At 37.8% G+C, this 272,808-nt stretch overlaps 9 protein-coding genes and 1 long non-coding RNA gene across 22 annotated transcripts; 8 read left to right on the top strand and 2 right to left on the bottom strand.

The window, feature by feature from the left end:
- The first annotated feature begins 49,322 nt into the window (after nucleotides 1-49,322).
- LOC124643532 (trypsin epsilon-like) lies at nucleotides 49,323-51,281 on the top strand. Its single transcript, XM_047182544.1, has 3 exons — nucleotides 49,323-49,435; nucleotides 49,982-50,167; nucleotides 50,747-51,281. Exons 1-3 carry the CDS (start codon nucleotides 49,323-49,325, stop codon nucleotides 51,279-51,281), a joined length of 834 nt encoding a protein of 277 aa, XP_047038500.1.
- A 553-nt stretch (nucleotides 51,282-51,834) lies between these two features.
- LOC124643522 (trypsin epsilon-like) lies at nucleotides 51,835-53,031 on the bottom strand. Its single transcript, XM_047182528.1, has 2 exons — nucleotides 52,724-53,031; nucleotides 51,835-52,378 (listed from the first exon to the last, which is right to left on the bottom strand). Exons 1-2 carry the CDS (start codon nucleotides 53,029-53,031, stop codon nucleotides 51,835-51,837), a joined length of 852 nt encoding a protein of 283 aa, XP_047038484.1.
- Nucleotides 53,032-64,117: 11,086 nt separating this feature from the next.
- LOC124643348 (talin-2) lies at nucleotides 64,118-183,191 on the top strand. Of its 13 annotated transcripts, none has more exons than XM_047182306.1 (62): nucleotides 64,118-64,423; nucleotides 88,687-88,821; nucleotides 105,550-105,663; nucleotides 107,121-107,275; nucleotides 107,627-107,782; nucleotides 108,278-108,381; nucleotides 108,839-108,980; nucleotides 109,526-109,717; nucleotides 110,701-110,779; nucleotides 111,055-111,223; nucleotides 111,746-111,918; nucleotides 113,618-113,779; nucleotides 114,253-114,344; nucleotides 114,753-114,841; nucleotides 115,918-116,037; nucleotides 117,621-117,759; nucleotides 118,260-118,462; nucleotides 118,826-118,927; nucleotides 126,316-126,486; nucleotides 127,029-127,230; nucleotides 127,725-127,876; nucleotides 128,677-128,796; nucleotides 129,611-129,721; nucleotides 130,139-130,228; nucleotides 130,847-130,975; nucleotides 132,055-132,173; nucleotides 132,697-132,841; nucleotides 133,281-133,480; nucleotides 134,225-134,354; nucleotides 135,166-135,290; nucleotides 136,214-136,382; nucleotides 138,091-138,183; nucleotides 139,027-139,101; nucleotides 139,318-139,480; nucleotides 140,039-140,166; nucleotides 140,710-140,841; nucleotides 141,882-142,067; nucleotides 142,651-142,805; nucleotides 143,834-143,977; nucleotides 144,625-144,758; nucleotides 145,622-145,734; nucleotides 147,088-147,246; nucleotides 147,748-147,908; nucleotides 151,001-151,103; nucleotides 151,510-151,640; nucleotides 152,266-152,398; nucleotides 160,049-160,172; nucleotides 160,603-160,767; nucleotides 161,294-161,484; nucleotides 162,774-164,516; nucleotides 167,094-167,210; nucleotides 167,629-167,814; nucleotides 168,169-168,376; nucleotides 169,205-169,335; nucleotides 171,081-171,200; nucleotides 171,592-171,801; nucleotides 172,129-172,307; nucleotides 172,799-172,954; nucleotides 173,611-174,009; nucleotides 175,536-175,568; nucleotides 177,155-177,316; nucleotides 178,719-178,855. In XM_047182306.1, the coding sequence occupies exons 4-61, from the start codon at nucleotides 107,140-107,142 to the stop codon at nucleotides 177,309-177,311; spliced, it is 10,050 nt and encodes a 3,349-aa protein (XP_047038262.1). In that variant the 5' UTR covers nucleotides 64,118-64,423; nucleotides 88,687-88,821; nucleotides 105,550-105,663; nucleotides 107,121-107,139; the 3' UTR covers nucleotides 177,312-177,316; nucleotides 178,719-178,855. The 13 variants fall into 13 exon arrangements, with proteins under 13 accessions (XP_047038262.1, XP_047038263.1, XP_047038264.1 ...); XM_047182303.1 differs by lacking the exon at nucleotides 177,155-177,316 and adding an exon at nucleotides 181,623-183,191 and having other exon boundaries at nucleotides 64,128-64,423; nucleotides 178,719-179,653; XM_047182311.1 differs by having other exon boundaries at nucleotides 64,130-64,423; nucleotides 177,155-177,292; nucleotides 178,719-180,310.
- Nucleotides 183,192-185,276: 2,085 nt separating this feature from the next.
- Nucleotides 185,277-188,533, top strand: LOC124643283 (fibrohexamerin-like). Its single transcript, XM_047182200.1, has 5 exons — nucleotides 185,277-185,427; nucleotides 185,773-185,992; nucleotides 186,836-186,972; nucleotides 187,402-187,512; nucleotides 187,859-188,533. The coding sequence occupies exons 1-5, from the start codon at nucleotides 185,379-185,381 to the stop codon at nucleotides 188,023-188,025; spliced, it is 684 nt and encodes a 227-aa protein (XP_047038156.1). The 5' UTR covers nucleotides 185,277-185,378; the 3' UTR covers nucleotides 188,026-188,533.
- Nucleotides 188,534-188,943: 410 nt separating this feature from the next.
- Nucleotides 188,944-189,681, top strand: LOC124643284. Its single transcript, XR_006985900.1, has 2 exons — nucleotides 188,944-189,251; nucleotides 189,337-189,681. It is a non-coding gene; the product is annotated as an uncharacterized LOC124643284 (long non-coding RNA).
- Nucleotides 189,682-196,412: 6,731 nt separating this feature from the next.
- On the bottom strand, nucleotides 196,413-221,269 carry LOC124643282. Its single transcript, XM_047182199.1, has 9 exons — nucleotides 221,120-221,269; nucleotides 213,476-213,569; nucleotides 209,161-209,336; nucleotides 207,722-208,543; nucleotides 206,568-206,748; nucleotides 205,422-205,570; nucleotides 204,559-204,742; nucleotides 202,547-202,571; nucleotides 196,413-197,036 (listed from the first exon to the last, which is right to left on the bottom strand). The coding sequence occupies exons 2-9, from the start codon at nucleotides 213,559-213,561 to the stop codon at nucleotides 196,965-196,967; spliced, it is 1,695 nt and encodes a 564-aa protein (XP_047038155.1). The 5' UTR covers nucleotides 213,562-213,569; nucleotides 221,120-221,269; the 3' UTR covers nucleotides 196,413-196,964.
- Nucleotides 221,270-221,793: 524 nt separating this feature from the next.
- Nucleotides 221,794-225,630, top strand: LOC124643504 (LYR motif-containing protein 4B). The gene is made up of 3 exons (XM_047182506.1): nucleotides 221,794-221,955; nucleotides 223,525-223,645; nucleotides 224,697-225,630. The coding sequence occupies exons 1-3, from the start codon at nucleotides 221,867-221,869 to the stop codon at nucleotides 224,745-224,747; spliced, it is 261 nt and encodes an 86-aa protein (XP_047038462.1). The 5' UTR covers nucleotides 221,794-221,866; the 3' UTR covers nucleotides 224,748-225,630.
- Nucleotides 225,631-229,197: 3,567 nt separating this feature from the next.
- On the top strand, nucleotides 229,198-241,569 carry LOC124643370. Its single transcript, XM_047182342.1, has 14 exons — nucleotides 229,198-229,297; nucleotides 231,573-231,693; nucleotides 232,184-232,279; nucleotides 232,841-232,975; nucleotides 233,960-234,113; nucleotides 234,803-234,876; nucleotides 235,236-235,380; nucleotides 236,023-236,151; nucleotides 237,004-237,075; nucleotides 237,905-237,994; nucleotides 238,444-238,664; nucleotides 239,321-239,404; nucleotides 239,943-240,090; nucleotides 241,189-241,569. Exons 1-14 carry the CDS (start codon nucleotides 229,219-229,221, stop codon nucleotides 241,444-241,446), a joined length of 1,806 nt encoding a protein of 601 aa, XP_047038298.1. The 5' UTR covers nucleotides 229,198-229,218; the 3' UTR covers nucleotides 241,447-241,569.
- A 5,382-nt stretch (nucleotides 241,570-246,951) lies between these two features.
- On the top strand, nucleotides 246,952-252,141 carry LOC124643200. Its single transcript, XM_047182081.1, has one exon. It carries the CDS (start codon nucleotides 246,952-246,954, stop codon nucleotides 252,139-252,141), a length of 5,190 nt encoding a protein of 1,729 aa, XP_047038037.1.
- An 11,793-nt stretch (nucleotides 252,142-263,934) lies between these two features.
- LOC124643231 (aldo-keto reductase AKR2E4-like) lies at nucleotides 263,935-268,549 on the top strand. The gene is made up of 6 exons (XM_047182122.1): nucleotides 263,935-264,022; nucleotides 264,584-264,766; nucleotides 265,365-265,481; nucleotides 265,989-266,156; nucleotides 267,383-267,583; nucleotides 268,002-268,549. The coding sequence occupies exons 1-6, from the start codon at nucleotides 263,981-263,983 to the stop codon at nucleotides 268,218-268,220; spliced, it is 930 nt and encodes a 309-aa protein (XP_047038078.1). The 5' UTR covers nucleotides 263,935-263,980; the 3' UTR covers nucleotides 268,221-268,549.
- The last annotated feature ends 4,259 nt before the right edge of the window (nucleotides 268,550-272,808 follow it).

The raw sequence follows: 272,808 nt of genomic DNA, 5'->3' as shown, positions 1-272,808 counted from the left end.
TGCCATAACCTTAAAACGGCTAGTTTGTTACAATTGAAGAAGATGAGAGAATACTTATAGATATATCTAGCTTCCGCCCGCGGCTTCACCCGCATAGAGTTCGGTTATATCGCGTTTCCAAGAGAACTCTTCAAAGACTAATATAGGATACAAACTATCCTATGTTCTTTCTCAAGGTCAACTCTGTCTCTGTACCAAATTTTATTAAAATCGGTTCAGTGGTTTAGACGTGAAAGCGTAACAGACAGACAGACAGAGTTACTAATATTAGTAGGGATTTTAAAGAATATAAAAGTAATCAAAAATGCCGGACCAAAGACAAACATTTTATCATTGACAACAAAGAGGGATAAAGTTTACTATTTATGACTATGTTCCGCTTGATAAATCTGTTAATCTAATATTATAAGAACTATGATTAGGAATCTAATGCTTTCTGATATTAGATGTGACGTCACAGTCTGTTATTTTTAAATAAACACTAGCTGTTCTCACGCGGTTGCACCCGCGTCCCGTGGAAACTATTGCCTACATTATTATGCTGGATAAAATATAGCCTATGTAACTAGGAAAGAGTGAAGGTAACGTAGGTAAGTAAAGTAGTTTCCCTTAAGTAAAAGATGTTTGAAGGCATAAACAAACAAAACAAGAAATGTTTCCAGTTAATTATAATTGTATAGACTGACTTGCTACTTCACGAGGTTTCACCTATACCAACCTCCTCCAAAACCTTTTTTTGTAAAACCAAAAATCATCCACTATATCTTAAGAAACCTAAACGCCTCGTTAGTTCAGAACTGGTCGTTTTGAGCACGCCAACTATGCGTATATGACCTAAAGAAAGGTGCTTAACCTAGGTACTTGCCTTGAAGGATCTGTTACCCTAAACCCTTTAGCATGCAGTTTTTGCTTGATAGAGTAACAAACATCCGGTGATACCTAGGTACTTACCTATTTACCTATATTTATCTAGGATAAGAACTAGATTATAATGTATTTATTTGCATTACCACACATTTACATCCCTTTTATATCAGAAATTCATAGAAAATGACAGTTTATCAGGTTTTCCATAGCGGATTAGGCTACTGTAAATGACTAGCACAAAATACCTAATAATAATGACGTCTAGGCCAGGATTAGCCAGCTGCGCAGGACAATAGTGCACAAGCATTTGCTTGGACACAGGTGCACTCACTATTCCTTCACTCTCATAGCGCGATGGGACGGCAATCAGACACCGGAGAGAGATCACAAGCACAGGACCGACCAGTAGTTGAAAGTTACCTACATAGAACGTGACTCTACTGCACAATATATCTGCATATGTATCATAGTCGACCCTTGCTTTAGTAGTCAGCTTATCTTCACTGACCACAGCGTCATGAGGACGATAAACTGCGTCATTTCGATTTCCTACCTATGTATCTGGTACCCATGTTCCTTCTCTCTTTGGAGTCACAGAGGCAGTCCATCCTAGTCACCTGAACCTGAGTAAATCCTTATTTTGTGGTCTTACTCAGCTGCCAAGTACCAATGCAACTTTTCTAGGTTTGTATGTACCTACTTTCTAAATATATCTTGGACACCAATGGCTGATAAAATGGTGAAGGAAAACATCTCGAGGAAACCTGGACTATATAGTCTGAAATCACCAACCCGCATTGAGCGCGCGTGGTGATTAACGCTCAATCCTTCTCCGTGTGAGAGGAGGCCGCAGCCTAGTACTGGGACGATACAGTGGCTGTAACAGTACTCAGCTACCTCCGACTAGACTGGAAGCCTACCTCAATATTTTGTGAAAATGAAAAGGCGATACAATTGTATTTCAAAATACTCAAGTCACAGCTTGAAACTACTAGATCATTCTTTCGTAATACAATTAATAATGAAAGAAATACCCGTAGATAAAGCAGAATACCAAAAATATTTAGTTAATACCTTTTTAATGCTGTTAATACTTTTTGTGTTGTAGCTATCTAATAATAACACTTAAGTATTATCTATCTATATAAATAAAAATGAATTGTTGTTCGTTAGTCTGATTAAAACTCGAGAACGGCTGGGCCGATTGAGCTGATTTTGATTTTGAAATGTTTGTCGTAGTCCAGGGTAGGTCTAAACGGCGAGCAAATAAGGAAAAAATTAAAAAAATGTATTGTGTCGTGTGTTTGTGACTTACTAAATATGCCTCCAATAATTAGGCGGTACGAAGTTCGCCGGGTCAGCTAGTTTGTTGATAAAAATACAGCTTGGCAAAAAAGAGTCTGACGCGGTGACAGTTGGAACTAAAAATCAAAATCAAATAAAAATTGTTAACATCGTTAATACTGGACATTGAAGTGTCCCAGGGACATCGCCTACTTAGGATTGAATATCTCCAAAAATAACAAATATCAAAATCTGTGAGTCGTAGTATTCCGGGTTGCCACAGGTGCGATAGTGCTGACCTCATTTATTCCACACTCTTTTTTGCCAAGCTGTACTTTGAATTCTATCTATATTATCCATTCATAATTTACATGTAAGGTTTTTTCAAAGACTTTAAACGTACCTATGTATGTTATTGATATCCTGCTAGACGATTATCGACCACGGTGGCTTTTCTCATATAAGAAGACTAGCTTCTGCCAGCGGTTTCAACCGCATCCCGTGGGAACCTCTGCACGAACCCGGATAATAAGTAGCCTATAGCCTTCCTCGATAAATGGGCTATCTAACACTGAAATAATTTTCAAATCGGACCAGTAGTTCCTGAGATTAGCGTGTTCAAGCAAACAAACAAACAAACTCTTCAGCTTTATAATATGAGTATAGATTATCCAGCTGGGTAAGAAATATTATAGTGCACAAGCATTTACGCAGATACAGATACAATCCCTATTGAATAGGGAGAATGAAGAAATAGGCCCTATTCTTCACTCTCATAGCCCGATGGGACGGCAATCCTATACCACCGTAGAGATATCACAAGCAGGACCGACATTGAACTCGCCTATGAACATAATGTACAAAGTATCTTAAATCTCTTTACGTCTTTAGGACCTTATTACTGTCCGTTTGTTACCAGGCTGGAGGTATCTCAAGAACCGTGACCGATAGACAGTTGAAATCATCACAGACGATGTTACAAATTCTGGCGATGTCATTATATGTACTTTTAGACTTGCTTTCAGAAGCCATCTAAGACATGGAGGTCCAGATTAAATGTGACTACAGGTCCCATCATCTACCAGCCATTTTTTTTTTATCGACAAAGTTGCATTGGTTTTTGCCTGACATTGAGTCGAACCCCACTCATACTTGAGAGGTTGGCGCTTTACAACATCCTCCGAGCCATTTTCTCAACTATGTTGGAGCCGGCTTCCAGTCTAACCGGATGTAGCTGAGTACCAGCGCTTTACAAGGAGCGACTGCCCTATCTGACCTCCTCAACCCAGTTACCCACTGTTGGCGCTTTACCCACTTATCCTTAAATGTTTTTTTGAGGACAAAAATGAATAAAAAGGGGTCCAAATTGACAAGGAAGAGAGTGCGAATATTTTTTGGTCGATTGCGGACACAAACAATCAAAATAAGTTCCACTTCAAATATAAGAATCAGATAACAAACAGAATCAGTTATCGATCAACATAAAAACGTGTTAATTTAATTGCATTGCATTGCAATTTAGGCACATTTTTATTAGTTATCTCATCATGATATCTTCTTATAGTGATGTTAATAATAAATGATTGCATTTGCTCGTAACTGAAACGGAAAAATTTCTTCAGTACGAAGATTTTTAAGTTTCTTCAAGCCATCCTTTAGAACGTCAAAAATTATAATTATGGTTGATTCTATCATCTGCCTGGCCTTTTCCCCAACTATGTTGCTTGCTTCCTCGGCTTCCTGTCTCGCAGATGCAGCTGAGTACCAGTTTTAGGGTTGGACCACATCTGGCTGCACGGAATCGGCGATTCCGTGCTGCCAGATGTGGTCCAACCCTTACATGAAGCGACTACCTATCTGCACTCTTCAACCCTACACGGGCAACTCGATACCCCTTGGTAAGGGTACAGTATGTAGTAATCTACGGTGGACGGTATGGGTAACGACTGTAAGGATGTGCCATAATGTCACCCTGCTGAACACCAGGGCCCCGATTCTCCTAATTTTACTTAAGCGTCATACGATTCACGTTCGACTCGATTCGACTGAGATCCAATCCCGACTCGATTACGATTGAAGTGTATGTGGCATTCCGCTATTTTTTCTTTGAAATAAACGTTTTTATCCTTTTCTGTCATTCAATAATGAATCATTTTGTTTGCAAATGATTTACAATTGCAAAATGATTGTACAGCAAACTACCGTATAGACCAAAATCACCAAAATAGCAGACCAATCGCACACCAATCAAATGTCAATCGAATACGATTGGTCTTTTATTGGTAGCAGAATGCCCGATATGGTTAAAACTACTATTGCGATCATATTGCGATTCGATTTCTATTCGATTTTGACATTATTAACTTAGGAGAATCGGGCCCCTGATGCAGTCTGAAAAATATGGATGGCAACTTAAGTAGTGTAGGTAGTTACCAGTTTTGTTTCAAGCTGGAAGTGATAGATCGCGATAACTCTACCTACTCAATCCATGTTGAAATTAGAAATATTTGTTTTGCTATTTTGTCAAACGCAGCATTTCCATATTATTATTAGTAAATTGTAGAACTGATAATTGTAGAGTTTCGAAGCTCTCCCGTGTGTATCACTGCATAATTTTAATGACGACAGCGCCATCTAACATCTTTCACGTCACTTTGAGATATGAAACACAACGTACAATCATCATCCCCGAGCCTTTTCTCAACTATGTTGGGGTCGGCTTCCAGTCACTTAAAGCTATATGCCATTTACAAATAATAGATGGCGTTGCGCGGCGAGCGGTCTACATCTACGCTAATGCTGCCCTCTGTTTTATATTCTGATAGGAAACTTTTAAGGGTTCCGTACCCAAGTTTATATCCAGTTTAAGTCGTGGTGGCTTAGTGACCAACCTCAAGTATGAGGGCACGGGTTCGATCCCAGGTCAGGCAAGTACCAATGCAACTTTTCTAAGTTTGTATGTACTTTCTAAGTATATCTTAGACACCATTGACTGTGTTTCGGATGGCACGTTAAACTGTAGGTCCCGGCTGTCAGTGAACATCCTTGGCAGTCGTTACGGGTAGTCAGAAGCCAGAAAGTCTGACACCAGTCTAACCAAGGGGTATCGGGTTGCCCGGGTTACTGAGTTGAGGAGGTCAGATAGGCAGTCGCTTCTTGTAAAGCACTGGTACTCAGCTGAATCCGGTTAGACTGGAAGCCGACCCCAACATGATTGGGAAAAGGCTCGGAGGATGATGACCCAAGTTTATATCCAAAGGGAAAACAGGACTTTATTACCTTTCTACGTAATAACTATTAAGTAATGGGTATGATTTAAGCTGTCACCAATTTAATTCATTTTGTGTTTCTTAAATAATAGGTTGGTTTGCCCTCAAAATAGTAGATTTGTCACCAAATGTAGTCACCAAACAATATAAAATCATTTCCACAATAAATTACCGAAAATCATGGAGATATGGGGTCAAGTACCAAATAAATGATTTTGTATGTATTATAATAGGTTTGTCCTAATAGTATTTAAGCAAACTAATTTAAAGAGATCACCAATAAATCATATATTATATCACTAGAAAATTTCATGAAGGTCTAAAAATGTAGGGTGGTCGTCATCATCATTTCAACCAAAAGAGTCTACTACTTAACTGGCCATGTGCCTCCCCCCAAGGGCTTTAGTTTCCACAGGTAGTATAAATATATTTAAATTAAATTTCTAGCTGAATAGTAAATAAAACAATTAATCAAAGTCAAAATAATCAATATTTATTGTTAAAAATCTCACTGCCCGCGCCCCGCATCGTATGATCGTACCTACAACCAACCTACAACCCATTCGTTGAGGCCCGAAAGCGCGCCAATTTGTCTCCCTTCCCTTCCTCTTCCCTTTGAACATATTTTTATTAAAATTATAAACTGATGTATTAAATTGGTAACGAATACATTATTTTAATAACTGAACGAAATAAAATGTAACTACTGTATTGGTGACAAAATAACAAATAAAAAGGAGTCGCAGTCAGGGATCGATTAATCGATTTATTTGGTGACAGATCTACCATTTTGAGCACCAAGCTATTATTTAAGTAATAAAACTATTATTATAAGAACGAAGTTTATATTCATGTAATGCACTACAATTTTATTGGTAATCCATCTCATATTTTACACATTATATTAACAATAATTTGCTAATTCATACCTGGGAACACTCTTTGTTTATCTGAGAACGAAAATATTTCGTGGCGATAGATCTATTTATTAGGTGATACAACTTGATGACAAATATAAATTTTGGTGACAAAAAATATAGTTCCCTTAAGTAATCTGTGCTATTACTAAGACTTAACTAACCGTCAAGATTCGATAAAGTTGGCCTTTTTAAATTCTATCGGAACAACACTACAAAGTACAAAATATTACTATTAAAAACGAAATTAATTGATTGTGTAATGCGCTGAATCACATTAATTAATCACATTATCAATTATAAAAAAACTTTTGTTAGATACAATCTTGTTGCATACATTTTTAAATTGTTATGTATTTTAGTTATCAAAGTAGATAATGATCTATCTTTCAAAGTGCATCTGTTATAAAAGGACATGTTTTAATGGATTTTCCAATATGAAGGCTTTTGTTGATTTCTTCCTGGTTAGTCAGTTTAAGGCGACCTCGTAATCTAGGTCCTATTCTAACTAACTGAAAGAAAATGAAAGTCCAGGATGCGTATTTGGAATATTTGTGTAGGTATGCGGAATTTTATAAGTTGTTACGATACACAGATAACTAGGTAGGTAGGTATACCTATTGATCGGAAATCCCCCGAAATTGTGTCTTGGCTAAATAGCAGACCACCACTGGTGGCAAGACACCGAGGCATCGCAGGAAGGCCTAGAGGCAGCGATAGGGATCGTGTTATCGTATGTCAAACTGCTGCATCTAACATCTCTCCGATCGTAGCGGTTCACCGTTCCATCGGATAAAGGGATGTTAGACGAGAGAGTGCTCTTGCGTTTGCGCGTATGTTTGAGCACTGTAATATATCCTGCGCATCTGACTGCTTCCGTATAATGGACCCCGATTTGGCGAAGACTAGTGGCGATAGGTTGAGGTAGAGAGGTTCGGGCTGATGCAACCTGAGCTTTGTCTGAGACCTGCACACTAGCGGCTCTGGGGGTGTGAGTACATGCCGTGGTGGTTTTCTCTTTGAGCTGGGGGGACAGAGGGAATCCGGCAGCACCCAGAGCGACAAAGCAGCCCTTTTTAGGGGAGCACTGCTTTCCTTGCTCAGCCTGGGAGGGGGCTAGAAAAGGTGCCCTAAAAAAATGCTCACCCCAAACACTCTTTGGATAGCAGTAACCACGGCTGCTTCCGCATCTTTTTATTCGTGGTCGACACAACAGTAATAAACGTAAAACACCTTTACTGACTTTTGGTGCATGGAATGTTCGCACCCTTCTCGACCGCGAGACAAACGCCTGCCCAGAACGGAAAACAGCCATAGTTGCTCGAGAACTCCGCCGCTACAACATTGATATAGCTGCTGTAAGCGAAACCCACCTTGCCGATGAGGGCGAGCTAGTCGAGCATGGCGGTGGCTACACTTTCTACTGGAAGGGCACTGCTGCAACAGAACCAAGAAGGTCGGGAGTTGGTTTTGTGATCAAGAATAATCTTGTGAAGACACTTCAAGAATGTCCAATCCACATCTCGGACCGTATAACCACATTGCGCCTTCACTTAGACGGTGACAATTTCCTTAATGTTATCAGTGTCTATGCACCGACGCTAGGTAGTTCTGACGACATCAAGGATAAATTTTATGAAGAACTTACACAATGTCTCCATAAAATACCGAACAGAGAAAAGATTCTCTTGTTAGGAGACTTCAATGCTAGAGTTGGTCAAGATTATGAAGCGTGGCCTAAAGTTTTGGGTAGACATGGGGTAGGCAACATCAACTCTAATGGCCAGTTGCTGCTTAGTTTATGTGCTCAATTCCAACTTGCAATCACAAACACCATGTTTCGCCTTGCTGCTAAGCACAAAACTACGCGGATGCACCCACGTTCTAAGCACTGGCACCTCATTGACTATGCCATCACGAGGCAGCGAGACATCGCTCAGGTCCTAGTCACTCGTGTTATGCGCGGTGCTCATTGCTGGACGGACCATAGACTAATTGTCACCAAACTGCGTCTTTGCCTTCGGCGACCATTCAGGGCTAGCAGGAAAAAGCCTCAGAACATAAACATTGAGAAACTCAAACATCCGGGACCCCGAAGCAAATACGCTGAAACGCTGGCATGTGATATACACTCTCATCAAAATACCGGTGATATTGATGCAGACTGGAACGCTTTATCGTCGTCCATTCTTGACGTAGCCATTAACACCATAGGGCTAAAAAATAAACGCAAGCAAGACTGGTTTGATGAGAACGACGAAGTTCTTTCTGAAGCTATTGCCAAACACCGAGACCTTCTCAGGCGCAGTAATAACAGCGCACTTATAAGAGAGAGTGACCGTGAGTTGCGTAAACTCACGAGACACACTAAAGATAAATGGTGGCAAGACAAGGCTCAATACATCCAGTCGCTTGCTGATAGTAATCAGCTCGGTGATTTCTATAGCGAAATTCGCAATCTCCTGGGTACCACCAACTTCATAAAGGTACCACTGAAGTCGCTGGATGGTAAAAGTCTGCTGAAAAGCAAAAATGAAGTGTTAGATCGTTGGGCAGAACACTTCAATAATCTACTTAATGTAGATCGAACAGCCGATCTACACTACATAGACAGTTTGCCTCAACTTCAAATAGCAGAAGAATTGGATGATGCCTTGTCTAAACATGAGGTGCTTTGTGCCATCAAACAACAGCAAAATCAGCGTGCGGTTGGCCTAGACCTTATACCAGGTGAGCTTCTGAAGTACGGCGGCGAGGAACTGCATTCGCGCGTCTGGGAAATGTTTGTGCTTATGTGGGAGAAAGAACAAGTTCCTGAAACTTTTAAGTTATCACGCGTCAGGGCTCTCTATAAGAACAAAGGCGACCGGTCGGAATGTGGTTCTTACCGCGGTATTTCACTGCTCTCTGTCTCTGGAAAAGTCTTCGCCAGAGTACTTCTAAACCGCCTCAGGAACCTCTCTGAAAAGATTCTGCCGGAAACCCAATTTGGTTTCAGACCAGACAGAGGAACTTGTGAGGCAATATTCGCAGTCCGTCAACTCCAGGAAAAAAGTAGAGAGCAGGGACAGCACTTGTATCTCTGCTTTATTGATCTGGAAAAAGCCTTTGACTGCGTCCCTCGCGAGGCCCTCTGGAAGGTACTGAGAAAGTTGGGGTGTACAGAGAAGTTCATAAGACTCCTGCGACTCCTGCACGATGACATGCAATGTTGTGTAGCGGTTGAAGATGACCAATCGAGCTTCTTCTCCGTCACCTGTGGAGTGAAGCAAGGTTGTGTCCTGGCTCCCACATTGTTTGCATTATATTTCGCAGTTGTAGTCCGGGAAGTATTGAATTCTTCTCCTGAAGGAGTTCGTATTCGTTATCGGACTGACGGCAAACTTTTCAACCTGAATAGACTCAAGGCGACCACAAAGGTGTCCTATGCACATATACAGGACATTATGTATGCAGATGACCTCTGTTTCGTGGCTGAATCCCCTGAAGTCCTGCAACAGCTAGTCACGAACCTTCACAAGCAGTGCTGTACATTTGGTCTAAAAATCAGCATCAAAAAGACAGAAGTAATGTCTTCAGACAATCACGGACGTCAAGAACTGACCATTATGCTTGGTGAAGATGTCCTGAAGCAGGTCGATAAATTTCGATATTTGGGGAGCACTATAACAGCAAAGTGCGACCTTGACGCCGAAATCAATAGCAGAATTGGTGCTGCAGCCGCTGCTTTCGGCAAATTCGACAAGAAGGTCTTCAGCTCCCATGACCTAAAGATATCCACAAAGGTTTCTGTGTATATGGCAGTTGTGTTGCCTTGTATACTCTACTCAGCGGAAACATGGACACTGTACCGACGCCACATCAAGCAACTAGACCGCTTCCACCTCAAATGTCTGCGCAAAATATTAAATATCCGTTGGTTTGATCGTGTGCGTAACACAGAAGTGTTGAGGAAAGCCAATGTAGGTGGCATTGAAGCATACCTCATGAGGAGACAGCTTCGTTGGTGCGGGCATGTACTGCGCATGCCGGATACTAGAGTGGCCAAGCGCATCCTCTACTCCGAGTTGCAGGAGGGCAAGCGGAAACGTGGCGGACAGCTGCTGCGATACAAGGATGTGCTGAAGCGTCACATGAAAAGCTGTTCCATTGACCCGTCTCAGTGGGAGAATCTGGCATCCAACCGCAGAGACTGGAGAAGCCGCGTTAAAGCCAAAGTCTTTGACTTTGAAGCACGCCGACTTTCTGAGTTGGATGCCAAACGAGATGAGTTGAAAGCTCGACCACCTGTAGCTATCAACTACAACTTTGTGGCTGGTACCCTGACATGTCCGCAGTGTGCGCGGACTTTCACGCACAAAATTGGATACTCCAGCCACATGAGAGCACACGCACGCCATTAGGGTCGAAGTGGTCGCCGTTGCCGAAATCGGCGTGGAAGATTATTATTATTATTTGTATGTCTCTAACCGACCACGGGACTACAGAGTCCCGGATTTTTGGAAGGCGAACGTGGGGCCGAAGCCAACACGCTGAAGCCCTTTTGAGACAACTTTAATGAAATGGTAACACAAAACCGACGATTATCCCTGTATACACTATAGAAATGTACCCAAGGACAATCCCCGGTTCTGTGCTAAACTATTGCTAACTATGGATGAAAACTACTTAGGCTATTGTGATGGGATGCTAATGGACTAGGAATGGGGAAACTACGGGAACTATGGCACCTGCCGATGACAATGCATTAAATACATGTTAAAATGGCAGGTGGAGACTCGCCAACTCACTTACTGGGCCCCCGGGAATCAGTCACTGAAAAGCAACAAGAGGGCAACAGGGACATGAGCGGCTGAGAAGGGTGAGGATACCTCGGCGGACTTTAAACGCAGATCACGCGCTCCCTGTGGGTCCAGCATCACCGGCCCACTCGCCACTTACCACGAGGCACCTACCCTCCGAGCAGGACTAACCTTGCTCTAGCGACTCCACTCTGACCGGCCGATGAAGGCAAGCCAAGAGGCGGGAGACCTATCCCCCGTCATGCTTCACTCCGGCAAGCCGGAGGTGGGGGACAGTATACTCTCCCTGGAGCACTCGGATATATAGCCCCGCGGGGTCGCTACTCCCCGTCATCCGCCTCAGATGCCCTGCGGGGCTTATTATTATTATTATTAGGTATACCTATAACATAATATATGGTAGGAGTCCAAAAAACGGATACTCTAGACTTCCAGAGGCCTCGTATGTGTCAAGTGCAAAATGTAACGAAACTCGCTATATATTGAAAAATGTTTTTAAGGTTCTGTGATCAAAAAACAAAAACGAAAAATACTGATCTCAAAGTTGAGGAAAGCAGCACATATTTACCTATATAAACATGAAGAAGTCACTCAACTGGTGTATTTTAGTCTTAACTTTACTGAAATTACTTGTTAGCCAGTCTATTTACTATTCTATATTTTATATTGATTATTTAAAAACTTCTCCACTTAGGAAGACTCTCTAAGTAAAATGCTTTAGGTTTGACAAAAGCATAACTTTACAAAATAACGTTTCACAATCTACATTCATTGGCCTCATTTCCTCATCCATAAACTAAATATATGACAGAAAAAACTTCATTTTAGTTAAAATACTATAATGTCAGGATCACAATAATTCTTTGAAAACACTTTATTTCTAATTTATCTAGTAATTTACGCAGCATTATGTTATGAGTTTGTAAATTCTTGTCTTCCTTCTCCTTTCCCTTTTAAATTTGGATGTGGGCAATGGCGGTGGTTATCCTATTGGTCGGAGTTGTGTGCGCGGGAACAGCCTACTCGGTCTATCAGGATGAGGAGGCTGAAAATGATACTCAGGACTTCTATGATGGTTATGATGAAGGTAGGTTTGGAAAGCAGCCTTTAATTGTCGTAGGTACCTACAGCTGGGTTTCCGTGGATAGGTACGGGTTGTTAAAGATCGAGCAAAGTGGTAAACCTTTGGGGAGGCCTTTGTCCAACGATGACTGACTGACACGACGACTGCAGGGGACATGCCTCTTCTTATCAGAGAAGGAATTACCGTCAATCACTATGTACGCTCAAGAGAGAGGCCATTTCAGTCCAGGTTTTGTCAAGATGTTTTTCTTCACCATCAATAATTAATTGATGTGTAAGATACACTAAAGTACATTATAATTCAGAAACGTTTCTTCGATAGACCCGACCTGAAATCCAAACATTTAACTATAAGATTATGGTTGTTAACTGGTTGCAGAAGGGGAAGAACTGGTGCTCAGCTGCATCTGGTTAGACTGGAAGCTGATCCCATCAAAGTAGGGACAAGGCTAGACAGATGATCCATATGGAATCAGGCCCTTTATAATCCTTTCCTAGTTTCTGCTTGAACTGCTTAACTCTTGTTTTGTTGTAGATAATGGTGACTCCAAGGATTTAACTATACTAAATCTCTTGACGCGAATGAAGCGGTTCGAAGACAACGTTCAGATAAGGACTCTTGATCCTAAGGAAATCCATGATGTGCAAGGTATTTATTTAAAATTTGCGACAAATATAGTCTCTGAAGTTATTCATTTGACCAGTCACACATCCCTCTTTTTGCGTCGGGCGGTAAATAAGAATCAAAATAAGACAGTGTGATAGAATGCCTACTTATTATGGAAGTGTATTACATCTTTCAAGTATCTTTCGTTTTCTTGACCGAGCTTATTTCAGGGAGTAGTCTGGTTTCTTATATCCCATTTATTTAGGGCACTTTTTATCCCGGATCCCGGTATAAAGTAGTAGGTACCAACGGGACGCGGATGAAACGACAGCCATTAAGATGATACACATGTATTCCTTTTTCAGGAGCATTAGGCAAGATATTCAACGGCCATCTACCAGAGTCACTAACAGCACGAGTAATCCGACAATACACAGACATTTACGACTACGTAGACAGTTCGAAGACCAGACACGATAACACGCGAAGAACTGAGATCCCAACAGCCGACTACGAGGACCAACCTAAAACTCTCATACAGACCTCCCCTGACCCTGTTCAGGAGTTCTCAGAAGAATATTTTCGTTACCAGCCAGCAGCTGATTTGGAAAGATTAAGACCTGCAGTGGACTTTCATGGTTGGCAGTCGGAGATGGGTGGTGTTCAGCAGTGGAGCCCTGAGATGGATGTTCGTGGTATACCGACGTTAGCGAAACTCAACTATGGCCCTACTTTTGAGGATTTGGAAGCGACGACTAGTGTATGTAAATATTTAACAGCTTTTAGTCCATAATCCACATGTTCTTTTGTTTCAAAATCTGTTACGTCTGAGTTCCTGCTGCTGTTACCAAAACAGCTAATAGGTAGGCTTGGCTGAGGTGGTTTTGATGTAACACGTACGTCTATAAAGAACCTTTTGGTGATGGACCAAAAGCTTTTGGTTGAGTTGACATCGAAATTGCTTCTCAAATTCGAAAGGATTGGAAAGTCTTTTGCGAGCCCTACTTCCCTGATGAACGATAACTATGATGTCATCATCGTCATCATTCATTAATAATCTTATAACTATTTTAGGCTACTCGCCTATGTCGATAATAAGTGACCGTCTTTTTATAGGAGAAAAATACAATACGCGCACAATATAGAGCCTTAGGTGATCTTCACACTGCCCCGCATCACGCTGCATCTTGCGTGTCGACGCACCTACGCGCGTTCCTGCGGGTGTGCAGATCTGCATCATCGTGCGGGTTTTTCGCGCACTCACGCGCGTAGGTGCGTTTAGTAGATTCACGCACGGCGGCTTCCATTTTCAAATATACACGTCACGCCCATTCAAAATCACACGCGGCAATGCGGGATTCAGTGTGCCATACCTTGCGTATCGCCCCGCACCTACGCGCGGGGGTGCGTGTTTCTCCGCATGTATGTGCGTGATCCGCATGAACGCGCGTGGATGCATTTTCAGTGTGTTGGACTATGCGTGTTTTCCATACAAACGGAGATATTTACAAGCAACGGAAAAAAACGCATCCACGCACTACGCTGCATCATGCGGGGCAGTGTGATAATCGCCTTAGTACAACGCCCACATCCTACGAATAGTCTGTCAAAAAATCCTAGTCAGAATGTCCTACATGTTCCTCTTGTAGCCCTTTATGTACCAGAACTGCGGTAACTCTTTCAAACAATCCCGCTGCTCGGCGGGCAATCTTATGTCAACTATTTTCTCAAATGAACCTCGACTTCTAGGACGTGCAAGTAGTTGAGGTTCGAGACATGACGCCTATTGAGGAGCTGCAGCCAGACTATCGCAGTAGCTCCACCCCCAGCCCTGAGGAGCAGACAGTCGGCTCTATCGAAGCACAAACCTGGATGCCTCTCGAAGATACAATGCCCAATTCGGTATATTTTTTTATTTATTTACTAGCGACCCGCTCCGTCTTCGCACGGCATATCAGTATTTCTCCACAATTTAATGGATGTTACTATACATATAATATAAACCTTATTCTTCACACACTTTAACTATTTAAAAAACCGCATGAAAATCGGTTGCGTAGTTTTGAAGATTTAAGCGACATACAAAGGGACGTAGGGTCAGAAAAAGCGACTTTGTTTTATACTATTAGGGATAGATCCACCTACCATCTCTGCATCGCTTACTCTAGATAAAGCAACCTCGTTTTTCATCAGATCGTACAAGAAACTTCAACATACAGTAACGACTACATGCACGCTGAAGTGAACAAGCTGATGCCTGACCAAGTGGGCACGGTGGAGGACTTTACGAGCTCCGAGGCTTCCACGATAGATGTACAGAAGTGGAGCGCTTACACGGAAACTCCTTATATTGAGGTACTTTTGTCACCTACTTTAACTAGATCTAAGATCAAAATGTAAAATTGGTGTAGCTTATAAAGTACAGGTTGTATATGTATCCATCTATTTACTAGCACAAAGGAAGCTAAGTCTTTATTTCTCTACTAGCTTCTGCCCGCGACTTCGTACGCGGATCCTGTCCCTTATGCCAGCGACTACGGGGTCAGCAAAATCAAAGATCTGAACCGTCTGATATTGAATTTTAAGGGCCCGTTGACTTGAAAACAACGGAATACGGATAAACATTAGAAACGTTCCATATATTTAATTAAATTGGACTAAACAAAACGCTGAGAACTGAACCGCAATAGGCGTGATCATAGGGATAAAAGTAGTGATTCTAATAAGTCTGCATTTAAGTTATGTGGCAAAAATGTTACACGTATTATTACGTAAAAAAACATTAAATAGATGACAAAGTCGTGGTGACTTAGTGGAAGTCGTGGTGGTTTAGTGGGTAGAGAACCAATCTCTCAAGTATGAGCGTGCGTCTTTGATTCCAGGTCTGGCAAGTGCCTGCCAATGCAACTTTTCTAAGTTCGTATGTACTTTCTACGTATATTTTGGATACCAATAACCGTTATTTGGAGGGGATGTTAAACTGTAGGTTCCGGCTGTCATTGAACATTCTTGGCAGTCGTTATGGGTAGTCAGAAGCCAGTAAGTCTTACCAAGGTATGTTGGGTTGAGCGGGTAACCAGGTTGTGGAGGTCAGATAGGCAGTCGCTCCTTGTAAAACACTGGTACTCAGTTGCATCGTGACTGGAAGTCGACCATAACATAATTGGGACAAAGGCTCTTGAGATAATAACGACAATAATAATGAGATATAGGCACCGCAGGACATCTGAGGCTGATGACGGGGAGTAGCAACCCCGCGGGGCTATACTATATGCTGAGTTCTCCAGGGAGAGTATCCCCCATCTCCGGCCGGTCGGAGTGAACCATGACGGGGGTAGGTCTCACGCCTCTGGCTTGGCTTGGCCGTCCAGAGTGGAGTCGCTAGAGCAGGATTAGTAGCCCTGCTCGGAGGGTAGGTGCCTCATGGTAAGCACAGGGAGCGCGTAATCTGTGTTTAAAGTCCGCCGAGGTATCCTCACGCTTCAGGTTCCCGGGGGCCCAGTAAGTGACGTGGCGAGTCTCCACCTGCCATTTTTACATGTACCATTGACATCCACTAACATCCCATCACAAATAGCCCAAGTAGTTTCCCTCAATAGTTAGCAATAGTTTAGCACAGAACCGGGGATTGTCTTTTTTTTAACGACGTCCACCGGTGAATGTCCTTGGGTTCATTTCTATAGTGTATAAAGGGATAATCGACGGTATTGTGTCACCATTTCATTAAAGTTGTCTCAAAAGGGCTTCAGCGTGTTGGCTTCGGCCCCACGTTTGCCTCCCAAAAATTCGGAACTCTGTAGTCCCGAGGTCTGGAAGAGACATACAAAATAATAATGAGATATAACGCAACAAAGTCGGAGAGTGAGGGCTCGTGACGCCACGTCTAAGTATGTAAAATTTGTACTAAGCAGTGACTTAACGAAGCGTTGTTGTATCTTCGTTATTATTTGTTTGTGAGAGAGAGAGAAAAGAAAAATACGTGTCCATTATTTTAGGATAGGATTCACCATACCTATTTCATAACATTCATTTCTATACATTTCAAGTGTAGTATTGCTCTTGAAGTTTCATATCAGGTGTTCCAGATCTTCGATGTTTATACATCAATAGAGAGTGCTTATCAGATTAAACCACTTTTGCTAAAACGTCATATCTTCATATGCTATAGTCTAGCTGGACTCCTGGAGTTCCACATCAGGTGTTTTACACCTTCAATTTGTATAAGTCAACAGAGAGTACTTATCAGATTGAACAACTTTTGCTAAAACGTCATACCTCTATATGCTATAGTCTAGCTGGGCACCTGGAGTTCCACATCAGGTGTTTTAGATCTTCAATTTGTATAAGTCAATAGAAAGTGCTTATCAAATTGAACAACTTTTGCTAAAACGCCATACCTGTATATGGTACAGAGAAGCTGGGCTCTTGGGGTTCCACATCAGGTGTTCCAGATCTTCAAATTTATTATCTCAACTAAAAATGCTCATCACATGAAACAATTTTTGCCATGGCACCATTTTTATATCTCTTATAGTTTTGTTGGTCTGTTGGAGTTCTGCATCAGGTCTTCAAGTTTCGAAGATATATTATAGCCTATATGTTGACCAGGCTTAATACTGATACAACAAAGAAAAAATCATTGAAATCCGTTCAGTAGTTCCGAAGATTAGCGTGTACAAACAAACAGACATACAGACATACAGACATACAGACATACAGACAAACAGACAGAATTTTTTTTTTGGATTTGTGCTCCATTACTGTTTCTAAACCCCACCCAATTATTATTTTTTAAATATATTCAATGTACAGACACAGTTTTTTTACAGATTTATTATATGTATAGATTTCAGCGTTTACTTACGAAAGGACTTTCGAAAATAAAATAAAATGTTACACAAGCTCTTTAACTTTCTAATATTAAATACTGGCTTCCGCGTCCCAAAGAACCTACTTTACCCTCAGGGATAAAAAGTCCGTATGTTATTCTAATGTATAAACCATATTGCTGCCAAGCTTCATCAAAATTCATGCGGTAGTTTTGAAATAAAATAGCAACAAACTTCCATACATAGGCTTTATAATATTAGTTTGGGTGATGATGATAACTAAAGATCTTTCTATCAGGAATTAAGCACATACAATTCAGAAGAAATTAGGAAAGACGTTCAGTACATAATGTATCCGTATGAGACCACTTCCGCAGTACCAACGTGGATGGAGTACCCCCAGCGCGTTCAGACGTGGAGTCCTAGTGACGATGCCAATATTTTGGTGAGAAAACTACTTCCAGTACCTGGGTAAATAATACCAACCTATAGTTAATAAAAATAGGCTTATTATTTTCCGAGTGACTAATAACTTAAAAGTCGACAAATGTTTGCAACAAATAAAATAACTTGCCAGCGATTAAACATTTTCGCGACTATTATATTATGTAAGGTTCAAAATTAAGGGTGTTATAAAAACTAAAAACTAGCAGCTGCGTTTGGGTAGCAAATAAACTATACCAGTCAATTGAAATTGTCTGATCCGCTTTGCTCCGCTCTGCTCATCAAATCTCTGTCTATTCAACTTATATATTTTTTTTATTTGTTGCAGCGGTCTACTAGTCATGTTCCAATCCAACGAGTAAGTTAAGAACTATTTCTTTAATTATATAACCATTCATGATACAGTTAATACATGCCCGAAGTTCGGAGAAGGACTCGGCTTCCCATCTTGTTGAATACCAGTGTTTTACATGGCACCACTGTCCTATCTTACCTCCTCAACACAGTTACCCAATCAACCCGATACCCCTTTTTTACTAGGCTATATTTTCTAACACACTTGACAAAGACCCAATTACCTACGATAACCAAACCATAACCAGCTGTATACTTGCAGCCCATTGGTAACATCGGGGATTTGACAACTGAAAATGGTTCGGCTATCGTTATAGTTAAATGGTGTAACCCACCACAAAACATGTGATCTTGTTCAAGGAAGAACCTACAACAACTTCAAGTTTAACAACAACAACAACAAATACTACAGCAACAACAACAATAAAACCGACTACGGAGTCACCGACAACTACGGAGTCACCGACGACTACGGAGTCACCGACGACTACGGAGTCAGCGACAACAGTCGCCATTGTCACCAAGAGGTCGCCCCGGATGGATATTAATGCAATCATAGCTATTATTGCAAACCTGACCTATGATTACGAGTGGAATTTGACTGAGGAGTTCAATAGGACTCTCATTGAGTAAGTAATTTCTTCCGTTTGTTTACGAAATCTCAGAAACTATAAACTCCTACAAACTTGAAGGGAGGTAGGTTCTTTATAGAGGGAAGACATGCATTAAGGAGGGATCTTACCAAAGTCTATGCCGTATGGGGGTTGAAGTTCATGGTGTACATAAGGAAATACATAGGGGAGTACATAAGGAAATAGATAGGGGAGTTCATAGAGTGTACATGAGGAAACACATAGGGGAGTATATAGAGTGTACATAGGGGAGTACATAGAGTGTACATAAGGAAATAACAGAGACAGTACATGAAATGTACATAAGCAAAAATACATAGGGAAGTGTAGATAAGGAAATACTTAGGACAGTTCATAAAGTGTACATAAAGCAATACATAGCGGAGTACATAGAATGTACATAAGGAAATAAATAGGTGAGTACATAGAGTGTACATAAGGAAATACATAGGAGAGTTCATAATGTGTACATAAAGAAATACATAGGGGAGTACATAGAGTGTACATAAGGAAATACATAAGGGAGTACATAGAATGTACATAAGGAAATACATAGGGTAGTACATAGAGTGTACATAAGGAAATACATAGGGGAGTACATAGAGTGTACATAGGGGAGTTCACAGAGTGTACATAAGGAAATACATAGAGTGTACATAAGGAAATACATAGGGGAGCACAAGGAGTGTACATAGGGGAGTTCATAGAGTACGTAAGGAAATACATAGAGGGAGTACATTAAGTGACAATAAGGAAATACATAGGGGAGTACATAGAGTGTACATAAGGAAATATATAGGGGAGTTCATAGAGCGTACATAAGACAATACATAGGGGAGTTCATAGAGTGTACATAAGGAAATACATAGAGGAACACATAGAGTGCACATAGGGGAGTTCATAGAGTGTACATAAGGAAATATATAGGGGAGTTCATAGAGCGTACATAAGGGAGTTCATAGAGTGTACTTAAGGAAATACATAGGGGAACACATAGAGTGCACATAGGGGAGTTCATAGAGTGTACATAAGGAAATACATAGAGGAACACATAGAGTGCACATAGGGGAGTTCATAGAGTGTACATATATATATGTCGGAGCTACATCAGGATGGCACTATCGTCCGACATCAGTTAGGGTAATCAAGCAAAGAGATAACTCAAAGAAACTCAAAACTCAAACAAACTCAAAACCCAAACGTTTATTCAAATTAGTCACAACAAAAGACAGCCCCCAAAACGCCCGCCCTTCGCCACTTCCTGTGTTTTGGCTGGGTAGAAGAAGTGGCGGAACAAACTCCCCAGCAACACAAGTCTGTCTGTTAGGTTAAAAGAACCATTACAATACAAAAATCATAAGACACTACAATTAGTTTAGGTACTACAACGCTAGGCAATAACACTAGGTACACTACACGTAATGAAAGGCAGTAACGCGACAACTCCACGAAGACTCGACGAAGCCTCGACCAAGACTGAACTAAGACTGAGCTCCGCGGACGCCACGCTGACCACCACGACTCCGCCAAGCGCGCCAAAATATTTTTTCACCGGAAATATTGATCCTGGCCGATTTCGGCCACAGCGACTTGGATCTGCGCTTAATTTTGAGAGCTTCGCTGGTGTGCTCTCCAGTGACTGACAAAGCCAATTTTTGCAGTGAATCATCATAGAGTGTACATAAGGAAATATATAGGGGAGTTCATAGAGCGTACATAAGGGAGTTCATAGAGTGTACTTAAGGAAATACATAGGGGAACACATAGAGTGCACATAGGGGAGTTCATAGAGTGTATATAAGGAAATACATAGGGGAGTTCATAGAGCGTACATAAGGAAATACATAAGGGAGTTCATAGAGTGTACTTAAGGAAATACATAGGGGAGTACATCATCTCCCGAGCCTTTTCCCAACTATATTGGGGTCGGCTTCCATTCTAACCGGATTTAGCTGAGTACCAGTGCTTTACAAGAAGCGACTGCCTATCTGACCTCCTCAACTCAGTTACCCGGGCAACCCAATACCCCTTGGTTAGACTGGTGTCAGACTTACTGGCTTCTGACTACCCGTGACGACTGCCAAGGATGTTCAATGACAGCCGGGACCTACAGTTTAACGTGCCATCCGAATTACAGTCATTGGTGTCTAAGATATACTTAGAAAGTACATACAAACTTAGAAAAGTTGCATTGGTACTTGCCTGACCTGGAATCGAACCCGTGCCCTCATACTCGAGAGGTTGGTTCTTCGCCCACTAGGCCACCACGACTTTTTTACATAGGGGAGTACATGAAGTGAATACTTATAAGGAAATACAGAGGGGAGTTCATAGAGCATACATAAGGAAATACATAGGCGAAAAATGCGATACGGCATGGTATTGTCGGTCTGAATCACACTTCTAAGGGTGCGTTCAGACAGACCGGAGACTCGGAGAGGAGAGCAAATTCTTGACACGTTGAAAATTGAGTACTTAGTATTTGTAGTAAGGTTTATTTTTGCATGCGCACTGCTTTTGTCATTAAGAATGCTCGAAGGCGCTCGGTGTAAAATAATAAGAGGAGCCGATCGGAGCCGGTCCGATTGTGTACTTTTTCTCGGTCTTGCTGACGTTTGGCTCCAATTGATTCTCACGCAGCCGATCGGAGCCGACTCCGGTCTGCATGAAAAGAAAAATGCGCGCCGATGCTCTAAGAGCCGGTCTATATGAACGGACCCTCAATAAGACATACTGTTCTCCGCAAATTTTATCCTGGTTTTCTAACAAGCTATGTATCTTCAGACACGGCGTGCCAACGTGTCCGACAGCGAGTACGCTTAGCACGACCCCCACCACGCCGGCGCCCTATGACTTCGCGAACACCTCCATTGTTGGGAAGGTGAGTCACCAACCAGGGGCACGATTCCACTATTTTACTTAAGCGACATACGATTCACATCCGACTGAGATCCAATCCCGACTCAATTACGATTGAAGCGTATGTAGCATTCCGCTATTTTTTTCTTTGAAATAAACGTTTTTATTCTTTTCTGTCATTCAATAATAAATCATTTTGTCTGCAAATGATTTACGATTGCAATATGATTGTAGAGCAAACTACCGTATAGACCAAAATCACCAAAATAGCAGACCAATCACAAACCAATCAAATGTCGTTGGAATACGATTGGTCGTATATTAAGTAGTAGCAGAATGCCCGGTATGGTTAAAACTGCTATTGGGATCATATTGCGATTCGATTTCTATTCAATTTTGACATTAATAACTTAGGAGAATCGGGCCTCTGGTTTTTCTAGGACACTCTCGGACCGATTGCAAAAATATTACCGGTTCATGTTAAGACTAAAGTAATGAACATATTATAAATTTAAAAAACCCCCGACCCAAAAAAAAGCACGCAATTATTATGACAAAAGGTTAAAAACGCTAAACCCTATAAAAATCAAAAAATAACTTTTAACACTACGTAAGTACCAACTAAAGCATGTCAGACTAAACTAAATTTTGTCGTGTCGGGGGACCGCTCTAATTTATTAGCCTAACGTTAGAAGTAATTATATACTACTACATTACATATACTTCTTATAACTTTTTATACAATTTTGTTTAGATACGTGTTTTTTTTTATACGAATGTTGTAATTAGGTAGGTATCATTTGATTTATGTAAGTATTTTTAAAGGTAAAAAGCGGTCCCCCGACACGTCAAAATTTAGTTTAGTCTGACATGCTTTAGTTGGTACTTACGTAGTGTTAAAAGTTATTTTTTGATTTTTATAGGGTTTAGCGTTTTTAACCTTTTGTCATAATAATTGCGTGCTTTTTTTTGGGTCGGGGGTTTTTTAAATTTATAATTTAATTTTATTTCATGCTTTTTGAAGGAGCTCCTTAATTTTTCCTTCTTTCATTTAATTTCTTTTATTTTAAGATGGGGTCGCTATATGCGATCTCGGCCAAAAGAAGCTGTTTAACAATCCTCATGACAAACCAGCTCTGGGAGAATTGCACAGACAACAAAGATTAACCTTTGGTCATTCTAGATTTTCAGCAAAAATATAAATCGGTTTATCCGTTTCATTCCGGCATTCCAGGGTTTCATCCGCCACATCCCATTTCCAGCATCAGGTTCTCGTCAATCAGAAACATGAAGAGAACTCGTCAAGACAAATTCAACGAGCCCAAACTCGATGGGTTTACTAAACGGCAGTTCAGGGTTACATCTCCTATCTTCGTGTCCTAAGCAGACCAGCTCAGTGGTTCCAGAAGACATTAGTATTTCAAATTTCAGATCCCACATATGCTTGCAAGTAAACTGAGCGTGTAACATTCCTATCACACCTAACAAACGAGCTGATGACCTTGAAGACCTGAACCGATTTCCACCAAACATAGCTAAGAACACTCCCGAATGACATTCCTTTCAAACAAAAAAAACCGCATTACAATCGGATCATCCGTTTGGGAGCTACGATGCCACATACACACACACACACACACACACACACACACACACACACAGACACGTCAAACTTATAACACCCCGTCGTTTTTGCGTCGGGGGTTAAAAAGAATTCTCTTGTCAAAGAACTTAAATGGCCCACTTATCTTCTCCAGTGCTTCGTGTGCGGGCTCAAGACGCCAGAGATCCCGCGCGACGCCGCCTGCGCAGACGCGTTCTCGGGCGACTTCCTGCCGCTCGCACCTATAGACGCGCGCTCGAGAGGCCAGATCGCCACCTTCAGGAAATACTGTCGACATCTCGATGTGTGAGTCCTGTGCCATCTCTGTAGCAATATGGAGCTATTTCCTACTTTTTTTAAGAGGTGGGAAATCATCAAATGCCCTGTTACTGTTACAGCCTTTTTATCGTCCCACTGCTGGGCACAGGCCTCCTCTCACATGGAGGAAAGGATTGAGCATTAATCTAAAATGCAAATGCCCTAGAATATAATTAAAAACATATGTTTTAAGTTCCGAGAAATGACCTCTCAAATTATGGGTTTAGAGAAAGATAGTGTCAGGTTTACTGGCTTGAACCTGCCCCTGTTCCTTGTCTGTCTACATCTGTCTAGCAGGACAGACCCATACCGTGCCATTACTTACCTGCATAGATGATGGAGATGTTAGGGGGAGGCCTATGTTCAGCAGTGGACGTCCTATGGCTGAGATGATGATGATGATGGCTGGGACTCATCTCATCTGTGAGCCCTGTGGCTTAATACTTCTTTTCTTACAGACACAACTACGTCGAGAACCCATCAGAGCCGCGCTCCATCTACGGGCGCTTCACGGGCGGTTGCGGCGTGCGCTGGACGGACCTGACGGGGGTCTACACGCAGCGCACCTGCCGCGCTCGCTTCCGACCCATGATGGGGAAGCACTTCGCTAGCAAGCGGATGGCGAAGTTGGAACTAGCACTAATAGTTAGTATCAGGAGTTCAGGACTGAGGACCTTGATACGCATGCAAAAAACTGTGTGCCAAGTATGAATGTAGATGGCTGGAGAGGAAGAAGAAAAGATGGATGGATGGATTGCCTGAAAGATGACATGAATAGGAAGGGAGTGAGTGTCAGTATGACTAGTGACAGGGAAAATGGAAGCGGAGGACATATTGCGTCGACCCCAAATAAAATTGGGAATAGGGCAGGAGGAAGAAGAAGACTGAGGAACTTAAGCCAGTGGCTGCGAGGTATTTCCCGTATAACACCCGCATCCAGTGGGAACTACTGCCCGTACCGGATGAAGTATATCCTAAGCTACGTGGAGCACCCATGTCCATCTACAGGCGCTTCACGGGCGGCTGCGGCGTGCGCTGGACGGACCTGACGGGGGTCTACACGCAGCGCACCTGCCGCGCTCGCTTCCGACCCATGGTGGGCAAGCACTTCGCTAGCAAGAGGATGGCCAAGTTGGAACTGGCACTAATAGTTGGTATCGGGGGGTGTGGTGACGCCAGCGACTAATTGGGAGTGACCCGTTGCTCTATTTATTGATTATTTTTGTGTTATAAGTTGACGACTCTATTTTAAATAGATGTGGACGCTATCTGTAGGTATAGGTACAAAAGATTATAAGCAAGTTCCATATACCCATGTATGTTTTTACGCATTTGCCTCAGAATCGTTTACAACGTTTGTCTGTGAGAGCTTTAACAGATTCGAGACCCCAATTTCCCAAGGAAACTATAATTTTATTTATTTATTTACCCATTTATGTACACAATTAACACATCACAGAAGTACAAGTAACACAAAATACAAAGGTTCTGTTTATTTCTAATGAAATCTCTTCCAGCAGACCCGTAGTAGGAGAGTTAAAACTCAGATCAAAGTTCAAAGATCAAAGAGTTAAAATATAGAGATGTAGACAGAGACTGTGTTCCGTTTGTAACTAACTTGGCTTTCCGTTTCATATATGCTAGTTTTTAAGGTATTTATCTATGAGTCATTGATGCCTGAAAATAAAGATGCTTTGATTTGATTGCATCCATTGCTTGTTACAGAATGTGGAGAACGGCTGCATCATCAGTCCAATGGCATCTCTACTGCCGATGTCACGAGGACTATCTCTCTACGCGCGGTTCCACGCATGCGTCTGCACGGGTAACTGGTGCAACCCCGCACCCTCGCACCTTCCTAACCTCCCCGCTGTCGCCCTGCTGGTCATAGCTACCTGGTCTGCTCCCTTCCCCCACGTCCTTTCCACCCACCCCGCGGTGGCCCTGCTGGTGATGGCAGTTACCTGGCCTGCTCCCTTCCCCCGCGTCCTTCTACACTCAGCGCTGTCGCCCTGCTAATGATGAAGACTGCCTGACCAGCGTAACCCGTCGAATGCTAACATTAAGGCCCGAGTAACACTGAAATGGTAGCGGCCGGCAGCGACGCGGTGAACACTTTTAGTGTAAAATAATTTTAAACTTTAACTACATACTTAAATTACCTGTATCGCTTGAGAAGCTTGTTAGGCCGCTGCCATTTTGGTGTGACTCGGCCCTAAGCAAAGGGGGATCAAACCTTTTTGTAACTGTTTTGTTTCTGTTCAATGTGTTGTTTTTGTTTTGTGCAGTTTATTATCATGATGCAACATTTTATACCTGTCTTTTATTTCATAGTATTGATTCAATCTTTATGTAGCAAGAAAGTCCAACGCCTTACAAAATACGTCGTGAAAGATACACAGGGACACAAATCCGTGTGCAGCAGATTGGCTGCCAATCCTCCTATTTTTCCTCGAAATATGTAGATATATATGAAGAGTTGCTACCTAATTGATACCAGCCACCATTAATTGCTACCCATTGCATCCCTCGTAGTTTTGAAAATAATCTGTTAAAGGTGTCAGCAATTCTGATTTCGGGATCGCTATATTTTTTCACGTGTGAAGAAACTGTACAAAAGTATGGATTTTTTTATTCAGCTAGAGTTGCTACCTTACAATATATTTTAGACCACATAGATTTCAGGAAAAGAATAAAAATATATAAACTATTGCTAGTTTATTTTCTACATGTTTTACAAATAATAAATACTTTGACTTTGACTAGGCTTTAAAACTATTAATATCATTTTATCCCTGAAATCTGAGTAAGAAATGGGCTTTGGTCGTATAGTCCGTTATAAGTCTGTGTTTATACGATTTTTACTTATGTGTCTTTATAAAATGCGTGTCAGGTTTTTGGCTTCAGACCCGTAACAAGTTCCAAAGATGTTCAAATGCTTATAAAAGTCATATAAAAATCCCAACCACGATCCTTCGAAATCGGCCTCAACTAACATGCCTACTTATCAAGAAAACTTGAGAAAAGGCACTTAAACTACGTCTAATGTAATAAGAATGGCCGCCGCGATGTTATTCTTAAACTTGGGCAGCCATAACCGTAAATTAGCTAACATAATAGACTGAAGGCGGAAGCTGGCTGAATGGGCTAATGTCTATGCCTTTGCGGAAAACGAAACGCGGCAAGATGGCGTCGGACAGTCTGGCGCCAAAATTTTCTTGAACGCGACTTGAATACGTCACAACTGCCATATTCCTGCTAAGCAATGATCAACTCTAAGCTAATAAATTAAAGTTGGATTTTCTTTGGCACATTTATGCAATTCCAGTATTGACTTTTCAATTTGTGTGGTATGCGTTTCATGCTACCATTTTGTGTTGTGAAGGATTTTCTACCTTATTTGCTAGAGAATAACGCTGAAATTGAATTGTACAGTAAAATCCTGTTACTGTAATATTTTTTTCGTTGGCGTAGCTTTGTCTGGGTGGCGCCAAAAGTACTTTGATATGACACATTGGATTTTGAACTATAAATTAACAGCAATAGGGTGGGTTTTCGGGTGTTTGTTTTGAAAAGGGCAGCTCCTGCTATGAAATTCGGGAAAGTAACATTTGGTAGTACCTACTTACAATATTATATTGTTTTTATCTTCTATCTATATCGCTGTGTGGGTGATTTTGCGTTTTATACGTAAGTAGATAGGCGCTGTAGGGACCAACATAACATAGGGACCTGGTAAGTATAAAGGCCTAATTTTGAACCTTATTTTTCACAAGATAGATTTGATGATGATTAAATTTAAAAAAAAACCCAAAACCAAACCAAACCATCAACACATCATCTGCATAGCTTTTCCGTACTATGGTAAAGAATCATGATAGTCTCACTCAATACACCTGAGTAAAAAGGTTTTATCTCGCAAAAGAATCACAATTATTAGGACTCCTCCACATAAAAACGGGTATGGGTGTTTTTCAGAAAACTTGACCCTAGCAAAATCGACCTGTCCCACACATTCAAACATTTTTATTTTGATTTTTTTATATGGAACGTGTGAAAGTGAGTTTTTGATTAATTTAGGTATATATTTTAATGTACAATTAAATCAATATGTAGCATAAAAAGTGGATAGTTATTTTTATATTTAAAATAAACCTGAAGAGGACGTATAAATATCGTGTGTCCCATGGCGCTCTTGGAGATTTCAAATGCATCTTACTTCTAAAATATTCGTTTTTAGGTATGTTTAAGTTTTTGAACTTAGTCTCTGTATTTCTAAAAACGTATTTTTAATTTTTATGCCATAAATTTATTGTTATTTTAAGAAATATCATTATTTTAATGTTGTCCTACGAAAATCATTGTTCCGGAAAATCCGGTTTCGTCACGGTGAATTTGATATCGCACTCAAGACAAAATCTACTAATTTGTGTTTTTTCTACCTTCTTGGCAACTTTATGATCGTATTAGGATTCCGCCATTGCCGTTTTAAAGTCAGGTAAGGCTAAAACTGTGACGACAATGTTGGTGTCATCGGTGCGCAAAATTTTTGTTCCGGATAGTGGCAGTATTTAAAAGGTTAATAAATTGTTTTCTAAACTCTATAATACTGTATAAAACATAAACAACTCATCATTATTAGATTAGTAAGGCTAAAAACGAGGTAGTTTAAATAAATATTAGTTATTTTCAATTTTAAAAGTCTCGTGAGATGAAAACGTCACCTCCTGTGCATCACGTTACATACTACCGGAACAAAATCGTAACGATCTTGAATTGTAAAGCTTAGTGTACAATTAAATAATTTATGGGAGCGTCCTGTCCGCGCGTGTGGTAGGTATCAAACGAAAAGGCTTACATTTAATCGGTTTTATTTATATATGTGTGTGTAAAGGTTTATATCTAAAAATTTTGTGAGTTAATACTTTATTCTTTGTAATTGTGTTTTGAAATCGGCAGTGTGGACATTGCTCAAATTATTCTTATCCATCACGAAATTTTCATAATAGTCACTGTCCCATATTCTGAATGTTATAAAAATGGTTTTAAAATATATATTTTTCATTTTATAGCGTTTATTTTGGCATCATAGTATTTTGTTAGTATCTAAAATTTCTCACTAGGCTTGATTTTGGAAATTGTAGCGGGTATCATTAGTAATGACAACTTTTCAAGTGAGATGTGTCCAAGAAGTGACGAAAGTGAAATTATTTAGCTGATTATTTAATAAACTTATAGAATTATGCTATCGTTTTGTTTGTTTTTAAAAGATTTTAAGTATATCTTTATGCTACCATAAGTTGATTTCGTTTTAATACTTGTTTGTTTTATTTCTAATTAATTATATTTTGTGACGTTCAGGAATACTATGCATCATACGCTGACAGAAAAACTTTAATATTTCTTAAAATCATATTATAATTTTAATTTAAAATGCAGATTTAGCTAGTTGACAATATATTCTTTAATATTAGAGTAAATATAATAGAATTCACGAAATAAAAAAAAAATATTTCCTGTGCGTCACAGGGTATTCTTTTCTGAAAAACACCCGTATGATTTAAGCTGTCACCAATTCAATTCATTTTGTGTTTCTTAAATAATAGGGTTTGCCCTCAAAATAGTAGATTTGTCACCAAAATGTAGTCACCAAACAATATAAAATCAATTCCACAATAAATTACCGAAAATCATGGAGATATGGGATCAAGTACAAATAAATGGTTTTGTATGTATTATAATAGGGTTGTCCTAATAGTATTTAAGCAAACTAATTTAAAGAGATCACCAATAAATCATATATTATATCACTAGAAAATTTCATGATGGTCTAAAAATGTAGGGTAGTCGTCATCATCCTTTCAACCAAAAGAGTCTACTAGGTACTTAACTGGCCATGTGCCTCCCCCAAGGGTCTTAATTTTCACAGGTAGTATTATACATTACAGGGAGAGAGGGCGCTGCAGTGCGCACGTAAACAGTAGCTCCGTGTATTTTAAATGTTAATAAATAGTTTAAGTGCATATATCCCTATAAAAACTAAATGAAAGTGAAAAATTCAATTACAGACAGTGTTAAAAACTATAGTTCAAAGAAATCCTACAAGAAAAGTAATGTAAACAAACAATTTGTGTTACGTTAACGAACATTTTCCAAACTTACCTACGATTTCAAAAATCGAAGTGCTGTGTAACATTACTCAAAGGTATTTGGAACAACAAGCAGGATATTGCCAAATGTCACACCAGAAAGGTATTTGACCGATTAAACTAACACGAACTAATAACTAGAAACACAAAATAAAAACCACAAATAAAAATTAGCGTATTTAAAGTACAATAGCGCCATCTAGCGTCAAGTAGCAAAAATAACATCCCAACCTTGCCAGAAGTCACATATACTGATTTCTCAACGCTATTACACACTAGAGGGCACTATTTTCAAAAACCCTTAAAAATGGAAGCTGAATGTGCAGGATGTAAACAAAATCTGCATAATACTGAAAACATAACATGCCATTTTTGTAAACATAGATATGATCTACAGTGCGGAAATATTTCAGCCACTATTTTTCATAATATGACCCCAGAACAGAAGAACTTATGGAAATGTCAAACATGCCGATGCAAAATACCAAAAACCGGCAACTTAAATACACCAATACGACAGCATGCAGATAGATTAACACAATCATTAAACCAAACTGTTGGAAAAACTCCTGACAACAATATAACCATGCGTAAAAAACCGCTAAACCATAATAATTCGACACTCTCCGAGGACTTGAGCTTTCTGGGCGACACACTATGCTCCGAAGATAAAGATAAGCATGCTACAGCAAATCTTTCACTCAATAATTTAAGTGAAATTATAATGCAACGCCTCCAAGAAAATAATAAATATATAATATCAGAAATTAAAAATACAATTGAGGATGAAATAAAAAAAGCTATTTCTAAACTGAAAGAAGAATTTGAAGGAAGAACAAATATATTGTTTAAACAAAACGAAGAAAAAACACGAGAAATAGATAATATTAACAAAAAGATTGAGAATTTAAACAAGCAAAAGGAAATCCTGATGGATGAAATTAAACAATTGAAACTTATGAAAACTATTCCAGAAGCTAAATATACAGAAAATAATTCTAAAAAAATTGTAATATATGGTTTTACTGAGTACTATAACGAGCCAGAATATGAACTACACAACAGGTTGATAAACATGTTTTATGAAATTCTGCATGTAGACCTGACAGGCTACATAGAGGAAACCTGTAGAATGGGAAGAAACAATAACAAAACCCGACCTATAGTAATTGAACTATTAAGCAAGAAAATGACCAAGTACATTTTAGAGAACGGCAATTATTTCCAAGGCACTGGGTTATATGTGTCCGAATTCCTGAGCAAAGACGAACGGAAATTTAGACATATATTACGCGAAGAAATGATGAAAGCACGGAAAAATGGCCAGTATGCCATAATACGAAACAATAAATTATACATCGACGGCAAACATGTACCAATAAACGAAGAGACATGTCTACACCAGAATACCACATTACCAATAGAAATACATGAACAACAATACGCATCTAATAAATACAAAAACAAAGACACTCAAATTAATACATTTCGGAACTTCCGTAGAACACTTTAAGATACTTTTCCAGAATATACAAAGCATAAATAACAAACTACATCTAATTGAAGCCTTCACCGATGATAACCCGAAATACAACGTGATATGTTTTACTGAGACGTGGTTATCACAAGAAAAAATAGAATGTCTTCACATCGACGGCTACAAAATTGCGGCATCCTACTGCCGAAGCACTCGAGGAGGCGGCGGCGTTTGCATTTTGTTACAGGAATATTTAGAATATAAAGAGATTTGTGATATTAGAGATATGTCTATTGAATATTGTGTAGAAATTTGTGCCATAGAATTACCAAAAGATAATATACTTATTATAACTATTTATTGGAACAGAAGAGAGGAAGAAGTATTTATGTGTCAATTAAAAAAACTTATGTATTTTATAAATAGTAAATACAGTAGACATAACGTAATATTAGGTGGAGACTTGAATATTAATATTTTAGACAACTGTTTAAAAACTAATTTATTTTTAGATTTCATGTTAGAATACAAATTCATGCAACACATAAAAGAGCCAACACGCATTTCACAAACTACCTCTACATGTCTAGACTTGATTTTTACTAATTTTAATACTAAAGACAACTACACTACCGTTGAAGAATTGGGTTTCTCTGATCACAATGCTACTATTTTTCACACGCAATTACAAAACACTAAAAACAATAAACAAGTAACTTGGTACACGAGAAAAAGAATATATAAAGAAGAAAACATCAAAAAATTCAAATCAGAAATTGGTAAACAAAAGTGGCAAGACATAATAACAACAAATAAAAACATTGATGAAAATTACACAAGCTTTAAAACAGTATTACAAAACATTTTGAATGCATGTATACCTAAAATAAAAATTAAATTAAAAACAAAATTTAAAAAATATTGGCTGACCAGCGGTATCAAACTAGCTTGTAAAAATAAAAGACTACTCAAAACCATTACGCTAAAAACCAACAACCCTATACTAACACGATACTATAAAAAATACGAAAAAATCTTAAAAAAGACTGTAACAACATCGAAAAAACTACAATATATAAACAAAATGAGTACATCTACTAATAAAGTAAAAACAATGTGGAGTATAATAAACGAAAGGACAAACAAAATAACAAAACAAGACAAAAATAATTTGAAACTACAAATAAATAATAATTTAATAACCGAACCTAAACAGGTAGCTAATATTTTTAATGACTTCTTCGCATCAATAGGCGAAAACACTTGCACTTCTGGCATCGAACCGAAGGGAGCCCCGGTTATTTGTCCCACAGAAAATACCATGTTCCTCAGCCCAGTCGATGGATACGAAATAAACCAAATAATAAAAAACCTACGTAATAAAAAGAGCTGCGGTGTGGACGACCTGCCTCCATTCCTCCTTAAGCTTTGCGCAGACGAACTAACACTACCTTTTTACTTACTAATAAACCAATCTTTTGAAGAAGGAAAATTCCCTAAAGAACTTAAAACAGCTTTGATTAAACCTATACATAAGAAAAACCTAAAAACTGACCCAAACAATTACCGCCCTATTGCCCTACTGCCAACAGCATCTAAAATATTTGAGAAGGCAATGTGTAAAAGAGTTTATTCCTTTTGCGAAAAATACAAAATATTAGACGATTGTCAAAATGGCTTTCGTAAAAACAGATCCACAACATTAGCAGTCTATAAATTTATTCAAGAAGCATTAAATATAATAAATAACAAAAAGTACGCTATAGGTATACTACTGGATATGACCAAGGCATACGACAAAGTGCAATTCGGAATACTTTTAAATAAGTTACACGGAATCGGAATTCGTGGAAATGCATATAAATGGTTCGAATCTTATCTTAAGGATAGAGAGCAGGTTGTCGAGATAGAATTTTTCAACAAAGAAACCAAAGAAATATTACAAATAAGATCCAATTTAAAAGCCATAAATGCTTCCATCCCCCAAGGGAGTGTCATAGGGTGTCTTTTATTCCTCATCTACATTAATGATCTTCCTAAAGCAATAAATGAACCGTGTGTATTGTTCGCAGATGACGTATCGTTACTGACCTCTTATCAAATCAATGAAAATATAATCTACAAACTAAATAGTCTCCTTTCAACTGTTATAAATTGGCTAAAAAACCACAACCTAGAAATAAATTTCACCAAAACCAAACTAATAACCTTCCACCCACACCAAAGAGACCCTATAAAAATTAACTACACGTACGATACAACGAAACTAGAGCAGATTAATAATTTCACTCTCCTAGGACTATCTATAGACGAACACGTAAACTGGAAATCTCATATTCAAAAGATTAGAGCTAAACTTTCAAAATTCGCATACGCCTTACGCGAAATAAAGAGAACCACCAACTTCCAAACGGCACTCGTCGCCTATTATGCATACGCCCAAGCGTGGCTCAGCTATGGCGTCATACTCTGGGGGAACAGCACTGATTCACATACCATATTTACCCTACAAAAGAAACTCATCCGTATATTAACAAATATAGATCAATTAGACAGCTGTAAACCTCATTTTCAGAAACACAAAATATTAACACTTCCTTGTCTATATATTTTAGAAATTTGCAAATTTGTCCGAAAATATCCAGAATTTTATAAAACTCGCGAAGAAATCCAAAGTAAACATAACTTAAGGCATAAAAATAGATTAAATTTACCTACATCCAGACTTAAAATACACTCTTCCGGTCCGTTAGTAAGCTCCATCAAAGTATATAACAATCTACCAAAGAACATAAAAGATGAACCTAAAACCACAATATTTATAAAGAAATTAAAGCAATTCCTCAATGACAAATGTTACTATACAATAAAAGAATACATGGAAGACAAATCCTTAAAAAAATAAAAACTATATAAAAAGTACACGCATATAAGACACAACATAAACACACACACACACATACACACAAACTCACACACCCACTCACACCGACACTCACATGTACACTAATTAATATTATGTTATTAAGTATAATTATAATTTAGTATTAAGCTACTGTTAAACTTCTCCAACTACTTTAAGCTGTGCCCTATTGGGTCCATATTGTATCTAAAACTATAATGTACCACCTATAATGTAACATATGGAATGCTAATAAAGGATTGAGTATTGAGTATTGAGTATATTTAAATTAAATTTATAGCTGAATAGTAAATAAAACACTTAATTAAAATCTAAAATAATCAATATTTATTGTAAAAAATAACAATCACTGAATAATCAGCGCTGGTTTGGATTTTGAAGGGCCCTTTTTCTTTTCTGGCCGATAAGTAAATTTTTTGCTTCTGGTACCCCCACCAGAAGCAAAAAATTTGATAATAAAATGCAAATGCAAAGATGCTAATAAAATGCACACAAACAATGAACGTAATCGTCGCGAATGAAGTAAACTTGCATCTCGCTGCCCGCGCCGCGCATCGTATGATCGTACCTACAACCAACCTACAACCCATTCGTTGAGGTTCTTCCCTTTTTTTTTTTTTTTTTAGCGACGTAAAATCATCAAATGACCCCTCCCGCTGTGGGTTAGCAGCGGTGAGGGAGTGTCAGACTCTTACTGACTAAAATCGTCGTGTTCCGTCATAGGCCTTTTATGTACCAGGGCCGCGGTATCTCTTTCGAACAACCCGCAGCCCCGGCAGGCCTTGGCCCTGCTGGGCCCCGCTGGGGTTGCTGACATCTCTTTGAGAGTCATCTCGCGACACCCGGCGCCCATGGTGTCTACCTGGTCCAGCGCGGCGGCCGGGATGAGAGGTGCGAACTCTCTGGCGTTCCGCCTCCTCCTTCTCGAGTGAGGTTCTTCCCTTTGAACATATTTTCATTAAAATTTTAAACTGATGTATTAAATTGGTAACGAATACATGATTTTAATAACTGAACGAAATAAAATGTAACTACTGTATTGGTGACAAAATAACAAATAAAAAGGAGTCGCAGTCAGGGATCGATTAATCGATTTATTTGGTGACAGATCTACCATTTTGAGCACCAAGCTATTATTTAAGTAATAAAACTATTATTATAAGAACGAAGTTTATATTCATGTAATGCACTACAATTTTATTGGTAATCCATATCATATTTTACACATTATATTAACAATAATTTGGTAATTCATACCTGGGAACACTCTTTGTTTATATCTGAGAACGAAAATATTTCGTGGCGATAGATCTATTTATTAGGTGATACAACTTGATGACAAATATAAATTTTGGTGACAAAAAATATAGTTCCCCATAAAAACTAGGTACAAACTTACTGAATTGATTCTGATGAAATTGATGGTAAGTTTAAGAATCAAATATCGGGTGTGTCGTTCATACTGGTTAATATATGTCCATTAACACAAAGAAAAAAGAAAAATACGTAAAAATAAAAAAATGAATTTTTCAGACAAAGTAAATAGAATAAAAATGTGAGAAAATTAGAACACCATATAAAAGTCAGTCATTACAAACAACTGTAATTCTCCCTTGAAAACTGACAGCTGTCAACTGATCAAAACATTCGATACTCCTAACTTTATCTCTACTTTACACATGATATTGTAAATTATAAAAACGAAAAATGACTCCTGTGGCTAAACCACTGAATGGATTAGGTTATTTTTTTTACAATTCGCCATAGAATATCATAAAGTATATGTGATAGAATTTAATGTGATTGTGAACGACACACCCGATATAATGTACTTAGGCCACTTTTTACATACCTATGTGCAGAAAATTGATTCCACAGGGCGCCTACGAAAGCTAGCAATTCTTAAAGTATGGCGTTTACTGTAAATAGGTAGAAGTAAAGGTAGTCAAACTCATAAGAGTCTGAGTCATCTGTCTAGACTGAATTCGACCCTCGCTCCTAAGTTCAAGGTTCTGCCTAGGACATAAGAAGATATAGGTATCCTAGGTACATACGTAGGTATCTATTAGGTATACTGAAGTGTTTTATTTATTGGTTCGCTTTTACGCGCTAATTTCAGGAACTAAGGTTCTGAATACTTCTGAATTAGGCACTTTGTACACGGAATAACTTTGGTTGAGGTAATTATCTTCCGGCGACCTTTATAAGGTCGTCTGTCCACCTTGTGGACGTCCTACGCAGCGCTTGCTAGTCCACCGCTTGCCGTGGTCTCCACTCCAACATTTTTCGACCCCATCGGTCATCTGCTCTGTTAAACTATCACACATGAAACATATCTAGGTAGGTAGGTACATAGTAAATTTTTATTGAGTGGGCAATCCGTTTTGATATCATGAAAAATAAGATTTTGTTAGTAGTTGCCAGTTGCTGCAATAAATAGTTGCTCTATGTGCAAAGTGCCCTAAACATTTTTCAGTTTTAGATAGCCATTTATTGAAAAAGGCTATAGCCTACTTTTATCCGTCTGCGCGTATTACTGAGACCCCAAGTGAATCTACTGACAAAGTAGTAGAATAATAAAACTATTTTCCTTCCAGCGAATTATCAAAACATCCCACAAAATCAATATCTTCAGCATAAACAGACGTAGAAAAACTATCGGTTCATTTTCCCTCGAAGAAAATTTTAACTTTCAAAATGGCGTTTCGCGCCCACCTGTTTGAAAACGCTGTGATTGGTCCGTTCCATCCTGCGTTCGGATACACCCACCGGTGAGGTGTGTCGAGGGAAAGCATTCCTGCAGCCAAAGTAAATTCTTTTTGTAGCAAAAAGTTTAAAGTGTTGCAATAAATTGATGTTGTAAAATGATTAATGGTGTTTCTATCTGCGATTTGGAGATTTGGCAAAACTTTTCTTTTAAGTGAAACTGGAATCTATTACTTTATAGCCATGTTTTCATAAAATGATATTTGTGGATGACAAAATGGAAGACCCGAGGCTATTCTTCAACTGTTAAACAGAATATTAATTGCAACGTAGCCAGCTACCTGTTACCTGCGGTTTCGCATACCAAACTCGCAAACTTGTAAATATCAGCCCTTCTAGCTTAATATTAGCTTTCTAGAAAAGTTTGTTTCGAAACACTTAAAACAATCTCGAGAAAACCATCTAATGGATACCTACTGTTTATTGCAATTTTTGCCTCGGCAAACGTAGTGTAGGACGTCCTCAGGCACGGTGGAGTGATGACTTGCGCAAGACGGCTGGCAGGAGCTGGATGCGAGAAGCTGAAAATCGATCTCAGTGGCGTGCACTTGGAGAGGCCTATGTCCAGCAGTGGACTGCGATAGGCTGATGATGATGATGATGATGATTGCAATTTTAGCCTTCAGGCGTAATTTAGATCACATTCCACATTTTACAACTTTCTAAAATACACAACTTCATCACACATAAACCTATTCAAAACAAAAATCCATTCGTAAGACTCGCGTATCACGCATGGCTTGCTACGAAGCACCAAATTCCCCCATCTGAGCAATAAATCTCTTCAATAGTTCACTTTTATTGTTGGTTATCTCGCGATTCGCCATCTTGGATAAGATCTGACGTTTGGATACGCGTCCAATTGTAATGACGTTGCCGATTGCGTTGTGAGGTTTTATTGCATTTTGTGTCTTGTAATGCTTGCATTTTGGATGTTATTGGGTTGATAAATAATCCGTTTTATTTCCTAATGTTCAATATTTTTTTTTTACTTTTTGCAGATTTGTATCTAAATAGCTTCAGCTCCTTAATTATGTGATTTTCTACATCCAATTTTGCATTGTTCTGTTAGTGTTACTTTGTACTACACGTGACACATTATTATCAGGTCTAGGATTATTATCAGGTCAGGTAAAGATTTTGTAGGATTAATTCTGAATTATATGTGCCTTTCGCAACCCGTAGGTATTAGGTAGGTACCTATTATAGTTTATTACCTAACTTCTTCTAATATCACAAATGCGAAAGAAAGTTTGTAAGGTTCTAGGTACTTATGTATTCATGTGCGCATGTTTGTTACTCTAATTACTCTCCTACTCTTAAACTACCAGATGCCGAAACTTCCTACTTACGTGCATGCTACGTTTATCCATGGACGGGAAGTGGTGGCAAGTAGAGCTTAAACCAGCTAGTTAAAAATAAACGCCAATAAATATTACTTACCAAAAAACCTGTCAGTACTATCCATTACGGCGTCCCTTGTATTAATCAAGTGAAGTGCTCAGTTATGACGGCCATAACTAAAGCCCAGTTTTATGCGTATCTGTCACAACTACCCTTCGGCATTGGTTGTGCAAACATCTTTGTTGAATTGAGGCTACTGTTGAGATTTTGTTAGAGTTTGAGTTAAGTAAGAGGGTTTTTGTGGTGGTGGTAAGTAATCGGATTATGTGAACGAGCTATGTCAATCGCCATGGTGAGAAATATCATCGTAGTAAGTAGCTAATACCGCGGTTCCATATTGCGTCGCGAGGTCACTACTTTCCGAAAAGGTATTGAAAGATTAGCCTATGTCCTTACAAATTTTTAATTATTTTTGCTGATCAATCATCATCAATTGGTTCTGTAGTTTTAGCATAAAAGCTCGATATTCAGAGTTATTTTCGCATTACAGTTACAGTTACAGCCTTTTTATCGTCCCACTGCTGGGCTGCGGCCTCCTCTCACACGGAGAAGGATTGAGCGTTAATCACCACGCTTGCTCAATGCGGGTTGGTGATTTCAGACTTTATAGTCCAGGTTTCCTCAAGATGTTTTCCTTCACCTTTTTGTAATTACATTTTTGCATTATTATGAATTAAATTAGTAATGATCACACTAATGTTACAAACCTAAACCCTAAACGTTTGAATGTAAGGACGGACGTATTGCTGAAGGAGTGTTTATGTGACTGTCTCAAGCAAAAACCATTGAATGTGTTTTACAATGTAAAGGTAGCCGGTGTCATTTATTTCAGGCAAAACCCATGGACAATTAACAAAATTTAATTTTGTTTATTACAAATTACCTATTAATAACATTATTATATTGATTTGAATTAAATTCTTTAACGTCTTAAACTTTCCTAACTTTGGACAACTGTACCTACCGCTGATTCAATGGTTCTATACCATATTTGAACAAGCATAACTAATAACGATGACATACAAGAACTTCCAACAATAAGGAGAAACCATTAATAGTTTTGCAAAGTTAATAAATTCCCCTTCTTTCATCACCCCATCTCCGGAGACACATAACATTTGTTATACAAACCATTAACAACTTTTTAATTGTTTATGCTTTCCATAGACAATGGGATTGTCTTTGGGGTAGAATGACTGGCGTTATGGGATCACTTGGGCTTATTAAATGGCGTTCTTTTATGTGTTTTTCTTAATTTTGTGTGATGATTAATTGTCTAGAGACCCCTAATCCCGGGTTCTGTAATTAGCTCTATAGTTAGTTAGTTAGTTCTATAGTTTTGTGTTTGTCTTTTGCTATTTTTAACCGACTTCTAACCGAAATAAGTTCTCAATTTGGATGTTTTTAGAGCGCGCTAAAAGGTGTTTTATTCATTATACTCGTCCCACTCTTGCAAAGACATTCTTGTCATGGTTTCAGGCAGTGGGAAAAGTTTGAGGTCCGCAATTTTCTGTTTCTTATGAATAAGAATTTAATTTCCAAATGTCAACGTATAGGTACGTATCTACGCCTGCTTAACATAGAATTGCAATACCACTTCTACCCATATTTCGCTCTGCAGCTTATAACATTTGTAGGCACATACTTAGATGTTGTCTGAATCTAATTATCGTTTCAAATCAAACTCTGAAATCTATAGGAAGTTGTTCATAAACCCAGTAACTATTAAATCAAAAAGCTTGTCAAAGGCTTTAGCTATTGGTAAAATCTTTTTGCATGTTTCATCCTCCATAAAAATACTATAGTCAGCTGTATAATCAATGATCCGTATCTTCCATTCTTTCCTATCAATCAATAATTCACAGAAGAAGATGACTTGCATCCCCTATACCTTTGTATATTTACTATATATTTATATATAGTATAGTAGAGAAAGATATTAATATTATAGAGCCGACAGTAAAACTTTATGAGCGTGTCTTACAGTTACAAATTGTTAGGAGTGGGGTAGCCATGGAGTTTGAATAACTGTTTATGTTTTTTTGGTAAGCTGATCGACGGAGCCGCTGTTTTTGTGGTTTGACTTTATAAAAGTTATATTTTTGTACAAGTATTTAATGAATAACTGCGGCTGTCATTTAAATCACACATCGTTGGCAGTCCTTACCGACGAAGCCTAGAAGTCTGATAACCAGTCTTACCAATGTGTAACCTGGACTGCACTGGTTGCCAACTAGCTACCAACTAACTGCCCAGGTTGTGGAGGTCAGATAGGCAGTCGGTAGCTTTGATTAAAACTTAACATGGACGAAAATAAACGGGAATTAAATAGTTGTATTGACGGATTTCAGATATGTGCGAGAGACAAATGATTTTCTAATGTCATATAATTATAGACATAGAAGCTGCTATAAGTTTAGGTCGTAACTTTCAAATTGAGAATTCTATTATATATCCTATTTTTTTTCAAACAAAACAGGCTCAGTTTCACCACAATCCCGGTCACCCTACCCGTCTTGCAGCCCTCGGCCGGATGTGTCGGAAGTAGCGATCTGTTGGCGTCGCTCAGCTTGCACATCTCACTGTCTTGTGTACCCCGGCGTGACGACGAGATGCTTTAATTTTTTCGGTAGGGACTAGATGGGTTTGTTAATCTTTTGTTTTTAGCAACATATTTTATACATTATTTAATTTAGTGTTATCATATAAATAGATGCCCACCGCTCTCGGGAACAGGGTAAACAGATTTTTTTGTTATTATTATATTTCTGTCATGGATTTCAAAACGCAACGTCTGCTGTGACTGGATTCGGGTTTGATCCTTGGCGATTCGGGCTACAATAAACTTCGAAACAAAGCTTACCAATTTTATGCAACCCAAGATGACCAATGTTCTGGTAGAATAAAAACTTTAAGAAGAGAGTAACGTATGTAACAGTTAATAAAACAAGCAACTAAAGGAATAAAAACTTGAAAAATCTCGCAAATTATCTAGTCAAGTCGTGCAGGCCTGGGTGTCATCACCGGACAGGCCCGCCGACATCAACGACGAGGCGGAGTGGTTCCGGGAGACCATGTCCGAGATTTGTGACGTGGCCATGCCCCGAGCCCCGCCAGGACACGCCCGACGCCAGGTGTACTGGTGGTCTTGCGAGATCGCCGCCCTTCGAGAGGCGTGCGTCGCTGCGAGGCACCTGTACACCAGACACCGCAGGCTGCGCATCCGCCCTCCGGATGCAGAAGCCAGGGAAGCAGAGCTGTACGAGGGATACAGAGCTGCGAAGACCGCCCTCCAATTGGCCATCATCCAGGCCATGGAGGTGGCCAATGCGGAGCTGCTGGGGTCTCTGAACAGGGACCCGTGGGGGCGCCCGTACAAAATGGTGTGGGGCAAGCTCCGCCCATGGGCCCCCCCGCTGACCCAGAGTCTTCGGCCTCAGCTGGTGGAGGAGGTGGTGAGCGCTCTGTTCCCTTCGCGCGGGGAACACTCTCCCCCGCCCATGTCTCTGCAACCCGCGGTGTCAACGACGGACCACACTTCCGACGACGACGATGTCCCCGAGGTGACTGGGGTGGACCTGAGAGTGGCGTTGGCTAGGCTGAAAGCCAAAAACACCGCCCCAGGGCCTGACGGCCTGCCTGGCAAGGCCTGGGTCCTGGCCCTTGAGGCTCTCGGGCCTCGACTTAGGGGGCTTCTCAGCGCATGCTTGGAGAGGGGCCAGTTCCCACTTCGTTGGAAGACAGGGAAACTGGTCCTCATACGGAAGCCGGGGCGCCCTGCGGACTCTCCGTCCGCATACCGGCCTATCGTGTTGCTCGACGAGGTGGGCAAGCTCTTTGAGCGAGTTGTCGCACACCGCCTCGTCGCGCACCTTGGGGGATAGGGCCGGACCTTGCGGACCACCAGTTCGGTTTCCGCAAGGGGCGCTCAACGGTGGACGCCATCATGCGCGTGAGAGCTCTCACGACGGGGGATGCTGTGTCCCGGGGGGGGGTCGTCTTGGCGGTGTCTCTTGACATCGCCAACGCCTTCAACACCCTGGAGTTGCATTAGGGAGGCACTCCGGTATCACCGGGTGCCGACCTACCTTATCTGTCGGATAGGTCCATCATTTAGCCTGGTCACAACGGGGAATGGAACCGGCGAGAAATGTCGTGCGGTGTTCCGCAGGGGTCGGTACTGGGGCCGCTCTTGTGGAACATCGGCTACGACTGGGTTCTGCGCGCCGACCTCCCTAGCGGCGTCAGCGTGGTCTGCTACGCTGACGACACGCTGGTTCTGGCACAAGGGAGGTCGCACCAGGAGGCGGCCGACATAATGACGCGCGGGGTTGCGACAGTCATCGAGAGGATCCAACTGCTGGGCCTGGAGGTGGCCTTGCACAAAACCGAGGCCATGTGCTTTCATGGGCTTCGGAACGCGCCACCTTCAGGCTCCCAAGTCACGGTGGGGGGGGTTACCATCGGCGTCGAGAGGGCGATGAAATACCTGGGACTCGTCCTCGACGGCCGGTGGAACTTCGTCGAGCATTTCCGACGTTTGGGCCCCAAACTGGAGAAGGCAGGTGCTGCATTCAAGCGGCTCCTGCCCAACCTGGGAGGCCCAAACGCCCCCTGCCGTAAACTCTACGCGGGGGTCATGCGGTCCATGGCCCTTTACGGGGCCCCGGTATGGGCACGTTCGGTACGGCCGCGGGCTGTACACTACCTGAACGTGCCCCAAAGGGTGATAGCCATTAGGCTAATCCGGGGGTACCGCACGATCTCCCGCGAAGCAGCTGGCCTACTTGCTGGACTACCACCGTGGGATCTGGAGGCGAGGGTCTTCTTGCGCCTGTACGACTGGCGCGAGGAGGCTCAGCGCCGGGGGGAACCCCGTTGCCGCGGCAAGTTGTCGCGCAGCGGGCGGAGCTCCGGCGCGATCTCATGGTGGCCTGGAGGGAGCGACTGTCGCAACCCAGTGCAGGGCACGCCACCATCGTGGCGGTAAGTCCCCTCTTTGAGGAGTGGCTCGGGAGGAGTCACGGCGCCCTCACGTACCGCATGACGCAGGTCCTCACCGGACACGGTTGTTTCGGGAGGTACCTGCACCGCATCGATCGTGAGGAGGCGCCCGGGTGTCACCATTGTGCGGACAGCCCCGAGGACACGGTGGACCACACAGTCCAGGTGTGCCCCGCATGGGAAGGGCACCGCCGGGTCCTCGTAGAGGCTTTGGGCGGCGGCGACCTCTCGCGTCCGGCCCTGGTTCAGGCCATGGTCCGGGGCGAGAGGGAATGGGATGCCGTCGCCTCCTTCTGCGAAGCGGTCATGCTCGAGAAGGAGGAGGCGGAACGCCAGAGAGTTCGCACCTCTCATCCCGGCCGCCGCGCTGGACCAGGTAGACACCATGGGCGCCGGGTGTCGCGAGATGACTCCCGGCCACCGTAGGCGTGGGTTTGTAGGCGGTGAGTTCGGGTGGCTCATCGTCCCTCTGTCTACTTAGACGACAGACCCGTGTCGACGGCGCGCGTTGTTCCACGCGCTCCTCAAAGAGATGTCAGCAACCCCAGCGGGGCCCAGCAGGGCCAAGGCCTGCCGGGGCTGCGGGTTGTTCGAAAGAGATACCGCGGCCCTGGTACATAAAAGGCCTATGACGGAACACGACGGTTTTTAGTCAGTAAGAGTCTGACACTCCCTCACCGCTGCTAACCCACAGCGGGAGGGGTCATTTGATGATTTTTGACGTCGGAAAAAAAAAAAAAGATCTCCATTGACCTTACTAAAGCTATTAATCATCTTCTTGGCAACAGGACGAAGGGAGAGAAGCACATCTCAGGCAATATATCAAGCCCGCCGTCTCGATTCAGGCTCGCCTCATTGACTTCACATTTCCATACTGTAGCATCCAGATCCAGTCCAGATTCAGATCTGGAATTAATTAATAAAAAATTAAAACAGCACGCTAATCGTCTTGTGGAAATGTTCAATGACCTTACTAAAGCTACTAAGCATCTTACATTCGACAACAAGGCGTAGGGAGACATGCTCATCTCAAACACGGAGAAAAGAAAGATCAGCGGAGATGCCATAAAGCAGATAGATCAGGTTTCGTCTTCTAGATCACCAAGCTTGACCAAAACGAAAAACTAAGTTTGTTTGAAGCTGTCAATTATTTTTGGTTTTACAAAAAATGGGAGAGTTCCAAAGAAGGCGTGGCCAGTAACGTTTCTCGTCCCCCGAACACTATTTTGGCGCACTACTTTCTTTAGGAGATTTTCCGTTACGTCATCTTCGATTGTCATTTTGCTCTCCGCGGTCTCTGCCAATATATCAAGCCCGCCCTCTCGATGCAGGCTCGCCTCATTGACTTCACATTTCCATACTGTAGCATCCATGACGAGTGGCGAAGATATATTATAATGTATACAACTTGCTTGTAAGAATTTTTGTACAAAAGGGATGGGTGGGAATTGTCTGGGATGAAGAAATTTATTTCTAAGCAACAATTTCCAACAAAATTGCTGCGGCCACGTTTGTCGCTTGCGGTGGAAAACCGATGGCTGTATTGTATTGATTAGAAAAATATCTCCGGACCTATTCATAAATCGAGGTAAAACGTAACGTTCAAAAAAATATCTGCCCCTAATTTTTGGTTTTAATGAACATCAATATGTAACCTGCCTACCAACTAACCTACTTAATGCCTAATACTTAAGTACCTATTGTTGAGAAAAACATATTGAATTCGCATATTATGTACCCATATTTTGAGGTGCTGGAAAATGACAATAGTGAAATTTACCTATGTGTAAGAAACCGGTGGATTGCCATTAGCTATCCCAAGCAGTTTACAACAGTACCTATATACTTAGGTACATATAACCTGGGCAGAATATCCATATTTGCACTCGGTTAAAAACACAGCAAACAGGGTAAAGAAAACCCCGACAGTTTGCACCCCGGTTGTAAACTGCAAGCGTGTACGCATCACTGCGCCGGAGTGAGGAGTTGTGATACTAGGGGAGGAGTAAGTGTGATGTATTGTATGCCAGGAATATGGTTAACGAGCTGCTAAGTTAAAAGTTAATTTGTAAAGAAATATAATAAGTACCTAGTAGTAACTTTTGTGTAAGTAATTCCACTTCTAGCTGTTTTCCACGTTTTCATTTGCGTTCCGAGGAAATCATATCCAGCACATGAGTAAAAAGTGACCTGCCTCGATAAAAATGCACTAAGTATGTAAGAAAGTACTACTTTTTGCAAGGGATTTTTTTTAGATGAGTTTGACCATTAACTAACTTTTTACACCAAAGCTAAACAATCTTCATATGACTTTTTATAAAAAAATACTCTTTACTGTTTTTATTTTAAAAATATAGCTAAAATTCAATGCTGAAAGCAATAATAACAATTAAGTAGTAAATCAATGGAATCGCAGTGTGAAACAGGATTTTCTTTTTTATAAGTATTTGTGTAAAAAATCTAGTATCAAGATTGTTTTGATTTTTATTGACTGCCTACTCAAACAGACAATAGATCAAAATATTTTTAAAGTACCAAGTAACAATTCAATTCAACAAATCTATTTTTACTAAGCCATCTATCACATTCCCTTCGACACACAGTTAACTTACGAGTAAAGCTCGCAGTAACTGCTAACTGATATTTATGTACAATTAAATGTGATTACTGAACGCGGGGGATATTAGTTTAGTGATTCGATTAAAACGGTATGTCGAAGTGAATGGATGGTAATTGATGGAATTTTTACTTATGTTAAAAAAATGATTTTGCCAGCGGTTGAGACCGCTTTCTGGGGGCATTACATCGCGCACATGGATAAGCACATGACCTACAGGCCCATACACCACAGAAGGAACCACTGGGCAATTTGAAATACCTAACAAAAAATCTTTCAGTTTCTGATAGCCCATGTATCGAGAAAGGTAGGTACCTATAGACATTACAAAGGTTTTTTTGTATAAAACTGAAAGACTTCGGACCTTTTTCAAAGGAGAATTTCAGTTGTTTGTAATGACTGACTCTTATGTGGTGTTCTAATTCTTTCACTTTTTTGTTCTATTTACTTTATTTGAGTTTTTTTTATTATTTTTTTTTGTGCTAAGCGACATTTATTAACCAGTACATTATAATGTGATTAGGTACGACACACCTGTTACCTATAACCTAGTGATAGACAGATCAGCATAACACACAGGCTTATCTAAGTATTGCACGGGAAGCAGCTAGGTACTTACTCTAAGATGCAGGAGAAACCGCGAGACACATTTAGTAAATCGTCTTCAACCATCATCGCTATCCGGTAACTAAGTACACAGTTGACAAACAAACAGACATTACAAACAAAGGGTTTAACTTGATAGTTGAACCACTTACTACTGTTTGCACAACTGACAAGTCTTTGTACAATAAGTTGTATCAATCATTTCGCAACAAGCGAGAAGCGAGTTTTTGAACTAACATATTTAAATGTATATTTAAATAAGGATAGCAAATACGTAATATTGTCAATGTATGGTTTACTAGCTGGTGCCCGCGACTTCGTCTGCGCAGGTTTAGTATTTCGAACAATATGTTTAAAAATTGTAGCCTATGTGTTATTCTGATGTATAAGCTATATTATTGTAAAGTTTCATTAAAAAAAGTTCCATTCAGTAGTTTTTGCGTGAAAGAGCAACAAACATCCATACATACAAACTTTCGCGTTTATAATATTAGTAGGATGTATTGAATTCACTGAAACGTGAAAAGCTTTTGATGAAAAACTTATGTCCGGCTTTCACGTCAAAACTACTGCATCGATTTAAATTGGTGCACAGATAATAAGAGTAGGATCTTAAACCCTAACTATAGGCTACGTTTTGTCTGGCTGCATGAAGTAAGTAAGTAGTTCTCTAGAGAATCGATTGGAACCGCTTGTATTTTATAAGGTAGGTACCTACTTAGATATTTCCCCCATTACATCGCATGTAAAACAGAAAAAATCTTCATACGCAATTTTTATAAAAAAACCCCAACCAAACTGCAATATTGCATCGTAATTTACTACTAAGGTCACTGACCACTGACCATCCTCATTACCCGTTAATGTCGGACAGTATCGAATTTAACTGCTAATTTCTGAACCACATGGTGAATAAACTATTGTTTAGAGAGGGGGTCATGCGATATCTGGCCATCTGAGAGTTAATGGTCATTAAGTTTGAGCTTTGTTTTGATAGTTTTTGTAAGATTAAGCTATGGCGGATACTTAGTTGTGTTTGCTGGGGAGTTTGTTACGCCACTTCTTCTCAGCAAAAACATGTGGGGAGTTTTGGAGTTTCTTGTGTTGATGGTTGAAAAGTGCTGATTTCACAGCCTTTGACATATAAACTAGTGGTCAAGTATCTCAAGTATGAGTGTGCTGCTGGCCCAAGTCAGATAAATACTTACTATTGTAACTTTTTCTAAGTTATAATTACCTATGTACTTTACGAGATTATCTTTTATGAAACTTGGCCGTAATGTTTTATTAGATATAGAAATATATTTTTTTCTGGGTGTAGTATAGCTTCTCAGATACGATGAAACCGCTGGTGACAACTGGAGGCAGTACTCAAAACAATATTGGAAATACCAGAATCTGGAACTCCGAAACTTATACCAATACGGCCGCTGGCATAAGTTTTGAGGGCCTAGTTAGACTATCCGTTGAAAGCTACCGAACGATATTAATATTGAACTGATGTTAACCATAATCCCGGGTCATGAAGGGACAAGTCTTTATGTAGCCACGGACCCTAACAACAATTTATTTTAAATCAAAATCAATGACGTCACGAAATAGATACAAATTCACCCCCAAATCGATTGCTTTCGGTTCGTAAACTAATGTTCTATGACCCCCTAACATACAGCAAACAATCAATTCCCTACTCTACTTCTTAACATATAAGGTTTATATTTCCTTGAGCAATACACTGACAAAAGTTTCATTTAACTTTGGACCTTATGTCAATGCAGTAAGGTGCAATAAAGTCTGCATGGTAATTTATGAAGATAGTTTTTACGTTGCGGTTTCCAAATGAGGCGATGACTATTAATTCATCATAAATTTTGAAAATATTATTCGATATGCATTTTTAGGCGCTCCCCGTAATGTTTTAATAGGGTAATGATCCTTAGTTCTCCTAGTTTTTTCGTAGTTTTGAACCCGCTGAGTTTCTTAAAGGCGCTTAAAAAAATCGATACGAAAATCCTCACTAGTCTTACCAGTCCTACTAAAGTCAGATACCAAAATCCTTACTAATATAATAAATGCGAGAGTTTAAAACTATTTATTCGATAATACACAGATAGTTTAGGGTCTTATGAAGTCACGGAAAGCCTATCAGAACATCCTTGGCAGTCGTTACGGGTAGTCAGAAGCCAATAAGTCTGACGCCAGTCTAACCAAGGGGTATCGGGTTGCCCGGGTAACTGGGTTGAGGAGGACAGATAGGCATCGCTTCTTGTAAAGCACTGGTACTCAGCTGAATTCGGTTAGACTGGAAGCCGACCCCAACATAGTTGGGAAAAAGGCTCGGAGGATGATGAAGTAAAAACTCTTTCCTATCAAATTAACAGCACCAATCGCAGAACGCGGCCAAAATCAGTAAACGTCACTCACAACAGCAAATGGGACATTTTTAATTTTTACACATTTTTACAATAATGTCATGTCCTTTATCTAGAAGTCGTCAAAATTTCCAAAATGAAGAAAACTACGATAATTTTTTTCATTGTGGCGTCACTTATATTTTTGGCCATCGTCATTATGGGGGTGCAAATGTCTTCATACGGGAACAACACCAAATATACAGACAGGTGATAATCCCATTGTTTTCTTAGTTTGTGGTTTCCAAACCGGAATAGAATTATAGCCTATATTACTCTAAGAATGTAGCTTTCCAACAGTGAAAAATTTTTTCTAATTGGTTTAGTAGTTTCAGAGTCTAACAGTTAGTTTAGATAACTATCGCCGTGGAGACGATTATAGGCTACTTTTTACCCTTACAATGCAGGCGAAACTGCAGGAAACAGCTAGTATATTTGCCTTTCTATAAAGGTCATATAGTACCTACACTACCTTCACATGAACGACCCGGCACAGTTCCAACACAACCAGGCGATTAACTCGTGATCTGAATTTGACTCCTAAATCGTATCTCAATATAAAAAGACAATTGCTGGGTAAATTGCCATCATCATTGTCTGTGCCATTAACGTCAACAACCTGCGCCATGCCGTGCGGTTTATATGTGCAAGCTTTAGTCAGGCCAAGGATTCCATATTACAGTAGTCTTTACTTAACATTACAACTTAAAAAAAACAAAAGTCTCTTCTTCAAATAAGTAATATTCTTCTCCACAGACCATGTCCTCACAACAACTACCGGCGACAATGGGTGGCTCTGACGGACAATAGAATAAACCAGACGCTCATAAACAGGTTTCCCTACGTGGCTGCCGTTATGAGGAATGCCACCAGCTTATGGAATTTCGCTTGTTTTGCCAGCGTGATTCTCATGAAATGGATTGTTACTTCTGCACATTGCAGGTAAGTTTGGTTCTTTTAATGCCAGCTAATTAAGACGAGGCTATTCTCAAAGATCAGGCTGTGGTGCAGACAAATCACCTGCCTAGCCAACTGTGTTGGGGTCGGCTTCCAGTCAAACAGGGTGCAGCTGAGTACCAGTGTTTTACAAACAGCGACTGCCAATCTGACCTACTCAACCGAGTTACCCGGGCAACCCAATACCTCTTCGTAAGACTGGTTGTCAGTTTCTGGCTTCTGACTACCCGTAACTACTGGCAAAGATAGCCTATCAAATGATCAATTTAATCCAGCTAGTGATGCAAACAAATGTGCATCCCTAATCTATTCCTTTGACACGATGGGAGAGAGATCAGAAGCAAGACTTAACGGTTCTCGCGAGATGCAAGAGGTGTTTAGAACCTTAGGCTTCAGAATGTATCGAAGCAAACGTTTGTTAAATACCAAATTGCATTTGTAACTCTAAAAGCAGAACTCTATTCCCAAATAACTGTTTTTTTTTGTACTCAAAGAAGCTGAATATGGAAATAGAACATTTATTTATTTCTGAACTATCTAATTAAATACCTCAACTTTCTCCAGGCAACCAGGTCACACTCACCGTGTGGTCCTCTTCCAAGATTACGCGCGCAACCAGTCTCACTCCTACCCCATCCTCTTCTGGAGGATCCACGAGAAGTACAACTCTACTGTCCCTAACGCCAAGTATGATATAGCAGTCGCCAGAATGAACGTCAACCATTACCACTCTGCAATCAAACCAGCTGACTTCGACGAGAAAGCAGCAACCGCAATAGTAGCAAGTGTCTGGAAAACCGTCTCGACGATGGATAAGAAGCTCTACTTAACCAACCACTTCGATAAGTACGAAATGAATATCAGCAACAAGGGAAAATGCTTCGAGACTTACGGAGTTGAAATGGACGATAGCTTGATCTGCATAGACACATCAGCTTACGAAGACTGCTTCGTCCACGAATATGGACCCATTTTCTCCGGAGACAAAGTAGTGGGCGTTATAGCTATTACGCCGGTTGAATGTGATATGAAATACTCGGTGTTTACAAATATTTCTTATTACACGAGTTGGATTTTGAGATCGACTTACGATGCATGATGTTGGGTTTTTATTTTGGTTGTTTTATTTTAGTTTTTAAGGTCTTATATTTGTCATTAGTAGTATCCCGACAAAAGCTTGATTGAAGAATTAATCTTGGCCTTCAAATTGTTGAACTGTCAGTTTTGCCAACCAATGGCTATTTGATTCTTACGACTGCAAGCCTGGGGCCTATGTCAGCTTATTTGTACATGTTTCAAATGATAGCAATTGTATCCAAATAGCAATATAACCTTACGTAGTATCTGTTCTGCTTCCGCTGAGGATTAGGCGCTAACTTTATAAAGTTTTTAATATTCCTATCTTTGCCTATGTAAGTTATCAGTGCCTATGTGCGATTTGTTATCTTGCCCTCCTCTAGGTATTGTCATTGCAGGACCTCAGACCCGTTGTGGGTGCCAAAAAGGTCTCCTACATAATATTTACGTTTATACATCCACGTACACAAGGATGAGAATTTTATAAAAAAGCAGATTCACAGATTTCGGGAATTATCGTGAAAATATCACGAATACAAAAAAATAAAACCACACAATAACAAATAAACGAAATATCATCCATAATAAGTGGTGTGTGTAGACTTTAATATCCAATTAGTATAGTAAGATACATTAGTAAAAATAGCCAACTTCATATCACAATCCCTTGGCTTGACCGCCAGGATCCCAACCACCTTGTCTCCCGAATACAGAGGTCCAAACTCATGGATGAAACAGTCATCATAATCTGACACGTCAATGCAAATCATGCTCTGATCCAATTCCACTCCGTACCCTTCGAAACACTTCGCAGCATCAGCTATCCTGACTTCGTATTTATCAAAGTCATTCGTCAAGTACAGCTTTTTATCCATAGTTGAGACGGTCTTCCAGATGCTGGCTTCTAGTTCAGTGGCCTCCTTATCGTCGAAGACTGAGGGTTTCATAGTGAAGGGATAGTAGTCCACATTGAGCTTGGCGACGGCGATGTCGTAGCGAGGGGTTGGGTTGCTGCTGTTGAACTTCTCGTGGAGTCTCCAGAATAGGATGGGGTAAGTGTGAGTGTAGTTGCGAGCGAAGTCGTGGAAGAGAAGGACACGGTGGGTTGCGCTTTGACGCCTGAGTAAAGAAAATAGTTTAAAGTGAAGATGGGAACTTACTCGGGTTCTATCTCTACATGAGATGCTATAGAATCTATCTAACATGAAAAGAGATGGATAGATATAGAAAATATGTAGATATAAGTTCCCCGATAAAATGTAGCCCTTCTTCGTTAATTAATATGGATGACTAGCTGGTCAGCCTCTTTTAATACCTGGAATTTAGATACAGATGTATTAAGAGCATTTTCTGTTAATGCTCTGTAGATTATAGATTTCGCTGATCTATTCTTTATTCTGGAAATTACTTCTAGCAGAAGATACGCTAAATTAGACTAAGCAAGTTTTAGGCAGTCTTTCATACCTGCAATGAGCCGAAGTGACAACCCACTTAATCAGCACAATACTAGCAAAGCACGCAAAAGACCAAAACTTGGATGTATTCCTCGTCACAGCAGCCACATAAGGAAACCTCTCAGATATCTGCATCGAAGAGTTCTCATTCAAGGAGATCACACCCATAGCCCTGGTATACTGGTACACCGTGCCTCCTTGAGTATACTCTCTCTTCCTCTCTTCCACTGTTATATCTGTCGCGAATTTCACCATAACGCACACAGCCATTATGGCTAAAAAGATGAGTAAGGTTAAAATCAGACATGCTGCTTTCATTTTGAATTTTCATGAAGCCTTCTAAAAGTTTTGTGTTGTTTTTTTACAATGTGACGTTCGCGGTTGAGCGTTTTGACAAAATGTCGCGTTTTGTTGCTTTTTAACAGTGTAGAGGAATTATTTTTGGTAGATTTTAAAGTGAAACCTTTTTTTATGTAATTCATAGAACATTTAAAACACAATGCCCCATTTACATTAATTACATGATGGCATAATGAATCTTTGCAGTAATGTAGCTCATTGATACAACTGAGTAGGTAGTAATAAGAAATAGGTTTAGGCTACTTTATATGTACGGCAGTTCAGTACTACCTGAACTTAAAATTCTGGTTCTTCCAACCTGATAGACAGACATGTGTTGCTGGGGAGTTTGTTGCGCCACTTTTTCTTCCCAGCAAAAACATATAGGAATTGTGGTGAAGGGTGGACGTTTTGGAGGCTGTCTTTTCTTTTTTGACGTTCGAAAAGTGCTGATCTATCAGCCTAATTTGAATAAACGTTTTTGAGTTTGAGTTTGAAAATAAGCAAATTCCAAATATTAATACTACTTCTTTAAGAATATCGTTTATAACAAAGTGGCATATTTAGCAAAACGTTTGACTTGGCTAATCGGATTTCAGCACAATGAAACAACATTGTGCGGATGTCCAGCAGAGTGCACAGTCGCTGATTATCGGCTACGGCGGCTGTTCTCATATAAGGAAATCAACCAGCTGCGACATATTACAGTGCACAAGCATTTGCGCAGACACAGGTGCACTCACTATTCTTTCACTCTCATAGCCCGATGGGACGGCAATCCGACACCACCGGGGAGAGATCAGGCGCAGGACCGATATTTACGTGCTCTCCAATGCACGGGTGTATCTATCTGCGAATAAAATCCGTAAAAGTAGTTTTATTTACAAGTATTAAGACGATCGCTTATAATAAAGTGACATATTTAGCGTCACGTTTGACTTGGCTAATCGGATTTCCGCACAATGTTGTTTGTCCAGCGGAGTGCACAGTCCTGTGGCATACTAATATTGACATGCTGCCCGTTACGTCCATATTGAATTATTGGTTACTGGATGGGGCAGTTTACTTTTATTCGGAACTAAAATCTGCATCGTGATAATACATCATTGGGGTCGGCTTCCAGTCTAGATCAGATTTCTTTAGAAATATGCATTAACTATTTAAATTATTTTATTTTTGTCACCTTATGTTGTGTGTACAAAGATTCGTAAATAAATAAATTGAGCTGAGTACCAGAGTGCCAAATGGAGCTACTGCGTCAACCCAGTCACTTGGGCATCTTAATACTAAATGTTATCCCAGGTTGGGATAACATTTCAACAAAATTCTTAAAGTTTGTAGGAAAGGAGATTGTCCCTGTGATAACCCACCTTGCAAACCTCTGCCTCCAACAAGCCGTCTTCCCGGCTCCCCTAAAGCAGTCTATTATTACCCCAGTACACAAGGGGGGGGACAGAGACGATGTCAATAATTATAGACCTATCTCGGTCTTACCAGCCATATCAAAAATTCTCGAAAAGATTATAAATACTAGACTCACTAAATTCCTAAATAAATTCAACTTACTTTCTCCTTCTCAGTTTGGATTCAGACAATCTGTAAGTACCGAAGATGCTGTAACAGCATTATCTTCTCATATAATTGAGCATCTGGAGAAGGGAAACAAGTGCCTATCTATTTTTATAGACCTCAAAAAAGCTTTCGACACCGTTTCTGTCCCCATCCTTGTGAACAAGTTATATAGTGCCGGAATTAGGGGTACTGCACTCAACTTGCTCAGGGACTACCTTTCCAATAGAAAACAAAAAGTAAAAATAGGGCTATACACGAGTGATGAAGCAGACATAACATACGGCGTACCTCAGGGTAGTGTTTTAGGCCCTACCCTATTTTTGCTGTACATTAATGACTTATGCAATATTAAATTAACTAATGCCAGGGTCTTTGCATACGCAGATGATACTGCGGTTATGTTTTCTGGTAGTTCTTGGCAAGAAGTTAAAATGAGTGCAGAGGTAGGGATTGCTTGTATAGACAAATGGCTGAAAACCAATTTACTAACATTAAATACCTCCAAGACCAATTACATATGTTTTAGTGTTAGCGCGCGGACACAGCCTAATGAGGATCTCAACTTGAAGGTTCATACATGTGGAGACATAAACAGATCAAGCTGTAACTGCCCATGTTTAACTAGGGTCACTAAAACCAAATACTTGGGCGTGATGGTTGACCAGCTTCTCTCATGGTACCCTCATCTTGAACAGGTGACTGCCAGAGTTCGAAAGCTTACCTGGATCTTCAGAACACTTAGGCATGTGGTTCCTACTAAATTGTTGAGGAGTGATCAGCAGCCTAGAAACCTTCTGAACGAGATCTACTTTGCCCTAGCACAGTCTATTCTATTGTATTGTATCCCCATTTGGGGTGGGGCAGCCAAAACTAGATTCATGGACTTGGAACGTGCACAACGAGCACTTATAAAGGTCATGTACTTTAAAAATAAAAGATACTCCACTGAATTCTTATACGTCATCAGTAATTTACTCTCAGTCAGGAAACTGTACATAACCCAAACAGTTCTAAAAAAAACATAAAACCCTCCCTTATCATGCGAATAAGAAACCTAAAAGGAGAAAAGATAAAATTGCAATAGTTCCCCAATGTAAAACCATATTTAGTAGTAGACAATATTACTATCTCTCAGCTCAGCTATATAACAGGATTAATAAAAAAATCTACATACACAATCACAACTATTATGTCTGTAAAAAAATGATAGTGAACTGGATTAAGTCTCTCTCTTACGAGGATACGGAAGCTCTTCTGGTTTTTCATGAGTAATGTAACCACACGCTATAGCTATGCAAATCACCATACCACATCACTCTCTACACCACTCCAAACCACACCACTCTTCACACCACATAACACCACACCACTCCTCACACTACATAACACCTCACCACATCACAACACTCCACTGGTCACACCACATAACACCACACCACTCCTCACACTACATAACACCACACCACATCACAACACTCCACTCGTCACACCACATAACACCACACCACTCCTCACACTACATAACACCACACCACATCACAACACTCCACTCGTCACACCTCATAACACCACACCACTCCTCACACTACATAACACCACACCACATCACAACACTCCACTCGTCACACCACATAACACCACACCACTCCTCACACTACATAACACCACACCACATCACAACACTCCACTCGTCACACCACATAACACCACACCACTCCTCACACTACATAACACCACACCACATCACAACACTCCACTCGTCACACCACATAACACCACACCACTCCTCACACTACATAACTCCACACCACATCACAACACTTCACTCGTCACACCACACATTATCTTATCTTATCATATTGAACCACACTACATTTCACACACATACCGTACATACAAACCAAAACAATACATCAAGTTTCTTCAAAACATGCATGTACTTATTCTTATTTTATTGTTTTTTTTTTTTTAAGTAACATGATGTAACCTTATCTATGATATGGAAGAGCGGAGTCTCCTAACACAGGCATTGTTTGTCTAAAAGGAGGCTCCAAACACAATTCTTGTACATTACACTTTGTTACTTCTAATAAATGTTTTTCATTTTTCATTTTTCATACTCATAAGTTAATATCCGTAACTGCAGCCAAATAATTATGTTAAAATAACAGATGAACTTTTTTGAAACTAACTTGTAATATTTTTTATTATTTTAACTCTTTGAGAAGCTCGTGGTTAATTAGCGATCATAAGGTTAAGCAACGCTTTGTGAAGGCGATCCGTGGTTGGATGATGATCGTTTCATGACGTTCCTCCGAATGTCGGTCGGAAGCCGTAGTATTATTAGGTACCCTTACCATATCTAGTGTGATTAGTTCAATGTACTCTATCCCCTACATTGTGAGAGCTTCGCGTGTTTGTACAGTTTTGCGGCTCTTTACTAAGTGATATGATTCATTATTAATATTGTCGGGACACCTTTGTCGGGACACCTTTTCACACACGGTCGGTTAGCCCCATGGTAAGTTATTAATTAACTTGTGTTATGGGTGCTAACACAACTGATAAACTACATATAGCTACATATATACATATTTATAAATACATATCATAACACCCAGACCACGGCCAACAAGCATGCTCATCACACAAATGTCGACCGAACCGGGAATCGAACCCGGGACCTCAGGTTCGGCGGTCCGGCATGATGACCATTGCGCCATCGAGGTCGTCATGCTTGATGCGATTCATTATTGTATTGCTGAAGGCCTTTTAGCTGAGTATGTGTAGCTGTCAGTGTGGTTTGATTGTAAAGTTATGGAATGTAGGGGAACTTAAATAATTTTAATAAAATCTAATTTAGTAGCACTAAATGCAAACCCTGTTCCTTCTAGGTAGCAAAGTCTTATGGAGCAGAAAATTGAGCTGAATTGATAATTTGATGTATATTACCTAGGTACAATATTTATTTAAAATTAAGTTAAGTTACTTAATTTTAAATACTACTTATTTTTAAAATTAAGTACCTAATAATATTTCTTTCAAATGAAACAGATTAACACAGCTTTCCTCTTAGATTACGAGATATCCTCTTGGAGTCCGGGAGAGTTTACCCGACTTCGACTAAAATGCTCATAAATCTCTTTATATTAATAAAAAACTATTTTCTAAAAATTGTACCCTAAGCTGCATTATTAAGGTTTATTTTTGCTTAAGAAAGTTTTGTAAATCATTAATACTTTTTGAGTAATTAGCGATTTCTACCGAAGTGAGATTTGGCTATTATCTCCCGCCTGGGTGGGAGACTTAACCACCCGACATGGGAGACTTTACCCTAGGTAAAATAAAAATAATAAATAAAAATAAATAAAGAATTTAATAGAAAAACCGGCCAAGTGCGAGTCGGACTCGCGCACGAAGGGTTCCGTACCATCCAAACTACATTAATAAACTAATATTTATCGAAATTGAGCAAAAATGAGCAAAAATATCACTTTTGTCTTTGGGGCATGGTTTGTATTTGGGATATGGGAGTCCCCCAAAATATTTACCTATTTAATTCTAGTTTTCAGTATTTGTTGTTAAAGCGGCAACAGAAATACATCATCTGTGAAAATTTCAATTCTCTAACTATCACGGTTCATGAGATACAGCCTGGTGAGAGACGGACGTACGGACGGACGGACAGAGGAGCGAAAACAATAGGGTCCCGTTTTACCCTTTGGGTACGGAACCCTAAAAAACATGGCATATATAATAATTATATAATTTCAGTTCGTCTACAGCAAAATAACTGGTACCTACATTTAACAATATCTTAATACAGACCCTGAAGACAAACAAAAGTATGATGATAGCTCTGATAGTCCATGAGCTATCATCATTCTTTGGTTTTTCTGTCTCACTGTCACTTGACTGTAAAACTTGTCTTTTCATTGTCTTTGTCCTTGATTTACCTCTTTGTTTCTATTTAGTTATTTTAATTATTATTTTTTTGGCACGATTACATCTTGATTCTCATCTTGGTGTCCCTTTTCTGGTGTTTTTGTAAAAAAAAAATGTTTTTCCGGGCTGTCTACCATGGCGGACTTTCTTTCTGGGAGAAGCTTTGGGAAATGGACGAATCGTTTGTGGCTTTAGTTGATTGTAGTACTAAACTACAATCTGATTGTGTGATTTTAGTTTTTTGTAGTGAATCAGAATCTACCGTTGTCCTATTTAGATCTTGAGATATATAAGCTAACTCTGCTGATTGTCTTGTTATTGAAATAATTGGCTCAGATTCGTCCATCAAAATTGATAGTGAACTCGCTCTAGACTCTGCAGTTTAATTTATTTTTCATTTAAAAATATTATTGCAACAGAAACAGAGGGAGAGATTACCCTGGGCAAAGTCTCCTCCCGTCGCCATGATAATGTCTCCCACCCCACGCCAAGCTATAGTAAGTTCAACTCAGTCGTGCGCGCGGCCCTATGTGTGGGTAACCCTTGTACATATACAGTGACTTTGTGTGCGTGACAAGAGGTACAGTCGGGTACAAATACAGTTATTTAGGGGTTGTATACGGCTGTTTAAAGTGCAGTTATTACGTAATTTAGTTTATTTATTTATAATGATTCTGTATCGCTACTTGAAAAATCAAATGATGAATTTTCGGATTCGCTACTTTCACCAATGTTAATTATAAATTCTGACTCCATGTCAAAATGTCTATAGTATTCTTCTTTTTTCTTTTGTACATGTCGACAAGTATTACCCAACATCCCTTCATCAATTTGACTTAAACGTTCATTTATGAGTTTCATTATTTCCGTCTTATTTTGGTCGACATTATGCGAAGCAATATAATTTTTTAAAATTCCCCACACATTTTGTTTCCATTATTATACTAAATTATAGGTCTTTTACATTCTTAGTCCACACATTTATTTATTGTCCGCGTACCCCGAGCTAGAAAATATGTAAGGAGTATTTAATTCATCTTAGATATTTCACTTCATTTATTTCTTAGATACTGTCAATGTCAATTTGAAAAGACGTATGAGAAAATAATGATAAACTGTAAAATGTAATAATAAAAAGCTTTGAATGTTGTTTCATTTTTTTGAAACGCTACCTGACTCCTTAAAACATTTTCTCCGTGAAGAACTAGACATTTTCGTAAACGACTGTACCCATAACAAAAAGCGATTAGAACACGTCATGCTCGGACGACGTCACTGTCACACGAATGAAAGTTGTATATTTACAAGCCGACGCACACATAGGGCCGCGCGCAAATCTGAGTTGAACTATCTATACCCGTTATTCAATTTACAAAAGAAACTAAAATATCCAAGTAAAATCTGTCTGTCGTAAAGGTTATAAGGATAATTACACTAAGGGTATGTATTCATCACATGCTGGAATCTATAAACAGTAAGCAACAATAGTCAAATATGGAAAATTGAAAAAAAGTACTTGCGGGGCTCAAAAACGTGTATTTACTTGTAACTCTAAAACGAAACTGCCGAACGCAACAACGCCGCGTAAGTAAGGTGGCAGGCGCCTATGGGTTGTATGTAAGGAGTGTGGCAACGTCGCAATATCTAGGTAAACAGAGATTCTATGACCAGTGGCTATTGTCCCACCTGCTAAACTATCCCGGACTCCCCCTACGTACTTTAAAAAAAAAACTGGGTATGTAGAATTATAACACTGAATGTAGAAGGATCAAATCGCAAACGAGCAAAAGCTATGATGTTTGCTGTTATAACGAATTATTTCGTTTTCACGCAAAAATGCCGAATTTATCGGGTTTATTTACCTATAATTTGAGTGACAAAAGAAACCATTCACCATCTTCCAAACTATTCCAAATTGTGAAACTCCCATGCATCTCTTTTCACGCGACATAACCACGGGGGTTCGATACACATCAGCAACATCTCGGCCTGTCAATAGATACAACTAAGTTATGCTCCCCACTGCAATTGTAACAAGTTATGCGATAACATCTGATTTATTTACCAGTGTTTTGATTGGATTTGGTATGTCTTCAAAAAATTGGAGAGGGGAAGTGATATTGTAAGTTTACTTTTGTAAAAGTTAGATTAAGAGAGCAGTTGAACCTTAGCCGTATTTAATGCCATTTGCTCAGCCTTTCCCAACCATGGGAATCGGTTTCCAGTCTAATTGGATGCAGCTGAGTGTCACATGGAGCGACTGCTCAGGTAATCTCTACCCGGGCAGCGGGCAACCCAATGCCTCTAGGTAAGACAGGTTGTCAGACTTACTGGCGACTGACTACCTGAAACTACTAACGAAGATTTTCGCAAGACAGCTGGGTCAAGTATGAAACACAGAGGAACTCGTTATGCCTGTTGGTCACCTATCTAAGGGCCACCAAACATTTTTTATCGATTAACCCATGTGGCAATTATAGAAACTAGCTTCTCTTTCGCCACGAGATCTACTTACTAATAATGAAATAATGCATTTTGCATTTAATTTTTTTCATTCAGTATCAAACCAATTAACTTTATAGTCTGCAAACTTGCTACAAGACACCCGAGGGGCGTATTATAAGAACTTTGCGCCTAAACCCCCAAACTCAATTAAAAGTTGTTATTTAATAAATAAATAAGTGCAATGTGCATACAGTTGACTGAGCGATTAGTTATCACATAAACAATAATTATTTAAATGAGTTCAGCCATTAACTGACGCCCAAACGTTTAACTTTAACTTAATTGTTAGATCTTTTCATTGGGATGACAATTGTACTGTCGGGTGGTGAAGTTTTAAGGAAAATGGGAATAAAAAACCGGCCTAGTGCGAGTCGGACTCGCGCACGAAGGATTCCATACCATCCAAACTAATATTCTATATAATATCGAGCAAAAATGAGCAAAAAAATCACGTTTGTTGTATGGGAGCCCTCCGAAATATTTATTAGCGGCAACAGAAATACATCATCTGTGAAAATTTCAACTCTCTAACTATCACGGTTCATGAGATACAACCTGGTGACGGACGGACGGACGGACAGAGGAGCGAATACAATAAGGTCCCGTTTTATCCTCCGGGTACGGAACCCTAAAAATATTTTACGGGCAATATTCCTGATGCCTATAATTATGAATTATATGTAAATAAGCTAGGAGCTTATTTTTTTTTTTTAAAAAAAGCTACCTTCTCTCTAATTTTCAGCTTAAACGGCTCAGCCATTCAATTTGCAATGGACAATAGTGTAACTAACACGACTTTCTTTTTAATATATATCATCATATTGCTTTGCACATTTATAAGAAGTTCATCTCACTCTACAGTCTACAGAATTATAAAGAGAACTTTATAACTAAAAAATACATTTTATTTCTTTGCAATAAACAACACAAAACTTTTGTCACCGACAGTACACAATCAACTTATAGCATAAACTACAACTCACCCTTAGCAATAAAAATATTCATATCTCTCCACCATCCTTTTCTAACTTACTAGCAAACCGTTAAGAGCAAAAGAGACGCACATATGACAATTTATCAAAAAATTCGCGAGGGAACTAAAGATATTTATCTATATTATATAGTGCTTCGTACATGGAGAACAAAATGACTAGCGGAGGTGCCATAACGGAAAATCTAAGAAAGTAGCGAGCCAACATGCGGATGTTCGGGGGACGAGGAACGTTATTGTCTCTGACTTTTTACGCCTTCTTAGGACTCGAACATTTTTTGTAATAGTAATAGGTACCAAAAATCGTTGAGAGATGGCGCAAAGAACCCGAACGCCTCCGTAGTTCACTCGTTTTGGTCATGCCCAGCGAACGTATCAGACCTGGAAAAAGGCGCCTGAACTACCTGCATTATGGCACTTTTTTTGATTAGCACCGTGAGGGAGTGTCATACTCTTACTAAAATCATACTGTCTAAAACCCACCAAGTTCCCTCTGAAGCCTTTTATGTACCAGCGCCGCGGTAACTCGCGCGAACAATCCCGCAGCTCCGGATTTTGGCACCTCCGCTCATCTTTCCTTACTCCATGTTTTTATATCTCTATCTTGTTGGGGGTAGTTTTAAATGTATGTTGTTTTTGTAGGATTTTTTCTAAGTTAAGTGGGTTGGAAGAGGGTAAAATGTTACTTGGTCGTTAAGTTTCTCGCGCTTATGGCGTGTGGGGTTGTAAACAACTATGCCTGATGTAGAAAATGTTACGAAACACACCCTCAGATGTTTCAATCAGTATGAATTAAGATTAGAAAAAGAAAAAATAGGAAAATAGACTCGAAAATTCTGAAGACTTTAACTTCCAGAACATAAAATAACTTATTCACATTATTACCTATTTATTAGCTGTATTTTTAATTTTTGTCTACTTTGGGTGCATTCATTTCTTTATAAACAACACGAATTTGCAAATGAGCTGATGGATGAAAGGGCTGATTGATGTACCTATTTTTTAAAACCCCTTATTTACTAAATCAAAGTAATAAAGATTTTTTTACTTTACGAAAATGCGGTTCAGCAACACTGCTGTAACTAATTTGTAGGTCCCGCGTGAACTACATGTTAACTTAGTTCCGCTATTCAACAGAAGATGGCGCTGTTACAAGTTATTACGGAATCCTATGAAAATGCCTGCAGCTAGCAAATCAATAAGCTACGATTGTTTTTCACACTGAAGCGGTACATGAAAACACGTATTGTAATGTAGGAGCTAGCGGAATACATTTAGCGCTTAGAAAATGGTAGCAATTTGATTTATACTTGGCACGAATACTGCCGGGAAAATGTTATTATGAAAAAATTGTCGTATCTGAGACAAAAATAAGTCATAGGTAGGTACTAATTATCCATTAAGAACTTTATAATTTTCGGATTTCATTTGTTGTTACCTAAGTATGTAATACATGATAAATAGGTAGGTAGGTACGTTGTTGCAAAACTAGGGTCGTGTACCCGTATTACTCTTGCCAGATATATAATTTTTATATTACAGGTCAGGTTTAGGACAACCCTTCGCTTATTTGTGTCTAATGAGTATAAGCGTATAAACTACAAGAACCACGTTATTATTTTGTAAACGATTTGCTTATATCCTTCAAACTATGTTAAGAATGCAAGTATTAGTACATCAGTGTGCTAGCGGAAGTAGCCGACGGAGGACAAGATAAATCGATTGATTAGCTTTCCCTAAAAGTCCACCAAGCCTACGCCGACCTTGATTCAATGAATTCCTAAGATGAAAACATCAAGATCTACCTCGTACATGACCACTTACCATACTTGGTCATGCATACAATCAACAAAGCAATTTCTTACTGAATGCAGCATTATTTAACAATAAACTATCAGCAAGAACTTCGTAAAAATCGAACAAAAATAACGATGAGTCAAACTTTGTTCTCGATTGCGCGAAATCGGACGTCCTATTACGTTTGCCAGTGAATCAGCTGCGTGAAAAAATCAATACTGCGCGCGTTACATGAATTTATTCCGCATTCGTAATAGACTGGGACATTAATACGACTTAAACGCGTGTGTTTTCAACAGTTTGATGCTTAATAATAGTTGTTTTATTGAAAATTAGTCATAATTTAAAGTTAACTACGCTAATTACACTGACGAAATTAAATTAACACCAGCGCAGTGAACGTAGCCACAGGTAATTGCTGCATTAGATCAAGAACGCACCGCGGCACCAGATGGCGCAGTAGTACTCGTGATGTTGTTACATACCGTATGGGCGTGTGAGTGCTTGTGTAAAAAATTAAGTGTTTTGTGTTGTTTTAAGCGCTAATGGAGAACGAAAACGGTAAGAATAGTTATATACCATCCCAAACTCTCATGTACAGTAATCGCAACATTGTCGACTTTACAGAAAACTCGTAGGAAACGAGAATTCTTACATCTGTCCGATCAGACGTATAACCCGGCCGAATTTAGGTCGCGTCATTATCGATGCACTTCCTAATGGTCCCGTCGTTTTCAATTCGGTAGGGTTATATTCCCGCCATCTTGTGACTTGAGCTTTCAGGATTTTGTATAAATATATCGATCGGAAGCTTAGTGTAACCTAATTCCTTCGTTATTCTTGTTCTGCGTGAAGCATAGCGTCTGTTTAATGCTGATAATTAATGAGGTTTACATGTTAACATGTCTAAATTGGCGCCGCTAGGGTTTGTTGACATAGAGTTACATGTAATTTTTTGCGATAAAAGTTAATTTTTTAGGCATTTTTTTGGGGAGAAGCCGTGTAAATTGCCTCTGAAGTTTGCTAGTCTTACAGCTAGTGTAAAACAGCGTTCTAATTATTAATAATGGTTGTAGTTTACGTGTATTCTGTCGGCCTTGCTTGAGGCGCCTACATGTCCAAGTGTGACATCAGATTTCTTAAATAGATTTTCTAAAGAATACTTTGTTTTTGGTAGTAGTTACGTTGTACGGATCACCTCGACTCGTTTACCTTTTAAACTAGCTATTTGAATATCTTCAATGCTGAATTGTTATGGTATAATTAAGTTCCTCAAATTATCACAAAAACTGAGAATTTGTACCTGGTAGTACTTTTCGGTTTGAGTGTGACCAAAACCAATTTGAACATGGAATAGACTAATATACTTCCTATAGTAACCTTCTTGGTAATTTAGGCTGAAGATGTAATAAAGACCTAAAAAATATATATTTGAAATGGTGCTTATATTCTTAAAATATTTCCGTAATGATCCAATAAATATGATGAATAATTTATGCTCTCATCTGCAGTGACGAATGAAACTGAGTATTTAAAAAATACATTATTTATTTCTTTCATAATATTATGCACTATGCTATGAATGATTCAGTTCATTAATAAGTTTATTTCAATGTCAATATTTTTAATACCTACTGCATATAGGTACCGTAAACTATTGTTTAATTTTAATTATTTAGCCGAAATGGTTGCGGTATTCAAAATGACTTCATAATTTTTCATGTAGCTCATAACTTGTTAAAATCAAAGGAGAAACCTATTTTGCGAATTATATATAAAAAAACATGATTAATGTAACCTAACAACTGTACTTAACAAGTGTAATTTCTCACATGCCCTATATTTTTTTATATCATGAATTTAATTTAATATTACTACCGATAAGCACATTAATGAACTGGCAATTAACCAACTATATTACCATATGCTGATACATAGACCATTTTCCCTATTGTTATTTTATTAACTAACAATTGATTGTGATTTCAATTTATAGTATAAATTACTATTATACCTACTGAACAATAACTTCATTGATTAACATTGTTAGTTTTATAAAATTACTGACACCTAAATGTAACTTGTTTGTCTGTAATTTTTTCCCTGTCTTGCCGAACTAAAATTGATGAAATGAACTAAGTCTGATGCGTCTAGTTTGACTAGACGCAGACCCCAACATAGTTGGGAAAAGGCTAGGCATATGATGAGATCAATATATCTATATGTTCATGCTCATTCTATTCCCACCTTTAAAAAATCTTCAAGACTGAACTACTTATGACAGAGCATCTGTTTACACAAAAAGAATTTGATTTAGAAAGAATGCTAAAATACTACAACAGGATGCTGTTGTTTTAGCTCCATTGTTAGTAAAGGATAATGCAGATTTCAATAATCTTTCTATCTGTGTTTACAATTGAATTGGTGAATTTTTAAAACTTATCTATGATTGCCATGTTGTGCAATTGAAGATCATTTGAAATCATCGGATAGACATATTATAGAAAGAAATCAGCAGTAAGAAAATCCACAGATAGAATATTTAAATTCATGGTTAGTCTAAATCTATATTTCTGTCGTTACTTGGTTTCTATACAATAGTTATTTATATTGAAATCTAAGTCAAAGACAACAGTAATATTAGTATGCTCCATTGTACTGGCTTATCAGTAGAATGCGTACACAATGCAGATTATAATAGGCATCGTTAAGGCTGGTCTACACTGTTTTGTTTTGTTAATTAATAATAATTAATACTGCGAAATGTTATTCGTAAATAGTTAAATGATTACATTGTAATATGTTAAAATAATATATTTTAGTGTAGCAAAATGTAAAGATTTTGCATATTTTTTGACAGGTGAAATTAATGAGATGCGTATATTATCGTAACGCTATTACATTACTTCGAAACCCTTAGCTGAACAATTTTATTTTGTAGAAATCTGTAGTAGGTAATTGATATTGATAGGTATATTATAGCTTTTGCAACCCACCTACAACGTGTTTTAATCACGCAATTTTTAAAACTGCCCTAACATACAAACACAGCATACCTACGTAAATGAACTCAAATAACTTTAGCAATTTCCGAGAAAAAGTCGAACACAGACTAACAGTCTTGTAAAATACAATAAATGGTCTGTAGATGTCATTCCGTCGATCTATAAACAGAATTCGTAGTTAGTATGGTCAGCGACAAAAGTAGCTGAACAAATCAAAATTTTCAAAAGTACCTACCTAGTAACTTAAAGGGTCGATATTTCTTAATGCTTAACATCTTAAACTTCAAATATAGGAGATAATTACTAAGGTAAGTTATCGAGGTCACGGTGTTTAGCAGTATTGAATATTGCAGCTGCTTTTTTTTCAATGGGAAGTCATCAAATGACCTCTCTCTGCTGTGGGTTCAGCGTGAGGGAGTGTCAGACTCTTGCTGACTAAAACCCACCATGTTCCTTCTTAAGCCCTTCATCTACCAGGGCCGCGGTAACTCTTTCGAACAATCCCGCAGCCCCGGCAGGAGCTACTTTTGAAGCTTTTTATATGTGACGTAATCAAATGACCTCTCCCGCTGTCGGTGCAGCGTGAGGTAGTATCAGACTCTTACTGACTAAAAAAAAACCACCATGTTCCTTCTCAAGCCCTTTATGTACCAGCGCCGCGGTAACTCGCGCGAACAATCCCGCAGTCCCGGCAGGAGCTACTTTTGAAGCTTTTTTCATATGACATCATCAAATGACTTCTCCCGCTGTGGGTGCAGCGTGAGGAAGTGTTAGACTCTTACTAAAACCCACCGTGTTCCTTCTTAGGGTCAATTCCCACTGAAAGAGCAGCGGCCGGCAGCGGCCGTAAGAGCACGGACAATGTAAGAGAGCGGCGCGGCGCGGCCCGGCGCGGCGCCGCGCGGCCCGCCGCACTCGCGCTCAATCACTTGCATTTGCGGCCAGTGGGGATTGACCCTTAAGCCCTTTATGTACCAGCGCCGCGGTAACTCTTTCGAACAATCCCGCAGCCCCGGCAGGAGCTACTTTTGAAGCTCTTTTATGTGCCATCATTAAATGACTTCTCCCGCTGTGGCTGCAGCGTAAGGGAGTATCAGACTCTTACTGACTAAACCCCACCATATTCCTTCTCAAGCCCGTTATGTACCAGCGCCGCGGTAACTCGCGCGAACAATCCCGTAGCCCCGGCAGGAGGTACTTTTTGTTTGCTGACTTTATCTGGAAGTCGTGGGCGCCTTATGTGATGACGAAGCGAATACCTATAATATCGCATGTCTGTCCTAAGCCTTATGTGTATGCAAATATTTTATTATGTCATGTACCTAATGAAGTTATTGATTATTAGTTTGGTAATGTGTTTAGTTAATTTTATTAGTTCAATAACTTGTTCTAATTACAGTTTTTATAATTAAATAATCTTCTATTCTTCATTCTACGCTTAAAGTTACGTTTATATATATGTACTACGCTTAAAATTACGTTTATATTACGTATATATACGTAATTTCTTCTACTCGTAACGACTGACAAAGATGTACAAATGACAGCCAGGACCCAACACCAATTTAACGTGAATTCCGAAACACTGAAAGTTGATATGACTTAGCTGGCCACTTAGTTCGAACCAATTAACTTTGCACTTCTGAAGTTAGCCAATTGACTTGCGCATTTTTCAAAAAACTAACAACAAAATGCTAAGTAGAAATGTGAAGTTTTTTGGCGCCAATAGTACAAGGGCTAACAGCGCTGTGTGCCTTATAAATCTTATAATCTCTTTTCCTTAGCCACTATCTCCTCATTTTAACATAAAATAATGTTGCCATACAAATATGTATCTACATATGTGGATAGCGTAGAAAAACGTAGTAAAATAAAGGTGAAGTCGTCGCCTCGACTTGTATGGCTTCCAAGATTGTTGTATTCAAAGACAGTATGGAGAACTATGGAGCTAATTTTTTAATACTGTATAAGGTTGCCTGTCTTCCTTAGGCTAATGCTAAAAGCCTAGGCATTAGAGAACTGCATTCTTTACTAATATTGTATGTAAATGCGAAAGTAACTCTGTCTTGTCGCGCTTTCACGACAAAACTACTGAATAAAAACAAATGAAAGGTACACAGATAGTCTAGATCGTCATTTTTTTTGGTGGGAAATTATCAAATGACCCCTCCGGCTGTGGGTGCAGCGAGAGGGAGTGTCAGACTCTTACTGACTAAAACCCACCTTGTTCCTTCTTAAGCCCTTTATGGTACCAGGGCCGCGTAAACTTGCGCGAACAATCCCGCAGCCCAGATAGTCCAGAGAGCCTGAAAAAAGACATAGGACATACTTTTTAGCCAGATGCGGGAAGTTCCAACATGACGCTGGTGGAATTAGTACAACATAGTATAGTTAACGCAAAATAAATATGTCGTCAATGTTTATTTGGCAAATAACGCGATCTGTCCAGATTTTTGTTTGCAGATAAAAATATTCTCGATAAGAGTTCATTGACTTGCTGATAATGTCATCTCAGTATTGTACTGCGCTTTTTTAAGCTGTGAATGGAATATATGACCCTTCGATACTAATATAATAAAGAGGAATCATTAATTTTTTTGTACCTAAAGGCTCCGAAACTACCAAACAATTTGAACATTCTTTCACTGTTGTAAAGCCACACTTTTCCCGAGTAACATAGGCTATATTTTATCACGTTACGGGCAGTAGTTCCTGCGGGATGCATGTGAAACCGCCAGACAAAGGACTAGTGTTATATTATAATAAAATAGGACTTTTTTTGTGTGTCCGAAACTACTAAAGCGATTTGAACAAATATTTTACATCCAAACTAATATTATAAATGCGAAAGTAACTCTGTCTGTCTGTCTTTCTGTCTGTCTGTCTGTCTGTCTGTCTTTTCTTCACGCCTAAACTACTGAACCGATTTGTGTGAAATTTGGTACAGACATAGTTTGAAACTTGAGAAAGGACATAGGATAGTTTTTATTACAAAAAAAAAATAAAAATAAAATTATTCCGGACATATAGCGCCATCTATTGGTCAAATAAAAAATCTGCTGGTAGTCACTATTCCACGCGAACGAAGTTGCGGGCAAAAGCTAGTAGGCTATATTTTATCCGGGTACGGGCAGTAGTTCCCATGGGACGCGAATGAAACCGCATCAAAACAGTTTTACTAACTTACCAAAGCTATAGTCCAATGGAACGGTGAGGAATAGCTAGTGAGTTACTAAACCTTCCACAAATAATATAGGAAACAGTCCAGAGTAGTAAACTGGTAACACAATTGTAAATTAAATAGGGCACGCTGAAATAACGCAGGAAGTGAGATTTCGACACTAACCTGCTACATTAGGGACGGTGTTGCTGCTGAAATACGTTATTTTGTACTAAATAGTTTATGGATTTTTTTGAGTATTTATGAATGGATTTTATTATGATTTGGTATAGTTCTCGCTAAACTTGTAAATGTGAAAGTAACTTTGTCTGTCTCTGCTTTCACGCTAAATCTACAGAAGGAATATACATAATATATATGTATTGTGAAGGTTTGCTGAAAGAAAAATACGTTTATTGATCAGTACTAAAAACTCTCTCTTCCCTATGGTTTTACTTACATCTCTGGGTAAAGAAGAGCTAGTCTGATACATAGGCAACATTTTATTCGGGTGCGGGCGAGTAGTTCCCTCAATTAATAGTAATATAGTTCCCCTTAATGGGATAAAACTAAGTAATTCTAAGTGAGCTAAGTAATTCTTCATACCTTATAAAACAAAAACAAAACTAAAATGCTGTCGTGCCAATAATTGGGTCAAGACTCAAGAATGAGGTGACAGTCTGACGCTGAAACGATCAATGATGTCACCCTATGGGTTACAGGGACGCCCAGAGGAGTAAGCGCTTCTGAAACCATTTATTTCAGTTTACTTATAGATTATTTCGTAATTATAGATATAATGTTTTGCTAGCTTCCGCCCGCGGCTTCGCCCTCGTCAAGTTCGGTTATATCGCGTTTCCAAGAGAATCCTTCAAAAGTCCGGGATAAAAACTACCCTATGTTCTTTCTCAAGGTCAACTCTAGCTCTGTACCAAATTTTATTAAAATCAGTTCAGTGGTTTAGACGTGAAAGCGTAACAGACAGACAGAGCTACTTTCGCATTTATAATATTAGTAGGGATTGGGATTGGCCTTATGGCGTGAACCATTAACCATAATACACTTTATTCTGATTAGCAATAGTTTTTGCTTAACCCAGATAGTTTTTATTACGCTACCAGATATGATGTGAAGGTCGTTCGTATCTAGTATTTTTACGTCTAGGTTAGGTTAACCTTGTATAGCTGTATAAGGTTAATATGTTAAGGTAATCTAGTTTTTGTGGTCTGAATTTATTATGGGACTAGCTACCGTTACCGGTTTTACCCGGTATCCGTGGAAACTTCTGCCCGTACCTGGATGTAGTCTACGTTACTCGCATATAATGTAGCTTTCTGATGGTGGAAGAATGTTTTAAATTGGTCCAATAAGTAGTTTTTGGGTTAATCCTTGACGCAAACAAAAATACCTCTGTATAATATGCATTATTACTTATAGACTATAGTTTATTATTAGTTAGTAATAAGTGGCTTCACTCGCGAGTCGCGTCCTGTAGGAATGACTACGTGCACCTGGATAAATAGTACCTAACCTATAGGCTGTGGTTTGCGTCGATAAAAGAGCTATAACACTGTTTTTTTTCTAATGGTACCAGTGGTTTTTTAGATAAGCGCGTCAGCAAACCAAGTCTTTAGCTTTGTAATATTTGTATGTGTGTAAGCCAAAATCTGGAATTACTTCACTCCCTATGACTCATTGGGAAGTTCTGTAGTTGTTTATGTTTCCTGATGATTTTTTTTTAATTGATAAGAATGTGGATCAGCAATGTCATTGTCAAGTGGTTACAACCGGTTTCTTTCTTTCACATTACGTTGATGAAATAAAAAATAATTGATAATGGCTTGAGGCATTTTGTATGATATAGAAGAGAATATATATTTTTCCTATAGACATAGCCTGCTGTGATTTCAAAACTGAAAAACAAAAGAACACACAAAACAACGAGTTGGCTTCATTACAAAAACAAAAATTCAGCATAACAACAGTTAGACCACCCAGTCCAATCAAAATACGCGCAAATCAGTCATTCCTATTCCCGAGCTGAGATGACACAAAAAACATAAGCATGATCTAATCATTTTATCAAATGTTGGCCCAAATGTTTTGGATGAGCGCCAATGTTCAGTCATTGCTATAAAGGAGATTCTCTGACTCAGAAAAGCACGTGAATTTGTTTATTTTTTAATGGGTGTGAGTAAAAAGTATCTTAGAGACCAACGGCCGAGTGTACGTGAAGGAAATCATCTATGGGAAACTTGGATGGAGTCCGAATCTCTGAAATCACCCGACTCTATCTCTAGTCTCTTGTTTGTACCGTAAAGATTCCGAAACTAGTGGACCAGTTTGAGAAATTCTTTCACTGTTCTACACTCTTCCCGAGTAACATAGGCTATATTATATCCCGGTACGGTCCGTTCTCTCGATACGCGACTAAAACCTCGGGGAAACAGCTAGTAAGTTAATAACGTTGTTATTGTAACTATTGTTGAGACTGATTGCGGTTTTCGCTGTGGATCCGTAGATCAAATGCTTACTGCCTGGTCGTCTATTAGTGGCAACCACATAAAACATAACTTATTTAATCCACAATAAGTAAACCTTTAATTAAAGAAATATATCATAAATTCCAAGTTTTAAGCCATGATTTCTTTGCCATTGACCACACTCTAGTTTTTCATGCATTTCGGCAGTCGTTACGGGTAGTCAGAAGCCAGAAAGTCTGACAACCAGTCTTACAAAGTATCGGGATGTCGGGTTGAGGAGGTCAGATATCCAGTCCCTCCAAGTGGCAAAAAAGAATGGTATTCAGCTGAATCCGTTAATAATGGAAGCCAACATAGTTAAGAGAAAGGACAGGCAGATGGTGACTTCTTCATACAAAAAAAGAACGTGATTTAAGACAGCTGTTCTCAATCAAAACATAAGTGTTATTATACGAAGTATTATCTAATATATTTATTACTAATGCCTCTGACTCATTGCCGCAAGGTCATACACTAACATATTTACACTAGTTTCCACCAGCGGTTTCGCCCGCGTTCCGTAAAAACTACTCCGCGCACATGGATAAAAAGTAGCCTGTAGGCTTCCTCGATAAATGGGCTATCTAACATTGGAAGAATTTTTTAAATAGGACCAGTAGTCGCTGAGATAAGAGCGTTCAAACAAACGCTATAATATTAGTATCGAAAAAATACATTTAAATATCGACCATATTACAATGCCATTAAGGACTTTAAATTGTAATCTGTCAAAGAATTTTATACTCTATGTTCTTACATTAAGAGTTCAAAATTCAAGATGTTTGTTTAAATTATATCGCTGTAATTAATTCTTGAGTCTAAATAAGGACAAAAGCGTGCTTATTTTGAATAATAAGAATTACTAACGTTGCTGTTTAAGGACAAAATATGTCTAACTACACGTTGGTTCTTGCTTGCTTTGCATCTTAGAAGAATTTCTGTATCACACCGAATATAAAAATAACCCATGGATAACTTTTTATAATACTAAGTTCATTTTGGATACTACTAATTTCAGTTTTCGTATAATAACTAGGAATCTCAAATCTTGCATATGACGATTTTACAAGAATGCGGGATTCTTCGTGCGAGTTAAGGTGGCTTTGGTACAAAAAGGGCTCCAAAAGGAATATGATGGGTTTTAATCAGCAAGAGTCTGACACTCCCTCACGCTGCACACACAGCGGGAGAGGGTCATTTGATGATTTTGACCAAAAAAGGCGCACACTAAGAAAACATTCTATCTTCAAGATAAAATGGAGTCACGTCATGTAAATTCAACGTTAAGATAGTAGAAATATGTTACAGCCTTTTTATCGTCCCATTGCTGGGCACAGGCCTCCTCTCACACGGAGAAGGATTGAGCGTTAACCACCACGCTTGCTCAATGCGGGTTGGTGATTTCAGACTGTATAGTCCAGGTTTCCTTAAGATGTTTTCCTTCACCTTTTTATCAGCCATTGGTGTCCAAGATATACTTACCTAAGAGATATTAGTAGAAATATACCGCTTGGTAAAGCCTTGGTACCTAAACTATAACAGCATTAGTCATAATTTAGTTTAAAAGCACGCAAAGGAAACCAGCATCCACCATAGATTTCCACTAAGTATGACTCATCGAATGAATCAATGACCAACTCTTGTAAACCCCCATATAGTACCGTTAGATCACCTTAATTTGATGGTTTGATATCTGACTCATTTCTACTATCATCCTTTTATGTATGACTTATACCATGGTTGTTTTCTCTGAACTACCTACTTGATATTATAAATGTGAAAGTAGCCCTATCTGTCACGCTTTCTGAATCTTCATCCTCCTGCCGTTATCCCAATTTTATTTGTGGTCGGCGCAGAGTGTTTTCGTCTTCCATACTCTTCTATCTGCCGTCATCTCACAAGTAACATTATTTTTACCCATATCGACTTTCACGCCAAAACTATTGAAATTATTTACATGAAACTTGGTACGGAGGTAGTCTATACCATGAGAAGAGAGACTCTTAAAACGGGACCCTATTTTTTTCGCTTCTCTGTCCGTCCGTCTATCACCAGGCTGCTGAACCGTGATAGAGAGTTGAAATTTTCACAGATGATGTATTTCTGTTGCCGCTAATAACAACAAATACTGAAAACTAGAATAGAATAAATATTTTGGGGGGCTCCCATACAACAAACGTGAGATTTTTGCTCATTTTCTAAATAATGGTACGAAACCCTTCTTGCGCGATGACCGGTTTTTTTTATTCCGGGAGCGGGCTGTAGTTCTCTCACGACTCGAGTGAAACCGCTGGTGTAAGTTAGTTCTAACATCTCCAGCCTTTTTCCGGGAACATATCTCACAGGATGCGATACAAAATTACATTAAATTACTTGAATACCCTTGAGTATTGAACTTCTTATCTCAAAAGTGAGCTATAACAAACACATTGTGAACAAAGTTAGTGCATACCCAGTTATCTGCATGACCTGACCTTACGCTACATAGTGAGTAATGTACCTATTTGTAGACTAGTGGCGCACCCTGGCGCCGCATGGTATGTAAATTATACACTTGCAACTTTCATAATAAATCTTCAATAGTAATATTATAAAGCTGAAGAGTTAGTTTGATTGCACTAATCTCCGGAATCCGGTCTGATGCGAAAAAATATTTCAGTGTTAGATTAGATAGCCCTTTAATTGGGGAAGGGTTGAGGCTACTTTTTATCTGGGTCCGCGGAGTAGTTCCCACTCGAAAGAAGCTAGCTCTTTATATTACTGTTACAGCTTTTTTTATCGTCCCACTGCTGGGCACTGGCCTCCTGTCACAGAGAAAAGGATTGAGCATTAACCACCACGCTTGCTCAATGCGGGTTGGTTGGTGACTTCTTTAGGTGTATTATGCTGGTAAAAACCTTTAAAAATTTGCAGATGTTATTGAGAACTGTAATTTTAGAAATTCTGACATTAGAAAAGAGCTAAGATCTATATTATGTACAGGAATGTTAAAGAATTTTAAAAAGCGACGACGTGATGTCATGGGGAACATCATATGATTCTCCTTACTCGAAGCCCTTGGCCTAGAATCGTTTGTAATGAAAGGACAATGCTATTCTTTGTATGGAAGTTGGGCTCAAGAGTTGCCCACAGTAACTGCATAGTGTATTATGTTCCATAGGCTTATAATAGGTCCCAGACCGAAATATTTCGAAATCTATCCCAGGAGTGCTGAGAAAAACTGGTTTGACTCTTATTCAATACTACGAAAAATATGCTTACGAACTCTTAACTATTCCACTTTTATTACCTTAATTGAAATGCATTTAATATTAATCGACAAATACGAGGTATTGAACGAGATTTTATTTTACCGACTTCAAAAAATGGAGGAGTTTCTCAGTTCGTTTGTATTCTTTTTACGTAAGTACGTGCATAACTCCGTCGTTTACCAACCGATTTAAACAATCATTTTATTGTTTAAAAGGATTTACTTTCCAAATAGTTCCAGGGTCCAGGGTCTGGTGATAGAAACCTTAAAACATTATGGAACTCTCGGAAATTGTAAGCACATATCGAATAAAAACTTGTCAATCGGGTATATGTCTCCGACACCACAAAACTGTGGAGGTTAAGACCTGACCTGGGCTGCGGGTTGTTCGAAAGAGATACCGCGGCCCTGGTACATAAAAGGCCTATGACGGAACACGACGATTTTAGTCAGTAAGAGTCTGACACTCCCTCACCGCTGCTAACCCACAGCGGGAGGGGTCATTTGATGATTTTACGTCGCTAAAAAAAAAAAAAAAAAAAGACCTGACCTGACGATGGAGACGACAGTGAGACGAGGGAACTCCTCAACGGTATCTATTTACTACCTCGTGTTTGAGCTTATTTTATTCGTCTTGATAAGATTTTTCCATTGCCATTAAGGATATTAATTGCATGACGCTACTCGAACTTAGGACTGATTGTGGTAGATAGAGACTGAAAAGCAAGAGAAACAACAATTACCTTTAAACGTCTATTTCTGTTTTTTTTTTTTTTTATCCTGTTAACAGTGAAACCACTATCTATCTGAATGTTATTTCAAGAAAAGAGGTTGTTAGGTTTGTGGCTGCTTAAAATGGCTTGCTAACAATGGCTGGCTAACATTAGAACTGGTTTTTCTCGGGACCTCTGGGACCGATTTCAAAAATATTTGGATTCCGTCTTAAGAGTGAAGTAAAAAACCTATTTTAATCATTCCCACTACTGGGCAAATGGCTTGGGCTTCATAAACTGACTGTTCAAGTTGGACATTAGAACCGGGTTTTCTCGGGACCTCTGGGACCGATTTAAAAAATATTTGGATTCCGTCTTAAGAGTGAAGTAAAGAACCTATTCTAACCATTCCCACTACTGGGCAAATGGCTTGGGCTTTATAAAGTAACTGTTCAAGTTTAACATTTGAACCGGTTTTTCTCGGGACCTCTGGGACCGATTTCCAAAATATTTGGATTTCGTGACAACAGTGAAGTAAAGAACCTATTCTAACCATTCCCATTACTGGGCAAATGGCTTGGGCTTTATAAAGTGACTGTTCAAGTTTAACATTTGAACCGGTTTTTCTCGGGACCTCTGGGACCGATTTCCAAAATATTTGGATTTCGTGTTAACAGTGCAGCAAAGAACCTATTTCGACCACTTTCACTACTGGGCAAATGGCTCAGGCTTTGTTAAGTGACTATCTATGGAGAACATTTGAACCGGTTTTTCTCGGGACCTCTGGGACCGATTTCAAAAATATTTGGATTTCGTGTTCAGAGTGCTCTATGGAACCTATTCTAACCATTCCCACTACTGGGCAAATGGCTTGGGCTTTATAAAGTGACTGTTCAAGTTTAACATTTGAACCGGTTTTTCTCGGGACCTCTGGGACCGATTTCCAAAATATTTGGATTTCGTGATAACAGTGAAGTAAAGAACCTATTCTAACCATTCCCACTACTGGGCAAATGGCTTGGGCTTTATAAAGTGACTGTTCAAGTTTAACATTTGAACCGGTTTTTCTCGGGACCTCTGGGACCGATTTCAAAAATATTTGGATTCCGTCTTAAGAGTGAAGTAAAGAACCTATTCTAACCATTCCCACTACTGGGCAAATGGCTTGGACTTTATAAAGTGACTGATCAAGTTTAACATTTGAACCGGTTTTTCTCGGGACCTCTGGGACCGATTTCCAAAATATTTGGATTTCGTGATAACAGTGAAGTAAAGAACCTATTCTAACCATTCCCACTACTGGGCAAATGGCTCAGGCTTTGTTAAGTGACTATCTATGGAGAACATTTGAACCGGTTTTTCTCGGGACCTCTGGGACCGATTTCAAAAATATTTGGATTTCGTGTTCAGAGTGCACTATGGAACCAGCTGAAACTACTCCCACTGCTGGGCAAACTTTGAGCCCACACCCTGGCATTGTCCTTTAATGGGAATATTTTTCATACGTCATCTTTATATTAAAACGAGGTGTGATTCAAGCTGCGTTGTGCCATATTTCCTGGAATTGGGATGAGGAAAGCTAATTATTTAGAACTGTGATATATTGTGACCTTTATTTTTACTTTTAATTGACTATCCTACTAATATTATAAACGCGAAATCTCTGTATTATAATTGCTAGAGTTCGTATGTAGAATATGTAGTGAGATGTAAGTAGAGTTCCTCTTTCTCGCAACAAGTACTGGATGAAACATGCCCTTAATATAGCTCATTTATCAGAATCTAGACACACGGCAGTGTGTCCGCCAAGTTCGAGCAAAAAAAGCGACACACCGGCCGTGGGTTATATTACACGAACCATTTCGGGCCAAATTCGACCCCTATAACTCAAAATCTATTTTATTTACACATATCAAATTTCTAGTATCTGTTGAGACCCCCTCACTTATCTAAAATACAAAATTTCATTAATATACCTATTGTAGGTCTTGAGATATTGACGTCAGAAAATCGCTATTTTTGCTATACACTCACTGACTGACTCACTCACTCATCAAAAACCTAGACCACTTCCAATGGTCGTATTGACTTGAAATTTGGCATGGAGGTAGGTCTTTATGTCAAGGTAAAGGGAAAAATCTGAAAATGGCCAAGTGTGAGTCGGTTTCAAAATAATGAAGGTGTTTTATACCCGGTGTCCATTTAGTTAATCTAGTTCATTTCTTTGTAAGAAACATAGTGCATATTAAAAAATCTGAAAGATAGTATAAATGAGACATTTCTTTAACTAACTTCATCATAAGAAAAAAAAAAAATAAACAACCTTACAAAAATAAATGAAATCCTACCCAAAACAAAAATGTGAAAGACTGCCAAGTTCGATAATATGGGAATGCTTCGCCTATAAAAGAAGTGAGATCTGAATAAGTACCAAGTTCCATACACATACCTCAGTTAAAAATAGTTACTTTTTAATGATGTTACTTTCACATTTTGGCTTTTGGCAGTCTTTCACATTTTTGTTTTGGGTGGGATAACTTTTACGCTTTATTTTATCACTTATCTATAAGCGGGAAGTGACTCCTTCGGGACGCTTGTGAAACAACTAGCAAAAGCTATTGTGGAGCCATGCCTTAGAATTTAACATTAGAGTCAGATAGGGCAGTCGTTCCTTGTGGCACACTGGTACTCAGCTACATCCGGTTAGACTGGAAGCCGACCCCAACATAGTTGAGGAAAAGGCTCGGAAGATGAGGATGATGATGAGTCTGGCTCTTTTGCCACAAACTATGTTTCCCTAATTTCAGCACGTAACATCTACTGTTATTTTCCTCATCGGGCGAATTTAACTCGTACTAATATAAATGACATTGACCCACAGTCGATTCATTTGAACAGTATGATTGTAACGCTTGTACACAACAACTTGTACACAACGCTTGTAACAAACATACAGACGGTATGACTGGACGTCTATAATGTAGGAAAATGTGTTATGGGCCCCGCAGGGCATCTGAGGCGGATGACGGGGAGTAGCGACCCCGCGGGGCTATATATCCGAGTGCTCCAGGGAGAGTATACTGTCCCCCATCTCCGGCCTGCCGGAGTGAAGCACAACGGGGGATAGGTCTCCTGCCTCTTGGCTTGCCTTCATTGGCCGACCAGAGTGGAGTCGCTAGAGCAGGGTTAGCAGCCCTGCTCGGAGGGCAACAGACGGGATGACTGGACGTCATAAATGTAGGAAAATGTACTATGGTATTGTTATACTGTTGTTCAGTGGTTTAGGTTTGTTATTCTCTTGATTAGGAGCAGTTAGCTGTGCATTATCCCTAAAAGTTGAAGTCAACAACAACTCTAATATATTTGTACTGAATTCCCAGTGTATGGGTATTGACTGCTTTGCCCAAATGCCTCTCAATTGCGAAGGTTTCAGGTCAAACAAGTAGATAAGTACTTTCTTTTGTAACTAAAGTTATGTGTATTTTCTAAGTGTACACAATAGATTGATTAAAAGCGAAAGAAATATCTTGAGAAAACCATGAGAATGCATCTAAAGCCTGGAATCTCTAACCTTATGCAAGTTAACGTGGTGATTAACTTTAATTCCTTCTCCTTGTGAGAAGACGTCTGTCCCATCTTTGGGAGAGTAAAAAGGCTGATAATGAGACCTTGGTCGGTCATCGAATAAGTCTTAATTCATCTACATTCTTTTGGATAATCCTTATTACAAAAAGTAGTTCTAAGATATTTGCCAAACGAACCGTAACATACAATCGTATCATACAGCAACCAGTTTTCCTCGAACTGATCATGACACGTCACTGCCATTCATAAAGCTGTGACGTCATGCAATGATTGAATCGTGTATTTGTAATTTGTTTACCTCTAAAGCCTGGTGTGAAGTTAGGCAGGTGCCTTTCTTCTTAATGGAGAGGATAGGCATTCCTTATAAAGATACTTTTAGAAGAGAAATGTGGGATTTTCAATTCTTGGAGCTCCCTCAGTCTGTAGTCTAAACAGTTGGCTAATGTTTGGCTAATAGCTTAATTTTGAAGGTGATCCAATCGAAGCCCAATCGAAGTCGGGATGATATCATAACACTAGTTAAATACCTGGTCGTTGTATTGTGCATCCTACTAATATTATAAACGCGAAAGTTTGTATGTATGGATGTTTGTTACTCTTTCACGCAAAAACTACTGAATGGATGTTAATGAAACTTTACAATAATATAGCTTATACATCAGAATAACACATAGGCTACAATTTGTAAACATATTGTTCGAAATACTAAACCTGCGCAGACGAAGTCGCGGGCACCAGCTAGTACTTTATACTTTTAATAAATTTTTACTTGTTTGTATACGTACCTAATAAAACTTTTTCTTTTTCTTTTGCATGCCGTAAGGTAGAATATGTTGGAACCATTTTGTACCCATATTCTCTGCAAAATAAACGATTTGTTTTGATTTACTGTCCTGCATTTCCATACTGATTAAGACCAATCAAATTATCGGTCGGAAACCTTTCATGCTTGTTGCCATTTTGAGAAAAAAATGTATACTCCCTTTAATCCCATCTACATAAACAACTGTATTATTTAAGTACACAAAATATTTGTCATTTGGAATCTCTTCAACTTTACAAGAAAATCGATAGAATTAATAAAACCCCCTATAAAGTTCTTATAAACAGGCGCCGCTCTCCGTAACGACATTGACATCGCTTGCGCAAGCGCTTACGACATCGCCTTTGGAGTCGCCATTTTTATTCGCTACTATACTAATATGGTTATCTTTGCTCGAAATTATAGCATTGGATCAAATCTCCACCGTTCTTGAGGTCATTTTTGGACTAATCTATACCAAGAAATAAAGAGGAAACATTTTTTGTCTCTTGTACCCTAAAGGCTCCCAAAACTACTGAACTGATTTGAAAAATCCTTCACTGTTGGAAACTACACTCTTCCCGAGTAACATAAGCTATATTTTATTCCGATACGGACAGTAGTTGCCACCGGGACGCGGTTGAAACCGCTGGAAATCGGCTAGTATGTCTCATTTTACCTAAAAACGGTGCATTCTCAATTCTTTCTTAACAGAACTATCCTTTAATGCAAGAAAGATTATGATTATGATCGCGAGTCTAATAGACTCAACTGAGAGGTAATTGTCCGTGAAAACGCGAGTACATACCTACAGACAGCTAGATACATGTGAACATATAAACAATGTAGTATTATGTATGGTTACTGTTGTAAGTGGCGATGGCGTAATAACTGCGTGTGAGCAAGTTGTGACCAAACTTGGAATATGTGGGGCTAACGCATGGTTCTTGTGAAATTGGAGTGTCAAATAAGACGGTGGTGGATGAATTGATGAAGGATAGACTAACAGGACAGAAGGAGAAACATTTATATTGTAACCAACACCTAAAACCTCATAAATCTGACAAATACTATGCTGGAATACGCATCAAAATCGGTTAAGCTAGACTTGAGATAATCTCACTCAAACATGTACTGGTCAAACCGAGAACTTCCTTTTTTTTAAATTATAGTTTTAAAATCCAAAATTCTGATTGAGTTGACCCGTCTTTTCTGACGATTTGTTTACTTATTGTGTGCGAGTAATGCACCCAACAGATCGTTACAATTTACCTCAGCCATAGTTACGTCATGGTTTACAACAAAATGTATTAAAGTTGGGGATTTCCTCTAAATTACGAAATATAGGTCTTTGGCAAACGTGACATCTGACCACGTCCACTAAGTTACATTTTAAATAACAGGCAACTTGTTAAATAATATAAATATGTTGAGGTGTGATGATGTCATTTCCAGTACGTTTTCAGTTCTGTACTTCTGAGAAAAGGGATGTTGAAGTTTTGAGGACCTATTGCATAAGAGTGCATGCGAGTTAGCATATAAACTTCTTTTTTATGTAGCTTTCGTCTAAGTGTGCACGTCAGGTCTACTTTCTGCCGAATGTTGGGGCTGTGGAATTGTTCGAAAGAGTAACCGCGTCCCTGGTACATATAAGGCCTACGATGGAACATGACGGTTTTTAGTTAGTAAAAGTCTGACACTCCCTTACCGCTTCTAACCCGCAGCGGGAAAGGCCATATGCAACAATGTTTCGGTTTCAATCATTAACAGTTGGTGTTTTTGCTTTTCTTCAAGATTTTTTAAGACTAACCCTGACCAAGCTACCAATCAATTTAAATACAATGACTTAGTTTCCAAATACCACCAAAAACTTCATTAAACGCAAGAAAATCCAATAAAGTGAAATTGCCCGAATCAATATTCACAAAATTGCGACAGGCTAACCGACTTTCGAGAGGGGACGATTAAAAACGAAGGTATTAAGTCTTGAGCCCACTGGGACAACTTTCTCCGAGATTGCAGGCCCTGCGACCTTTGCAGCGCGTAGGCTGTACGCCTACTGGCCGGATGTCTGACCTATTAGTGAGCCTAGTAGGTTATTTAGGCTGTATGAAGTATGGTGTTGTGGGATTATGATGACCACAAACGGCTAACATCTCTGATTGGAACTACATTGTACACGTAAGTTCTGTCTTTTAGGGACAGTGTTGCGTTTGTACCAATGATTATGACATGTCTTTAAGTATATAAAACAAACTATCACAAGCCGTGTACTTGCCACCCATCATCAAATCAGCGATTTGACAACTGAATACGGTTCGGTTATCGTTGTATGTAAGTAAATGGTGCAACCAAATGGTGTAAAAATAGAAGCATATTCCTCTTACAGTAATAGGTGTAAACCTATTTCCCGGTCAACGAGTAATTTCAATCAGGGCACTGAACAATTACTGTTGAAACCCCAGAACTATTATTTTCTTCTGAATCAAAATTTGGTCGTAGACGTGTTTACTACCACTAGACTAACGAAGTTGCGAATTCTAGTTAAATATTCTGAAATCGAGCACTTCAAACAAAATATCATATTTGAATACTAGAAGTCGATCCATAAAACAAATTGGACCGGCTCGCGGCTGGCTACAAACCCGATCTATTTTCAGAAGCACTGCAGCATGAGATATGACTTCGGAAGTGGGTTACTATGTCGCCATCAGGTTGATAAACCCTGAAGCAATGGCTTTATGCCATGTTTATTATGTTTCTTGTGAAATTGAAAGTCTTATCTTAATTAGGAGACGAGATGGAGGTATTTTTGGATAGCGCTGTCCTTTTTAGCAGCATATTATTTAGTATGCCGTAAACACTGGTCCCAAGCTGCATCTGGTTAGACTTTAAGCTGACCCTAATTTGGTTTGGAAAAGGCTCGGTAGATGATGATGATTTAGTGTGCTGTATATGGTTGTTGCTTCATAGGTACGATGTTGGCAGATAGGTATGTCATCGTTTTATAGCGAGCCCACACTATTTTGAGAAGTCACCAAATCTACCTATTCTATATATCTAGCTCGTATTGTAAAGTACGTATTGTACGAATGGTAAAGTCTATGGAAACTGTTCTAAGGAAATACACGACCGATTCAAAAAATTCTTTCAGTTTTAGAAAGCCCATTAATCTAGGAAGCCTTGGGATACGTTTTATGTGGGTAGGCTAAGATGATCTAACGGAACGCGAGTGCAATTAAGAGCTAGTTATCTGAAAAAACGGTAAAACCATTTCTCATTTATTATTTAATGAAATGAGACTTAGGCATCGTTCAGACCAAACGTATTGTCGGCCGCTGACTGTGAGCGCGCGTTACGCAGTTTATTGCTTTTCCATATATATTGAAATTGTCGTTCACACCGAACCGACTATACGCTATTACGTCGTCTGTTGTCGCTGACTCTCAGTGGCCGATTATTTTACTACGCGACTATGCACGGCGGACGCGGATTGGCTACGCGGACGCAGTTGCCGAATAGCGCCGCTCCGCCGCTCGAGAAACAAACTTCAATGAGGACAGACGTGACACGTGACACCTCGCGATGTTCGACACCGAAAAGTTTATTGCAGAAGTACATTCTAGAGAATGTATTTGGAATGCGAATTCAGAAGAATTTAGTGATAGAAACTTACGAAGATGCGCTTGGGAAGACATAGCATCTGTTATGTATGAAGATTGGGGGGTTCAAATACTGAGCTCTTTTATGTGTAGAATAGTCAGCCGCTCAGCGTACGCATCTAGTGTGAACCTACACGAGCCTATTCTTTTGTTCACACATGTAGCGCATCGTACGCTATAGCTTATTGTCGGTTTGGTGAGTACGCTTACTGCAGATTGAGTCGACGTTCACACTGGGGCAGACAGTGAGTATACTCACAGTAAGCGGCGGACAATACGTTTGGTGTGAACAATCCCTTAGATACCTACAACCCAAGACAGAAGTTAAACCGTCCATCGACAACTCCTAAAAATACGTAATCTACCCACATATACCTACTATTCATTATACCACGCTGTCATTTGCGCACCGCCCACAAACTGGAGTATTGCTCTGACTGAGCGGCCGTGGGCAGACTGGAATCTGACATGTTTTACTATGTTCATTCATAAAGATATAATTGTTGCTACTGATTATGTTTATGTAGATTTGTTGCTTAGTAGAATTGGAAGCTTTCACATTCAGTAAAATGTTTTATCTCGCGTACATGCACATTGTCTTTGTGTGACTAGGCGACTCGATCACTACGCGTTCCTGAGATTTACGCATGCACGCAAATATCGCTCATCTAGCTCTTACTCGATCTCGCTAATCAGACACTATACGGACGACGAGTAAAATTAATTTAAAAACCCAGCTTAAGAACCCAATTATCTTAACCATTTAAAAAATCGCTTGAAAAAGGAACTTTCGTGATGAAATGTAATAAAAACATAAAGTCTAAATTAACTTATATCAAAGTTAATTTGTGAAGTGTCTTACAGCTTAAAGCTACCATTGTAGTACACACATTGGGTCAGCCTAAAAGACTTCTGGACACTGAATTAATACCCCCCACTTTCATTTTCAAAACATAATTTTGTCCCCAATATAATTAACCTCATTCCAACACGACTATAAAATTAAAATTCCTCTATCTATCAAGCCCTCTATCTCCATGCGGCTAACATAACACAACAAACAGTAGCGCGATTGTTGGCACGTGTCGCTGCGCCCGCGCATACGGCGCACGCGTCGCTACTTAACACTACATGTTGATACGAACGTGTAGAACAACGTAGTGTATATGGATCAAATTGGGTTGGAGTTTCGTAATTTAAGGTTTTTGGATTTATGATTATAGGTTCGATTAAAATATGTCAATTTTAATTTTAAAATATTAAGTACACACAAGTAATAATTAAATGATAAAGTTTAATTATTTCTGTCTACTTTTATATAGTTTTCTATCCTTTTGATTAATGCCCGTTTTCACCAACAATCTCAACTTTTCCCTAACTAAGTGTCACTTAGAATAAGGACTCCCCCAATAATAAAGGTTATAAGGGACACCTAAACTTTAGTGAAAACGAAATTCGTATTAAGTATTCCCTAAATGCTCTTAGGGAATCCCTAAATTTAGGTATATTGTTTGTGAAAATGGCCATAATTGTCTTATTTAGATGAGAGACTAAAAGGGCTACTTCTTGCCAAGTTCCCGATGTAGTAACCTTGATGTTCCAAGGACATAGTCACTTTTAAAATCTAGTGAAGCCAATATTATATTTTCATGCCTCGTCCCCCATGTTTGTGATCTCTGCGACAGCACTAAACGCCAGTGACACGTGTCAAAGCGTTGAACACATGTGGTTTAGCGAGGCTCTGATTGGAAGTAATTGTATCTGTTTTTGTTTCGATTGGTTGTAGATGCCTAAGAGTTCGAGAGCATATCAATGCAATCAAACGAACATAGAATTAGAGCATATAAACATGTAGATTTTTTTATTAAAAAAGTTTTTGATTAAGCTTTCGACATAGATGTTTTATCTCGCGAAAGCTGGTGAATTATTTGTTTCAATGTGTGTAAATGTATATGCACATTATATTCGTAATCATATGCTCAGAACTGCCCCATGCCACGGAGTCTCGACCACCATATTCAGGCATCAAAATCTTTAAAATGTTGCATTGCCATTTATATAAAGAGCATTTGGCACCTGTCTTAATCCTCTAAAATACGGGCACTTAAAAAAAACTACAACCTTTCTTTAGTTTATAAGAACAAACCCAATATTTTTTTAGGTTGTTCCAATAACAGTAACTTTACCTAACACCATTTAATTGTCCACCAGCTAAACCCTCAACAAACACATAACCACGTCATATCTATAACTCTAATAACTGGTACTAATGTGCTTATGTCATGATTGACCCATTTACCGCCTACTGCCGTTGCCCTCAATACCGTTGTATCTCACCTGTTTGTGTCACTTACTTTGTTCCATATTAAAAGGGGTATATTTGTATGTGGTTTCTTGTTAGATCTGCTGTAAATGCTAGGAAAAATGGTGAGACTAGGTTAGACTTTGCTGCTATCACTCATGATGATTGTGCCATTAAAACATCTGAAGATCTGTGGTCTCATTTAGATCAGTCGACCAATATTTGATGGTTGTCAGTTTTGACGCATATTTTCCCCTTCTATTATTATATCTGTATAATGTCTAATTTTAAGTGTGTATATGCGTCTTTTATTGCGTAATTAAATTTATTTTCTTTCTTTCTTTCTTCAATCAAAATTTTCACTAGGTCTGATACCGGCCAAATGCCTGATCTTTATAATGTGTGTACCTTCTACCATTCATCTTTATAGTGATTTATGAGGCTAAACAATTTATAGGCCGACGAAAAGTTTGAGCGTGCTCTTAAGGCTTGTTGTCTAGATTGCCAAAACTATCCCGAAAAATTACATAAACCTCGCTTATCAAGTGGTTCAACCATCGAAAAACAAATTGTATCATATTTCAGTCTTATCTCCTCTTATATTTAATGCCAAATATCTCCATAATGTGTGCAGAAATTTTCGCAAGTCAAAGGACGAATTCCCGGGCTGCGGCCGGGCTCAGGTTATGTAAGAGGCTCCACGGAGTCGGCAGACGGCTGGTAGACGGCGCCGGACCGACTGGCGCCAAGACAAAGACAGACATACTTTATCCCCCCTTCTCTGTCCCCCCACAGACTTTTGGCGCCCAACGTGGGACGCCGTTACCGAACAACTTCGCTAGGGGAAAACTGTTTTTATACCATTTTGATTTGTTTAAATTTATTGCATTGTTATTTTTTTCGATTGGTGCAAAATTTTCGGAGATAAATTTGATGTAGTTTTCGTGTCGTGTTTTTAATTTATTGTATTGGGGTGGGGTGTTATCTTTGGAGGGAAAACTATTTAGATAGATGAGTTGAAATCTTGGATAATAAAATTGGGAGAGAGTATCTCGTATTGCTTCGATTGAAGATTATCCAGAGATATAATAAGTTACAGCAATTTGGACCATGATACAACCACCATAAGCCATTAAATCCTTCACATGAACATCTGACATAGCTTTCAATGGTGTAACATTATGGAAAACTTTACTGCGCTCATATAAGCCTAGAAATAAAATGTATTATACTTCGCTTGCCAACAAGCTCTTAGCAACAAAGGTTAGTAATGTCAATGACTGGAAGCAGCGTTGCCAAACTATTGTTTATTGGGACTTGTTGTTATTTATCTACCCTCATTTATGCGATCGTAATATTTATGATTTGAATAGCTTTATGATGATGGCCATTGTTGGGTTGCCACTTTATATCGCTTTTTATAGGATTGTTGTGTCTATGTACTTAATCTTTGATTTCTTTGCTTGTTACAATTATTTATTCTTCTCATTTGAAAGTTTTAACTTTGTAAGCTTTAAAAGTGTCATGAGGTTACCATTCTTCCATCTTGGAATCTAATAAGCTTCCTCACTATATTTTGGGTTTTTTCTCTGATTTATCATTAGCAGTTACTTCAAGTTAAGCGTCTAATACTGTCAGGCTGACAAAATGTTTTTCAATATCTTCGATCTTTATTAATAAATGAGTTGAGGTTGAGTTTTATAAATTATCATAATGATAACAGATGTAAGAATTTTCGTTTCTTCCACTGGTTTTCTCTTACTCGTATCATAAATAATGATCCAATATTTAATACTAATAATGTGTTTTTCTATCTTCCCCAGGTAAACAGACTGCAATGTAAAGAAGAGTTTAGAAAACACGCCAAAACGAGTGCCTTACTATCGACTAAGTGCCTATTTTATAAATAGTTACGTTTAGCTGCGAACGATACGAAGACGATATACTGCGAATCATTGGTGAGTATTATGATATTCTCTTATTTACTTATACTTTATTCTATAATATATATACAATATATACTATAATAATACTAGCATCGGTTTCACTTGTGTCAAGTGGGAACTTCTTCACTAACCCACATAAAAAGTAGTCCATGACATCCCTCAATAAATGGGCTATATCAAACACTCGAATAAAAACGTAATTTTTAAATTGGTCTGGTAATTCCTGAGATAGTGAGTTCAAACAAACAACATGATCGAAGCATAACTTCTTAGGTATTCTTAAGTGCTACATGTTCAATATTAGATAGGTAAATAGGTAGGATAGCCAATAAAGGTTATTTTACCTATTAGCACGTGGATTTCCCACGTGGCTTAACACAAGTGTTTTAAATGAAAAAACTAATGTTTACACAGCTCAAGAGCTAAAGCTTTGTAAAACACCTCATTTTCACCCGCGTCCCGAGGGCACTTCTTCCTGAATCAGGATAAAAAATGTCTTTCTCCAGGTTGTAGATTATCCGTGCATTTCTCTTTTAATCGATTCAGCAGTTTTGGTTTAACAGTACGGACAGACAGAGTTACATTCGCATTTATAATATTAATAAGTGAGGATGAATAAACAGTAAAGGGTGGGACAGAAACAACTGCCAAAAATACAAAAAGAACCACGATAATGTCCGTTAATGAAGTGAAAAGGAAATTGGCAATAAAGCAATTTAAAGATTAAGAGGTTAATGACGGTAATCAAGTAAGCATCGGAGACCATGGGCTCGAAAATATTAAGGATATTCTTAATGCTAAATTGAGATACATAATTTACAGGAAACATACTTTTTTACATTGCATTTGCACTTTTTAAACTTCTCTACATGTTTTCTGCTGTTTCACCTGCGTGCCGTGGAAACTACTGCTCGTACCGGGATAAAATATAGTTATATCACTCGAGGATAGTGTAGCTTTCCAATAGTGAAAGATATTTTGTAATCGGTCTAAATAAAATCCTCTTGATAATATTAGTAGAGTCAAGAGCCGAGCTGTAGTCAAAACTGTTGAAAATATTTTCCAAAAACAAAAAACGTTCAAACAGACATTCATGTAAAAGACAGACCCTCAATTTAAACCCAAATGTATTTTCTATGCAACCCAGCGGGTGCCACGTCAATTTAAGTGCTGGACATTCGCTGAAAATATCGACGGATTTACACAAACAAAATACTGGAGAAAAAACATTTTCGAAAAATGTGGGGGCTGCTACAGTGTTCGCCACTTTGTCTTAGTTTAGTATGCTTTAAGACAATCTGTGCGACTATTATAAAGTTGAAGAGTTTGTTTGTTTGAACGTTCTTATCTTAGGAACTACTGATTCAATAAAAAAAATATTTCTGTGATATTATAACCCATTTATCGAAACTGGCTTTGTACCAGGAGTGCGGAGTAGTTCTCACGGGACACGGTTGAAGCTGATGACGGATTATAGTGTAGTATAAGATCTGTTGTTATTGTAACTATCGATAATATAGCAGACAAACACATTACGAGAATTCATGAACACCTAATTTATAAAAATCAAGTCTTGCTCTTATTCTCCCATGTTTTAAGAGAACTCTCAACTATTAGTAATATTTCAACACCATTACAAACATGAACCTTACCAATAACCAAAGCCAATTCATCACCAATATCTCTCAACCCTTCAATATTAACCACAACTATACTTACCCCCTTCTCTCAAGTACCAATAAAATCATCAAGCTAAACACTTGTTACCTCACCCGGCATCGCCTGACACCTCATACGCAACTCAGAAATCATAATTGTTCCGTGTGATACAACTGATGGCAAAATATTTACTCAAATAATGGCTTGCGTGAAGGAAAATAAACCTATGGGCAATGATGAATAAGAAGATGGAAGGGTTATGTTTGATGGGACTGTGAAAAACGATGCAGATGACGATTCTCTTGTGAACGATCGTTTTACATATTAACCTCAGAATAACTTACATAAGCCGACCCCAACATAGTTTGGGAAAAGGCTCGGAGGATGATGATGAACTTACATACTGTTTTTTATCCGGGTGCAGGAAAAAAGTTTATTCGGGACGCGAGTAGAGCTAGGGCAGCCACCACAGCTGGTAATATAGAAATTCTCGCAAATAGATGATATGACATAAATATTTTTACAAGTAAACACAGTTGTGTACATAGATGACGTTATATGATGACAAAAATATAACAACAAAGAAAAACCGAAACAATAGAAAATAAATTAGATTATGTTCTAAAAATAGACAAAGGATATAATGTAGGTGGGTGGCAAAATAATATACAGACAAATAACGTCATGTAGGAAAATTCCCATATAACAGTTCTAAGAAAAAATAAGTAAAATTTGCCAGTAACCAAAGTAAGAAGTAAAACTACACTTTCTCGTTAATTATTTATTACGAATGTTTCTAGAAATAGATTGATTTATTTATAAAACCTAAATGATGAAAGAATGACGTCATTTTAATCTCAGATTGATTACACAGCTTAATTCGTTAAATATTATCTTTAGAAAATCTAGGAATTTTCTAGCGTTCGGTAAGCGCCCGAATGTCGTTGAAATCTTTTCCATACGGAACACTAGCCGTATTAGGATAATATTTATGCTGATTGGTGCCTGCAATTATATCATGTGTGTTTATTTGTACAAAGATTGAGTAGTTTAAAAAATGCAAATAGTCCTTATTTATTTTATCTTTTACATTAATCATGTTATAGTTCGGCCATTCAGAGAATGCGTTCCTGACACGTCGCGATTGAACTGACGACGTAACTTTGCAATGGCGTTGCAGTTACGATAAAAATATTTTTGCTGGTTGTTTACCGTTTTAACAATTGAGGAGCATTAAAACAACATTATTATATCAATAATCAATGAATGTTATTACGTCGTCAGTTCAATCGCGACGTGTCAGGAACGCATTCTCTGAATGGCCGAACTATAATAACTATACCTTTTGCTACTCAAGGAACACAATTACGATTGATCCAAACAGTATCAGTAATCACATCAATATTTCAATTTGCAACATCAACAGCGTCTTGAACAACGGTTGCCACGTCTCCAACCCTTCACGTCGCAGCCGATTACTTCTGAGCCACCGCACACTGCACTTCGCTACGTAAATATTCATAATTGTCCTCTATGACAACACCCTTTGGGGTTACATCAATACCCACTAACTGCTCTTCGTCAAACTCTCATTTAAATTCTTCTGTGTCGAGAAATAAGGGTGAAATTTGCATGAAAGCTGTTTTTTTAAGTTTTCCGTCAATCACCAGCCTTTTGTTGAACAAAGTGGCCACAGGTGCATTGTTAAATCAACCCTCTTTATAATACTTATTGTACGATTGAGTCGCTGTCCATGAATTGCGTCCATCATCGAGGGAGATATTAATGGCCAGTAAAAAGTTTTATTAGTAACTACAAGAGCACTAAATCTTATAGTGACATGATAAGGGGATTAATAACTTTGGCGTCCCCAAAAAGCATCCCATAGAAGTCTTCGCCCCGATACGAATCAATAAACAAAATCACGAGCTCCGGAAATCCGAGCGGAGTCCGAGATGCATTTCCATCTTTCATCGTCTTTTCACCCTCCGAATATCATCCCTAAAGTTCGTTCCCCCATCTCTGCGCTGTGCGCGGGTGCGTAAAGGACGGGAGATTCGCAGGGCGCGTGCGCGGGTCAACCCCTCATGAGCTTCGGAGAACGTTGATAGTGGCAAGCGCGAGATCCTGGCGCGATGCCGGGGTCGCGGAACATTCCTCCGTGGACCGTCCGCGGAGGCGGAGGTCCCGCTCTCTCACCCCCGGCCACGACATTGCAGAACTGCACAACACTTCTCAAGTGTTAGGTGCACCGCAGGGAGCCATACTCGGCCCCGACTTAGCACAATTCAACTCAGTCTCCCTTTACTCTCCGAACTCCATTGAAATCAATTCTCCAGTCTCTAGTCTTCTAAATCCAAGCTTAACAATACACAAGCAGAGGGGTGTGAGAGAGCGAGAAGGAAAAGTATTTCTCTAAAGTGGGAACGAGACGTCGAGATGGTACGCCGCTCCCGTCCGAGGTAAGCACCACTTGTACGCGGCCACGTGTTCAAACTTTTAGTTTCCAGTTTCAGGTGGTCGGAACTCGCCGCTGGCCGTTGTTTCGTCAAAACCTATTGTTTGCCTTTTGAATTCATTTCACAGATTTCCTGTAGGTAGCATGTTCGTAATATGTTTTATTGATTGTGTTGTGTGGTCCTTTGTTAATGCTTATCCAATTGGTTTCTATTTGATGTTCTACTTAATGCTGGGTTTGTTTTGTTATCCAGCCACTTTATTAGTAATTGTCTGTGTCTTCGGGGTTTTGTTCCCCAAAATATAAATTTGCCTCTTGTGTGAAGAGCTATCTCACAGAATTTAGCAGGGCAGGTTTCGAATACATATATGAATCTTTTATAATATGGGCTAAGTCATTTAATTAAACCATTTCTTAATCTAAAATAGCTACCCCGAATAAAATCTAGACTGACGTCTATTTCAAACCACTGTGACACTCAATTACAGGTTGTTAACGTTTGATCCTATAATTAAATCTTGATGATTCGTATTTATTCATAGAAACCACACATTACACCATATCGGTTCCCTTCGAACTCCATACAATTAACGCTTGCATCCTCTGTGATTATATCTCGTTAGCTCTCTTCAAGGTTCCCACCGATCAGTTTCATTTGTATGCCTCCCAATTAGATACCATCTCCTTCGTTTATTTGGACGTTTATTAAAATTTACGCTTCACAATCTGCATCTGTTTGCTCAACCCGCATTTATTCAGCATTCAGTTTCTTTAAAACTACAAGAATATTTTCTTGTTGCACCTTTTTATTTTTATCTAACTCCTACACGTTTTCCTGTCTTACGCAGCGTTCCGATATCGGAAAAAACTTGCCCTATTTCTTAGTCTTATTCGCTCAATGAATGAAAGCTTTTCCCATTCATAAAGTCTACAACTGTCAAAATAGCTACGTTCTTGACTTTGTAAACTATATCGTCGATATCTTATCTGTTTTTTCCTTATCTGCTGGTGTTCGATGCATTTTGTATTTGTCATCCAATTTTTCTATAGTTAGTAGTAACCGTGTAATCTTTGTTACGTTATAGATAACATTTTCACTAACAAGTCTATTTATTTCAATGTTATCTTCGTAATCTCTATCATCGAGTTAACAATCCTGATTATCAATTGCTTTAAAATGACTTAGTTCTTTATCAGCATAATTCTTTAATCAGACGGTTTTCATGTGAGCAGTAATGGTATCGTCATTCATTAGTTCTTTGCAAACATCGTTAGAGTCAATTTTGTCTCCACGGGCAGTCAGCTCCCGCAGAGTTGATTGGCTGCTCTACCATCGTACCTTCATTGATTAAGGGGCCGATAGATGAATGGGAATTAGACTGACTTGTTAAAGGATTATCAGGGATCATTTAAAGGGCGGTCTTTGTAGGTTAAGTTTTGTGTTCCTTGTGTCTTTATGTGTATGGCTAACTTGATTTTGTGATCTAATGTTGATTATGTGAATGAGAATTTTCATATTTTTAGGTTTATTAATTTCTATGGAGTTTCTTATAATGTGTCTTAACTAGCAAGAGAAAAGTCCTGTTTCAATTGCAAGTTTAGATAGTAGTTAGTCTTACGTCAGTCTAGTCTTATAAGAGTTTCCATATGCTCTTTCATAACATCTTTTCGTTCTCATATTCTTAATCATGTAAACATAGTTTTAACCCAATCTAGAGAAATTTCTTTTAACATAGAACATTTGAACCATCATTGCTTTACAATAAAGTCGTTAACATCAATTCATTGCCTAATTCTTAAGCTGGGAACGAAATTAATTCAGCAACCTCCCTTCTTTATATTCCATTGTCTTCAATCATCCCATCTAACAAACAATTTGACCAATCACCCCCTGAATGTATTAAAATCACTGAGACTCCCCTATATCCGTCCACTCTATACCCCTAATTCGTTAATAGAAAAACAGCTATCGGATTTCCCATGACGACTTCCCGTTGCGACAGGAAGTGCGTTGGCAGATATCTATGGACGTTTTTATCTTGTCTCGGGATATTTCTGTTTGATCTTCAGACTATTTGTGTGTTGTTTTAACGTAATTATTACTAATTATAGCGGCTGCTGATTCATTAGTTGTAGGTGTTGTCAACATAAGTGGAACTGGTTATGTAATTCTTTGTAATGGTGGTTTTGTCTTCTTTTCTAAGCTTTTTCCCCATGTCCAGGTTTATATTATTTGTAAGATGGGTATGGTTGCTTTAGTGCTTCTAACAGATATAGTGGTTTCTCTATTGGTATTGCTTCTACTACTTTTATGTCAGTGACGGTGTTATATGCAGCGTTCGCTGCGCTATCATAATGAGTTTGGGTAATATTTTAATCGTTGAATTACTATTAATCATTTCTTTATTACCTATGTATGTTATATACAGGTTTCATCTCAATGTATAGCAGAATGCTTAGAATCTTATTTACACGAAAATGTGGTATTTTCCAGAATGTTCGAATCACCTTCTTACCTAATCTTATAAACCACGCCCGTCTTATCCCCATAATGTATGTATATAGTAATCTTCTATTTCATTTCACCCCATACATTGTCTCCAAGAATGAGAGAGACAACAGCATCCCGGCGCCAGACACGTCGGCGCCTGAGTCTATCGATCCCACCCTAGTGGTGGGGGTTGGCGCATGCGTTCTACTTGTTTGTCAAGATTTCTTCAGATTATAGATTTTGTTTAAGTACATTATGTGCTATAGTTTTATGGATATTACCTTTTAGTTATATAGATGGTTAAATTTTTACATCGAGGTTTGATTGTAGTCTTGATTAGTTTGTTTGTTATATTCTGATTGGATTGTGGTCTGTTTCGAATAAAATTGGAAATTAGTTTGATATTTGAAGATGGATTGCTGATTGGTTAATAGGGTTTTGATTTCAATAATGAATCAATTAATTGTAAATCCAGAACCATAATTCTTTGGTTTTAGATTACATACTACGTAATTCTTTCAATCATCATCTGGTCGGCTTCCAATGTAACTGGAAGCAGTTGAGTATCAGTGTTTTTCGTAAACGTAATACGTAATTCTTTCAATTAATTATCAATAAGTATGAAAGCTGATACAACACCAAATTCTAAGGTACCCCTAAAATTTTCCAAAGGAAATATTTTTCCAACCCTCTGCTTTGGATTAACTGATACTCCATTGTCTTTCATACAAAAAGTGTCTGACGTCACGTCACCCGGTAACCTTACACCATAATAGTGTCGATATTTCCATTGTGCGACACTATGGTGTCTGACGTATGCTTGACACTCCCTTTGTGTCATACTACCTACATTAGTGCTCGTGTCTTTGTTACTTGTGTCTTGTTTGGTTGCAGTTGTGTCTGTAACTGTTTTGTTGGTTAAATTAATATGGTGTCTTTAGCTTGTTTTTCATTGATGACTAGCTTTCGCCCGCGGTTTCACCCGCGTCCCGTAGTCGGATGGTGACAAAAACTTTCCTTCTCCCGGGTCTAAATTACCTCCCCTCTAATTTTCAGCCAAATCGGTCAAGCCGTTTTCATGTTATGTCGTGACAACGGAAAGCGGGTTTCATTTTTATATATTTGTTTCTAAAGTTTAAGCACTGGTACTCAGATACATCCGGTTAGACTGGAAGCTGACCCCAACATAGTTCGGAAAAAGGCTCGGAGGATGGATGATGACTTATTTCTAAATTCTATCATCCTGTTAACCTTTTTGTGTTTTTCATTGTCCTTTGAAATTCTTTTTATGAGAAAATTGTCGTTATTATCATTGCAGTTTCTAACTTCGTAGACAGATATGGCAAAGCATCCGGTTTTATCAATTTAAAATAAATAGCGCTACTATGTGGAAGAGCCTTAACATATCATACTAATGTAATAATTGATGGTCACTTATAACTGCTCGTTTCTCAATCAAGACCACGAGGATCGATTAGACTGAATAAATTAACATCATAAATTAAACCTGAGGTCGATCGTGACAAGATTTACAATAATTGCTCCACTGGTCTTTAAGGTAATATCATCTGTAGTAACTTTATATTAAAAATCTTTATGTTGATCATACTATAACACACAAATTACTTCGTATTCATATCATTTATTTGCGTACCACAAGTTTGTCAAGGTGTTACAATAGGCTTATAGCCAAGTACAATTGTGCATCCTATTAGGGCACAGCAACTTCTAGCAACTCAACTTATAACATATCGGGTGTGTCGTTCATAATCACATTAAATGAAATGCGTTAATATACTGGTTAATATAAGTCGATTAACACAAAGATAAAAGAAAAATACGGAAAAAAAAATGTTTTTTTTTTTTCAAACAAAGTAAATGGAATAAAAATGTGCAAAAATTAGAACACCATATAAAAGTCATTCATTACAAACAACTGAAATTCTCCCTTGAAAACTGACAGCTGTCAACTGATCAAAACATACGATACTCCTAACTTTATCTCTGCTTTACACATGATGTTGTAAATTATAAAAACGAAAAATGACTCCTGTGGTTAAACCACTGAATGGATTAGGTTATTTTTTTTACAATTCGCCATAGAATATCATAAAGTATATGCGATATGATTTAATGTGATTGTGAACGACACACCCGATATATGTATAACAGGATCGTCTAAAGTAATACAACTACAAGATAAAATCCAAAAAATACCACAAAATCAAACAAACAACCTAATAAATAACAAAAATAACTTTGTTGCCACCCATTCAGTTATAATCACTCCAATCAACTTTTCAATTGATCCTTTAGGAGCGACAAGTTGGTTGCTAAGCAACAGGCACCTCGACGCTCCGTCGCCGCTGAAGTTTCAAGCTTGACTGACTTTGCAACGTATTGTAGGGTAGTAGTCAATTATTTTGGCGTCGCCTTTGGGTTAGAAATGTGGGACAGGTCTCGCTTATCGACCTTTGAGTTTTGCTGTCTTGTTTTTCCGTACCCGAAGCGAAAAATGGGACCCTGTTCTGTTGATGGAATACGCTGTCCGTCTGTTAACAGGCTGTATTTCATGAGTGGTGATAGTTACATAGTATCTAGTTGACATTTTCACAGGTAATCTATTATTGTCGCCGTTATAACAACATGCACTAAAAACTAGAGTTAAGTAAATGTTTTAGGAGCCAATGTAATAAACGCGATATTTATTCATGTTTGCATTGTCGTCATGCATTCGTCAAACATCGTTGCCACTACGTGCGTACAGTTTTGACAGCGTCATCAAATCACTGACGATCGCCTGTGCAATACGTAATTTTAATTGACGTCTTGTTATCCATATACATAATGTTCTATGATAATTAAAATCAAATACTGTACCTTTAAATTGTACTTCCTCAAATGACGTAATTTTTGTATCCATACCAATGTTTGTTTACACAAACCTACCTAGTCAGCTTACATCATTGTTGTCATCAACAAGTACAGTCAGCACCAAAAGTCGATGAACAGAATCAACATGACAAAACACCTGTTCACAATAAAATGCCATAAGTTATAGTCGCAACTAGGAAACAAAATAGACTGTACACCAGAAACTTACAAAAGTCGTTAAACACGAGTATTTCAAAAGTATCTGTGCTCTAGTATTCCTAAAGTCGCTGTACACCATAAATCCAAATGTCGCTGAACGTCATTGTATCAAAAGTCACTAAACAGCAGTAAATACAAAATTAGGTTAACAAAGTATATTTTTAATGTTGCCGTGTGTTAATGTACTTTTGACGCTTATGTTGTTCAGCTACTTTTGGGACAGTACTTGCATGACCTTAATAATGTATGTTAACACGTAAGTATCTATTTCAATACTTATTTACAAAGCAATTATATTTTATTGTCAGTAATCATTAAACTATACTTACAATAAATCTGTAGAGAGGTCAATTCTGTACATTGAATTTAAACTTTTTTGCAAAAAAAGCGGGCACCTATACGAAATCTTAGTTTTAAGGACTTTACGTGTATTTTAAAGGGTTTTAATGATTGTAGTATGTTTCTAGCATCAAAAGGGTTAGCCAAGCATGCGTGAGAGTGTATTCTAAATTAGAATTTTGTACAATTGCTAAGAAATTGGTTAAACCTTGTTTTGGACTAATTGCTGGCAGAAAGTTCGTCGGTGTTTTGAAAAGTTTTTGAAGTGATTTTCAGAAAACTGATAATGCAGTTTTAATTAATGATTAATGTACCTTTTTGTTAGATAAAACATTTTTGAAAAACTATGCGTATTTGATAAAATTTTCACCTGCTTTGAATGGGCTATACTGATGATTGATGGCAATGTTAAGTTTCGGTATTTTAGTGTGAAGCGTTCTACTGTTTAAATATTGTACCCACGTGTTTTAAAATATCGCTTTTTCATAATTAAACACTATTTAGAGGAGTATCAGTACATTGGGCTGCGACAAAACCAATTTAAAGTAAGCAGTGCCGATCACAATTCGTCTCCTTTTGGACTTTAACATTTTTAAAAATCTTGAAATTCACTCTCACGCATGCTTGGCTAACCCTTTGGATGCTAGAAACATACTACAATCATTAAAACCCTTTGAAATACACGTAAAGTCCTTAAAACTAAGATTTCGGATAGGTGCCCGCTTTTTTTGCAAAAGAGTGTATTTCCAAAATAATTATTAAAATTATTGAAATAGATACTAACGTGTTAACATACATTATTAAGGTCATGCAAGTACTGTCCCAAATGTAGCTGAACAACATAAACGTCAAAAGTACATTAACACACGGCAACATTAAAAATTTACTTTGTTAACCTAATTTTGTATTTACTGCTGTTTAGTGACTTTTGATACAATGATGTTCAGCGACATTTGGATTGATGGTGTACAGCGACTTTAGAAATACTAGAGCACAGATACTTTTGAAATACTCGTGTTTAACGACTTTTGTAAGTTTCTGGTGTACAGTCTATTTTGTTTCCTAGTTGCGACTATAACTTATGGCATTTTATTGTGAATAGGTGTTTTGTCATGTTGATTCTGTTCATCGACTTTTGGTGCTGACTGTACATTATCACGTCATACAGTTTTGATGTGTTCGTTATAATGACTTTGATCATCAAAACAATTACGTTTAATTGGACTGTCATTCGGCTTCCGATAACGGTGTACCAAATGCATTGATGCGGTAACAATGTGTTCGGACTTGCGCTATGAATATTTTGATAAGGATTCACGGTTCACCCTTAGTTGTTTTTATGTTTTTTTTTTAATGAAGTATAGATGGCTGTTATTTGCATCTATTTTTTAGCTAGGGATCTTAGCTTCTAGGGATGACATAGAATTTATAATTTTGATGATAGCTTATTATGCAATAAACAGATTTACAAGAAATTGACTTTAAAATTATACATTGCACTCTAATCCGGGAATGGATGAATTTGTTATTGATCTAGAAGTTAATCTACTTGAAGATAAGTCTTATTAGCGCACCCCTTTTCTCTCAGTAAATAATTTGTTGATGAATGTCTGGCTTTTGTCAATTAAGTCGCTAATTTGATCAGCACCGCTCCCTTATCTGTTGAATATCTATGTGCCTTATTTGCAAATAACAGTGACGTCACTTCTAAAATTTTCACGACTCAAATCCAGCAATAAAACAATAAAGTCGTCCACATAGACGAATGCAGACAAACTTATATTGAACTATTAAAATTCCAAGAGAGTGGAACGCAACGAGTACTGAGGGTCGTTTCGATGCCTTTTTATGCAAAACTGTATGCAATAACCCGCTCGTTATGACTATGGGCTTTTTAATGAGTCCATGTGAATTTGGTAATATTCCCAGCCCAGTTCCAAGGGCCTTAAGCCTTGTGATATAAGGTCTAATTTTGTCTGTCGCTCCAGATTGAGAGAAATGCCTTCGCGTCCGTTTTTATTACATCTCAGTTGAAGGGTCCTTATTCTATTAAGTATGAGTTTATAGATCTAGATATTAATTCGGTTTTAGTGCTTTTTACGGATCTTAAGTTTATTGGTAAGTTGTTTCGTATTAGTCACGTTCATGTCATTAATACGTCGTATATTTTTGATGGGGGCTCGGAATTGTGATTGGATCTTGTTGGACGCAAGATCTTTTGGTAATTTTTGGTTCAAATGTCTTGGTTATTCCTAAGTTTAGTTAGTTACTTGATGACATTTTAGCTATTGAATAGTTTTGATATTGTTGATTTATTAACACAAACAAACAGTGTATCCTTGTTTTTAATTACCATCTTTTCAAAACTATCAGCTGTGTTTTTATCTTCACGCCCGCATAGCGTTAGTTAAATACCGACTCTTCCATACATTATGAGTTACAGAAATAGACAAACTCATAAATATTGGTTAGAGGCTAATAAACGGAACGGGTTCAAAGTGAATCTTCTATTAGTGAACGAGTTGTGCTGTTGCCTTTCTTACTATATTCGTTGATATAGTATTTAGTCTATCTTCTGTAGCATCAATATTTGATCAAATAACTTTGAGTTTAATGCATTTATTAACTATTCAACACAATATATAAAATGGTGTCCACGAATATTCGTGAACAGGGTCTAAGGTCCGGTGATGGTCACTAAATACGTAAAAATATGCGTAATTTATAACAACCATGATAGTTAATGTAAGAATGGGTTAAAACATATGGCGAATATACAAGAAAACTACGATCTTGGTATGTGTCTAAATATAAAGGACATACAATGAAGGAACTTTGTAATTTGCCTCATTTATTTTACAAATCACCATGAAACACATCGTTAGTTTTTTCATTAAAGGACAATGCCAGGGTGTGGGCTCAAAGTTTGCCCAGCAGTGGGAGTAGTTTCAGCTGGTTCCATAGTGCACTCTGAACACGAAATCCAAATATTTTTGAAATCGGTCCCAGAGGTCCCGAGAAAAACCGGTTCAAATGGTCTCCATAGATAGTCACTTAACAAAGCCTGAGCCATTTGCCCAGTAGTGAAAGTGGTGGAAATTCGTTCTTTACTGCACTGTTAACACGAAATCCAAATATTTTTGAAATCGGTCCCAGAGGTCCCGAGAAAAACCGGTTCAAATGTTAAACTTGATCAGTCACTTTATAAAGTCCAAGCCATTTGCCCAGTAGTGGGAATGGTTAGAATAGGTTCTTTACTTCACTCTTAAGACGGAATCCAAATATTTTTGAAATCGGTCCCAGAGGTCCCGAGAAAAACCGGTTCAAATGTTAAACTTGAACAGTCACTTTATAAAGCCCAAGCCATTTGCCCAGTAGTGGGAATGGTTAGAATAGGTTCTTTACTTCACTGTTATCACGAAATCCAAATATTTTGGAAATCGGTCCCAGAAGTCCCGAGAAAAACTGGTTCAAATGTTAAACTTGAACAGTCACTTTATAAAGCCCAAGCCATTTGCCCAGTAGTGGGAATGGTTAGAATAGGTTCTTTACTTCACTCTTAAGACGGAATCCAAATATTTTTGAAATCGGTCCCAGAGGTCCCGAGAAAACCCGGTTCTAATGTCCAACTTGAACAGTCAGTTTATGAAGCCCAAGCCATTTGCCCAGTAGTGGGAATGATTAAAATAGGTTTTTTACTTCACTCTTAAGACGGAATCCAAATATTTTTGAAATCGGTCCCAGAGGTCCCGAGAAAAACCAGTTCTAATGTTAGCCAGCCATTGTTAGCAAGCCATTTTAAGCAGCCACAAACCTAACAACCTCTTTTCTTGATAGATAGAGATATATATATCAGATAGATAGTGGTTTCACTGTTAACAGGATAAAAAAAAAAAAAAAACAGAAATAGACGTTTAAAGGTAATTGTTGTTTCTCTTGCTTTTCAGTCTCTATCTACCACAATCAGTCCTAAGTTCGAGTAGCGTCATGCAATTAATATCCTTAATGGCAATGGAAAAATCTTATCAAGACGAATAAAATAAGCTCAAACACGAGGTAGTAAATAGATACCGTTGAGGAGTTCCCTCGTCTCACTGTCGTCTCCATCGTCAGGTCAGGTCTTAACCTCCACAGTTTTGTGGTGTCGGAGACATATACCCGATTGACAAGTTTTTATTCGATATGTGCTTACAATTTCCGAGAGTTCCATAATGTTTTAAGGTTTCTATCACCAGACCCTGGACCCTGGAACTATTTGGAAAGTAAATCCTTTTAAACAATAAAATGATTGTTTAAATCGGTTGGTAAACGACGGAGTTATGCACGTACTTACGTAAAAAGAATACAAACGAACTGAGAAACTCCTCCATTTTTTGAAGTCGGTAAAAAAAAATCTCGTTCAATACCTCGTATTTGTCGATTAATATTATAATGCATTTCAATTAAGGTAATAAAAGTGGAATAGTTAAGAGTTCGTAAGCATATTTTTCGTAGTATTGAATAAGAGTCAAACCAGTTTTTCTCAGCACTCCTGGGATAGATTTCGAAATATTTCGGTCTGGGACCTATTATAAGCCTATGGAACATAATACACTATGCAGTTACTGTGGGCAACTCTTGAGCCCAACTTCCATACAAAGAATAGCATTGTCCTTTAAATGGCTGAAGACCTGTCAGATGCAATAAATCATATCTTGAAAGAAAACTTTGTATTAAAGTCACCTTCATATCAACTGTCTCATAAGGAAGAGGAGATTTACTATTAATAGGTTTTTAATTGAATTATGTTAATCTCTGCGATATACACAAATGTATCTTCTGGTGTACTCGCGCTAGCAAACAGTAACAAATTGCGTGCGAACATTTCTAACATGTCCGCGAAATTGCAACCTGCCCGAACACAATGTATAATCTTGGTGGCATCTCACTATTTGGATTTTATAATGTATGTGCAAATACTCTTGTTTATTAATGTGGTTAATTCATCCCTTAATGAATGACCTCGGCTAGTTACAACTAAACTAGAAGCCAATATTGAGAATAGCTCTGCCATGTATGCTTTGAACTAAAACTTTAACATAAAACAATTTCACTTTCGTAGTAAACCAGATATAGTTTGTCGTCCCGACAGAGATTCGTCGTGTCGAACAGGCATTACGAAATCTGTGTTTATGGACGCTGGGATTGACGTGGCTTACTCTAAAGATATAAATAAGTCAGTAGGTGAACTAACATATACAACAGTGTCTTAATTGACAAAGTTTTGTAGGCTTGTAAGTTTTAATGATTATAATGTCGTCATCATACTAGATATGTCAGGTTCATCATCTACTTTAGCTACTTCTATCAAACTATAAGCTACTTTATGTAAATCGATGTTAGCCTTTGCAATAAAATTATCCGCTACATTTCTGGATACCTTCTGAGTTTAAATAACACGAGAAGATTCCAGAGTTTTAAGTTTTACTACAACTTAAGACCACCTTTTAAACAGTCCTCTTCATATCATAGTAAACTTATAAGTAAGTCTATAGAAAGCTATGTTAGTTTAAATTCAAACATGTCACAAGATAGGCTCACTAGTAAAATCAAAAACCACGAAATTCTCAAAATCCCGATCCTCCAAGATCACACAAAGCTGCAAACAGCAGTAAATTTAGTCAAATTGGGCGTGAACGGCACGCCCTTAGCGTTTCGCTTCAATCACTTTATAGGGGCGAGAGGAATATTGCTCATAGTTTGTTGCGTTTCTTGCGCTCAGTTGCACGATGTGCAGTCTTGAGGGAATTTATTTTTTTTTTTTTCGGTTTTAGAGCCTTGTGTTACGTCAGATAGGCAGTCACTCCTTGTGGCACACTGGTACTCAGCTGCATCTGGTTAAACTGGAAGCCGACCCCAACATAGTTGGGGAAAAGCTAGGCAGATGATGAGGGCTTTGTGTTAAAAGGATATTTATGGGCAGTCTTTTACTGTAGAATTTGTGACTTGTATGCATCTTTCTTTGTTCTTGTTTATACTTTAAACATCGACAACTGATATTAAAGAAGAACAAAGTTACAAGAAGAAAGTTTGTAAAATAATTAGGAAAACGGTAGACTTTTTTAAATAGGGTGCTTCTAAAATAACCCTAAAAAAACGATATACACAGATTCAGCCTGAAGTTTCTTTACGATCCGTACGAAGTAAATCTTCTGCTTTATCTATTCCGTCTCCTATCTATAAATACGCGTCTATGTTTACCGCCACAGGTGATGGTGTAGCGACTAAAATATCCCCATGGTGTGCCATGGCGGGACGCTACTGTCGCTGACATGATCGTTTTGGAGTTTTTTGGGTCCATGTTGTCGTAGTGGATGTTTTAATAAGTTATGGATATTCGTATAAGCGTTTGATTTGATGGGCTTTCAGAGAAAAACTAAGCGAGTTATATACGGCATTGTCGTGATTGGCGATTAGGACTTATAGCAATTTATATTAAAAAAAAAATGTAATCCAACTGCGTTAGTTGGAGTAGGTAATTGCTACGAAATTATGCTGAGTGACATGATCGTCGCTTTATTAAACTTTTGTGAGATAGTTTTAAGATTTCCCTGCTGTTTGATACGACCCCTTTTGTGGCTTCAAACATCTATCAGCCAGTTTCCATGTAATTTTGAATATTAGCACATTATTTTAAGCTGTCGTTTGTCTTTGTCTTCAGGTACCAAGTGACAATCCACCACCGCAAACACAGACGGAGTCGTGACGAAGTCTGCGCGCACGCATCGAGGAAGCTCTGCACGACAACTGGCGGAGGCTGACCTCTGCACGCACTGTAAGTTATTCTAGATGTTTTTAAATGGTCAAAATCAAAACTATGATAAGTTATTTGCGTTTTAAAGGGTTTACGGAGTCCTTAACATTCATTGGGCGTTCTCTTTCGTATTTATGATACTAGCTGCCAGCTGTTTCACTCGCGTTCCGAGGGACTTCCGTAACGCAAATAGATATAAAGTGGCATGTATGTTTTCTGACTTATAAGCTAAATTACTGTCAAGTGTCATCAAAATCTATCAAAAAATTTTTGCGTGAAAGAGATACATATGTAGCGGCATGACAACCATACACATTTTCATTCATACATACTAACATTCGCGTTTGTAATTGGATTTTACCGAAGTCCAAAAATACAGTCCTCTGAACCCTCGATTCTCATGGCATTTCAGGGTTTCCCCCACCCCCGACCACGTCAGCGCTCGTTCAGTCAGGAGCGATCGCGGCGCCGACCCAGCGCTTGCTCCCTAGATCTTCAGGAGTTACAGGAGAGACCTCACCATACTGCTACTATACACAGGTATATTGAGTACCCAGTGTATATAAGTGCCTAGCCTTCCTTGTTGTGGTCGGCTTCCAGTCTAACTGGATGGAGCTGAGTACCAGTGTGCTACATGGAGCGATTGCCTGTGTAACTTCCTCAACCCAGTTACCTGCGCAATTCAACACTCCTTAAGTCCGTAGTAAAGTCGGTTGACAGGCTTTCAGTGATGCCAGATTGGGGGGATTCCCCCCAAATTTGGGGGTATTTTCTGCCCACGGGGGATTTTTTGGGGGGAACAATCCTTTGGGGGGATCAGCGGGGGGATTAAAAATTGGCTTGGAGGGAGTTGGAGGATTTTTCGGAAAAGTTTTATGACTGAACGCGACCAAATTACTTACTACTTCATTTGATTCCACCATAGAACCACACACAAAAATGCAGTTGGTGATAAAACTTACGGACATATAAGCAAATTGACATTAGGAATTTTGTCGTTGCCTTTTTCTAACGCTGTTGTGGAAAGAACTTTCTCGCAAGTTGCGATTGATTGAGGATGTGTTAATTTTAAAGTAACTTCAAAGATGCTCAAGAGATTTAACTCGCAGAAAATGTATGGAACTGCAGCCGACGACGCAAGTGAGGATGCTGATCCAGTAATGGAAGCGATTGCAAAATTATTATAAATTGTTGTATTTAAATAAATATTTTTCTAATGACTAGGGGGGTTTTCTCTCAAAACACTAACATTTTGGGGGGATTTTGGGTGAGATTTGGGGAGAATGCTAGATCATCATCTGGCAACACTGCAGGCTTTCTGGCTTCGGTCTACCCGAAAGAGTTTACAAATTAAATAAATGCCAGCATGGATCCCAAAAACGTGCATTCCGTCATCTTCATCTAATCATTTCATCACCTTCGCCAATTTTAAACCCTAAAAACAAATTTTGACCAACAAAATTTCAATTTGTCCCCAGAGCCCACTCCCTAAGCAGGATGGCGGCCCTCTCGCTGAAGATCTCCATCGACGGCGGCAAGGTGGTGAAGACCATACAGTTCGACCCTTCCACCACGGTGTATGACGCCTGCCGCATCATCAGAGAGAAGATCCTTGAAGCTAGCAGTGGTGATCGTGAGTATATGCTACTGCAGAATAATAGGTTTATTACCCGACTGCCTAGAAGAGATATGGATCAAAGGACATTGGTTGCTTCTGAAAACAGTTTCAGCGGTTTCCCGTGGGAACTCCTTGCAGGTCATGTTTTTAATCGTGTTGCCAATTTTTTTCTGGTATGAAAGTTATATTACTGCCAAGTTTTATCAAAATCTATCCAGAACTATTTGCGTGAAAGAGTTTTTGTGTAAAAACTTGACCACTATCTCACCTGATGGCAAGCGACAATGTTTTTATGTTTGCCTAAAAGAAACCTACTCCCTCTAGATTTGAATACTCCTAATTTTACCAAATTCTTTTCTCCAACAGCAAAAGAATACGGCCTCTTCCTGGCATCAGAAGAGGACAACAAGAAGGGAATATGGCTGGAAGCCTCCAGAAGTCTGGACTACTACATGCTGAGGAACGGAGACCTGCTCGAGTATAACAAGAAGACCAGGAATTTGAGGGTCCGGATGTTGGATGGTGAGTTTTGTGTTAGGGAGATAATGTTTAGTTTTGAGTGCAGGATCTTTTCAAAGAGCTTTGAGGTTACTTAGTAAATCGAATAGGACATAGTATGGAATAGTTCAATGTTTTTGGATACTCTCTCTACATGATTATGAAACATGTCTATTAAGACATGCTGAATTTGCAATTTGGGTTTAATATCTCAAAGTTACGACACCAACGTGTTTTGTAATGAGGAAGTTAGGGAATAGAGAGTGCACCTGTATCCGCGTAAATTTTGCTGATCTCTTTAGAAGGTAGCCGCAGTACCCGATGAATCAATTTTAATATGATCAATTTTAATTTTATTAATTAGGAATACAGTTCAGTATAACAAAAAAAACTGTTTATAATGAGTTCCTTAGATTTTGAAAACATAATTTAACTCGGTGGATGTTGCATTCAAAGTAGCCGTTTTTCTCTGCCTTATAACAACATGGGTGGTGTTAATTCAATGCTGCATTGTTTCAGGTACGGTGAAAACCCTGTTGGTAGACGACAGCCAAGTAGTAGCTAACCTCATGGTGGTGATCTGCACCAAGATCGGCATCACCAACTATGATGAATATGGCTTGGTGAGTACATACTTTAACACTTTATTCTTTGTAGATAAACGTTTTCTATTTCTAAAATCACATTAGCTGCTCCCCGCGGTTTTATCCAGGTCCAGAGGGGAACTAGGTACTTCCCGCCCCTGGATAAAATATCCGCCTTTATGTTTCTCGGGAATAGTGTAGCTTCCCAAAAGAGAAATAATTTTTCAAATCGATTCAGTAGGTTTCGGTAAAACTACTGGGGCTGTAAGATTTGAGATTTTAAATTGCTAGCTTCTGCCAGCCGGTTTTATGCGCGTTCTGAGGGAACTACCACTAGGATAAAATGTAGCCTGTCACTTCCCTCGATAAATGGGCTATCTAACACTGAAAGATTGTTTCCTATCCCACCAGTTTTACCCAAGATTAACGCTCTCAAACAAACTCTTCAACTTTCTAACATCGGTATAACATCTGACTCCACAATTTCAACCCCCAGGTCCGCGAAGAGCAAAAAGAAGAAGTAGACCCTTGCGAGAAGCCCAACTTCGGCACTTTGACCCTCAAGCGGAAACACCAGGAGAAGGAGAGGGACGCCAAGATGGAACAGCTGAGGAAGAAGCTCAGGACTGATGATGAAGGTATGTGGGATTAGAACATATGGGCGATTAGTTGGTTTGTTCGTGGTAGGAAAAAGGGGGGTTAGGGCATAATAATTGTTAGGTGTAAGGGAGCCTGATTGATACATTTGTCTGACAGATTGATACTTTTAATTACATAAGTTATTATGATAGAAACATATCTATTTGCGTAATATATACAAACTAAAGATTCTAGACAAAAAAATAAGTTACTTGATAACCAACTTCTATAAACGAAGAGGTTTTATATCCTATTCCATTTTTTTAAATAACTGAACCTTTGATTTGGTGGTAGCAAAGTGCATCTGCTTTCCACGGAGTCTCGGGTTCGATTCCCGGGTCGGATAGAAATCGCTTTCACAAAAGCAATCTGAAATCTTGAAGTGATCGAAATACGGCCTACACGCAGTTATTTTTGAAATAGAGATACTGCAAAACTCCAATGCAAAGAGTTTTCTTGTTCTAAGCATTTTGCATCTTAGAGGTCTACTAGGGTAAAATGGTTTTCCAACAGTACCTCTATAACACACTTCTATCTTCCACAGTAAACTGGGTGGAACCATCAAAGACTCTTCGCGAACAAGGAGTAGACGCCTCAGAGACATTACTCCTCCGCCGAAAACTGTTCTTCTCTGACCGCAATGTGGACTCCCGGGATCCAGTGCAGCTGAACCTGCTGTATGTGCAGGCCAGGGACGCCATACTGGACACCACGCATCCTGTCACCATGGACAAAGGTATGTAACACTCTCCGGGAGCCAGGAGTGAACTCCCGGGATCCTGTGCAGCTGAACCTGCTGTATGTGCAGGCGAGGGACGCCATACTGGATACCACGCATCCTGTCACCGTGGACAAAGGTATGTAACACTCTCCGGGAGCCAGGAGTGGACTCCCGGGATCCAGTCCAGCTGAACCTGCTGTATGTGCAGGCGAGGGACGCCATACTGGATACCACGCATCCTGTCACCATGGACAAAGGTAGGGCTTTATTAATAAAGGTCTGATATCAAAATGGCTGTCTTTAGATGCTGATTATATTATCTTCAAAACCACGAAGGTAGCAATTGGTAACAACTATAGTTCGGCCATTCAGAGAATGCGTTCCTGACACGTCGCGATTGAACTGACGACGTAACTTTGCAATGGCGTTGCAGTTACGATAAAAATATTTTTGCTGGTTGTTTACCGTTTTAACGATTGAGGAGCATTAAAACAACATTATTATATCAATAATCAATGAATGTTATTACGTCGTCAGTTCAATCGCGACGTGTCAGGAACGCATTCTCTGAATGGCCGAACTATAATGGTAGCTGGTAGCAATTGGGTAGCAACTCTCCATATGTATACCGAGGGGAAGATTGATGGAGTGACAGTGATTCTGACGATCACGTCATGTCATCATCTGCTGTAACCGGATGCAGCTGAGTACCAGTGTGCCACATGGAGTGCATACATTCCATAACACAGTTACCCGGGCAATCCTACAGTTACAATAACGCTGGTTGTCACACTTTCTGGCTTCTGACTACCCGTAAGGACTGCCAAAGATGTTCAAATGACAACTGAGACACCAAGTTTGCCTACAAATGTTGTAGATTGTTTTTATTGAGCCTAGGCTATCCCAGTGCATAGCAAAAACCTCTAGTAGTAGCATAAATATAAATATATATCTTTATACAAACCTATTTATTAAAATATATTATCTTTTGTCAACAGCTTGCGAGTTTGCGGGAATTCAGTGTCAGATTCAGTTCGGAGATCACAGAGAGGATAAACATACACCCGGATTTTTAGAGTGAGTTACTATAATGTTGTTTATCATGTAAAATCAACATTATATTTCATTTTAATCGTCAACACGAAAATTCAAGTGTTTATAAACTTCTCGTCTCGCTCGCCTGAGGCCTCAGTCTATGGTCAAAGTGCAGAAATAACAGGAAAACAATGTATATTTTGATAATTAAAAATACCTTGTGGAAGTCTTATATTAGTTAGTGTATTTAGTAGCTATATGTGGTTTACGATGATTACCAGAAATGAAAGCTTCAACAACAAAACGTATTATTCCAGCCTCAAAGAATTCCTCCCCGCCTCCTACGTGAAAGTGAAAGGCATTGAGAAGAAGATATTCCGCGAGCACAAGAAGCATGTCGGCTTGAGCGAGCTCGACGCTAAAGTGCTCTACACCAAGAGCGCCAGGGACCTCAAGACTTATGGCGTCGCCTTCTTCCTGGTCAAGGTACGTCTGACAGACTCCTGCATACTCGGGAGGCACTCAAACCCAAGAAAAGAACGAATCTAGCGTTAAACAGCATGTAACAAAAGTATCAGAGCTAAAAACATCTGTGACCCTAAAAACTCATGTCATTTTCGATAAAATTTCCCTTCCATTACTTCAATTTCCAGTATTGTCATAACGAAGGTCGAATACGTAAACTGTCGTTTATATTATTTTCAGTGAGAATTGATTTTTATTGCATTAGACACGGCGAGATAAATGGGATCATTTAGAGATCAATTCTAAGTAAAACTAGCTTTCAACAGCGGCTTCACCCGCGTCCCGTGAAAATAATTTTGCGCAATTAGATAAATATAGTCTTATGCAGTAAATACGCTATCTAACACTCTGAGACTTCTTCAAATCGTACCAGTACTCTCTGAGATTAGTGCGTTCAAACATACTCTTCAACTTTATTACAATAGTATGATACATCAAAGCTATTCTAAATATTCTTCTAACCATTTTATTTTCCCTCTACAGGAGAAAATGAAAGGCAAGAACAAGCTAGTCCCCCGTCTACTGGGCGTCACGAAGGACTCGGTGCTCCGTCTCGACGAGAAGACCAAGGAGATACTGCAGACCTGGCCTCTGACTACCGTGAGGAGATGGTGTGCCAGTCCTAACACGTTTACACTGGACTTTGGCGATTATAGGTAAGTTTGTAAATCATCATCTCCCGAGTCTTTTCCCAACTGTGTTGGGGTCGGCTTCCAGTCTAACCGGATGCAGCTGAGTACCAGTGCTTTACAAGGAGCGACTGCCTATCTGACCTCCTCGACCCAGTTACCCGGACAACCCAACACTCCTTGGTAAGACTGGTTGTTAGACTAGATGGAGAAGACCAAGGAGATACTGCAGACCTGGCCTCTGACTACCGTGAGGAGATGGTGTGCCAGTCCTAATACTTTTACACAGGACTTTGGCGATTATAGGTATATAATAGGCATGATGACAAATTTTTAAATTCCTTTGTATAATGTAGGTATACGTCTATTTTATATGAAAAATTATTAATTTTAAGAAAATGCGAAGTTTTTTTATCAAATAATTGCATTTTTCTCTGTCCACTTTGAATCCGGCGCGAAAACGCTTGTCAGTGTCATGTCGTCACTTGTGACGTCACGACTGAAATTACAAGACGCAAGTAAACAACGCTCGTGAAATAATTAAGTTTTTTGTGTTATTAAATATGAATTCGAAAGGGCATAGGTGTTGTGGGGTCCCCCAGTGTAAGAACACATCCAAAACAACTCCGGATAAGTTATTTGTGTACGTTCCTCACAATAAAAAAATACGAAACAAGTGGCTTAAACTTGCAAGGCGAGATTCAAAAGCAATATTGCCCAGGGTACAACTTTATTTTTGTGAAGATCACCTTGATGTAAGTTATTACATAGTTCTCTAGATTCTAGCATAGTTTATAATGTAAATAACTATTTCGAGGTTAGGTTTCATCTCTCATTGTTTTTTAATTAAACTAGTATACTTACATGGAAGTTTTAACATTTCTAAATTCAGCTGAACAAAAATCTTTATTTGATGCCAAAAACTTTCCCAGCATTATGATATCAATTCTAGGCAAATTAGCGCTGTTTGCCTTGATAAATCCGGGCTCCATAACTCGTGTTATAAACAATTAATTAATTAAAAACAAAGATCGCAGTGGAAGTTCACAATAACGAAATGTGACGTTCGCGCGCTTTCGCGCGAGTTGTTTTGAGAGATGACGTCACGAGCTCTGATTGGTGTTCAAGATATCATGGCGGATTGCCTTATTTCGTAATTTTATTTTATAAAAATACATATTAATCACATTATTAATAAAGAAAACAATGCGCGTTTTATATTCCAAGCTTCAAGTTTAATTTAATAAATATATTATTTTAATGATTTTTGATTACTGTCATCATGCCTATTGCAGTAATATTAGAAACATAAAGAGCAACAACGAGTTGGTGTAGAAGGATTCGATTCCAGTATAAGTTGAAACAAAAGTTTGTGTGCATGAACGTGGGTATTTGATCTAGTCCGGTTGTTTCTATATACAATTCTATTCACAAAAGAAAAGTGAATTTTTTCAGTCGCCTAGCACTCAAAATATGACGTTTTGTGAATGTGTGGGATACACACATAATCATAAAACACTAGTTTCCTTTATGTAAAACATTCGTTAATAGAAATATTACCATAGAGGTTCATGGGGTCTGTAATGAATGAAATTAACGTGCTTGTCAAGGCATCTGAATGGAACCTTGACCCCATGCACAGTAGTCATACCACAATTACTGGACCTACTAGGCATTTCATTTTTTACAAATAACATGTTATTAAATATTTCTTTTCTTTCCCCAGCGATCAATACTACTCAGTCCAGACCACAGAAGCGGAACAGATCCTCCAAGTAATAGCTGGCTACATCGACATCATAGTTCGCAAGCAACGAGCCAAAGACCACCTCGGCATCGAGGGAGACGAGGGCTCCGCCATGTTGGAGGACTCTGTCTCACCTTCCAAGTGAGTATACAACCTGGCTAGCCGCTTCCGTAACTACATTATCATCTCCTGAGCCATTTTCCTACTATGTTGGGGTCGGCTTCCAGTCTAAAAGGATGCAGCTGAGTACCAGTGTTTTACAAGGAGCTGAGGAGTATCTGATTTCCTCAACCCAGTTACTCCGGAAACCTGATACTCTGTAAGACTGGTTGTCAGAGTTACTGGCCTCTGATTACCCGTCACAATTGCCAAGGATGTTAAATGACCGGGACCCACAGTTTAACGTGACTTCTGAAACACGGAAGCATTTTTTAATTAAGATACTTTATTGCCTTCATGACAAGATGGTCGTCCATCCACTTACTGACTGCGCCAAGCGTTGCTTAACCTTATGAGCGATTGACCCGTGCGGCTATTACTTAGACGAACTCCTCTTTCACATTTATAATATTACTGAATTATTACTAAATATGTTTTTTCATTCCTACATACAGGGCGAATATTATCCAACACGACACATTCAAGTCTGCCAAAGTGAATACGGAATCCTTGGCTAAACCCGCCGTGCACAGACCTGGGGCTGAAGGTGATTATTTTAGACCATTTTCAAAATTAGATTTAACACTGTATTTTTTGTTTATAAGTAAGGTTTTTATTTCTCTGCGTGAGAGGAGGCTTGTACCCAGAGTGGGACGATAAAAAGGCTGATGATTAGAAATCATCAATATATAAAGTTGAAAAGATTAAATTAGGTTTAACGCTCCGTTTCGTCTTTATTTTTAAAAATATGTAGGAATGGAGTTGATAGTTTAATTTTTCTGTAGCAAAAAAATATCTAAAAAATATTATGTTAATTTCATTTTGCCAACTTTAACTTTGTTTATATTTAACTTTAACTTTGTTTGTTTAACTTTGTTTATATTTTTTATCAATACATATGATTTGCCATATTTTTTTTTTTTTCACCAACGCTTGTTATAATTTGCACATATAGGAGCCAAGCCTTTCGCCGTGAACCACATGACCGGAGCTCAACAGACTACCGTATCCGGCCAGATCATAACTGGACATACCCCGCCCGCTGTCAGTATTCTTTGTTTTTATTTTTTGTTTTGTGCTTGTTTTTTTTTGTTTGAAATTTTTTGCCACCCTGTATAATGTGGAAGTGGTGTATTGATAAAATATGTATGTTAAATTGACCTGATGAATAAATATTGCGGTTTGACATATTTTTTATACAAAAGCTGTCAAAACGTCAAACATTATTTAAATAAAAGTTATCGGGCGCTTGAAAAATAGACTCTTAATATAGCTAAGATACACGATATAATGACAAAGCTATTTGGCCTTTAGAGTTGCTATTCAGATTTTATTTTGAAAAACCTATTCAAGTCTTATGTTAAAAAAGTTTGAAAAAAATGTATATTGCTGTAATCTTATATGATTTTTTTTAATTGGTTTAATTTAAAATAGGATAGATACACCACTTTTGCAGTTATTAATATTGATACTAACCTTAATATTTGTTAATTAATTGAACTAATTAATAATTTAAAACATTTTGTTCCACGGTGCTCTAATGGCTACATGTAGTCATCGAGATGGGCTGTGTAGGTATATACTTACTAACATTCTTATATTTATACTAGCTTAAACAAGAAAGCATGATTTTATAGTACTTTAATTAATTTAGATCACATTCAGTGAGAATCAGAGTTATTTTATATAGCAGTTTCCAAACATAGTTTAGCTTATGCCAGTGTTTTTAACCGGATCCCGTTAGAATTATTTCGTGGATACGAGTAAAAAGTAGCCAATATGATCAGTAGCTAATCTGATTTGAAAGCTACAGTACTGACAAGTATCATCAAATCCCATTCGGTACTTTTTGCAAGACAGAATCAAAAAAATCCATACATTCATTCTCACAAACTTTCGCATTTACGAACCTTCAAGTACAACTTTCTTAAAATCCTTTCTGTATTATTTATTCAACCTATTTATTGAGGCCATTCGCTAAGTTGTATCCAGCTGCTCAAAATAGTTCCCACAAGAAGCGAGTGAGACCACTGGCAAAAGCTGGTAGTAGAATTTACCCATAATACTCGTACATCAAACAAAGTTTGCCCACTAAATAATATATCCAATTTGTGTCTTAGGCATCACAAATGCAGCAGACTAAAGTGAGCTCCATCCTGACGGAGCCGCAGCGAGCCTTGCTGTCCACCATCAGCTCAGGAGTTGAGATCATCAAGCAGACTGAAGAGGGACTCTCCAGGGTAAGTGTTCTGCATCATCTCCCGAGCCTTTCCAACTATGTTGGGCTAGTGTCAAAACAAAATCAACCAACTCACAGAAGTAGATGACTTGCATCCCCTACAGTTTTGAATATAACCACTTATATACGTACTAGCTTTTGCCCGCGACTTCTTTCGCGTGGAATAGTAACTTCCGGTAGATTTTTGGTTTGACCAATAGGTGGCGCTATATGTCCGGAATAAATTTTATTTTTATATTTTTTTGTAATAAAAACTATCCTATGTCCTTTCTCAAGTTTCAAACTATATCTGTACCAAATTTCACACAAATCGATTCAGTAGTTTAGGCGTGAAGAAAAGACAGACAGACAGACAGACAGACAGAAAGACAGACAGACAGAGTTACTTTCTCATTTATAATATTAGTTAGGATGTATATTTACGTATATAGTAGAGATATCTCTCGAGCCTTTTCGTAACTGTGTTGGGGTCGGCTTACAGTCTAATCGGATGCAGCTGAGTACCAGTGTGCTACAAGGAGCGATTCCTATCTGACCTTTTCAAACCAGTTACCCGGGCAACCCAATACCTCTTGGTAAGACTGGTTGTCAGACTTACTGGCTTCTGGCTACATGTTACGACTGCCAAGGATGTTCAATGATAGCTGAGACCTACAGTTTAACGTGCCATCCGAAACACAGTCATTGGTGTCCAAAATAAACTTGAAAGTTTAATTGCCGTTTTTTATGGACCTTCATGTTTCTATTTATTAACTTTTATAAAAATATTAACGAGATTCTTACCTTTTAGATTGGAAGCCGATCCCAACATAGTTGGGAAAAAGGCTCGGAGGATGATATGATTCTTACCTTTCCCCCCCTACAAATAGTCAATTGTTTTGCTATGTGGAAATAACTTTATTTACAAAGTCTAGTATTTATAAAATCAAAACTTAAGAACACACTTTAATTCAAAATTCCGGCCTTTTAAAATTTTTAACTTTAACATTTCAAGTTCTAGTAGTATTTAACAATTACATGTAAATGATGTGATCGCCTGTAATTGGGAAAATGACATAACTTTTGTAATTGGGTTGACTCCTGTTGGCAATCCTAATAAATAAATAAACATAATGGACTGTCAATTCACTAAGAAACTGAAATTGGAAAACGAAATATAGAAGCAAAATCTTTTTATAAATGTCCCAAATCAGTGAGTCGGACGTGAATGCTATTTTCGTCACACTTCACGGATTGCACTATAGAGGGAACTTCCACTTTAGGCGCGAGCTGAAACTATACATATTTTTGCCTTTTTATAATATGATGTATACTTAAAAATATACTTATTGTTTTGAAGTAGGATTTGAATTTTTTATAAAACTCTAAATGTACTCCAAAACATGTCAATGAAACCCATGCAAAAATTCTGCAACTCATTTACGCGTGAACACGTTATGTGAAAAGGTCTGAAAAATATTTTAACATTATCTTTGTCTTTTACCACTGAATTACGGATCTAAATTTTAGCAAAGTAATTCCTCCAAATGTTTACCTTAAGTTTCCTACTACTCATAATTAATAATTACATTTCTTTCTCCCCAGGCGACTCTCCCAGCCCTAGGCCAGGACGCGGCGTCCGTCAAGTGGAAGCAAGTGACGATGGACACGAACAAACAGGTCGTGACGTCACAGATCGCCGCCATGAACGCTGCCACTGCGCAGGTCGTCACGCTCACTTCCGGTGAGTTTGAGTAATAGTTATGGATGAAACTGTTGATAAATATAGAAAAAATAAATATGTTGAGATACATCATCGGTTTAATTATACATTGTCTACGATGGTAAATAGATGTCAATGTCAAGTTTTCATGCCAAACTTAATGGCGTGCAGAAAACATTTTTTGGTATCAACAGGCAACGAAACGCACGAGGAGTATGTGTACTTGTATTTAGAAGTTAGTTGTAAGCCGCCAATAAGTTTGAGGAGAACTATATCTAAAGTTATGCGCCATACAACCATAGAAAGTATATGTTGTTATTACAAAAAAAAAAAAAGTTTCAAAAGTATTTACACAATAATTCGAATACAACATTTACTTGTACAAAACGCCTGTTTGCCTTTTTGAAATGAATAACACTAGGAGGAATATGCTACCTATACCTAAAAAGAGTTACATACCTACATACAGCCCAAGCTTATAAAAACGTGTTAAAAATACTAACAATACCCTTAATCACCAGGTACAGAAGAAGTAGACCACACAGCCGTCGGAGCGGCAATCACCACTATCACCACGAACCTGCCGGAAATGACTAAAGGCGTACAAATGATCGCCGCTCTAATGGACGACGGTGATCATGGTGATAAGCTGTTAGATGCTACCAGGAAACTGTGTACGGCCTTCAGTGATCTGTTGAAGGCTGCTGAACCGGAGACTAAAGAGGTATGTGTCAGAAATAATAAATTTGTAGAAAATGAAACGAATGTATAAATACTCAAGCAATCCTTGTAACTTCGTCAGTCTGTGGGACAGAGTAATAAATAGACTAGCAAATAGCTATTTATTATCCAGTTGCGGGAAGTAGCTGCTGGGATCAGCTTCATTCAACTGAACAAGTTCATTGTGTAAAATAAAGAGTTAAATCTTGAATTCTTGACTTCTCAATTTTGATAGAAAACAAAAAAAATGCATTTAATTCTACTTATATCGGTGCAAAACTGACCAATGAGACCTTGTTTAACCGATTGCAATATAAACACTAATCAAAATCAACCAACATATAATGTTAATTCCATCTACTTCCAGCCACGTCAGAATCTCCTCAACGCTGCCTCCAGAGTCGGCGAGGCTTCCACCACCGTCCTCTACACCATCGGCGAGGAAACGGAAGAGGACAAGGAAACCCAGGTAATTGACAACGACCCCAAAAGAAACCCCAAAAAATCATACCTCTACAGAAAACTCAATTACTGCTACGACAACTTCTATAAAGTCTTCTTTGGCAAAGACAAAGATGATACCTACGACAGCGACTTCGAAAGTCTCGATATTGGAGCCGGTGACCGCAAAGTGGAAGTCGATGACGGTATTTATGAAGATGTCGATACTACCAGGAATTGGGGACTCGATGTTATACAGGAAGAGTCGGATAGCGATTATTATAGGAGCGTCGATTACTGTAATATGATTTTCAAAAATAAAACCCAAAAATCGAATAGTGATAACGATTTTGAATCGATAGTTCAGAATTGTGAAGGTTATTTAGATAGTAGCAGTCCTAAATTGTATCCCAAAACGATTTACGATAAGATATATAATTTCAAAAAGGATTTTTCCAATCATGATTATGCTAACGTTATTTATGATGTCCCAAAAAGTAATATCGAAAAATCTAACTTAAATATCGACAAATCCAACGTTAATATCGACAAATCGAACATTACTATCGATAAATCGAATTACGAAAACGTTAACATAGATTTTAACCGTCGCAACAAGAACGATATACTCCGCGAACAATTCTTCTTATCCGACAATATCGATAAAAACGACATAAACGATAAATTCAATCGATATAACGGCAAAAAAATCGAATGTCACAGCATAGTTAACGACATCACTAAATCGGGTCCCGATGTTAAAGTATCAGGTTCTTTAAATATGAAATTGCTGAACCCAGATCGATACAATCGCGTATTAACTACAACAGAAACTTTCATGGAGACTGCCGAAGCCAGCTTCACGAAAAACGAAATCTCCAAACTTAGACGAGACGGTTTTGAAAATTTCGTCAAAAAAAGCGAACGGTACTACACGACTGAAACCGGTGACAAACAGACGAATATTTTGAATAATTCTACTGAAACTAAGCCTAAAACTGAAATTAGGATATTTTATAATCCCACTTTTAAGTGTACGGGTGAAAATATTCGAGGTTTTTGCAAATTTTGTAAACGAAAGTGTCCAAGGACGGAAGAAAAGTGTTGTTCTAAATGTGAATGCTTAGAAATTGAGTTGGCTTCGATATGGAAAGATAATTGGTTGAATATATTATGTCTGATTTCTATACTGTTTATGTTTTTAGCACTTTTAATACAGTGTTTGATGCCTAAGGACGTTTGTGGGGGGGATAATAGTACTGAGAGTGGGGAGAAGTGCTTTGAAATGATGTAGCGGGTTTGTTATTTTTCCAAGGGTATTGAAATAGTTATTTCTTTTTAATGTTTTATGCTAAAATGCAGCTTAAGCTATGAATCAGTTTCATTTCAATCAGAAATTACAGGACATTACGTAGTTTTGTATCTTAGTAAAAAAAATAGTTTTTCAGACAAAGGGCTAGCTGTTTGATTAAATAGCAATTTCAACAAGTACACAGTTTTACTCCTAATAAGTCGTTTTGTATACGCTTTTTTCATATCTTTGGAAAACAATAAAAAGGCGATGTGAACTAGGCTTTCGGCGACATATTGCTGTGGTTTGGGACCTATAATGATAATACGTATGTACCTTTATGTGGTATCCAGTTCCTTTAACATATCCCAACTATTTATATGAAAAGTCCTTATCAAAATTATCCTTATTTTGAATCTCATCTTCCAATAATCTAACGTGGTTAAAATTACCAAAATGGTAGAATTTAATCTCAGCGCTCACATAAACGAGCATAAGATTCCAAAAAATATTTAAAAAAATCGTGATGTTAGCCGTTTCGGCTAATTTATTTCTAACGGCCTATGTCAAATGGTGCCAATGATGCATTTTAAATTATACTCCGCCAAAATTGCGGTCGTATAAAACTGTATTGAAAATATAATAAGTATTATTTTTCAAAATTATATCGTAATATCTAACTTACTAAAAGTATTCCTATTTCTCTCTATAAAGGTTTGTCAAATAACCTAAGTTTATTTTATTCTCACAATTAATAGACCCAGACTAAGAAAGCGGAGAAGTTTTGAAACAACCAATAGAATTTCGTTTACTTTTAATATTAACATTATAGATATATACAAAAGCTATTTACACAAATACATACTTATATAAAAAAATAAATATACATATTTACATAAGGCAAAATTAAGACTATGTATCTGTATCTCAGACTATGTATCGCTGTCAGCGGGGATCGTGCCCAAAAGGCTGGCTGCATTACCACGTTGAATGGCAATGCATTTTCTTTGACCGAAGTATAGGCCACCATTTTGTTCACGAGTAGAATTTCATTAATTCAAACATCTCGTCTCCTCCCTCTCAGTAGTATCCCTGAGAGGAGAAATTGTCATCATCTCCCGAGCCTTTTCCCAACTATGTTGGGGTCGACTTCCAGTCTATCCGGATGCAGCTGAGTACCAGTGTTTTACAAGGAGCAACTACCTATTTGACCTCCTCAACCCAGTTACCCGGGCAACCCAATACCCCTTGGTAAGACATGGTATACATGAGAAAATGAGAGCAAGAACAAGCTAGTCCCCCGTCTACTGGGAGTCACAAAGGACTCGGTGCTCCGTCTCCGTCCGTTCCCGTCGTCTGAAAAAAGCTATTGGTTGTCTAAAAAAAACTTCTGTGCTAAAGTCTGGGTCATAAAGTCTTTTTCCTATATGTTTCCTATAAAACTTTTCGGATATACGTAATCGAAATTAGAAAGACAATATGAAAGGGAAAAGACTGCACGATGATATTTTTGTTTTTAATTATGATTTTATTTACATAGGTTAGGTTAGTTTTTGAGAGTATGTGGACTACACAAGCAGGTTAAATGGCAAGTAGTCTTTCATTTATAAGCCTAGCTCTGGTCGGTGAACTCCTTCCACTTCTGTCATTCAACTGAACTAAAAATACTATAATTTAGTCATTTTAAAAGACTGGAAAGAGTTTTTATCTATATCGATATATGAGCATAAAATCCCTCTACCCGGGAGGGCACGAAAACCCGACGTCTCCGAATGCTATACAGTAGCAGTCGTTGTTACAATTCCACGTAAGAGGCCGTCAGGCGGATTTGAGAAAACTCTGACACTAGGGCTTGTTAGGTGATTAAACCTGCAGCTCACTCGATAAAAAAAATAAGCATCTATACATTATTTAAATAGCACACTTGCTGCTTTTAAAATCTTATTAGCAAGTATTGCTTTGCAAGAGCTGAGTGAAAAAAGAGGAAGGCAAATAATATAAAGTAACTACTATTCTTGTGTAAAACACATACTCTCCCAGTCCCAAAAATTAAAGTTAACACACTAACCAGGAGTTAGTTTGTTCTAACCATTACTCGGTTAACTACACAAACGTATGCACTAACTACATTGTTAGTAATACTGGTTTTATATTGCCCAGACTATTTTGGAACTGGTCTTATTCTAGGTAGAGGGGTTTCGGTTAAAATGGGAGTACTCGCTTATGATTAAGCTAGTCAAAAGTCATCATCACAGTAGATTATAAAATAATAGAAAAGTCATTAAGAGGACGAATTGGAATTTTTGGCGCCAAGGATCTCAATTTTTCTCAGTAAATACAAAACGGATCAAAATACAACTTGGTTACCTGAAAGTTCATGATATAAACCTTATTTTGTTAGACGTAGAAACATGATTAGGTCACTTTTATAACAGAGAAAAATATATCAAACATACCTCTTTTTAAAAAGAGATTCACGTATTATGGGCAAACGGGACCGATTTAAGCCTCTTAACTTTTTTAGTAGTTGAGTATATACATACTCTTTAAAATTTTAGAAGGAATTTTTATCAAATTATCATTTCTAAATAATAAAATTACAAAACCATTTTGTCGCTTACGACTTTTAGTTATAAGCTAGCGCGCGTATTGTTATCCTCGCCCCGCTCAGACGCTCCGACCCCTTTTGGCGCCTTAGATGCGCGTGCCGGTTATGGAATTATTGTTGACCAATTCGTCGCCTTAAATTATATTCTCGTATTAGGGCCATGTTTCCTGAAAGTTAAGTCAAAAGTTGTCTCTAGTCAAAATTGCAGCTGTTTTCTTAATTTAATATTAAAAATTTTGGACTGATACCTAATCATGGCGTAAAGTTATTATTTAATAAAAAAAGATATGTATGTTATTAAAAGCATACTTGATCAATTCCTATCCTTAGATAAAAGATAAATAAAAATGTATAATCTTTCTTTCATCAAAATCTTGCCATCACAAAGTCATAAGCGAGTTGACGGGTCTATTTACAGCTTTTTATATAGTGGTCTACTTTGGACAATTCTAATAATACAAATCTCCACTTTTTACTATATTTTTGGTCGGACTAGAAAAAGTGCAGTCGAACAAAGCCCTTTTGTAGAAGTTGATTAAAAATTAGTTATTTCAGCTTTTCGGTTTTCGAAAAAACGGGTCGGGCAAAATATCATTGGATGTTTTGAGTAGGAAATTGAGTAAGTTGCTTGCGTTCCTATAAAAAAGACGTATCGAAATCCTCCTTTTTTAGAAGTTGGTTAAAATGTAGTTGTAAAACAGGTAGGTACAACTTTGCCTAACTCTTTAGGCAATATGTATTATATATTGTCTATCACAGGCCATTATGTAAAAAGCTTTATAAATTGTTAAGTTACTACTTTTGTTTTTAATTTTATATTTTTGTTAACAATAATCTTAATGCTTACTAATCTAGTCTTTATGTTTTTTTTATTATTTTTCTTTTTTATCTGAGCATTAAGGTAATTGCCAGTTAAGGGTCGTCTTAACCTTTTTTAATCGTTAATGTGTGACGGCCCTAATATTTTATATTTTTGGCAGCTTCATATTTTTTTCATGTGTTTATGTAACATATATTTTTATTTTTGTTACATATTGTTGAATAATCGTACTAATATAATGTGATTTTTATCATCACAATAATGATACTTACTTTAAATAAAGTGCGATTAATCATTAATATGTAAAAGAACAAAATCTGTTAGTTACGTGTCTTTTTGCATATAGTAATGGCCTTTTGGGATTTATCTTATAAAAATCGTAATTGCATAGTAATCTATGTTTCGTTCCCACAAGGGATGATAACACTATTTTTGCGTTGTCGCATTGTAAACATATACTACATTTTTATTGCTTTGCCTTACCCAAATACATTGAAAATGTAAAAATACATCTAGATTATATCATACTCTTCCAAAAAGCCATTACATATTATGCAATAGTCGAAAAAAAATTGCCATCTATAAGTACAAACACACAGATTGCCATTTTATTTTAATACACATGTTTATTTCTTAATTTTTATTTTTGCTATTTATTCTTATAACGCTTGGCTAGTATCGAGTTCATTTAATTAATTTAAAAAATTATACTTCTTCAATTGGGCAGCTAAAATACTTAAAATTGACAGACTGAAATTTACTTAAAATGCAAAGACTGATTTCAAACAATTATATTTTTTTGGAAAGATAGCCTTTACTATTTCGGCATCTTAAAGTTATGCTCGATACTTGCCAGCGAATCATCATAGTTATTTTTATAATAATTTTAATACAATTGAGTGCAGAAATATTGAACCAGTATTTTAAAAAAAATCTTCAATTAGATCTTACTTCATGAATCTCATACACTAAAGATTTTTTTAGAAAGTGTAACATATTGGTTCAATTTTTCTGCACTACAATGTAAGGTTGTGGTTATAAACTGACACTGCCGTTGGTTATTTTTGGTCAATACATTTGCTTTAGAAAACATATTGTTTTATTTATAACTAACTGTCTCGAAAAGTGAATGTATTTACGCAAAAATGACAACTAATCAACCCCCTGTATAGTTGGAAAATCATGCTGTATATACCAAAAATGTTATAATTATCTGTACATGAGAGAAGAACTTTTATAAGAATAACAAAACTCTAATCAAGATAATATTAACTTATATATGAAAAAAAAAAAAAAAAAAAAAACAGAAATATAGAAGACAATGTCAATCTAAAAAACACTACAAATATATACATAAATATATTACTAAGTTAGTCCAAAAACCTGCGCAAACGCAGTTCCATTTTATCTCCGTATCTGATAGCTAACTACCTAAGGAAGTGATTCTGCATTAAGACAACAGATGGCGTTGTTATAAAAATACTACAGCTGTGACCTACATAGAGTGAACGGGTGGCTGGTTTCTGTAAACTGCGTCTGGCGGGTCGTGGACTCGATTCCCGGTTGGGGACTGGTTTTGGCCTAGATTTTTTGTGTCTAGACTGGATTTTTCATTCATGAATTTTGTTTATTTTTGTATGAGATTTATATGTTTGAAGGCCAGCAAAAATGAAAGTCTGAAAATAGTTATTGAAAGTACGTTTTACAATATCATTTTTAGTCTCATATTTAAGTAGATGAATGTACTCAATTTTATAAATATGAACTGTTTGTATAATTAGAAAAAATAAATAGATGTACGAAATCGGGACATTATCGAGAGGCATAAATAAAGTCGTGAAAGTTTAAAAACCTCTAAAATAAATAGTAATAGATAATTATACTTGAAACAGGACTCAACAAAATTTATTACGAAACAAGACATAAGTGTAGATACATTTTACCTGAATCGGGACTAAACACAATTTATCATAAAACATGACGTAGCTATCCAAAGCAAGTAAAACCACGAGCAAAATCTTGTATAGTTATAAATGAACCACATAAATATAGCTTATTACTTCATATTTCTATACGTACCGGATGTCCTTGTCCCATCAATCATAGTTTTTACGATTTTAACAGATGTTTATATATGTTACGGACGTTACTTTTATCGTGCGTACGCGCTGGCGTTTATTATTATTTACAAACGACAATTCCGGGAAGTATTTCTTTAGAGAAATAATTCCCAAAATTAACTCGAAGTTTATGTCATAGAGAATTTGCGTTTTGATGACTTAAAATAAGTATGTTTTGAAATAGAGTATATAGATGAGTATATAGATTTCCAAGAGTAATGGAAACTGGTATTTCTTAGATTTCTATGTGATTTTTGTAAATAGAATTATCATAAAAAAATGATAACCAAAAAGGGTCTAATAGCAGTTTATTTACAAAATCAATTTTGCGGTGTTAAACTAGATTCCATTTCAGTATGCAGTTAACTAAAGGTAAACAATCTTGATAGAAGATTTTCCACAAACACATATAACAGCTTAAAGTTTATAATTCAGTAATTCTTATTTACATATTTACATCGATTTTTAGATGCAAAAGTATCCAGACTGTTTATCTTCAATCGAATCCTTACACAGACATCGATTACAGACCACATAATCCCATTTTCTCTTACATTACACAATTTTTCTTCCACAGGACATCCTCCTATCTCTGGCTAAGGCAGTAGCCAACACCACAGCAGCTCTAGTCCTGAAAGCGAAGAATGTAGCCGCCATGTGCCGTGAGGAGCAGGCATTACAGAACAACATCATCTCTGCGGCCACGCACTGCGCTCTGGCGACCAGCCAGCTGGTGGCCTGTGCCAAGGTATGTACAACTCCTCAAGGTCAGCAAGGTCTTCCAAAGCCTGCCGGGGCTGCGGGATTGTTCGCGCGAGTTACCGCGGCGCTGGTACATAAAGGGCTTAAGAAGGAACATGATGAGTTTTAGTCAGTAAGAGTCTGACACTCCCTCACGCTGCATCCATAGCGGGAGGTGTCATGTGATGATTTCCCATAAAAAAGGTGTGTACAGGAAAAATGATTAGGTAGGTATCTGTCTCGACTTTATGGGGTTGGTTTAAAGTGTATGCAAGTGTAGCATTATTTGCCTAGCCTCTTTCCCAATTTAGTTGGGTACCAGTGTTTTACAAGGAACGACTGCCTATCTGACCTCCTCTATTCCAGTTACCGGGTAACACGATTCTTCTTGTTAAGAGTGGTTATCAGATTTTTTGGCTCTAGTTATCACTTGTTTTGAGAATGTCTGACGAATCTTCAATTTCGTCAAAATTAAGTGAACTTTGGAACTTTTTCTAAAAAAGTTCGCTATATTTATAAAGTGTCTCAAATATACATTTTTTTCACCAGGTGGTAGCCCCAACTCTTCACAACCCTGCTTGTCGAGAACAGCTGACCAGTGCCGCCCGCCTCGTGGCCCAGGCTGTAGAGCGATTAGTCCAGGCTTGCGCCGGAGTGCCCGACTGCGCGGCTCCCGGCGTGGAACAACTCACGGCGGCTGCTCACAGGGTCAGCGAGGAGTTGGAGAGACTGCTGGCTCATACTGATCTGGGTAAGTGTGTTGGCACCAGCCCGGAGCCTGGAAATTGGTGATTGATACACCCGTGCATCGTAGAGCACGTTCATGTCAGTCCTGCTTATGATCTCTCAAGCTCAAAAACGTTTATTCAAATTAGGAAATTACTTTTTGATCGTCAGGACTTAATAAAAGACAGCCCCCAAAACGTCCGCCCTTCACCACTTCCTATGTGTTTTTGCTGGGAAGAAGAAGTGGCGGAATAAACTCTTCAGCTAAAGCTTAAGTTTGAATAAATGATTTTTGATTGATTGAATGCTTGTGCACTTTAATATGTCCTGCGCAATTTCCTAATCTTCTTTTATAAGAACAGTCGCTGTAGCTGATAGTTATCATTTATAACAAGCTAGCATTTATAGCAAGGCTAGGAGGTCATCATTTATAACAAGAGCCATACAATTTAGGACTTATTGTACCATCAAAATACTGCTCTTTTTTAGTCTTAATAACAAAAATCCTATTTGTTTTAGACCGTCGTGTGCAACCGACAGTGACGGAACGCTCAGTAGAGAGCGTGATGTCGGCCAGCGAGCGGCTGGTGTCGGCCGCCGACCCCGCCGACATGGTGCGGCACGCGAGGCTGCTGGGGCAGGCCACTGCACATCTCATTACTAACATCAAGGTAGGTGCAGCAGAGGCAGATGCAGCTGAGTACACTGGTACTCCACCACTCACACACACACACACACTGACACACTGACTGACTGAGTACACTGGTGGTCCACTGGGGTCACGTGGAGCGACTGCATATCTAGCCTGGGCAACCCGACACTCCTTGGTATGACCAGGGCCCGCAACGAGGTCCAAAAATTTTCAAATGATAACCAGGACACACAAATAAAATGTGCTTTCCGAAACACGAAGAAATTTGTTATGAAAGATTTGTCATGTGTGTCTGAAAATAAGAAATAACCGATATGTTAGACTAGTATAAATGATACATAAAGTTCCGTTATTTCTATATTATTTATTTTATATTTTATAGTTATTTTTCCACAAACTAGCCACCTAATACTTTAACCAATTTGACAAAGTTGGAAAATATGGATCAGCCAGCTAATGTTTGATGGAAAACAAATTTTATATTATAAAAGTTACTTTTTTTTTTTACATTATAACATGTAATTAAGTGTTACTATAGTTCGGCCATTCAGAGAATGCGTTCCTGACACGTCGCGATTGAACTGACGACGTAACTTTGCAATGGCGTTGCAGTTACGATAAAAATATTTTTGCTGGTTGTTTACCGTTTTAACAATTGAGGAGCATTAAAACAACATTATTATATCAATAATCAATGAATGTAGTTACGTCGTCAGTTCAATCGCGACGTGTCAGGAACGCATTCTCTGAATGGCCGAACTATAAAAGACTGGACAAATAGCAAAAAATAATGTTATTATTACTTTTATCCCAAAACAGACAGAAGCAGAAAGTCAGCCATCGGACTCTCAGCGCAAACTCTTAGCGGCCGCCAAGTTACTCGCCGACGCCACTGCCCGCATGGTGGAGGCGGCTAGACAGTGTGCTTCATCGCCACAGGTATGTGTGCACCTTTATATGTTTATTTATAAACGTGTTGATGACAATTTCTTATGTTTTCCCGTATATGGTCCTTGTATGGACCTTATACGGTCTGAGGTATGTGGGGGTATATGAGGGAGGTCCTCATCTATTCTCCTTTTATACTTCCCCTATGTACGTCTTCTGTGTATTCTCCTTATGTAGTATTCCTATGTACTCTCTTATTCACCTTCAGATAAGTGCCTACTCAATGTAGTAGTAGGCGTGATCACAGGGCTAAAAATATAATATATGATTCTAATTGGTCCGTCTATTAGATTAAAAAATATGTGTGTAATAAGGGGTCTGAAAGAGGACAGGAATAAGAAGGGAGTAGAAGAAAAATACCCTTTTATGTAAAATTAAAACAAAAAAAAAAAACATAAATGTCGGGACACCTTTTCACACACGGTCGGTTAGCCCCATGGTAAGTTATTAATTAACTTGTGTTATGGGTGCTAACACAACTGATAGACTACATATAGTTACATATATACATATTTATAAATACATATTGTAACACCCAGACCACGGCCAACAAGCATGCTCATCACACAAATGTCGACCGAACCGGGAATCGAACCCGGGACCTCAGGTACGGCAGTCCGGTATGGTGACCATTGCGCCATCGAGGCCGTCAAAACGACGTAACTCAAAATTGAAACATGTGGCATCTTTGATGTTATTTGTTTGTTTTTGCCCATTATTGTAAAGTTATCTAAAATTTGGAATAAGTACTGTTTTCATTCGCCATGCTTATTTAATATTATAATGTATTATTATTTTTATACAGGATCGTACAAAACAAGAGGCGTTGCGCAAAGCTGCGGAAGAATTGCGCTATATCACCGTGGATTATGCGCAAGGACAAGACATCGTGGGCTCGCAAGTCGCGAGGTTACAGGTGAATTTAATATTCGTATTAAAATAATTTACAAAAACATGTTTCATTAGTAAAAAGCTATACGCGTTTTGCCCGACGGAGTTCTTCTTCTAATAATTCATTTTGAAATACTGTTAACTTCTCAGTTTGTTTAAAACTAACTGCCGTGGTAGGTAGGTACGTCGATAAATGAGCTATGTAACACTGAAGGAATTGGTCAAATTCGTTCAGTAATTCTTAATATTAGCGCGTTCAAATTAACAAACTCTCCACTTTTATTATATTCGTTTAAATTTAAATATTTCACTCACTTTGTAATATTATGATTTGGATTTCTATAGAAATAAAAGCACATTATTCTTGTGACGCTAATCATATAAAGTTCAGGAGAACCCCGAAGTTTACATATTGTTTATTTAAAAATACTTTCCCCTACAGGATTCGGCCCGGCAAGCGGCTTCAAGCGCTACACAACTGATTACATCGGCGCATAACGCTGCGCAGTACAACACCAACAAATATACACAGGTATGTTATAGTTTTTATACCTATTGATATTTTATCTTATACATTGTTAAATTGTTTAAACTGAGTTACATTTTATGAAAAATCTGCTATAAAAAGTGCAAACTAAAAGTTTACGTTTATCACAATCACTTATTTACTGGATCACGAAATGAAAATTAAATTCAAAAATACAAAATAAATATTTTGATTTTTTAAATATGGTTTCGTCGTCAATAAAATTAAGAATAGCTTCCTTCATTTCGAGTAGTGTACATTACAAAGACTCACACTTTATAAGTTACGACTAAGCCTTGCAGTGTGGCAGATTCTAGTTCTAACCGGAGAAAAATAAATACAAGTCCGCATAATATGACCGGTTATATCTAGCTCTAGCCGGTTAGAACTAGGCGTAGTCGTATTCGGGCTTTAGCGGTAACATGGGCCTCCCCCATAGCCTTCCATCTTTCCTTATCGGTCGCTATTTGTGGCCAGTCCTTGTGGAAGCTGTCTAGATCTTCTCCCCAGCGTTTCCAAGGTCTTCCTCTTGGCCGCCTTCCATTATCAGGGATCCATTTTGTGGTGATGTTGGCCCACTTGTCTGGGTGCATTCACCTATATAATTTATTTTGTACTTGACAGGAGACGCTAATGGAAGAGTGCAAGGCACTAAGCGAGCAGATCCCGCGAGTAGTGGACGCCGTGCACGTGGCTAGTCCCCTTCCGCATCACCAGCTCGACCTCATCTCCGCATCCGAGGCATTCCTGCAGGTATGCACCTTCAGCATAGGCTCAGCACCCGTAACCCAGCAGTCTAGGAGACTCAGCAAACCCAAAGCCCAAAACCAAAGCAAGGTCCAGAGCCTGCAGGGGCTGCGGGATTGTTCGAAAGAGTTACCGCGGTGCTGGTACATAAAGGGCTTCAGAAGGAACATGATGGGCTTTAATCAGTAGAGTCTGACACTCCCTCACGCTGCTAAACAACAGTTTACCATGAATTTTTTTACGTTAGTAACTTATATATATAGAAACTGCCTCGTTGGTCTAGTTGTTGCAAGTGCGGCTGCTGAACACGAGGTCTCGGGTTCGATTCCCGAGTCGGGCCGAATTCGCTTTGTGGGTTTTAGAAGACTTTCACCAAACAGCCAGGAGCCTGGAAGTTTCTGATTGATACACCCGTGCGTCGGAGAGCACGTTAATGTCGGTCGTGCTTGTGATCTCTCTCCGGTCGTGTCGGATTGCCGTCCCATCGCGCCATGAGAGTGAAGGAATAGTGAGTGCACCTGTGTCCAAGCAAATGCTTGTGCACTACAATATGTCCCGCACAGCTGGCTAATCTCCTTACATGAGAACAGCCGCCGTAGCCGATAATCGGCTAGGAGGACATCATCATCATCATCATCATCATATAGAAAGGTCACGTTTAAAGGCATATGGTATTCAAGATGTAATGGATAGCGATATACATCCGAAGTGAGGGACTTGCAAAACTGAACAAATTGAAACAAATAAAAGTCGGTTTTTAAGAAATAATATTACGACTCTCCATAGATCAAATTTTCTTGCTTGTGACTAGAGATAAAAATGACCGTCCGTCAGTCACCAGGCTGTATCTCATGAACCGTGATAGTTAGAGAGCTGAAATTTTCACAGATGATGTATTTTTGTTGCCGCTATAACAACAAATACTGAAAACTAAAATTAAATAAATATTTTGGGGGGCTCCCATACAACGAACGTGATTTTTTTTGTCCGTTTTATAAATGGTACGGAACCCTTCGTGCGCAAGTCCGACTCGCACTTGGCCGGTTTTTTTTAGTGGTATTAACGCAATATTTCTGTGTGTACAGCCGAGTGGACACGTAATAGCAGCGGCTCGCGGTGCCCTGCCCACGCTGGTAGACGGGCCCACCGCCAAGCATCTCGCTGACACCACCCATACTTTTACCACCAGCTGTGCTGAGCTCAGGTATGTGTTCTACCCCCAAAACGCCCACCCTTCACCATTTCCCATGTGCTTTTGAGAAGAAGTGGCGTAACAAACTCCCCAGCAACAAAATCTTCCCTCCTTATGTACTTCCTTATATACTTTATTACGTACTCCTAAAAGAGTCTCTTCAGGAGTCATTATGTCACCTACTTTTATTAATTCTAAGATCAAAAATGTCGCAAAGAGAGTCTGCAAACCGCAATGGGGTTGCGCATTGTTCGAAAAAGTTACCGTGGCAGTATGTTCATAAAGGTTTCAAAAAAGAACATGGTGGGTTATAGTCAATAACCACCTATGTTGGTTTCGGCTAATCAGATGCAGCTGAGTACCAGTGTTTAACAAGGAGCGACAGCCTATCTGACCTCTTCAACAAAGCAACACGATACCTCCTTGGTAACACTGGTTGTCACACTTACTGGCTTCTGACTACCCGTAACGTCTGCCAAGATGTTTAAATGTTCTATCTTCTGACCTGTTTTAACAATATTCCTCTTCCCCCCAGGTCTGCAGTAAGCCGTGCCCGTATATCCTGCAAGGGCTTGGAGCTGGATGCTGCGGCGGAGATCATCAAGTCTTTGCAAGCTGAACTTGATGAGCTAGAGGAGGCTGCGCGAGCCTTCGAGCTTAGACCACTGCCTGGGCAGACGGTAAGAATATGTATATTGTAACTTTGTAGTGTGAATAAGTACTTTTATTTCAAAACTTGAAGTAGTTCTTAAAGAAATGTGGATATTTAGTTCCTATTCAGTTTATCGTAGATGATCATTTAAATTACCCAATTATTTTTAGTGACTAACTGATATAATGCAAAATATCTTTTAGCACATTTTATTGGAATATTACTTAATTTAATGAATCATCTTGGCTGATCCTTAGATGTCACTTACAAAAGTTCATTGCTTATCTTGTATTAAAAGTTTTATAACTGAATTCGGCATAAAATTTTGAGTTCAAAAATCTTGATGGAATAGCAAAACAATGTATTTTTCATTTACTTTTTTCTGATGGTTAGTGTATTTTTTTTACTACTTTTATTTCCTCGTAATATTTATAATATCATAAAAATTCAACTGTTTATCTTCCCAGGCTGAATGGGCCTCCTCAACAATGAAAACTTCATCCCGCCTAGCCGCTTCGTCAACCGCACAGCTAGTATCAGCCGTCCGCGCGGGCGAGTCGGCTGCTTGCGGCCGGGCCGCGGGCGAACTCGCCCAGTCGCTCAAAGACTTCACTACTGGACTCAGAGCTTCGGCTGCGCTGCATGATGATCAGCCGAGGAGGGAGAGGTAGGGGATATTATGAGTTGGACAGTTTTTGTAGTAGAAAATTTAGTACACAACTTACTACTTACTAAAGTCCAGATTTAAAAAATAATAGTGGGGAAAAAATATGAAACGAAATGAAATTGTATTCGTATATTTTTTAGCAAAAAGTACATACCTACACTTCAAAAATATTTAAAATCTTGCTTCTTTCTCTTAAAATACAACTTCTTTGGATACCCAGTTCTTAGGTAAAAAACAACCCAACAAATGGTATTCGAGCGTGTTAAGACATTCGTTTTTTTTTTTTCTTCTTAATCACCTACGAAGTATTGACTTTCCGTACAAGTTCCCATAAAGGCCTTAAAAATGCTTGCAAGACAAAACTTAATATTTTATTTATTTATTTATTCGACTTACACGGCTTTAACAGCCAATTACATAAATCGTAAACTTAAAATTAAATTTAAAATAAAAGCTTAAAAATACAGTTAAATACAACTAAAGTGTAAAATAATATATAAAAAAAAAACACATATAAAAATTAACAAATAATAAAATTAGGAATTGTTTTCACAAAACTTTTGGCATACGCCCATTATATGGACAAAATTATCTTCGAATATATCTTATTATTAGAATTTATTGAATTAATATTAATTATATTAGAATATAATATTCGCATCCGACACGAATCGACTCAAATTCATCTAATCATTTTTCGTCCAGTAAAAAAAAATCCTTCTCAAAATCCACCTTCTCTTCCAGGGTGATATCATCAGGTCGCCAAGTCCTGTACTCCTCGCAGACGCTGGTGGAGCACGTGAAGACTTACCTGACCACCTCCGAGACTGTTGATACCACATCCATTATGTCTATTGCTAAGGATATCTCGCAGGTAAGCTATATGTCCTAGAGAATAGGTTGTTATAAAATATCATCCTCCTGCCCTTATCCCAATTTTATTTGTGGTCGGCGCAGCATGTTTTCTTCTTCCATACTCTTCTATCTGCCGTCATCTCACAAGTAACATTCTTTCTTACCATATCTACTTTCACACAATCCATCCATCGTTTCTTTGGTCTTCCTCTTCCACTATATCCGTCCACGTTCATACTCATCACCTTCCTCACAACATGACTCTCATTCCTCCGCATCACATGCCCATACCACGACAGCCGGTTTCCACGCAGTTTTTCTGATACCGGCGCTACTTTCAAACTTCCTCTTATATACTCATTCCTCACTCTATCCATTCGCGTAACTCCACACATACCTCTTAAGGTTGTTATAAAACATACAAAAAATATATACATATATGAAAAACGTTGTCCAACCTTAGCAAATTGTCAATAAAAATAAGTAAGGTTAATTTTAGGCGGTTTCTAGTCTAACCGGATGCAGCTGAGTACCAGTGTTTTACAAGGAGCGACTGCCTATCTGACCTCCTCAACCCATTTACTCGGGCAACCCAATACCCCTTGGTAAGACTGGTAATTAAACTTTCTGGCTTCTGGCTACCCGTAACGACTGCCAAAGATGTACAAATGACAGCCGGGGCCCACAGTTTAACGTGCCATCCGAAACACAGTCATTGGTGTCTAAGATATACTTAGAAAGTACATACAAACTTATAAAGTTACATTGGTACTTGCCTACCAGTTTTTTTAACTAAGGATAAAATTAACCAGTATTATTCCTTCATCTAGGGTCTGGAATCCACACTGGAAGCGATACCTTCCCACACAGAACTGGATGTGGCCATGGAGAACATCAACGATACCCTCAATATACTGAATATGGGAGAGTTCCCGCCTTCGGATAGACCTTATGGGTAAGTTGTAATTTTTGTAGTCCTAGTACAGTTTTCAGTTTTCAACCTTTTGTGTACTGACTGACGGCACCAAAAAGCAGTCAGACTAGCGTGTACTGGTTTACTTGAATTTTGTAGGATGGGAAGTCTGCTAAAGTGATCTAGTTTTGTTTCGAGTACTGTAACCCATTTTAGATATTATTTGTTTAATGATCTCATTAAAATTACGAATTACATTCGAATTTTGAGACATCTGTCAGCTATTTTTGGTATTACAAAAAATGGTCGGATTTAAGGGAGGCAACAAGGGTGGAGCTAGTAACATTCCTCATCCCCCGAGCACCTCCACTGTGGACGCTACTTTCTTAAGAGATCTTACGTTATGACATCTCCGCGGCTAAGTACCAGTGTTCTACAAGGAGTGCCTGAGGAAATAAACTAATTATTATTATTATACTCGATACGCGAAAGCCCATCGTTGGGTGCATTCAAGAAACGAGTAAAGGAATACTATTTATCTACATAAATGACATTTATATTCGTATGTAATATATATATATTTTTTTTTATAAGTATTATGTTTATGTGTTGTGTAGTTTTACTTCATATCATTGTTTAGTGTATTGTTATTTGATATTTTTGTTTAGGTATTCATATTTTTGTTGTGCACTTTTTGATCTACCTACTCTATCGAATCTCTCCATGGCTTTAAGGTTGGCTGTAAGAGGACCCAATTCTGGGTTAAGCTCGCCGTTATACATAAACTTTCTTGATTCTTTATATATATATTTTTATTGTCATTTATTTATTTAGAACATATAATTTACATTTTTAAATATTTTTAAATATATATATTTATTGTTAAGTGTGCAATAAAGAATAAATAAGTTATTTGTCATTCTTAACCAGTATTTTTGTTCTAATATCCCCTTAATATTCCGTAGCGAGCTCCAATCGGAGCTGAACGCTGCAGCGGTCGGCCTGAACACGGCGTCATCAGACGTGGTGCAGGCGGTGGAGCGGCCGGCCGCGCTGGCCGCGTCCGCCGCGCACTTCGGCTCCGCCTTCAACCGACTGCTCGGAGTCAGTGTTGAGATGGCCGGACACACTGAGGCAAGTATATACTGCGTGTTCCTAGCTAGAGCTGGACGTACGACTGAACACGGCGTCTTACTAAACTACGTATCATTAGCTGCGTAGCTTTTAACCAACAGTGAAACAGTGTTAGGTTTGGTTTCCAGTCTAACCGGACGCAGCTCAATACCAGCTTTTACAAGGACCTCCTCAACCCAGTTACCCGGGCACCCCAATACCCACATATAATAATAATATATATTTATTTCCAAAGTAATTATACAGATTAGATCCCTTAGGTAAAACTGGTTGTCAGACTTGATGTCCTCCTAGCCAATTATCGGCTACCACGGCTGTTCTCATGTAAGGAGATCAGCCAGCTGCGCAGGACGTATTATAGTGCACAAACATTTGCGCAGACACAGGTGCACTCACTATTCCTTCACTCTCATAGCTTGATATACTGAACTATAGTTCGGCCATTCAGAGAATGCGTTCCTGACACGTCGCGATTGAACTGACGACGTAATAACATTCATTGATTATTGATATAATAATGTTGTTTTAATGCTCCTCAATTGTTAAAACGGTAAACAACCAGCAAAAATATTTTTATCGTAACTGCAACGCCATTGCAAAGTTACGTCGTCAGTTCAATCGCGACGTGTCAGGAACGCATTCTCTGAATGGCCGAACTATACGGGTACAAACTTTTGATGACAATACAACAATAAATAAAAACACACAAAAGTACTTCTATTACATAGGAATAATTCTGACCTTTTAAAAAACACCAAAAACAAAAAAAAAGAAAATTACAAAAAAACTAAATGGCATAAAATTAGAAACAAAATACTACCATTTTATAAATTGATTTGGTTCAGTTACCTGTGATAAGACGCAGACCTCTAAAGCTTTGGTTTCCTAGGAAAGCGGTGCCGTCATATAGCGGCCGTAATACAGCGGTGAATGACGTCACTAGAACGTTGTCTATGTAAACAAAATGGGGCGGTTTCCTAGAGAGCGGTAACTGACGCCGTAACTTCAAAAAGCGGTGCCGCCATTTGCATGACGGCCGTCTTGACGGTGTCAGATAGTTTGGTGAACGTTTTATTGAAAGCGGTGAAGCTCTTTTAATACGTATTTGTGTTTTTTTTTTGGAACAACGTCAAAAATGAGTTCCAACTCTTGGAGCAGCGAGGACGACGAAATTTTAATAGATTTCGTTCGTAACCATGAAGAAATAAATAATATAAAAAGTAAAGATTATAGAAAAAGTCAACTAATAAAACAGAATTGGTGTCGTGAAATTTGAGAAATATTAAATAAAACAGGTTAGTAAGTATAATACAACTAACAAAAAGTTTATGACGGTGTGTTAAAACGGCCGTGGAACTTTCCACATGTCATCACCGTAAAGACGACCGTCTATTTGCGTCCGTAATATTACGGCCGCTATATAACGGCACCGCTTACCTAGGAAACCCAAGCTTAACGAATTGGTTTTTTAGAAAAAAAAAACACGATATGGGAAGTGAGGAAAAAAATTGTATTCCCAAAGTACTAAAAGTCGTATTGTCATCAACACTTTAATATTATGTTCTCCATTAATGAAATGTTTGCAGGATTCAAGTAAAAAAAGATACTAAGTCTAGTAATATAAATACGAGTATCATATAAAACTTAACATTATCTACTTTCATAGTAAATTAAAATATTGTTATACTAAATATACCTTTGTACACAGGATCGTGAAGCCCAGACCCTCATGGTTAGCTCCATGAAGAGTGTGACCGTCAACTCTTCCAAACTCCTGGGTACTGCCAAGTCTGTTAGCCAGGTGAGCATATTTATAACAAGCTTATGTTTCTTTTTAGCTTACATTAGTATGGAATATTGAGAGATAAGCGTCAACAATAATCTATTTTATTCAATAAATATAGTCAATAGTTTTTGTTATGTAAATCTTACTATTTGTTAAATTATTAAAAATATAAACTACTAAACCTTAAAATGCTATGAAACGAGCAAAAATATAATACATTTGGATTCACGTTTTTACTTTATAAAATGACTAGCTTTTGCCTACGACTTCGTTCGCGTGGAATAGTGACTTGCGGCAGATTTATGGTTTGACCAATAGATGGCGGTATATGTCCGGAATAAATTTTATTTTTATTTTTGTATTTCTTTGTAATAAAAACTATCCTATGTCCTTTCTCAAGTTCCAGACTATGTCTGTACCAAATTTCACACAAATCAGTCCATTAGTTTAGGCGTGAAGAAAAGACAGACAGACAGAAAGACAGACAGACAGAGTTACTTTCACATTTATAATATTAGTTAGGATTAGCCGTTTTCCCGCGGTTTCACCCGAGTTCCGTAGGAACTACTGCCCGTACCGGGATAAAATATAGCCTGTGTTACTCGTGGATAATGTAGCTTTCGAATGGTGAAAGAATTTTTAAAAATGGTCCAGTAGTTTTTGAGCCTATTCATTACAACCAAACAAACAAAGTTTTCCTCTTTATAATATTAGTATAGATATTCATCTGAAAATTTTGTACTAAGAAGAAAATTTAAAGAAAATACTATTTGTACATATACCAACACATTATATACTATTTGTACATTTGTACAATATACAAGAAAGTAAACATAACAAAATTAACTTGTTACTTAGGATCTGACTCGTCCCAACGCTAAGAATCAACTGGCAGCGGCCGCCCGTGCCGTCACCGATAGCATCAATCGACTTGTAAGTACACACTGTTTTTAAGTTATAAGTTGTATTTCAAGGGTTTTTTTTATTCATTTGTGAAATGAAAAGGACCATAATGTTGTAATGACATAAAATTAAAATAAACGTAAAAATTGTATCCATATATTGACTGTCCATTTTATAGAAAACGATAGGGAATCTCTTGTCCTCGAAACCGACTCCCACTTTTTTTAACACTACTCTGTCTCCTAGGTGGACGTGTGCACGGAAGCAGCACCAGGTCAGAAGGAATGCGCGGCCGCCATCCGCAGCATCGAGAGCACCCGCCCCCTCCTCAGCAGCCCCACGCAGCCACTCACCGAGCTGGGCTACTTCGCCTGTCTCGACGCCGTGGTGGAGCAGAGCAAGAGTCTTAGTACGTATCTTAGTGATAATATAGACTATTATTATGTCAAAAAAGTCTCATTAAACTAATTGGTTCAAAAGTTAAAAACGTTAATCGAAAGCAGGTTTGTGTTTAGCACTTTAACACGTCAAAATTAGTCAAATTACATAAGGACAGCACCCCCATAACGCTCCCTTTCACCAGCAGGCGCAATTTACAGTATAATTTTGAAATGTATTCTTCAAAACTTAATGTATGTAGTTTGTATTACTTGTATTCAGGCAGAGAACTCCAAACGGTATGAACGAATCTTCGTTTCCTTCGGTTACTACAAACGAATGAATGAATTGTATGATTGACTGAACGTTTAAGATAAATGTACTGACTGGTATTTGATGTGTCGAGGACTCTAGTTGGCACCACATGAGAATACAATACCAGAGGTTTGTTCTATGTGCTGCCAAATCGCTGTGATTGTTACACAGGCTGTTACAAAATTAACCTTATAAATATTTGATTTACTGCTTTCATATATTACATTGGTAGGATTTTGCAATACTTATTTAACCTAAATTTCCTTGTTCACAGGTGAAGGCATGTCGTCAATGGCATCATCAGTGAAGCGCAGCGAGACAGAGCAATTCTGTCGAGCCGTGGGCACCGTCGCCGCCGCCGTGCAGGGCCTGCTCGAGTGCACCGCGCAGGCTGCATACCTGGTCAGTATTATAGCCGAGAAACTTTGATATACTGCAGTTTTATAGCGCCCTGGACAATTAAAGTGGCCTGTGTTCATCATCATCATCTCCTTGGTCTTTTCTCAAACAATATTCTAGATAAACTATAGTTTTCCCAGATCTGTCTTCATCAACATCATCTCCTTGGCCTTTTCTCAACCACCATCCTAAATAAAATATAGCTTTCCAGCTTCCTAGATAAGTGGCACACCTTAGTCATCTGCCTTTTATCATCTGATCTATCCATTTGCCTTTTGCCGAACTATGTTTCGGTCGGCTTCCAGTTTAACTGGTTGCAGCCTACGTTCAAATGACAGCCTGGACCCACCAATTTATCCTGTCTTAGTTAACTGGAGGAACTCGTCATGGCAAAATGGTCACCCATTCACCATGCCAAGCGTTGCTTAACCCGCGCGGCTTTGACTTAGTGACATGCTCTTCCCACTTTTACTCCATTGTGTGAAAAATATTTTGTACCTACTATGTTCACTATACAATAATAAATATTCCTCTTTTGTCCAACAGGTGGCAGTCTCCGACGAGACGAGCGTAGCAGGTCGTCCCGGGCTAGTAGACCAGGCGCAGTTCGCCCGCGCCGCCGTCGCCATCGACCAGGCCTGTCGGGCGCTTTGTGATAGCTCCAGCAATCAGCAGCAGGTAAGATTCATTTAAATTAAAAAGAAAGTCACATAGATTTCTTTGAAAATGAATGAATTTGATATTTTTCTTATTTTTTTTTTTAATTGATGAAATGACGTATTAGCTGCTGAGTATCGAGGTTTTTCTCGCGTCTTGTGGGAACTATTTCCAATGCTACATTTATATGAGTGCCTTTCAGCTCATTCCGTCCAGACGTCAAAATATTCCAATCATTAAACTTTTGATATTATTACAATAATTGTGTGGCTATGTGACTTAGATAAAGACACCATATGTGCATATGTCCTGCGCAGCTGGCTTATCTCCTTATAATATGAAAACAGCCACCCTCGCCAGCAATCGACCTGGTCCTTTTTATTCGTCGTCGTTATCTCAGCCTACAAACGTCCTCTGCCAAAGGCCTCTCGTAAGCTGCCCCATACGGCGCTGGGCCTGCGTGTTGTAGACGTCCTTATTTCCCATTACTATGAAACTCCTTAATAGATTTGAAAAAATATTTCATTGTTGGGTACACTATTCCCATGTAACATGGGCTACATTTTGTCCGGATAAGGGAAAGAAGTTTCCCTGAACCATTTAGTCTTTAATATTTGACAATATAGCAATAATAATAAACCTATTGCTGGGGAGTTTCCACCACTTCTTCCAAACAAAAACGCAAGGGAAGCAGTGAAGGGTGGTCGTTTTTTGGGCTATCTTTTGTAAATTTGACCTTCAAAAAGTGCTGTGTTTCAGCGTCCTTTGAACAAATTACCTTTTATCTTTATATCATTTCTGAACTATTTAGGATTAGAATTAGGTTTCACTCTATGGAGCCCTGACCGCCGGTAACTTGGACTATGTCCCCGATGCCGGTGGGACACTGTTTTTTATATTTATATTTTTTTATATATCATGTTCATTCACATGTTAGCTCTATAGAGCTCTGACCGCCGGTAGCTTGGACTATGCCGATGCCGGTGGGATACTAATTTTAAATTCTTAAGTGTTTTTTTTGAATAAGGTAGTAATAAAGTAAAATAACCTATCTTCCACAGGTACTATCAGCAGCGACCGTAGTAGCGAAGCACACGAGCGCTCTGTGCAACGCGTGTCGCGTGGCGAGCGGCCGCACCCGGGCCCCGCACGACAAGCGACACTTCGTGCAGGCCGCTAAGGACGTCGCCAACTGCACTGCTGCTCTCGTCAAGGAGATTAAAGCACTGGATACTGATTATAGCGAGGTATGTAGTAATACTAGCTACCTGCAGCCGGTTAAGGACGTCGCCAAATTTTAAATTGGTCCTGGATGTCGTTTGAACATCTTTGGCAGTCAGTACTTTTAAACAATTAAATATTCTGAGTTCGAGTTTGAGTCATTGCGTATAGTTTGACCCACAAAATCTGACATCTAAAAATACTCGGCACCCTTTCATAATTCTTACAGATACCCATTTTATTTTCACCTTATATAGATGATGTAACATCAGCCTAGACATTTCCCAACTATATAGAAATGGGCTTCCAGTCTAAAAGACTGACCATCTAAACACAGTTACCCGGGCAACACGACGCCCTTGGTAAGACTGGTTGTCAGACTTTGTGATATCTAACTACCAGTACAAACTGCCAAAGATGTTCAAATGACAGCCGGAACATACCAATTTAACCTGCCTTCCAAAACACAGACATTCGTCGTTACAAGATGGTCACCTATCTTAGTACCAAGCGTAACTTAACCTTCTCGTTCGTCGACCTACTTGTGGTACTACTTACCACAAGCACCTTATATTCTTTCCCTTCTAAATACGTCTTTCCCCTCATCAGGCTAACCGCGCCCGCTGCGCCACAGCGACGGGCCCCCTACAAGACGCCGTCCGCAGCCTCTGCCAGTTCGCCGACAGTCCCGAGTTCGCTTCCATACCAGCGAAGATATCGCCTCAGGCCAGGAAGAACCAGGAGGCTATATTGGAATGTGGCAGGTTAGTATTGTAGGCTAAAGTTAAAAAATAGAAGAAAATTATTTAATTAATTATTTAAAATCTGGACTAAGGTACAATTTGGCGTCTAACTTTTGTCAACGGTATTGGTCCGCTTTCTGAGAGAACTACTTCCTGTAACCCGGATAAAAATAAGCTACATGCTATTCTAATGTATAAGTTACACTGTTGCCAAGTTTCATCGAAATCCATCCAGTCGTTTTTGCGTGAGAGAGGAATATCTATGCATACATTCAACAACTTTCGCGTTTATAATGTTAGTAGGACTTGCTTCCGCCAGAAGTACCACCCGCTTTCTAAGGGAACTATGTCCTAGCCTAACCTATATATCGGGTGTGTCGTTCATAATCACATTAAATGAAATGCGTTAATATACTGGTTAATATATGTCAATTAACACAAAGATAAAAGAAAAATACGTAAAAATAAAAAAATGATTTTTTCAAACAAAGTAAATGGAATAAAAATGTGCAAAAATTAGAACACCATATAAAAGTCATTCATTACAAACAACTGAAATTCTCCCTTGAAAACTGACAGCTGTCAACTGATCAAAACATACGATACCCCTAACTTTATCTCTGCTTTACACATGATGTTGTAAATTATAAAAACGTAAAATGACTCCTGTGGTTAAACCACTGAATGGATTAGGTTATTTTTTTTACAATTCGCCATAGAATATCATAAAGTATATGCGATATGATTTAATGTGATTGTGAACGACACACCCGATATATAAGCCTATGTATAATTCTGATGTATAAGTTATATATTACTGCTAATTTTGATGTTGCTTACACACCGTAAGTGTAGAGGGCAGGTATGCGAAATTTCATCATTTTTAACCGGGTACTGTGGTGTATTTCTCTCGCAGATTTCCGATATTGATAATAGAATGAGGTGGGTCATTAGTCCGGGTCCGATCTTGGTCGATTTTGCTCGCTCTTTTTAATCTTCAAACCTACATATTTGAGCTACTAAACTGAAAATAAAATTCTGTTCTCCAGGAACATAATCTCTGGGTCATGCAGCATGCTGGAATCAGCACGGGCACTGGCGCTGTCGCCTGCTGAGCGGGCGCAGTGGCAGCAGCTGGCTGCGCACAGCAAGACCGTCTCCGACAGCATCAAGTCGCTCGTCACTAACATCAAGTGAGTATAACAACCAAGGAACAAATTCATCATCATCTGCCAAGCCTTTGGAGCCTTTAGCCAACTATGTTGGGGTCGGCTCCTAGTCTAACCGAATGCAGCTATCTTATTTCCTCACCCCAGTTACCCGGGCAACCCGATACTTGATTCTGCCTTATGACTAACCGTAACGACAGCCGGTACCCACCAAGTTAACGTGCCTTCCGAAACCCGAACTCGTCTTTATAAGATGGTTACCCACGCTGGTCCGAACTCAAACGATCGACCCGTACGACTGTTACTACAATGGCTATCCACGACATAAATTAACATATACACATAAATTTATATAAAACGATAGCCAAGCGTATACTTGCCTCCCATTAGTCAAATTGACAGTTTACTACTGAAAATAGTTCCACTACCACTAATATATGTAGACCTTTCTAACCTAATCATGACGGCCTCACTGACGCAATGTTCGGACTGCCGATGCCGACCTGTTGGTCCTGGGTTCAATTCCCGGTAAGGTCAACATTTGGGTGATTAGCATGCTTATTGGCTGTGGTCTGGGTGTTACAATAACATAGGTTACCATGGGGCTAACCGACCGTGTGTGAAAATGTCGCGAAAGTTATTTATTCTAATTTATATCATTTTTTTACCAGAGAGAAGGCGCCGGGGCAGAGAGAATGCTTGGCGGGCATAGACACGCTGAACAAGCAGCTGCGCGAGCTAGACCAGGCCGCCATGCAGGCTGTCGGACAGGAGCTGTATCCTAGGAAGAATAACTCACTACAAGGTAAGAAAGAAAAAAAGAAAGAAACATTTATTTGCTTAGAACATAGGTGGTACCAGTTTTAAAAGTTCTAGCTATATTCTGCCCAACTTGGCATGCAAATATTATAAAGTGTTTTACAGGGATTAGCCACCCAATAAGTGTCTTTGCTATACACTCCTTTCGCTATATGATTGTCTCCTTCTGCCTTTAAATAAATTATGAAATCAGGCGTTACTTTGCGGAAATCCATAACATAAAATTTTATGAAAAATATGTAGCGCTATTTAATTTATCCTACTGTCTTGTCTACCAATAAAAAAGAGAAAAAAATATATTTTTACTAGCTGTTTCCCGCGGTTTCACTACTTCCCGAAACGGAATTAAGTACATATATCACCTGATAGCTTCTCAACAGTAAAATATATTTTTAAATCGGTTCCGTAGCTACGGAGCGTTTTGGGTACAAACAAACCAATTTATTCTTCAAATATTAGTTTAGTATAGATGATAAACAGGCACTCCAATTTATTCTTCAAATATTAGTTTAGTATAGATGATAAACAGGCACTCCAATTTATTCTTCAAATATTAGTTTAGTATAGATGATAAACAGGCACTCCAATTTATTCTTCAAATATTAGTTTAGTATAGATGATAAACAGGCACTCCAATTTATTCTTCAAATATTAGTTTAGTATAGATGATAAACAGGCACTCCAATTTATTCTTCAAATATTAGTTTAGTATAGATGATAAACAGGCACTCCAATTTTATTTACTTGTACCTACAGATATATAAATTCGGCACCTAACAGCCAAATTCTTTTATATCTAAGTAGGGTTCATAATATTCCAAACCAAGTTAAATTTCTCTTTTCTCGCAGGATATTCAGAACAGATCGAGAACAGTTCAACAGAAATGCTGGAGCGATTGGAACCGCTCCGCGTGGCCGCCAACGGAGAGGCTGAGAACCTGGGACATGCTGTCACACAGTTTGTAAGTATTTTAGCTATTAAACATACTGCTTCATATCAAATCGTCTTCATATCCAATAAACACTTGTTTCCTTCTCTTATTGAAACAAGAAAAAGAATAACTACTTTAAGAACTCATTATAAAAGTGTATTACATACAGGCTCGTACAAAACTACTCTACTAGAAAAAACTGTTTAATTTATGGCACCCACAATTTACAATAAAGTTCCGAATAATATAAAAGAGTTACCCTTAAGAGTATTCAAAAATAAAATTAGTGGAGAGAAGTAAATTTTATTATTCTGTAAGAGATTTTTAGAATATTATTTTATATAATACTAGCTTTCGCCCGCGGATGAAAACCCGCGTCCCGTAGCCGAACAGTAACAAAAACTATCCTAAAACCTTCTCCCGGGTCCAAGTTACCTTCCCTCTAATTTTCAGCCAAATCGGTCTAGCCGTTTTCATGTTATGTCGTGACAACGGAAAGCGGGTTTCATTTTTATATATATAGATTGTAGTTTTAACTACTTTTAAATCTTGCATGCCTGTTGGCAGAATGTACATGGATTATTTTTTTCGTTTATGTAACACCTTACTTATATTCCTACTATTACTTATACTTACATTCTTGGCAATAAACAATTTCTATTTCCATGCTTATACTCCATTTGAGTTCTAAGTTTGTATGTACTTTCTAAGTATATCTTGGACACCAATGGCTGATAAAAAGGTGAAGGAAAACATCTTGAGGAAACCTGGACTATAGTTTGAAATCACCAACCCGCATTGAGCAAGCGTGGTGATTAATGCTCAAGCCTTCTCCATGTGAGAGGAGGCCTGTGCCCAGCAGTGGGACGATAAAAAGGCAGTAACAGTAACAGTAACTCCATTTGAGTAGCCACTTAGCTAAAAATAAAGAATCTAGATAGGTCTTTTTTTATTTTAAAGTTAAAGTCAATTTTTTTTTTTTCAGTTAAGCCTTTACAACTACTTATGAACGTCAAAAATATAAATAAGTTTCATCCTAGTTGCCCATTCTAAAAGTAGTTTCTTATGGAGAATTTGCTGTGTGTGTGAGTCTTTAAGACATTTTTGATATTGAAACTAATTAAAGTAGGTGATATAATGGGCGTTCTAAACGATAATCTAAGAGCGATCTCCTAAAGATTTTATTGCGCCACTTCTTTGGAGCAAAAAAAAAAACAGCAAGTGGTGAAGGGTGGCCGTTTTGGCGTCTTTTGTAAATTTTTGACGTTCATAAAGTGCTGCTTTGGCAAGTATGACTAAACGTTTTTGAGTTATGATTTAGAATTGTATTAGGGTGTTTTTCCTTGATTTTGAATTTGTTTAAAAGAAGGCGTTTTTTCCCAGGTATCATACGCGGAGCCCCTGGTATCAGGCACGGTGGGAGCAGCCTCCCTGGTGACGGAGTCGGAGGCGCAAGCCGAGCTGCTGCAGCACGCTCGCACAGTCCTGGAGGCAGCCTCGCAGCTGCTGCAGGATGCTAGGGCTGCGGCCGGCAACCCCAGGGTGAGTAGAGCTGGTGAAGGAATACCAGGATATTTAGGAGAGGGAACCCAGCTAAGAAGCTTATAGGAGTATGTAAATCTGGAAGCTGGTGATTGATAAACCCGTGCATCGGAGAGCACGTTAATGTCGGTTCTGCTTGTGATCTCTCTCCGGTCGTGTCGGATTGCCGTCTCATCGCGCCATGAGAGTGAAGAAATAGGTCACTATAATATGTCCTGCGCAGTTGGCCGATCTCCTTATATGAGAACAGCCGCCGTAACCGAAATCGTCCTTGGAGTCCAATACACTGTCTTATATAATCTCTTTATTAACCCCTTGTCTTATATTATGTACTCTGTTGTGCCTGAATTTTTTTATGTGAATTTTGACAATTTTGAATTCAACCCTATCGGATAGTTTCGTTAAGCCGTAGCATAGGGAAAAGCAAACCAATTTTTTTTTTTTTTCATTTTTTTTTTTACAGTAGCAATATTTATTTAATTGTTTTATTTCCTCCCACAGGCAGTAAACATGCACGGCAAAGTGGAAACACAGACCATGGCTTGCCGTTCAGCTCTCTCCGAGCTCGGCAGCTTCGTGCGCGAGCTCAGCGCGGCTCGCGGCGCCGTGGGACCGCTGCTCGATACTATGCAGAGGGCTATAGCTCGTCTTACTGATCACAGGTATGTTCTCATCATCATCATCTCCCGAGCCTTTCACCAAGTCGGCTTCCAGTCTAACTGGATGCAGCTGAGTACTGTACTATCCTGTCTATCTCCTCAACCCAGTTACCCGGGCAACCCAATACCCCTAGGTAAGACTGGTTGTCAGTCATTAAAGCTTCTGAACACCCTTAACGACTGTCAAAGATGTTCGTATGACAGTCGGGACCCACTAATTGAACATATCTTCCGAAATACAAAGGATATGACAAAATGTTCACCCATCCCCAGACCAACCAAGCCAAGCTTAACGTTTTGATTGATAGATCAGTGCGGCTTTTCCACTTAACCACGGTCTCCCCAATAATCTTAGAAAAAAATGGTCTGATTAAAAAAAAACCTTTTAAAGTTAAATAATAGCCTATTTCTCGAAGTCCTTTTTATCCGGTTGCATAAAATAGTTCCTACGAAACACGCAAGTGAAACCGCTGTCTAGTTATGTGTACGTTCAATCTAAACAGAAAGTGCAAGTTAGTATTTATAGGGGAGTATCACCGGCCTTGTCGCTCAGCCGTTTGAGCGAATATAAACGTGACGCACGGTGCCATGTGTACTCGATACTGTATGAGTATGTGTGGTTGTGTAGATAGAAGGAATTTTAACTGTTAGGTTTGTTTCGTGTTGAAAGAGAAGTACATTATGCTTTGAAAATCTAAGGCTTAACAAAGCATTTCAATATTCTAAAAATTACATTTGGTTGGCATTTCCTGTCAAGCTAATATGAAAGAAACATCGAAAGAAATTGAAGGCTTGTAGTCTCTTTTAGACTCCTAACGTAAATTTCAATATGCAGAAACATTTACCAACATCCTGAAAAAGAATAGGTTCTCAATTCGTTCTTAAGTGCTTGTAAAGGCCTAACTTAAATAAATGATTTGACTTTGATTTAATGTTTTTAGGTTCGTTCGGCCATAACTTCGTTATCTCAAAGTGCTTTTTTAAACAAACAAATATAAAAGATATATTTTGCACACACTACTTAAAAAATACATAAAATTTTAAAGAAGATGGCGAGAGCGAGCTTAACCCAGTATTGGTATAGATGGGAAATATACTGACTATATAGTAATTTGCCCAATTAATTCTCTCTTGATCTTCACCTGTCAAGATAATATAATTATAATTAAATGCTCGGTAATTATGCCTCTGGTCTGTTTGGCTGCGCGCCAAGTCTTGAGCGGCGGTGATCGCACTGAGGATGGGATGTACGTCTGGGTATCATTATGGTGTGGTATATATGGGTATAGATAATGACGTCATACTGGAAAAATATTTGGAAAGTTAGAGCGGATTTCGGAAAATAATATTTTTTAGATTTGAAGTTTTTGTGTATGATTAAAATTTTGGAGCATATATTATGGAAATTCGCATAGGTATCGGTTAGTTTTTAAATATTTTTAAAGAAGATAAACTTAAAATATTAACTCCAGTCATTGGTCAGACTTTCTTATGTATAAATACTTCTATTTACTGTTGACATATAACCTAATGAAAGAGACATACCCAGAAAAACCTAAAAATTGTAAACCTGCCTCCTTTTTAGAAAGTCAGTTAATAATAACCGAAAGTGCTAAAAATCCGATTTCAAACCTCTTGTTTGGGAAGTCAGTTATAAATAGCTCAAAGGTGAATTGAGAACCTCCTCTTTAGAAATCGGTTAAAAATAACTCACAGTTTAACCTAGACCCTCTCGATATATCTAAATGTGCACATAGGTATGCGCACACGCATGTTTACTATAACGATCAGTTGCGGCAGATCATTCATAGTGTTCGCGCGCCAACTGTGTCGGACTGTCTGTCTGTTTGTTTATTAGTTAGTTTGTTTGTGTTTTATATATATATATGTGTGCATGTATAGCTGTGTGGGATAGGTCAGGGTTGGGACTAGTTTGGTGAAAGTGGGTGTTTCTAAGTTTGTGAATAATATAGTGGATTTTTAGCGTGGTTTTTGTAATTTTTGTGTTCTGGCTGTTGCCATCGGATTCATTCACGACCAGGGACTATCTTCGCACAGCCGGGTAAATAGTAACTTAGGTCCTATTTTCAGGGTCTAGACTATCTGTGTAACAAGTTTAATTTCAGTCGATCCAATAGTTTTGTATGTGAAAGCGACTATACTATCGCATTTAAAATGTAACAAGTTAATCTTTCTCGATTAATTTAAATATTCAAATGAACAAACTATTTTCTAATAACTACCACCGACTTTCGAAATGTAGGATTTTCTATTTTCTTCATAATTTTAGAGGCATTATGATCTATCCCCCCATCAGGTTAGCACAATAAAACAACCACTTGATGTTTCACGGTAAATAAATACTGTAGTTGTCAATGTCACTTCCCACGTTGTACGTTAGACTGTTAGAGAACAGACATCGTAAACTTATTTCAACGTGACCTAAATGGCTGAAATAAGTTTTAACTTTAGTTTGAAGTAGCGAAATTATTGTGAGGTTGATTCTGTTTCGTTGTATAGGTAGAACCCTTTACATTCACTATGTTTCATTTCTTATTGCAAAAGTACTCAAGCTAGGGTTTATACCATAGGTTCATAAAACATACGGTGAGTGCGACATGATTTCAAAAATTTTAAGTAGGCAATTTAAAAATACAGATAAAACAAATAAACTACTAGATTAACCTATTTTTTTGTAATATTCCAAAGAACTAGCACTGTAAATCATGCATGGGGAATAAACATTCATTTGCATGTCAATATTATGATAGGAATGTTTATGCGTTACACTTAAGAGAAAAATAAAAAAGGGGCACCTCACTTCGTGAATCGCGAATCACGCCTAACCTTTAAGCTATCCCCCGATAACACTGGTAATCAGATTTTCTGGCTTCTGACTATCCGGAACGACTGCCAAAGATGTTCAAATGACAACCGGGACCTACCAATTTTAACGTGACTTCCGAATTTTATACCTACTATTTTGTACTGAAAATTTTGATTTAAAGTCCTACTATATTGTTTTCACACTAATCTCTTCATATTCATCATACATTTTACCACAAAATACTAAATTTTCTTATCCTTTGTTACAGAATGTCTCTCATAGCGTCGTACGACGAGGCGGATTCGTTCGTCGACTATCAAACGCGCATGGTCGGCGCCGCCAAGGATATCGCACGACTTGCCACAGACATGGTAAGTGGTATAATAATGAGTATATCTCATTTGTTTTTCTTTTTTTTTTTAACAAGCTGTTATCCTAGCTAGAAACCACTTTCATCATGTGTCCATTTTCTGGTTCAAAGATACCTGCTCTCAAATTTTCAGCCATTCTTGTTATCAAAAGCTTAACTAGCAATAATTTGTTTTTGAATAAAATAACGTTTATATGACCAGAATGTAGTATCCACTTAGACTGAAGACGATCTGTTTCTTTCTTTTTGTACAGAAAACATTACCCTATTTAGCAGTCGGGTAAAACATGTTTTTTTTTTTAATATTTGTGATAAAGAAGACGAGCTTGTCCTTCTCGCCAGACAATATGCATGCATTTACAAAAGATATCTTCGGTCTACTATATAATTTTATCCTTTTCCCCCAGACGGCGAAGTCAGCGACGGACGCGAGCCGTCTAGTGCAGCTGGGCAACGAGATGTGTCAGAAGTACGAGCAACTCGCGCAGGACAGCGTCGGAGCGTCCGCCACCACGCCCAACTCTGATGTCGCTAATAGGTATGTTATAATTACTAGCGATAAGATGATAAGATATGGGTGGCCATAATGTTACCTACTTTAATTACTAAGATCAAAAATGTCTCAAAGAGAATCAGCAAACCCCTGGTGGGTTCACCAGGGCCCAAGCCTGCCGGAGCTGCAGTATTGTTCGAAAGAGTTACCGCGGTCCGGGTACATAAGGGGCTTAAGAAGGAACATGATGAGTTTAAGCCACCACCAGTGTGTCACATGGAGTAGCTACCTATCTGACGTCCTCAACACAGTTACTCTCGCAACTCAATACCCTAGGGTAGGACTGGTTATCTATCACACTTACTGCGCTTCTGTCTACTCTTTCACCCTACCCTTAAAGTCTTCAAATGGCAGCTGGACCGACTGACCACAACCATCCACGGACCGACGGCCCTAAGCATTGCTTAACCTTAAAATCGATCTTCCCGGCTGTAACTTAGCCAAAAGCTCCTCTTTTGTCTCTTTTCTCCTCTTTCGCATTTATAACATTGGTATCCTTTTGAGAGGTTCATTTGTCATTTTTGACGGCCCATAAATGCTTTTTTTTACCCAAGTTTCTGTTAATGTTTTTGAGTTAAATTTTTACATATAAATATTCTGTTGTCCCCAGGATCCGCGTAGCAGTAGTAGAACTAGGCGAGGGTGCCGCTGAACTGATAAAGGCGGGCGGCCACTGTCGCCTCTCCGCCGTGCCCACCAACCAGCGGGCTGTGGCCGACAGCGCCAAGATTGTTAACGAGAAGGTAGGTGATACAATCATCATCATCTCTACAGGATTTATCTAAAGGAATAGTGGCTAAAAACAAAATGAATTTAACTTTCTATTAAAATTTATTAAAACTGCAGCCGTTTTGGCACTTGGCTGATGGCTACTAAGGCCTAATACAAGTCTGAACACGCCGGTGTCCACGTCCGTAAAGGAATTGTGTTCCTGGTGACATTAGCAGTTTGTTATAAATACAGGTGCGGGAATAAATAGAAGTAGGTAAAGAGAGAAATATAATGAAACAGTTTCTTACGATGGATGGAAAAAGTCGTGGTGGCCTAGTGGGTAAAGGACCAACCTCTCAAGTATGAGGGCGCGGGTTCGATCCCAGGTCAGGCAAGTACCAAAGCAACTTTTCTAAGTTTGTATGTACTTTCTAAGTATATCTTAGACACCAATGACTGTGTTTCGGATGGCACGTTAAACTGTAGGTCCCGGCTGTCATTGAACATCCTTGGCAGTCGTTACGGGTAGTCAGAAGCCAGTAAGTCTGACACCAGTCTAACCAAGGGGTATCGGGTTGCCCGGGTAAATGGGTTGAGGAGGTCAGATAGGCAGTCGCTACTTGTAAAGCACTGGTACTCAGCTGAATCCGGTTAGACTGGAAGCCGACCCCAACATGATTGGGAAAAAAAAACATTAACCGACTTCAAAAAGATATATAAAAACCTAAACTAAAAAGTACAAAATAATATAAGTAACTAAACCAGAAATTTCGAAAGACGATCCAAAAAATTATACGTATACACCTATCTATTTAATATTAATATACAATTAGTTTTGGAGTCGGTGCCAGCCAAAATAAACAGTTTAATCTGCCCTTGCAACAAATTAGAATTTTACGGAATCGGAATTCGGAACAGCCACCGCCGACGGCCGGCACGGACGCACTTGTCGCGGTGAGTGGCGGGAGTGGGGCGACAGCGCAGTGTGCGTAATGTTTGTGTCCGAGTGAGCTACCCGAACGGGCAGACGCGTGAGGGCAGACGACGTTGATGGTTGTGTCCAAATGCATTTATTTTTATGTACTTTTCGTTCGATTCTCGCGTTCGGTTCTTTAGTTACGAGACTATTTTAGGCTTATTAAGATTTTTTTGCACTAGCTGGCACCGACTCCAAAAATAATTGTATATTAATATTAAATAGATAGGTGTATACGTATAATTTTTTGGATCGTCTTTCGAAATTTCTGGTTTAGTTACTTATATTATTTTGTACTTTTTAGTTTAGGTTTTTATATATCTTTTTGAAGTCGGTTAATGTTTTTTTTAAAAAAATAATTTTATTTTTCCATTTTTAGTGGTAAGAAAATAGTTTTTTCTGTTCATTATTTTTTCATATTAAGGGTTTTTGGTTAAGTTATTACAATGTCATTTTTTACTATTAGTTTAAGTTTGTAGATTTATATGTAAATATATATAGGTTTGAAGTTTTTTTTTAATATAAGCCCAAACACGAGGTAATTTACATATTTAGTTGTCGAGTTCCCTCGACCTTCTCTGGTCTCCATCATCAAGTCAGCTCCAAACCTTCACTGTTGTAAAGGTCTTGTCATTACGAATAATATAAGCCTAAACACGAGGTAGGTTACATATTCAGTTGTCGAGTTCCCTCGACCTCCTCTGGTCTCCATCATCAGGTCAGCTCCAAACCTTCACTGTTGAATAGTGCTATCAGGCATACACCTGACTGTCAAGTTTTTACCCTATTATGCCTACAACTTTCGAAAGTTGCCCTCGATTTCTCAGGGTTCCCATCATCAGATCCTGACCTGATGTCTATGGGACCACCTCGGGAGTATATCCTATCAAACAAAAAAAGAATCATCAAAATCGATTAATAGCAGCGTTTTACCTGAAATAAAACGCATATTAAATACTTACCTTATTTGAAGCTTACTAGTTTGAGATAGGCACCTACGTGTTTTCCGCTTTTATCTCTGTCCTTTTCTACCCCATATCTTGCATCTCTCTCGCACACCGACCAGTTTCACTCCCCACCAGGCAGGAGGCGACGAGTGTTCTCGGCGGCCACAGTTCGTCATTGAGTCGAAAACACCAGGCAGAAATTAAAATGTAAGCTTCAAATAAGGTAAGTATTTAATATGCGTTTTATTTCAGGTAAAACGCTGCTATTAAATTCTTGACCGTTATTTGAAGCTTACTAGTTTGAGACGTGTTTGTTATCGCCTGGTGGAAGTGGACGCCAATGTGAGCAAAAGCACAATGAAATTGTGTATGTAAATAGGTACTTAGGTACACGAGTAATCACATGTAAGTATGTGTATTGCGTCCTGGAATACTAATGTAATCAAAGTTAACTGGTACTGGTACTCAGCTACATTCTGTTAGACTGGAAGCCGACCCCAACATAGTTGGGAAAGGGGCTCGAAGGATGAGTAATAAAAATTAAAAGAGAGATGCAAGAACAAAAGCAAAAATTGATTTCATTTTCTAATAGTAATTAACAAAAACATTGCGATACTTCTTAATAACAATAGTAACAAAAAAAATATAGACATTAATCAGCTGGATTAATTAAATAATCGAGATAACTTGCTACTTTTATTTAGTGGGTATCTTTCCCTTCTGTAAAAATGGGCAAATGTATTGCCTGATCGCCAATTACCCTTTGCTAATATATCGTCCAAAGGTATATTGTCAACACAGATTTTGACGCTACCGCCGAGTGGAAGCTTCCTGGGGTTGTAGTTATTCCTGCCTCTTTTAACAATGTCTTAATCCACCCGCATCATCGTTCGGGTGCCTGCCTTTGGTTGGCCTCTAACGGATATAAATAAATTTAAGGAATTAGCCGATGTCCGTCTATCTTCTAACAAGGCTTTAGTCTTTCTGACCCAATACACTGGACTTAGATTTATATTTTCCTGATTATCCATCAAACAACAACCCGACTGCCTATGACTAGAACTGTCGGTCTTAGAGCCAAAGACTGGCCATAAGATTAAATTATCTTTGTTGTTTTTGAAATGTTCTGGGTCTATTGCAAGCAAGGAAAGATCATGGACTCGCCTTTCCGAAACAAGCTAGCAAAAGAAAGAGTAGCAGTGTGCCTGGAAGTTGCAAATGGATTATTCTCGTCTACGTTTACTGCACTTAAGTAGGTTACCAATTGGTCAATATTCCAGATGGACGGCTTCCCGGGGAACAGGTTTGCTCAGCGCTATTGATTTTAAAATGTGTCCGACTAGAACGTGTGAGCCTAGCTCTAGAGTGGTTTCTGCATTGCATAGTGTAGCTATAACTGACTTGTGTAATAAAATAGTATTGTATGCTAGTTTATTTACTATGTGTTAGTCCGCTAATAAAAATTGGGTAAGTATAGGTCCAAATAGGGATTCAAGGATTCATAGGATCCAATTTCATACTTTTCGCCCCAATTTAACCATCGACTCCAAGCTGATTGATAAGTGTTGCGTGTGGATTGAAGAAGACTTCAGTCGGAGAGACTCCTTGTCCCTCCCCCCCCCCCATTTCCTTGACCTTGGCAGGGGGTATCCCCGTTGCTGTGTCTTTCGGTTTCTGCTCGAGGTTCATCAGTGTGTAGGGTACTGCTAATGATCGGGACTTCAAATCTGCTCGCCAAAATACCTGGTGCCACCGAAGGAACTACTATGAGATTAACTCCCGTTCCTGAATTGAGATGACTGAGGACCTACGGTATAAGGTAAGGTGACGGTAATACCCATGCTAGCGGGTAAGTCAAAACTTGAGAAAAATGCATCGTGGAACCCCGCTTTCGGGTCCTTCAGATCTAGGGGCACGTAGTACACAACTATGTGTCCCTGGGCTCGCTTCGAGGCAAATAGGTCCACTGCTGATACAAGATGCCACTCCGGTGGAGGTTTGTGTCGGGAGAGATGGTCTGCCTGACTGTTGAATAGGGCTGGTATATGATTCACGACGTGATAGATTTGATACAGCTCAAGATAACTGAATACTCTGTACGTCAAGTTCGGTAAGCTCCTTGATCGGGTGCCACCTTGATTTCTTAGATATGACACCACAGTCCCATTTCTGCATTGAAAAATGGCTGTTGATCTCTTTAGCAACTTGCCGTGATTTTCCAGTTAACACTGCAAGCATCTCTTTCAGATCGCAGTGAAAGCCTTTTTCTCTCTCGTTCCATGAACCCATTACGGGAGTTCCGTTCAGTTGTGCCCCCATCCTACATCGGAGGCGTCCGTGGTTATAAGGTGACAGGGAAGTGGCGAATGAATATCCAAGGTTTGGTGGCAGCTGACCAGCCACCACTTTAGATCTGCTAAGGTATCTGCTGGTAGGTTCAACATTGCTATACTCCATTCACCGAGCCGTGAGCCCACAATGTAACCAAAGAATGACACTTTTTCAAAATGGTGGGTATAACCCGACCGATGACAAAAACGTCACATTTTTATGTAAAATGTTCTTAGTATCTGTGGTCTTCAATTAAGTAGGGTTCTATGTATGACAGTCAAGACTTCTAGGTTCATTTTACATGTAAACGATTTACTACATATTTCATTAAAATTAAGAAAATAATTTACGGCATTTATCATACATATTTGATTTCAATTAAGTTTGAAAAGATTGCATAAGTTCCACAGACATCGTTCTAAAATATCATTTCTAATGTTGTCAGTATATTACTTTCGTAGTTATTTTTATAAAATATGATCATTACTTCAATCGTGACTTATAAGAACCCTTTTTATGGTTTGTTCACCGTTTGGCTCACGGTTCCATGAATAGGGTAGGTATAGATTGCTGTTCAACACTGCATTGAGGAAAGTGAGGAGAGCCCGGTAATGCAGTCTGCCGTATGGAACAACGAAAACTTGCGAAGTTTAAAAGTCCTATCAAGCTATGCAGGTCTTCTAAGTTTGTCGTGCTGTTTGTCACGTAGTGCGTTTTGTCATTATCTTGTTGATAATGCTTGCGATTTATTCACTTGCCATCCAAAACATGGTGCAAATGATCCCAAAGTAGGCAAATATATCTTGGTGAGCCACCAGAAAATCGAGATACACAATTATAAGTAACCCTTGAGTTTTCAAAGTTTGAGCCACCCAAATTGGTCACTGTGGCGAAGGTCTTGGGTGCCGTGCTTAAGCCAAATGGTAGGCACGTAATCTGAAGCAGTCTTCTTCTGTATACTAGTCGAAGAACATATCTGTGACCTTCGGCTACCGGAAGGTAGAAGTAAGCCTGGGCGAGATCCACTTGCACAGCCATTCGTCTTTCTGAAGAAACTCTAGCACCCGAAAAACATTTATTAAACTGAAGGGTTCCGTAATTATGAACTTGTTGAGAACCTTGAGATTGAGTATTGGACGGTTCTTTCCGTCGCCTTTTGGGCACAAGAAACATATTGGAAAGAAAGCTGGCAGAATTTGCAGCTATCAATAGAACTTTTTGTTTTATCATTTGGGATATGACGACATCCATCTCTTTGGACTCTCTGGTCAAATCTGGCATTATCTATCAAAGGTGGCTTTTGGCCAATGGTATGCGATACCCAGTTATTATTTTTAACAAGAAAGGCGGAGCTCCCATTTCTTTCCATTGGTCTTGATATAATGTTAGGCAACCCGCCTGGAAAGTCATAACTTACGTGCCTTGTTGGACGCATCAAAGTCCGCCTGCGGTCCTGGACGCTTTCTGTTTCCTCTGTTGGACATGGTTCCTATTGTAATTTACTCGTGATATCCCAAGGGAGCTTTTAGAGTTTTGCGTCACACGCCATTCAGCGTGAGTGTGATTACCATTTCCCTTCGAGGGAAGGTTATAATGGCGACTCTTCGAAAGTCGATCCAAAAAGCCACCCTGCGAGGGTAGATTGCAATGATGGTACGACCCGCAACATGCATGATTGGTACCCTGCGAGGGTCCGTGATAATGAGCCGACCCCTGCGGGGGATGGCTAGTATACTTACTGGTCCCTGCTTTGTAATGATGCTGCTACTCGCAACATGCAAGATTGGTACCCTGCGCGGGTCCGTGATAATGAACCGACCCCTGCGGGGGGTGGCTAGTATACTTACTGGTCCCTGCTTTGTAATGATGCTGCGACTCGCAAAATGCAAGATTGGTACCCTGCGCGGGTCCGTGATAATGAACCGACCCCTGCGGGGGGTGGCTAGTATACTTACTGGCAGTCCTAGGCGGAGCGTACCAAGTCTTTCAAGGCCGAAAACCATCACACGCCGTGATAATGAGCCGACCCCTACGGGGGGTGGCTAACAGACTTACTGGCAGTCCGAGGGGAGCGTACCAAGTCTTTCAAGGCCGAAAACCATCACACGCCGTGATAATGAGCCGACCCCCATGGGGGGTGGCTAACAGACTTACTGGCAGTCCGAGGGGAGCGTACCAAGTCTTTCAAGGCCGAAAAGCTTTCTTGACACCACCAGCCCTCTTCAAGTGCGGTAGTGACCAGTCCGAACTAAGGAGATGCTGGTTGGACCGCACCTCACACCATTCTTTTTTGTCAAAAAGTTGAACGCCTTGCAGGATTGAACTAGGGCCACAGGTGCCTTAGGAACTTCGGGCTTGCTTTCTTTTCCATAGTCACGTGCACGGGCTGTGGTAGCTTTATTATTTACCGCATCCATATTTGCTTTATAAGTCACTCATTCTGAAAACAAATTACTGAAAAAAAAAAAGTACACGGAAAAAACTCGTGACAAAAAAGGGGTAGATGTACAAAATATTAACACTTGATTTCGCAAAATCGAATATCGAACGGTAAAACCGTTAACAAATTGTATAAAATATTATAAACTCACCTGTGTTCTGCGAGAGCACTGAGTTTATTTTTCAACGAAATACTACAGCGGTTGGTTAGACCAACCTTCTCGGGCGGAAAACAAGACGCCAATGACGAACTGTGGCCGCCGAGAACACTCGTCGCCTCCTGCCTGGTGGGGAGTGAAACTGGTCGGTGTGCGAGAGAGATGCAAGATATGGGGTAGAAAAGGACAGAGATAAAAGCGGAAAACACGTAGGTGCCTATCTCAAACTAGTAAGCTTCAAATAACGGTCAAGAATTTAATAACTGGCGGAGTAATCGCGTAACAAACATACAAAAAAAAAAAAAAAAAAAAAAAAATACGGTCGAATTGAGAACCTCCTTTTTTGAAGTCGGTTAAAAAGGCTCGGAGGATGAGTTTCTTACGATTTCTCCCTCTCTGCTTCTCGTACACGTACATATATATATATAATAGCGTATACTATGTCACCCATGACTCGGGGATAGTACAGCTTGTCAACAGTGAAAGAACTCTTCAAATCTGTTCCGTAGTTTCGGAGCTTCTAAGACACAAACAAAGTTATAGCTTTTCATTATATCCTAACTAATATTATAAATGAGAAAGTAACTCTGTCTGTCTGTCTGTCTGTCTTTTCTTCACGCCTAAACTACTGAATCGATTTGTGTGAAATTTATTCCGGACATATAGCGCCACCTATTGGTCAAACCAAAAATCTACCGGAAGTTACTATTCCACGCGAAAGAAGTCGCGGGCAAAAGCTAGTTAGTATATATTTACACAGACAATTCTGCATTTATAATACATTTTATCAATAACATTCTTTGATACTTATTTCATTTTATTTATCCTCAGGTGATAGCAGTACTAAGTGCTCTGCAAGCTGGCTCTCGCGGTACTCAGGCGTGCATCGACGCGGCGGCTACCATCGCCGCCATTATTGGCGACCTGGATACTACTATACTGTTCGCTAGCGCTGGTATGTATTATATAGCTTTATATTATTTAACTGAAAACAATTAAACACTGCGGAAATACACATTTTCATGTATACTAGCTACTTTTTAACTACCGACGAAAAAGTAGGGTGTTACAAGTTTGACATGTCTGTCTGTTCATGGCACCATAATAAATATTACTTTTTAAAATTAAAATTGACTTACGGGCGAGTATTCTCAGATATGATTGATAAAAATCAGTTGAGCGTTTAACTTACCGAGTAATTCTATATCTCTTGTAAAATAAAATCTGGCTGTCAGAAGTTCGTTTTTCTGACTACTCTCAACGACATAGACGTTCACCCATTTATAAACGATAACTTCTTTACCGACTTGCCAAAAAAGGCATAGATTCTCAATTTGTGTTTTCTTTTGTTTGTTCAGTTGTTAATCTAAATTATCTTCCCACAGGAACACTCCACTCCGAGAAAGAAACGGACACATTCTCCGACCACCGGGAGAATATCCTCAAAACAGCTAAAACTCTGGTGGAAGACACCAAGACCCTGGTCGGAGGAGCAGCCGGCACACAGGAACAACTGGCTGCAGCCGCTCAAAGTGCTGTCAGCACTATTGGTAAGTTGTGAAAGTCAAATTACATTGCCGTATAAAGATTGCTGTCAAGATCTGTGTATGGGCAATTAACAAAGAAGTATGTACAAAAATACTAAGAAAAGAAAATAGGCAAGAAAAGTTATTTGCACGGCCTGCTTCCATCTTTTTGCAGGCAAAACTACCACATAAGAAAAGTAATAAATTTTAGGACATCTATGACGAATCGAAACGAACCAACATCTTGGTTCTAACGTGTGTTTAGTTGAGATATTATTACTTACTAACCAACATACATTTTACACTACCACAGATAATGCCATTTATTACCCATTGTGTACTCCTATAATATATTTTTTTTTTTATAAAACAAAGTCGCTGCCACACTTTCTATCAGTCGATATGTGTGCTCTGATTTTAAAAACAACTTAACGTATCAATACAATGCGACTTTTTTTAATAGACAGAGTTATTCAAGATAATTTTAGTAAATAATGCAGAGCCATTCATTTTTATACAACAGTCTTTATCCCCATTTTCTCCCCCACAGTACAACTATGTGAAGTAGTAAAACTGGGAGCCATGTCTCTCGGGTCCGGAGCCCCAGAGCCCCAAGTCCTGCTCCTCAACGCGGCCCGAGATGTGGCCGCAGCCCTACGCGACCTCGCCGCGGCCACTACGGCTGCAAGCGGGAAGCATGTGGCTTCCCCTGATATGCATCGGCTGAAACATGCTGCTAAGGTAAGATTACACATACGAACATCACTACATAGTATTAAAAAAATCGATCTTTCTGTCTCTATGTCCTTTTGTACGCTTATGTCTTCAAAATTTTAATTTACGCAACCGATTTTCATGCGGTTTTTATAATATATAGAGTGATTAAAGAAGAAGGTTAATATGTATAATGACATACATTAAATAGTGGGAAAATACTGTAAACGATAAAGATAAAGAGTCATTTGTTCAAAGTACGCTGAAAATCAGCACTTTGTGAAGGTCAAGTTTGCAAAAGACAGCCCTCAAATGGCCTTCACCTACTTGTTATACTCCATTTATGAAAGCACTTTCTAAACATAAGCAATTTCCTGCGGTTTCAACTGCGTCCCGTGGGAACTACTGCCCTTACCGAGATAAAATATAGCCCATGTTACTCTGGAAGAGGGTAGCTTAGCAACAGTGAAAGAACTTTTCAAATCGTTTCAATAGTTTCGGATTCTTTACAAGTCCCTGTATCATCGAGTCATGATGACTTTTTCTCATGATTTTTCATTGTAAATAGTATTTTCAGTAACACCTTTCACAAATACACTTAATATTTGCCTACATACTCGTAGAATGTAAATAAATATAGTTTTATGTCATAATATATCAATATACCACGATACATTTCAGAGGAAAATAGATAAAAACTCTACAAAAGATCAATCTTATTTCCATACTTTTGTGTTTCTTTTTTTCTTTAATTTTAACACAGATTTCTAATAACTTTACATAGAATACAAAAACACATGTTTTTCGTAGTATTAATACAGTAATATGAAAATAGCGATGCACTAGAGGGTACACTTATCGATAAAGTTAAAAACAATGGTGCATCACTATTCTTATTTATAAAACTCTTATACTTAGTCTTATTAATAAACATGGATTAAAGACACCTGGAATATGTAAGGAGTATCATTTTCATATGTTTTAACTTTCAATACGGCAATTTTGCAAAATTTTGCGCACTTAAGGCCAGATTTTTCAATCCCTATGCAACTTTAGTCTGTAGAATATATTTGACGTTTTGACAGCTTTTGTATAGAAAGTCTAATAAGTCAATCCGCCATATTTATTCTTCAGATAGAAGTTAAGTGGTGATTAAAAAATCGGCTCTTTGTACAATTTTAACTATTAAATATTCTTAGATAACTTTAATCCGTGTTTATTATTATTAATAGCAGGGTACATACATTCCATAACATTGTGTTGTCCGGGCGTATATGTTGTGTTGTCAATATTGGACTGAGCAGTATTTTCTCTAGCGGCTGTCGGACACCAATCGTCGCTGGAGTCTCCCACTCAAAGCCAGCACCATCCCCCGCCCAAACCGACGCTCTCTCTTGCGCAGCGACTATAACTCGGCAGACTCAGAAACCGACATCTTTCAATCAGACCAGGAGGACGAGCTGGTCAAACTCCTAGACTACTCCAGCCAAGACGACGATGTCTCCCCAACTATATTCCACGACAATTGTGAGGAAATCATCACTTATATAGAAAATTTGATGACTATACCACCTGTTAGGAGCCTCAAAAATGATGATTTAAATGAAAGATATAATTTGGCGGCCAAAAATAGCTTGTTAGACATGGATTGGAGGGTTTTGAAATACGGAGAAAATATACTTCTAGGGGAGACTAAGAAACTAGCAGATTTAGCTAAAGATATCGGTGATAAAGTCGAAAATAAACGAAAGATAGACATGATTCAAAGATTGAAGGCTAATCATGACTTAGACTCAGAAATGAAACGACTGTCAGCTGTCATTGAAAACTTAGATGAAGTAGAAATTATCACACGAACTGAAGTTAAAGAAACTGTGGTTAAAAATGAGAATAAACCAGATGATGTTAAGCTAACAAGCCCAGTATTCAGAATTAAAAAGATCCGACCAGTAAGCTTAGACATTCAAACTTCACCAGACACTAAAGATACGCTTAAACAAATACTTAGTCCAGAGGAAAAACAAAAAGATGAATCTATGGAAATAATAGTCAATCCTGAAGTTAAGACCAAAACTGTGACGAAAGATGTGACGGACGTTAATACGATGACCAAAAAGGTCAGAATGGAATTTTGGAAAATGTTCAAAGATGACACTGAATGGTGGAAAGCGCTAGCTAAGAGAAATCTAGACAAAATGGAGGAAGCTAGGCGAGATCTAGAAAGATTCAGTGGACACGAGCTTGTCCTAGGTGAATTCCAAACACAGATTGACAAGTTCGAAAATGAAAAACATACGCTACAGAACTTCATTGAAGAAGTTGATAAATCCAAGGCAGTCAACCAAGATTTGGAATATAATAAAAAGTACGAAGACATGGTTTTAAAACTAATAGAATTCGCCAAAAAGGACTTTATTTACAAAGGCTTTGATCCTCTAATTGAACAGCTAAAAGCTCTATCTAATATAAAAATTGATCGCAGAAAAAAGGTTGAAATTCAAGAGATACTCAACATATACTCTCAGATAGATACAAGCAAATATACTTACGAAGAACTTTGTCTACTGGAAAGATATTACAAAGACATTATAAGAAAATACAAAAAAGATACGAGAGACAAAGAAAATATACCGGAAAATAGAAACGTATATTCCACAAATAGTTTACATAGAAACATAAACCGTCAGACTAAAATAACATTTAACACAGACACTATGAAAAGTACCAGATCAAATCCGGAAAAGTATCAAAACACCCCGGAAATTTTCGACTTAACAAGAACATACCCCTTAGAATATTACGCGAACAATTGGTGGCGGATTTACGAAAGTATATTAAAAAGTCGCGAACAACAATTCGGCTCAATAGACAATTGGTGGAATGTCTACGAAAGAATACTGAACAAGACCGATTCTGAAAACTTCAATCATTCATTCGTTCGTTCCCGTTCACGTTCAAGACCGAGTTCTCGCATGGAGGAACAATTGAGGATGTTAGACGAGATAAAACATGATCAGTTTAAAGAAACGGAAGCTGTGACGACGAAGGACGATGAATCGGTCAGAACTTAATGTTACGCACGCCTTGATCGAGCATGGTGTGGTTAGCTTTCCATGGTTACCAGTCATTGTCGTGTGGCGGTCGGTTTTGCACTGTTACCCTATATTTGCACGCACATGTAAAGCTTTTTATATTGTGTTCTTGGTCTTTTCCTAGGTCACTTCATTAATTCAAGGCTGAATATCAGCACTTTTTAAACGTCAAAAATATATAAATAGTATATAGAGAGATAGGTTAAGCACGCCGTTGTATATAAACTGTTTTTGTTCTTTATGTATTAATAGTGTGCAATAAAGAGTAATAGTAAAGACAGCCCCCAAAAGGGTGGGCACCCTTCACTAGTGGCGTTACAAAATCATCAGCATCTTTTGGGAAGTGGGTTAAAAAACGGTTTAGATATTATATTGATCCAAGATTTTAGTCACTGCGTATTTAAGAGGTAGTTTATGTAATTTTTAGTGGGAAATCTTAAACAAAAATACAGAAAAAGTACATAATTTTTTTCAATGTTGGTAGCAAATTTTCTTTTTCCAAATTCTATAAATATTTTATAATACATTTTAAAGTCTACCTCTATTATTATTTACACGAAGTTTAGCATACAGGCTAATACTATTATCCGGGAATAAAGCTATTGATAGGAGAACCAAGTGTATGCAAGAACCGACCGCCATTAACTAACTTGCTTCAGTCATCTATCATTGTGAAACGTTTTATCGAAATGTGTTTAGTTTTCTGTCTGTGTGGCATGCGAATGTCGTGGCCACTTGCTTGAATTATATTTTTACAAAAATAGAAAAATAATCGACTTCAACTTTATTTTTGGACTTTCGAGTTCAAAAAGCACAGAAATTGGATCATATTCGGCAATGTTTGATATTACAAAAAATCTCACGAACCTCTCATTTTTGAAGTCGGTTACAAACAATTTTTCTTTCAGAGTGAGATTTAATTGTTTTGTTTAAACATTTCATTTTAGGAATAATAATAATTGCAGTGTGTTTAGTCTATAAAGAACTAAATACTAAAATAGTTAAAATAATGTCTTTTTAATTTTAGAAATAATATAGTTAGTAGTCACTAAGTTTCAGCTTATGGACACAAATAAGTATCGATATTTTTTATCGATACTTTAATTCTATATTTAATCGATATTTCTATAGATGTTCCTGTCATTATTTCTAGTTGTTTAATTAGTCGTTTTACCCGACTGCCAAGAAGATTTTCCACAGTATTCCCACATCAATCACCATGGTTGTTCTAAGCACATTTCCCAGTGAACTCATGACCATATCATTGCTCGGTTCGAGAGCTTTATCATACGTCTATAACAACACCAAAAGCTTTCATCAGCCTATCAGCCAGCTTCTCGGTCCAATATTGACAGACAACTGACTATGGTGCGGTCGGCGTAACGCTGCGTAAAGTACGCCGCGAAAAATGAGCGTGGAACTAAGTTTTAGCTGCATAAGCTATATTTTGGAGGGCTTAGCACGGATAGTGATGGTTTCGTTGAGTAAGCGATTTTTTAAAGTATTTCTAAAGCTTTAGAAATCGTTTTTTATAGAATACTAATTTATAATATACTTTTTTTTTAGAATTTTCATTAGCTAATGAAAACTTACTTAATTATCAAAATTGAAAGATATATCTTTAAATTTTACTACTTTCTTTTAATTTTAATTTTTTCTTTTAATTTTACTTTTTTTTTTTCAATTTTCAACATCCATTTTTAGTCTTAATTTGATTTATAATAAATTCAAAATCGCTTACACTAACGTTACAAATATAGAAGTCCTTTCGTGCTATGCCCCTAAACTCGGCCGCGTATTTTCAACAACTCATTTTTGGCGGCGTAAATTACGCTGTTGCTACCCTACCTCACCTTGTATAAGTTATTTATGTATTTTAAAGTTTATTTCTATATATTTATGGTGTTTATTGAAAGCTTATGGGTTTCCCGCTATGGCATGGTGCTTCTGTCGTTTCGCAGGGTTTTCTCATACATATTTTGTATTTTTTTTTTTCTCTAAAATAAATACCTAATTCTAGTTGGCAACCCAAAGCTTTAAGTTCATTGTTTTTAGTTTTAATATTATAACATTGTTGTTCTTAATGATGAAATGAATATTTAATTCACAAAATTATTTAGTTGTTGGGTAGGGTGGTTTTCTGATTAAATATGACTTAAATCTTCAATTTGCAGGCGACTTTTGGCACTTTAAAAATTGATTAATTGTAGACACATAGAAGGCAAATTATTTTCGCCACATTAACTTCTTTCTTTCTAATTGGTTAACCAAATCAAAATTACAATTGTATCCTCTTTCTGCTAAAACCAAAATAATTTACTCGCATTTTTCTAATCAAAAAAATTATCTTTAACAAGCATAGATATGACCAATATTCTTTATATTTGCGTTTTTTGTAACTTCCATGTAAATAATAAATAAAAATAAAATCGATAACCTCCTTTTCGCGAAGTCGGTCAAAAAAGTCTTCAATTTCCAATCAGAAAACCCACCATTCCCAACAATCACGTCATCAAACATAAACTGACATTTCGTTCCACACAGGTGATGGTGACCAATGTGACGTCACTGCTGAAGACCGTGAAGGCTGTGGAAGATGAGCATACGCGAGGCACCAGGGCACTGGAGTCTACTATTGAGGCTATTTCTCAGGAGATTGAGGTATATATGAACCTCCTTAAGTAAGGCTTTGAAGATCATCTGCCGAGCGTGTCCCAACTATGTTGGAGTCGGCTTCCAGTCTAGCCGGATGCAGCTGAGTACCAGTGTTTTACATGGAGCGTCTGCCTGTCTGACCATCTCAACCCTATTACCTAGGCAACCCAATACCCCTTTTCTATGGGAATTCATCAAATGACGCCTCCCGCTGTGTTAGCAGCTTGAGAGAGTGGCAGACTCTTACTGACTAAAACCCATCATGTTCCTTCGTAGACTTTTTATGTACCAGGGCCGCAGTAACTCGCGCGAACAATCCCGCAGCCCTGGCAGGCTTTGGCCTTGGTTACCCCTTACCCGATACCCTTTAATTCGACTGTTGTTTGTATAATAGTGGATGTTTTATTCTATATTCCTCCCACAGGTGCTGATGTCCTCTACACCGCCGAAGACCACAGCAACCCCCGAAGAACTGATCCGCTGCACTCGACAGATGACAGTGGCCACCGCCCGCGCAGTGTCTGCCGGCAACGCGAACAAGCAAGACCAGCTCACCGCCGCCGCCAACCTGGGCCGCAAGACTGTCGTAGACCTGCTCGTCATCTGTAAGGTGAGGATCATCAGCCTGTTCCCAAGTGTAGCGACGCCAGAGCTGATCAGCACGCGACTAGCAGGACCAGCTCACCGCCGCCGCCAACCTGGGCCGCAAGACTGTCGTAGACCTGCTCGTCATCTGTAAGGTGAGGATCATCAGCCTGTTCCCAAGTGTAGCGACGCCAGAGCTGATCAGCACGCGACTAGCAGCCACAGTGGCCACCGCCCGCGCAGTGTCTCACGAACGAGAGAGGCTCGAGTGGTCGGCACATATACGTCATGTTTGACGTTGTCACGTCAAACTACCGTCCGTAAACCAGCTTTACAGACCAATTCTTTTTTTAATATCGTTTTTTATTGACCTCTACAGGGAGCAGCGTACTCAGCCGAGTCCTCAGAACTCCAAACCCGAACGCTAGAATGTGGTCGTGCAGCCGCTACGGCGTACCGCGCGTTACTGTCGGGCGTGCTCGCGGCGTGTGCGGGCGACGCGGCGGCGAGGCAAATGTTGCCGCAGCTGTCGCGCCACGTGGCGCAGACCACGGCCGACATCATTGCCACCGCTGATCTGCTTAAAGGTACGTCAGGACTTACTTCCAATCTAATTTCACCGACGATAACTGTGTTGGTCGGTCTTTAAGTTAACTGGAGACATTTTTAACCGACTTGTAAAATAGGAGTAACTAAAGGTAGGTCGTGAATTTGGACAATTACGTTGGGATTTTAACCGACTTCCCAAAAGGAGGTGTGATTTTGTCGATACAGCTGAGCTGCTTAAATATAGGTTGAGAATTTCGACTTCCGAAAAAGGAGGTTCTTTTTCCACCATGTTGGGGTATAAAGGGTAGTTATTATTATATTATTTCTTCAATACAAAGTCAGGCAACCCAATACTCTTGGTAAGACTGGATGCCCGACTTTCTGGCCTAACTGACATTTTTATTGGATCTATTAGGCCTGCAAATATCCCCAATAATTTAACATAGTAAAAAATAAGCTACTGCCGAACCCGAGTAAAAAATAAGCTACATATTATTCCGAAGTTAAATTATATAAATCTCGCTGAAAATCAGCGCTGAGGCTTTTGTCCTGTACAGGGTCTCAGCATTATGCTGAGCAAGGGCCGTTTCACGTGGGGTGTGACACATATTTCCCATTACTGTTTTTTAATTGTAATTCGTCTTTTCTTTTCGTATTTCTAACGACTGCTATTTTTTTTATTATTTTTGTTTATTGTTTGTAAGGCTGTGTCACACGCGTGCGTGAATAAACGTATTTTCTTTCTTCTTTCAAACGTTTATTTCTTTTCATGCAACTTTCGGCTTTACAATATTAAATATAATATGACCAACCCCTATTATCACTTAGCCACGAGCCCCCCTCTAACCACACATGAACCCACACAGGTTCCGACTGGGTGGACCCGGATGACCCGACCGTGATAGCCGAGAACGAGCTACTGGGAGCCGCGGCGTCTATCGATGCCGCTGCCAAGAAACTCGAGTCGCTCAGGCCTAGGAAGAGTGTTAAAGTTCAGGTTAGTTTGCGTAGATTATTTCTTAATTTATTCAATGGTCATTATTAATACAGTGAAAACCGTTTTTGGCGACATCGTTTAGAACAACATACCGATTAAATTGAGCAAAATCAAAGGTCCTAGCTGATCATATGCTTATTACAAATATCGGTTTTTACGACTAAATATGAGTAGTCCCTTGGATGTCGTTATAACAGATTTTGACTGTGCATACTATTCCTGTATATAAACTTAATAACTTCACTGACATTTGTGATACATTACCGATTGTTTAACTATTATATCTGCATCGTGGACGGGGAAGTGGTTAGATACTTATATATTAATGTATTTAAAAGAACGAGAATACTGTTTCGTGGGGTTTTTGGGATGGAAATAACATATCGTCGAGTAAAAGGTCTATTGAGAAGAAGTGTCATATTCCTGTGTCATATTTCTTTATATTCAATTCATTTATTTTTGGAAACTAACTCTAACTAACACAAAAATCGTCTGTATTCTATTTCATTTTGTATTTGTATTATTTGTCTGTGTTTCTTCTCTTCTATGTATATTTATTTACTGTGCACAAAACTTCAGAAGTCTGTTTACTAAATTAGTGTTGCTACATACAAATATTAGTCAATATTTAATTATTTGATTAAACTGGCAATATTTTTTGATAATTTAGAGATTATTTTATAAATAAGGTTTTTAATAAAAAAATAAAATAATATATACTTAGTAGTACTAATTTAGTGAACCGACTATACCAACAAAACCTATCGACAAAAAACTTAAAAAAGAAGTATGGAGAAGAAGCCCAAAAGATAAAGGAACCGGATGTAAAGAAAAGAAAAACTGCCGCAGTGTCGTTGAGATATGTTTGATATTCTTGGTTGTATCGTTTTGCATCACCCAGGAATCAAACATATTACACATCGATACCGGCGCCCTCTACTGGAAGAACGGCGCAATACATGAAGATTTTACTACATCATCCTCCGAGTCTTTTTCCCAACTATGTTGGGGTCGGCTTCCAGTCTAACCGGATGTAGCTGAGTACCAGTGCTTTACAAGGAACGACTGCCCTATCTGACCCCCTCAACCCAGTTACCTGGGCAACCCAATACCCCTTGGTTGGACTGGTGTCAGACTAAGAAGATTTTACCACATTGTGTTTTTAACTGGTTACTAATGTTTTCTTGTTTTTTGTATGTCTGTCTGTCTCTGTCTCTCTTATTTTGTATGTGTTAATGTATGCTTATTTTATGTCTAACTATTGAATTTAATTCTTTAAAAAAATCAAAGTTAGCCGCATATTTTTAATATTCTTTTGAAAGTCATGTAACACAATATGTATTAATTTTTTAATGTGTACTATCTTAACCATTGTACCATCAGTTTCCTGTCTACCTATCTTTTGTTTTTCCGTATATTTTCTCATGTCTCTGTCTAGTCATGTAAACAGAATTAAACTTTATGTTCTGTCCCTGTCTCGGGTAACTAATTAACACTATGGGTGCATATAGCTGGAGCAAGTTAACATGCGCAAGTGCCAAGAGCGCGCGGATGGGTATTTTGCTTTGGTACATGCGCGAGTCGCTGGACCCGCACGTTTTTAAAATGCATGTAACCCGCGCATGTGCCTTAACATGCGCAAGCTACTTGCACCTTATATATGCACTTTATCGGTAACCAGTGAAACCAAGACTTAAGTTTCTCTTACCTATTTCCTTTAATTCTGAACTTGTAACGTTTACCAGGAAGCAGATGAGAGCCTGAACTTCGATGAGATGATCTTGGAAGCTGCGAAGTCCATCATTGCGGCCACGTCAGCCCTCGTGCGAGCTGCCTCGGCCGCTCAGAGAGAGCTTATTGATCAGGTATTGAATTAATACTTTATAATGTATACCCTTATGTACTTCCTTATGTACTCCCTTTATGTACTTCCCTTATATACTCCCCTTATATACTTCTTTATATACTTTCTTATTTACTCCCCTTATGTACTTCTTATACTTTCTTATTTAGTCCCCTTATATACTCCCATTATGTACTCCGTTTATATACGCCCCTTATGTACTTCCTTATGTACCTACTCCCCTTATATACTTCCATTATGTACGCCTATATTATAATGACTTTATCTTCTCTAATCTATAAACTTCCTTATATACGTTATCCCTGCTAGTTAAAAATTTAACTACAACTATTTCTATCAATTTTGAAAAAATATAAAGGTACTTTCCATACAACACATTAATTTATCTCCAGGGCAAAGTAGCTAGACGTCCAACCTCATCATCGGACGACGGGCAGTGGTCCGAAGGCCTGGTCAGCGCCGCCCGTCTAGTGGCAGCAGCTGCCCACTCACTGGTGGAAGCTGGCAGTGCTCTGGTCCAGGGTGCAGGGTCTGAAGAACGTCTCATATCCAGTGCTAGGCAGGTGGCGTCCAGCACTGCACAGCTGCTGGTCGCTTGTAAGGTAAGACATCATCAGAGTCAGTGTCGCTGGTGGAAGCTAGTGCACTGGTCCAGGGTGCAGGGTCTGAAGAACGTCTCATATCCAGTGCTAGGCAGGTGGCCTCCAGCACTGCTCAGCTGCTGGTAGCTTGTAAGGTAAGACATCAGAGTCAGGTCTGGTCATCATCTCTCGAGCCTTTTCCAAACTATGTTGGGGTCGGCGTCCAGTCTAAACGGATTCAGCCGAGTACCAGTGTCTTACAAGGAGTGACTGCCTGTCTGACCTCCTCAACCCAGTTGCCCTGGCAACCGAATTTATGCATTATATTAAACTTTTAACTCTTCTCAGGTGAAAGCCGACCCATCTTCCGAGTCAACCCGTCGCCTACAAGCAGCCGGGGCCGAAGTGATCCGGTCCACGGATAACCTGGTGCGAGCTGCCCGGGATGCCATACAGACTGAAGAGGAACGCTCTCTCGTGCTGAATAGACGCATGGTCGGCGGTATTGCACAGGAGATTGATGCCAGGTAAATATATTGGTGCCAGGTCACCAGGGCCAAAGTCTGCCGGGGCTGCGGGATTGTTCGAAAGAATTACCGCAGCCCTGGTACATAATATACTGGTACAAAGCTTTAGAAGGAACATGATGGGTTTTGGTCAGTAAGAGTCTGACACTCCCTCACGCTGCACGCACAGCGGGAGCCGTCATTTGACGACGTCCCATCTAAAAAAGGCGATGTAGTGACTTTATTATTTGTATTTGAAGTCAACTCGACACTACAAACTTTTAAGGGATTCGAAAGAAAAGTTTCAAAATAAATTAGTTACGTAATACATTAGTGTTTAGTTAACTATATGCTTAACATGTAACATCTACGAACCTCGGTTGATTTTGATTATTATTTAATTTTGGTTACTTAAAAAATATATACTTTTATTATGTTCTCTTATACATTAAAAATAATCTATAATAAATCGTATATAAAAATTTACCATTAATTTTCTGTCCATTCCTCAGATCGGAGGTCCTCCGCATAGAGAAGGAGTTGGAGGAAGCTCGCGGGCGCCTGACCGCCATCCGCCAGGCCAAGTACAAGCTCCGCAGCGACACCTCGGGGGACGACACCGACACCGACGTGCAGCTGGGCTACACCAGCGATGCCTCGCTACACAGGTAGATATATGATGATGTCCTCCTAGCTGACTATCGGCTACGGCATCTGTTCTCATGTAAGGAGATCAGCCAGCTGCGCAGGACATATTATAGTGCACAAGCGTTTGCTTGGACACAGGTGCACTCACTGTTCCTTCACTCTCATAGCGCGATGTGACGACAATCCGACACGACGGGAGAGAGATTACTAGCGGGACCAACATTTACGCGCTCTCCGATGCACGGGTGTATCAATCACCAATCAGATCCGCGCAGCTAAAATATACACTAATACACTGTCAGGGTAGTCAGAAGCCAGTAAGTCTGACACCACTCTAAGCAAAGGGTATTGGGTTGCCCGGGTAACTCCTTGTAAAACACCGGTACTCAGCTGCGTCGTTGGGAAAAGGCGGCAGATGATGATTTTAAGGCTGAAAGTTTTCGATGTATGGATGTCTGTCACGATTCCGGGATCCACCAATTAAACGTGCTTACCCAACCACTGAGCATCTCGTCATGGCAAAATGACAAGGGCACCCATCTACCAACAGACCCCGCCTCGTGTTGCTTGACCTTATCGCTCGATTCACTATTAAGCAGAAACCACAAGGAAAATATAAACATTCGACCTTTTCACCTATTTTTTGGTAACTTGACAAAATATACTTTTCTTCCAGAATGCGGACCCCAAACAGCAGTTTCGTGAACACGACATACAGCCCTAACAGTACTTACTCACCCCACACGACACAAACTACCCACAATACCACCAACATCTCTACCCACATTTCTCACCTTAACCAGTCAATTCACGGAACGCCTAGCCAAACTGCAAAATCACCAGTTTCACCCGGATACGGATACACAACCCCAAAAAGTCCTACCGTGCCAGCCAGACCGGAAAATTACACTCAGACCAACCAGTCGAGCGTCAACCAGTCGAGTATCAACCAGTCTTACAGTCAGAACTATAATCAGACTCGCGATGAGAAGCAGTATACGGTGCAGAGTCCGACGTTCTCAAGTTTCAGACCTCAAGAAGATCAGAAGCAGAATTATGAAGGATTTACTACTCGGTAAGTTTTTTGACATTGTTTTGGTTAAAAAAGAAAATGTTGTTTTTGGTGGTGATATTTTGAAGTGTTTAAAGTTTTTTTTTATGGCAATACTACCTATATAAAAATAGAATTATGTATGAGTAGTACAATTCGTTGTTACAATTCCGCGACATAGGCCGTCAGGTGGATTTGAGAAAATTCTGACACAGCGCTTGTTAGGTGATTAAAACTAGCTCAGAAGAAGACTGCTTAGCCTTATTTAAATATAAATTAAAATGCATAATTTATGCGACTACAAAAGTTTTCTCATACATAGGTTTCTTTAAGCAATAATATTTTAAATATGTTCACCACCAAAAACAACGCCCAATATTTTATTCGCATTTATTTATTTACACATTTCCTATTATTTTTTTCCAAAATTATTAACTCAAAACTTTTGCTTTCCACGCTGCCACGGACACGACAGATGATTAATACAAATATTTTTACTTTTATATACAAAATACTACTGTTTCAATGTGCCTTCAACACTTATGATATGTGCCTATTTAAATTATATATACATATATATTATAGTCTATAAGATTACGGACACAAACATACAAACACTCTGGAAGTCATATACAAGGTTAGAATCTATGTTTTTATACAAAATCTTACTTTTACTGGTTATTTTGCGAATTTACCAAAGATATTTCAGTTTAAAAAATATTCATTGTATCTCTTTAAGTATCTTTAATTTTATAATAAATTGGTAAATCGCAGAATAATCAGTAAAAGTAGTTAAAAATAGATTGTGTAGTAGTACATTTAATGTTTTAGTAAAACGTAGAGAAACTGTTTTTTAGTTAAAAAGCTTATTATACTCTATTCTACACTTATCATTTTCAAAATGTATTGTGAACAGTAAAATAAATAACACATTTTTCTTTATAAATATCTTAAATGTAGCTTACATTTTCAAAATCTGTGAAAGGTACACAAATGTATCTCGTGGTGTACTCGCTGCAGCAAACAGTAACACATTGCGCGCGAACATTACTAACATGTCCGCGACACTGCAACCGCGAGAACACATGCTAGCTGTGGACTCAAATCATCAAGTACACATTTTTGTTCAAAAATAATGTATTTTTGAAAAAATGCATTTATTTTACTGTCATTCAATCTATCATGCATGTCATCACGCTTAGCGCAAAAAATATTTACCTACGCTAAAGCTATTTACCGAATACTTGTTAGAAAATTAAATATAGTGGTCATACTTTATACTTTCATGGTTTGTGTTGATAATATCTGGTTAATTAGAACTTACAAATATTAAATATTTTATTTCACAAAAGTGAATTCACCCGCTTTTATGAATATTATCAATGTTACCCGGTCAATATCAACACAAACCATTCACAATTTTCTACTATACTCGCACCACAGACTGGTCTAAGTTCTAAGCTTACCTGCCTATCTTTCGGCCTATATTTCAGCCTAGACTTTAATGCTAAAAGAATGCCTAGTTCAGTCTCATGTACGTTTCCTTGCAGAGTTTCTTCAAATGACAGAACGATGAATCAAGAGTAAGTTTTTAATTAAAAACTGAGCTTTTTACATACATGCATATATTGTAGTTGATTTTTTTACGGTCTTTTGTTGGCAATTTAAATAAATATAGTTGCAAAAAATCATCCGTTTTTGGTAGTCACTAAAACATAAAGTAAGATATTTATGAATTTAACATATTTTTTTTTTTGAAAAAAATAGTGTAAAGTTATTTCCAAAGGAATGATTTGGTGTTATTCCAAAATAAAATATTTCTTTGTTTTGTAAATCCATCACATTTCTTCAATCTTTGTTTGGACAAATCAGGTACCACAAAGATTTCATGATGGGTAGTCCGAATTCAGAAAGTCTGACTACCAAGATTGCCCAAGTAATGGTATTGAGAAGGTCAGATAGGCAGTCATTCCATGTGGCACAATTATACTCTTCTAAAAAAGGCAGGCAATATCAACTTATTTATTTACATTGCCCTCAAAAAACTAAAGTCAACTACACATATGCAAATGAAAGAATGTAAATAATATATTTGTGCGCGTCTGAGCTTGCCCTCCGCTTTGTGATATGCGAGGAACGTTTGCGCTGCCCAATGTATATATTATTGCTTGAGTTCTATTTATTATATACAGAAAAAAACACCGCCCATATATCTTGCATTTTGGACCCCAAAGACTCCTCTATGTTATCATGGCATCAAGCTGTCATCCATCTTTACACTTTATTGTAAAAAATAATTAAAACGATACCTTTAAAAATACCTGATTTTATCAATCGTACACTATTCTATGTATCGATAAAAAATATCGAGTTTTTTTACTCAACTTGGAACAAAAAAGGAAAATTTTAATACTTATTATTTATCTAAGCAAAAGCAGAATATATTTACCTTACTACATTATGTTTATTGACACAAATCTCTTTTTAAAATGACTTCAGATAATCGATGAGAAATATCGATAAATTATCATCTAAGTCAAAAGCCACGCTTGCCCCCAACGCTCCTAACATATACCCAAGCGGACCAAACCATCGTTCTGTACATATTACTGTGTATTATAGCTTGCGTACTTATGTACTGTGTACTCTACACTAACTAGGCATGACTCACTTATGTACTCAATTCTGTGTGTTATTTGTGGTGGTACAGAATTGTTATCGTCAAAATTACAAAAAAAGAAAATCGATATATTTTTATCGATAATTCATTATTATAAATCGATATTTAATTCTTTATAAGCATTCCATATATTATACAGCATATTTATTACCTTTCGGCTGTCATTTGAACATCAATGGCAGTCGTTACGAGTAGTCAGAAGCCAGTATCGAACAGCCAGGCTTACCTAGGAGTATTGGCTTGCCCGGCCAACGGGGTTGAGGAGGTCAGGTAGGCAATCGCTCCTTGTGGCACACTGGTACTCAACTGTATCCGGTTAGACTGGAAGCCGACCCCAACATAGTTGGGACAAGGCTGGCCAGTTGACGATATAATATGGAAGTTGGAGAGCATATTACAAAATTATTATTGACAGATATTTTCTATACCACCATGAATAACGTAACTAATAATAACTTCTGACTAACGTGCATGGGGTTGCTTCACAAGGACAAGCCTAGAGGAAGTGACGGTTCGGGCCCTAACCCTCCCCGAAGTGAGGACGGCTCGCCTGGTGGGAGAGGAACGCATTCCCTACAAGCGCGAGACTCCGCCCCCGCCACCCCCGCGCAGGGCCTCTCTACTTAGGTGCGAGGAGCGCAAATGACTTCGGTTTGTCTGACATTACTTATATATTTTTTTTGCACCGGGTTGCCAGGTTTTGTGTTGTCTCCAAAATTTGGGTTGGGGTGTTTTGTTTGGGTAAAAATTGTTGCATTAATATTGGTTGTTTTGATGTAAAAAAGTGAAAACACAAACTAAATAAGTAATGAATTTGTGACGTATTATCTCATCTTGCAGATAATGAAAATGGGTATTTCATTTGTTAACTGATTACTTTCTAAATGAAATCACCAATGACTCAGTAAAGGTGAAGGAAAACATCTTGGGAAAACCTGGACTTTAAAGTCTGAAATCGCCAATCTACCTTGAGCAAGTGTGGTGCTCAAGGTACGCTCAATCCTTCTCTGTATGAGAAGAGGCAGCCCAGCAGTGGGACGATAAAAAGGCTGATGATAAAGACACTCAAAATTAAATAAAACTTAACTTACCATCCTCCAGTTTTTTTAACAAAATCATACTGGTTATTTCTGGGAAAACCCATTATTTTCCCCTGGCAACCTTCTGGGATAGGTAATGGGTATATTTGTGCTAATTCAGCACTTGACACCATCACTGACGGGAGAGGCAGCCATTTTGTTCGGCGGTCAGTAAAATGGGATACTAGTGAAAGAATGAATGAATGATTTTACTGTGAATGAAGTAGAGAGGAATGAGTGATATGAATGATGAATGAATGAGTATTAGAAATGATTAATGAGCGATATGAATTGTAGATAAAAAATAAGACTTAACTTATTACACTTCAAGTAAGAGAGTGATCGAAAATATAACTATGCAAGATGGCAAGTGAATGAATGATAGACTCGGTCCTGAAATAATTTTGTGTTTTTGTAACATTTTTGTTTTTAACTAAAATGAATGTGTAACTAATATTGTTTTAATGTCACAAAAGACTTTCTCTACTAATAAATTGTTTAATAATAATTTTATTCGCCTTGAAAACTAATTCTTCTTCATAACTATGGTTCCGGCATGGCATGTCGGTGTTGGTGTCTAACTCTTGCGGGGAGCTATCTGTGGGGTCTAACTACATCACTTATTGTACAGCAATATTGCTCTAATACTTTGTTAGGTTATGACAAGTTTTAGAAAATACAGGGTTTTAATTAAATTGAAATTGGGGTGGGGTTTTTAATTGGGGATAATAATTTTGTCTTGTGTTGTTTGTGGGTGAGTAAAAAAAAATATACTGTGAGTATTTTTTTAAATGAGGCGAAAAATAATTGCCTTAAGAAGTTGTAATTCTTTGACCACACAAAAAGTGTTTGAAAAGCACTGTCTTTTATTTTTTTAAATATTTTTTTTACTTACAATTTATTATTCACCCCACAAACAACTCAAGCTATATAACCCATAATCAACCTCTAACCGACTAATGGCAACATTACAGCTACGAGACCCGTCTCTACGACACCCCCCGACCCCTGGACATCCGCACCGAGCAACAAGAGACCTCGCAATACGACTACAAAGAACACAAGTACTCCTACGAGGCCCCCAAGACCCCCTTAAGCCCTAAATTCAACGCTAGAGAACTCAAATTTGACGACAAAGAACCAATCTATTCAACACTGAAAAAACCCTTCGATGGTGTCGGTCAGACCTTTTCAGAACATCAGAAGTCTACTGAAGCTATCCCCGGTGGGACTAAACATTCTGAGTATAAGATACATAGTGAGTCTTACCAGTCGTATCCCAAAACGGAATACAGTAAGATGGAATTCCGTGAAGATGTAAAGTCACCCTTTACTTCGACCCCAAAATTCGATCGGTCTACTGAGTTAGTGAAGGCAGCTACGCCAGATTATGACAGAATCGCTTCTCCTTATAAAGAAACTTCTAGTTACGGGGGACCGAATTACATGGAAGAAACTACTACAGAAGTCAAAGAAATACCGAACGGTACTCAGAAAATTACAACTACAAAAATATACAGCTCATCTCCAGTTAATTTGACAACTACCAGTACTAAGTATGAACCAATCAGACTCGATGGTATCGATGAATTGTCCAAGTCATTTGATAATGACTCGAAATACAGCACTCTAGACTCTCGCTTTAACACTTTAGAGTCGAAAATGAGTTCGGACACCAGTCGATCTTTCATGAGACCTTCAGAATTCCAATCCTCGGATTATCAGACTACCACAAACGTGACCAAAGTCAAAAAACCCTCAGAACTGGTGAAAGAAATTGACTCGTTAGACAAGAAGTTCTCGAAACAGACCATAACGTCAGAAACTATTGAAAGAAAGTCTGTCATGACCAGTTCTCACAAGTCAGAATCTTCGTCGACCGTTACTAAGAAGTTCGGCAATTTCTAAGGTGCGTCTAACTTTTATAAGTCTGTGGAAATATGCTTCTGAAATACCGCTGGGAATTATTTTAACTGCAAGTAGTTTTTATGTGATTTTTAGGTGTTTTTTACCATGGTAAAAAAACTTGAAAAAATAGAAATAAAAAAATAATTTCCTAGCGGTAAAGTGTTCGTAATTTAAGTGTTGAAACTGAAAGGACTATGCACGTTTTTGAAAATAATTGAAAATATTTATTTATATTGATTAATATTAGAATGTTTGTGATTCGATGTTTTCTAAGTCTCGAAATTTTCGGTAGATATTTTGACCTTGATTAATACAATTACAGGGTCTCAAAATATATGCAGAATACCTTTAAAAATTAATATTATTTTTGTTCTAAAAGTTCGTCAATTCAAATCTCATTGTTGCAATATGACTATATAAATTATAAAAATATGCATTTGAAAAATTTCAAAGTCAAAATATCTATCACTGAGAAATGTATAATAAATTGTTGTATATTAAGTAAAAATCTCGAAATTGCCTAAAAAAATTAACAAAAGTTTGTCTATTTAAAAATGTTTGTTTGTTGTTTTTGATCTAACATTTTTTGAACTGCCAGAGACTAATACCTACAACACGTTTTTTTATAACTTAAAAAAAAATCAATAATTTGTCATGAGAAAAAAAAATGTTAGATTATAAATGCGAACTAAACATTGCCTAGATTTCGAGCTGTATATTAAAAATATAAGGTGCTAAAATTAATTTAAAAAACTCGTGTCTTAGCCAGCCTTACGGTATTGGAATTCAATTATTAATTGTTGTTAAAATTATACTTGGACTTAGCGGTGGCAAAGATTAATTTCCCACTGTAGGAAAAGGCTCGGAGGATGATGATGATGATGATGATGTTGGGCAAACAATATATAAAGTTATTAAAACTGGCAACTATACATGACTTAAAGGCTTCACATGTTTAAGATTATAAAATTTTGATAAATTACTCCTTTAATAGACGATAAAAATTTTTAAGCAAATATTAAAAAGAAAAACTGCAATTTTTCCAGTAACATTCCAAAAAAATTCTACCTAAAATGAAAACTTAAATATTAAACATATTTATTGTAATTTACAAAAAACCGGAAAGTCATAATTTATATATCCTTTGCTGCCACTAAGTCGCAAGTACCCACAGCTGGGCAAGTTGCCCACGCTTCACAAAGTGCTAGCCCCACGGGGTCCTTATATTATATGCCTTCGAACCGAAGAGTGCCATTAACTAATATTGTTATATTTCATTATTTTTGTGCCTTTTCATATTATATGACAACGTTTTTATGGGCTGTATGATAAAAAATATTTACAAAAAAAATATGACAGAATAAATAAATATGTCTAATAAAAAATATATATTTAAAAGGTATGCAATAAACCAGGCAACTATAAACTAAACTATAAAATTATAGAATTATAATAAACAAAAATTATATAAAACAAAATACACAGCCCACTTTATGAAACAATGTGCCATTTTCAGAATATATTTAATTTTATAAATTATTGTTAATATACATTTTTATGAAAAAATAAATATTATACTAACTGAATCATAATTCGCGGTGTCCTGTTAATTGTCATACAAAAATTGTTAATAAACAAAAAATAAACAAAAAAATATTAATTAATATGAAGTATTGAAAAGCAGCTAAAACGTAATAACCTTTCTACATTAACAGGAGACTGCGAAAAAACAGTGATCGAATGGTGCAATTATTTTAAAAATATACTAAAAACTAAACTAAATATAAATAAAACGGATTTTTAATACTAATTATACTAAGATTTAACCGAAAAAATTGACCGACACTCAGTTAAAATAACAGTTTAGTGTCGACAAATGGTTAACGCAGCTTACAAAATTAACGCATTTATAAAAAAAAAAACTATATTTATAAAACAAAATTTTATTTTTTCTTTGTTTTTATTTTTAGAGTAGTGATGGTGTCGACTGGCGAAGTTTCGTGAAAAGAAATGTATATGAAATATAAATTAAAATAAGATATTATTTAAAAATCTATGAGTAAATGTTAACATTTAATTATTTGAAGTAGTTACGCACTAATATTCAATTTAATGAAATATTTAAACGAATATTATGTAACATTTTTATATTAATATAAATCTGTGTGTCGGATTGTCGGACAAAAATTTTATGTTTCATATAACGTGCCTTATGATTCGCAGCTTGAACAACTTTTTTCTATAAACATTCAAGTGTTTAATTTGAATATATTATAAAATATATTTATAATATAATATATAACAGTGTACTCGTAGTATAGGTGCCCGCGAAAGCGATTCGTCCACTGAAGGTAACTAAACACCAATTCTCATAGTTTAGTGCATAAAAATATAACTTTATATGTAGACTTTACTATATAAACAATGTATTTTGTACCCGCCATTATGTATATTCAGTAATACGACAAATTACTCCGAAAACTCATCATCTGCCTAGCCTTTTCCCAATTATGTTGGGGTCGGCTTCCAATCACACCAGAGGCAGCTGAGTACCAATGTTTTACAAGGAACGACTACGTATCTGACTCCTCAATCTAGTTACCCGGGCAACCCAAAACGCCTATGTAAGGCTGCTTGTCAGACTTACTGGCTTCTTACTACCCGTAACGACTGCCAAAGATATTCAATAACAGCAGTCCAAAAACTGAAGTTTCGGAGTAATTTCTCGTTAATATATACAGACAAGTATAAATAAATATAAGTGTATTGACAAAACCAGCGCTATAATAAGCTGACGTTTGAATATTCTTACCAGAAATTATAATTATAAGAAAATATAAAATGCCTTATATGGTAATTACCTGAAATGGTAAAATATTACCTTGTATGGTAAATTATAGGACGTTACCACGAGCAAATAGTTCGTGTCGGGCTAAAGCGTGTCTTATTAATATTAATTGTAATACTGTACTATTTGTAATCGATATTCTTGTATAAGCCGTAGTTAAAATCGCTCAGAAAAAAAAACTCCAAAATATATTTATCTATGTGTCGAATTTGTGTCAGAAATCCGACATTTTAGAGAAAATACGGCAAAATTAAATTTTATTCCGAAACTGTTAACTTTACATGATGTCATGTTTCAGTTTTAAGAAATCTGACATTCGTTTTGAATATTTTAATATTTGAAAATATTTTTTTTAATCTGACAACACTAGTGGCCATTCTGATAGACCATATTGGCTTTTTCTGAGCGCTTTTACATACGAAATTAACTTGTAAACTCATAATATATACTATTATATTATACTAATTAATGATAGCTATATACACACTATTTACTAGTTTTTGATACATCTTGAGTACATCAATAAAAAAATCTCTTTAAAACCAAATGGAACGTAATTTTACTAATTTTTATTGTTTAAACGAATCACTTGGTATTTTATTTGTTAATATTATGTTGAATTTTATGTACGGTAGCTAGATGTAAGCTTGTATGGTGATCGTGTCAATGTAATAAACTTGTAACTAATATATATTGGCGTTTTATTTATAACCGACTTCATAAAAAGGGGATTGGATTGAGTGCTTACACCAGAACTGGAGAATGAATATGAAGGGTAATTCCTACTCATATTATAAATGCGAAAGTAACTCTGTCTCTCTGACTGTCTGTTACGCTTTCACGTCTAAACCACTGAACTAAAATTTGAAATAAAATTTGGTACAGAGATAGAGTTGACCTTGAGAAAGAACATAGGATAGTTTTTATCCCGGACTTTTGAAAAATTCTCTTGGAAACGCGATATAACCGAGCAACCGAACCCTACGTGGGCGGAAACTAGTAATTAATATAGTAACAAAACAACTCAATATTTTGTTTGAATCTGCAAAAACATAAAGTAAGTCTAGAATGTTCTAAAAATTCCTGAAATCTGACCGATAAACAACGTCTGTTTCATAATTCGCTAAAATTCATGAGTAATTGGAAAATTTGAAGTATTTAATCACAGAATAAACATCATAAATAAGGTGAACGTATTGAATCAATATTTGTTTTCAATTCGGGGCCAATGACGCAGAGAACACACTAAATACGCAGGTGGTATATGAAAACATATTAATAGAATCTGTGGTTGAAATGATGATGATGTCCTCCTAGCCGATATCGGCTACGGCGGCTGTTCTCATGTAAGGAGATCAGCCAGCTGCGCAGGACTTTTTATAGTGCACAGCATTTGCTTGGATTTTGCAGGTGCACTCACTATTCCTTCACTCTCATAGCCCGATGGAACAACGATCCGACACCACCGCAGAGAGATCAGGGCCCCGATTCTCCTAATTTTACTTAAGCAACATTCGATTGACGTTCGACTCGATTCGACTGAGATCCGATCCCGACTCGATTACGATTGAAGCGTATGTGGCATTCCGCTATTTTTTCTTTGAAATAAACATTTTTATCCTTTTCTGTCATTCAATAATGAATCATTTTGTCTGCAAATGATTTACGATTGCAAAATGATTGTACAGCAAACTACCGTATAGACCAAAATTTCCAAAATAGCAGACCAATCGTACGCCAATCAAATGTCAATCGAATACGATTGGTCTTTTATTAGTAGCAGAATGCCCGATATGGTTAAAACTGCTATTGCGATTAGATTTCTATTCGATTTTGACATTATTAACTTAGGAGAATCGGGCCCCAGGCGGGCCGGTTGAAAAAGCCGTTAAAGGTCGTTGTTTGATTGAACGACTGTTACCGACCGATATAACACAAGTAAACCTAGATCCCGCTTACGATGCAAATTCAATATTGACTTGAAGGATTGACCTACTGATGGACCGAGGCTTTTCCTTTTAGGTACAGGTAGATAAGGCAAAAACAAAGGTCCGACCCCGTTCAGCCCTGTTTGCAACCACTAAACCAAAGGTGCAATCAAGTAGTTGTAGACAATAAAATAATTAAATTAGATACAATAACTTTTATAATTCTCTTCTTGTTTCATTATGTATTGTGTTGTGTATGTTATGGGTTCAATCAAGCTATTGTTATTGACCTGGTTTCTACTGCTTAACGACGGTGGAAGCATTATTTGTAGCAAGCAAAGTGCATTGATCTTTAACAAATTAAGATCATGCTAATAACTGCCTAAAACTAGATCTACCTATTATCTCTCGAAAAATGTAATAGCGGTTTGTAACTAAATTCCTGGAACGCGCATGTGACAAGATACCATAGTCCATGTAATAGGTACAATCTGATGAAAGATGGACGGACAAGGAGGCTTAGGTGAGGGACCATAAAAGGTAAGTCGTTTTATCTTCATCAATCTGCTACTGAAAAGCTATACAAAAATCACAAGGCTTAGGTAGGCACCTAGAGGTATACCTACTACTAGGAGCGCCGACGAAATGAAAGAGGCAATCGGAAAAACATCTAAGTATGTATTTATTATTGTACAACAATAGTTATTGTCTACATACTATCGAACATACGCACAGACAAAAATGACTGAAAAATTATAAATAATTATTATTACAAACAATGCCAGCTTTAATTGGAGCAATTGTTTAAACAAAATAAATATTCCTTTTAACAAAGTTATTAATTGCGATGTGCTTTGTCAATATGTAATAACATTTTATTGTTTTCTGTTAAAGTGTTCGTTAGTCGTTGTTCGCACACATTTTGAATTGGACGTGTCCAATTTGGGAAAATGGCGAAGGTTTTGGTTATTTTCTCTGTGGCGGTTGTTTTTTCGACTGGTAAGACTTTTTTTGTTAGTTTAATTATAAGAGCACTTCTGTTACCATAGTTTCTTTAGTCTTCATGCAATTCTTCAAGAAAACCCAAAAAATCGTCAGTAGGTACTCGAAAGAGCAACAAAACTTAAGTAATAGGAATGCGAAAGTAACTATCTGAATGATGCCCTTGCACGATAAAAGTTCTGAAACCTGAGAAAGGACACAGACTACCTACTTTTTAAACCGGATGCGGAAAAGTTGCATCGATACACGAATCAGCTATTCTATAAAATCTTAACTCCAATTTAGCAAATTCAACCTATGCATAATTACGACCCTACCGCCAAAAAAACAATCTTTCCACAGTCCAAGCGGAAATAGTTCGTCCCTGCAAGTTATCAGACTACTCTTGCATCGGCAAGAACCTGGCCGCCAACTCGAACTGCCAGCTGGGCGTCAGCGGAGCCCTGCCGAGCAAGTACAACGTGGACGAGTTTCGCTTCGAGACTCCTTACTTCAACTCCTCGTATATCGACAGGAACTTGATCGTTAGGAACCACCATAAGTGCTTCGTTTCGGAGTTTTTGTAAGTATAAAGATGGGTTCGTTAAATTGGTTGGTAATATTCTTACGGTGGGTTGTACCATTCTACATATATAAAAATGAATCCCTATATCCCTTATTCACGCTATCATGCGTGAACGGCTGGACTGATTATACTGAAAAGGGGGGTATCTTAGACCCGGGAGAAGGACACATGTTTTGTCACCATCCGGGCTATAGAAGCAGTTATCTCGGGACGCGGGCGGAAGCCAGTTTAACTATAACCGAACTTTTGTATTCTAATCACTGATGTAACAGGGCAAAGCTAGTTATGGTTTGGTTATCGTTATAGGTAGTTAAATGGTGCAACTTTTCAGTCGTTCTAAGAAAAACTAATGTTTATTCAATATTGTCGGCGAAAATGAGCACAAGTAAGGCGCAAGTTTTCAACATAAACGTCAGTGTAGGGACACATGTAAGTTTGTATGGCAGAGTGCAAGGCAAGCAAAAACTTGTGTGAGCGTGAAGTATGCGAGGCACGGACAGTTACTGCGCACTGGTCCGAGTGAACGGTTCTATCTGGGGGTTTACGCGAAATATATCCGGTATCCGAACACCGTTGTTTCTCTCAACCCCCTGTGCCCCACGACCAGAAGAGGCAGTGCTCAATTAGGGATCCCACCTAATTACGATCATTAAATCAGTTTTCTTAATACAACCGGTTTGGGTAGGTATTATTAATTTTCACATTCCATTTTCAAAGTAAACAGTTGCTTTAAATAAAACGAACGTTATGCTGCCATGCATTAGGCACTAAATGACAACCGTAGTAGAAAGCATATTCTGTTAGCTGCTTTGTTTCCAAGACTAATATCTCCTTTCACAGCTTCAACACGGTGACCAACAAGGCCGTGCTGGCGATAGACTGTCCCAAGCTGGACCTGGAATCAGACCGCGTGCTCATCCAACATCACAGTCTACAGGAGGATACATATTACAACTACCACATCCGAGCTACCTACCGTAAGTATACGATGATAAAGACACACTATCATCATCTTCCGAGCCTTTTCCCAACTATGTTGGGGTCTGCTTCCAGTCAAACGGGATGCAGCTGAGTACCAGTGTTTTACAAGGAGCGACTGCCTATCTGACCACCTTAACCCAGTTAGTCGGGGAACCCAATACCCCTTTGGTAAGCCTGGTTGTCAGGATTTTTGCCTCCTGGACCCGTAACGACTTCCAAGGATGTTCAAATGACAGCCAAGACCGTGCCTTCCAAAACACAGAAGAAATCATTATGACAAGATTGTCGACCACCCACGGACTGACCGTTGCTTATGATCGGTCGATCTCTTGTGGCTGTCTCTCAAAGCTAACCTAAATAAAACGTGTAAAAAATTTAATACAAGATCCTAATTCTAATAACAAAGCTCATATTTCTCCCCACAGCTTTAATCCGCATCACGGTGAACCTACCAAGTCGCACGCACATGGACCTGTGCCGAGCGCACGTGTTCACGGACGTCACCGCACTGCCCTACATGCATATCAATCCTAAAGGTTAATTACTATGACTATAATATTGTTCTAGATATTTTAGAAGCCGTATTGAAGGGACGGTTCTCCAGTACAAGTATATCTTTCTTCTATCGGGTTCTAATTTAGCAAGTAACTACTGAGAGGCTTGCCCAATCTTACAAACTTTATGAAGTCTCCTACGACCCATTTTGAAGCTGAAAAAATATTGCTTGAACGTTCTAATCCGAGGATCTACTTTGATTGTAAAACAGGTACAATTTTACTTCACCTAAAACTCTGGAACAGACTTATGATACCAATACAACATGTCTACTGTCACTATCACCACATCTCAAACTCACTAACATCCACTCTTCTATCCAAACAGACAAACCAACGAAGAACTACCTCTCTCGAGATCTCACACTGCTCAACATATTCGAACGCGAGTGGTTCTACTACGGAGGCGACAATCTCGCCAAGATATTCATAGACGCCCTCGTCTGTGATTACGGGTGCAACAGGCAGATTCTTCCACATTACAGCAATGTGTAAACATTACAACGCGAATAAAAGGGATGGAAAGAAGGGTCTATGTGCCTATGTCCAATGGGTCCTACTATAGACTATTTTTTTTATTCCAGATAGTAAATTGACAAGTGCTAGTGTGAAACTCTAAAATGTGGGTTGATTCATTAATAAAATGATGATCATTTCTCATAGTACTTACAAGAATACTTACAGAATTTTGATAATACTTCTTAAAATACTTAAAAGTAGCTACTTATGAGTTCTTAAATAAATAAAAATATTTTTTGATTCTTCAATCAACATTGGTAGAGCACATCACGTTTGACGAAATTAATAAAACTGTCTTCCTACTTATTTAGCAGTATCTTCTCGAAACGTCAGTTAACTATCTCGAATTTAAAAACGAACTATACAATCCTTATTATCCTGCAACATGTTACAAACATCTTAGCATTATGATATTAGTCGCATATCTACAGTATACATTGTTTTTACCAAACACATTCAATGACTCAAATCTGTTTGAGAAATACTCCACAGTGTTTTTATTTTACTCCACACCACCTACTTAACTTACCTATACCTACCTACTTTATCCATTATTACGACAATGTATGCCTATTACCAAACCTATAAGAAACTTAACTATATTCATAGGTCATAGGTAATCTGCTATATGAATCATCCATGAACTTGGATGGATAACCATGGATAAAACTTTCACACATGTTTTTATAACACAATCCACATAGTGGATGTTTCGACAAGTAGCGAGTAATCTATGCTAATACGAGTATAATAACGAGTAAACATTTATTGTTGTCATCCTAAAACTACCTATCCGATTTTAAAAATTTCTTCACTATTGGAAAGCTAATCTCTTCCCAAGTAACATAAGCCAGGTTTTATCCAGAGTGCTGATTCTGAGTTTTGTCAGTTTACGCTCTCGATACGTAATTATAACTTGGCTGAAGTAAAGAGTCGTAGGCTACATGACATGATTAGAATATAGCGCGTTCATTCATTTTTCCGGATAATGACGTTTACTATTTCGCAAGTGAGCGCGTTTATAGTACGACCAAGTACCGATGACAGCTTTCATTAAATAAACAGTTCTAAAATTAATGCTACGTCATTGAGTTGTATGATAATTTACCCATCGAGAAAGTTAACTTGCAGGTACAGGCTGCTAATACCTACGGGATAAAGGCTATTTCAAAATTAAATATTTTATTGATTGAAAGAAGTAGGTAGTTTATTCATAGGGGGAGGTATTTTCACAGAGTAACTTTCCAATTTACAACCAAACCAAAGATTTTAATGTACCTATTTCAGATAAGAGAACAAGGAACTTCCTGAGTCAAGACTTGAGTTGGATGGATATCTACGAGAGAGAGAATTTCTTCTTCAGAGGTTTTCCTTTAATGAGGATCTTTGTAAACAAGCTCATTTGTAACTATAGGTGCCGACCACATATCTTGTAAACCAGAGAATTAGTAAACTTGTGTAAACCACTGATCTCTATACTGTGTTTATAACTTATTTTGGAACAATTTCGGTGTTAATATGTAAATAAGAAATGTCCTTGGAAAAATATTTGTGTATTTGGTTGTGATTTCTTTTTATACTTGCCATTTGGTTTAATTTATTTATGTCAAAAATAAACGTTTGAATTTAAAACTGCTGTTTCTTAACTTTTATAACAATTGGCTAAAGAGGTAGTTTGCTGCGCTGGTTCTCATCTTATATTAAAAATAGAACACAAAAGGTTGTCGTAAATGGACATCAGTCAGAAGTAGTACGTATAACTTCAGGTGTTCCGCAAGGCTCGATTTTGGGACCGCTACTATTCATTCTTTACATAAATGACATAGACAAGTGTTTTAAACATACAAATTTTCTGGTATACACTGATGACCTTAAAATTTATAGATCTATACAGACCTTAGAGGATTGTCAGCTGTTCCAGCAAGATCTAAACAGACTCTCTGAGTATTGTCAGAAAAATAAACTGCACTTAAGTCTCCCTAAATGTAATTGTATTAATTTCACAAAAAATAAAGTGATTGTTAACTTTAAATATTCATTGCAGAACACAATACTCAGGAAATTATCCGCTGTGCGGGATCTCGGTGTGCTGATTGATGACAAGTTATCTCTAAACCAGCATGTTGAGAAAATAGTTAAAAATGCCTTTAAAATGTATGGCTTTGTTATGAGATCGTCCACTGCATTTAAACGAACCTCTACTTATCTTTGTTTGTATAAGACGCTAGTCCGGTCACAACTGGAATACGCCGTGCCTGTCTGGAACCCGTTTTACCAAAAATATAAAGATGAAATTGAAAGAGTTCAGCGTAAATTTCTACGTGCTATGCATTACAGGTGCCACAAAGTATATTTATCCTATTCAGTGCTGCTTGATAAATATAAACTGAACACCCTTGAAAATAGACGTGGTAGCTTTGATAGCATAGATCTCATAAGTAAACTCTGTTATGCGGTCCCACGCACGGTTAATAAACGCAGTGTCCGTGCTGGTACTTTATTTGCTGTGAATTCTTGCCGAACTAATGCTGGTCTGCGCTGTCCTATCCGTCGTATGGTGGAATCTTACAACTGTAACTTTGTTGACATAGATATTTTTGTATGCTCTAAATCTAAATTCAAGTGTGATGTATTAAAAATTATAAACAAAAATAAATAAAATAATAACTGGAATGTATACTAATAGGTAAATTTATCTAATTTAACGTACTCATTTAATTTAATATCTGTGTTAATCACTCATTTTGTTACTTTAAGCTGTTGTTGTTGTTATAAATTAAAGCAACATGCTATATTAATTGTTACTTGCATGATATTTGTTTTTTCTTTTATCATATTTATTGTACTGTTAATTTTAATTCTACTTTAATTTTATTGTATTGCCTTTCTAGCGGCACCCATTATTACCATATCTTTGCTAATATGTGGATAATGTAGTTGGCTGCAATATTGTTTAATTATAAGTAATTATTTTTGTAACATTTATATTGTAGCTGTTTATTGTCCCATGATGAATAAAATAAAAAAAAATAAAAAAATAAAATAAAAGTCTAGAAAAGTTGGAAGTATGCAACAAAAAATCATGAACACAATCAAAATTATAGGTATAGACACATAATCCGGCTCGTTCCCATTTATTCCAAAAACATGGTTTTCTGTTAGCAAAGTTTTCATACATTTCTTCCACTTAATCATAATTGGGTCCAAAATTAAAACACCTTACGGCCATGGGGTCTGCTCTCGTGTAAGGAGATCAGCCAGCTGCACGCGACATATTATAGTGCACGAGCATTTGCTTGGACACAGGTGCACTCACTATTCCTTCACTCTCATAGTGCGATGGGACGGCAATCCGACACCACCGGAGACAGGACCGACATTAACGTGCTCTCCGATACTCAGGACATTGGTATGTACAATAGGACATTTTCAAAATAAAACAAATTACATAGTTTCATAAACTTTTATTTATAAAATTGTCTGACATCGGAACTACGCGGGCAGGCGAAGCTTACAACAGTTTCATAACATTCTCATATTTATATTATTTGTGAAAAACTAATTTATAATTACATCATACATACGGGACTCACTTTACTGTCAAGTCTCACTTTTTATTATTTTACTACTTTATTGAGAAGTGGCATATTGTATTATAACAATAACAAAGCGGAAATATTTGTTTGTTTTTGAACCGTAAAGGCTTCGAAACTAATCAAACTATTTGGAAAATTCTCTTTAAATAGTTATACAAGGTGTTGATTTGCATTTGTGCCATAGTTCAGGAGGAGGACATACAATACGTAAATAATCGATTGGAATTACAGTACATGGGAAATAACTAATATGCACTGCTTTTTTGTCATTGTAATGTCGTGGTATTTCCGAAGTAATCCAATTTTATGAATTAAATTTATGAGTGATCGTTGCGTATGCTTTGTGTTTGCGTTTGTGTGAGGGTGCAGCACGGTTTTCACGCCAGTAACATACGCGCCAAGTTTAAATAAGGCTAGATGACATTTACGGAATTCCAAAAAAAAAAATTAAAGAAAAAAAATTACATACCAATTTTTTAATTGATTTGGGCCGAGAATCATTAGCATAATTACCTCCTTGAATATGGCACGGATGCAAATCAACAGCTTGTATTATTACCGTGTACATAGACTATGTATATTTTGTTCTGGACGCGGGTGAAACTATGAGAAACAGCTAGATTCATATTTAACATATTATAAACTATGGGCGTAATTTTCAAAAAAGTGTTGAAAATTTTCTCGATTTCTCAAGATAACAAAAAATATGCCACTTCGCATAAAAAATACTATATTTAGTGTATATTTTACGTCATTCGCGTAGATATTATCACAGACCTATAACAAAGACTTATAGGGGAAAAACAGTTCCTATAGTTTTACCGTAACTATACTATATTTCTGAAATGTACAGATCTCAAGCTTTTTACAATTATGTCAAATGAGTAAAATAAAATAGTAAATAAATAAAAGTTTTTTTTTTTGTAAATACACATTTCACATAAAATATTTTAATTAAAATAAACCAATCAATTCATAACTTTTATTTTTAACAATAAAACACTGTTTTTTGCGTCGATGAAAATTACAGTTAACGCTTCAAAAAGAGAAATCATCTGGATTGCTTTTTGGAAATAATGATGATGATGATGTTCTCCTAGCCGATTATCGGCTACGGCGGCTGTTCTCATGTAAGGAGATTAGCCAACTGCGCAGGACATATTATAGTGCACGAGCATTTGCGCAGACACAGGTGCACTCACTATTCCTTAACTCTCATAGCCCGATGGGACGGCAATCCGACACGACCGGAAAGAGATCAGGCGCAGGACCGACATTTACGTGCTCTCCGATGCACGGGTGTATCAATCACCACCTTCCAGGCTCCGGGCTGCTATGTGAAAGTCTTCTAAAACCCACAAAGCGATTTCGGCCCGACTCGGGAATCGAACCCGAGACCTCGTGCTCAGCAGCCGCACTTGCGACAGCTAGACCAACGAGGCAGTTTTTTGGAAATAATATAAAAGTGATAATTCTATAAAATAAAAAAAAAAGTATCTTTCATGTTTTTTTTTTAATGATCATAAGAAGCAATCTTTCTGATTTCAATTTTGACAAGCAAGTTGACAAACATTTGGACGGCAAATCTTATTTATTTTACAAACAGTACTGATACAAAAATGATAGATTTATTCCTGGCTTCACTGGTTATTGATAAAGTGTCTGTTAGTTATCTGATAGTCAATGCTATCTGCTGGATAAAGGCTGCTTAAATTTTCTGCCACATATTGTTATCGGTGAAATCGAAAGTTATAGTTTATCTGACAGATAATTCCTGATAAGATATCAGAGACTTTATCAGTAACCGTTGAAACTGGCCACGAGTCCACGATAAAACACGCTAGTATCAAATGACGATTGCTTGCGTTAAAATCAATAAGAACTGTAGACAGCAAATCGCGTATTGCATGCATTCATCAAATGACGCGAGCTTAATCTACCATTTTCTGCATCGTTCTTTGTAATTTGTACCGAAAACAAAAATTTCAAGCAAAATAATGTAAATATTTAGAGTACACCATTTAACTATAACGATAACCGAACCATTTTCAGTTGTCAAATCGCCGATGTGACCAATGCGCGGCAAGTATACAGCTGGTTATGGTTTGGTTCGTCGTTATAATTAAATGGTGCAACTCATCATTATTTTTTTATACATATAAAGAGATTCTAATACATACTATTCGATTTAGGAAATACTAGATGAGCAAATTTTTATTAACTGGGGATACCAATAATCGATCCATCGTTGCTTTCCGATTAGAGATTGTTTGATATAACTTATATGAGCTTCATAATACAATCTCCAGTAGCTAAATTCCCGATGGATCTATTATTGCAATCCGTAGTAAGAGTTACGATTGCTTCCTCCAATGATAATATTAAAATTTATTTTTTTAGGAATTTATTTTGATCATTATGAGGTTTATTTTAGGAATATTTTGTATTTAAAGTCCGCGTTTAAAGTTGGTTATTATATCCAACGTTATTATTTTATAAATTTTAGAAATAATTTCAAAATGTCACTATTTTCTAGGTAAATGACTTTTTTTTGTTCTCAAGGGACTAAAAGCTTAATTTTTTTAAACTATTACTATTTTAACAATACGGCACCAGGTTTTATTTATATACATATTTTATACTCTAACTATACAATATTTCACTGATATATAATAAAAATAATTTCATATATCTATTGGTAATAATGATTATTATTAATAATAATTTTAACAACTGTTTTTTTATTAAATTTTATTTATTTACATAAGCCAATAATGGACAAACGGAACTACACTTTTTTAATATACATTTTTATATACTTTTTCAAAGTACCTATGTATAATTTGTATATTAATAAAGCGAGATATTTTCATATTCTTTCCATTATTATTATTTATAAAAAGGCAACGGTTCTATGTACTTATTTTTATTATTACTTAAAGTTGTTTTATTTCACATTATTAAGCAAAAAAATTGAAAAAAAAACTACAAGTAATTTTTATGTTAGTATGATTTAATTTTTTATTTTATTTTCCCCATAAACCTTGTTATTGCCTAAATCTACAATTTAGTCTATCTTCGTTCATAAGAAAAACCAACTTTTTAATTTATTCAATTATGTCTTTTTTCTATCTCACATTCATGACGCTAATAAATAAACGAATTTCATTTTTTTATAAATAATAAATATCATATAAATACATTTTGATTGTAAAGATCATTAAGATCATTAAAAAAAAACTGAGCAAATAATTTGGACAAAGCTACTACAAAGTAGCAAATAATGGAATGTTGCCAATTAGAGAAATAAAACTTTCAAATATTATCACGATATTAACCTAAAACTTTTAAACGAAAAAATACGTCATTCATAATTTGTTTTTTACGTAAATATTACTAATTAAATTTAATTTTCCAATAAAGTTTTATGTACTTAAAAGCGAACACAATCATTTTTTACAAAACCGAAATAAAAACGGTTTTGTAAAATACAAAAAAAAATGGAATTAATAGAAATTTTACACGCGCCCAACGAATTTAAGCGTTAAGATCAGCAATTTGACAAAATAATAATACCACGCCATTTTGAAATCGTTTATAGGCACGTTAAAAACCTTATGTTTCAAAAAGATCTAAATAAAAACTATAATATAGGGTGACTGGTAATTAGTTCGTTATATACAGGACGAATTGCATAAAATGTTTTTTTTTTTTTTTCATAACTTGTAGTTATGCACCGGGTTATAAAAAAACTGGTATTTTTCTAATCAATTAATTACGTCATTTAATTGAAATTTAACTGGAACTGTTTAAACTTAGGTATATAAAATAAATAATTTAATGTATGTAAAATAATTTGCCAGTTTTCAACAAAAATAAAGATCTTGTTCATTCGTATTATTTTGTTTTTATGGCACATGCATTAAATATTATTTGAAAATTGTTCTTAGAGATTGCTTTACCCACTTTTTATGTATTTGTTTCATAATCGTACGTTTTTAGGTCTATTTTTATTCGAGAATTTAAAGTATAAGTAAAATAAATAATAGTAGTCGCAGAAAACGATATCGTATTTTTTTCAAAATGAACACAATGCGTGCTTCACATGCTTGTTAAGATGTACAAAAGGCATTTTTTCTAGCTTCAGACCTCACTGAATCGGAATATAGACAAGAAATAAAAGGGTTATATGAAATTATCGCTGCCCTGGTATATAAAGGGCTCCAGAAGGAACATGGTGGGTAAAGTCCGGTTAAGCAGTACACGGCCTCCTAGGCTGAACTGCGAGATGCCATACCAAAAAAAAAAAAAAAAAAAACATGGTGGGTTTAGTAAGTCTGACACTCCCTCACGCTGCACCCACGGGGTGGACTTTCATAATTTCTCTCTGCCATAAATATATCATCTGCCTAGCAATTTTTCCAACAAGTTGTCGTCGGCTTCCAGTCTAACCGGATGCAGCTGAGTACCAGTGTTTTACAAGGAGCGACTGCCTATCTGACCTCCTCAACCCAGTTACCCGGGCAACCTAATACTCTTAGGTAAGACTGATTTTCAGACTTACTGGCTTCTATTTACACGTAACGGATGTCAAAGATGTTCAATGACAGCCGATGCCTTCCAAAAATATATGTATTCCCAAAAAGATTGTACTAATAACTTTTATTTAAAGCAAAAATATTTAATATGAATAAAATAACCCATATCCCTTGCATGTATTCCGATTTAAAAAAAAGTGCTTTTAGCGGCACGCAAGAAAAACACATATTTAATTAATAGCTATTGCCTTTTCATGTATAGCGACATATTTCTGAAATGACTAGACAATGTAAAAGTGCACTGGTTATAGAAATATTGCAACGAGCTATTCAGTTATTCACAGTAAATAAAAACATTTAAGAAGCCAGTAGCAGGAAAACATATTGCAACATACGAATTTCTTTTCATCTTGAATACATTTCTAGCATTTTAGCTCAAGATAAACGGCGAAATGTCGTAAGTCTAAATTCGGCATTTTTTTAACAATTTCATAGTTACATTTAGTGGATTATAGAGCTCTGATTTACTCAGAAATAACTATATGAAAATAAATAAGTTTGAGCAATACAGCAACTTTTTAAAGTTACTCTTCACCCCTTACAATTATTAAACATTGTAATTAATTAGGGTTTAAATAATAATCTCATTAAGACCCGATTTTCAATCATAACTTTTGTCTATGAAATAAATCAAACTCAAACATATTCACAATGATAAAAGTTATCTGCCAATTGAAAATCGGGCCAAGTAAAGTTATTTTTAGTATATCAGAGCCCCCAACTAGCATTCATTACTAACGAGCAATCGCAAAAACTTATAAAACACATAAATTCTACGGTGTTCTTCCTTAATCTGAAAAGGACGAAAGAAAAATAAAATGAACAAAAAATAGAAAACAAAAAAAATAAAAAAAGTAAACTATGTACATAACTGGCTAAAAAGCAGAAATTAACTAATTCTACCGAAATGTTTTATAAGGAATTGCAGTGTAGATTTTAGTACAGGCGTAGATACATGGTGTTGATTTGCACTTGTGCAATATATCAAGAGGTTGACATAAAATACGTAAATAATCGATTGGATTTGTGTTAGGGTGCAGCACGGTTTTAAGGCCTGTAACACACGCGCCGAGTTTAAATACGGCTAGTTGACATTGACGGATTTTCGAAAAAAAAAAAATACTTACCAATTTTTTTGTTGATTTGGGTTGAGAATCATTAGCATCCTTGAATATTGCACAAATGCAAATCAACACCTTGTATATCGGTTGCATCAAAATTCGAATATTTTTTTGCTACTTTTACATATAAAATAAACAAGTTACCAGTCAAAATAACAAAGTTTTACAAAAAAATTACAAAAGCGTCTTGAATTTTACAAAACCGCAACACAATATATTTTGATGAAACCGGTTGTGTGTTAGTAAAAAAAGGTAGAACTAACATTACAGTGCATAATGTGTTAATATATAACTTATTATAAATTAATTACTAAAGCGAATAGCGAGCAAGTTAGTTTAAAAACTATATAAAAATCTGATCTAATTTCGTACTAATACATGTTTTTTTCACATGACTGATTTATGTATAGGGTGACTGGTAAATAGTGACCACATGATTTTACTCATAATTACCAACAATTTCTCCAAAGATGCATATTTTTTATTTTTATTAAGTTCATCACAAAGACAAAGTTCAAAAAGCAGCTTTTATGTTATTGTGATAAAACTAATAAGAAAAAAAAGTCACTTACCAGTCACCCTATAAACATACACATATATATATTACATACGTATTTTACACAAAGTCGTAATTGAACTAAAATTTAAATAATGCAACGTATGAGAGCAAATACGCAGTTAGGTAATCAACCATTTTTAGCTTTTAATATTGTCATTTAAAAGATCTATTTTCTGTTTTTAAAGCAGATAAGGTTTATTGGGAAAACGCGATTTTAACAATCCCCCTTCATCATCACCTGCCTAGCCTTTTCCCAACTATGTTGGGGTCGGCTTCCAGTCTAACCAGATGCAGCTGAGTACCAGTGCTTTATAAGGAGCGACTGCCCTATCTGACCTTCTCAACCCAGCTACCCTTGATAAGACTGGTTAGTAGACTTACTGGATTCTGATTACCCGTAACGACTGCCAAAGATGTTCAATAACAGCCGGGACCTACAGTTTAACGTGCCCTACCAATCCCCCCCTAATATAAGTTATTTTCTATATATCACGAGAAATATCAACAATTGGACTTAGTCTATATGTATTTTGATCTAAACTACCCCTAATCTTGGAACTAAGATAAAAGGCAACCGATTCCCCGAGTTTCCCCCGTTTGGGGGAACTTCTCTCACTAATACCACCCCCCGCCCCAGAGTTTAACTCAAGATGGGGGATTAGGGGGCTTTGCTATCAGAGAATTATGGGTGAAAAGCATGTCTATTTCTATCTAAATTAAGTTTTAGGAAAAGTTTTATTTTTTTGAAAGCTTTTTTTTATATTTCGTTGCCCCCATAACTTCACTCTTCATTTATTTATTTTTACCTTTTTTTCTCTTCAACTATAACCATACATTTTTTATTATTATTTTTTAAAGATTTTGATAAAAATATACTTACATGAAGGTATATTTTGATCGGATACCCATCACCAAACATATTAGAATTGCTTAACTTTTAACGTGTATAATATAATAAAATGCACTTTTACCGTCTTACCACAAAAACTTTTTAACGTCAGTTTAAGACTTGTCAAAAAAAATGTCAAATTATGACGTTGACATAAGGTTCATTTTGGAGACACATTTTTTTTAGACAAGTGTAAAACAGTTGTTAAAGTTTTTGTAGTAAGGCCATTAGAATCCGGTTTTATAAACATGCTATCCTTCAATATTAATATAAAGAAACACTTGTGACTGGGTAAACGTTATTTGCAGATTCTGCTGTACAGTCAGATTCAAAAGTAGCTAAAAAGATCCAAAATTTTCATATTTTTTTATTTATTTACGATGTTAAGTAAATTTTGGCGTTTGTGTTAAAATTGTGGTTGTTAACCACTATTGAAAATGTTGATTCGTTTAGCTATCTAAACACCGCCACCCATTCGTTAAATATGAAGTGACAATGTTATATCATATAACATTATTAAATAAAATATGTGGTATTGGTTAGGTATCCAACTAAAGGTAAACAATGTAAATAGGACTTTACACAAATGCATACAAATCAACTATTGATAAAAATAATGGTAGACAATTTATTGTATTTTTATCTGCATTTTATTTTTGTATCTGAGTTTTTTAATTAAAAGGTCATATCAAGATTGTTTATATTTAGTTTAATACCTAACCAAATGGAGTATAAATATCTCGATTATAGAAGAAAAAAACAATTATTTATTTTAAACATGATCACTTCATTAAAACCGAAACCTCGCATATTAAATATTAAGTTTCTATAATTTTAATAAATTACCATAACTTCGGCAGATTTTTTCATATGATTTTTACAAATTAACATGGCTTCTTGTATATAAAGCATCTTGCAATGGCAACACTTTCTATATGTATTAAAATAAGTTTCATTGATTGGTAGCAAATTTTAGTTATCATTATCTACTGAGCCTTTTCCCAACTACGTTGGGGTCGGCTTCCAGTCTAACCGGATACAGCTGAGTACCAGTGTTTTACTAGGAGCGACTGCCCTATCTGACCTCCTCAGTTACCCAGGCATTACTGCACTTATTTAACTTAGGTTTAAATATTAAATATCATAGCTTTTAAAATCACTAATTTTGGAATGTATTTTATAATTAGGAATTGCCGAATTTATTATTTACGCGTAAATTTTATCCACTTGAACTTGCAAAGGATCATCATCTCCCGAGCCTTTTCCCAACTATGTTGGGGTCGGCTTGCAGTTTAACCGGATGCAGCTGAGTACCAGTGTTTTACGGAGAGCGACAGCCTATCTGACTTTGTCAACGCAAGTCGTCAAAAAGAATATTTAATTTAGTATTGCAATACTGTAAAATTCATCTTATTTAAATAATAATAATTTAATTTGGAATGCTCTACTTTTTAACAAGACGAGATTCTCGCCATGATAGTACATTTTAATTTTGATTTTTTTGATACTTCGTTGTCATGTGACTTATACTGATTTAATTGGGGAAAACTATACTAAACTAAAAAATATTGCTAATTTCAAACAAAAAAAAAACTTTTTCCAATAAAATAATACCGACTTCTATAATATACCTAAAACCTTCTCCTAATTCTGACTAATACTAAGCTGAAAACCGCATCAAAGTCTCACCAGCCATATAACAGGTTAAACCGTGAACCTCCTTTCTTTGAAGTCGGTTATAAGTCCCAATCAATAAAACTATTTTAATGTTCAAATATCATAAATAACATTCCGTGTTACGGGGGCATTTTAAAGCTATATACATTCCGTTTTAATACTTTTATTTTATTTTAGAACGTTTTTTTTATCGTATCGACTATAGTAAACTAAAATTTTTGCTATTGATACATCTATAACTTATTTAAGTAGGCACTTAAAATATACAATCTGGATAAAGGTACGTTTTGAATACCAGCAGCCGACTGCAACTGCCGACCGCCCATGCCGCGACTGCATGACTTTATCAGCCTACTATTATTATGTAATAGAATGTTTGTGAACTGAGTGTTGATTCTGAGTTTTGTAAGTTTACGCGCTCGATACGTAATTATAACTTGGCTGATGTAAAGAGTCGTATGCTACATGACATGATTCGAATATAGCACGTTCATTCATTTTTCCGGATAATGACGTTTACTATTTCGCAAGTGAGCGCGTTTATAATACTGGTTGTATACCGATGTGACTGTTTTAGTGCTGATGACAGCCTTTATTAAATAAACAGTTCTTAAATGAATGCTACATAATTAAGTTGTATGATAATTTACGTATCGAGAAAGTTAACTTGCAAAACTCGCACTAGGCACTCATGTAACTTTTTAAAAAGAGTGTCTATGAAGTTTCTTGCCGGTTCTTCTCCATGGGACCAACTTTTTGGAACCGTGCAACTAGTGTGACGTGCAAAGGCCTATTTGAGATAAAAACATTTGACTATGAAGTCGGCCGCAGCTGCACCCCTGGTTTGTATGTATTTACATCAAACCGTTTTAGATCGAAGCGGCAGCAGCACGTGCAGTCGGCAGTTGGCTTTTAAAATGCACAACTAAGTAATCATTATCCTCCGAGCCTTCTTCCCAACTATGTAGGAGTCGGCTTCCAGTCTAACCGGATGTAGCTTAGTACTTTACAAAGAGCCTTATCTGGCCTCCTCAACCCAGTTACCCAGGCGACCCAATACACCTTGGTTAGACTGGTGTCAGACTTACTGGCTTCTGACTATCGTGCCATCCGACACACAGTCATTGGTGTCTAAGATACACTTTGAAAGTACATACAAACTTAGAAAAGTTGCATTGGTACTTTTTCAATAATTACACTTAATATAATGTATTTGTGTAAAAAGTCCTATCAAGATTGTTTACCTAAAGTTTAGTGCCTACTCAAAAGAAGTAATATTTTTTTCAATGAAATAGCAATACTTTTAGTTCATTCTAGTCTTCGGATAACCTAAGCCTATACTTTTCATTTGATCGCATCGTTATGTGTTTAGTGTTATGGCGTTTTCGTTTCCTATAACTATATAGCTAGTCTTTGAGACTGAAACTATAATTAATATTGTACTCGAAACTAATGTTTATTTATATGTATTTAGTCGATATACAGGGCGTTCATTTAGTAACTTTTACTTGGACATTTAAAAAAGGTAAATTTAAAAGAAATAATGAGAGAATAATGTTCAGCATTTTGGAATGTCAAAAAGATATTTATATTTTTAAATAATTTTGTTGATAAAGTATGTCTCAAAATCCTGTTCCTTTTAAGAAATCAGTAGATATCAAGTGCCAGTTCCAAATCATTGGATGAAATATATTTAAAATGTTTTTCAAATCTAATCTCCTCCACCTTATTTAAAGGTACCCGATTTAGTACTAGGTTTAGGCCAATAACTTTCTTCGGGATGGTTTAAGTTTAGTACTAAAGCCGGTACTTTTTTTAAGACCACGTTTTATAATAAGATAGGCTGAGATTTACGCGTTTAGGTGAAGAAAAATTAGGATTATAATATTAGTAATAGATAAATTGCAATTTTCGATTTTATGAAAACTGAACACTCTGTATACCGACTAGGGGTGACTAAAAATTACTATTTGGACGAGTTCACTAAATGCTATTATTTACTAGTGTTTGGATAATCGCTTAGGCGGCGTTTTTGGCTTTAATCGGTCCCTCCTTACCTTTGTTAATCGCATTCTTTCGCACCTGGAAAAGATAAAGATAAAAAGTTAGAGGTAGGAAAGATAAAGATGGGTCAAACTTTATATTTGAAGTCGGTTCAGCACCTAGTAGGTATAGTTATCGGCACGGATATTGAGCCCTGACCTTCACCTGCGCAGAAGCGATTTATTGGTTTATTGCCTTATGTGTACAGTGCGCAAAGCGATCCCCACTCCTCCGCCGAGAGCTCAATATCCGTGCCGATAACTGTATAGACAGGGTTATTGTCGCATTTATAACATTATAACTAGCTGTACCCCGCGATTCCACTCGCGTATAGAGGGAACTACTTTCTGCATCCGGATAAAAAGAAACCTATGTCCTCACCAGACTTTATATGGCACACAATTTATATGGCACACATTTATATGGCACACATTTATATGGCACACATTTATATGGCACACATTTTATTTAAATTGGTAGATACAAAAAATGGATGGGTTTAGACATATTTCAAAATGATGTGCCTAAGTCAGTTTGTTTCATTAAAAAATCGATTAACGAGCTTAAAAGCGAATACGGCTTTGAAAATAGCTCCGTATATTATGCATATTTTTAATAAATATAGAAATCGCCGCAACCACAAGCTTATCAAATTAATTAAAAACAAAAATAATAATGAACGTTTTATTAATACGTTACAAATTATCCTTTCCAAACATATTAATCAGTTTTTTCCGGTTGCCAAATTATATATTTTAGTAATTTTAGTTAAAACTTGATAACAAAGTACTTCGCCTATCGTAGAGGACATAGTTATCTGAATCCATTAAAATATAGTAAATTAACTATTTTAGAACCATTATTACTGTCAATCATGCATATAGGTAGCTAAAAAAATTCGTGCTAATCAAGATTAATTTTAAATATTATTAGCTGTTTTCCTTGTAACTACTGCCAGTACCGGGATAAAATATAGCATGTTACTTGTAACTTTCCAACAGTGAATGAATTTTTCAAAGTCGTGGTGGCCTAGTGGGCAAAGAACCAACCCCTCGAGTAAAGAGGGCGCGGGTTCGATTCCAGGTCAGGCAAGTACCAATGCAACTTTTCTAAGTTTGTATGTACTTTCTAAATATACCTTAGACACCAATGACTGTGTTTCGGATGGCACGTTAAACTGTAGGTCCCGGCTGTCATTGAACATCCTTGGCAGTCGTTACGGGTAGTCAGAAGCCAGTAAGGCTGACACCAGTCTAATCAAGGGGTATCGGGTTGCCCGGGTAACTGGGTTGAGGAGGTCAGATAGGCAGTCGCTTCTTGTAAAGCACTGGTACTCAGCTACATCCGGTTAGACTGGAAGCCGACCCCAACATAGTTTGGGAAAAGGCTCGGAGGATGAGGATGAGGATGAATGAATTTTTCAAATCGGATCAATAGTTTCGGAGCTTTTAGAGAGCACACTGTAAGCTTCTAGTTGGCTAGTTTGTTTGGGCTCATAAATCAGAGATATACAAATAGGTATTAGACCGACTGAAAACTCTTTCTTAATAAGCTGTCAACTACCGGCGGACTGTTTATTCTGCAGTGTACGGGTACTATTAGGGTACAAACTTCATCATCATCATCATCCTGCCCTTATCATAATTTTATTCGTGGTCGGCACAGCATGTTTTTTCCTTCCATACTCTTCTATCTGCCAAGTAACATTCTTTCTAACCATATCGACTTTCACACAATCCATCCATCGTTTCTTTGGTTTTTCTTAGGGTAGAAACAAACAAAAAATGTATAGTCATCGGCACGAATCTTGAGCGCTGACCTGCACCTGCGCAGAAGTAATTTATTGGGTCCCTTTTGTGGTATGAAGTGAGGCGCGGGGGCGGGCTAAAGCGGTGATTGGCCCGCAGCGCATCGCGTCATAGCCGTCACTCAGGATTGGTTCTTTGCTAATAAATCACTTCTGCGCAGATGTAGGTCAGCGCTCACGATTCGTGCCGATGACTATAAATTATAAAAAAATACCCACATATCAAGCAAATCCGGCTTGCTCAGCATATCAGTTAGGGCCCTCATTTGCTCCGGCGACACGCGATGCGCGGTGGCTCGCGCGTGCGGGCCGCAGGCGCGGAGCGAGCCGGCGCCCGACTGGTAGGAGAATGTCGCGTCATCTCGCGGGACCACGCGCGGGTGAGCGCGGGCTGCGCACATACCTTAAAAGACGTAAAAAATATAATGAAAAATTGTTTATTGCTAGGAATTTTGGTTTTTAACATTAATGATTATGGCCCTAGATCCTTTACTAGGATTCCCTTGTGTTGCAGGACCTAGGCTCTGTGATCCGTTCACTAAAACTTAATTCTAGGACTTGAGAATTTGAGTGTGTGTGTGTGTCTGTATAATAACTGGATATTTTAAGTACTCTTGTAGGTAATTATGCTGTATTTGAGTAGGCACTTAATAAAGGTAAACAATCTTGTAGGATTTTTCTATAAAAATGCCCTATTAAACAAATAAAAATACTGGTTCAAATGGATGATTTAAGGTAACACACTGGTGCACTCACTATTCCTTCACTCTCATAACCCAATGGGACGGCAATCCGACACCACAGGGGAGAGGTGAAAGGGATGGGAAACCGACTTTATTCTTCACTTTCTTGAGAATGTGTCTTATAATCCAAAAAGAGAGAAACTATCTGGGAATCGAACCCGAGACCAAGTGCCTAGCCTAAGATTTCTCGAAAAAAAGAAAAAAATATTTGTCAGAATGTAGTTACAATAGGTGATTTATGAGAAGTTTCATACATTCTACCTACAGGATCATATTATGCTTATAATCTACTAATAATTATGAAATAATGCCTATAAAGATTAGCCAAGACAAACTTACCAGTAATAAATATATCTTCTAAGTGGAAGTAATTGGTTCTAAGGGCGGCCGCATACAACGCTTTCGCGGTGTCAGCCGACAGAGCATACCCGGTACCCGACAGGTATTTGGGGTACACTCTCCCCCCATACATGTATCGAGGACTATACCTGTCAAATAAATGATGGTAGAAATAATTAATTAAGATTTGGTAGTTTTTTGGGAGAGCGTTGTGGCAACACTGAGCAGCGAAATGACAGTTGGCGCCAATTGAGTATGTATTTCGGAAGCTGTCATTGAACATCTTTGGCAGTCGTTACGGGTAGTCAGAAGCCAGTAAGTCTGACAACCAGTCTTACTAAGGGGTATTGAGTTGCCCGGGTAACTGGGTTGAGGAGGTCTGATAGGGCAGTCGCTCTCCTTGTAGAGCACTGGTACTTAGCTGCATCTGGTGTCTAACCAGAAGCCGACTCCAACATAGTTGGAAAAAGGCTAGGCAGATAGATAGATAAACTAGAATAATTTCAGGATAGAGTTAAACGTCCAAATCTATTTCCTTATAACAGCTAAAACCTAAATAATATGAGGTAAATGTTATCTGCAAACCATAAATAGCCTTTAAATACAGGTGAAGGAAAATTGGGCCAGCAAAAAACCTAATATTATTTTAAGCATTTTACCTACAGATTATAGACATGGTAAATAAAAAAAGTAATTATTCCGTCTTTTGGTAACCCTAAAATAATGGACATCCCGTTTTACCATTGGCTACGGAACCCAAAAATAAAAAGAATATTTTAATTTAAAACCATATTTTTCCTTTTATATGCATGTTACTATTGATAACGGTACTGATATGCTTATAACACTAATTAACAAAATACTAACTTACCATTAAACTGTGAATAAAAAATAAAAGAGGAATTATCAAAAATGGCTTAATTAATACTGAAAAACAAGAGCTTTTTTCCTCTTCATCAAAACTAATCTAACTGGATTATGGAGGTCAGATAGGCAGACGCTCCTTGTAAAGCACTGGTACTCAACTGCATCCGGTTAGACTGGAAGCCGACCCCTACATAGTTGGGAAAAGGCTCGGGAGATGATGATGAGTTTCGAAGCCTTTAGGGTACTTTAGGGTTTATGATAGTAGTATATATAACTTACCATTTATTACTAGAATCTAGCACAGGTCTGGCTCCACATATAAGGTCTCCAATAAGCATATATTCTTTCGTATTATGGCCTTGTGTCATGGCATCGAATTTTTTAGATCTGTTTCGTAAGTTGTCTATTAAATTTGGCACATTTATATACATATCATCGTCTGTTTTTAATATGTAGCGGACTGGAAAAGAAATAGTATTTAATTTAGGGAGGTATTTTAAAATATAAAAGTATATATAGGTATATGCACGGAGTAATGAAAGATGAACGGAGATGCTATAATGCAGTAGGTCAGATGTCTTCTTCTGGGTCAAATACATACGGTAGGTATGACCTAAACGATTAGCTACGAGTGAACTAACGTAACGTTCGGGTTCTTTGAGACGATTTTTGGTATTACAAGAAATGATCGGGTCCAAACAAAGCGTGTAAGGGCGAAGACAGTAACGTTCCTCGTTCCCCGAAAACCGCATTTTAGTGCGGTACTTTCTTAGGAGATTTTCCGTTATGGCACCTCCGCTAGTCATTTTGTTCTCCATGGGTATTAGCTATATCACAGTAAATTACTGAATTTATGAAACATGTTTCATCAATCCGGTATTTTTTGCATGACAGAGTAACAAATGTACATAAATCATACTACTGATACTAACTTTCGATTGTTAAAAGCGAAATTAACTGTTACGGTTAGTCGCACCATTTAACTGTTACGATAACCGAACCATTTTCAGTAGTCTAGTCATATTGCTGATTTAACCAATGGGCGGCAATTTCACGGCTGGTTATGATTTGGCTATCGTTAAAGCTAAATTATGAATTATACATATTATGGCTGTATGGATTTTGATGAAATTTGAATGGAGGATTGACGGGCTAGATATTAATTATTCTTTAAGACAAGATAAAACGAAAATATTTTCAGCTTTGTAAAATATAACAGAGAGTAAGTTTTACATTAACTAAATATTAGAATGATAGAACATAGCCGATGGATGGATTGTGTGAAAGTCGAGATGGCTAGAAAGAATGTTACTTGTGAGATGACGGCAGATAGAAGAGTATGGAAGGAGAAAACATACTGCACAAACCACACATAAAAAATTGGGATAAGTGCAGGAGGATGATGATGATGAAAGATTAAAAGGATAACTTACCACTATTATTGCAATTATTATTAATCCACTTCAACATCATAATAGACTTCAAAGTTAAATTATTATACGAATCAATAAAACCTTCTTGTATAATATCGGCATATTTCTCAGATTCCTCCTCAATTTTATTCTGAATGGTAGAATCATTATCATTCGTTGGCAACCCCAAAAGAAAAACTACCTTATAATCAGGATCTACTATTTCTGGTAGAATTTTCTCTTTCATTTTTCGAAAGTTTTTATTGCCTTTTAACATTGTTAATACTTTATATAAGTCTGGTGTATCTTCGTAACCTTTTGGGGGTATTTTCATAACGTTTGTATCGTAATAATCGTAATTGGCTTCCGTCTGTTCAGCTAAGTCCTCATTCATATCGAATTGTGGCAACATTACGTCATCGTCAAACCTCTTCTCAGGTACATTTTCAGTCTTCACATTAACCAGATTGTCCTGCAACGCTTTAGCCAATTCGGGCAATAGCCTGCTAAAGCTGGATATGTCTCGTTTCAACCTATCACTAGATACATTATTTACATCGCTCTCTGAGTATAGATCATATGTATAATTGTAGTTAATATACTTTTGTTTAACAGCATGATATAATTTGGACATTTCTATATAAGTTCTATAGTTTCCCCAAGATTCTCTTATGGCTACGCGGCGGTCAAAGTTCAGAGTGGACGAACAGACTACTATTAATAAAAAAAGTTTTTTCTTTTGATCGCATAAGTTTTTAGGAGCATGTATTGTCGTTACGTTATTCGGTTGCACGTATATTTTCGTGTCGCGATTTGTATGCATTGACCAGCCCGCGACTGTTCCTGAAAATTGTCGGTTAAAGTGAGAAATACTTAGAAAATCATTCAATTTTGGTGTTGGTCAAAGCGGATAATTAATATCGGACTATGGGGACGCCATTACATATGGTTGGTTAACCTCATGATAAGGTATTAATTAGCTGGTTTTATGGGTGCTGCCACTATCGATAAACTATATACCTATTTAAATATACATATTACAACATCCAGACTACAGCCAACGAACATGCAGTGCACAGTACCGGGAATCGAACCCGGAAACGTCAGCGGAAACGATGCCCGTGTCACTATGCACAGGTGTATCAATCACCAACTTCCAGACTCCGGGGTGCTTTGTGAAAAAACGACGTTTCGGCTCGACCTGGGAATCGAACCCGAAACCTCGGCCACAGCAGTCGTGCTATGCAAGTCCTAGACCAACGAGAGTGGGGCCCGGTTTCACTGGTTACCTATTAAGTATCAGGAGATAAAGGCTGCTTCTAATTTCTACCAGATATTACTAACCGTATCACATGTTATTGAAAGTCTTTGTTAGCCTATCGGGAACTTATCTGCCTAAGACCAAAAATCATAGTGATAAACTATGATGTGATACTGACCATAATACATGTATAACTTACCTTTAGAAACCTGGTCATTAGCCTTATTATACACCGGTATATACAGAAGGACGCAGAACAATATCATTGCTGTGGAGAACAGGAAGAACTTGGCCAGCATGGTCAGGGTGGACCTCCTCTCGCGTTCCTCGTATTTTGTGACCACGTAGGGGGAGAACCGACGGGTTTTGTCATACCTGGGGAGGGAAGAAATATATTTATTTACCATTACTGAACGTGCCTAATGCGGCAAATAGATTCTTATTAATTATAAACTATTAGTTATTTAACAAAACATTTATTTAATTATAAACTAAAATAAAGAAAATATTCCATAGTTAACTCCTTTTGCTGTGCCCTAACAGGGTCCATAATATGTACCTAGCTAGTCCTAGTTTAAGCCCCTGTTTTTAACGACGTCAAAAATCATCAAATGATCCCGCTGAGGGAATGTCAGACTCTGACTAAAAACCGTCGTGTTCCGTCGTAGGCCTTTTATGTACCAGGGCCGCGGTAATCGCGCGAACAATCCCGCAGCCTCGGAGCTTTAAGCCCCTTGTAACATCATTGAAACACTATGGTATGCAAATAAATATGAATATGAATAATTAAATTCATAACTTGTGACCCCACCCCAGCGACTACGGTAAATATATGTCGGAGATAGTCAATAGTACGGTCACTGAACGAGACGCAAGCGCGCCCTCTGGTGGCGTTTCCGGTGAATCAACAATTTGGCGCGCTTGGCGGAGTCGTGGCGGTCAGTGAGTGTCGCGTCCGCGGAGCTCAGTCTTAGCGCAGTCTTGGTTGAGTCTTGGTTCTGTCTTCATTGAGTATTCGTGGAGTATTCGTTGAGTCGTCGCGTTACTGCCTTTCGTAACGTCTAGTGTACCTAGTGTTGTAGTACCGTTGTAGATCCATGTTGAAGTGTAAAGGTTCTTCTAACCTAACAGACAGACATGTGTTGCTGGGGAGTTTGTTCCGCCACTTCTTCTCCCCAGCCAAAACACATAGGAAGTGGTGAAGGGCGGGCGTTTTGGGGGCTGTCTTTTGTTCTTAGTAATTTGAATAAACGTTCTTGAGCGTTGAGTTCTTTTTGAGTTATCTCTTTACGATGACCCTAACTGATGTCGGACGATGTGCCATCCTAGATGTGCCCCTCCGACATATATTAAAAGACTTGCTTCTGTCCGCGGTTTCACCCTCGTCCCAAGATAACTGCTTCCCATAGCCGGATGGTGACAAAAATGGTGAGATTAGCAAAAGTTCTCCCGGGAGGGCTAGCTACCGTCTAATTTTAATCGATCCAGCTGTTTACGCGTGATGGTGTGACCATGGGATATAGGGGTTCATTCTTATGTTTATACGAACTGATCCCGCGAACTTCGTTTTTACCATTTATTTAAATAGTCAATATGTTATTGGAATACTATCACGGGACGTTAGTTAAACGACGTCTTTCTGTAGTTTGAACTTAATTAAATACTAAATATATAACGAGAAAATACCCATTAACAATCCTGTTCAGGACGAATCTAGTCAACCTACAAATCATCATCTTTCTAGCTCTTTTCCAAACTACGTTGGGTCGGAACATCTCATCATTTCATCATCGTTGGATCTTTCTGACCTTCTCAACCCAGTTACCTGGGCAACCCAAGGAACCCCTTGTTCTGGTAAAGCTGGTTTAGACTTTCTGGCTTCTAACTACCCGTAACGACTGCCAAAGATGTTCAAATGACAGCCGGGACCCACTATTTTAAGGTTACCCATCCAAAAAGTGACCGCGCGTAGCTTAACCTTTGTTCGATCGACCCGTGCGACTGTTAGTCTAATCTTATCAAGCAAAGTAGTCGAAATAATTGAGGTAACTACAGTAATAAGCATTAATAGGGACCATTAGATTTTGACAAACCAATTGCCAATTGACCTATTATTCGAAACGATGAAATTATCAATTTAATGTTACATCAATTTTGATAATTCTAAATATAGTGGCATAGCGAAAAGTGCTGGAGTGGAGACCACGGACTAGCAAGCGCAGCGTAGGACGTCCACCAACGAGGTGGACAGACGACCTTATAAAGGTCGCCGAAAGACGCTGGATGCAGGTCGCCTCCAACAGGTATCTGTGGAGATCTAAGGGCGAGGCCTATGTTCAGCAGTGGACGTCCTATGGCTGAGATGATGATGATGATGATGAGTGGCCTAGTGGGTAAAGAACCAACCTCTTAAATAGTAGGTTCGATCCCAGGTGAGTTAAGTACCAATGCAACTTTTCTAAGTTTCTATGTATGTACTTAAGCATATCTTGGACATCAATGATCGTGTTTCGGAAGGCACGATAAACTGCAGGTCCCGGCTGTCATTTGTACATCTTTGGCAGTCGTTACGGGTAGTCAGAAGCCAGGAAGTGGGACAACCAGTCTTACTAAGGGGTATCAGGTTGCTCGGGTAACTGAGTTGAGGAGGTCTGATAGGCAGTCGTTCCATGTGGCACACTGGTACTCAGCTGCCTCCGGTTAGACTGGAAGCCGACCAGAACATTGTGTGTGATTTGGGAATCTTCAATGATCTTTTTAATACGTTTAGATATAGGATACGAAATAAAATTCGAACGAAAGACATTGAACGAAATGTCAACGAGTGACGGATGCCACGTGACAGGTGACTCCTAGAAACTAAGAAACGCATAAAAACTCTTTTATGAACAACATAGTTGGAAAAAGGCTAGGCTTTGATTGGATGAAGAGTGTCTATGGTTTCTTGCCAGTTCTTCTCCGTAAGACCCACTCTTGCACCGTTTGAGTGTAGGTCCACTATTTAGGTTTGAGGCTGTAATAAGTCTATATGAAAACAAAAAACCTTTGACTTTGATAAAGAACTAAGGCTCATCTTTTTATTCGACTTCCAAAAAAGGAGCAAGTCCTTTTTAACGACGTCAAAAATCATCAAATGACTCCTCCCACTGTGGGGTAGCAGCGGTGAGGGAGTGTCAGACTCTTACTGACTAAACACCGTCGTGTTCCGTCGTGGGCCTTTTATGTACCAGGGCTGCGGTAACTCGCTCGAACAATCCCTCAGCCCCAGCAGGCTTTGGCCCTAATGGACCCAGAAGAAGCAAGTCCTCAATTCGGATTTTAGTTATATTTTTTTTATAGGTATTCTTATGAGAAGAGGCCTATGCCCTGCAGTGGGACAATAAAAAGGCTGATGACGTAAAACAGTAGAAAGCGTCTACCCATACTTGACCGACTCAAACAGTAGCTGACTAACGTGTTAAAACTACTAATTACATATTGATTGGTATTCGCTAATTAGCATTGTAGCTGGTCCTTCGTTTAAGGAGTTGGAACCGAAGCTATGCCAAGTGGAACATGTATTGTTTGTAAATGTAGGACTGGGTTGTTTAGCTGATGATAACGTGTGCCTAGCCTTTTTCCAACTACGTTGGGGTCGGCTCCCAGTGTAACCGGATGTAGCTGAGTATCAATGCTTTACAAGGAGCGACTGCCCTATCTGACTTCCTAAACTCAGTTACCCGGCTGATTATATCGTCAAAAAAAACTCGAATAAAAACCGGCGAAGTGTAAGTTGGACTCGTTCATAAAGGGCACTTATAACGTTAAAAAGGCAAAAAAAAAATGTCTGTTGTATGGGAGACCCAAATGCCAAACATCTTTGCAAATCTGAAGTTAGCCACTTTAGGCTTCAGGCAAAACACTACTGCACATGCATAGTGTATTGTTCATATTTTTTTGGCTATTATGAATTCAATAGAAACCACCTCAAGCCAAGTATTATTTTTAAAACAATTATTTAGTTTTATTTACTTATTATAGCTTATTGTACCAATGCAACTTTTCTAAGTTTGTATGTACTTTCTAAGTATATCTTAGACACCACTGACTGTGTTTCGGATGGCACGTTAAACTGTAGGTCCCGGCTGTCATTGAACATCCTTGGCAGTCGTTACGGGTAGTCAGAAGCCAGTAAGTCTGACACCAGTCTAACCAAGGGGTATCGGGTTGCCCGGGTAACTGGGTTGAGGAGGTCAGATAGGCAGTCGCTTCTCGTAAAGCACTGGTACTCAGCTGAATCCGGTTAGACTGGAAGCCGACCTCAACATGATTGGGAAAAAGGCTCGGAGGACGATTTACTTATTATAGCTCCTCCTTGAAAGTATCTGTACATATATACATACGCATCATGTAAATACGCAAAGAGAGTCAAAAACTTCATAATTACAAAGTTACTTGACGCGAACTTATTGCTGCACACTTAGGTATTATCTTATTCTAAGGGTCCCTTTGGTTACAATACTCTAAAAATATACCTGTGTGACAATAGCGGGCTGTCATCGCTGCCTCGGTCTGAGTGGTACAGTCTGTCATCATCGTAGCAGTGTTTATCACCATCCATAGATTGTTCTGTCAAACAAAATTACATGTACATTAATATTTATTACATGCATATACCAAACAATGTAATGAAGAGGAAATATTTCTTGTTTCATTCTTTGTTTGTACAGTCAACTTCAGGTCAGTGGTAACAGTTTTATAGGAAAATCGTACTTATTACTATTGAGTTAAGGTGCATGACAGTTACCACTGCCGTGCAGTCTACCGTACCCTTAAAGCTCCCAAACTATTGATCCGATTTGAAAAATTCTTACACTGTTGGGGCGCTACACTCTTCCCGAGTAACATAGGCTATACTTTATCCCGGTACGGTCGGTAGTTCCCACGGGACGCGGGTGAAACCGCGGGAAAACGGCTAGTCTATACTATCGCATTGTTTTTTTTACCCTAACTAAAGGCTCAGAAACTACTGAAACAATTTGAAAAAAAAATACTGTTAGATAGCTACACTCTTCCCATGTACCTAATATTATATTCCCAGGGCTATATTGTAACCCGGTATGGGCAATGGTTAAAAAATGTGAGTACCTATAGTTATCGCGGATGAAACCAATGACGTAAGTTAGTATTATTATAAAAGAATAGAATAGACCTAGTACATCTAAGAATACTAGACCCACCCAAAACAAAAATGTGAAAGACTGCCAAGTTCGATAATATGGGAATGCTTCGCCTATAAAAGAAGTGAGATCTGAAAAAGTACCAAGTTCCATACACATACCTCAGTTAAAAATAGTTACTTTTTAATGATGTTACTTGGAATGTTTTCATACACCTTGTTATAAACATACTAAACGCAATGAATCAAGTATTTAATTTTCTATTAAAACTTGCCAAGTAATCATCATTAAAAAGTAACTATTTTTAACTGAGGTATGTGTATGGAACTTGGTACTTATTCAGATCTCACTTCTTTTATAGGCGAAGCATTCCCATATTATCGAACTTGGCAGTCTTTCACATTGTTGTTTTGGGTGGGATTTCATTTATTTTTGTAAGGTTGTTTATTTTATTTTTTTCTTATGATGAAGTTAGTTAAAGGAATGTCTCATTTATACTATCTTTTAGATTTTTTAATATGCACTATGTTTCTTACAAAGCAATGAACTAGATTAACTAAATGGACTAGATTTACCAACTGACTGACATGACATGTTATCATATATTATGTTCGTGGATCAAAGTTACACATTCGTTATTTTCGAAAGTGATTCACACTTGGCCGTTTTCAGATTTTTATTTTACTTCTAACTACACTATTTTACTTCTAACTAAACTAAATACAAACCATTCGAAGATATATTATATAAATATAGATAAAGGACAATGCCAGGGTCTGGGCTCAAAGTTTGCCCAGCAGTGGGAGTAGTTCCAACTGGTTCCATAGTGCACTCTGAACATGAAATCCAAATATTTTTGAAATCGGTCCCAGAGGTCCCGAGAAAAACCGGTTCAAATGTTCTCCATAGATAGTCACTTAACAAAGCCTGAGCCATTTGCCCAGTAGTAAAAGTGGTCGAAATAGGTTCTTTACTGCACTGTTAACACGAAATCTAAATATTTTGGAAATCGGTCCAAGAGGTCCCGAGAAAAACCGGTTCTAATGTTCAACTTGAACAGTCACTTTACAAAGCCCAAGCCGTTTGCCCAGTAGTGGAAATAGTTAAAATAGGTTCCTTACTTCACTCTTAACACGGAATCCAAATATTTTTTAAATCGGTCCCAGAGGTCCCGAGAAAAACCGGTTCAAATGTTCTCCATAGATAGTCACTTAACAAAGCCTGAGCCATTTGCCCAGTAGTGAAAGTGGTCGAAATAGGTTCTTTACTGCACTGTTAACACGAAATCCAAATATTTTTGAAATCGGTCCCTGAGGTCCTGAGAAAAACCGGTTCAAATGTTCTCCATAGATAGTCACTTAACAAAGCCTGAGCCATTTGCCCAGTAGTGAAAGTGGTCGAAATAGGTTCTTTACTGCACTGTTAATACGAAATCCAAATATTTTGGAAATCGGTCCCAGAGGTCCCGAGAAAAACCGGTTATAACGTTAAACTTGAACAGTCACTTTATAAAGCCCAAGCCATTTGCCCAGTAGTGGGAATGGTTAGAATAGGTTCTTTACTTCACTCTTAAGACGGAATCCAAATATTTTTGAAATCGGTCCCAGAGGTCCCGAGAAGAACCGGTTCAAATGTTCTCCATAGATAGTCACTTAACAAAGCCTGAGCCATTTGCCCAGTAGTGAAAGTGGTCGAAATAGGTTCTTTACTGCACTGTTAACACGAAATCCAAATATTTTGGAAATCGGTCCCAGAGGTCCCGAAAAAAACCGGTTATAATGTTAAACTTGAACAGTCACTTTATAAAGCCCAAGCCATTTGCCCAGTAGTGGGAATGGTTAGAATAGGTTCTTTACTTCACTCTTAAGACGGACTCCAAATATTTTTGAAATCGGTCCCAGAGGTCAAGAGAAAAACCGGTTCTCATGTTAGCCAGCCATTGTTAGCTAGCCATTTTAAGCAGCCACAAACCTAACAACCTTCTTTTCTTGAAATAACATTCAGATAGTTAGTGGTTTCACTGTTAACAGGATAAAATAACAGAAATAGACGTTTAAAGGTAATTGTTGTTTCTCTTGCTTTTCAGTCTCTATCTACTACAATCAGTCCTAAGTTCGTGTAGCGTCATGCAATTAATATCCGTAATGGCAATGGAAAAATCTTATCAGGACGAATTAAATAAGCTCGAACACGAGGTATTAAATAGTTATCGTTGAGGAGTTCCCTCGTCTCACTGTCGTCTCCATCGGCAGGTCAGGTCTTAACCTCCACAGTTTTGTGGTGTCGGAGACATATACCCGAATGACAAGTTTTTATTCGATATGTGCTTACAATTTCCGAGAGTTCCCTATTGTTTTAAGGTTTCTATCACCAGACCCTGGACCGAATAACAAAGGAACTATTTGGAAAGTAAATCCTTTCAAACAATAAAATGATTGTTTAAATCGTTTTTTTTTACTTACGTAAAAAGAATACAAACGAACTGAGTGAGAAACTCCTCCATTTTTTGAAGTCGGTAAAAAAAATTCTCGTTCAATACCTCGTATTTGTCGATTAATATTATAATGCATTTCAATTAAGGTAATAAAAGTGGAATAGTTAAGAGTTCGTAAGGATGTTTTTCGTAATATTGAATAAGAGTCAAACCAGTTTTTCTCAGGACTCCCGGGATAGATTTCGAAATATTTCGGTCTGGGACCTATTATAAGCCTATAGAACATAATACACTATGCAGTTACTGTGGGCAACTCTTGAGCCCAACTTCCATACAAAGAATAGCATTGTCCTTTAGTTCGTTTTAGTTCCTTAGGGGTATAAATTTACACCGGGTATAAAACACCTTCATTATTTTGAAACCGACTCACACTTGGCCATTTTCAGATTTTTCCCTTTACCTTGACATAAAGACCTACCTCCATGCCAAATTTCAAGTCAATACGACCATTGGAAGTGGTCTAGGTTTTTGATGAGTGAGTCAGTGAATCAGTCAGTCAGTGAGTGTATAGTAAAAATAGCGATTTTCTGACGTCAATATCTCAAGACCTACAATAGGTATATTAATGAAATTTTGTATTTTAGATAAGTGAGGGGGTCTCAATAGATACTAGAAATTTGATATGCGTAAATAAAATAGATTTTGAGTTACAGGGGGGTCGAATTTGGCCCGAAATGGTTCGTGTAATATAACCCACGGCCGGTGTGTCGCTTTTTTTGCTCGAACTTGGCGGACACACTGCCGTGTGTCTAGATCTTATAAATGACTATCTAGATGCGGCAACGGTCTATTTAAAGTATATTAGTAATGGGTGACACAGCACGGCCCACATTTATTAAGATAAATACAATTTCTTAGTACGAGAAGTGGACCTACATTGATATTAGTGTAACGCTTATAAAATACTAGCTTCCGCACTCGTGTATCGAGTGAACGACTTTCCGCACATGGATAAAAAGTAGCTCATACATTTTTTTCTGATATACAAACTACCAGCTGATTTCCCACGGTTTCATCAGCGTCCCGAGGGAACTACTATCCGCACGTGGGTAAAAAGTAGCCTATACATTATTCTGATACATAAGCTACATTACTGGCAAGTTTCATAATCAATCATCCAGTAATTCTTACGTAAAAGAAGGATAAACAAACATTCATACATAATCACTTTCGCGTTTATAATATTATATAGTAGGATCTTAAATTGGTTAATTCTTGCTTTCTTCAACCTTCATAAGCATTTACTTCGTGACTAAACAACAACAAGAGTCGATCATATCGTTAACTAACACTCGGCACGGATGGGTGACCATCTATGTCATAATGCATTCTTCCGTATTTCGGCATGTAAAATTGGACCGTGCTATTTGAACATCTTTGTCAGTCGTTACGGGTAGTCAGAAGGCAGAAAGTCTGACAGACAACCAGTCTTTATCAAGAGGTATCAGGTTGTCCGGGTTACTGGGTTGAGGTAATCAGACAGGCAGTCACTCCATGCGGCGCACTGGTAAGTACTCAGCTGCATCCTCGAAGACTGGAAGCAAACTCCAAAATGATCCGGAAAAGGCTAGGCAAATGATATAAGAGCGATCAGAAAGTCAGTGTATAGGGTAGATTTTGTCTAGGTCTGTGTCGCGCCGAACTTTATGACGACTCAGAACATCGCGGGAACCGCTGCGCAAAAACAATTTTTCGGCATCATCGGGTTGACGGTGGTGCGGGAGGGGCCTCTGTGGTCGGAAGTTAGTAGCAAAACGTCATTAAGTTTGACGAGAACTTAACTACTTAATATAGGTATGTATAAAACAGTATCACACCTCTTGCGAAAATAGAATTCTTCAAACATTTTATATTCTACATTCGCACCACGGAGTAGGTAATGAATGACGAGCGGAGATGTCATACATAATGACTAGACATCGGATTATATGCACTATCAAAATGCCAAAATATGCATGCAAATATGCACTAAAAAAGAGCGAAATATGCACAAAATATGCACAATTAAAAAACCACTATTAGAATTAACTTTTATTTTCAGAACATATATTTAAATATACATAGAGGTACTATTAGTTGTAATTCTTGTGACAATATACAATTACATATTTTTCAAGGTTTTCTGCCGCAAATTTGTGACGTTTGTCACTTAAAATTAATTTATAGGCTGAAAATGACCTTTCGACGTCAACTGACGTTACCGGACAGAACTTGAAATTTGGCGCCATTTCTGCCGAGATATACTCTTTGGCGAAAGCGCACTGAGGAGAGCGTACTAATTATTATTATACTCTTTGGCGTAGTACAACACGTCTATCACGTATAAATACTGAAATATGCACTATCAATGAAAAAGTACCAAAATATGCAATAACGCTAAAATAATAGCATAATATGCATTTGCATATGCAAACATGCAAATGCATATAATCCGATGTCTAATAATGACATACAGGCGCCTTCTTATAGGTCAAATTCGTACGGTGAGCATTACCAAAACGATCAGTTACGAGTGAAATGACGAGGCGTTCGGGTTTTATGAGACATCTGTCAACGATTTTTAGTATTGCAAAATATTTACGAATCCAAAGAAGGCGTATAAAGATAAAAACAGTAACGTTCTTCGTCCCCCGTACACCTGTATTTTGGCGCGCTACTTTCTTAGACGATTTATGGCACTTTTTTTTTTAACGACGTTAGAAATCAAATGACCCCTCCCACTGTGGTTTAGCAGCGGTGAGGGAGTGTCAGACTCTTATTGACTAAAAACCATCGTGTTCCGTCGTAGGCCTTTTATGTACCAGCGCCGCGGTAACTCTTTCGAACCCGCAGCCAGTATTATGGCACCTCCGCTAGTTATTTTGTTCTCCGTAATTCACACATACAGATAGCATTTAAATAAAACAAGACCTATTGTCAACATATTTTAAGTGAACTTATGTGTAAAATGAGTCATATATTTGTCATTGTTATTTATAAACTAAGTTTAAATGTAATAAAGACGAAACGTGTTTTTGTTTGTACCCTAAATTCAACTCAGTATTCAATGATATAAGTGATTGACCAAACCATCAAGATTCTAGCTTATGTCATAAGTATAGATTAATTTATATTTACTAGCTATTCCCCAAAGGGAACTACTTCCAGCACCTAGACAAAAAGTATCCTAAGTTACTCTCAGTTTCATCAGTTAAGTATATGGCATTGCAAGTCCCATCAAAATTGGTTGAATTATTTCAGAGATTAGCCAGAACAAACATTTTTCTAATTTTAAATATCTATGGATCTGTGTTACTTTTTCGGAATTTTACATTTTCATTGAAATTCACTTTTTTATCTATGGAACAGAAAATAAAGTAGTACATAGTTTTATCTACTTCCTGTCAAACAATTTTATACAATAGAACAAAATAACAAAAAGGTATAGATATCTTTTATACGAATAAATACTTAAATATTACTCTTTTGTTAAATTCAACAATGAGGGTTTTTAGTTTTAGTTTTTAGTTTCAGGTTTTTATTGGAACTGTTTTAATTTTCATTGTAAATATATATTTGTATTTCTGTAAATATCTATGTAAATAAGGTATGACTTATAATGTCTAATTTTGGAAAATATAGCAATAAATATTTCTGAATACTATTATTTTAATACAAAGTTTATTTTGTAGTTAAATTAAAAAAGGTTTTAAAGGTTTTCTATGAATTCTTAAATTATGAAGAAATTGAATAATAGAATTATTAAGAAAAGCCATATATTTAAAGACACAAAAAGTAAATAAATTCAAGTAAGAAAATAATACTTTAGCTGTCTATTAAAACAAGATAAACAGCTCAGTAGTAAAGAAATTTTTTTTTTTTTTAATTTGTTTAGAAACTCCTTAGAACAACCATTGTCTATAGTAATTACAGAGCAATTATGAGTACTTTTATAGTTTATAAAACCTTTAATTGTCACCATTAAACAAGACTTGAACTTAAACTATAGTTTATAGTTTTTTCTCATGAATAAAACATAACATACCTAATTATGAATGGATGTTGGAATTTTAAATGAGGTGCGTTGTAACTAATGCCTACACAGTGCACGCTGTTTCAAGTTATGGAAGATACTTAACTGGTTTTTTTTACGAAAGTGTCATAGGTACAGAAAATATTTTTTATGGCATGAGTCTGTTTTTTGATGTGATATAATGAATAATAAGAATTTTGTGTGTGTTTATTGGTAATTTTTTCGATGTTTTCCATGGTATGATTTAATAAGCTTTATAGAAGCAAGACAAAAAAAAATACGCAAAGTTATTTTAAGTTACGATGTAATGTCATATTCAACCTCGATATAATTCTAACTTGCGTTCACCACGCTAGGTAACACTGCAATAACAACTTCGTAATTGAATTAGCAAACCTCTGAAAATCTCGGCCGTCATGCCATTCCAATAAGAAGAAAATTTTAAATATAAATAAACAATATAATGTAGAATCGTGTTTCTTATTCTACTCACCGTTTAATAGCCACTAGGCACTAGGAGTAATGAGATTCAAATAAGAAAAGGTTATGTTAGTATTTTCAAACCATTGAACAGTATTAACACTAATTAAATTATTATTTTACAATGAAAACAGACTATCACATTAAGTTTGATTCAGCTGCAGCAGCGCCAGCAGCCATTTGTAGAAATTATGAGTGTTGCCACGTCTTGACGGCATATCCTCCCAAACTGTCAGATTTTTACACGATTGACGAGCTAGTACAAAGAAGTTAATGAGAACATTATTTTAGTGAAGTTTGGAGAAATAAGCACATCATTCTGTTAATTCATTTCTTAAATCTAACATTAACGTGATTCTGTTCCAATAATATACGGGAATCTCATAAATATTCATTTTTTTTATAAAAGACTAACATCATCATAAATGTAGTTTATACCATGTTACCAAGATTTTATTACTTTGGCAACTCTCTGAAAATTTTGTTCCTTTACAAGCATAAAGTTATCAATAAATTTACGTCGTATACTGATCAAATCTTTTTTCTAACAATAATTTCTGAAAAAGAAAAGGATAGAAAAATCATTGGTGACAAAATAAAGCTTAGCGGTTAATCACTATTAATATAGACGCAAATGTTATTACTTAAATGAAAAGTAATGTAACGATTTTTGGGTGAAACGTAACGCCATCTTATTTACAAATTCACTTCGTTCGTTGCGGCGGATATCTACAGAAAGTGAAAGAAAAATATAGAAAAAATGTCTTCAGGAGTTACCAAGCAACAAATTCTATCAATGTACAGAGTCCTTCTGAGAGAAGCTGACAAGTTTCCTAACTACAACTTCAGGTAAATTCTTTAAATAGCTTTTGAATTACATAACCTCACTGACACAAAAAATAGGTTATTGAGAAATAATTGCTATTGTTTCCTATGAAAAACCTTCGTATTGAAGGGAAATGGTATATTTACTATATTTCTATACTATAATATACTGGTTATGCTTCCATATTGAGGTGGTGTCATTATATACAGAATTTGAACTATTTCGTCACTATAGTGTTTTTGTTATTTTATGAATGGTATTTTGTGGTATCTGAAAATAATTATAAAAGTTGACGTTGACCATAGTATCATAAAATAACATCATTATCATGTGCATAGATTTTTTCCAACTATGTTGGGGTCGGCATCCAGTCTAACCAGATGCAGCTGAGTACCAGAATTTTACAAGGAGCCAGCGCCTATCTGACCTCCTCAATCGTTGCGGTCAGACTGTAGCAAGTACCAATGCAAGTTTTCTAAGTTTGTATATACTTTCTATGTGTATACAAACTTAGAAAACTTGCATTGGTACTTGCTACAGTCTGACTGCAACGTGTATATCTTGGAACCCCAATGGCCATGTTTCGGAGAGCTGCGGTTGATAAACTGGTGGGTCCTGGCCGGCTGTCATTTGAACATCATTGGTAGTTGTTGCGAATAGTCAGACAACCAGTCTTACTTAGTGGTATTGGATTGCCCGGATAACTGTGTCGAGGAGGTCAGATATGCAGTCGCTCTTTGTAAAACACTGGTACTCAGCTGCATATCCGGTAAGACTGGAAGCCGACCCCAACATAGTTGGAAAGGCTCGGCAGATGCTAATGATGATGTTTGCCAAGCAACAATATGCACTTAGCAATCTCAAAAAGTAATAATTAGTAGTAAAGTCATTATTATCATTTATTTATAGTTCAGTCCTTATCAAACTGTTTTGAAGTCATGCCGGTCAAATTAGTAGTTATTCGAAGGTTTAGATAACCTTATTTATGGTGGTTTGACCTCTAAAATACTTTTTTTTGTGTTCAAGTTCACCCTAAGTTTATTTTTTCAGTTGACTACCCCCACATAGTGGAAAAGACTACGCAGATGATGATGAATTGCGTTCAACTTGATTGAATAGCAATATTTTTTGTTACAAAAAAACTTGGCCTCTTAATATTTGTTCAGAACTTAACACCTGTTCATTCAAACATACAGTTGTTATACATTAACACATTTATGAGAGGTCACAGTAATCATATGTAATGACACATGGCATAAATTATAGTTTTTTTTTTTTTGTATTTTTTTTTTCATGGTTTACGAGGTTCTGAGTTTGACCTGTATGTATGCTTGTGCGGGATTATCTCACATTTGGGTGAACCGATTTTGATCTGGTTTTCAGCATAGTATCTATCAGACTTAGGAGAAGTTTTAGGTTCATCATTGAAGTCTGTATGATTTTTAAAATCTTTGGCAGTTGTTATGGGTACAAATGGCTGCTGGCGCTGCTGTAGCTGAACCCAACAAAACTTGGGAAAACTCTAGGCAGATGATGACTTTATTAAATGAAAAATTAATTGAAATTAACTTTATAATTTTGGCACTTTTCAGGGCGTATGCATTGAGAAGAGTAAAAAATGCGTTCAGAGACAACAAAACGCTCACAGACCCTAAACTAATAAAAAAACAATATGACTTTGCCACGGAGAACCTTGCTGTTATTAAACGACAGGTAAGAATATTCTTCATCTATTATACTACTAAAGGTCGCCGGAAGATGCTGGATGCAGGTCGCTTCCAACAGGTATCTGTGGAGATCAAAGGGGGAGGCCTATGTTCAGCAGTGGACGTCCTATGGCTGAGATGATGATGATGATGATGATTATACTACATATTATCAAAGAGGGAATCTTTGTATGTACATCAATGCTAATATCGTAAACAGAAAAGACACAATTGGTTTTTAATATGCTAAAACAAGACTAGTGAACCTATTTGAAATATGATTTCACTATTGGAATGCTACACTATTCCCAAGTAACATCCTACTAATATTATAAGCGCGAAAGTTTGTATGTATGGATGTATGGATGTTTGTTACTCTTTCACGCAAAAACTACTGAATGGATTTTAATGAAACTTTACAATAATATAGCTTATACATCAGAATAACACATAGGCTACAATTTGTAAACATATTGTTCGAAATACTAAACCTGCGCAGACGAAGTCGCGGGCACCAGCTAGTAGGCTATATTTTGTCTAGGTGTGGAAAGAAGATCTCTCAGATAAAATAGCTTATAATATTGAGTTATATCAAGTGGAAACATTTCATTGTTTGTTTCTTTACCTAGCATAGGCTTCAAAACTACTGAACCCATTTTGAAAATTCTGTCACTATTTGGAAATTACACTCTGTATATTCAAAAATTCAGAAACCTATTCTGATTGTAGTAGGCCTGCCATACAATTATTTTGTGGAGGTATGAGAGCAGAGAGTAAAGCTCATCATACCTCGCACTAAAGGGAGGATCCTCCGACCGGACAGGTGTTTTTGTCCGGTGGGCTACTGCCCGACAGTTGTTGTCGGGGTGATCTATGCGTATTAATGTGCGCGCGAACACTGCATGTGCGATGCAGGATTCTTGTTTGAGAGTTGCGTCGGCGACTGTGTAGATGGCGGTGTTAACAGTTGTAGTACCGCTACAATTTCTTTACAACTTTGCTCAATGTAAGTTAATAGTAAGCAGTTGCATTCTTAAATAATATTTTTTTTTTTACAGGTTCTTGTAGGAGACTTATACAAAACAGAGAAATTGGTCATCGAGAACTGAAATCAAAAAGAAAACTATGAAGTATGAAAAAATACATCACATACACTGGTTTACCCTTTATTTTCTACAGTAAACAATATACAGATCTTTGTCAAATAAGTTTGCTAATCTGAAGTTGCAGCTAGTGACTTCATGATCAATATGTATGAACAAAGACTACAGCGCTCGTCAGATATGTTTGCCTCTCTGAAGTTATTTGATTGCTCGGGCATGCACAATATAAAGTTCATTGCCAATTTCACAGCTATCATTTTTACCCCACGTCGACATTAAACTAAGCTGAATACATTTTAAAATTAAGTTCTGATACTCAAATATTATTCTTATGTTATTGTTATTCTTAGGGCCGATTTTTCAATCTCCAGATAACTTTTGAAAGGGGTATCGGGTTGCCCGGGTAACTGGGTTGAGGGAGTCAGATAGGCAGTCGCTCCTTGTGGCACACTGGTACTCAACTACATCCGGTTAGACTGGAAGCCGATCCTAACATAGTTGGGAAAAGGCTTGGGAAATGATGAGAAGTTAACTGATGATTGAAAAATTGATTTTGCCCTCAAAAGAAGTAGAGATAGTAAAAAAGACAATTTTAAATTTTGGCCGCTATGTATACGTTAAAATAACTTGTTTTTTTTTCAACATAAATTGTTATAAAGATTATCTTCTAGCCAGGCTATCTGTCCTAAATGAATATTCGTTTTTAAGACTAGTATATTTTATGTATCCTTACTTACGTATAACGTAGGTGTATTAAAATAGTTTTTGTTTTGTATAAATTGTGAAAATCTATGTATTACCACAATGCATTTCTGTTAATTGTAATGAATAATTAAATTGTAAGGTTTATTGTTAGTTTTTAGTGTAAATAAATTAGATTTGAGAATAAGTTCTTGTTTTATTTCTTCCTAATAAATATCACAAGGTTTTACGTGGTTTTACTAAGTTTTGCCCGCATTTTGATTGCTACAATTCATACCGATAATAAGTTACCCAGACATGTTTTACACTAAATAAATTAGAACAGAACCAGAATCTAAATAAATTAGAACCATTTTTGGCAGTATTTAAACAAGCAATATGATAACAAATTATGAATAACGTCGGATGGAACTAATTAAATGACTTTGGTACAGAGACATCTAGCGGGGAGTAAATAAACGTATATAAGTTGAGAGACATATCTTTCTATTGGGCGACAGATGGCGCTGCTTATAATGTAATAAGAAACTGCTTCCATAAAATTGAAAGAAAGAAAGAAACATTTATTTGCTTAAAACATAGGTGGTACCCGGTTTTACAATGGTTAAAAGTTCTAGCTACATTCTGCCTAACTTGGCATGCAAATATTTATACTTTATTTTTTTATGAAAATATTGATATTAATAATTACATTTTTTTTTATTTAAATTATAATTAAATTATAGTTGCTTAAAATCTACTTAATATTAATTAATATAAATATACAATAGCTATTACATTTCCTTTGGTTTTACAAATAATCATATTCATCAATTTTACATTGCATAAATTCATCTAGCGTATAAAAACACTTGTGTATCAGCCATTTCTTTAGCTTCCGTTTGAAATATTTAAGGGGGAGTTCTCTTAGGCTTTTAGGTAATTTATTAAATATTGTAATGCACATGTGGTAGACATTCTTTTTATGTAGGGTTGTTCTGCAAAAAGGAATCAATATTTTGGTAGGATCTCTTGGTCTGTATTTAGTAACATGATCCCCTTTGAATTTAAAAAATTCGTTATATTTTTTTACAAATACTGATACCTCAAGAATATACATGCTAGTCAAAGTCAGTAAGTTTAGTTTCTTAAATAAAGGTTTACAAGATTCAAGTGGGCTCACTCCACAAATAGCTCTCAAGCATTTTTTTTGCGCAATAAAGGCTTGGCTAACATCAGTCGAATTTCCCCATATTATTAGCCCATATCTTAGGATTGATTCCACATAGCCTCTATATGCTATTTCTGCAGTTTTTTGATCAGATATGGTATGGAGCTTTCTAAGGGCGTAGACAAATTTGCTTAATTTGACACTAACCTCATTTATATGTTGTTTCCAGTTACAAAGACTATCCAAAATCATACCTAAAAATTTTATACTTTCAGCTTCTTCTATCTTGTCATTTTCTATATTTATCTTAATAGCTTTGTTATCAAACTGTTTACTTTTACATGTGCCAAATTTTATGAATTTTGTTTTTGAAAGATTTACTTTTAATTTGTTTGCGTTTAACCACCTTAACACTGATTTTACTTCGTTACTTATCTGAATTTCGTGAGTTGTCTCTTTATCCTTAAACGGTACTATTATGGATATGTCGTCTGCAAATAAAACACTTTGACAATTTATTGTCCGACTATCAAAACTTGGTCAACGAAAAGGTCTGAAAAACTTGACAAAATTATACCTTCAATTTTAGTATAAATAAATACTACAATAAGGTCTACTTTTCAACAACCTGCATGGGTTTTGAGTTGCGAATTCAAGATGGCGTTGCAGTCGTTCACGTTAGGATTTAAACTTTTAAACAATATTTATACAATAGGTACAATATTATGTATTTCCATCCCTTTTTAAGTTACTTTATCACTATAACTAAAGTAAGTACCTAGTTATTTCTAAACAACCAAGATGACAAATAAATTCAAAGAAAGCCCAGAAAGAGACAAGTCGTAGGTATTTTCCCACGCAAAAAAATTGCTGACAATGTTACTTATTTACCAATTGTAGAAGATTTCATATTCTCAACCCGGTGATAGGTGTTTTTTGAACTTTTATTCAAAGAAAAAAACCGGATACAGTACTCTCGCGTTTGTAAATAAGTACTTAACTCTTGTATTGTTCTCGATATGAAGTACAATTGATGACAAAATAGTTAGGTGGGAACTTTTTTTAAACAGGTCTCCATGTCTCATGAACGGTTTTTGCTAAATTGAATTGTTGGTTGCACCTACAATTATTTGAAGATTAAAATAACATTCTTGTGTTTCTTACTTTCCCAAAAAGACACGTAAAAATGAGAATTTGTGAATTTTATTTCATCTTTCTTAAAAGGTGACTATCTATTTAAATCATCATCTGCAATGTATGAATTCAAGATACCTCGCTAATAAGAAAGGTTGAAAGTGAAGAGTGTGCGTTGATATCAATTGAATCAATCAATCATTTTATTTATTTCTCATCATTAAGTACAAGAATATGGTAGTACCTACAAGTTTCATTGGATATAGAGACTGGTGACTGTGGAAGGTTGATCCTGTATTACAGAACACCAGGCTTACCTACCCTCCGCCGGAACAAAAATCTTAAAACTATTGAGATCAGTTACTTTCATACTTTCCTAAATATTTTAACTCTTACTATTTTACAAGGTGGTCTCCGCGGTTCACCCATGCCCCGAGGGAGCTTTTGCACGCACCCGGGTAAAAAGTAGCCAATAGCTTTCTCGATAAATTACATCCTCCGAGCCTTTTTCCCAATCATGTTGGGGTTGGCTTCCAGTCTAACCGGATTCAGCTGAGTACCAGTGCTTTACAAGAAGCGACTGCCTATCTGACCTCCTCAACCCAGTTACCCGGGCAACCCGATACCCCTTGGTTAGACTGGTGTCAGACTTACTGGCTTCTGACTACCCGTAACGACTGCCAAGGATGTTCAATGACAGCCGGGACCTACAGTTTAACGTGCCATCCGAAACACAGCCAATGGTGTCTAAGATATACTTAGAAAGTACATACAGACTTAGAAAAGTTGCATTGGTACTTGCCTGACCTGGGATCGAACCCGCGCCCTCATACTTGAGAGATTGGTCCTTTACCCACTAGGCCACCACGACTTTTTTTCTCGATAAACTACACTGAAGGAATTTTCAAATCGATTTAGTACCTGAGATATACCTTTTTTTTTTTTAGCGACGTTAAAAATCATCAAATGACCCCTCCCGCTGTGGGTTAGCAGCGGTGAGGGAGTGTCAGACTCTTACTGACTAAAAACCGTCGTGTCCCGTCATAGGCCTTTTATGTACCAGGGCCGCGGTATTTCTTTCGAACAACCCGCAGGCCCTGGCCCTACTTGGCCCCGCTGGGGTTGCTGACATCTCTTTGAGGAGCGCGTGGAACAACGCGCGCCGTCGACACGGGTCTGTCGTCTAAGAAGACAGAGGGACGATGAGCCACCCGAACTCACCGCCCACAGACCCACGCATATACCTACATCTTAGATTAATTTAGGACACTGTCACAAATTTCACACGTTCCCTAATAAAATAACCCGCAAACCTACAATCCACTTACAAAAAACACATTTTCAAACTACCAAAGCCGTAAAAAAAAACTATTTTTTTCTTGTTTGCAATGTCTTCTCAACTGTACTTGATACGAAGGTTGACCAGTAACGAGGTGTTGATCATTTGAAAACATCGCATTTACCGCAGCCAATGCGCGGTAACTTTTTAACATGATTTTATTAATATTGGCCCTAATTGCCTTGGTTTCTGCCGGGCCTGCGATTGACAAGGAGAACTATAAGGATCAATGTAAGATATGTTTTATTTATTTACTGTTTATTTAATTTAAATTACAAACCCAGCATAAAAATGCTTCGATTAGGTACTAAAATGTCGTTAGCACCAGTAGGGAATTGCACAATTTAATTGCGCTATCATTTTAACATAGTACCTATTAGATACATTAATGAGATATAAAATATGTACTTTTACGATAGAAAGGTAATATTCGTAAGTTTTCAGATAATTTAGTTAATTTTTAATACAAGCCAGAATTTAAATATCGCGGAAAAAAATGTTGCTTTCTATTATATCCCGGGTAGACAGTTCCTAACTGGGTTCAGGTCAGATAGGCAGTCACTCCATGTAGCACACGGTACTCAGCTGGATCTAGCAGGACTGGAAGGCGATAGGCTAGGCTTTAAACTGTACCTAAGGTAATTGGGAAAAGGCTAGCCAGATCTAAACAAGACAGGCAGACTTGGCAGATTAGACTAGACGAGCAAAACACTAGGGCAGTACTAACCTTTTCTCGAAGCGATGACATCCTTCTAGATAGGTAAGGGTTTATCTAATATTTGAAATAGTCTGCAGTTAGGTATTTTGATGTATTTTACTAACATAGAGTGGCACCATTTAATTATAATGATAACCGAACCATTTTCAGTTGTCAAATCGAAGATTTGACCAATGGGCGGCAAGTATACGGCTGGTTATGGTTTAGTTATCGTTATAGTTAAATGGTGCAATCTGGTTTTAATTTGGGGATGTTTTTAAGGAGAATTGAATAGAAAATGACATGGTTGTCTCAATTGTTTGCAGACAGCGGCTCTGGTCATGGAAAACACAAGGGGAAACACGCCACATCAAACCACACTTCAGAGTGTAGATATATCCATTTATTATTCACTAGCCTTTCACCTGCTTCCCTTGGAAACTACTGCCCGTATCGGGCTGAAAAATAGCCTGTGTTATTCGGGAAAAGTGTAGCTTTCCAACAGTGAAATAATTTTGAAATCGGCGCAGTAGTTTCGGAGCCTTTAGGGTACAAACAAACCAAAAAAGGTTTCTTCCGTGCTCCCATACACTTGAACATACATACATTCCTGCTTTGCGTTTTACATGTGACTGCTTATCTGACCTCCTCTCTTGATTAAGGTGTACCTACAAAATATGATACCCAGGAATACTATTTACCGTATCCTCTAAAACACGGGTTACAATTTTTTTCTAAAAAGATGTCGTAAAGCAGGCCCTTTTTACCTTCTATTGAAGCCAGTTACCGTTAAATATCAGAATCAAGTTCATTGTTTTGACGTGTAGTTCGATAGAGGCTGTATGTTTTCAAACAATTGCTCTTTGCACGTGTTTTGGCTTACAGTTTTCACACCAAATGATTTTCATCTCAGTTTTTTTATATATCATTTTACACTGCTTTTATCTCAATTTTATTATTGCCGTAGCCGTTTTCCCGCGGTTACATTCGCGTCTCGTGGGAACTACTGCCCGAACCGGGATAAAATGTAGCCTATGTTACTGAAAACTGTAGCTTTTTATGAAAGAATTTTGAAATCGGTTATGTAGTTTCGCAGTATTTAGGGTACAAACAAACAAACTAACATACAAAAAATTACTCCTTTAATTCTAGTACTCATCATCCTCTGAGCCTTTTTCCCAAACTATGTTGGGGTCGGCTTCCAGTCTAACCGGATGTAGCTGAGTACTAGTGCTTTACAAGGAGCGACTGCCCTGCCTGACCTCCTCAACCCAGTTACCCGGGCAACCCAATACCCCTTGGTTAGACTGGTGTCAGACTTACTGGCTTCTGACTACCCGTAACGACTGCCAAGGATGTTCTATGACAGACGGTTTAATTCTAGTACTATGACTACAGTATTCTTAGCAATTTTCGTACAACCTAATGTAGGTTCCGGTTCTAGCAGAGTTAGCTTTACATATCCGAAGTTAGCTAATACTAGTGACTTCACGATAGTTAAAATCTATGAACAGAACAATGCCGCACAAATGTGACGCGTCTAGCCAACATTAGGGAAGCAAAGTTAGCGAATGGTTTGGTTTCACCTGCGGCCCGAGTTAACTTCTTCCCACACCGAGGTAAATTATAGCCGATGTTAATCTAGGACAGTGTAGCTTTCTTATAATAAGAGAATTTTTTAAATCGGTCAAGTAGTTTCGGAGTCTTTTGGGCACAAACTAAAACTACATATGTCACTATTTTCATGGGCATTCTCTCCTAGTATTTCTATCAGTAGTTAGGTACTAATAATGTCTTCTTTGTCCACAGACTGCACCGACCCGAGGACTATGAGGAAACATGCAGCGTACACAGAGTGGGCTGATGCTTACTCCTGCACCAGGCACAGATGTCAGCCCGGAGGGAGGAACCTCGCTATATATACTGTTGGGTAAGTTTTGTACTAAGATATTCAGTTTAGGAACGGTATCAAAAAAGACAGATAGACTGGGGTTTCAATTAGGTATGCTAGTTTGACATAGCGGTTCTGGTCGGATTTTTGAGCGGATTGGCACGTTTCTCGGTGGATGGTATATTAATTACTGCATGATGCGGGATTTTTGTCAGAGATGGTTTAAGCTATAAAGGGTTACAGAAGGAATAGAGGTGTCACAGCACCCACAGGAGGGGTCATGTGATGATTTACCACCTAGTATTAGGCCCTAGAATTTTTTAACCAAGCATATTTTTTCTATTATTTTACTGTCAAAATCAAGAGTAGGTATGGCAATCGGAAATTTCATATTTCTAGAAAAACTCCTAATATACTGTCATTTAACTTTAATGTTGGTGAATGGCCACCCCTTTTTCATTTAATCGCCCGAACATTGAATAACATACTACCAGTTATTAATACTTACTTCCTATTTAATTTTATCCAGATGCAAGCGAGTAGAAGCTCCCGAGTCTGCCATCGAGTGTGAAGAAGTTGTCGAAGATACCAATATGCAGTTCCCGTTTTGCTGCACTCGGTTAAGGTAAGAAACTTATGAAAGCTGTTTTTGTGTGCTTTTGAAACAATCAAATCAACATCTGCCTAGCCTTTTCCTAACTAGGTATATTGGGGTGGCCTCGCCTTCGACGCAGAATTAGTACCCGTGTTTTAAAAGGAGCGGCTGCCTGTTTGACCTCCTCAACCCATTTACTTGGCTAACGGGATACGTAGTTATACATAGTTACATAGTAACTGTTTTGGTAACCTGTGATAACCCTAATAGACTGGTTGTCACTAGGTATTTAACATCTGACTACCTGTTTTCCTTCCTCCGCAATGCCGACTCCATAGTACTAAGAATTCTCGCACAAATTCTTGCCGAGAATTTGCGGCACAAGTTGTTCCCAATTATTTGGGTGCAGACTTGAATACGCGAGTATCCCCGCGAAAACAATCCACATTAACATTCACGCATATTCACGGGGATTCTCGGAACTAACGTGGAGCCAAGACTGCCAAAGATGTACAAAGAAATGGCCGGTATCCACAATTTAACGTGCCTTTCGAAATATGACAGTTTGAAATACACTTTTTTTTTCTGCAGATGTCTAGTGGTAGTTCGAGGTGAAGTCTGGACGAGAGTCCTGGGTCAACCCTGGGAGGTGCTACCAGCGGCCCCGTGGAGTCACATGTACAAGATGAAGAAACCACCTCCAGCTGACTCCACATTCCTACCCAAGTAAGTCCAATTCAAACAGGAACCTAAGGAAGCTAAGGAGTTTTTGAGAAAAAAGTCTGTTTAAGTACAAATGTATGTGTAAATAAATAAATGTAATGAATATGTGTTTGGATGGTTTTAAATGGTAAATAAAAATGGTTGTTTTTTCATAAAGTTTGAATTTTTATTTATCATTAACCTATCCTTTTAATGAAATGAACAGAGAAACTCAATAATGTGCCAAATGGGCATTTCTATTTTATTGGTTTTACGCTCCAATTAGCTAAAATTAAATAATAAATACAATTTTCAGTAGTTCAATAATTAAGTGCTCTATTCAGCCTTATATGTCTACAGTTTCCAAAAAGTTTATCGAAATGAATCTTAGTACTTATAATAAATCTGTTCTTCCACTAAAGAGAAGCGGCGTGTAGGCTAATCCATGGTGTGAGATTAGACAGAGATCCTGCCATCTAGTAGCGTGGCAGGAGCTGGATGCGAGAAGCTGAAAATCGATCTCAGAGGCGTGCACTTGGAGAGGCCTATGTCCACCAGTGGACTGCGATAGGCTGATGATGAGTAGCGTAAACCAGAAATATTGACCCTATTTCTTTTTATTTCGATTTGATTTACCTACATTGAAATATAGACTTACTTACATACACAGATACTTAAATAAATGTGAAAAATTATTTGTTCGAATGTAATAATATCAGGAACTTCTGAATATACTAAAAATAACTAAAAAAAAGCCCATTCGTCGAGGGAGGTTCTTATTCCAATACTCAGGAAAGTTCAAATGGTTATTTTATATTTTTGTTTTTTGTTTGTAATGAATGCACTCAAAAACTACTGGAGTGATTTTAAAATTTCTTTCACTGTTGGAAAGCTATACTCTTCTCGAGTAAAACTGACTATATTTTATCCCTGTAGGGCAGTAGTTCCCATGGACGTCGGTGAAACTGCGGCAAAACGGATATTTACTAATAAAGCTGAATTTCACAGGACACAAGACCAAGGACCAGTGTACGAGCTATCCGAATCAGACTCGGATGCAGGCGGCCACGAAAAGGTGCTACGTTCAGGCAAGAAGCCAGTTTCTGACCCTGACTGCAATGAAATCGTGCCGCGGGCCGCTCAACCGCCCCCTGATATTGTGGTAATCTTACAGTGGGAGCTTGACAACCCCTGCGATGGGGCGGTGAAATAAGTCATTGCGAAGTAGGGTTAGGAACCACCGCCCGAATATTCTTGTAGAAATCCTATGACTTAAAAAAAATTATAGCGTCCAAGGCCGATTTCGGCTACGGCGGCCGTTCTCGTATAAGGAGATCAGCCAGCTGCACAGGACATATTACCTATAGTGCACAATCATTTGCGCTAACACAGGTGTACTCACTATTTCTTCACTCTCACAGCGCGATGGGACGACAATCCGACACCACCGGAGAGCATAGGTGTATCTATCACCAACTTCCAGATTAAGGGCACGAAGCGATTTCGGCCTGACTCGGAAATCAAACTCGAGACCTCGTGCTCAGCAGTCGCGCTTGCAACCACTATACCAACGAGGCAATCTTAAAAAAATAGACCATTAATTAGATTCTTAAAAAAAACAATATACTTAGGTACGTCTATATACGTTCACTGCTTTACTGCTGCCTCCCCCAAGTTAGGGAAATTTACCCATACTCACGACGCTGTTCATGCGTGTTGGTGAGCGCAGTGTATGATATTTTTTAGCTTCGAAAATACAGCATAGATTTTTTAACCTAAGAATTTAAAATATGGTCCTAATGACACGTTTTTCTTGTAAAAAACACAATTAATTCAAGTGTTTGATTGCAGATCGCTCTATCTACTAATAACGAAGTTAAGGAGCCATCTTCATCATCACACAAGAAATATGAAGGTGGCACTAGGTGAATTTTAATTTATTATTTTTAAATAATCGTTAAGCCTAACGAACGAACGAGCCTCGCTCTGCTTCCGCAAACAGTCCGCTTCGCTTTGGTGGAGTCTATGACTTAGGCTGTGCTCAAACCAAGCAGACTGTCAGCCGCCAAAAGTGAGCGAACGTTCCGCAGTTTATTGTACCTATTTCCATACATATTCTCTTTTTCGTTCACATCAAACCGAGGATACGCTATGCGTAATATGCAAAGACGCTGACATTCGGCGGCTGACAGTCAGTTTGTTTTTAACACTGCCTTAAATGTAAGTTTTAAACAGTGTACCAAAGACACATGTAGACTACCATCTCTCGTTTCGAGTATTGCAGGCGTTCTCACATAAAAAGTGAAAACTCTAGACACAAGCGAGCGAGAAAGACTTCGCCCTCCATGCCATCGCCTAATTTCTTCGAAGAGGAGAAAGATGATAAAAAACCTGAAACGCCTGAAATGGAAGAAACGGCTACTGAAAAAGTAAGTATTTTTATCTCAAATTAAAGCCAATAGATGATTTTCCATCATCTCATCTCCCGAACCCTTTCCCAACTGAGTTGGGGTCGGCTTCCAGTCTAACTACATGCAGCTGAGTACCTGTGTGCCACAAGGAGCGAATGCCTATCTGACCTCCTCAACCTCAACCCGGGAAAGCTAAAACCCCTTGGTAGACTGGTCTGTTTAACTCTGGAAAAGGGGGTGCTATAAGTTTGACCGCTATGTGCATGTACGATATGTGCCTCTTAACTAAATGGGTGGACCGATTTAGTTGCGGGGTTTTACAGTAGAGAGCTAGTAAAAGAAAGCAGGTACATTAAATTGTTTGCAATTCCAATTTATCACAATATTATTCGCTTACACCAGGATCAGTTCAATACACGAGTTTAGTTTCCATTGGATATGTCATCAAGCCTGACTTTCGCACATTAACACTGCATGGAAACTAACAGGTGCTATGCTATGTACTATGCTATACCTTTACATTCCATTAACAATTCTTGCTAATTAAAATACACCTCAAAATCATAGCAATAAAATTCAAAAACACCAGTAGCTAGACGCACATCCCAAAAAATCTCTCCAGAATCTAAACGACCCCCTTTTTATTTTCTACCATCACAGTCCCACTTCAAAAAACCAAAAGTGGCGCCCGAGGCCTCAATACTTCAACTAAAGCATCCAGTGAAGACCTCCAAGTACCTTGGAACTCCTGAATCGAGCCTTGAAGCATTGGATGCAGAGGAGGCCACGGTATGTGCTTATATGCTAGAGAATTTTGTAGCTTAGAAAGATGTTGTATATCATACGTGAGCCTTACCGGCTACTTAGTAACTAATGAGCGTGAGCTAGCTTATGCTAACAAAGACAATCTGCATGCACGTTTACAATCACAAGTATGGTTGACCTTTTTTATGGGAAATCATCAATGGCCCGCTATGGGTTAGCAGCGTGAGGGAGTGTCAAACTCTTACGGACTAAAACCCACCATGTTCGTTCTAAAGCCCTGTATGTATCAGGGCCGCGGTAACTCACGCGAACAATCCCGCAGCCCCGGTAGGCTTTGGCCTTGGAGGGCCACGCTGCGGTTTGATGACTCTCCTGTCTGTCTGTCTGTCTGTCTGTCTGTATGATTGACCCGATAATGAAATAAAACATTTATGAAGTAGGACATTCCGTGATAAGACAGGTTTCGATACTTAAACCCGAGACCAATTCAGCAGCGAAATACAAAGGTTGCTCTGCTTACTATTAAATTGCTATTTAAAATATAGCCCTGAGTTCGATTCTCAGGCAGAATAGTAGACTCCAGAGGGACAAAGGGGGATTTTAGTCAGTAAAAGTCTGATATTCCTTCAAAGGCTCTACTCTTTATTCTTACCGTTTGCCAAGCAATGTGCCCCAAAAGTGACCCCCTTATATGAAAGGCTAGGCAGGTAGGTATTTCCAAAATACAATGGTTTATTTCTTTTATTTTTAGGTACGTAAGTTATTACTATTCTCATGCCAAGTCGTTCCAGAGGTAGGTAGAATGGTCCAGGACCTTTCTCTGCCTTCCTCTAGTTTCTTAGCTCCAGGTTTCTGATATCTTGGAAATGTTTGCAGCCTCAAGAAGCCTCTGAGGAGAAACTGTTCAGCAGTACCTTTGCAGCCACCCAGAAGCCACCCAAGTCTCATGTATGTATATTATTCTTCTATTTTTCTGGTCGCATCCGAGAGAACTACCAAATCATTTATTCAAAGTAGGCTGAAGCAAAAATAATTTATTCAAAGTAGGCTGAAAAACAGAACTTTTCGAACGTCAGGAGTAAGTGAGAAAAAATGCTCAAGTCACCCTTCACCACTTCCTGTGTTATTACTGGGAAGTAGATGTGGCGCAACAAACTCCCCAGCAACACTTAAGTCTGTCCTTCTCATATAAAAATAATAATTATTATGATTAGGTACACATCTTGCATATAAATAGACAGGACTCTATGTATCATCATAATATTAAGTGCATCGGTTTGCCCGGGTAACTGGGTTGAGGAGGTCAGATAGGAAGTCGCTCCTTATGGCACACTGGTACTCAGCTGCATCCATACAGTTAGACTGGAAGCCGACCCAAACATAGTTGAGAAAAAGCTTTGTAAATGATGATGGTATCATTATGATGTATAAGCTATAATACTGCCAACTTTCTTCAAAATCCACACGTTCGATTTTTCGTGGAAAAGGAACGGATATCCGTATAAACCTCAAGTTATAGGCTACTATCTATTCCTCACAACTGCTTCCCGCACGAGGCATTTACTTCTTCGAATGAAAGGAAATACACCATTAGTAAAATTGCCGTCAAGTGGATTTGAGAAAACCCTGACACCAGGCCTTGTTAGGTAATTAAACTTGCAGTTCTCTCGAGATGCATCAGGTGGTTTTAAGATAACTCCAGACCTTGTCAGGTGATTAAACTGCAGCTCACTCGATAAGAAGATTTATGTAATTAAACCTTAAACCTTTATTTCAGAACGCGCATCACCAAGTAGCTTGGACTGAAATACCTCAGAATCAATGGAATGATCAGCACGAGGGTTTGGAGATGGAAAATAAAGTATCAGTAAGTGATATTTAACTAATATTTTACTAAAAGACGGCATTACCGAAACTTTGGGATTGGCTATCAGTTTCTAGTTTATTTGGAAGCAGGTAGGTAAGCTAGGTGAATGACAGCCATGAATGTGAATCATTATGATGAGCCATGAAGGTGAATGACCCCACAACATAACGACGTTTTCAAAACACGGAGGGACTGGTTTCAACAGAGAGGGTCATCATTGGTCATCATTAATCTAGAGACTGTCTTCGCTAAGTGTTGTTTAACCTTCGATCTATCTACCCCTGCGACTATTACTTAGCCACGAAGCTATCAAAGACAATAAGGTATATAGCCTTATCTTAGATTGACATAATCTCGTGAATAAATAAATAACGTCGAAAATCTTTCAATTGAAATCCTGAATCTCTCCAAGGCGTGATAGCGTTAATATGTACCGGAACATTTTTCAGGAACCCAGTTACCAACAACCCGAATACCCTCAAGAAGTACCCCAGCCAAAGGCACCAGGAATTAACAACCTGGTGCCTAAAGACGAGAAGCCGAACAACCTTCAAGCTCTAGTAGACGCTATTGGGACCAGGATGAGAGATATTGAGCACGTGGTGCAGAAGATGAGTGATAAAGTGCATCAGGTCAAACCGGGGTTGGAAGGTGGTAGCGGAGAAAAGAGGTGAGGAGTTTCCTGATTGAGGAATAGCTTTCGATTGGCGATTTCAGACGGTTCTAGATGGAGCTACTGCCCGTAAACGGATGAAAAGTAGCCTATATAGTATTCTCACGTAATTATATGCTGTTGCTGCCAAGTTTTATTGGATCTGGCAGTTTTTGCGAGAAAGGGGAACAAACATCTATATACTCCATGCAGACATACAAACTTTCACGTTGGTAATATTAGAAGGTTTTCTAGATAAACCTGATAAAGTTCAATTTTGATTCTTAGGTAAAATAGGTCTATGCTTACCATACTTTCCAAGGGAAATATGCAATGCATCTGCCATGCCAACTATTTAGTGATAATAAATTTTCAAAATGACAGCTGAGACCCACCGATTTAACGTGTCTTCGAAATGACGATGATGTCTTCCTTTCCGATTTCGGCCACGGCGGCTATTCTCATATAAAGAGATCAGCCAACTGCGCAGGACATATTATAGTGCACAAGCATTTGTGCAGACACAGGTGCACTCGCTATTCCATCACTCTCATAGCGCGATTGAATACGAGGGTACCTACCTCATAATATCAGTGCTAAGCATTGCTTGTGGCTGTTACTTAGGACGAGCTCCTATAGGTCATATTATTTTGTAAATAATATTGTGTTTTCAGAATGTCTGCCGAGCAAGAAGGACCCCATAATAAACACCACAAGGAGGGTAAACGCCCGAGCTTAGAAGCTGACTCTTATAAAAGGTTTATAATTAATCTGTAACATCTTCAAACTTTTCTTTATCAACTTAATATATATTCTAATACATATATACTTTAGCTGAAGAGTTTGTTTGCTTGCTTAAACGATAAACGCAGGATTTAAGGTTAGATAGGCCACTCATAGACAGACTCTACATTTTATCAGGGTATGTAAAAGAGACTACGGAGCGCTGTTGAAATCGTTGACTGAAAAGCTAGTTTTGAATAACTTACAGACCTTTTACTTACCAATATATAATGTGTTTAAATTTTCTTACACCGCATTTTAAAATTTAAAAATAATTTGATTTGCTATTCTAGTGCTGGCCGCAAGAATCCGACTATCCGGGTATCTGACTTTAAAACGAACACAACATCACAACAACATGGCCGCTTAGGCCAATATTTCCCTTGTACAGTAGACTGCACATCAGTGGTAACTGTCATGCACTTTAACTCAATAGTAAATAAGTACGATTTTCTATAAAACTGTTACCACTGACCTGAAGTTGACTGTACACCAAAGACAATTTCTTTTAAGGTTTTCGATGGGTTCAAAACAAGGTAGCAAATACCTGCATAGTTCTGATTTTACAACTGAACCACCGCTATTTATCGGAGACACTAATTTGAACGGATATTTCAGTGACGCTAGCAACAGTGTCTTGAGGCGAAACAACTTACCAAAGGTAATTATAACTTTTTAGTATTTAGAGGTCCCGCACATTTCAAACTTTTAGTCGGCTGATAGTTTTTTCGGGCATGGAGAACAAAATGACTAGCGGAAATGTCATAACGCAACATCTCATAAGAAAGTAGCGCGACAACATACGGGGTGAGGGGGACGAGGAACGTTACTAGCTTCCCCCCTTACACGTTCTATGGAACCCGCCCATCATCATCATCATCATCATCAACCTCCTGGCCTTATCCCATATTTTCGAAAATTTTAATCGCCAATCAATCAAGATCAGTCTTTGAGAGATTGGGTTTTGATATGATAAGGAGCCCCAGGTAGTCCAGAACCAGACCGACTTAAAAAGTTATGATCGAATTCACGATTTTCTTAAAAAATATTTTTCTCTAGCCAGTGTGCCAACTGTTGGCCGACTATTTAGTCTGTAGTGTGCGGGTACTCTTAGCTTATAATTCGCAAATATGCAGATGCAAATACTATTCATGCATCCGAAATAACTTAGCGGCTTAATTTAGATAATTAACTTGAAGTTACCCAAGTTATTTCGGATGTATCGTACTAAAACAAATGATATTTTATTTTGGTAAACTTGAGTACTTTAAATAGAAGTGTCTCTACACCGGTACTTAGCTTAATCGGTACTTGTTTCTTTAATATACGTACCAAGTTGTATTCCATAACAGTCGAGAGGCTACCCAGGGGTTGGTTATTTTTTTACTCCTAATTCAATTGCATTTGAGTTATGCTGTGAATAGATTTATAACCACCGAATATGTTGTTAATACCAAAAGTTTCTTAAAATACCTATTTAAAACCAAAATATCTAAGGGTTTGTCTGCACGGTGCATGTAGCTGGAGCAAGTTAACATGCGCAAGTGACAAATGACAAGAGCACGCGGGTGTGTATTTTGATTTGGTACATGCTCGAGTCGGACCCGTACGTTTTTAAAATGCATGTAACCTGCGCATGTGCAAGCTACTTGCACCGTGTAGACGCACCCTAAAATTGCATATGCATAATTGCAGTCAAACCAACAAAAAACCATAGAACTACTAGCTTAACATACGATAAAGCCCATTTACTTGCTAGGAGCCGCCACCGACCTATATGGCACCGGTAGAAAACAGACGCAAAGCGCCGGTACATATCGCCGTCGTGTCAGAGAATTCCGACGATGTTGATAGCAAGAAAAAGAAGAAACATGGACACAAGAAACGTAAAAACAAATCTCATTCGCATAAAAAACATCATAAAGATGAGAAGAGGAAGCGTTTTAATAAATTAAGTTCTGGGGAAATTGAGAAAAATGTGGTGTCTTTAGAAGATAGTAGTGCGTTAGCTGTCTAATAGATGGCGTTGGTTGTAGCTTGGTAAATGGCTCAGTATTTTTGATTGAATGGTTTTATTTTTAGTTCATTCAATTTTGACATTGAAAGATAATTGAATGAAGAATTTTATGTCAGATTATTGTAAAAAATTGAGAATAGATTTTTTGAGATATTGTATCGTTTAAGAAAGTAATTTTCGGAATATTAATGTACTTATTGTGTAAAATTCAACAATTAGGTTTTTTATTCGTCTTGTACAAACATCGTAAGTGCTTAATACTCTTAAAAATAATTGTTTAGCTTACTCTTAACGTGTTCATGTTTTATGTATTTATTAAAAATGAAAATGTAATTGAATAATTTAAATGGGATATTTAACTGTAGACAATAATTAATCACTTCTAAATATTATTTTTTTCTCGCAGAATTTGGTAAATTGAACTATAAATCGGTGAATGTAAAAATGTGGAATTATTGCGAGTAGGTTTTATAAACAACTAACCCCCAGGAAAAATATGTTTTTGTCTAAAAGAGTTTTAGATTATAATGGGAGTAAAAGGTACAAAATAAATACAATTATTATATACGATCACCAATGCCTAGCCATTTATTGATTACACAATATAACTAGAATTAAGAATAATTAAGTAGGGCTTTTTTCTATTTATTAAAGTCTTCTAAAAATTGTTATCTTTGTTTTTTTTTTTACCTTACCTAAGACTTTTAAATCTAGGTATACTCATGGGGGCATACAGTATACAGTAGGTATTATAAATCTGAAGAGCTTGTTTGTTTGAACGTGCTAATCTCAAATAGGACTGGGGCCCGATTCTCCTAAGTCAATAATGTCAAAATCGAATAGAAATTGAATCACAATATTTATGATCGCAATAGCAGTTTTAACCATACCGGGCATTCTGCTAGGTACTCATATTTAAAGACCAATCGTATTCCAACGACATTCGATTGGTTTGCGATTTGTCTGCTATTTTGGTGATTTTGGTCTATCTATACGGTAGTTTGCTCTACAATCATATTGCAATCGTAAATCATTTGCAGACAAAATAATTCACTTCAATCGTAATTGAGTCAGGATTGGATCTCAGTCGAATGTGAATCGTATGTCGTTTAAGAAAAATTAGGAGAATCGGTTTACCTTTAGTTGGGCCTGCTCAAATGGGGAGTTTAGTTAAAAAACTAGTTTAACCACCCCGATATCTTCATATTTAACGAGTGAGGGTTTTAAAAAATAAGAAGTTATAAGTTCTCAACGCAATGTGTAGCCGAACGTACCAGTTTGGGGTTACACAAAAAGTTTTGTATTTTTGTAAATAACATGCTTAGCTTACGCGACGGGAGGGCGGCCATCTTTTTTGCCGTTGCATTAATTATACAACCTTAAAGGAAATAAATTAAGGAAAGATTTTTTTGAAATAAAAAGTAATGTCCTTTGGTAAGAAAGTAGTAAGCATGTTTTTTGGAAGTTAGTGGAGTTTTCAGACATTTAACTTACGTCAATAAACAGTTTAGTTTATCTAAATGTTAGAAATCTACGAAAACCAAAGTATGTAAACAAACATCATATCATCTCACGAGCCTTCTCCCAACTGTGTTGGGGTCGGCTTCCAGTCTAGCCGGATGCAGCTGAGTACCAGTGCTTTACAAGGAGCGACTGCCTATCTGACCTCCTCAACCCAGTTACCCAGGCAACCCAATACCCCTTGGTTACTGCAAAAAAATAAACCTTACTTAACTATTTATTTATGACTCAAGAACAGCTGAACCGCTTAATCTAAGGGTAAATTGAAATCCGTAGACGATGTAAAACACGTGGAACCGCGAGAAAACGACTAGCAATGAATAATTTGTACTGGTACAAACAAATACAGTTGGTAGTTGCAAATACTTGAAATGACAGCTTTTACTAATAAAACATGATATTAAAATAGAAACAAAAGTATTATTAGCTTATCTGAGGACCTTGGCCGTCGTTATTTCACTCCAAGATAACAGGCCATTTTTTATTCAATACTATTAATGTATTCATTGAGATAGTTTGTATGTATGTATGTTAGTTCTGTCACGCAGAGCTTAGCATATAAATTTTGATGAAACTTGTAAAATAGATAGATAGGTAGATTATTCTTTAGTGTATACCAAGAAAATTAACTAAGTACACAGGAAATCACAACACACAAATAACAGTACAATAATGGCGGTCTTATCGCTAAATAGCGATTTTTTCCAGACAAACTTAGGATAGCTTGTATTCAGAATACATACAGGTTACCATGGTTATCCATGTGTGGGAAGATGGTTTAATTATTACTTCTATAAAGTGCTGATTTTTTAAACTACTGGACCGATTTCATCAGTTTTAGAGAGCGAAATCTATTTTTTACTGGGTGCATGAAGTATTTTCCTCAGAAAGTGGAAACAACTAGTTATCTTATGCACATAGTTATTCTTACTGTGAATTTATTCCAAAGATTATCAATAGGATTAACCAAAAAATCCAAATTCCCTATTTCACCATAACATTAATAAGCTCAAAATTCTGAAAGCATTTTGCCCTTTTTTTGGTAATAAATCATTTAATGACCCCTCCTGCTGTGTGGGAGTGTCAGACTCTTAATGACTAAAACCCACCATGTTCGTTCTTAAGCCCTTTATGTACCAGAGCCGCGGTAACTCGCGCGAACATTTTATAGTAACGTAAGCTACGTATGTTTCGATAAGTACGTTTAATATAGAGGGTCGGAACCGGGAGTTCGTCATTATAGTAAGTAAAATGGAGGTGAGCAGTCTACTCTTATTGTTCATAGTGGGAGGAACGGTGAGTTTTAGTTATTTATTATATCAATACTCAAGTTTTCATTAGCATTCCATATTATATACAGGTAGTACAATTTATACATAGTCTAGAAATAATATGGATCCTGTAGGGCATAGCTAAAAGAAGTTGGAGAGTTTAACAGTAGCTTATTACTTGCTAAATTATTATACTTAACAATATTTTATTGTTTTTTATTTTTTTATTTTATTTTAAGAAGGCTTACAGACTAATAACATAATATGTAACAAAAATATATTTTCCAGTTGCTAATAACAAGCCTCCACAGATATATAATATTAACGATGAACTATTGTAATGCCTGAATGTGTTTTTTCTTTTTTTTTTTTTTTTTTAATTATTAATATTATTTATTTGCTACGTGTGTATTTGAGTACCACCAGACAGTGCTTCATTCTCAAAAAATGATTTAGCTAAAAGTTTCTTTGCTACTTTCGTTTTAGTGCAAAATAAGTCAATATCATGCTCACGAGATAATTCATTAAAGCAACGAGCGCTTCTAATAAGGTAAGCATTACGCCTATAATTAGTGGAGGTGGAAGGCACACTCAGTAATGGCCTCCATCGTAACCCAATAAGGTTAGTTTTAAATTCAAGTTTTGAAACGAGCTCAGAGCAGTCGATCGATCCATTCGCTATCTTCATTAAGAAACATATATCATTGATGAGTCGCCTGTAATCTAGTGGTAAAAAATGGTATTTCTTACATCGTTGCACATAACCTATAGATATTCGGTGCGCTTTGTAATCGAGATATCTAAGGAACTTTTTCTGGATACCCTCAATACGCAGCTTATAGATCTCATATTGAGGGTTCCAGACTTGAGATGCATACTCCAAGTGACTGCGTACGAACGAACAATATAAAACCTTGATTGGTTTCAGAGAACGGAAACAGGCTGAGGCTCTAATTATAAACCCTAATGCTTTCGCAGCTTTTTTTACAATACCCTCAATGTGTTGATCAAATAGTAATTTGCTATCTTGTATAATGCCTAAATCCCTGATACTGTCAACTTTACATAAAGCGTGTTGGTTAAGAGTATAGGTTGCATTCACCGTAGACTTCTGACGCGTGAAGGTCATATGGAAGCATTTAGACACGTTTAGCTGTAGCAGATTACGTGCGCAGTACTCCTCAAATCTATTAAGATCAGCTTGCAACTGCTGAGTATCAGAGATGCCACGTATAATTTTATGAACCTTCATGTCGTCAGCATATAGTAATACATAAGAATGCTTGAAGCAGTTTATTACGTCAGCAATAAACAGAGTGAAAAGTAGACTCCCCAACACCGAACCCTGCGGTACCCCGGAGGGGACCGAGGTCCAACCCGAAGTGTACCCCTGGAGCACCACTGCCTGACTACGGTTCTCGATATAAGACGAAAACCATCTATACAGGTCACCGTGTATTCCGGATTTAAGCAACTTTTCCAGAAGCAGCCGATGGTCAATACGGTCGAAACACTTGCTATAGTCGGTGTAGATGACATCCACCTGCGCACGCTGTTCCATACCTCCCGAAATAAACTCATGCGATAACACCAAGTTAGACGTAGTGGATCGGTTTTTGATAAATCCGTGTTGTTCATCCCCGAAGTGACTTTCCATTGCAGCGTATACATTATCATACACAATACGCTCCAGGACCTTTGAAAACAGACATAACTTGGATATTGGGCGATAGTTCGTAATGTCAGATTTATCACCTTTCTTGTGGACCGGGGTAATAAATGCTGATTTCCAAATTTTAGGGACTATACCTTCAGATATGGAACGATTAAATAATATACACACCGGGGTAACCAAACTATCAGCACATTGCACTATAAATTCAGGAGGTATGAGGTCCGGACCACCAGATTTAGAAAGGTCCAAGGACTTGAGTAACTTCAATACTCGGGAATGAGTTATTTCCAATGAATTATTTTTTTGTGAGATCAAAACGCGAGCATTGAAATAGGCAATATACTTGTAAATTAATAATAACAGTATTTAATTGCCATCCCCTCCCAAGTCGACCCTCGGTCTCGTACATGGTCCTTAGGAGTCGGATGTGGTCGGGAGTGTTTCGTGGTGGTTTCCGGTGGTGGTAGAAATTACCACCCTTCGCTTCGTTACTGGGCAGTGGATCGCTGTCCAGAGCATCCCCTTCAGTGGGTACCAGGTGAGAGGTGCCAGGAGCTGGAGGTGGAAGACCGGTTGGCGCAGGGTGCATCCAGTGGAGCGTGGTGCAGCACTACTGGTGGCAGCAGCAACCGGAGGGACGAGGCAAGGGAGGAGAAGAGGTGCAGCTCGTGGCCACGAGAGGGCGCCACTTGTACTGTGGCGCAGACATCACAACGGGGCATCAGCAGTTAGTGTCAGTGAGTGAATCAGTGGATAAATCGTGAGTACAATTATTTCCAATTATTATCAGGAAGATTAGTTGGAAATTTCCAAAAAAGTGAAAGTTTATTGGAAATTAATTTCCATTATAAATTAACTTAGTAAATTTTTTTGTAGTTTGGACTTGTAATAGTTTTAAGTGAAAAGTGGTTGAGACGGGGAATCCATGCCCGATTTTGGGTTCAGTGAACTTCTGTTTAAAGACTTGTAAAATTTTAAAGTTATAGTTTATATAGTACTTTGTTGTTCAAATAGTTGTTTACGTTTTATTATTACATAATGGAAGCGTTTAGTGATCTGCAAGATGATATTAAAGCCAAAATGTTAAAAGCTAAGGCTAATTTTAAGAAGTCCCCAAAGGAAAGATTAACGACTTCTTATGTGGAAACCAGGCTAGATAATTTAGAACAACAGTGGTCTCTATTTTCAGACACTCATACTAAAATTATAAGTCAAGTCAAGAGATCAGATTTGTATAGTTCAGACTACCACAAAAATGCAATATATGATGATGTAGAAGAGTTGTACGTAGAATATAAGACTGATTTAAAAGAGATGTTATGTAAATTAAATTCGAATAAACAAAGTGTTGTTGTATCTGGTCAAAGTTCAGCTACACGTTTCAAGTTGCCTGAAATAAAAATTCCTATGTTTTCGGGTAATTATACGGAGTGGCAGACATTTAGGGACTTGTTTTTAGGTCTTGTGCACGAAAACAAGGCCCTAGATGATGCCCAAAGGTTTTACTATCTCCGAGGTCATTTGACAGGAGAAGCTGAACAGCTATTGCGAAATATTAAAATGTCGTCCGATAGTTATCAAATTGCTTGGGAAAAGTTGGACAGTATGTACAATAATAAACGGTTTTTAGCTAACGGCATCTTGAAACGTTTGTTAAGTCAAAAGAATTTAGTGTCTGAATCGGCTACTGAAATTAAGAAACTTATAAGTACAACGTCAGATTGCTTAGAGTCAATAAAAAATCTAGGTATTGATGTTTCATCCTGGGATATATTGATTATTCATATTATAAGTATAAAATTAGATAAAGATACTCGAAAGGCCTGGGAGTTGAAGGTAGCCTCAGAGCCATCTGATGATTTACCAACTTTTGTTCAGTTCTCGGAGTTCTTAACAGGTCGATTCAGAGGTCTAGAAAATATAGAAACTAAGTTAAATAATAGTGATAAGAAAGTTACCAAGTCTTTTCACATTGTTAAAAAAAATGCTGATCACACTGCGTCTTGTTTATATTGTTCTGAAGATCATAAAATATATTTATGTAAAAAGTTCGGTAAAGAAACTAACGATGCCCGTCGTAATTTTGCTCTGGAAAATAAGTTGTGTTTTGTTTGCCTTCTCAATAACCATTCTGCAAAAGCCTGTAGAAACACTCTTAGATGCCAAGTGTGCAAACGCCGCCACCACACGTTATTACACCCAACAGGTGTTTCGGGGTCTGGTGTTGGGGAAATTAATAATAATGCTCGCGAGGAAGCCTCATCGTCTGCTGGTAGGTCGGTGAAGGAGGATACAAATAAAAATAGTAGTGAAATAACCGTTCAAGCGGAGGGGTCAAGCAAACCGATAGTGTCATGTCTTTCGACAGGAAGAGGTCAGAGAACTGTGCTCTTAACTACGGCTTTGGTTAAAGCTGAGTCGAAAGAAGGGAATTATCAGGTCATTAGGGCTTTGCTAGACCAAGGGTCACAGGGTTCTTTCGTTACGGAGTCCACAGTCCAATATTTAGGATTGAAGAAAAAGCCATCAAGGCACACTGTATTAGGTGTAGGGGGTGAAAAAAGTGTAACGTCTAAGTTCACTGTTGATATTAAGTTGAGGTCAAGAATAGATCCGAATTTCCAGGTAGGGGTTAATGCTTACGTACTGAAGTCGGTCACCGCCCTTCTTCCAGCTACGAGAGTAGCCAGGATAGAATGGATAGATTTGACCGAGGATGATTTGGCTGATCCTGAATACCACAAACCTAATAAAATTGATATTTTATTGGGTGCTGAGGTTTACAGTCAAATTATCCAGGAGGGCATTAAAAGAAATATAACTGGAACTCTATTGGCGCAAGATACTAGTTTTGGATGGATACTGTCGGGATCTTGTGAAGTGGATCCTGAGTCAAATGTTCATTCACACATTGCCGTGATGCACTCCAGTGTTCAAGCCGATGACATGTTGAAACGATTTTGGGAGTTGGAAGCTGAACCATCTGGAACAAAGAAGATACTCACGGAGGATGAAATTAAATGTGAAAAAATATTTACGGCTACCACAAAGCGGAATAGCATGGGCAGATACATTGTAAAACTGCCGCTGCGTGATTCTGACCCGGTCAGTAAGGTTGGCGAGTCTAAGTGCATTGCTGAAAAAAGACTGAAGAGTTTAGAGACAAGGTTAAAGAAGAACCGTACATTAAGAGAAGATTATGCTAAGGTTATGCAAGAATATTTAGATTTGAAGCATATGAGAAAGATTACAGAAAAGGAAAAGGATAATAGTAAAGCAATATACTTACCTCATCACGCCGTCATCCGGGAGGATAAGGAAACGACGAAAGTGCGTGTCGTATTTGATGCTTCCTGCAAAGGAACAATGGGAATGTCACTTAATGACAACTTATTAATTGGTCCGACGTTACAAGCTGAACTCCGTCATACGATTATGCGATGGAGAACCCATCCGATATGTCTTGTCAGCGACGTCATCAAAATGTATAGAGCGGTACTGCTTGATAATTCTGATACAATGTATCAACGGATACTCTGGAGAGACGATCCTGGAAAGGAAATAGAAGAATACGAGTTGATGACCGTCACTTTTGGTACCGCATCAGCACCATACTTAGCGGTTCGTGCATTACATCAAGTTGCGTATGATGAATGTAAGGATAAGCCGCAGGTGGAGAAGATAATTCTTAATGATTTTTACATGGATGATTTGATGACGGGAGCGGATACTACAGAAGAGGGATACAAAATCTACATAGAGATGAACGAAGTTTTAGCTAAAGGCGGCTTCTACTTGCAAAAATGGAGGAGTAATAGCAAGGCATTATTAGATAAAATCAGGGAGGGTAAATGTACTACAGATGACGAACTAAAGATAAAAACTGACGAGGTTACAAAAATACTGGGACTTACCTGGAACTCATGTGATGACGTCTTCCAGTATGCCGTAAAACTTCTGACGGTCACTGCACCTATAACAAAAAGAAAAATTATCGCCGAAATAGCGCGGTTGTTTGACCCATTAGGGTGGCTAGCGCCTAGTATTGTATTAGCCAAAATATTTATTCAGAAATTGTGGTTAGCAGGTTTAGAGTGGGATCAAGAAATTCCTAATAATTTAGTACAGGAATGGGCTACTTACCATCGCAACTTACCTTTCTTGGGCGAGGTTAGAATCCCACGATGGCTGCATATTGTCGCTAACGTAAAGCAGGAACTCCATGGCTTCTCTGATGCTTCCAAAATGGCATATGCAGCTGTCATTTATCTCAGAGTTATAGATGACGAGGGAAAAATTAACATTTCTCTGGTCACGTCGAAAACAAAGGTGGCACCAATTAGACAAGTGTCTATACCAAGGCTCGAACTATGTGGGGCCGTTCTTCTGGCCAAATTAATGGCTGAAGTAGGAGATGTAATGGGTATCCAGAAGTGTGATTGGCATGCGTGGACAGATAGTGAAGTGGTACTGGCTTGGCTCAATAGTCATCCGAGCCGCTGGAAGACGTTTGTAGCCAATCGTGCTTCAGATATTTTAAACATCGTGGATACTTACCACTGGTCACACGTGTCATCTAAAGAAAATCCTGCAGATTGCGCTTCCCGTGGTGTGTGCCCATCTGAATTAAAATCTACGGCTATATGGTGGAATGGTCCGGATCTGTTGCGACAGGAAGTGATTGAATATAAAAGACCGAAGCATCTCGCAACACATTTGGAAGAAGTCAAGGTGCACACGACTGCGTTAGATACAATTACCATCTGGAATAAGTTTTCGAAGTTGTCAAAATTAATTAGAGTCATAGCGTACTGCAAGCGGTTTCTGAATCTGAGGAAAAATGCAACTAATAAACATAGCACAAAAGAATTAACAAAGCAGGAGCTGGACGATGCTACGAACACTTGCATAAAAAGATGCCAAGAGGATTTTTCGGAAGAATTGAAGGAATCAAAGAATAGTAAGAAAAAGGGTAATCTGAAGTCGTTAAATAGCTTTATTGATTCTGATGGAATTATAAGAGTTGGAGGAAGACTAGACATGTCTCAATTGGATCAGAATCGCGTACACCCAATCCTCTTGCCAAAAGAATCTTTTTTGAGTCAGCTTCTGGTTGCTGACGCTCATGCAAAAACCATGCATGGGGGCCCGCAGCTTATGGTCACATATTTAAGATCCAAGTATTGGATTATCGGGGTTAAATTGCTAGCCAAAAAATATGTGAGGAACTGTGTTACATGCATTAGGTATGCAGCCAAAACTCGAACTCAACTTATGGGGCAACTACCATCAGCACGTGTAACACCAAATAAACCTTTTTTATGTACAGGAGTGGATTATGCAGGACCCATAAATATAAGAGTATCGAAAGGGCGTGGGAACAAATCATATAAGGGTTACATTGCACTCTTTATATGCATGTCTACTCGAGCAGTTCATATAGAAGTAGTTAGCGAGTTGAGTACCAAGGGGTTCTTAGCTGCGTATAAAAGATTTGTAGCTAGGCGTGGTCGCTGCGCCGAGTTGTACAGCGACAACGGTACAAATTTTGTAGGTGCTGCGCGTGAATTACTTGTTTTATACAATGCCGAAAAATCTAATTTTAACGCCGAATTAGCAGAGTATCTTGCTACAAATGGCACGGAATGGCACTTCATTCCTCCTCATGCACCAAATTTTGGTGGTCTTTGGGAGGCAGGAATAAAGTCCACTAAGTACCACTTAAAGAGGATTATCGGTAACACAACTCTGACGTATGAAGAAATGGCTACGGTGCTGGCCCAGGTTGAAGCGTGCCTCAATTCGAGGCCGTTGTCATATGTTGAGGATGAAGATAAGGTCGATATATTGACCCCAGCTCATTTTCTGATTGGAGAGCCAGCGGTTTTAGTTCCGGACTCCAATTATGAAAAAGCGAATATTAGCAGTTTACAACGCTGGCAGCTCCAACAGCGAATGATGCAGGAGTTCTGGCGACGTTGGTCACATGATTATTTACATCAGTTTTTACAAAGACGCAAGTGGGCTCACCAAATTCCTGAACCATCTGTTGGAACGGTAGTATTAGTCAAGGAGGACGACATGCCTCCCGGAAAATGGTTATTGGGAAGGATTGAGCAGAAGCATTGTGGACCTGACGGAATTGCGCGGGTAGTAACTTTACGCACGAAGGCCTCAATTATTAAAAGACCTGTGTCTAAGTTATGTGTATTGCCAATGGCCAAGTAAAGTCAGATATGTTATAAAGTTTAAGTTTGTGTTTTAAGTTAATGTTTATGTGATTTTTGTATTGTAAGTTTAATAATCTGAAACACTGGTTAGTCTGTCAACGTCTATATTTGCATTTTGTATACCGTTTTGTTATTATTGGTTTATATTTTTAAGCTATTGCATAGTTGTTTGTGTCATAACATGCCATTGTTGGCATGGTGGGCGGCCAGTAATAAGGACATTTTGCACAATGTCCTTGGTGGGCGGTATGTTTGGGTAACGAAATCATAGCGTGAAATATTCATATTCGTATTTAAATCAATAAAATTGTCGCATACCTCGATAGATGGCGTTGTCGTCGAATTAGATCGCGCTATGGTTTCGTTACAAGCAAATACGTATGTAAGTTAGAATATTATTTTTTTGTGAGATCAAAACGCGAGCATTGAAATAGGCAATATACTTGTAAATTAATAATAACAGTATTTAATTGCCATCCCCTCCCAAGTCGACCCTCGGTCTCGTACATGGTCCTTCGAGCCGGATTGTACATGTTATATTGAATAGTCGTGGTGGCCTAGTGGGCAAAGAACCAACCTCTCGAGTGTGAGGGCGCGGGTTCGATTCCAGGTCAGGCAAGTAGGTACCAATGCAACTTTTCTAAGTTTGTATGTACTTTCTAAGTATATCTTAGACACCAATGACTGTGTTTCGGATGGCACGTTAAACTGTAGGTCCCGGCTGTCATTGAACATCCTTGGCAGTCGTTACGGGTAAGTCAGAATCCAGTAAGTCTGACACCAGTCTAACCAAAGGGTATCGGGTTGCCCGGGTAACTGGGTTGAGGAGGTCAGATAGGGCAGTCGCTTCTTGTAAAGCACTGGTACTCAGCTGAATTCGGTTAGACTGGAAGCCGACCCCAACATAGTTGGGAAAAAGGCTCGGAGGATGATGATGATATCGAATTCATACTAGTCACTTTTAAGTGGGAACTACTGCCCGTACTGGGATAAAGCATAGCCTGTAGTATTTTTGGGAAGAGTGTAGCTTTCTAACAGTGGAAGAATTTTTCAAATCAGTTCAATAGTTTCGGAGCCCTTGTTATATTAATATACCTAGATTTAATTTGAGGTAAAATCATTTGTGTGGGTAATTGACCGTAGCTACTCGGTTTGAGTAGGCACTTAACTAAAGGAAAACAGTCTTGAAAGGTCTTTTCCTTTAAAAAGGCAGTTTAAAGGTCTTTTCCTTTAAAAAGGCAGTTTAAAATTGTTTTTCGGTTAAAAATCAATAAAGTTATTTTTTTTAGTATGTTTTTGTTTAAAAAGTCCTATCAAGATTGTTCAATTTTACTTTAATGATTTACTCAAATGGTGATTTGAGATGATATTTACCTAACCTTATTATAAAACATGGGTTCTGTAGTGTATGCAGGTACATGTGCATCATTGTATAGGTTATGTCATTATTATGACGCCTCGTGCGCATACGTCACTCGGTTATAAATACCGGATCGAGCGGTGGGGAGTCAGTCGTTGTCAGACTGTCGACCTGTGTGGTGGTGCGTTGGCGAGTCGATTAACATAATAAAATGAGCGTACAATACATTGGCGACGAGGATAAAACCGTGAGTGTTTGGACCAACAGTTACCTATTATCTAATTTTTATAATTTTGAACTACCTATTAGTTCTGTGATCCAGAAAAATATTTGATATACAAGGTTATACTAAATAATTTGTCCTATTCATGCCTATACCAAATTAATGTATGCTAAATAAGCTTTGATAACAAGTAACCTCTGACCGATGTTAATATTCAATCATATTAAAAAGTGCAAAAGGAAAGAAGGAAGGGAAGAGAGTAGAATGACAAAGTATACATAACTTTTATGTTCATGTATGTATCACCCGAATTGCAAACAAATTTTAACCTTTTTACGTAATTCTTTGTTTAAGTTTACCTTGCTACAATTCTAATGGAAGTAGCAATATTTATTGCAGGTGTTAATATTTATCAAATGAGTAATTTATAATACACAATCATTACTTGGTGATCAGTTTACTCATTCTTAAACCTGCATCAAAGTTTATTCAATAATAGGCATTTATTGGAAGCAATATAAAGTTGCTGGTTGTTGAATTGTCGTCAAGACGATTTTAGCAGTGGTGGGATTTCCTAGAGGATATAATACAATAACCTATTTGCCTTATAATCAATTGTGTTTAATAATTGTTGTGCTTGCATGCCAACAAGGCGGAATGTACACGGATCTTATTATGTTGTTTACAATCCTATTTTGTAAGTGCCTGCATTCTAAGCAAATAAAGACCTATTCTATTCCAAAAATCTGCTGGTCATTAAATTGACAGCTTGACGGTTAGCAGTAGTGTATATCTACTGGTCATTAGATTGACAGCTTGGCAGTTGGCAGTAGCGTGTATCTACTGGTCATTAGATTGACAGCTTGACAGTTGGCAGTAGTGTGTATCTACTGGTCATTAAATTGACAGCCTGATTGTTGGCAGTAGTCTATATCTACTGGTCATTGAATTGACAGCTTGATGGTTGGCAGTAGTGTATATCTACTGGTCATTAGATTGACAGCTTGGCAGTTGGCAGTAGCGTGTATCTACTGGTCATTAGATTGACAGCTTGACAGTTGGCAGTACTGTGTATCTACTGGTCATTAAATTGACAGCCTGATTGTTGGCAGTAGTCTATATCTACTGGTCATTGAATTGACAGCTTGATGGTTGGCAGTAGTGTGTATCTACTGGTCATTAAATTGACAGCCTGATTGTTGGCAGTAGTCTATATCTACTGGTCATTAAATTGACAGCTTGACGGTTAGCAGTAGTGTATATCTACTGGTCATTAGATTGACAGCTTGGCAGTTGGCAGTAGCGTGTATCTACTGGTCATTAGATTGACAGCTTGACAGTTGGCAGTAGTGTGTATCTACTGGTCATTAAATTGACAGCCTGATTGTTGGCAGTAGTCTATATCTACTGGTCATTAAATTGACAGCTTGACAGTTGGCAGTAGTCTATATCTACTGGTCATTAAATTGACAGCTTGACAGTTAACGGTAGTGAACGTCTACTGGTCATTCAATTGACTGTACACGCATAAATTATCTGGCGATAGTTGTCAACTACTGCAACAACTAAATAGTAAATCTTGATAATTTTTATATTTTCTGTGTCAGAGTCTAGTCAACAACTTATACCTGCTATATTGTTCTGGTACTTAACTAACTTAATTCAAGTGCTTGCAATATAGAGGATATTACAAGAACAAACTGGTGGGTTATATACTCAACGGTTCTACAAATGACAAACATGTGCTAGGTATCTAGTTTAACAAACAGCACATTGAGGGACCGTAGTAGGTTGGCCATGTATGTTGAAGAACTCGCCCAGCTATACTGGTATGTATTCACCTATGCACAACATCCAAGTCCATCAACACCTCTAGTGGGTTGCCTACCCATAATAGTGTTAATTATAACAGTTGCTCAGTCACCCTAGGTATAATTTCAATACTTTTACTTTATTTTGCTGTATTAAAGAGGTTGTTATACAACAGAGATATTCCAGAAGATACAGAACAGTAGAACAGCATACAAGCAGCAATACTAGCTGGAAAATGTGGATCAAAATTTTGGTATTCAATAGATAGAATCTTTGGTAAACATGCTAGCTCACAATTGTAATTTTAGTACTTTAGGTTGATATAAAACTCTTAGATCAAAAGAATATGGAACTAAGCATTGGAGCAATCTGTGATTTATTTGACAATGCTACTTTATCTACCCAACTGCCTCGTTGGTCTAGCTGTCGCAAGCGCGGCTGCTGAGCACGAGGTCTTGGGTTCGATTCCCGGGTCGGGCCTGGAAGTTGGTGATTGATACACCCGTGCATCGGAAAGCACGTAAATGTCGGTCCTGCGCCTGATCTCTTTCCGGTCGTGTCGGATTGCCGTCCCATCGGGTTATGAGAGTGAAGGAACAGTGAGTGCACTTGTGTCTGCGCAAATGCTTGTGCACTATAATATGTCCTGCGCAGTTGGCTAATCCCCTTACGTGAGTACAGCCGCCGTAGCCGATAATCGGCTAGGAGGACATCATCATCATTTACCCAACTGGGCCTTCTCATCTGTGACAAAAAATCTTTTAAGGATGATACCTGAAAGGAGTTCCAATGTAGATACTTACTCTGGGAACTGTCTAATGATGATTAGCTCATGGATGATTGTTGCAATCAAGTTCTCAAAAGTTGATGATTGCGTGTGCTTTTAAAACCTTCAAGATTCAGGCTTGAATGAATTTTAATTGGTATCTTAGCCTCTTTTTTATTGATTTACATTGGTGTTTACAAATAGTTTAACAAAGTGGCCCTCATTATAATATTGTTATTTGCAAATTATGTTTTACAGTATTGCAGTACCAATAAGCAGTATAAGTACATTGAGAGTTGTGGAAGAATATGCTTCCATAGGGGCGAATAACATAACCATATATGAACATATATGAAATAGAATCCATTTATTGATCTCAAGTTAATAAATCATCACATTAATATATTCTTGAAGTGCACACCTACTTGTAATATAAAGTTGTGTAATTTCCTCAACCCATCCCATAAGATAAGATCCATATGGGTGGTGGGATGGATATCTATTAACAAAATAATGTCTTGTGTCCATAGGGTTAATAATAATTGATCTTAGAACACCAATCTTAGGTTACCGTAAGACAATTGGACTCGCACGAGAGGTAAAGAACTTTATCACTATTTACATTTATCGACATTTATTACTCTTTTGTGCTAATTAAACTACACAGTTGCGTCGACATTTGGTTAATAATAACTAAAATATTAGAAGGCAGTACTCCTTGATACGGCACGTATTGTGAGGAGGTTTCTGTCTCTGGGACCCTAACCACCGGTACCTTGGACCCTGTGCCCGATATCGGTGGTAACCTATTTTTTATATTTTTAAATGTTTTTTATTTTTATATTTAATATTTAAAAATGTAAATTATATGTTCTAAATAAATAAATGACCACTAAAATATTATTAAGTTCCTAAGTCCTACTGCAAAATATAATCTGAGTAAGTGTTCCTTAAAGTATAGGAAGTAAAATTGCCCTTAGTCACCAAATCGTTTAAAAATTTACTGGGGTGCTGTCCCTATAAAAGATAATAATATTTTTATATTCTGGTTGTCTAACTGAAACAACGTAGATAAAGTCAGCTGCAATAAAGGGTAAGCGCTTTTGAACGAAACTATAAACATACTTATGCAGCCAACTATACTTACATAAAAAAAAAAATATTACGTTACCTATACGCGGTCATGAAATTGGAAAAGCGTAAAATATTAAAAATGGAAGCAGCACAAAGCTGATCATCAAATTGATGAGGTCAAGTATGACATGAGAGCAGCATAGCTGCTCATGAAATTGAGATATAGAATTAGAATCCCACATTTATCTATGTGTAGACAGATGTTTTAGAAAGGTTAGCGGTTGTTTTGCAAAAGGAAAATTGCATCGACTAGAAAACTGTTTGTGAGCTGCTGTCACCTTGGTGAAAGGAAGAAGAGCATGAGTTGAGGGTCAGGGACTCTTCTATTTTATGGTGATGCAGAATGTCACAGCTTCAAAATATATAGTGCAAAGTTAGTGACACCTGTTAAAGTGCGTTCGTTGCATAATATGGTTCTAATTAGTTAAAATCTGATTCGTAATGTTACTTTACACCTTCGTTATAATCAATATGTAACCATGATACTAAAAAGCTTACCATCAAAGCATAATAATTCTTTGACTACTTAAATTTTTGAAAACCACATTAGGAAAAGCAAACAAACATTACAGAACGCAATGTCCGGTGATAATAGTGTTCTTGGATGCCTAACCGAAATATAAGTATTCCTATCGCACTATTATATGCAGTAAGGTATTCATATGTTGGGTGTTGAATGCTAAGAAGCTTACAGTTTCTTGACTAGATATTGGACATACATTGATGTAGGGTATTTAAAGCCTATATCAGAATTTCAGCGAGTGTACTAGCAGAAACGTGCAAAGTACCAGCGCTGATCAATAGGGTTGAAGACCAGATTGTTTGTTACATTGCTGAGATAATGATAGGCTTTGATATTCCACTCTCAAATTAAAAACTACATATTACCAAAATTAGTTGAGTTAGCATTCTCTTGCTTACAAGGCACACAAAGTACTTAACTCGTACATAGAACTACAATTTAAACCATTAAATTGGTGACAAAATATGTGATCGCCATTAAATTGGAGACAAAGTATGTGGTCACCATTAAATGGGTGACAAAGTATGGAGTCACCATTAAATTGGAGACAAAGTATGTGGTCACCATTAAATGGGTGACAAAGTATGGAGTCACCATTAAATTGGAGACAAAGTATGTGGTCACCATTAAATGGGTGACAAAGTATATGGTCATCATCAAATTGGAAACAGTCCATCTAGGTCACCATTCAATTGGGACGATCTTATGTGATTACTTTCCTCGTACGGCTCGTACGGTTTTGAATGAGTGAAAAGCATTGATGAGGTACCCTAATGCCGATCTTTTACCTTGGAACAATGCATTCTGTATCAGTTTTAAGTGAAGTCGAACCAAGCAAGATGAGTGCTCATTATCTGAAGGTACAGCAATATTTGAGACTTGCTTGATTTCACATGGACTGATTGGCGGGATGTCTGCCAAATGGACGGATCATCTCTAGTGTAGATATAATACAGGGCCGGAACAGCGGCTACAAAACCTGAAGTTAAACTTGCCGGCCTGATATCACTGCTACGAATTTGTCTTGTTGACCCTGAAGCAGATGCTGGTATGTTACCGTCTGCAAAGGGACGGATTTTTATTTATGTTTATTTCACAAGGGAAGGGATGTAGTGTCCTGCAGTATCACCGATATCTGTCGTCTCCTTAAATGGAAAGGGAAATGAAATGGAAACGGAACAAAGTAAATCAGTTTGATGGCAGTGTGATCGGTGGACTGATCTGATAGCGTGGTTTTGTTGTGCTGCAGGTGTTTGATAGATCTTTAAGAAATTACCAAAATATTTATGAGTTTGATTGTTGGACTTTTTGAAACAAGGTTAAAATCAAAACAACAAGGGAGAGATGTAGTGTATGCAGGTACATGTGCATCATTGTATAGGTTATGTCATTATTATGACGCCTCGTGCGCATACGTCACTCGGTTATAAATACCGGATCGAGCGGTGGGGAGTCAGTCGTTGTCAGACTGTCGACCTGTGTGGTGGTGCGTTGGCGAGTCGATTAACATAATAAAATGAGCGTACAATACAGGTTCAAAAGTACCTGCTTTGGTAATGGGTTTAGTCCAGTAATTTTCTTCGGGATGGTGGTTTAAACCTGGTACAAATGATGGTACTTTTTTAAAACCACGTTTCATAACAAGGTGGTTAGTGTTTGCAACGTGAGGGGTTGTATGTCATCGTGACAGCAATTAAAATTATCTTTTCTTTAGAGTCGTTGACTCTCTGTAAATTAGATATTAGTTTCTCCGTATAAATAGTCAAAACAAAACGTACCACGCTTAGTTTCGTGATTTATTTAATTGACTGTGATAAATAACTTTCTAGATAAGATACCTACCTACTAACTTTTTATTTTATTTTTTTACAAATTGTTTTCCAGCGGTTTCACACGCATCCTGTGGCAACTACTGTCCGTACGGGGATAAAATATAGCCTATATATGTTACTCGAGAAGAGTGTAGCTTCACCTGTAGTCCTTGGTATTAGTGCAAGCAACTCTTCAGCTTTATAATATTATAGTAGGTACTTGTAGTCTTGTAGATGTGTAAAGCATGTATGTGCAATGTGTTATATTTAACCTGATGACCATTCTCCTCATAAGGAAGAATGTTAAATGGATTTTATTAAACGCAGGTAGGTACAGGTTAATAATTTGAAAGGCCAAGGGCATATTGTGATATTTTTGCAGCGGGTAACTTTAACGTACCTAAGTACCTACCCTACGTTCTAAGTATAGGATTAGTGGAGGTACCTACTCTGAGTTAAAATACTAGCCTCAAGTAAGAATATGTGAGTTCGATTCTAGGCCAGTCAATTATTATGATTTAATATGATGATGTAAGATTCATCCATCCTCCGAGCCTTTTCCCAATCATGTTGGGGTCGGCTTCCAGTCTAACGGGATTCAGCTGAGTACCAGTGCTTTACAAGAAGCGACTGCCTATCTGACCTCCTCAACCCAGTTACCCGGGTTATGTAAGATTATGAAAGTAATTAATAAAAGAAGAAAGAAGTCTTTAATTATGATCTTGTAATGTTTACATTATTCAATACGTTATCTGTTACATTTTAAATTGCTAATAAACAAAACATTCAGGGTCATTGCACTACTCACTGGCACAGTTTAATGACACTGGTGAAAATAATAGCATGCGTAGGTACTATCTATTGGTACTTCTACACTAATATTATAATGAGGAAACTTTTTGTTTGTTTGTTTTACCGCTGAGGTCTCGAAACTGACGGGTTATTCCCGCTCCGTAACACCCTTTCGTCAACACTGTTGACGATCGGGAAAAAAAGTTTCGTTCGTTCACAGTGTTGACGAACGCTGGTTTTTATTTTTAAAATATGGAAAGACTTGTCATGGATTTTTAAAATGTTTTAATAGAGTATGTTAGAGCTTTTGAAACACAATTAACTAGAAAATAAAAGTAGCCTTATCATGTGCATAATAACCATTTTACACTAAAATAATAAGTAACTGACTAACGGATTTGAAAAATTCTTTCACTGTTGATAAGGTACACTATCCCAGTGTACCTATTGTGTCCGGGGGTACGAGAAGTAGTTTCCAAAGGATACAGCTATTATTTGTATAAATAATATAGAATTAATATAGAAACAGCCCACCTAATTATAAAAAACCTGATCCTGAGAAAGTGTTGGCTTTAGTACTAGGTATAAACCATCGTCTCCAAAAAAGTTGAAGCTCTTACCCTAGCATTACACCCGATACTTTTTAAAGTCACGTTTTATAATAAAGTGGGTATGGGTATTTTTTATACATATCTATACCTAGTAGGAAAAATACGGCAAGATATACGGTAAAATCCTTAGTTAAAACAGTTCAAAACCAAAAGCATAGCTTATCTATGCAGTATAGTTTAGTGAACCTTCGTTATCAAGTCACCCTCCGTCTATCTGCCCTTGACAATGAAATTGTAATACGAACAATACATGCACACATACATACTAACTAAGAGGGCGTTTTAGGGTTCCGTGTATAAGGGGAAAACGGGACTCTTACTGAGACTTCGTTGCCCGTCAGTCAGACTCTAAGCAGGCTGTACCTACCTCTTGAAACTTGATAGTTACACATTTTAAATCATCACAGAGTCACAGGTGATGTGTTTGTGTTGTTGCCATAACAACAAATACTGAATTAATCATAAAAAAACATCATTTTAGGAGGCTTCCACACAACAAACTTGATGTTATTTTGTGCTTGTTGAACCGATAGAAGAAATAATGAAAACTCAAACTCAAAAACGGCTAGTTCAAAAACGTGCAAAAAAATAAAAAATACGTTTTATTCCGTGAGTTTACATTCATAATAGATTATTTTTACAAGTTCGTAGATTATTTGTAAGCAAACAAGTAGAGACAACGTACGGAACCCTTCATACACAAGTCACACTCGCACTTGACCGGTTTTTGTACACAAAAACAATAAGCAGTTACGGCTGCGTGCTGACCGCGCATGCACGTCGCGTTGCATCCAGTGGGAATTGCAGCAAAGAAACTAGGTAAACTAGGTATAATTTCATTTCATAAAATGAATTTTGTAAATAAATCGTAAGTTTGTTTTGATTGATAAGTAAGTACCTAAGTAGGTATGTATTTTGTAAGTAACTAGGTATTTTACGCAATTCATTTGAAACTTGAGACTAAATTATTTGTGACGTTAGATTTCAAATTGAAGTATGTCCAAAATGCTTTAATTCATAAAAAGTGATTTTCTTTTCTGTTCGGGTAAGACTTTTTATTATCTGATTTTGAGGGTGGTGCGACTATCAAAAATAGGATTCTCTATCATCCTTTCTATCATTGTTTCTATGTTTTTTTTTTTATAGATTACGAGAAAAAGGAATTTTTAATTTGGATTTAGGTTTATTTTGTCAAAATGAACCATGTCCTTCGGACTTAGCTTTATTTGATCTAACAGAATACTGGACTTAGTGCAGTTTGAATCAAAATATGATGCCATTTTGAACAATCACGTCGCTCTGATTGGCTCAGTGCGACTTGCTGCGTTTTGATATAACATGTCAAATGAACTTGGTTCAATTTGAAAAAAGGGGTGTGTTTTAAACTTATTTTGCTTAAAAACTACAGCGACTTGGTTCAATTCGGTAAAATATTGTAAAACAGACTTCCCCTGCCTTTTAAATAAGAATAAAAGCTAACTTCATGTCAAAAGTGGACTTGATGTGATTTGAAATCTAAATTCACATTTAATAAGTACCTACACAGCTAAGCGTAGCTGTATCATTTATTGCATGTTTTTGTAAAATGCAAAACGTTGAGTTCTGGCATATAAAATTACAAGGATATTTTTATTTACCTCAAAATCTTTAATCTAATCAAAATCATTATATTTTAAAATAAATTAAATCTATATTTACATAAAAAAAATACAATATTTTTATTTAAATACAATAAATTATAATTAGGTAAGGACCTATTTCCCATTTGAAAAGTACCTAAACAATTTTAATAGGACTTTTTACACGATTATGTATTAAACTATTAATAAGTATAATTTGATTTGATCATATTTCATTCATTCGTTCGTTCTTTCTAAACGTCATTTTATCGGCCGTGATTCGTGTTCACCCCGTTGATAAGCTTGTTTTTTCTATTTTAAACTTTATTTATAAGTGGCACAAAGTAGAGAATACCCTAACTGTCAAATTAATAAACGAACAAAAACTCTGATTTTGGGCTAATTACAACTTTATATTTATAGAAATAAGGTTCAATATACAATGCACACAACTCACGACTTTTGGATTAAAAAATGTTACCCCTAAAAAAGAATTTGTCGTTTTATTTTAGTACTTAAGAAAGTAGGCATCTTATTTAGAAAAACTATAAACTTGTGTTTTTATTTTGGTACTGTGAAACTTAGAATGTAGTAAAAAAATGTTTTTTATACATAGAAAAAGTAATCTTATATCTCTGTCCCTTACTATAATGTAAAGATAGAGGCAGACAAAACGATTTGATATGCAAATGAAGTGACGAGTCCTGTGTATTTTTTTAAACCGGATTTTTAAAAGGATTTGAATATTTTGTCCATTAAATGATTTTGTGTAAGATACATCTTAAATCTATAAGTAGAAAAGTTAGTTTGCGTCAGCCTATTTATCAAGGAAGGGTAAAAAGAAAAGGCTACTTTTTATCTTGCTTTGCGGAGTAGTTCCCACAGAACGAAGGTGAAACCGCTGGCGAAAGCGGGTCTATGTGTTAATCTAAACTTAATTTTGTTTGTACCTACCCGAAAGGTTCCGAAACTGAACCGATTCGAAAAGTTCTTTCACTGTTCGGTAGCTACACTCTTCCCGAGTAACATAGGCTATATTTTATCCCGGTACCAGGAGTATTTCCCACGGGAAGTGGGTGAAACCGCTGACTTTAGCTTGTCTAGTAACTAAATAGGTGCTTTCTTCTATTTTCAGATGGGTTCGTTTGTGGACGTACCAAAGCTGGCGTTGTTAGACGGACGGAAGATGCCAGCCATCGGTCTTGGCACCTATCTAGGTTTTGATAAGGTACCTAATATATGGTTATTTGAAGATGGTGGGGGCAGTGGAAGCGGGCTGCCCAAAGATATAAGAAGTATTTAGATGTTTATGGGGCTATCCAACACCAGGATGGTTCAGATGGTTGACGTTCGTTGATGAAGGCTTAAGCTCAGCAGTAGAAGGCAATTGGCTAACATAATGATAACATCATACCGTAAATGCACTAAAACATCGGTTGACCGATAGTTGGCCCGACCGATGCATGGTTGATTGACAGTTTATATTGAAAATAATCGTTGTAATATTAGCTTTACCGTTCAGCTCCATACTGATTTATGAGCAGAATGAAACAGTTCTATCCAAAAGTTTGCAGTGTGTGGGGCCTCCTTGTTAAGGCGAGATTTCACCACAGGCACTGCAATTACTGCAAACATATTTACCCTTGTATACTCACTCTAGCAAACAGTAACACATTGTGCGCGAACATTACTAACATGTCCGCGACACTGCAACGGAACCGCACCGCGAACACATGCTAGCTGTGGACTCGCTCTTTAAAAACCAGTACAACCTTGTATTCTTTTCCAGAATGGAGTAGTCACCTCTAAAAACAAGGAGCTTCGTGATGTGGTGATGGATGCTATAGACATGGGTTACAGGCATTTCGATACTGCTTCTATATATAATACTGAAGCTGAAGTCGGAGAAGGTATTAATATGAAGATAGATGAGGGCGTTGTGAGGAGGGAAGATGTTTTTGTTACTACTAAGGTAAGAGAAGAAACGAATAATTAGAGGGTAGATTAAAAGAGGTAACTTGTACCATAACCATGCCCAGCCTAGACTTTTTGCAACTACATATGTATTTTGGGGTTTTCAGGCTGCCTGTCCACCGGAGCGGAGCTAGGCTGCGGAGTGGAGAAACTGAGAAATATTAACCAATAGGATTGCACAAAATCTCCGCTCCTCAATCCTATTGGTTAATATTTCTCAGTTTCTCCACTCCGCAGCCTAGCTCCGCTCCGGTGGACAGGCAGCCTTAGTCTTGCATGCAGCTCTGAGCACGAGTGAGCATATCTGACCTTCTCAACCCAGTTACCTGTAGACCTCTATTTATGTAACACCTATATTATGTAATCACATAGGTACACCTATGTTTCACAAATATACTGACTGACTATTGGTAAGACTGCTTGTCAGAATTTCTGGCTTTTGACTATCCGTAACGGGTGCCAAAGGATTTAAGTGACAGACACAATGTAACGTGCCCTTCGAAACATGGAGGTCATCCACGGACCTGACGGTAAATATTCTGCTATTTATTTGTTCATTTTTCTGACATAACTAAAGAGTTATCTATGTTTCTCAGCTGTGGAACACCCATCACAAACGAGAGCAGGTTGCTGTAGCCATGAGGGAAACCCTGAACCAGACCGGCCTGGACTACGTTGATCTGTACCTGATGCACTGGCCTATTGGGCTCAATGTGAGTATGCTAACTATCTAGGTATATCTGTAATAATATTGCAAATAGGTTTTTTGTTCCCAAGCGGCTACCAAACTACTGGACCTATTAAAAACTATCCCCGGGTGACATAAGCTATTTTATCCGGGTAAGGTCAGAAATTCCAGATGGACGCGGGTGAGAACACGGGAAACAGCTAGTGTTTATAAGAATAGGTCTTGAATAGAAAAAATAGAAAATTAATGGACCCTCTCTGAGACCCTGCATAGAAACAGATAACTACGTGTCGGGGGGAGGCACGAGAGGGGAATATAGTCATATGCATGTGCCTTTACTTTTTATTGCAATATGTCGTTTATATATCTCCTTCATTGTGTTCTAGTTATTGAACGAATAATTCATACCACCTGATTCATAGTTGAAATTAAATCCAAACGAAAATAGCAAGGCTTCGCTAGTTAAGTATTATCTCGTAATGACAAGCAATTTTGGACCCTCACTGACGGAAAACCCCACCTTCGATTTCAGGAGGACTACTCCCACTCTGACGTGGATTTCATGGAGACATGGCGAGGAATGGAAGACATGTACCGTCTAGGCTTTGCCAAGTCTCTCGGCGTATCAAACTTTAATAAGCAGCAACTGCAAAGAGTGCTGGATGAGGGTACCGTGAAGCCTGTCGCTTTGCAGATTGAGGTGAGACTTTGGAGAGAGATAAACTGGTGCGAGTTAGAGCTCATGAAGGGTCATGTGTCATTATCAATATAAATAAACATCAAGCAAAAAACGTTCTGTTGTGTGGAAACCCCCTAAAATATACGTTTCAGTTTAGTTTTCAGCGCTTTTGTAAACAGAAACAGAAATACATCATTTTGTCTAAGTATCACAACGCATGAGATATATACTACTAAGTACATCATCTGCCTCTCTGCCTAGCCTTTTTCCAACTATCTTGGGGTCGGTTTTCAGTCTGAATGGTTGCAGCTGAGTACTATGAACCTAGAATCTGTACTAACAGCTTATCATGGCTATGTTGCATCAACACTCAGATATGGCATAATGTACTGGGGTAATTCGGTAGATAGAGAACTCGTCTTTAGAGCCCAAAAAAGATGTATCAGGGCTATGTGTGGTTTACATAGCACAGACAGTTGCCAACCGTTCTTCCGGCGTCTAAAGATTCTGACCTTGCCATCGTTGTATATATATGAGGAATAGAAGACATGTACCGACTAGGCTTTGCCAAGTCTCTCGGCGTATCAAACTTTAATAAGCAGCAACTGCAAAGAGTGCTGGATGAGGGGACTGTGAAGCCTGTCGCTTTGCAGGTTGAGGTGAGACTTTGGAGAGCGATAAACTGGTTAAGAGTGAGTTGGAGCTTATGAAGGGTCATTTTTTATTATCTGTGTTGAGCCAAAAAAAAACAATTTGTTCTATTGGAACCCCCTAAAATATTCGTTTTAGTTTGGTTTTCAGTAAATGGCAATAGGAAGACATCATCTGTGAAAATTTGAACTGTCTAATTTCAAGGCTCATGAGATACTGGTACATGATCTCCTTAACTTTTCCCACTTAGCATAATAGGGACGGTTTCAAGTCTTGACTAGATGCAGCTGAGTGCCAGTGCTTTAAAAAGAGCGACTGTATATCTGACCTCCATCAGTGGATTGATCCACTTAACCAGACCGATGTCCTTTGGTAGAACTGGTTGTCAGGCTAACTGGCTTCTGAATACCTGTAACGACTGCCAAAGATGTTGAAATGACAGCCAGGACACACAAAAACGTGCCTTCTGTGAAACTGAAGAACTCGTCCTGACACAAACAGTCACCCATCGACGTACCAACGCTTTTACTTACCCAAATTTTTTTGCCTCAACTGCACCATATAAAATCCTTGCATAACCACTTATTCTCCCCCAGGTACACCCCCAAATAATCCAAGAAGAACTAATAAACTTCTGCAAATCAGAAGACATAATAGTGATGGGCTACAGTCCCTTCGGTTCCCTGGTCATGAGATACGGCATGCAGTTCCCAGGACCTAAGATGGATGACCCGGTTCTTGTGAACATAGCTCAGAAGTATGGAAAGACTACTGCTCAAGTGGTTTTGAGATGGCTGGTAAGGAACTCCTTGTACTACTTTCCTGAACCCGGGTAAAAAGCCTTTACTCTTTCTCGAAAAAGGGGCCGTCTAACGATGAAAAAAAATCTAATTGATTTATCAGTTCCTGAGATTTAGCGCCTTACAAAAAATACTATTCATCTTTATAGGTATACAGGGAAACACGTAACTTTATAAATAGGGACTACTTTTCACAAACGGAAAAGTTGACTCTAAATTATGTAACTAACTCAGATGTATGAGCTATATTATGGCGAAGTTTCATCAAAGTCCGTTCAGCTGTTTGCTCGTTAAGATATTTGAATATAAATCTACAAAAACTTCTAAAATTATAAGCACAGGCATTAGTGCACATAATCAAGTACCTACATTCTCATTCGTTTATAACCATAACCTTCCTTTTTTCTAATTACAGGTGGACCGAAACGTAGTGCCGATCCCAAAATCGGTGAACCCAAAACGTCTCGCTGAAAACATCAACATATTCGATTTCCACTTAGAGCAACATGAAATCGAGAAGATCAATCAATTTGATTCGCATACTCGATTCACTCTGCCTTCGTTTTGGCAGTCACATCCCTATTATCCTTTTGAGCAAGTGAAGGATCCTATTGCTGATCCTTTTAGGGGTTAGAAATCGCTTAATTTAGTGAATGATTCATATTGGACGGAACATGCATCGTTTATTTTCGTCGTGTAACGCCAAAACCAAACATTCGATATTTACACCTAACCGATAATGCGTTAGTGTGTCGATCATACCTACATTTACGATACGTTCGACGCATTTTTCGTCAGATATGAACCTTCCCTAATTGTCTGAATTCTGAAGTTTGACAAATAAGATTCCTACTAGCTGTTCCACGAGGTTTCAAAGTCAAGTCAAGGAATTCAAAATCGCTTAACCCAAGTTTATCAACTCGTCAGTTTTCAAAAAATAACTATGAATTTTCACCTTCCAATTTTCGAAAAACGGACGTTTATTAAATGCATAGATGTAATATAATAAACAAGATTGCGCACGCTCAAAATACATATTTACGAAAATGAACTCTATTCCAACGCAATAAGGTAGGTACTAAATTTGTTGCATAATACACAGAGGCAAATCCGAGCCGAGAGGGATAGTTAGAACGGAGGCCGTTTGTCTCTTTCTAACACCTTGCCAGCATAAAAAAATGTTGTGGTCAACAGTTTAGTCTTCCCAAAAAAAACAATTGAATCACATATATTTTTATATTATTTTAACAATTGTAAGTCAACAAATTAATAAAAATCGCATTAATTTATTATACGAATAAATTATTTATATAAATTATTATTCTTAAAACATAAACAACATAAATTTTTATTTTGTTTTTTTTTTCTAGCGGTAACCCTGAACATTCTTGGCGCGTAATCAGCATTTAAAATTTTGTTTATATTTTTTGTATTAAATCAATTTAAACTATTTAAATGGTGAAAAAGTGTTGTGTTTATACTTGTAAAAGTGAATCCTATGGTGGTTGCAATATATCGTTCCACAGGTTAGCTAATAATAACATTTTCGTAAACCAAACAACTAGGGTGCCCATGAATTCTTGTAATGAGTGAAAATATGGGTGATGGATTTTAAAACTGTTGTACTATTGTTATAGCTTCCCAAAAAATGAAGAAAGGCGACATAAATGGCTCAGCAGTCTATATATGAAGTAGAAATACAAAAAAAACAGTCCTCACTTCGAATCTTCCTGCTTTTATACTGCTAATTCCCGCTAATTATTAAAAGCCTTTATAAGTATCTTAAGGTCACAAACTGCGTAAGTTAAAACTTCAATACCAATCTGCGTTTAATAATCTTAGCAAATTCGGATTTGTCTCACATAGCTTAATCTCATAGTCACCCTATTAGAAAGGGACAGACAGCCTCCGTACTAACTGTTTCACTCGGCTCGTTTTTTGGGTTTATATGCGCAGTCCTGTTTACTAATATTATGTCTATGATTAAATGTCACACCAATGGCTGATAAAAGGTGAAGGAAAATATCTTGAGGAAACCTGGACTATATAGTCTGAAATCACCAACCCGCATTGAGCAAGCGTGATGAATACCTAATGCTCAATCCTTCTCCGTGTGAGAGGAGGCCGCAGTCCAGCAGTGGGACGATAAAAAGCCTGCAACAGGACGTTTATGTTGTAGGTAAACTTGGGCTTCAGTCGTTTCGAAAAGGCGAACGAACAAACAAAAAAAATATTTATTATTGTCTTTATCAAACATATATGTCATGTATAAATATAAAGACTAAACTATTTCTCGTGGAAACTAATTCCCGTACCTACCTACCTACCTGGATAAAAAGAAGCTTGGATAAATAAATAGATTTCAGAATTCAAACATTTTTTATATCTTGCTTTTAGGTATATGCAAGAGTTTATAAGACTGGTTTTTAAATAGAAAATTATGTACCTATGTAGTACGATTCTAGTTTTTTTTTTTTTTGTAATATGGATGGATCTTTGGTATCCAAAATTAATATCGATAATTTTAAGACGCGTAGTGGTAAAAATATCTTTATCTAGCCTACTTAAGTAGGTAGGACCTGCTATTTTATTTTTTTGTATCTAGGTATGATACCTGTATAGTATACCTAACACTTTATATCTCGATATAAAACTTCTTATTGAAAAAACTTGTCATTTTCTTTTTTTTTACTTATCTTCAGTGTGCTTTCTTACACTGAAAATGAAATAACAAATTACAAAAATGTTCTTACAAAATGTTTTTTAGTTAAGTAGCTACAGTTTTTGGCCGGGCTTTTGTCGGCCGAAAATATATTTTTCGAATCTATATTTTGTAACTTACGTTTTTTTATAAAAATAAAATACCTACCTTTACCACATAACAAACGATTTTAATTTACTCTTCCCAACAGTTGCAAAAAATAATATATATTAAAAGGTAGATAAGTACCTAAGAACTGCCTAGCTTTGTGTAATAAAGAAGTACCTAGGTACTTGTTGTAAGGTAGGTAATAAAGTTACCTAACTTGTAAGAAATACAAACTCATATGGTTTATGAATCATGCCTGCCTCTTCCGTGAAAATGCTGTGTACGTAAGTATGTATCTAGTTATTAAAATATAAGACATGCTCTATTGTTATTCTATACTAGCATTGCTATTTTAATTCCTTTCTTATTCTAGTAGATCTTCAAGCGTAAGTATTACGAAATTACGAATTGGTGTGGAAATCGAATCAGTCTCTTTATTATGGCCAGTGAATTCTAGTAATTGGAAGCTCAAAGCTGGAATAATCTAAACGTATCCAAATATTTTTGTTGTCGGATATTTTTAGCACGAACGAGACAAAGAATAGCAATTTGTTATAGTGTGAAATAAATAAATAGAGTTTTATGTCTGATTACATAAATTGACAAGCTTTTGTTACGGAACGCAACATTTTCTATGCTAAAGATGTGGTTTTCGTAGCACTGGAACGCTGTTAGAGTTGCCGCGTTAGAAATTTTCCTTGATACAAGGCAATTTTTATTTTTCCATTATCAAACATTTGTTTTTCTGATTTAATTAACAAAACAGTGTGTGTTCATTAATACTTTTCATTTAGTCCAAACAGATTGTGTACTGAATGTGACTTATTTTAGATATCTGTCAAGATATAGTCTAGTAACATTAATTTAAACAAACATTTCTATGGTTTACGATGTTATTAACTTACTTTTCAGCTGTAAAATAAATGACAATATCTGATAGTACTAATTTAATAATCTTAGCAAATTCGGATTTGTCTCACATAGCTTAATCTCATAGTCACCCTATTAGAAAGGGACAGACAGCCTCCGTACTAACTGTTTCACTCGGCTCGTTTTTTGGGTTTATATGCGCAGTCCTGTTTACTAATATTATGTCTATGATTAAATGTCACACCAATGGCTGATAAAAGGTGAAGGAAAATATCTTGAGGAAACCTGGACTATATAGTCTGAAATCACCAACCCGCATTGAGCAAGCGTGATGAATACCTAATGCTCAATCCTTCTCCGTGTGAGAGGAGGCCGCAGTCCAGCAGTGGGACGATAAAAAGCCTGCAACAGGACGTTTATGTTGTAGGTAAACTTGGGCTTCAGTCGTTTCGAAAAGGCGAACGAACAAACAAAAAAAATATTTATTATTGTCTTTATCAAACATATATGTCATGTATAAATATAAAGACTAAACTATTTCTCGTGGAAACTAATTCCCGTACCTACCTACCTACCTGGATAAAAAGAAGCTTGGATAAATAAATAGATTTCAGAATTCAAACATTTTTTATATCTTGCTTTTAGGTATATGCAAGAGTTTATAAGACTGGTTTTTAAATAGAAAATTATGTACCTATGTAGTACGATTCTAGTTTTTTTTTTTTTGTAATATGGATGGATCTTTGGTATCCAAAATTAATATCGATAATTTTAAGACGCGTAGTAGTAAAAATATCTTTATCTAGCCTACTTAAGTAGGTAGGACCTGCTGTTTTATTTTTTTGTATCTAGGTATGATACCTGTATAGTATACCTAACACTTTATATCTCGATATAAAACTTCTTATTGAAAAAACTTGTCATTTTCTTTTTTTTTTACTTATCTTCAATGTGCTTTCTTACACTGAAAATGAAATAACAAATTACAAAAATGTTCTTACAAAATGTTTTTTAGTTAAGTAGCTACAGTTTTTGGCCGGCCGAAAATATATTTTTCGAATCTATATTTTGTAACTTACGTTTTTTTATAAAAATAAAATACCTTTACCACTTAACAAACGATTTTAATTTACTCTTCCCAACAGTTGCAAAAAATAATACCTATGTATTAAAAGGTAGATAAGTACCTAAGAACTGCCTAGCTTTGTGTAATAAAGAAGTACCTAGGTACTTGTTATCAGGTAGATAATAAAGTTACCTAACTTGTAAGAAATACAAACTCATATGGTTTATGAATCATGCCTGCCTCTTCCGTGAAAATACTGTGTAGGTACGTAAGTATGTATCTAGTTATTAAAATATAAGACATGCTCTATTGTTATTCTATACTAGCATTGCTATTTTAATTCCTTTCTTATTCTAGTAGATCTTCAAGCGTAAGTATTACGAATTGGTGTGGAAATCGAATCAGTCTCTTTATTAAGGCTAGTGAATTCTAGTAATTGGAAGCTCAAAGCTGGAATAATCTAAACGTATCCAAATA

Source organism: Helicoverpa zea, chromosome 27, assembly GCF_022581195.2.
Source record: "Helicoverpa zea isolate HzStark_Cry1AcR chromosome 27, ilHelZeax1.1, whole genome shotgun sequence".
In the NCBI taxonomy this organism is placed as follows: Eukaryota; Metazoa; Arthropoda; class Insecta; order Lepidoptera; family Noctuidae; genus Helicoverpa; species Helicoverpa zea.
Note: the sequence above shows the minus strand (reverse complement) of the source record. Positions and strands in the feature narration are given on the sequence as shown.

Excerpts from the sequence above, each read along its gene's own strand:
- LOC124643283 (XM_047182200.1), top strand. The coding sequence starts at position 185,379 with ATGGCGAAGGTTTTGGTTATTTTCTCTGTGGCGGTTGTTTTTTCGACT. Across the intron at positions 186,973-187,401 it reads CCACATCCGAGCTACCTACC|CTTTAATCCGCATCACGGTG; the intron begins GTAAGTATACGA and ends TTCTCCCCACAG. Across the intron at positions 187,513-187,858 it reads CATGCATATCAATCCTAAAG|ACAAACCAACGAAGAACTAC; the intron begins GTTAATTACTAT and ends CTATCCAAACAG.
- LOC124643348 (XM_047182311.1), top strand. The coding sequence starts at position 107,140 with ATGGCGGCCCTCTCGCTGAAGATCTCCATCGACGGCGGCAAGGTGGTG. Across the intron at positions 108,981-109,525 it reads GCTCAGGACTGATGATGAAG|TAAACTGGGTGGAACCATCA; the intron begins GTATGTGGGATT and ends TATCTTCCACAG. Across the intron at positions 113,780-114,252 it reads GACTCTGTCTCACCTTCCAA|GGCGAATATTATCCAACACG; the intron begins GTGAGTATACAA and ends TCCTACATACAG.
- LOC124643231 (XM_047182122.1), top strand. The coding sequence starts at position 263,981 with ATGCCAGCCATCGGTCTTGGCACCTATCTAGGTTTTGATAAG. Across the intron at positions 266,157-267,382 it reads CTGTCGCTTTGCAGATTGAG|GTACACCCCCAAATAATCCA; the intron begins GTGAGACTTTGG and ends ATTCTCCCCCAG. Across the intron at positions 267,584-268,001 it reads AAGTGGTTTTGAGATGGCTG|GTGGACCGAAACGTAGTGCC; the intron begins GTAAGGAACTCC and ends TTCTAATTACAG.
- LOC124643532 (XM_047182544.1), top strand. The coding sequence starts at position 49,323 with ATGAAGAAAACTACGATAATTTTTTTCATTGTGGCGTCACTTATATTT. Across the intron at positions 49,436-49,981 it reads AACACCAAATATACAGACAG|ACCATGTCCTCACAACAACT; the intron begins GTGATAATCCCA and ends TCTTCTCCACAG. Across the intron at positions 50,168-50,746 it reads GTTACTTCTGCACATTGCAG|GCAACCAGGTCACACTCACC; the intron begins GTAAGTTTGGTT and ends AACTTTCTCCAG.
- LOC124643282 (XM_047182199.1), bottom strand. The coding sequence starts at position 213,561 with ATGGATGGTGATAAACACTGCTACGATGATGACAGACTGTACCACTCA. Across the intron at positions 209,337-213,475 it reads AGCCCGCTATTGTCACACAG|GTATGACAAAACCCGTCGGT; the intron begins GTATATTTTTAG and ends TTCCCTCCCCAG. Across the intron at positions 208,544-209,160 it reads TAATGACCAGGTTTCTAAAG|GAACAGTCGCGGGCTGGTCA; the intron begins GTAAGTTATACA and ends GACAATTTTCAG.
- LOC124643504 (XM_047182506.1), top strand. The coding sequence starts at position 221,867 with ATGTCTTCAGGAGTTACCAAGCAACAAATTCTATCAATGTACAGAGTC. Across the intron at positions 221,956-223,524 it reads TTTCCTAACTACAACTTCAG|GGCGTATGCATTGAGAAGAG; the intron begins GTAAATTCTTTA and ends GGCACTTTTCAG. Across the intron at positions 223,646-224,696 it reads TTGCTGTTATTAAACGACAG|GTTCTTGTAGGAGACTTATA; the intron begins GTAAGAATATTC and ends TTTTTTTTACAG.
- LOC124643200 (XM_047182081.1), top strand. The coding sequence starts at position 246,952 with ATGGAAGCGTTTAGTGATCTGCAAGATGATATTAAAGCCAAAATGTTA.
- LOC124643370 (XM_047182342.1), top strand. The coding sequence starts at position 229,219 with ATGATTTTATTAATATTGGCCCTAATTGCCTTGGTTTCTGCCGGGCCT. Across the intron at positions 232,976-233,959 it reads GACTCCACATTCCTACCCAA|GACACAAGACCAAGGACCAG; the intron begins GTAAGTCCAATT and ends TGAATTTCACAG. Across the intron at positions 236,152-237,003 it reads TGGATGCAGAGGAGGCCACG|CCTCAAGAAGCCTCTGAGGA; the intron begins GTATGTGCTTAT and ends AAATGTTTGCAG.
- LOC124643522 (XM_047182528.1), bottom strand. The coding sequence starts at position 53,031 with ATGAAAGCAGCATGTCTGATTTTAACCTTACTCATCTTTTTAGCCATA. Across the intron at positions 52,379-52,723 it reads GTCACTTCGGCTCATTGCAG|GCGTCAAAGCGCAACCCACC; the intron begins GTATGAAAGACT and ends TTCTTTACTCAG.